Source organism: Sturnira hondurensis, unplaced genomic scaffold (assembly GCF_014824575.4).
Source record: "Sturnira hondurensis isolate 20B ecotype Veracruz unplaced genomic scaffold, ASM1482457v3 Scaffold0008948, whole genome shotgun sequence".
NCBI classification, from domain to species: Eukaryota; Metazoa; Chordata; class Mammalia; order Chiroptera; family Phyllostomidae; genus Sturnira; species Sturnira hondurensis.
The window spans coordinates 1,065,062-1,324,411 of record NW_028081579.1 but is presented as its reverse complement, the minus strand read 5'-3'; the positions used below and the strand labels follow the sequence as shown (position 1 = coordinate 1,324,411).

Genomic DNA, 259,350 nt, shown 5'->3' with positions numbered 1-259,350 from the left:
CCCTCCCCTGAGACCTACCCTAAAATTCCTGCCTTTAGAAAACAGATAAAAACTCTTAAGACAAAGGACCCAATGCCCTTCTGCATACTCATGCTCACTTGCAGTGGCTCGCACACACACATGTGCCTTCTTTCCTCAGGTATGTATCTTCGCTTTCTTTCTCCTAAGTTTTAAGGATCACCACAAGACTTGCAACCTGGGGAGCAGCAGGCTTCAGCAGCTCGTCCAGAGCTAACCCTCTGAACCTGTCTCCAGTCTCTTCTTTTGCCTCTGTAACTTTCTACCTCTATGACTTTCTAAAAGGCCAAGGCAGTTTTTTGAGCAACCTGCTCAAATCTCTTAATGAATTTTGCTTTGCATGCTAAATAAACTTCCTCTTTTGCTACAGTTCTTCACTCTGAATTCTTTCTTTGCCGAACTCAAGAACCGAGAGTCCAGATCACTGATAACACTTTCATTTGGTGCATCAAATATTTTCTGGACATCTACTGTGTGCCAGGCACAGTTGTGATGCTGGTGATATGATGCAGGCAAAACAGGCCAATTTCCCAAGCCTGCAAGAACTGACATACTATTTAGACATTCCTAGTTAGTTTACCTCTTTCCCTCTATACTGCTTTTGCACCATTGCTCTGGGCTTACCATACACACTCCACAATCTTTGGCTGATTAATTGTGGCACATTTTCTGCTTCTCTTTCCAAGAAAAGAGCTGAGCAAAATGAGACAGAATCAGGTTGGAAATACATTCAAGCTTGGCAGTTTCAGACCAACCCAATCCTTCAGGGAGGGGTTGCTCAGGGAATTAGTTCCCTATATGACAATACCTAAAATCCTTCAAAGGTTAGCCCTAAAAGTATTTTACAGAATATGAGACAAGATCAAATTCTTGTTCTTCAAAGTTTATATTCATAAGATATACACCATTTTTCTTTCTATAATGTACATATAATGTTGAGAATAAGTTTGCATATCAAATTTTAATACAATCCTGAAGAGGAAATAAGAATCAAAAGCCAAAATTCAGTGAAGGGCTACAAATAAAGTGGGCTCAGGGTGCTACGTTAATGATAAAACATGACCAAAAGCACAGCAAGTAAATAGCTGTGGACAATGGTATAAAGGTGGGATAAGGAGATTCACAAAACAAAACAGTATCCAAGAAGAAATACAGTAAACAGATATAGATGAGAGGACCCTCGGGGATCCTGGAATTCAGTAAGGGATAAACCAGAGTATAGCACCTTTGGTAATTTTATTCATTTCATGGTCCCCAGAAAGACATCTTTACCACCCAGCTCAATAAAGTCTAAGAAGTCATAATTTCTTTGCTTTCAGCTGAACATACGTTTTTGTGTCCTATTTCAATGAAATAGACATTAAGATGGGTAAAAAATTCATTTATATGTCTCTCTCTGCTTTAAGGTGAATGAGTTTAAAGTTTAAACCTTAGTAATTAGGATCTATAGGACTCACCTTTAGTTTTCTGGAGTTTTCTTTTTAAAAACTTCTATTTCTTACAATTGATATTTTATGGCATTCATTCTTAGATGTCTTCCAAGAACAAAGATAAAATTTATTTAAAAAAAATACAGCCCTGACTGGTGTGGCGCAGTTGGTTGGGTGTTGTTCTTAGAGGCAAAAGTCACTGGTTTGATTCCTGGTGAGGGCACATGTTGGGTTGTGGGTTCAGTCCCAAGTTGGGACACATACAAGAGACAACCAACCCATGTTTCTCTCTCACAACAATGTTTCTCTACCTCTCTTTCTACCTCCCTTCCCCTCTCTTTGAAAATAAATAAATAAAATCTTTAAAAAATAGAATACAGCTTACTTTATTTGTCATTACCACATAGGTCCATTGGACTCTTGTAAATCTAGGATACATCATAAAATATTACTGACCTTATTTTGTCTATAACTTGAAACATTCTGCTACTTCATTACCCATGGCATTATTTCACTATTACTCACTAAAATCATTCCAAACTATGTTTTTAAAAGGCTAAAAGAATAAGAAAATGGAAGATAGTTACCTAAGATCGTAAAATAGTGAAATAAATCATCACTATTGCATTATACTTCAGTTTTCTTTTTGCAGTGCTCAAGGTACTGTAGCATCTTTCAAGATCTTTGTATTATGCTGTTAGCTTTCACAAACTATAGGTAAGAATTCAAAATTCAGAAGATGAATGCAGAAACAAAGAACATCACTCTAGACCCTAATGATGATAGCAAAACCTTAAACTATGAATCTTTAGATGACCATCTCTTAGATGAATTTCTCAAACTTAAAAATCGAAGAGTTAATGATATATTTCTAGTGACAAGAAGAAAATTCAGTATTCTCATCCAGTCATTCACTCAAGGAGAATAACTTAATTATATAATATTTTGCAATAAGAATCTGGACAATCTCATTTTGCTAATGCACATATTACACTATTCTTTCATTGTTTATGATATTTATATGGATAGTTTTTCTTGATCTGATTTTTAAGTGGACAAATATTAGTGGTAATTATATATACAAAGAATAGGAATGAAATAGATAATTAGAAATTTAAAATTGTTTGAATTGGTCATTTATAAAACTAAAAATACAGTATTTTATAGTTAGGGAGCAAAGAGCATGGCTATCCTCTCTTCAACATGTTTTAAGTCTTTAAATGTTGCAAAAAATTCTTAAAGGTCTTGTGTTTTGATGATGCAAATGCAAGAAAAACCAGAAGAAACAATAAGCTAGGATATAGTAGTGATGTATTTGAAACCTGCAGTCACTATTTACAAGATGGGTATGCTCCAGACTCACCCTACAAAGATAATGAGCAGGTCTAGCTGCATTTAGAAGGCACTGCCCATTTGGGATATATCTTCAAAACCAGGAAAATATAAAATAAAAGTAGGGGTTTGCCATGTTCATTTACTTATTAAAATTTCCAATAAAGTTGTTTTCATTATTCCTTTACTCTTTTTAACAGTTTTATTGAATATCCCTTTAACTTATATAAATTACTTATGAAATAACATAAAAATATTAAAAATTAGAAGGGCCCTTTGGACCCAGATGGTAAATAGTGAAAACTATTTTTCTGGAATGCTGAAAGTGAGAAGTCAAGAGGAATGGAAAATTGCTTGAGCTCCTGAGAAAAAGAGTCAGACTAGGAATTGGAGAAGGGAGAATCTCTAAAGCAATCTTCTCTTGCATTCTGATTTAATGTATAGACAACCCTAGCCCAAGGCACTTGAGATCAGTCTGTGTTCTGAGGGATGTTTGTTAAACATTTACCAACATGCAACTGATTATAACTGTTTGCTTTCAGTTACACTACCTTCTATAGGTTCTGGCACAAAAGACTATTCCCTAAGTATTCATGAATAAGCATGAAAACCTAAACCATTACAAAATATCATCATCATCAACATTTTTATATATTGAGATTGACTAAAAACATAAGTCTGACATAACCAACCCCTCCAAGAAAAAAAAAGTTGTTTATTTTTTTATTTAATTCTTGTTCAAGTACAGTTTTCTGTCTTGTATTCCCAGCTCTGCCCCTCCCCAGTGCTCCCCACCTCCCTCCCAATTCCACCCCCCACCTTAGTTATTGTCCATGTGTCCTTTGTACTTGTTCATGTGAGTCCTTCCCCTTTCCCCCTGTGATTCTCTCCCCTCTAGACCCTGTCAGCATGTTCTGTATTTCAGTGTCTTTGGTCACATTTTGCTTGCTTGTTTTGTTGTTTAGATTCCTGTCAACAGTGATATCATACGGTATTTGTCTTTCACCGCCTGGCTTCTTTCGCTCCGCATAATGCTTTCCAGTTCCATCCATGATGTTGCAAAGGGTAGGAGCTCCTTCTTCCTTTCTGCAGCATAGAATTCCATTGTGTAAATGTACCATAGTTTTTTGATCCAGTCATTGACCAATGGGCACCTAAATTGCTTCCAACTCTTGGCTATTGTAAATTGTGCTTCTATGAACATCAGGTGCATAGGTTCTTTTGGATTGGTGCTTCAGGGTTCTTAGGATATACTCCTAACAGTGGAATTGCTGGGTCAAAAGGGACATTCATTTTTAGTTTTCTTAGAAAATTCCATACTGTTTTCCATAGTGGTTGTACCAGTCTGCAATCCCACCAACAGTGAACTAGGGTCCCCTTTTCCCCACAACCTGTCCAACACTTGTTGTTTGTTTCTTTGTTTATGGTAGCCATTCTGACTGGTGTTAAGTGGTATCTCATTGTGGTTTTAATTTGCATCTCTCCAATAGCTAGTGATATAGAGCATCTTTTCATATGTCTCTGGATCCTCTGTATGTCCTCCTTGGTGAAGTGTCTGTTCAAGTCCTTTGCCCATTTTTTAATTGGGTTGCTCGTCTTCTTTGAGTGGAGTCGTGTGAGTTCTTTGTATATTTTGGAGATTAAACCTTTGTCTGAGGTATCATTGGCAAATATGTTTTACCAAACAGTTGCTTCTCTTTTTATCTTGATACTGTTTTCATTAGCCATGCAGAAGCTTTTAATTTTGATGAGATCCCATTTGTTTATTCTTTCCTTTATGTCCCTTGCTCTAGGGGACATATCAGTAAAAATATTGCTGCATGGAATATCTGAGATTTTCCTGGCAATGTTCTCCTCTAGGGCTTTAATGGTTTCCCAGCTTATATTTAAGTCTTTTATCCACCTTGAATTTAATTTGGTGTATGGCATAAGTTGGTGCTCAAGTTTCATTTTTTTTGCATGTTGCTGTCCAGTTCTCCCAACACCATTTGTTGAAGAGGCTATCTTTACTCCACTTTATGTTACTGCCCCCTTTATCGAATATTAATTGACTGTAGAGATTTGGGTTTATTTCTGGGCTCTCTGTTCTATTCCATTGGTCTATGTGTCAAACTGGCATTTTTGGAAATGCCAGAGAATATTAAAAAGAGAAAGAAGGAGAGTTCTATGGTCAAAGAAACTCAGTAAATACCAGTTAAATTATGTAAAATAGATCTTTTGTCAGGGGTTTCAATAAGATAATATTCATTGTGGACCTTTAAGAGTGGGATTTAAGTACATTTCCCAAAGATGTCTGTCCTTGGAACTTTTTTTCTTGGACTCTCTGGGGGCAAGTATTCTAAGCATCCTACGACTTTATCTTCATTACCTCAAATACCAGTTAGTGTGTAACAACCAGTATATTCTTTCCTACTTCTGAACAGATGTTTCTAAACTGAAGATTCCAATACTACACAGTCAGGTGAAGTATGAAAATGTAAATTTCTTAAATTTTTATGATCACCACCAAATACACCTTTAACGTTCACTTTCTCTTTTTGGCTTAATCCATTTTCTAGTATAAATGAAGTACTTAGAGCTTCTTCTTTTATTTGTTCAGATGGTGACATTATAAGGTACTGGCCAACTATTTTTTGGAGTATTCACTAGGAAAAGCAGTACTCAGATTCTTCTAACTTTAAATTTTCAGCATCAATACTGTATCTCATATACATAGGATAATATCAGTCTGGTCTAGCCTGCACACACAATGACCACAATCATATTAGGTATAATAACAATAAATAAGGCTAATAAGTCACACGTGGGAGTTTTAGCATTACAAACCCAAATAGACCTTAGTGACCATTTAGTTCAATCCTTATACATAACAAATGAACACAAGGATAAGAGAGGTTACATAGCATATCCAAAGATGGGGTGCTGGAGCCCATTTAATACTTATCACACAATTTTTATTTTATGCCCTTTTCCCTGTAAATGCTGACAATGCTTGGCATAAAAATTTTAGTTCTTATTTCAACAGTGATTGTTTCCACTCCACAGAGCGCCCCACCAGTAATATACTCCAATGCCACTTCATTAGGCCACATGGGCAAACTCCAGAATTATTACCAAGTTCCTTTAATCTAACTATATAAAATCATTTGCTCTACTCTTAAACCATTTATAGAGGTAAAAAATTAAACATGGTTATTCACTGACAATTTTTCCTTTCTTCTTGTCTGCTGTGTAGTTGATTTATAAAAAATATAAGAATTATTAAAATCCATGTAGCAAAGTAGGAAACTCCTAAACAGGAAGGAGCTGGATTTGTATTTTACTTTAGAGGAGCAAAGTTTTGTTTGTGTGTGTGGGTGTGTGTTCTGTCATTAAACTAGACCTTGCCTTGATTTTCTGGTGTGAGTTCACCTTTCTAGTCCTCTTTATGGATCTGGACCCCAAAGCTTGAGCACAATGTTTGGGAGAGGTAAAGAGACTACTCATGCATGAAGGGCGTGTACCATGACTAGGATCTCCTTGCATTTATCTTCATTGCCTTTCTCTTAATCTATGAGCAGTGGGTCGATGTGTAGTAAAGGTTCTTATTTATGTAGCACAGTTCCTTGAATATCATTTCATTATAATGATGAGAAGGAAAAATAAATGATTCCTGGCAAAGGCCACTCTCTGTGTGGCGTTTGCATTTTCTCCCCATGTCTGCGTGGGTTTGCTCCAGGGACTCCAGTCTCCTCCCACATCAGGTGAACATCTCCCACATCTCCTCCGACCTCCTTGCACATGAGGTGAACTTGCATGTCTACATTGTCTCAGTCTGAATGAGTGTGTGTGTGTGTGAGGGGTCGCTCAGTGGAAGGGCCTTCTGTCCAGGTGGGATCCTGCCTTGTGCCCTGAGCTGCCAGGACAGGCTCTGGTCACCCAAGACCCTGAACTACAAAATGCAGATTGGAATATAATTGTTACTTGGTTTTATTATATATATATTTTTAATTTAATTATTTTTCAAGTACAGTTTTCTGTCTATTACTCCCATCTCAACCCACCCCCCGTGCTCCCCCCTCCATTTTTATTAATCTTGTTAAAATGTATGCATAGCTCACATTTATTTTGATGTTTAATATTAGAAGTGTTTGAGATCTTTATTTAGAAGTTTGGTGATATTTTAGTGACTCTTATATAGGAACTTATCTCATTTATACCAACTTCACCTATGGTAAAATTGGTTTCATTATATATCATTTTGCTGAAAGTGAGTTTCTAAGAACCTATCAACAATGTTAAATGAGAACTCACTGTACTTATTCTTACTGAGCTGTTTCTTGTGAAATGGTAATCTAGCCTGACATCCCAAGATAGAATCTCAATTCCATCCACTTCCTAGTTGTGTGACCTTAGGGAGTCAAGTAACTTTTTCTGAGCTACACTTTCTTCATCTGAAAATGAAGATAACAATAGTACCTACAAATGATGATATAATATATTGTGATAATTAAATGAGATAATCTATATAAAACATCTAGCCCCCCAAAAAAGAAAAGAGGTCTCCAAGAGTCTGAAATTGCCCCAGCTCTACCAGCTGGGCTTGGCTGTTGTTAGGAGCTGCCTGGGCACTCACAGTCAGACCAGCTTATTCTTCTGTTTAATGTAAGCCATTTCACAGGACACCAACATTAGACAAGGCCACTCCATGTCTTTGAAGGATGAAGACAAAAACAAAACCATCTATAATCATGTCTGAATTCAGAAAAAATCAGAAAGATTGCCTAGACCACAAAATGACCAAAAATACCTCCCTAACTAGGCTAATCTGAGTGACCAAGTAAACCATTAGCTTCCCTTCTTCCTTATACCTCCACATAAAAATTATAAAGATTACTGGGCCCTGGCTGGTGTAGCTAAGTGGACTGAGTGCAGGCCTGTGAACCAAAGGATCGTGGTTCGATTCCCAGTCTGGGCACATGCATGGGTTGCAGGCCAGGTCCCAAAAGGGGATGCACGAGAGGCAACCATACACTGACATTTCTCTCCCTCTCTTCTTCCCTTCCCCTCTAAAGATAAAATCTTTAAAAAATTATAGAGATTACTAATTGTAGAATTTGTCAAGTGCTCAGAGGAACTTGAGAGAGACCTGGGCTGCCAGGTGTCAAATTGGCAATTAAAGCAACTACAAGCCAAAATCTGGAAGTAACAAGCCTCTACACACTTACTGCAATTGCATAAGCAAGAGTCTAAACCTGGTGAAAACACTGACTCCCCATCCCATTACCCCATAAATGGCACACTGGGGTGACGGTGAACGGATGGGCACACACGTGGAGTCTAGAGGTCTCTTGCTGTTGAAGGAGCCCCCCCCCACAAAGGCTCCTGCAAATTTATGTAATTGGGGTGTGGCATGTTAATTGAGTTTCAGGTACTTGAAAAACAGCAGATGCAAGGAGGGCACTCTGATCTTCCTTTTTCTCTTCCTGAAAGCAGGAGATAAAACTCCCATCTGTGGCTGGACTTGTGTGTGTCTCAGTTGGGCATCATCCTGCAAAGTGAAAGGTCACCAGTTCGATTCCTGGTCAGGGGACATAAGTGGGTTGCAGGTTCTGATCTATGTTGCCCTATCCCAAACCTGTCTGTCTTGTTGCATTTTCACAATTTACTACTCTTTGTCCAATCTAGTGTATAAACTTTGGGCCCTACCTTCTTCAGGTTTTGATTTTTTTTTTTTTTGCAAAGGCTCCCATGTACGTGAAAAAATGAATAAATAAAATATGTACGCTTTTCTCTTGTTATTCTGTCTGATGTCAGTTTAACACTTAGGCCTAGCCAGAGACCCTAAGAGAGTAGAGAAAAAACTTTATCTCCCTTACAGTAGCCCACCTACAGCTTCCTTATGCCAACTATGCCACACCTGAAGCCTGCAACTATGCCATATCTGAAGCCTTCCTTTTTTCCAGAATAAATCTTTCCAACTCTTCTTCCTGCCTTTGAATCCTTGCCAAAACACAAGTAGTGGTGGCTGGCTCCCTTCCTCTAGCAAGCTCTGAATAAATACCCTTTGCTTGTTCTCATTCTTTGGCCTTCATTTGTTTCCACATTGGAAGTCTCTTATCTGCCCTCATCTCCTCAAAACTTTCCTTAATACTACTTATCACAGTTAACATTTAAAATTCACTCGTATCACTTTTTGATTAACAGCTCTCTGTCAGGTTGTAAGCCCCTGACAGAAAAAGCTCACCACTGTAACTCCCAATGCCTACCACAGTGCCTGTTTCTGAAGCTATGTTTCTGTCTCAGAATGTTTCTTAAAACATCAATTTCAAAACCTCACAAGTTAACAGAATCAGACCTCTCTGGAGGAGACAGCTACAGGACCTAGGAGTCTGAATTGTTTTTATCCTCACCACAGGACATGCTTATTGAGTTTATAGAGGGGAAGGGAGGGAGAGAGAGACAAGGACAGAAATACCTATGTGAGAGAGAAACATCCATCTGTTGCACTTGTGCCCTGACCAGAAAACAAACCCACGACCTTTCACTTTGCAGGACAAGACTCCAAACAACTGAGCCACACTGGCCAGGGCCAGGAGTCTGTATTTTAAATGATTTCTTTCAGATAATTCTTATACACATTATTTTATGAGAATAGCTGAACTGCTTAAGGGGATATAAAACACAAGGACAAATTTTGCAGTTAGCTCTGCTAGGATGACTTAAGAAATGCCACCATCATAAATTAACAGCTCTCAAGCGTTTCACTCTCACAATCCTTAAATAACTATTATAGCCAAACACCAATGTAAGAAACACTGAGATAGCCCTGGCTGGTATGGCTCAGTAGATTGACCACTCGCCTGTGAAGTAAAATGTTGCCTGTTGGATTCCTAGTCAGGACACATGCCTGAGTTGTAGGCTAGGTCCCCAGTTGGTAGTGTGCAATGTTTTCTCATATCAATGTTTCTCTCCCTCCTGTCCCCTCTCTCTAAACATAAATAAAATATTTTTTTAAAAATCATTGAACTAAGAAAATTTCCATTTTAAACTGAGAAATGACTGGAAATCTTTGAAAACAAGGCACCAGAAGTAATTCAGAATCGTATGTAGAGTTCACATGAAGTAGTTATAACAGTTTTAGAAATTCGGCTTTCCAACAATTAAGCATTTTTTTTCAAAATAACTTCATCAATCAAATATAGCTTCTTCTCAGCTGTCCCATCTTAGTGAAACTATTAAAAATATTTAGTGCAATTTCCAATTTATTGCCATAGTAAAATATGTTCCAAAACTCATTATTTTTTTACATCAAATTAGTTTGAAGTAGCAGAAAGCAACATGTACATTTTTAATTTATTTTTTTCTCCTGAATGAATTCACGCCTATGTACTTGAAGTTTTAGAAGCATTTCAGGATCATTCATGTGCTTTACTACTCACCTCTTCTTTTGGAAAATAATTTATTATTATTTCCCAGGACAACCTTTGTTCATTCTGCTATTTCCCTCCTTTATCCATGTGTAGTTCTGCCATGTTCTTAAAAATTAAGTTTCTAACCTAAGGTTTTCCTTACTTCACCTTCAGTTGAGTAAGTTACATTCTGGTTTCTAAGTTATTAGTAGTGCTTTTAAAAAAGAGCCTTAAACATAAACAAAAACCTTAGAAATAAAAACTTTTTAAAATTTAAGATTTTATTTATTTATTTTTAGAGAGAGGGGGAGGGAGAAAAAGGGAGAGAAACACTGATGTGTGACAGATATATGGACCAGTTACCTCTCACACGCCCCCTCCTGGGTAACCTGTAACCCATTTGCCACAACCCAGGCAAATGCCCTGACTGGGCATGGAACCAGCCACCTTACTGCTCACAGACTGGAACTCAATCCAGTGAGCCACACTAGCTAGGGCAGAAATAAAAACCTTACACCTTAAAAATTCACTTAGAAAATAAACCTTAGAAATTCACTCAAATTGCTTAGAAAGATTGCAATATAATACTTTCATTTTTTCTTGCAGTTTGTGACCCAGCAAAAGTTACTTAAATCATTTCTGCCTTGTTTGCTCATCTGTAAAATGGAGATAATAGTATTCACTCCACAAGATTGGCTCTAAGATTAATGGTGACCTCTGGGTGTCAGCATTAACTTTATGCTTCGTACTACTTATTTAAGCAGAGTTCTCTCCGAAAAAAAAAGAAAAAAGAAAAAAATCATGGCTACTCTAGGGGTAATATTCACTTCAGATAAATACAAAGTGATCTTTGAAGTATCCAAGCACAAATGACTCCTCTGACAATTTTAATTTTTGTTCATCTGACCTCAGATAAACCTAGGTTGGATTGGCTCTTCCCCTTTGAGAGAAAGTCACATTTGTAGTACTTAACCCCTCTTTTGGTATATTTCCTCCTTTACAAAACCAGGATAATAACACCTTCTTCAAAAGGTTATAAAAATTAAAATGAGGAAATGTACATGACCTGTCTAACGGGGTTTAAGAATTTAGAGGTCAATAAATGATAATTACAGTAATATAACTCATTAATTCAAAAAAAAGATTTAAGGATCCCTCACTACCAGGGATACATAGAGGTTAGTAGCCCTCAGTCTTTACCTAGTCTTAGAAGACAGTACAGTGGGTAGAAGACATAACACGCGGAAACACTTCAGAACCGTTACTGCAGGGAACTTAACTCGCAGCCTCAATTACACCCCGGGAGCCTTAACCTTAGAACAAGCAGCAGGTTTGCGCACGCGCAATGACGCCCCTTAAGCCCGGCCCCTTGCTCAACTCCCCGCCAAAGGAACCTACTTGCGCGCGTGCGCCTGCGCCGTGACCTAGACGCGGGACTGGCTAGATTGTAAACTATGGCGTGGGTACCAGCGGAATCTGCAGTGGAAGAGTTGATGCCCCGGCTGTTGCCAGTGGAGCCCTGCGACTTGACAGAAGGTTTCGATCCCTCCATACCCCCGAGGACACCTCAGGAATACTTGAGGAGGGTCCAGTGAGTGATCTGGCAGGAGGGTGGGCTGGTAGTTCTTTCTGCCGCTGGGCAACCGCCGGGTATCCTGCTCGAACCCTGGGTGTGATAAAGCCCCGCCTTTGTTCCGGTCTCCAGTCTCATTGGAGTTCGGATTGGATCAAGATCACTCGATTACATCTTTAGTGGGGCGAGTTTCCATGAACTTCATTGTATTAAACCTGATTATCCTTGACAAGACTTGTGCTCCTAGATTTCCTTGCTTTTAATCCAGATAACTTCAGAAGTGTTTTTGATCAGTACCTCAGTTGCAATTCTGAACTGTTTGTCTAATTTCATAATGAACTGTGGAAATGATCGGCGTGTTTTACTACACATCGACAAGGCATGGTAGTAATCACAATTTTGCATTTATTACTTATTTGTAGGATTGAAGCCGCTCAATGTCCAGATGTTGTGGTAGCTCAAATTGACCCGAAGAAGTTGAAAAGAAAGCAAAGTGTGAATATTTCTGTGAGTGTTATTACCCGTCAGGGGGCTTTTTTACCACCACCACTGCAGGCCCCCCCCCCCACCCCGCAAATTAAGAGACCGTACTTCTTTCTATAGTATCTAACAGATGTAGGTGGGCAAGATTTGACGAGTACTACCCAGGAAGTTAAGACATTTATTGTACTTTTTCTTATAAAAAAAAAAATTGACATTTACTGCCACCAGAGGCTTTCAGTGATCATGGCATTTATAGAGATTTGCTTCTCATACTTAAGGGGCATGATCCAATCCTGAAGGAGTCTTTAAATAGGTTACTCATGCTGACCTTTATTTATTTATTTATTTATTAGATTTTATTTATTTATCTTTAGAGAGGAAGGGAAGAAGAGAGGAAGAGAAATATCAATGTGTGGTTGCCTCTCGTGGGTCCCCTGCTGGGAACTGGCCTGCAACCCAGGCTTGTGCCCTGACTGGGAATCTAACAAGGATCCTCTGGTTTGCCGGCCCCTGCTTAATCCACTGAGCCAGACCAGCCAGGGCCTGACCTTTATTTTTAAGTAACATTTTCCAATTATCTTCATAACTATTATTGGACTGTTTAATCTTCGTGTAGTTTGCATGTTATGATTTTGACTGAGTTTTATTTTTTTTAAGAATAGAGTCCCATGGTGATTGTTGCAGGGGCTGAATAGAAAGGTGGAAGAGAGTATAAAGGAGATAAATGTTAATAGAAAAAAATACAATAAAAAATAAACTGTGAAAAAAATTGTAATTAAAAAAAATAGAAATTCATATATCTTTACACTTTTCCTAGCTACTTGCACACTATGAACATTTTCATACACTTATCCAGCACATTTTTTACTAACCAACTAGGTTGTGTGGGGCACTGAAGATTCAACAGGATGAGACAGAAAAGGTCCGTACCCTTGCAGAGTTTACTTTGTTCTGAGAAAGACAGTAAACAAATTAATTATATAAAATGATTGCTGCAATGTTGAAAATTAACATGTATAAATGACCGACAAATAACAAGGAGTACTGTGACTAAATAGTCACAGAAGGTCTTTTTGAAGAGTGAATTTAACTTAAGGTCAAAGGAGAGCAGCAGGATTTTTTTGTTTTGTTTTGTTGGGGGGTTAGGTTTTGGGGTTTTTTATTTCAATTTTAAGTTGCAATAGTCCTTTTCCTTTTATGTTCTAAAGTAATTCTTTTATCCATTGTTTATAATTAGGAAATTTTAATTCAGACACTGTAAATTTTCATGTTATGTTTTTAGTTGATGTCTTATAAGATGATGTCTTATATACCTGGCTTTAAAAAGTGACTGCAATAAGTTTTATTTCAAGGCAGTATGTGATCAATTGTGAACTAAGCACTGTTTTAAGAAACAGAAGTAGACGTTTCAAAGTCAAATGTCTTAAATTATTTGAGTTTGTTCTGCCTATGTTGAAGTTGTTTGTTTGGGATATATCTCTTTGTTTCAAACTGTTTTGCTATCCTAGAAAGGTAGGAATACATTATATCTTCAGAGGCCATATCATTTATATTTCTTAGAGACTACAACTAAAGCCCTGACAGGGTGGTTCAGTTTGTTGGAGCATCATCCCATACACCAAAAAGATGCAGGTTTGATACCTAGTCAGTGCACATACATAGGTTTCAGATTCGATCCCTCCCTTCTTCTCTGTAAATCAAATGTATTCGTGGGTGAGGATTTAGAAAAATGTTAATATATGAATTTAAAAAACAAAGTACAACTATAAACCATTCCAGATGGCTCTTATTAAATAAGTGACTAAATAAGGATCTTTTCCTAACTTTTTAAACCTAGACGTAAATAGTAAAGTGAAATGCCTACCTACTTTTCACATCAGAAAAAATTATTTTTTTGTATAGTCTTAATCATGTACTTTATTACTTGCTATTCATGCTGATACTACTTTTACTTTGCAGAAGCATGAGATTCTAGGTACAACACTAATATTGATTCTAACAATTACGAACTGATCTCTAGCTTTCCGGATGTCAGCCTGCTCCTGAAGGGTACTCCCCCACACTTCAGTGGCAACAACAGCAAGTGGCACAATTTTCAGCTGTTCGACAGGTAAGAGTACTTTACTCATATAATCAAATTAAATCCCTCCCTCACATTTAACTCTGTTCTTAGACTTTAGTTGGAAAAACATGATTTGTGATTCTGAAGTGTAAAGAAAAGAATATTTGTGAATCAATTACCAAGTTATTATTACAATTATTAGACGTAATACAGTTTAAAACATATTTTCCAAGTTTAGGATAGTTAGAATGTTGTGCAGCAATTGATTTCTTTGTAGTTATCCATTCTCTGAAGATCAGTGTCTAATTCTTCTTTCTGTAGAATGTGAACAAACATAGAAGCCACTGGAAATCACAACAGCTGGATAGTAATGTGTCCATGGTATGTAAGTTTCTGTGTTTAAGTTGTACAGTGTTTGAAAGTGCGCATTTATTTCCAGTCTTTAAAGATTCATTTACTTAGTCTACATTATTCTTTTTCTCTCATCTACCCCTTTTAAAAAGTTATATTTTATTGATTATACTGTTACAGTTGTCCCAATTTTCTCCATATGCCCTGCTCTATCCAGCACCCCCCACTCCCTCTAGCAATCCCAATACCATGGTTCATGTCCATGGGTCATGCATGTAAATTCTTTAGAACTATACTAAAGAACTTCCTATACTGTGCTGTACATTTCCTATACTGTGCTGTACATCCCCGTGGCTGTTCTGAAACTCCCTACTTGTACTTTGTAATCGCCTCACCTCTTCAGCCATTCACCCATATCCCCTTCCATCTGGCAACCATCAAAATGCTCTCTGTATCCATGATTCTGTCACTGTTCTTGTTTGCTTAGTTCATTTTTTAGATTCAGTTGTTGGTATGTATTCATTGCCATTTTATTCTTCATAGTTTGATCTTCTTTTTCTTACATAAGTCCCCTTAACATTTCATATGATAATGGTTTGGTGATGGTGAACAGCTTTAGTTTTTTCTTGTCTGGAAAGCTCTGTATCTTCCCTTTGATTCTAAATGATACCTTTGCTGGGTAGAGCAATCTTGACTGTGGGTTCCTGCTTTTTTGACTTTGAAGACTTTTTACCAGTCCCTTCTAGCCTGCAAAGTTCCTTTTGAGATATTGGCTGAAGGTTATATGGAAACTCCCCTGTAAGTAACCAACTGCTTTTCTCTTGTTGTTTTTAAGATTCCCTCTTTATCTTTAACCTTGAACGTTACAATTATCATGTGTCTTAGAGTGGGCCTCTTTGCGTTTATCTTGTTTGGGACTCTCTGTGCTTCCTAGACTTGCATGTCTATTTCCTTCACCACATTAGGGAAGTTTCCTTTCATTGTTTTTTCAAATCAATTTCCAATTTCCTGCTCTTTCTCTTCTCCTTCTGGCACACCTGTGATACGAATATCAGAGCACTTGGGGTTGTCCTAGAGGCTCCTTACACTGCTCTCGTTTTGGGGGGGTTCTTTTTTCTTGTTCTGGTTGGTTGGTTTTTGCTTATCATGTTCCAAATCGTTGATTTGACTCTCAGCTTCATTCACTCTCCTGTTGTTTCCCTCTACATTGTTCTTTATTTTGATTAGTGTTTCTTTCGTTTCTGACCAGATCTTTTTATGCTGGTGATGTCCTCACTAAGTTCCTTGAGTATGCTGATAACCAGCATTTTGAGTTCTGCCCCTAATAGATTGCTTTTCTCCATTTTTGTTTAGTTCTTTTTCTGCAGTTTTGTTGTGATCTTTCATTTGGGCCGTGTTTCCTTGTCTCTTCATTTTGTCAGCCTCCTTCTGTTTGTTTCTGTATATTAGGTAAAGCTGCTACGACACTGTATCTTGGTAGTGTGGCCTAGAATAGTAGATGTTCCATAGAGTCCAGTGGCATGGCCTCCCCTGTCACCCAAGCTGGGCACTAGAGGTGTGATCTTCATGTGGGCTGAGTACACTCTTTTCTTACAGTTGAGCCTTGACTGCTGTTGGCAGATCAGTGGGAGGGATTTACCCAAGCCAGTCAGCTGCATGGACTGGCTGTGACCGCTGATCACCAACCTCCACCTTCAGCTGTACAGTGGTAGGGTGGTGGTGGTCTGATTTGGTCTATAGCTGTCTTCTGGGTGCACAGGCTCTGGGGTTTCCTGAATGGTGCAGGCCAAGGTCAGTCCCCACCTGTGTTTTACTGGGGGCACCCTGCTTGAGCTGTAAAGCAGTTTGAGATGGGGGCTACTTGTGCTGGGCTTGGAGATTCCTGTGGCGAAGCCTAGTTGTGAGTCTAGGCTCATTTCTGCTTCTTAGCAGTCCTGGGGCCACTTAGCACAAGAGTCAGGGCCTGGGGGCTCACTGAGGCCAGCTCTTGTTTGTTTGAAAGGATTTAGGAAGTTGTGAACCATGAGCCAAGACCAGCCATTCATATGGAAAAGGAGCTGGGGTGTGTAGAACACATCCAAGTGAGTTGGGTGGCATGGAGTCTCTAGGGATCTCCAGGGCAGGGCAAACAGTGTTAGCTAGGTTGGCGCAGTCTCACACATGGCTCCAGCCTGCTAGCTCTGTGGCTCTGTGGGAGGAGGGTTTAGAAGAGGGACAGTGGCTTCTGCCCATTTTCTTGTCTAAAAGAAAGCAGTCTCTTGGCTCTCACCTTGATGCCAGACACTTCAGTTCCTCTCTGTATGCCGCCAGTGGCTTTCAGGCTGCTGCCTGGTGCTGGAGCTCAGAGTGAGTGAGTCTGAGTAAGTCCGTGTGTAGGTTCTTCAAGAGGAATTACTTGGGACTCCAGAAGGTTCCTCCACCAACTCAATCCCCACTAGTTTTTAAAGCCAGAAGTTATGGGGCTTGTCTTCCTAGCACTGGTCCCCTGGGCTGGGGGCTTCTGGTGTAGGTCTGGGACTCCTCACTCCTGAGATACCTCTCCCAAATTTTTATCCACCACACGTGGATATAGGATCGGCCTGTTCAGTGTGTCTGCCCTAGCAGTCTGGATGGATGTGGTCTCTTTAATTCTGTAGTTGTAGATTTCTATCAGCTTGATTCTGACAGTTCTTAGTGATGATTCTATATTTTAGTTGTAATTTTGATGTGGTTGTGCAAGCCGTGTTTACCTGTGGCGCCATTTTGACCGGTAGTCCCCACCTACCTTAATAGTACCAATTCTATCATATTAGTGGCCTGAAAAATATAAAATCAGTAATGCAAGTTATTTTTATAACAGCTTTGATCCATTTGGGGCCATTTTGAGCCATTTTGGATAGGTAATTTTTAGACCTCTGCAAGTTTTTAAGGGTCCTTCTAGACATTTGCTTTTTAAGAAAGAAATACATTTTCCTATTTACAAAAAGTATTTACAGAAAGATTGAGTAAAGGCTTACTAGATTTTCCTGATGAGATAATGGTGCCAATACCAGTGACATTTTAGTAAAGCTGTCATGCATACTGAAAAGTAGTATTGTCTTCATTTTATAGGTTTAGATATAATATTAAGCTCTTCCGTAGACATGTTATATCTGGGCTACTGAATAAAAAAGGAAGTTGGGGAAGAAATGGGTATGTTGTTCTATGGCAACATAGAACTTTCTTTTTATGTGACAAGTTTTTAATTTTACTTTTTACATTTCCCTCTTTTTCTAAATTTATATTTTAATTATGGTTGACATACAATATTATATTAATTTCAGGTGTACTCCGTGGCAATACTTTTAACCTTTTAGGGAGTCTCAGATTCTTTCTGACAGTCAGATGAAAGCTGTTTATCTTCCAAAGGACAAAATGCACCTATGCACACAATTTTGCTAATTTTGAGGTGGTTCATAGATTTCAGATTTTAGAAGCTTTGGATTGGCAGTTCTTCCTATCTTTTACATGGTGACACATTGGGGTAAATGGAGGAAGGTGCTTGCATAAGCTTCCTGAGACCAGCTGAAAGCTGAGAGATTGAGTATATGGACTCTATATGTTTCTCCATACCAGTTGGAAATTCTGCTCTAACAAAAATGTGAGAGGAACTGACATCACTTGCCTAAGACCATTTAACTCTTAAAAGGTGTAGCTGGAAGCCAGTGAAGTCTGTCTGACTAAGGCTTTTCACTAGGCTCTGAGGCCTCTAGTAAGAAAGGAAGTGGGGGGAAGGAGGTAGATATCTTTTTTGTCTTTTCTTGCTCAGTATAAAGACATCGTATACATGCTTATTAATTCAAAAAGTCACATCAATGATATGGTACTACTTTGTCAAAAGTGAAGTGACCTAACATAATTGATTCAATAAATTATGCTCCATCAAAACAGGAATATTATGTAACCTTAACATAGGTTCATCATGGCAAATGTAAACATGAAAATAATAAAATGAAAAAATTTAAGTACATCCTGGGGTTAGCTAAGTATAAATATTTATCGATTTACCAATCATTTAAGCTTCTACTATTTTTATTTTATCTTATTTTAAAGATTTTTTAAGTGTATTTTTTAGAAAAGAGAAAGGAGGGAGAAAGAAAGAGGAACATCAGTGTGTGGTTGCTTCTCATGTGCCTCCAACTGGTAACCTGGCCAGCCACCTAGGCATGTTCCCTAGACTGGGATTCGAACCAGTGACCCTTTGATGACCCAGCCGGCACTCAACCACTGAGTCACACCAGGCAGGGTAGCACCAACTCTTTTTAATAATCAGGATATTCAGTGCTACCTGCAGCAGAAATCATCTCTAACCTAATGAAATAATGGAGAAATAATTCAGTTGTATATTTTATTTCAGGACAGTCGGTTTTAGCTTTTTAGGGTCTCATCCATTCTGAGAATCTAATGAAAGCTATTTATCCTCAGGGGGAAAAATTGCACCTTTGCAAAATAAGGTGCAAAATAATGTGTACAAATAAAAAGTTTTGTCAAGATACCTACCTATATTGGACTGAATGCTGCTTTCCACCACTGGTCCTGCTTTTTACCTTTGGTGATGTAGAATACATCTACTCCTTCTTTGACTGCACAGCCGATCAAGTGTGTGAAGTATATGATCATGTCTCCTTGCCTGGAGCAAACATCCTTCGTTTTTGCAAGCATTCTAAGTGCATTTTTTAATACCAATTTCTTCTCTTTGAACATACCCTTGCTTGTCAGCGCCTGTTAAAGTGTACTCCCAACTAAACATGTCTCACATATGGCAAGGCCTCCCGGGGCACTGTAGCAAAATACCACAAACTAGGTAGTTTAACAAATATTATTTACTTTCTCACAGTTCTTTAGGCAAGAAGTCTAGGTTCAAGGTGTCAGTGGGTTTGTTTGCCTCAAGGCCTCTCTCTCTGGCTTGCACATGCCGTCTTCTCATCAGTTTCTCACATAGTCTTTCCTCTCTGCATGCGCATTCGCAGCGTCTCGTGTGTGTCCTAGTGGCCTCCTCTTACAAGGACACCAGATTGGCTTTGGGCCCACTCTATAGCCTCAGTTTACCTAAATCACCTCTGTAACGGCCCTGTCTGTAAGTCACATCTTGAGGTACTGGAGGTTAGCTTTTCAACATTTGAGTCTTGGAGGACATAATTCAGCCCATAACAGGCTCCATATCTTTTTGCTGAGGTGGTGGGGCTTTGGAGAAATCCTTGTTTCTTTTTTCAAAGTTAAGTATTTTAAAAATATATGGAAATAAGTAAATGTATTATTTTTTTATTTTTTAGCCAAAATCCGAAGATGAAGAAGGCTGGAAAAAATTTTGTCTGGGTGAAAGGTTATGTTCTGAAGGGGCTGTTGGACCAGCTAAAAATGAAAGTCCTGGAATAGATTATATACAGGTAGGTGACAAGTGGACAAATGAAACAAACAGTATTCTAGTTTTGGTGCATCATTTAATATAAAGGGTCAGCAGACTACAGCCTAGTCCAAATCCAGTCTATAGCCAATTTTTTCTACAGCTCATGAGCTAAGAGTGTCTTTTATATTTTTAGAGGTTTATAAAAAACAAGCTGTAATAATATGTGACTAAGACATTGTGTGGCCTGCCAAGCCTAAAATATTTAGTTTGGCTGTTTACAGAAAATGTTTGCCAACCCCTGACTTAGTTTATTATATCTTTAACTTAAAAATAGGTATCCCACCCTTGCTGGTGTAGCTCAGTGGATTGAACGCGGGTCTGCGAACCAGAGGATCGAGGTTCGATTCCCAGTCAGGGCACATGCCTGGGTTGCAGGCCAGTTCCCAGCAGGGGACACACCAGAAGCAACCATACATTGATATTTCTCTCCCTCTCTCCTTCCTTTCCCCTCTAAAGATAAATAAATAAAATCTTTTAAAAAATAGGCATCCCAGTTTCTGAAACAATGTAGTGTGACATTTTCTGAGTTGGCTTCATACCTTTTATGTTTTAGTGATTTTGTGAGTTAGGTAGGATCTGTTTTTTTCTTAATGATTAGTCATGGGTAAAACAATGAGTGATGAATAGTCAGGGAAACAGAAAAACATATGACACAATTAGAAATGTACTTTAAAATGCTTATTAGTAAATTGTGTATTCTGGAGATGAAATGTTGAGGGTATATTTAAATTTCACACAGCTTCATAAAGTATACGGACAACTTCTTGTCCATATACTTTGGACAAGTATATGAAGGCAGGATTCACCTGCCTTCAAGTTTTCAGGTGTTTCGGGAACCTTCTACGTACATCTCATTACTACTAAATCCCTATGTTCTTTTCTGTTTAATAGAAGGTATACATTGTTTGCTATATGGCAACACATTGTATTTTTCCTATTTAAAACTAAATTAATCTCCAAAATGTAAATACTCCAAAAGCCACTAAAATTACCAAAAAGTCATTAAAAAGACCTAGAACCCAATTAAAAACAAAAACAACAAACAACCCAAGGATATAAATAGATATCCCACAGAAAAGAAACACAAATTGTTCTTATATGAGATACACAAACTCACTTGTAATATAAATATAACTACACTGAGCTGTTTTTCAGGTAATATATTGGCAAAGAAAGCTTAATACGCTGTCCTGAGCAGGCCAGGGAAACAGGCACTTGCACACATGTGGGGTTGAAGGGAGATTCTGATCTCGAGGGCAGCTAACTTGGCACTGTTTCTTATATAGCCTATTCTTAAGGATAATCCCCGATGTATGTTCCATTTCAAAAATGTTATTTAATTTAATAAAGAATTAAAATGTTTATTTACCTTGCTATTACAAAATACATACAAGTAACGTACACCACGGGAAAGAACCATTTAGCCCTGGGGGGGGGGGGAACGCTGCAGATAAGAAGCAACCAATCAGTGTTTCTCTCCTTTTTGCCTCCCTCTCCCTCTAAAATAAATTTTAAAATAACTTTTTTTTAGAATCTATATGTATTTTTAAATTTAAATTTATTTATTTTAATGGTTGTTCAAGTACAGTTTTCTGTCTTTTACTCCCATCCCAGCCCACCCCCTCCTAAAATAACTTTTAAAAAGAATCATTTAACATTGCAAGAGTTTAATGCATATCCTCTAAGCTTCTCACAAGTCAGTGCTATTTTCACAGTCAAGGCTCCCAGCCTTAAACTCCAAAGTAGATTTTTTTAATTGAATCAGATTGGGTTTGGAAAAAATGTTATTCTGATTCAATACCCTTAATTCCTAAAAATATTAGCTTTAGCTAAAGATTTTTTAAAAGTTTGTGTCACATATTAATGTCATAGTATTAAATTTTTATTTCATACTTTAACATTTTAATTACTGAAATCATTTTTTTATTTTTAAATTTACATATTCAGATTTCAAGACATTAGGGGGCATTGCCAATTAAGAGTTCATAGAACATTTTATTGTAATAGGCAATAAAGGAATTTTGTTTTAGCCGTTGTTTCTAAATAACAGTGAGATGAGAATTCACCAGTTTGAAAAAAATTAAATTCTCCCAGTTTAATAAATTTCAATCTCATTTTTCTTTCAGATTGGTTTCCCCCCCTTGCTTAGTATTGTTAGCAGAATGAATCAGGTAAAATCCATCTAATATGAAAAATGCATTTTTTTGCAATGTGCATGAAAGTATTTATATACATTTACTGACTATAATGTGCAAGACCCTGTCCTAAACACTTTTAACAGTTCTTATTTAATTCTTACTGCAGTCCTATATGGGGAGTTATTATTAATACCCCTTTTTTAGAAAATAGCAAACAATTTGAGGTTAAGTGATTTGTAGGTAGTTTTTCATTGAGTTTTGAGGGCAGCACTGGGATTCAGTCCTAGGATGGTCTAATTCTGCGAATGATGCTCTCAATCATGGTGCTAAACTACTTAATTGTATACATTTAGGTTATAAGTCTTAGATTCTGGGGTTGGAAGTACATACTAAAGTTAGATTGCTATCTCTAGTTCCAGATGTCCTACACATCCCATTAGGAATGAAATGCGGCTGGCCCTTGAGCAGCACGGGGTTAGGGACACTGACTCTCCCTGCAGTCGAAACCGCACACAAAACTTTTGACTCCCCCAAAACCTAACCACTGGATAAATTTCTTGGGAAAAAGAGAAGAAATGGATTTTGTTTCTTCAGACTTTTAGGACTACTATATTGTTAACTATTTAAAGACCATCTAAAATGTTTGATTGTTTTGTTTTGACATAGCATTAGATACCCTTGGAAGATGAAATTTTTTCAAATTCATACTCATAAATTATACTGGCTGACAGTTCTACTTGATCATTTGGACTAAGATGCTGCAAAATTCTGTAGAGTGTTTTTTTTCTATCAGTATTTTAAGTGTCCAACTATATTTCATTCAGATGTAGTTGGACACTTAAGAGAACATTTTCAATTTGATAAATTCTGTCTGTGTTGTTTTAAAACATCTTTCTCTAGGTAACTTTCTGTTTAGATTTATACTTCATTTTATGAAAGTAAATGAAGGTACTTATTATACAAAGACTTTTTTTTAAGAGCGCACAATTTTTTAAGTAGTGATAAACTAAATTAGCAGTTACTAACTAAATCCTGGGATTTTTTAACCGAAGGTATTGATATTTGAAAGTGTGTAAGAATATTGTCCTAAAAGCCTCTTCTCTTTGAGTGAGCCATCCAATCAAATTACTAAATAGAGTCACAGTTTTCTCTGGAAGTCTAAACAATGAGGCCACTTTAATTATTGGAGTTGCTTTCTAACTAAATGAAACTCATGTTGAACTTGTCATTGTTTTACTACTAATACAATTCTACCTCCTCCTTTTTTTTAGGCAACAGTAACCAGTGTCTTGGAATATCTGAGTAATTGGTTTGGAGAAAGAGACTTTACTCCAGAATTGGTACTGTTACATCTTTTTATTTTCATAATTCAGATGAAATTATTCATACTTATATATGAGAGAGTACTCTACAGTATTTATAGATATTGTACATATTATATGTATATGTATAACTATGTATAATGCAAACTATGCCTGTTTGCAGTGAGAAGCTTACACTAGCATGTAAATTAACATACTACTTCATTGAGAAAGTCTTGCTTTGGGGTAGTGGGGAGTGTCAATTAAATAGTTGATTTTTATCCTGGGACAAGTAACAAACAGGGTACTGACCAGCAACCAATCAGCACATCCCTTTTTGAGTGGCACTGACTTAAAGAAATTTAGCCCTGGCTGGTGTAGCTAAGTGGATTGAGCTCGGGCCTACGAACCACACGATCACGGTTCAATTCCCAGTCAGGGCACATGCCTGGGTTGCAGCCCAGTTCCCAGCAGGGGACTCACGAGAGGCAACCATACATTGATACTTCTCTCCTTCTCTTCTTCCCTTCCTCTCTAAAGATGAATAAATAAAATTTTAAAAACAGAAAAAGAAATTTAAAATGCATTTTCTAAAGTGGCCTTGAAATCCAACTCAACAAAAGCATATCAGAAATAATAGCAATAATAGCACTTTGTGCCAGGCATTGTTCTACTAATTTCTTGAATCTTCTAAAAACCTATCAACTATTATTATTTCCTTTTTATTGATAGAAACTGGAGCACATACAGATTCAGTAGCTAAGGATCACACAGATAACTGGCAGAACAGAGACTCATGCTCAGGCCATCTGACTATACTCTTTAACCACTATGCTGCACTGCCTCTGTGTTTTATTGCTTTATATTCACAGCTTTTTTTTTACCTTCAAAATTGGGTACAGTTGGTAGACATTATATAAACTATTTACTTAATCCCCTAATTAGAAGTTTTATCATCTGAAGTCAGATTTAATTTCTAGAAACAAGTAATTTTCACAGTGAAGGATATTTGCAAAAGAGTGTATCTGAGACTGCAAAGTTACCTGTCAAAGCATAAGATGTAATCTTTGCCCTGCAGAAGCTTACAGTCTGCTGGGAGAGACAGATGGACCACCAGTGCAGTACACTCTGTGCGAGTGCAGCGAAGTGGCTGAGATAAGCTTCTTCCATGAGTATAAGGCCATATTCTTTATCACTAAATTTTTTAGTTTAAATTTTTATATTTTGTGTCCTGCCCAGGTAGCTTAAGCTTTTAAAGTTATATCAATATTTTCTTTCAAATCTCTACTGTATATCTTGACTGGTAGAGCTCAATGTATTAAGTATGGGCCTGTTAACCAAAGGGTTGCTGGTTCCATTCCCAGTCAGGACACATGCCTTCCCTTTCCCTCTCTTTAAAAATAAATAAATAAAATCTTAAAAAAATAAATCTCTACGATATAATACACGTTGTTGTTGTTGTTTTTTTTCTTTTTAAAAAATACGGAATGCTTCATGAATTTGCATGTCGTCCTTGCTCAAGGGCCATGCTAATCTTCTCTGTATCGTTCCAGTTTTAGTATATGTGCTGCTAAAGCAAGCACGTTTTGTTTTGTTTTGTTTTTTTTAGTTACTGATTTTAGAGAGAAAGGAAGTGGGAGGGAGAGAGAAACGTTGATTTATTGTCCCACGTACACATTCATCAGTTGATTCTAGTATGTGCTCTAACCAGGGATTGAACCTGCAACCTTGACTTACAGGGACAGTGCTGTAACTGGCTGAGCTACCTGGCCAGGGCCATAGCATGTCCTTTTTAAGTGAAAAACATCATGTTCAAAGTTACTCTTTCTGTTTAAAATCACTCTTTCTGTTTCAGTGGTCCTGTGTATCTTTTACAAAGTTATAATTAATGTGTGTGCATATGTGTGTTTCTCTGGCTACATTTCATATATATATTTTAGTATGATAATGTAATTCGTATGTAATTGTCATTGTCTTAATATCTTATAACCTATGTTGATTCATTATTAATTTGGGTTCTTATATTTTACAATCATGACTGAAATGTAAACATTTATACCGCCTTCTTAGCATATTTCCAGAGTAGACTTATTGGATCAGGGTTTTATAAGCCTTATAAAACATAAGTACTACTTATGTTTTTCTTCTTTTCCTATAGTATTTATTTTTTAACTTCACAGTGTGATTTTTAAAAAAAAAGATTACTCACTCAAAAAGGTGATAAGTTTGGCTTTTCCTATTAATTAATGAAAGCAGACTACCAAAAAAGGTAGCTGTATGTACCAGAGGAAGTATTAAAGGGTTCTGAACCACTGACAACTGATTTACTAATTTTAACAGGATTAATCTTTTGAGTCTTTGAGTAATCTGTCTTTTAAATCAACAGTGTCCAGTTCCCCTATCTAAATAACTGTACCATCAGAACTCTAGTATTGAGAATACCAGTATTTAAAGTAAAAACATTTGTCACGGGAAGTTTGTATATCATAAACTAGCCAAAAGAAAAAGGGACCTTTTAAAAACTTCTTTACTTAATATTACTTCTCTAATACTTTTTGAGAAATACAGCCTTATTTTATCATCTAAGTAGGAGCTATTAAGGAAGCTTTTTGATTACTTAGTTTTGGATTTTGCTCTTACTTTTTAGTGTCATTACTCTGTGCTCACTAACTTTGAGGACAGGAATGTTTCAGCATAGTTATATCTTAGACAGTCAGAGGTTTAAGCAACTTCTAAGGGTAGAGACCATTTGAACAACTGAATACTAGCTTTATATAGTAAACGTATGCCTGAAAATTTGAGACAAGTTGAAATGTGTAATAGCTTTTTTCCGACCTGGGCCGGTTCACCCCTCCTTAGGCAACCTGGTGGCCCCACGCTCCTGGGAGGTCACCATATTGATGCCGAACTTAGTGCAGACACCCAATTGGCATAGCGCACTGCAGCCCAGAACTCCTGGGCTCAATTGATCCTCCTACCTCAGCCTCCCGAGTAGCTGGGACTGCAGGTGTGCGCCACTACACCTGGCAATAATACCTTTTTTCATGTAGAAGAAAATTTGTCACTGTTTGTTAAAAAAACATGGACATAGCCCTGGCTGGTGTAGCTCAGTGGATTGAGCGCAGGCCTGTGAACCACACCATCGCGGTTCGATTCCCAGTCAGGGCACATGCCTGGGTTGCAGGCCAGTTCCCAGCAGGGGACTCACAAGAGGCAACCATACATTGATACTTCTCTCCTTCTCTCCTTCCCTTCCGCTCTAAATATAAATAAATAAAATTAAAAAAAAACAAACATGGACATAAATCTTTTTAAGAAAAATTCTTACTGATTTGTGGTTCCCTGAGGAACTAACTGTGTGTGTTGCATAAATTGCTATTTCAAGCCTGTTCTAATATTCTTCAGGTTTCTCCCAAGTGATGTGTTGCTCAGAATAAACTCAGTCTTATACACTGCTGATGAAAATATAATTTAGTATAAATAATACTAAACTATAGACTAGATTCTAAGGGCATAATGTCTAAACTTCTCTGGGGTACAGTTTAGTGATTATATCTCAGAAACATAGGAATATATATATATATACACTTTGACATCACCATATTATTTCTAGACATTTACCCCAAGAAGTCAATCAGAGATGCTCTAAAACTTATGTTCCAGGATAATTATCACACTATTTTTTTATGTAACAGCAACAAATTAAACATCCTGAGCTCTAAGTCAGTTATGGTGCATCCACAATGGAACATTCATTCCACAAATATTTTAATTAAGTTCCTGTTGTATTTCAACTCTATACTATATTCTAAGGGCATAATGTCTACCATACTCTCACAAAATCTGGGTGATAAAAGAATAAACCAGCAGTGACAGGAAAGTATAAGTGCTTCGTTAAAGAGTATTTACATAAAAACCATGTTGAGACTAGTAACATCTCCTCTTAATCCAACTTAACATCATGGGAAATCTTTATTATGTATTGCAAGTAAAAAAGATGGCTACACGATGTTATTACCTTACTGTTGTCACAGTGATGAAACTATTTTTAAAAGCTATAAGTCTACATAGGAAAAAGATGAACATTTTTAAAATTATAAGAAAGTTTATCTGGATGGTGAGATTTCAGGTTTGTTTCTCCTTTGTGCTTTTTGTATTTTTTTTCATTTTTCTGCATTAAGTATATATTACTTTTGTAATTAAAAAGAAAATTTCATTTTAAAGGGGGATGAGAATAAATTTAGCTTGCCATGGTATTTATAGAAATATCAAAACATTATTTTATATACAATATAGTTCCTTTGTATAGACTGAGGGAACAGAGTTATAAAATGATTTGTATACTTACCTAGAGAGGACAAAGAAAAAATGTGACTTAATTTTTCAAGGATTTATTCACATCTTAATGCAGTATTCTGCCTGTGAATTAGGACTGTAATTGTAGTAACAATCTCTGAAATAAACTCTTTGGGGATGAGTTTTGAAGTATCTAATATTTTGAAGTATCTAATGTTCTGTCTCTATAGTTAGAAGATACAAAAGATGTGTCCCGTTGTTTTCTATATTCAAATGGTCCTGTTAAATGTTATGTGAATTTATTCATAGCAAATACAACTTTGGGCAATTTAAAAAAACAAGTTAAAATATGGTGTAATATTTTTCTACTTACTACTTTTTAAAATTCTATTTAGGGAAGGTGGCTTTATGCTTTATTGGCTTGTCTTGAAAAACCTTTATTACCTGAGGCTCATTCACTGATTCGGCAGCTTGCAAGAAGATGCTCTGAAGTGAGACTCTTAGTGGTAAGTTGGAATACAGTGATAAAGAAGGATTCCAATGAAATAAGAAAACATGGAATATTTAATTTGTCAGGATTAGATTTGGCCACATAATAGAAAAGCCCCAAATAACAATAGCTTAATTAAAACAACTTTTTCTCAGATAAAGAAAGTCTAAAGATAAGCCAATTAGATTTAGGACGGCAGCAACCGAGGCCTTTGAGTTCTACCACATCTGGCTTGCATCCTCAGCTCACCTCACGTCCGAGATGGCTGCTGGATCTTCGGCCATTGTATTTCATTGTAAGCAGTTGGAAAGGAGAAGAAAGAAGGCTGCCAGCCTCTCTAAGAGCCTTCCCAGCGGTTCTACAGCACATCTGCCTATATAGCTCATTGGCCAGAGTTTAGTCACGTGGCCATAAGAAACTATGGAAGTGTTTACTTTTAGCAGGGTGGCAGTGTTCCTACCTAGAAATGAGCTTCACACTAAGGGGGGTATGAAGCTGGAGTAATCACCTAGCAGTCTGTGTCCCAGTGATTTGAATTTCTCCAATTAGATCCTTCTCTAAATCATGCATGTAGCATTACAATAAAAATTAATTGAAAGCCCTATTAAGCCCATTTCTGTTTTTTTCCCCACCCTTCTGCAAAATGTAAATATTTCTCCACTGACTACTCCAAAATACTTTCACTAAACTACCATGATATGGCCTAAAATTAATGTCCTGTACTCCCAGCAAAATGTGCCTGCTGCTCACTGTTTCCCATGTTTTGTCCCTAGACTTGTTCCCTCTGCAAAAGAGCCTTTTCACTCTCTTCCAAACTGCATCTAAATACCTCTTACTTTTCACAATCTGGCTCATATTCCACCATTTTCTCCCAAACTTTCCCTGATCCCAACAACTAAAAACAATCTCACCATCCTGTGTTTTCCCAGTGTACTTTATATCTCTTTTCCTGTATTTCTAAATAAGATTTTAAGATTTTACTTATTTTTCAAAGAGAGGGAGAGAAACATAGATGTGTGAGAGAATCATTGAGTGGGTTGCCTTCCACACATCCCCAGTTGGGGACCCAGCCTGCAACCCAGGCATGTGCCCAGACTGGGAACTGGACCAACCCACTGAGCCACACCAGCCAGCGACACTTTGTATCTTTTTATGTCACTTTACACATTTTTCCTTTCATTAAAGTTATTATGTGGTTATTTCATCTTCTGTGCTGTTAGCACATACTACATTGTATTCAGCTTTGTCCCATGTAGTGCTTGGCTACATAGAAAATTGAATAGAGTAACATGGATGTGTGTCCCAAATCTGAATTAAAATATGACATGTCTGTTATAACATTACTCAGTAGGTTATTGTGTCTCTTCGTTGAAATGTATGAAAGTAAACTTCGTATCCTGAAAGGCTGCTTTCCATGTGTCTTAGGTCTGTCATTTTAACAAATATTCAGAGTGACCTTTCTAAAATATGTAGTTCAGGAACTACTTCCATCATAATTAAGAGCCCCAATCTGAAACAATAACTGGTGTGTCTTATGCTGGAAGCCAGAATTTCATTTCTTTTTAACTGTAAGTTCTTTGAAGTATTTATATATATATACTTTTTCCACTACTGTCCAGTTAGGACATAGGATTTTTTGTCACTCTGCTTGGAACTAGGAAAACGTTCTCCAACGTTATGCCCAAAGTTACTCTTCCTCAGTTCTTACTTGTTTTCCCTGTTAAGGATATTTCCTTAAAAGATGATCTTAGATGTTTCTTGAGGGATGATCAATTCTATAGTTTTGTCCTTTTTCTTTGAGGTTATCTATTTCCATGTGGTTCTTACTATCAGCCAATAAAGTTTTCATGTTTTGCATCTTAAAAGGAAATTTGTTTCAAAGATACTGGAGGGGGAACAGTATGTTTTGCATTCTGCCACATGTGGCTTCCTTTTTTCTTTTCTAGAACAGCGGAGATGATGAGAGGGTTCCTGCTTTGAATTTATTAATCTGCTTGGTTAGCAGGTAAGTAATCTTTGACTTCTTGCTTCCAAATAGTATTATTAGTGGTGGTAGAGAGTATTGTTTACATTTTATAGTAAAGGAAATTGAGGTACGTAAAAAAACATGTATAACAATTCTTTTTATTTTTCTTTGTAAATAATACTGCAGTGAAGATTCTTATACATACAGCTCCATTATTTCCTGCAGTTAAATTCCTAGAAGTAAGTCAGAGGGCATGTACAGGGACACACTGCTTAACAACGGTGACACATTCTGAGAAATGCATCATGAGGCAGTTTCACCACTGTGGAAACGTCAGAGTGTAGGGATACAAACCTGGACGGTGTAGCCTACTGCATACCTAGGCTGTATGGTACACCACCACCATATAGGCAGTGTTGTTGACTGAAATGTAATTTCAGCACAGGGATGTACTTTTAAAACTGAGATATTTAATGCCAGGTTGCCTTCCAGAAAGCTCACACTATTCTGTGTTCCCACTGAGTGTCAGTGAGAGTGACCATCCCCCAGTCAATACTGGGCATTTACAGCTGATATAAATATTTCCAATTCAAATATTTTAAAAGTACAATCAAATTACTTTTATTTGCATTTATTTGTTTACCAGTGATAGTAGAACATGTTTCATTGTATTGCAGTTGTATTTTTTTAATTGCCTGTGTCTTTTGTTCATTTTTGGTTGGGGCATGTTTTCATTTGGTATAGGTTTGATTTCATTTCTTACATTGAAATTCCACCTGGAATTTACTTGAAAACTTTAATAGTTTACATTCTTGTGTTTGTATATTTAAAGACTGCACACACATTTATTATAGGTCTTTTGGACTCAATATTTTTGTTCCATGGTCAGTGTTTTTATTCCAATCCCAATCTTGTGGCAGAAACTTGGTTCTGGCCGATGCAGTAAAGAATTACTGATCATCAAGTCAATTAGCATGCAAGCAAAGTTTATTATTGATACTTTCACAGGCCTTGCTGAGGTGGGGTGATAGGCTTGGGTGGCAGAAATCAAGAGCAGTAACAGCGTCAGGTCTTTTGTCCTGAGAATTTACATGAATTGGTGGGATGGCGGTGAGGGAGTTACGTATTAAATGCTGGGTAAAAGTACTGTCAGCTTCCCTCTGGGGGTCGTGACTAACCAAACTTAGGTATATGTGGGGGTCTGTTGCCCCGAATTCTTATCTTGCTCCAGACCACATTTGTTCATTTTGTAAAGTAGATATGTGACAGGAGTCACTTAATTAAAGTTGAAGCAGTTACTCAAAGTTATTTATGGGCTCTTTCTGTAAGCATTTGGGACCCCCGCATAAAATAATGACCAGAGGTAGGCAATTAACTAGTTGTTTTATGGGCTTTTTCTTTGGGTACTGTGGACCACCTACTCTTCCCATTCTAGACCTTGGGATGAATACACAGTTTCAAAGGCTTTCTTTCCCAGATAGTGGAAATGCTACACAGAACTTCAAGGACTCCCCTCCTCCTGTGCCATCATGGTGTTTCTTGTGATGTTGGGACACCTGGCAGTCTCACTGGACCAGGCTCAGGGCTGCTGAGTTAGTGGGTCAGGCATGTCTCCCTCCCCTTCCCTGCCTTGGTTTGCTATCTATCCTGCCTAACACCAATACCTTTTTAAAGGTTTATACCATGCTTAAATATTGGGGAAGTAAGTAATCCTGTGTCCCTTTATCCCTTCCCATTACCAGACACTTTGGAGTTCATACATACTCAACATCTAGTTTCTTGATCTACAGCACAGGTGGCAAATACAAGGCCTGTGGGCCAAATCCGGCCCTCCACCTTGTTTTATCTGGCCCAGCACCTTGTTTCTACCCGGCAGCAGCACCAAGCTCTCGCTTAACTGTTAAGGAGTAGTTACATTTATACAGTTCGAAAATTGCATTCAGCCTTGGAAGGCAACTGTGAGGCTGATGTGGCCCCCGGTGAAAATGAGTTTGATACTCCTACAGTTTTGCTGCAGACAGTAATTAATACTTGGTGCTTTGTGTCATGCATTTTTCTTAATGCTCTATAATAGGAACTCATTTAATTCTTAGAAGGCAGGTGCTTCCGCCAGTTTACAGATGAGGAAACAATGGCAGAAAGAGGTCAAGTAACTTCCCTACCGTCACAAAACTAGTAAATGGCAGAGCTAGGGTCCAAACCCAGGCAGCTTTCCTCCAGAGCTGAGCTCTTAGCTGTGCCTATCACACAGTTAACATCTGCCTCCCCTGTTGGTAATACAGGCTAAAAGAGAGGGTACAGCATTGCCTTATGCACTGTGTATAGTGGGTCTCTAATCCTCATACCATTTAGGGTTTTTTTCTTCCTCCTAGACAGGTTCAGAAAGATTAAGTAATTGATGGCTTGGTAAAATAGTGCTGAATGCAGCCAGAGACTTAAACACTTTATCTGCCAGCTAATCTACTAATATTTTATAATACTGTACACGTATGAGACAAAAGTGTATTAGTCACGATTATTTATTTCCTCAAAAAGTTAGGTAAATGAAAAAGTTTTATACTAGAAAAGTTTCTAAGACACAGGCTTCACACAGGAAAATTTATAGATTATAGCAAGTTTGAAAAAGGTCACGTAGGCTTTGACTCTATTTGCAGTAGCAGCTTCAATATAAGTATGAGATATTCTAATCTCTTGTGTTTTTTATTGTTAGCTTTGTTTGTTTTGGTAGCTTGAAGGCAGTAACTGGTAATTCATAGCAATACCTACTCAGATGAGTGGAATCCCATTCAAACAGGATCCAATAATTAGTTACCTTATTTTACCAATAATGATTATTTTTGAGCCTCTTACTATGGAGATGTTCAAGCACATACAAATGTAGTAAAATAAACCCACCCAGACCAATTCATCACCTAGGTTCGACAATTAACTGTTTACCAGGATGTTTCATTTATCCCATCTTTGTTGGTAATGTATTTCAGACACATCTCAGACTTGTCATTTCTCTTCTTTCAGTATGTATTTAACTGACAAGAGCTTTAAAAGAATGATTGTAATAGTACCACACCTCATAAATTTAATAATTCCCACAGCATCATCTTTCATATTCCCTGATTATCCCCAAAATGTCTTTTTAATTTTGAACTGCTTAAATCTAAGATGCATTCATTGCATTTTCATTGCACTTTGTGTTAGGTCTCCCCATTAAGCCCCCTGGGGTTTTTTCTTTGTCATTTATTTGTTGAAGAAACTGGGCCCTTTGACTTGTAAAATTAAACTTTTCGGTTTTGACAACTAAATCTCCATGGCAGTATTTAATGTGTTCATCTCTCGTCCATATTCCCTGTAAACTGGTAAGTAGGTCATTGGGGTGTCCAACCGGTGGCCCATGGGCCACATGCAGCCCAGGTGGCTGTGGTGTGGCCCAACACAAAATTGTAAATTTAGGTAAAACAGTATGAGGTGTTTTTGTGATTATGTGTCACAATGTATTTAATGTGTGGCCCAGAGATGCCAAAAGGTTGGACACCCCTGGCTCAGAGGATTGATTATATATAGTGTTTGTTTGTTTGTTTGTTAAGACTCCATGGACGCTGTTGTATTACATCGGGAGGCATATGTCTAGTCCTGCTTTTAGTGGTGAAAAGGTTGATGATTGAGTTCAGGTAAAGTCAGACCATGCCGTTCACCTGTCAGTTTTGTCAGCCATTGATGATTGTTGCATAGATCCATGATTTCATTAGGATTCTAAAATGCTGCTTTTTCTATTTCTCCATAAGTAGAAATTCTTTCCATAAAAAATAACTTCTCTTCAACAATTTGGTTACCCTGAAATAGTTTACTGCCCAAAACCCCAGAAGAGGCTACAGGCTATATTCTTTCCCTTTATTAATTTTTGGGATAACAAAGTTGTGGCCTACCAGTCCCCAAAGATGACCAATAAGGCTGTTTCTGGTTTTGGATAATTGTGTTAAATTCGGAGGTTTTAACATTTGATAGAGTTCAATCCATTGCACTCTTTTTGATGCTCAAATGGTTCCATCTTTGGCCAGTGGGAGTCCTTCAGATCAATTCCTGTGCTTTTTGTTATACAGTCCTGGTGGTCTTTTCAGTCTCTCACCCTCTGGGATGTCCAGATGATTGATTTGTGGCTTGAACATTGCTGCATCTGGATCTAGAGTTCGTCTGTTCTCCTGGGAGTGCTGATTCTTTTCAAGTACATGTGGTATTCAGAGTCCACAGTTTGGATGTTAGGGAACTAGCTGTTACTAAGTTAGTCAGTGCCTTAAGGCCTTTTCAGTGAACAGCTAGGAACTATGCGTTTTTTTTACAAATAGAAAAATAAAACCCTGAGTTCAAAATCAGTATTTCAGTTCGAATTTAAGATTATGTGACTTTTCTTTAATGTTTCTTCTAGGATCAAAATTCTGGTTTCCAACCATGTAATATAAGTATGGCTTATCCTGTCATATGTACATGATAGTTTGAGAATAATATCGTAATGTCACTGACAGTAAAAGTATTTTAAATCATTTAAAAAATTCCTTGTTCTTTTTTGTCCCTGGTCTATCTTACTAAAAATGTGTATCAGAACACTGTGTAAGGTCATTTGAAATTACCCCCTTCTGTGTGGTTATGCCACCAACTTGATATATGGGAAGATTCATTTTATGGAGTTTAATTCATTATTTTAATTTAATCTTGTTTTGTGATCACATCAAGTATTTATATTGTTCCCAAGTTACAATTATAAATCGACATACACTTGGAGTATTTAGAATTCACTTTTATCCTCTCTAGCCTCTTTTCTCTCTTCTGTAGTTATCCATTTTATTACTAGTTTTTGGTTTACCCTTCCACTCATTGTTTCTTTTTAAAAGTAACAAGTACTGTGTATGTGTGTATAACTTGCATCTCTCCAAATACTTACAAAAGATAGCATACTAAACGTACTGTTCTGTCCTTTTTTTTCACTGAATAAGTCCTGGAAATCATGCCACAGCAGTGTAGATAGTTTCCTCATTCCTTTTTTGTAAACCTTCACAGTCTTCTAGGGTATAGGTGCACTGTAATTCATATCTAGTTCCTGCTTGTGCTTAAGGGGGCTAGTCCCCTCACTGATGGACATTTGGATTGTGTGAGGTCTTCTGCTGTTACTGTGAGTAGTGCTGCAATTATCTTTAAGCGCATGTTCAATTATTTCTTCACCAGGTATTTTGACCAACGTGATTTAGCCGATGAGCCATCCTGATGTAGCTGATCTCGCAGGGATAGAAGATACTTGTGATGAAGGCGGCCTGTATGAGGAACTGCAATGCCAGTTCAAGTGCAGACTGCATCATAGCTTCAACACTATGTAAGGGGTCTTCATCTGAACCTGTGCAACTCAAGCTGATATGCAGAAGATAAGAGTGTATGGATTTGAATATCTGAAGTATCTTTGATTAATCCCACCTAATTTCAGATGAACAGTTTTGAAGTTTCCTATAACCACATGCAAAAGTGCATGAAGAAATTTTATGAATGCCCTTGGTGCTGCTTTATTTACATATATACACATAAAATTTTATTGAAAATGTTTTGGTTACTAAAATTTTGTTCGACTTTTGAACAAAGACAAGAAAGGCTCTTAGAATTGAAATCATCTAGATTAAATGGCAGAGGTGTTCATAGCAACAAAATTAATTAAACATTTTCCCTTTACAATCAATATTTCCATTTAAATGGTTTATTGCACAAAACTTTTAAAAACATTTTAATAATATCCTAACAGGTTGACTGCTTTAATTTTTCTGTCAAATTTGTTCATGTATAATTTGTATCTCAGGTAGAACGTTTTCCACCTTAAGAGAAGATCCTTAGTAGCAATGGATCTTCAAATAGTTTATTCTTCTCACATAATGAGAAATATAGAGGGGTGTCTACTGGCATTGGTCCAACGAATCCATGATACCATGATCTCTGGCTCTTTCGGTCTTTCCCTCATGGTAACAAGATGGCCACTGCGAGTCAAGGCCGTGTGTCTGTTTTCAAACAGGTTTCTTTCTCTTACAAGCAGAACCTTCTCCAGATATCCACAGCAGATTTGTGTCCATCGTTGGCCACAAGTGTGTAAGATGACCACCTCTAGTTCCAAGAAAGGTGGACAAGTGAAAGTATAAGCCTCTCCAGACTTTCTAATAGAAGTAGAAAAGGAAAAGGGAATTAGGAATAATTGTGAATCAGGGAACCAAAACTTGTGTCACTAGTTACAAATATAGCAGATGCAATTTACATTTGAATCCTTCCTGTTATGTCTTAAAAAGGCTGATTTTTAAATGTCAACTTAATAGTCCAAGTTGTTGTTTTACCATAATTTAAGCATTCTCATTGTTGGATATCTAATCTGTTTTCAGTGTTAATCCAACATAGAAAATGCTGCCATGAATGTCTTCATTGTACATAACTGTTTGCTTTCATCAATATTCCGAAGAGTACAGTTGCAACTCATACGAGTCTTATTAGTTCATATTGCATTTGAAAACTGAGGTTTTAAAAATAAGGAATTTTATTTCTCATCTGATAATTCTGGTATAAATGCAGGACTGGTGCAACAACTCATATATTTTAAGTGTCCTGGGCTGCATCCAGATTTCTCTTTTATCAATTTTAGTGTGTAGCTTTCATCTTTTCAGTCATAATATGGTTGCTTTGCTGTTGCCTCACATCTACATTCCAGGAATGATAAAAAGGCACCATCTTGCCCTGGCTGGTGTGGCTCAGTGGATTGAGTGCTGACCTGAGAACGAATGAATGATCAGAGGTTCAATTACCAGTCAGGGAACATTGCCTGGATTGCAGGCCAGGACCCCAGTAGGGGGCGTGTGAGAGGCAACCAACTGATTTCTCTAGCACATCAATGTTTCCCTCCCTCTCTTTCTCCCTCCCTTCCCCTCTCTCTAAAAATAAACAAAAACTGTTTTTTAAGCCCCGTCTCCTATATATTTCAGGGGAGGAAAGCATTATAAGAAACTTGCAACTTACATTTGCCAGAGTTAAGACACTTTCTAATTATAAAGTTGGAAATAGTAATTTTTTAGCTGAGCACATTGCCATTCCTATCAAAAATGGACTTTGTTAGAAAAGAAGGGAGTGTGGTTATTGGGTCGGCAGCCAGCAGTGTCTACCATAAAGAATTTAGATTTCCAACCTATGCCACAACCAGCTGTGTTACAGCCTCACTTTTTGTTGTTGTTGTTGATTTGATGCTAGGGGGAGGGGGACTCCTAGGCATGCATTTAATAGAGGTAAAATGTCAATTATTGTTTTAAGTTTACATTTCTTTCATAACTAGTAGCTACACATGTAGTTATATACCTCACAGAGAATAAAATTCCTGAGGATTGGATAGCATAAGAAAGAAGGCAATTTTGCATGTGCTGAAGACAAGTGGGCCCTGGCTGGTGTGGCTCAGTAGACTGAGCACTGGACTGCGAAGCAGAAGCAAAGGGTCATTTCAGTTCCCAGTCAGGACGTGTGCCTGGGTTGCGGGCCAGGTCCCCAGTGGGGGCACTTAAGAGGCAACCCATATTGATGTTTCCCTCTCTTTCTCCCTCCATTCCTTCCTAAAAATGAATAAAATCTTTAAAATAAAAAATAAAGGCAAGTGGTATAAGAAATTATTTTAATGTAGTTATAGCTCTTGTCATCTAGCAAGCCAGAGGATCTTGAATAGGTAACTGAGAACCCATTTTTATAATGATTCAACATAGCATAAGAATAGTTTTCAGGAATACAGAGACAAATAAAAGTAAGACATTTTAAGTCACTAATGTAATAAAAAAGTGTGCAGACTACCAGTATAGCCATAGGATTTATTGAGGCATTCATAATTAAAAGTTATCTTCTGATTTTAATGAGAAATTGAAGAGAAAAAGTTCCCCAACTCTTAACAGAGATAGGAAGCCTAAAGTTTGTTGAGAAATGACAGATTTTAAATATAGAACTTAGAAGTATTATTTTGAAAATAGCTACCAAATGGTAGTTTAATCAGGTCTGTAGGGCATTGATAAAATAGACTGCACCTATACTTTTTTGTTCACATAAAGGATACATTACTTCTTTTGGTCAGAAGGATATTACACATTTAACTAAATTTTAGTAGTACTTTCATTAAAATTTCATTTTATATTTTTAAAAGATTATTTCACCTGTGTCTCTTAGCAGAATAAACCAATTATAACTTGACTTACATTAAAATTGATTCAGATTATCACTTCTACTATCCCCAGTCAGGGCACATAAAGGAGTCAACCAATGAGTGGAACAACAAAAACAAATGTTTCCCATACTGCCCTAAAATTTTGATTTACTTGAGCTGTGTTTCTTGAAAAAATAGTACCATGATCACAAATACTACATTAAATAAAGTTGTTTTTTTCCTCTAGAACCTGTACCATGCCATTCATATGCATTAAAAATCTACAAAAGATCATGGATTTCCAAAATGTATTTGATCCTAATACTCATTTTTCAAAGAACACTTTGAAAAAATTGTAGGTTCTGTCTAGTTTCTGAACTTTTATGACCCTAAAATTTGTGCCAATCCCAGCCTGATGCCTGAGTTGAACTCCCATCCTACAACTGTATTTTAGTCAGATTTGGAAACAGTTCACCAGATAACCCTGGCTGTAGGATTCTGCTTTCCCCTTGCTCACCGCATGTCAGGTTCTGCTATGGACTGAATATTTGTGTCCTTGAAAATATATGGGTTCAAATCCTGACAGCCAATCCTGATAGATAATATAAGAAGGCAGGGCCTTTGGGAAGTGATTATCAGGCCATGAGGGCTGAGCCCTCTTGAATGGGCTTAGCGTCCTTATAAAAGAGACCCCAGAGAGTTAGCCAGTCCCCTTAACATCAAGTGATGACAGTCAAAAAATACCCCTCTGTGAAGTAGGAAGCAGACCTTCACCACACACTGAATCTACCCATAGGGAAGAGTAAATAAGGGAATAAAGAAGTTAGAAATTCACCAGAACTTCCACATGAGAGAAACCTGAAAGTGGAAACTGTAACAGGAGTTAAATATAACAATTCTTTCCTAAAATACTTAATATTCTTTGGCCCTGGAGTCACTGAATTCACATTTAAACTAATCTGTATTTCACTTTTATTACATTAATGGATCCCTCTAAAACTAAATTCTATTAAAGTGAAATTATGTTTTTTGAGCAATTTAGGTAGATATATCTCTTACACATATATACAGTGCATATGATGACACAGGGGCAGAAAAATTCTTAATAAATTATAACAATAGTCCAATTTAGTGTTATGTTTGCTTTTTTAATAACAAGTTCATAAAACAAAATCAAAATTTGTTCATTCTTATACAAATGATTCTGACTGGTGCATACTTTTCTTTATGCTCATTTATCAAACCCCGAGTTTTGCTTCTCAATCTGTTGGTAAAATACACATCACTCTAAGCAAACAAAAATGGTTAAAAAAAAAATGGTTAAAATAAGGATCTTGTATCTTGGTGTTTACTTGAAATCAGGTTTTTTCTCTCTCAATGTCTCTTTATCTGCTTTAACTTGGTGTATGTTAAATTGATAAATACTACTTACTCGCTTACAAATACATCTTTCATTATACAAGTTAGCAAATAGCTTACATCAACACCAATGTCCAACAATGTAATTAAATCACTGCTACTTGAAATACTTTATACAGGAATAATTTAATGTTTTATACACAGTTGAAGCCTTGCACTTCAGTATGTTCTACAACTTCTGTATCATCACCTGAAATTTACCTAAAAAAGAAAACATGAAGAATCATTTTGATTTTAGCAACAAGAAAAACAAGTCTAAACATCAGTTTTCAGCTTTATTTAGGAAGTTTTAATCAAGAAACTTATGTCCAATTTTTCACAATGTTATATTCAGTAAAGGTAATTCCATTCTTATGAGATGATTTATCTGATTAGTGAATAAGTGCCTTTGTTTCTCTGTAATCCTTGTATTTTGGGTATTTCACTGCTGATTATCATCATGAATAGAAAGGAAATAGAGTGAAGCTCAAGTCATTCTTGAGCTTCTTGGTTGTTTTTCTTGTATTCTTGGTTGGTAGCTCTGGGTGAAAGATCTTTTGAAATTTTAGTGATAAAAGACCAGCTTTTATCTAGCTTTACATAATAAATATATATTAGAAAACTTAAAAAAAATTCAATAGGGAAATTTGCTATCTGAAAAGCATATACCAGGAAATTTTCCTTTAGAAGTTAAGAATTATCCCTTAATTGTCTAATTTGGATTTCTTTAGCACATTTTCTTAAATCAGTGTCCATTATGAATTCAAAAATCATTTAATATGAATATAAGTGTGCTACGAATTACTACATTAAATGTTAAAATTGGTCAGAGTAAATGGTTTTAGCATTTTAAATGCCCTCCAAGTTAACAAAAACAACAAAAAGACCTGAAAAATAATAACTAAAAACATTTGTAAAAAATGTGAATTCAACTTACAAGCAGGCATTGAAGACACTTCAGCTGTTACAATACTTTTTATCCCCAAGTTTGACAAGCCGCCTCTGATTAAGCCACATGTAAATGCTAAATACTAAAAGGAACAAAAAAAATGTTAAAAAAATATTAAGAACTTCCTAAGACAGTAAATCTATGAACAACTGACATTTAGCTAAACCTTACTACTATTAAGTCATTCCTATTTTAAAACAAGGGTTGTGGAAGAACTTTTTCAAAATTACTGAAAACTCTGTTAGATTTCCCATCTCCTTGCTACTAAATCATGACCCATTACAAGCTCTGCCAATTGTGTGCTCCAGTTCAGGACTCTGAATCTAGACTGAGTGACAAAAGTCAAGCTGAAAACAGGTTAAAATTACTTCCAGAGGCAAGAAAGGCAGCTTGTGTCTAATGTCAGTACTGCCTGAAGAATTCTCACCAGACCCTCTCGGTGGAATGACCGGGCCGTCTTCCTGGCTGCTTTAACCTCCTGTGATTCTTGCCTGTTTTCTGAGCCTTTCCAATTCTTTAAGCTAATATTATTCTAATCAATCAGAGTTGGTTTCTGCTTTCTACAACCAAGACTTACTGTGTGCCACAACAAAAAATTATCCAATTCAAAATACCAGTAGTGTCGACACTGAGGAACCCTGTCACAATGACAGGAAAGGGAAAGGGACTGAGCTATGGCAGAGAAAGCCGGGACAAGAATGGGAACTAAGCCCTGGCTGGTGTAGCTCAGTGGATTGAGCACGAGCCTGCGAACCAGAGGATCTCGGTTTGATTCCCAGTCAGGGCACATGCCTGGGTTGCAGGCCAGTTCCCTGCAGGCCATTTCCCAGCAGGGGACGTACAAAAGGCAACCATACATTGATATTTCTTTCCCTCTCTCCTTCCCCTCTAAAGATAAATAAATAAAATCTAAAAAAAAAAAAGAATAGGAACTAAAAAGCTAATAATCCAAGGAGTTTTTGGTTATCTACATTTTTGTATCATATGATATTCAATGATACTACATATATGTATGAATAATACAGAAATATTATTTTATAATATACATAAATGGGTACTGATAGGCAATTAGATCCAGAGTAATGAAATTTTCAACTGGAACAAAGCTTAGAGACTGTTTATAATATAGAGATTATTATGACCAGTTTTATTAACGAGGAAACTAAGGTCCAGAGGGGTTATGTAACTTACCCAATGTCACACACCTGTAAGTTGTGAAGCTTAGCTTAACCCTAGATTTAGTTGGTCCCAAGCCCATGTTCTTTCCACTATACCTATACTGCCTTTGTGTTAGATGATTTAGGTATGGACAAATTTTTGCAGATAAATAGGCAATTTATACTGCCTCCAATATTTTAATCACTTCAAAGGAATGCTTACATTAAAACTTGTTATCTTGCCCAGGCTGGGTGGCTCAGTTGGTTGGAGTGGTGACTTGTATACCAAAAGGCTGCAGGTTCGATCCCTGGTCAGGGCACATACCTGGGTTGTGGGTCCGATCCCTAGTTGGGGCACTTAACAGGAGGCAACTGATCAATGCTTCTTTCTTATATCGATGTCTTTCTCTCTGTCCTTCTCCCTCTCTGCCCCGCTGCCTGCTTCCTCTCTAAATGTATAAATATCCTCGAGTGAGGACTAAAAATTTGTTTAAATTTTTTTAAAAAATCATCTTTCTTTAACACATCTTATTTATTGATTCCTGTATGACTGAAAAACAAGAACTACACAAAACCCAAAAACATAGATATACTTAACACAAAACATGTATTCTTAGAAACTGTTAACCACGTATACAACAATTTTTTAATACTACAGAGATTGTAAGTATAAACGCTGAGGTCAATAATTTTGCACAGCTAATATAGTTTTATAAGCTTGAGTATCTTTTCTGACATATCTGCTGTATTCAAAAATGTCCATTAATCACTGGCATTTAGTTATACTGTTTAATTGGTCCTCATAAGCCTATTTGGCTATAATTTAACATTATTTTAACATGGTAAACATCTGTATCCTACTTCATAGCAAAGTTTTTAAACAGAAGAAAACTGTAAAACCTATTCATTGTTTTTTAGATTCTATTTGTTTGTTTGCTTGTTTATGGACACAGGAAGGGAGGAGAGTGAGAAACAGATGTACGAGAGATACACAGACCATTTGCCTCTCACATGCCCCCATACGGGGACCTGGCCCACAACCTAGACATGTGCCCTGACTGGGAATCAGGCCAGTGACCTTTTGGTTCACAGGCCAGCCCTCAGTCCACTGAGCCACACCAGCCAGGACGTAAAACCTATTTTAAATTCAAAAGTCTGTTGTGACTGGCACGGTACTTTTCCCTATGGTCTACTCTTTGCATAATAAAAAAACCCTCAATCTTCTATTCCACTAAATACCTTAGATGCATGTTCTAAGTACTGTTTTCCTGCAGACATCTGAGTAAGCAGACGAAATTTGTTGTCCTGAAGTACATAGATGCCCTGTTCCAAAAACAGAAAACACATCCAAAGTCAATGTAGTCTGCAGTCCTTAAAAATTACCTCTTGAAACCAATTTAAGAGCTAAGTTATTAAAACTCCCTTTTCCATTAGTCAAATTTTCTTTAAATGAAGGAGCTTTGCAATATTCAAGCTGAAAAACTGGTCAGCATTTTTTAACACTAATATATACTCAATACTTTAAAATACTGCACATACAAAGATGCGTAAGACATAGTCCCTATCCTTAACTTACAGTGTAGTGTAAAAGAATCAGAACTAACTTGTCCAGGTAAAATTAGCAGTTGTATGTTATTAACTCCTATCTAAAAAGCCAATAATCTCACTGCGTCCCATCACCATTTCAAGTGCTTCCAAGCTCAGCTTGGTAGTATTATGTGAAAAAATAAATTCTACGGGTAGCTACTACATACATATTTTTCATTTTTTATACTATTCAAAAGCCCAAATCCATTCTAAATATTTCCTTGAGTGGGTTTTTAATGCACTGCTTTCCATGCAATCTATTAATTTTAATATTAACAAAATATTTTAATAGAAAATATTAAACAATGCAAGAATTAAATATGCTCTATAAATTAAACTTCAGAAATTACTCTAAAGACATAAACGTGATGTATTTGTGGTTCTCCTTATTACTACCACTACAAAAAAATAACTAAGAAACCAAATCCTAAAACCTTTATCATTCTGACACTGCTAGTTTTTAAGACTTAAAATAATTTACTTAATTGGGGAGAAAGAAAACAGCTATCATTACTGATAATTGTCCCTTTGTCTTTATTTGCTATATGCTATTAGAAAAACTACTAATGACATTAATAACATGTAAAACAAACATTATGAAGTTGACTAGAAGTTACTTTAAATTTTAAATAATAAGTAAATCACTAACATAGGACATTTATATTGTTAAAAGACTTTAAAAAAATAGGTCTTAATTTATCTAAATACCTGATGATTTGTCCTTAGATTGTCGATTTGTTTCTTGAATACTGTAGTCCAGAAATCTTTACAAATGAACTTCATGATATCTAACTCATCCTTGAACCTTGCAGTATCTTTTGTAAACCTAGAAAGATCAACTAGAAGTAATTCAGTATTTTTCTTCCAAAGAAAATAGGAAGGGTCAACTGTTAACTAATTTCCAAATGCCAGAACAGCACTGAATATTGACAGTCATAACGTGATAAGCATCAAGCAAAGTAGACCCCATCACAGTGGATTCACATCCTGTAGTACAGTTATGGGACTAAAATTGGTCTGACAGTAGAATCTAACAGTAACCTGCAGTTTTAGGTACAATTCATTTTAGCAAATCAAAAAGCTGAGGATAATCATGGCCTTGTTATATAAGCCATAGAGTTCACCTATTCAAACAGTGAGAAAGAAATACTAAAGAGAATTGTTCCATAAATTGAAAGATGATTGCATGCATAAACAGACTCTAAAGTACTTTTGTCCCTATGCATTCAAACAAAATTACATTTAAGTGAATGAACAAACCTATGGACCTTAGGTAGAAAATGCAACAAGATTTTAGATAGTTGTTTCAGTACACCAAAGTTTCAAGGGAAAAAAGTCTAAAACATAAAATATGTATTTTCTTCAAATATTAAAACATAAAGGTTGAATGAGTTAAAATAACAAAGATATTTGAATTTGTGAAATAAAGACCAAAATTTGGGAATTAAAATTCAAGCATCTCAAGTTTTATGCGATCGTTTAAAATAGACCATCTTTGCTGATAACCTACCTGGAAGAAAATTTTCAAATCCAGACTGCTCACCTTTCTATCAATCCTTGTCCCACTCGAAACCCCATGTTTTCCAGCTTAGTAATACAGCGTCCATTTTCCTATTTTAAAAAAAAATAGCTTTGAGTACTTTTAGAATGTAAGAATTGTTGATATTCAAAATTGTTCTAAAATGTTGGCTAAAAAAATTAATGTTAACATTTATACTTTCTTCATTGAAACATTATAAGAAAAAAGTGAATTTTCTTAGTACCAATCATTTCATAACACAATAAGATAAACGGAACTATTGCTTATTATTACTTTTTCAGAAATCCAGAAGCCTCTTCCTAATTACTCTCCCACCTTTTTTGTTTGTTTTTTTTTAACATTTTCAACAATTTCTCTTCTCTCCTCAGTATAAAACTTTGTATTAGGAGTATTTGAGATCTCCCAGCAACTGTCCTCAGTTTGGGCTCAAATAAACTCAAAAAATTCTCTGTAAAAAACAACTTGGTATCACCATTGTCTTTTTTCTCTCAGTCATTTGCTTTGTGCTATCACTCAGTTCTATTGCTTCTTGTTTTGATTAAAATGTCTCTTAGAGTTATCCAAGCTTTCTAGCTCTTGGTGTGTCTAAGTCGATGACCCCACCATTCTATGCCTGAAATCCTGCGATTGCTTTGCTCTTCCTTTGACAATTTCATCCAGTCCTAAGGCTTAAAGTACTGTCTCTATGCTGAAGACTCCCCAAATCCTCTGGATGACCTACAAAGACCCATCCCGTCCAGACCCATGCACCTCTTGAACCCGACCTCCCACTCTTGTCCATTCACTCCACGCCAGCTGCACTGGTCTCCCTGCTGTCCTTAAACATGCCAGACATGCCCTTGTCTCAGCGATCTTGCAGAGGCAGCTCTTCCTCCAGATAGTCACAGGACCAACTCCCTTGCTTTAAGCCTTCTCTCATGTCACCATTACAAACAAGGCCCACTTCTTTAAAAACCATTCAAAGGAGGGGAATAGAACAACAACTGTAATGGTATAATCAATAAAATATATTTAAATAAATAAATAATAAAAACCATTCTTCTTTACAAACCATTTCTTTAAAATTGCAGTACCATTCCCCTTCAGTAACTGTCTGTCCTAGTGATTTTCAAAGTATGATGAAAAAGACCAGCAACACTGCTATCACATGGAAACTTCTAAAAATGACAAATTTGGTAATCCCACCCCCAATTTACTGACTCAGAAACTGGATTTGGGGTCAGCAATCTGTTTTAAGAAGCCCTCCCAAAGTGATTCTGATGTCTCATCCTACTTCTCTGATTAAGCTGTCTCCAAAGAACTTTTTTCACCACTTAATGTACAATATATACATTTTATTAATTTTATATTGACATATTCCTCCATTCCCACATTGCTAGAATACAGCTCCAAGAGGGCAGGATTTTTTATATATATTCTGAAGCCTGTTCCTTTTCCACTAAGAAGTACATCATAGGCTTCATTATTTGCTGAACTTTCTTCTAAAGAACCATGTACTCCACTTACGAGCTGTGACTACTAACTGTATTTCTAGTACAGACTTATTGGACACAGCTATCTAGAGGTCCCACAGGCCCCTCAAATTAGGCGTATTTAGCTTGCTCTTCCTCTAGAATTCCTTAACTTCATTAATGGCATCACCATTCACCTAGATACTCCAACCAAAAAACTTCCATTTTCTTTATCTCTTTGCTCCCAACCTCTCCACAGACACTGCAGTCCAGTCCTGTGGAGCCTACAACTACATATTTTCCAAAATACATCTCTCTCCATCCTTACTGCTTAAGTTAGCCCTTATCATTTCTCTCTTGGTTTTCAGCCAGAGCCTTCCAACTGATCTTGTCTCTAGTTTTCTTCATTTGATTTATTTTCTGTAGTTCTGGTATTGACTTTCTAAAAAACAAATCTGCCCTGGCTGGTGTGGTTCAGTGGGTTGAACACCAGACTAAGCTGGTTGAACTCCTAGTCAGGACACATGCCTGGGTTGCTGGCCAGGTCCAGGGGGCAGGGTATGGGGTATGTGAGAGGCAACTGCACATTGATGTTTTTCTCCCTATCTCCCTCCCTTTCCCTCTCTCTAAAAATAAATAAGTAGATCTTTAAAAAACAAACTATGTTAGATCTCTACTGGATCTTCCAGCACTTCCTCCCCTTTCTTCAAAGTCAAGTCCAAACTCCTTAGCATGACATTATGTGCTTCTCCTTAAACGATCCCTGGCTAGTTAACCAGAATCACCAACAGCCACATATCCACAAGCATCCTTCCTTCTACCACTCTAAAATTTCTGCAGCAAGTCCAGAGTTCCATGCTTTCTTCTTCCTCCATATCTTTGTAAATGCTGTCCCCCAAACTGTTCATCTTCTCAATTCAGCTCAAGTATAGTATCACATCCTCCCAGAAACCTTCCCTGATACTCCTTTGGGCCCTAAGCTTGCCATAACACTCTGTACATATATTTAGTGTTGCACCTATCACTATCCTTGTTTTTTCTGTTATTCTCCATACTCATTCCCAAACGTGCTCAGGTGGAATGAGGACCTGTAAGTCAGGATGCTCTTTGTAGAACAGTCTACTCTGCAGAATTACCCAGGAACATACTGATTAGCAGGAAGTATGTTTATATATGCAGACATTCTCAAAGACTAACTATGATCACATGAACTTTTAAAATACGTCCTAGTAAATACCTTCTGATGTTACTACTCATTCATTTGGCATATGTGAGTGCTCACTTGTAGGCACCAAATTTTTAAGAAAATTAAACCTGAAAATATTTTATCTATTAACTTTTCTTTTAAAAAAGCTTACTTTCAATAAAGGTAAACAATTATTCAGTTTTTAAAGATTTAATTCCTCTCTATTATGGTTTGAAAATCACTGATTTGGAGGGTAAGAACATTGGTCCTTTATTTCATTTCAAAACTTACAACTTTATATCTAAAAAATATATATATAACCCATTTTTGGAGAAGAGGATTGTGTGTCATTCTTTTACAATTTTGAAGAATTACACACTTACTTACACACTTAAAGTAGAGCCAATAACACAGCAGAGTCTTTTTTAAATTTTTACTGATTGATTTTTAGAGAGGAGGAAGTGTGGGGGGGGGTGGGAGAGAGAAAGAGAGAGAGGATGATTTGTTATTCCATTTATTTATGCATTCATTGGTTGATTCATGTATGTGCCCTGTCCAGGGATCAAACCCACAACTTTGGCACATGAAACGATGCTCTACTAACTTAGCTACCAGGCCAGGGCCACAATGAACCCTCTACACCCTGATTCCAACATGAATTCTAATCATCAAGACTGACACATAACTTTTTAGCCTTGGCCAAGTGCTAAAAGGTTGTGGGTTCAATCCTCAGTCAGGGCACATACCTAGGTTTTGGGTTCAGTCCCCGGTCAGCGTGCCTATGGAAGGTGACAGATCTGTTTTTCTCTCACATCAATGTTTCTCTTTTTCTTTGACTTTCTCTTTCTCTTTTGCTCTCTCTCTCTCTCTTTCTCCACTCCCCCTTCCTCTCTTTAAAATCAATAAACATATCCTTGGGTGAGAATTAAAAAAAGACTACCACATAACTTTTTAAAAATCATTTTGTTTATATGCACTTTGTTTTCCACCCACCCTAAACAAATTGCAATAGGAAAGTTATTTATAGTTTAAATCAGTGATATCAACCTTTTTCATTTCATGGCAAACACAAACTAATTACTAAAATTTTGCAGCATACCAAAAAATATTTTTTGTCAATCTGACAAAAATAGGTATAATTTTGATTCATTCACACCAGATGGCTATTGTGTTGGCTGTTGTCATATTTTTTATTTGAAAATCTATGGGAAAAAGAGGTCAGTCAGTGCCCCTGACTAGTCAGGTATTGCATGTTTTAAAAATTCTTGCAGCACACTGGTTAAAAATTGCTGATTTATTCCTTCTACCGATGCATGGTCTATTCTCTTTGTAAATGCAATACAATAAACAATTTAATAACCTAAAAAACAGGAAAATTACACCCTGATTCCAATATGGATTCTAATCATCAAGACTGGTTTAAGTGGGACTTCCGCCAAGATGGAGGCATAGGTGGAAACACTGTGCCTTCTCCCACAACCAAGTTTGAATACAACAAAGCTTTGGAGAACTAGGACACACCCAAAGACCAGAAAACAGAATTATACGGAAGTTTGACAACTACGAACCATTCAACGGGACAGTAAGAGAGGCGGAGCCAGCAGCGGAGCTGGGTGGGGCAGGACAGATCCCCCAACTTAGGCGCGCAGGCAGCCCGGAACCAGTCCGGGTGCGGGGCAGACTGACCGCGGTTGCACATTCGTGCACACTGAGACGGACCACGCAGGCCCCAGGGGGTGAACCCAGTGGTGGACGGCTGACAGCAGTGACACACTCGCGTACAGTGGAACGAAACTCGTGGGCCTGGTGACGGTGGTGGCTGCGGTGCCGGTGGGGGCCACGGCAGCAGGCAGCAGAGGGAAGCCATTGTCACTCTTTAACCCCGCCCCCACATACAACGTCACAACCCAGCGACCTAGTTGCCCTGTTCTAGTGAACACTTTAGGACTCTGATCCTGCTATGGAACAGGCACGAACAGCCCAAAAGATAGTGCAAGAAGAACTCAAAGTCCCAGAGCCAATAACTCTAAGCGACTGAGAAATTGCCAGCCTCTCAGAAGCACAATTCAAGACACTTTATCAGGATGCTCACAGAACTGGTAGATTATAGCCACAAATTAGAGGAACATAGTCACAAATTAGAGGAACATATGAAGGCTAAACTAATTGAAATGAAGGGAGATGCACAGGAAACCAATAGTGATGGAAAGGAAACGGGGACTCAAATCAATAGAATGGACCAGAAGGAAGAACAAAACATCCCACCAGAAAGGAATGAAGAAATGAGAATTCAAAAAAATGAGGAGAGGCTTAGGAACCTCCAGGACATCTTTAAACGTTCCAACATCTGGATTATAGGGGTACCAGAAGGGGGAAAGAAACAGCCACGAGTGGAAAACGTATTTGAACAAATAATAAAGGAGAACTTCCCCAGTCTGGCAAAGGAAATAGACTTCCTGGAAATCCAGAAAATCCAGGAAGCTCAGAGAGTGCCAAAGAAGTTGGACCGAAGAAGGAACACACCAAAGCACATCATAATTACATTAGCCAAGACCAAAATGAAGGAGAGAATCCTAGAAGCATCCAGGGATAAGGGGACAGTCACCTACAAAGGAGTACCCATCAGACTGTCAGCGGAATTCTCAAAAGAGACCTTAACAGGCAAGAAGGGGCTGGAAAGAAGTATTCCAAGTCATGAAATCCAAAGACCTGCAGCCAAGATTGCTTTATCCAGCAAAACTTTCATTTAGAATGGAAGGACAGATAAAGTGCTTCTCAGATAAGGTCAAGTTCAAGGAGTTCATCATCACCAAGCCCTTCTTATATGAAATGCTAAAGGGACTTATATAAGAAAAAGAAGATGAAAAATATTAACAGTGAAAGGACAGCAAACACACAGTTATTAACAACCACACCTAAACAAAAGCAAACCAAGAGGACAGCTAGATCAGGAGCGGAACCATAGAAATGAAGAATACATGGAGGGTTAGAAACAGCGGGGTGGGAGGGGGATAAGGGGGGAGAAGGCACAGAAAATAGCATAGATGGTAGGTAGAAAATAGATAGGGGGGAGGGCGAGAATAGTGGGGGAAATATAGAATCCAAAGAACTTGAGACACGTGGTTATAAAAAAAGGGGGGGAGAATGGTGGGGGAGGGAGTGTGCGGGTGGAGGCAAATGAAAGGGGGGAATAGAACAACTGTAATGGTATAATCAATAAAATATATTTTAAAAAAAGACTGGTTTAAGTGATTCAAAACTTATGAATTTTTCTCATATATGACTAGCACACCTCTTAAAATGACCACACATGATTACAACAGCTCTGTTTTCCTTTTAGGTCAATACATTAGGAAAAAGAGGGATTTTATTTTTTAAAGTTGATTTTCCTGGGCAAGAACTAGAAGAGAGAAAGAAATTGGAGAGAAAATGAAGGGGACCGAATACACACATTAGAGGTTGGGTGGAATAGGGATAGTATGATAAAGAGTGAAAGGGTATGCCACTAATTATTGTTGGGGAAAGGAAAGGCTAGCTTAGCACAAACAGTAAATGTCTGCTACTCAGCACTTAACGCGGATGCTAAACATTAATAACTATTGGTTGTTGGTGATAGTAAAAATTTGTAACTTGAAAATCATCTCTATTACAGATGGATCCGAATAACAAGAGAATTTGCTTCATTTCTAGTACCTTCCTGATGTCTTCCTAATGATATCTACCAATGCATCATGCCCATCTGCCATAGACTGAATGTTCGTGTCCCCCTAAAATTCATACCTTGAAATCCTAATCCTCACTGTGATGGTATTAGGAGGTGGGACTCCTGGGATGTGATTCCATCATGAGAGTCCTCAAGAATCAGATTAGTGCCCTTAGAGAAGAGACACCAGAAAGCTAGCTAGTCCCCTTCTGCCATGTGAAGATTCAGTCAAAAGACATCTATGAACCAGGAGCAGAATTTCATAGACACAGATTCTATTGGAATCTTGATCTTGAACGTTCCAGCCTCCAGATCTGTGAGAAATAAATGTTTGTTGTTTATAAGCTACTCCATCTATGGTAATTTTTTTACAGCAGCTAGGACAAAGAAACTATCCTTCTTGTAGTTTACAAACTGGCAATACCTTTTCCCGGATATCCTATATGCATCAGAAAATTTCAGTCTGTCCAAAAATAATTCATTATTTTCATCTCTTTCTTCTCCCTTATTCCTCTCCAGTCAATCCAGTTGCTCCAGCTAAAAACCTAGGGATAATTTTCAACTCCCACTCCTATACCTAATTAAGTCCCCGAGATGCTACCTCCTATTTCTCAAACTTGTTCACTCCTCTTCTCTCTATTCCTGTCTTAATTCAGATCTTCATCATCTCCTGCCTAGGTGCCTGCAATAAATGCATCTTTTCACTACAAGGATCTTCCATCTCCAGCCAGCCCCTCTTTCTAAAACAAAAGTGAGTCATGTCATTGTCCTTCTTAAAAATCCTTTTTTAAACAATTTTATTTATTTTTAGAAAGAAGGACGTGTTGGGGGGCGGGGGGGCGGCAGGGGAAGCTCTCATGCATCCCTCACTGGGGACCTGGCAAGCAACCCAGGCATGTGCCCAGACCAGGAATTGAACCAGCAACCCTTTGGTTCACAGGCTCATGCTCAGCCCAGAGCTACACCAGCCAGGGCCTCCTTCTTAAAAACCCTTTAATTATTCCCCCAAGAGGTCCAAATTCTTTCATTGTACAAGGCTTTTTTTGGTTTTAGCTCTCAATATGTTTCACTCTCCATCCTTCAATTTAGTCACAATGAAATATGCATACTTAAGCATATTTAAATACTTAAATACCCTAAGTATTTAAATACCCTAATATTAAAATACCCTAAGTATTTAAATACCCTAATACCCTAAATACCCTAATATTTAAATACCTTAAATACTCTTTCATACCTCTATGTCCTTCTTCACCTTTGCCTAGGATGCTTTTCCTACTCCCACTTCCACCCCTCTTTAGCAACAGCTTTATAGAAAGGGCTTCTAGCTTCAGCATGACTTTGGAATTTCTTACTTATAAAAGATCTGTTTCAACGCCATGATTCTACTCCTAGTTACCATCAAATACCTTAATTATTCATTAACCCCCTATTCCCCAACAACAGTGAGGCAGGGGGTTTAGTTTATTCATCTAGCAGTGTCAGACCCACAATGCAAACTGAGTATTTTCTGAATGAATCAATGCGGGAATAAGGGTTGCCACATATAAGTAGTAAACCTCCACAAGGATGGGGCCATTGTTTCCTTCATCACTATATCACCAGCACCTAGAAAATTAGCTCTAACATAATGGGCACTAAATATTTTTAATTAATTAATTAGTTTCCTAATTATAGTAATGCCTGCAAACTTTCTTTTGCTCTGACCTCAACTTTCATTAGGCTTCTGTCTTCAGGTTGCGTGGAGTGGTATTAAGGGTTTGGAATAAAGGAGGGAGGAACAGCATTCTCAAGCTGGAGCAGGTCTGCGCAGTGGGTGGCTCAGAAGTGCTGGAAATGGCCGAAGAATTAAGTAAGGAACCCTGTTGTAAACTATGGTAGAGACAACTTTAGTAAGAAAATCTGTGGCCTCCAGGCACACTAGCAGGTATAGAAATGGACCCCCCCCCCAAAAAAAAAAGTACCGAATAGTAGAAAATGCTAAAGAGAAGAGGATAAAAGACTGAAGACAGCTGACAGGTTCTGTGACTTACGATACCTGCAGGTAGCCCAGCTTGTCTACACATTGTGAGGCCTCGGGTGGCGATGGGACAGGGGTAGAAAGAGAGAACTGACGGGAAAACAAAGAGCGTCACCGCAATAGGGTTTCGAGGGCCTGTGGCAACACTCACCACCTCCCCCTGCTCCGCAGACTTGTACACTCCAGACACCATCTCGTTATGGAGAAGCAAAAACAACGCCTCGTCCGCCATTTCCTGCTTATCCTTGCAACCTCTGGTTTTTGGCTCCCGTTTGGGTCAGGCTTCCGTTTGGATCCGGCTAGTGCCTGAGCGATTTGGACTGCGCCGCAGCTCCCCCAGCAGTAGCCTGTCCCTCGTTGCTAGGAGACCGAGGAAGTCAATTCGTTTCCTGAAGGCTGGTACCGGAGGGAACCAGGTACCCGGGCGAGCCCACACAGGGCTGCCTAGCCCTCCGACCAAACGAGAGAGTCTGACAGCTGCCGGAACCAAACCAAACCAAACCCCCGGAGACCCAATCCGGCCCCTGGGCTGGGGGAGGGGGGACAACTTCCGCTTCCTTAGGGCCGGGCATTCAGGCCGCTGGGTGATTACAGAGTTCCTCCCCTGGGGTGAACGCTGATGCCACTGTGATGATAGAGCGGAGGCGGGCGGCGCGGGATTAATGCCTAAGGATCTACCACTGCTTCCTCTGTGTTAACTTCCTATGAGTTAGTTGAACCGATAAGAATGCGTATTTGCTTCATCAAAAGCTTTCGTTTCCTACCATATGTTCAATATGAAAAGTTGTAAAAAGAGTGAATAAGGAGCATTAAGATCTTGCTTTTCGGCATGTCAATTTGGCTCAAATACTTATAAAAATTACCAGAAAAAGAGAGTAAATATATCAATTTTTCAGGCCATACGTTTTAGATACATTGAGAAATTCAAATACATTGGATTATGCCTAGGTCTGCAAAAAGCTTTACAGCCATTTTGCCACCAGGGAGTTTCCTAGAAGGGATGTAGTAAGGGACAAGGGAGTAAGCAAAAAACAAGATCTGCCTGAACCAGAAAACACAAATTAACCTGAGGATTAGGAGAATGGGGAAAGCACTAAAGATTTCAGAAAAGCAACTGTCACTGTGGAATGAAGTTCACAAGAATCTGTGACACCCGACAGGTGAAGCTCCATTGGTTGGGCATTGTCCCACAGAGGGAGAGGTTGCAGGTTGGATTCCCCATCAGGGCACATGACTGGGCTGCCAGTTTGTCCCAGGTTGGGGCCCTTAGTAGAGGCAACTGATGTTCTTCTCTCACATGGATGTTTCTCTTTTTCTCCTTCTCTCTAAAAAGAAAATATATATTTTAAAAAAATTGGTGATAGATGTGAAACAACTACAAAGGTGCAAGTACATATGTTAGATGACTGCACCTCTTAAATTTGGCAAATCTGGCATAAATGTGTTGCTTAGCGTTTTATTAGTTATTTTTTTAAGTAATTGACAAAGCAGATTTTTTCCAATTAATTCATTGCTTCCCCCAAATTAACATACTAAGTTTCTTCAAATTGCTGACAACCTCTCAACTCTTCATATCCTTTCACGGGAGTGTAAGATCATGTTCCACAATCAGAATTATAATGGCTTCTTTTCTACATGTCCCTTCTAATATTTAGATCAGTTTATTTGATCATCACATTAAGTCAAGCATAAAAGTTCCACTTAAGCTTTTGAATATACTACTGTAATTTTCCAACCATTTTTCCAGCACTAAATTTTCCCATATATGAAGTCAGGTCCTTTATGTCTCAACTGCATTCTTCCTTCATCACCACCATCAAGGAACAGAAGGAAGCCAAGTTCACCACTGAGGTCAGAGTAAGCAATTGGCCATAATAAGGTGATTTCTCAAACTAAAATAACATGGGGGTCTTAGAATACTTTGAATTTTATTGATTGAATTTAGAGAGGAGGGAGGAGAAGAGGGGGCAGGGAGACAGACATTGATTTGTTGTTCCAGTTATTTTTGCATTTATTCGTTGATTCTTATATGTGCCCTAAATGGGGATTGAACCCATCATCTTGTAATATCAATAGATGCTCTAAACAAGTGAGCTACCCAGCCAAAGTGGCCTTAGAATATTTTGAAGAAGAGAAGGGAAACATTCATTAAGTACCTACTAAATGTTGAACACAGTATTTTAATGATTCCTCTTCCCTTCCCCCACCCCATTAACTAGACTATGTTAAATTGTCCACAATCCAAATACCAGATCCTTTGGAACAGAAATAGATCCTGGTTTTGGTTAACATTAAAAGCATTTTCTTATGGAAATGTTACTGAGGAGACCCAAGTCCAGGGGCTCTCCCTCCTCAGTTCTTGCCTTGCTTACAAGAGAAGAATTCAGGGACTTCCAGCAAAGATGGAGGCGTAGGTAGACAAACTGTGCCTCCTTGCACAACCAAAAGAAGGGCAACAACAATTTAAAAACAAATAACAGCCCTGGCTGGTGTAGCTCAGTGGATTCGAGCACGGGCCTGTGAAGCAAAAGGTCATTGGTTTGATTCCCAGTCAGGGCACATGCCTGGGTTGCAGGTCAGGTCCCCAGTAGGGGACACATGAGAGGCAACCACACACTGATGTTTCTCTCCCACTCTTTCTCCTTCCTGTCCCCTCTCCCTAAAAATAAATAAATAAAATATTTTTAAAATAAAAACAAAAAACAATGAGAACTGGCAGAAAATTGAACTGTATGGAAGTCCGACAACCAAGGAGTTAAAGAAGAAACACCCATACAGACCAATAGGAGGGGAGGAGATGGGCAGCCAGGCAGTGAGGACTCATGGCAAGGCAACAGCTGGTGGAGCAGGTGGTCCCACTTTCGAGCAGATAAACTGGGAGGAACAGCTGGGGAGAGAGAGACCGCACAACCCAGGGTCCCACCGTGGGGAAATAAAGCCTCAAATCACAGATTGAAAACACCTGTGGGGGTTGAGGCAGCAGCAGGAGAAACTCCCAGCCTCATAGGAGAGTTCATTGGAGAGACCCACAGGGTCCTAGAACATACACAATCCCACTCAGGAATCAGCACCAGAAGGGTCCACTTTGCATGTGGATAGTGAGGGAAGTGACTGAAATCTGGCAGAGAGCAGAGCAAGCGCCATTGCTCCCTCTCGACCCCTTCCCCAGATACAGCATCACGAAGCAGTGATGTGGGTTGCCCCGCCCTGGTGAACACCTAAGCTTCTGCCCCTTATATGTAGCAGGTGTGCTGAGACAAAAAAAAAAAAAGAGGCCCAAATGAAAGAATAAATCAAAGCTCCAGAAAAAATACAACTAAGCAATGAAGAGATAGCCAGTCTATCAGATGCACAGTTCAAAACACTGGTAATCAGGATGCTCACAGGATTGGTTGAATTTGCTCGCAAATTAGATGAAAAAATGAAGGCTATGCTAAGTGAAATAAAAGAACTGTACAGGGAACCAACAGTGATAGGAGGGAAACTGGGACTCAAATAAACAGTGTGGACTAGAAGGAAGAATGAAACATTCAACTAGAAAAGAATGAAGAAACAAGAATTCAAAAAAATGAGGAGAGGCTTAGGGACCTCCAGGACATTTTTAAACATTCCAACATCCAAATTATAGGGGTGCCAGAAGGAGAAGAGGAAAGGCAAGATATTAAAAACTTATTTGAACAAATAATGAAGGAGAACATCCCAAATCTGGCAAAGGAAATAGAGTTTCAGGAAGGAAGCTCAAAGAGTCCCAAAGAAGTGGGACCCAAGGAGGAATACACCAAGGCATATCATAATTACATTAGCCAAGATTAAAATGAAGGAGAGAATCTTAGAATCAGCAAGAGAAAAGAAGACAGCTACCTACAAAGGAGTTCCCATCAGACTGTCAGCTGATTTCTCAAAAGAGACCTTACAGGCAAGAAGGAGCTGGAAAGAAGTATTCCAAGTTATGAATGGCAAATGACCTACATCCAAGATTACTCTATCCAGCAAAGCTTTAATTTAGAATGGAAGGACAGGTAAAGCGCTTCTCAGATAGGTCAAGTTAAAGGAGTTCATCATCAAGCCCTTATTATATGAAATGTTACAGGGATTTATCTAAGAAAAAGAAGACCAAAAATATGAACAGTAAAATGACAACAAACTCACAACTATCAACAACCAAACCTAAAACAAAACAAAGCAAAAAAGCAAAACCAAAAACAAACTATGCAAACAACTAGAACAGGAACAGAATCACAGAAATGGAGATCACACAGAGGGTTATCAGTGGGGAAAGGGAAGGGAGAATAGAGAGAAATGTACAGGAAATAAGTAGGATAAATGGTAGGCACAAAATAGACAGGGGAAGGTTAACAATAGTGTAGGAAATGTAGAAGCCAAAGAACTTATATGTATGACCCATGGACATGAACTAAAGTGGGGATTATGAGTGGGAAGGGGTGTGCAGGGAGGAGGGGAATAAAGGCGGGGAAATGGAACAACTAGTAGAATAATCAATAAAATATATCTTAAAAAAGAAAAGAAAATGTAAAAAAAAGAATAATTCAGGTGAGACACAGCACACATAGTGGAAATGAGATAGCAAATTTATTTATGGGATACACTTGAACACAAAACTACAGGCAAACACCCAGCTAGTTTGAACACCACACATATAGAGAAAATAAAGTTGTTAGTAATTTTCTTTCATACACTTGAGCCCCTGGCCACAAGTGGGTTCTCAGCTAATCTGAATGTGCCAACTCTTGGGGTTCAGGGGTTATGTACTTTAGTCAGTTTCTAGGTTCCCCTCCCCTTCTCCCTCTCAGACCTTGGAACAATTATAGAGGTCTTCATTCCCAGCTAGTGGAGACGATACACACAGAATTTCAAGGGCTCCCCTCCTCTTGCGCTATTATAATTTTGCTTGTGATGTTTGGAACACCTGGCAATCCTATTAGCTGGGGCTCAGTACTGCTGAATCAATGGGTGAGGTATGTCTCTCTTTTTTAAGTTCTTTATTAGATTGTACTGGACAAGGGTCCTGCTTTATTTCTCCTTTGGCTACTCATTCCTAGCTGCTACCTAACGGAAACACTGTTTTATTTGGTGTTAGGATATACTGTTACCACGTTCTCCTGGTTCACATATTGCCTACAACATAGGGTTCTAATATGGATCAATGACATCAAGTACGCTCAGAATCAGAAAGAAATATCCATCAATCTTCATCCCTCTTACCTAATTTTACTTTGTTTTTTCAATAGCACTTCTGTGTTTCTAATGTTGGGTGGAAAAGTTTTCCTTCTACCCTTTCAGGTTTGTTGGCTAGTTTACTAATTAGGTTGACATAAAATAGATTAATAGGAGAAAAATATATTTAATTTTATGAATATAAGAGCTCTGTAAAAATGTGAAACCCCAAAGGAAGTTGGGCAATTGAGACTTATACGCTGTCCTAACTTAAGGAATGGGATAGGGATCCGGGGCTCGAGATGATGAGAGGACAATTCACAGAAAGAAGAACAGATACTGCCCTGGCTAGTGTGGCTCAGTGGATTTAATCGTAGGCTTGTGAGGCGAAAGGTGCTTGGTTTGTTTTAGGGTCAGGGCACATGCCTGAGCTGCAAGACAGGTCCACGGTTGAGAGCACGGGAGAGGCAATCATTCGGTGTTTCCCTCCCTCTCTTTCTCCCTATTTTCCCCTCTCTCTAAAAATAAAATAATCTTTTTTAAAAAAAGAGCAGATGTTTGGTAATCAGACTTTTCCCTTGCCATGCAGGTATGCCTTTCAGATAAAAGTTATCTTTCAGATTGTGCACTATAATATTGTACACTTGAGACATACAATCTTAATAATCAATGTCACCCAAGAAATTTATTTTTTTTAAAAATGAAAGAAAAGTTAACTCTGGTAATAGCTCTTCTTCCTTGACCAGGCCCCCTAACTAAATTATTTTCAGTAGTTAGGGAGAGAAAAAAGTTTTTCTTCTCTTTTTTTATATTTATTTATTTAGAGAGGGAGGGAGAAAGGGAGGGAGAGAAACATCAATTGGCTGCTTCTTGTATGTGCTCAGAACTCCCAATTCAGCCATGTGCCCTGACCAGGAAGTGAATTGGTGACCTTTTGGTTTGCAGGACCATGTCCAACAAACTGAGCCACACCTGTCAGGTGTGGGTTAAACTTTTTCTTTAATCTGCTGGGTCTTAATTGCAGTCAGCTCAGGATAATTTATATGTCAACCTGGCACTTTTGGGGGTGGCATATTCCGCTCTTTCACTAGCATGCTAGTTAATTCACTGATTTTTGTCCTCTACCTCCATACTTTCTCCTCCCAATCTCCTTGAGCAGAGAGATCTATAATGTACACTGATGTATCCAAGTTCCTGGAATACTGCCTGGCACATAACATGCATTCATTAAACATTTGTTAAATGAATGATCTTTGCTCCCTGAGGAGTTTATAAACTCCAGAGAAGCAGGAAGCACACTACCTTGTTCTAGGATTTATCCTCAAGGCCTAGGTTACTGCTCATACATCAGAGGAGCATTTAAAAGTTGGGCGAATGAAAATGGTGGCTGGTGGTAAATACAGCTGGCCTGCTAATGCTTGGTGTTGGGGTGGGGCGGGGAGGGGTGGTGCCAGGATGCCTGCCTGAGAGATGGAAAATGAGAATCCAAGCGTTATTTCTAACTGAAAGGGTCAGGCCAGTTTTCCAATCTTCTGGACTGCTAGAGATTGTTATCCCAACTCAGTTGATAGCCCGTGGCTTAGTCAAAACTCTCTCCCAATGCACGATAGATAGATACCTGGTGCCAGCCACTAAGGCTTTTGGTCCGACTGCCCCTCCTGTACCAGCCCAGGAACACCCCAGTCCTTTACCTAACCCACTGTCCCGGCTCACATCCTGAAAACCTGAGGGCCCGACCCAAAAGAACAAGAGACTAACCACCCCCCTATCCTCCCACAAACCCCACTCTTGCCTTCCCCTGGGGGCTGCAGTGGATCCCAACTCAGCCCATCTGTAAGCGCAGCATCAAATAAAGGCACTTAGATCATTTGGTTCCTCCAGTCTCTGTTTGTCACGCATTTCTAACAATAACATTGTGAGAAAATGTTTTATGAACTATAATTTGCAAAGATATTTGCAAACATATTTCTGGTGGCAATGAAGGTACAGGACAACCAGTTGGACAGTATCACACACACAACCAATAGCACCGCTCCCTAGACCACAACTTAAACTAACCAGCTCTGGACCAGGAGTAGAGGCTAATGTCTGCCTCACCGGTCTCATCGTCGCTTTTCTCTTCTATTACAGCCTTGCACAAGGTCTGATCAGACGGTGATTCTAGGCTGGCAAGACCTTGGGACAATAACAGTATCCCCAGACTCAATTTCCGTGTCAGGAAAAACGGGTATTTTATTCAAGCTTTTAAGAGGCATAACACGCGTACAGCGTTTCACACAGCGTCCCAAAATAACTGTTGGCTATCAGATTAAGATTAAGGATTCTTCCTGTTTCTTCATCCTTTGCTTCCCTCCGCCCATTTTGGTTCAACCTAATCTTGGGAAGCCTGCACCGCCCCCTACCCCCCCGCCCCCCGCCCCGCACTCTCTGGGCATGCGCACCACACAACGGCCGCACCCTTTCCTAATCTAATCATTGATGGGGGCGGTGGGAGAATACACTCGCCTCCAGCCCACTTTGATGTGATTAAATGGCTAAGACTAAAGCTCGTCAAAGCACAAGTCAAAAGAGCTACAAAACGCTGCAACCCCCTTCAAGAGAGCAAACCAGCGAGCCCGCGTCTCTGAGAACCAAGGACTTATAAACCCGCCCTGGCACTGCGTTAGAAGCTGAGCCCAGCCACTCGCAGCTAACTGGTGGGGGGGAGGACAGCCTGACGGGCTTTTCATTGGCCTAGAGTCGAAAATTGGAAGATTCTCCCCCTTCCGGTTGCTGAGTGGTTGAGGCCGAAAACAACGCCTATCGTCATTGGCTGAGCCCAGCTGTCAGTCTCCTCGCCTCTGGCGGCACGACAGAGTTAGAGGTGGCCTGTGGAGCAGTCTCGAATCCTGCTGCGGGGAGAAGATGGCGGTCGCAGTGAGAACTTTGCAGGAGCAGCTGGAAAAGGCCAAAGAGAGCCTAAAGAACGTGGATGAGAATATTCGCAAGCTCACCGGGCGGGATCCGAATGACGTGAGGTAAGGGCCGTATGAGCAATGCCGGCTCCGAGAGGCAGCCATCAGACCAGGGTGAATTGGGGGCGGGGAGGGCGACCAGCTATGAGAAGGCTGTAACATCGCGGCCTGTTTCCGAGGCGGCCGTGGAAACCGGTCTTCATTGAGGTAAGGAGTCTCCAAGGCCCACGGCCATAAGTCCTCGGGCCCAGGTGCATGAGGAAGGAGAGCGGATCCAGCGTGCGCCGGTTGGCTTCCAGGCCTGTGGGAAGGCCGGGACTTCGGCTTCCCGCCCTTGGCTGTGCGGACCCGGAACTGCAGCACAAAGCCCCTTTCCCCGCCGCCGACCACCGGGCCGAGCTGGCCCGGAGGCCCTCCGGGGACAGGGCTCGCCGCCTCCCCGCCAGACTCTTGCCCACGTGCAGCTTTCTTGGGGTTGGCAAAAATAGGAACTGATCCAAGGTTGTTAACGTGTAGTGGCGGCGAGGTCAATGTGATTTGTGTGATAACTGATCTTGAAAAATTAAAGAAGTAAAGTAAAATTGTGTTTCCTGCCTTTTTACAAATACGTAGATTTGATCCGTCTTTTGAGAACTTTTCTGGTTTTCTCTTTATGATGAATCGCACCGTTGAATGAAATACATTAGATGTGCCCACACGTGATTTTTACACTCATCTGTAACTATCTTGTAGGCCCATCCAAGCCAGATTGCTGGCCCTTTCTGGTCCTGGTGGAGGTAGAGGACGTGGTAGTTTATTGCTGAGGTAAGATTTTCTTAGGACTTAACTCATATGCTCAGCTACTGTTGTTGTATTAAATTAACATAGTATTTTAAACAAAAATTTATGTTAGAACCAGTGTTAGAAATGTTTATGTTTAAAGCTGTGATCAGCTGTAGTTTCTGCACAGCAGAACTTCATTTACATGCAGAACTAAATTTTAGAGAATGTAGTAACTATGATTTTTGTGTAAACTTAATTCTTGTGGATTTTTAAAAATGCTATAAACGCATCCTGGAGTAAATACCCATAGAAGGTTGCTTTTATTGGAAGGATATTTAAAAATTTAAGTTTTCCTTGAAATATCATTTATCTTAAATTTCAAGTGCTTTGTGTTGGACATTTTTAATCACAGGCGTGGATTCTCAGATAGTGGAGGAGGACCCCCAGCCAAACAGAGAGACCTTGAAGGGGCAGTCAGTAGGTATGTTGAAAAAATATTCTGAAGGCATACCAAATGTGTTTCATTGTCTGAGGTAGCATTCAGATGTAAACATTTAATGAGTATTTTGTCAATGAAATATGTCCAGTCTATAGAAAAGCTTTATATAAGAGTTTATATGAGCCAAAATTTTGAGCACATACCCAGGAACAAAATCTCAATGGATTGAGAAAATACTCTGGAGAATAGCAATTTTCCAGTTTATTTTATACATTAGAATGAAAGAAGGAGACATGAGGGTTACATGAAATCTACTGGTGGTAGATTAAGTAGTCTGGAGAAGGCAAAGCAGGGAAGTCTAGGACAGTATAGAAAGCAAAGTGGAGAACCTTTTTACATTGGTGGACACAGGATAGTTAACATTTACTGAACATAGAGATTGTGTGTCAGAACACAGTAACAACAATGAGGCCTCTGGTCTTGTGCTATGGAGTCTGTGGTTATGCCTTCAAGGGGTCTTGAAATCACTGAGACATTTCAAAGGTATGTTATCCTAGATTCATAAGATAGTGGCTAGAGCTCACCTGACATAAAGATTGATCTTGGCTTAGGAAGCTATTATACCCGGATGTGACTACTTGCCATGTCTTCCCCAGATAGGAATTCCTGAGCAGACCATCCTGTGTGGTTATTTTTGGTCACTTAGACACACAGTATCTCTCGACTCAGGTTTTCATTAATGATAGCTACTAACAAAAAAAATAAAGGTCGAGATGAGTAAGATTGAGAAAATAGTGAATTTCTACTGCTTTCCTGTCTCCTACTACAAAAATGTAGGCAGTTTGAGGATTGGGGAGATCAGAATCTGGATTGGGCACTGATGATATATTTTGTCCTCACTCCTGGAAGAAAGTATAAAATTGGATGGAGACTGATAGAATGAGACTTCTGGAAAAGAGTTCTAGAAAAGATAGTCATTTGCCCTAGGTATGCACTTAAGCCAAATTCTGTAGTGATCACTTAGATTATTTTTTCTACCACAGGCTGGGCGGGGAGCGTCGGACGCGGAGAGAATCACGCCAAGAAAGCGACCCAGAAGATGATGATGTTAAAAAGGTAATTGAGATGAAAAGAACTTCTTAGAGAATAAATAAAGTATTTTCATCTTAGAACACTTCAAAGAATACCACCCATATGCTTGTTAAATCACTAAGATTTTCTTTCCTCCTGCAGCCAGCTTTGCAGTCTTCAGTTGTAGCTACCTCCAAAGAGCGCACACGGAGAGACCTTATCCAGGATCAAAATATGGATGAAAAGGGAAAGCAAAGGTACCTTTTGTGATTTCTGGGGAGAAAAAACTTGACAGATAATGCAATTTTAAGAAAATTCAAGTAGCCCCGGCTGGTGTGGCTCAGTAGATTGAGCACCAGCCTGTGAAATGAAAGGTAGGGCTCATGCCTGGGAAAGAACGGGCCAGGACTCCAATTGGCATGCAGCAGGCAACCAACTGATTTCTCTCTCATATTGGTGTTTCTCTCCCTCTCTTTCTCTCTCCCTGAAAATAAATAAAGTCTTTAATAACGACAAAAATTAAGCAGTTATCCAAGTGCCCGTCCTATGTTTCTTTTTGGGAGATGACAGGTGTAAATGCAGTGAATCCTACTGAAATAGAATTTTCTTCTGTTCTTTAGGAACCGGCGAATATTTGGCTTGTTGATGGGCACCCTTCAGAAATTTAAACAAGAATCCACTGTTGCTACTGAAAGGGTATTTATACAATTTTTTTTGTTTCCTTTACTTATCAAAATAGTTGCATGCATGTTTTTAAAAAGACTCAGAAAGCTCTCAAGATTTAGTTGCAGCCTGAATTGAAGCAAGTGTAAAACATAAAGCTTATTGAACTTGAAAACTTGTTAACTGGTCTTTTTTTAAGGCGTTATGAACCAATTGAGTGAACTTCTTTGTAGTGGGAAGAACTCTGGTCTGTGACTCAAGAGAACCTGAGCTCTGCCTTCAGCTCTCTGTCAACTTTGTTTTGTGGTCTTGAACAAGTCCCTTTAGGCTGCAAAGTACTTTTTCTTGAGCAAGGGTATTGAACTCATCATTGCTACTAGTTTCAGTAATTCTAACTTTTTAGACTTATTTACATGCTATGGGGTAATACTTAGCATTCTAGAAGCAAAAGCTTAAATGTTTACTGCCCTCCATAGTTTATTGAACTGTGTCATCTTTGTAGTAGCTTATATTTTGCTGAAGGTCTGTAGAGTTGAATACCCAAAGCCCTGCTTCTCAGGGGAGAACTTACGGAGGAAAGGGAGATAACAGTTCAGTTATAGGAGATTAATAAACTTAATTCAGCTTTTGTGTGTTAACTTTACTAGACAATATAAAAAGCTTAAAGGCATTTTAATGTGAAGAGTAAGCATTTTTTTAATAGGTGGAGAGAGAAGGTATGACATTAACTACATTAGGACATTGTATCTGTCATTTTTATTTAAGAAGAATAACTGAAGACAACTTATAAAGACACTTTTCTGTGTGCACTTAATTTATGAATCTTACCTCAAAGTCGTGTTGGAATGGAACTATTACTGATGTTGCCTGATGGCTTTAAAATTCAGATGTTTACACAGAAAAACTTCAGTTCCCATTTTCTGAAAGAAATGTCAGTAGTCTCGAATGCTAAGTAGTAGTACCAAGTTTGAATTAGTTGGTACCCTAAATTGCAAATGTGAAACTTATATGCAGATAACTTAGTAAAATTGTAATGCTTCACATAATCAGGATATGTAGTAAGATTTTAAAGTTCATTTTTATCTTTAGCAAAAAAGACGCCAGGAAATTGAACAAAAACTTGAAGTGCAGGCAGAAGAAGAGAGGAAGCAGGTTGAAAATGAGAGGAGAGAACTCTTTGAAGAGAGGCGTGCTAAACAGACGGAACTGCGGCTTTTGGAACAGAAGGTTGAGCTTGCGCAGCTGGTGAGTAGTACTTTAGAATTCTAAAATTGGTGATCTTTCATGTTTACAAAAACACTGACCTTTTAACCTTTTCTTTAGCAAGAAGAATGGAATGAGCACAATGCCAAGATAATTAAATATATAAGAACTAAGACAAAGCCCCATTTGTTCTATATTCCTGGAAGAATGTGTCCAGCTACCCAAAAACTAATAGAAGAGTCACAGAGAAAAATGAATGGTAAGTGTACATGAAGAGAGCCATTAAAATATTCCTAACGCAAAAGGTAACACATTTGTTTGTTTCCTATAGTAGGTTGTGATTTAACAGTTGATTGTTAAAATACGATGCTAATGTGTTTGGAGTGTGGGAGCATTTGTTTATGATGGAGTTTAACCAGAAACTTATATTTTGTAGGTGGTGCTTAATACATGAGCATTTCTTATGCATTTGAGTGGTATGACTTTTGCCTGATACTTTTTAGTAGCCAGACGTAAATACTAATGCAGCAAGAAAAGTTGGACTTGAGAACATCAGTGTAGTCCAAAGAGGGAGGAGCACACGTGGAAGGCTAGACACTGCTAAGATGGTGATGAGATGACATTCCTTCATAGGATCAGGAAAATTAATGCATGATATACCATTGAAAGTGATTGTTTGAAGGAAGTTTTGCTGTTTTACAACTAGCATGAAGTTAAATAGCCAGAGATTGTCCTTTTTGTCCATCACTTAGAAAATATGTAGTTTTTGCCTGGGACTAATTTATATATAGGTTTGGGGTGGATTATTTCATTTGTTGTTTTATGTCAATTTGTAATTACTTACTTGGCATAGTTAGTTTTCTGTCATCATTTCTTTACAAAAAGACGTATAGATAAAACTCAAGGACGATTTGTAGCCAGGGGTCAAATTGTGACTTATTTGCTTAACCGTAGTAAATTTTTACACGTGTAAATTTTTATTCTTTAGCTTTATTTGAAGGTAGACGCCTCGAATTTGCAGAACAAATAAATAAAATGGAGGCTAGGCCTAGAAGACAATCAATGAAGGAAAAAGAGCAACAGGTGGTGCGAAATGAAGAACAGAAGGCGGAACAAGAAGAGGGTAAGGTGGCTCAGCGAGAGGAAGAGTTGGAGGAGACAGGTAATCAGCACAATGATGTAGAAATAGAGGAAGCAGTAGAGGAAGAGGAAAAGGAAATAAGTATAGTTCATAGTGATGCAGAGAAAGAACAGGAGGAGGAGGAACAAAAACAGGAGATGGAGGTTAAGATGGAAGAGGAAACTGAGGTAAGGGAAAGTGAGAAGCAGCAGGATAGTCAGCCTGAAGTTATGGATGTGCTAGAGATGGTGGAGAGTGTCAAAAATGTAATTGCTGAGCAGGAGGTAATGGAAACTCAACAGGTTGAAAGTGTAGAACCTTCAGAAAATGAAACTAACAAGGAACTGGAGTCAGAAATGGAATTTGAAGTTGAGCCAGATAAAGAATGCAAGTCTCTTTCTCCTGCAAAAGAGAATGCTAATGCTCTAGAAATGGAAAATGAGCCTGAGGACAAAGAAGAGAAAGAATCTGAGCCTCAACCTGAGCCTATGGCTTTAGCTCAGCCCCTGCCTCAGCCTCAGCCTCAGCCTCAGCCTCAGCCTCAGCCTCAGCCTCAGCCTCAGTCTCAGCCTCAGCCTCAGCCTCAGCCCCAGCCTCAGCCTCAGCCTCAGCCTCAGCCTCAGCCCCAGCCCCAGCCCCAACCAGTAGTCCAGCCCCAACCTTCCTCTCAACCTGAGGTTTTGCCATTAGCTGTTTTAGAGTCATCACCTCAGGTTATTCAGGAGCAAGGGCATTTACTACCTGAGAGGAAGGAGATGCCCGTAGAGTCTGTAAAACTTACTGAGATGGCATTAGAGCCACTCTTGACAGTACATTCAGAGAGCAAATCCAAAACCAAAACCAGGAGCAGAAGTAGAGGTCGAGCTAGAAATAAAACGAGCAAGAGTAGAAGTCGGAGCAGCAGCAGCAGTAGTTCTAGTAGCAGTTCAACCAGTAGCAGCAGTGGAAGCAGTTCCAGCAGTGGCAGTAGTAGTAGTCGAAGTAGTTCCAGTAGCAGCTCCAGTACCAGCGGCAGCAGCAGCAGAGATAGCAGCAGCAGCACCAGTAGTAGTAGTGAGAGCAGAAGTCGGAGTAGGGGGCGGGGACATAATAGAGACAGAAAGCACAGGAGGAGCGTGGATAGGAAGCGAAGGGATACATCAGGACTAGAAAGGAGTCACAAATCTTCAAAAGGTGGCAGTAGTAGAGATACAAAAGGATCAAAGGATAAGAATTCCCGGTCCGACAGAAAGAGGTCTATATCTGAGAGTAGTCGATCAGGCAAAAGATCTTCAAGAAGTGAAAGAGACCGAAAATCAGACAGGAAAGACAAAAGGCGTTAATGGAAGAAGCCAGGCTTTCTTAGCCAATTTGCAGCAGAAGATTTCTTGATGAGTAAAAGGATTACCTTTCCTTGTAAGGAGGATGCTGCCTTAAGAATTGCATGTTGTAAAAAAATCTTTTTGGAAAATACAGACTTTGTTTACCAGACATTCTTGTACTTTTTGCATAATTTTGTAAGAGTTATTTATCAAAATTATGTGAGGTCCCAAAATATGTAAAAAAAATAATTATAATAAAAAAGATTAACATCCCTTGTCATCTTTTTTAAATATCCTATACTCTTCAGCAAGAATCTGTATATTTTAATAGGTAAATCTTTGAGTTTGTTCCCTTCTAATTCTGTATCATATGTTGTTTTTGTAGAAATAAATGTGCATTTCTTTCAGTAGTTTTGGGATATCTTCAACACTTGTATAATAAATAGCCCCTTGATATAATTTTCAGCTTTTGTCACTAGATACTGAACATGGTTAGAATGTCTGAAGGTTTCCCTACTTTTCTTTGCCTTAGAAAATTATTTTGCATTGTCAAAGTCAGGTCTTTGCAGCTTTGGGGGGGGGCATAGTTCTTAAAATTTACTACTTTTTCTAATTTCCCTCATTTTCATCAAAACATTTCCCTGTTTCTCATATTTACACCATATATTTGGTATATAAATTAAAACTATAATTTGGTTGGCATTTTCCTCACGATTATGGGAGCATCATTCTTCTGTTTTCATTTGTGACACAGCATATGCATCTGTTAAAATAATCACTTCTTTCCAGGGGAGGGAGGTAGAAAAATATATTCTAAACTTGGTTTTTGAGTTTGTGGTCTTGTCTTAACCTTTGTGTTGGCTCTAACTGAAACATGCCAGTAAGTGTTTTCAAGAATTTTTGTTTAAGTATTGTATGAAAAGTTTACAAAATAAAGTTCATTTACACTTGAATCTGTAAACAAGATAACACAAGTGTACCAAGTGATTATTACTTTAATTTTATAAATTTGTATGAATTTGGAGTATCTGTTGCCCATTACATGTGCAAATAAATGTGGCTTAGACTTGTGTGACTGCTTAAGACTAGTGCTTGTACACGTTTTTGGTGTTTTATACAAGAGAGCACTTAAGTTGCAAATGGCCGTTCTTGGGTTCATAATTTAACCTGTAGCTTTTAGGCTTTCACTATTCATTATGCTTTCTTTTGACAAGTAAATGGGACCAGTGAAAATGCCCACAGGCATTTCCAGCATTACATAAATGTAAGCCAATGTGCTAAAAGAAAACTCTCAAAAACCCTTTCTTGGTGTAATTATTAAGCAGTAAATAAGCAGGACTCCAACTGAAGAGCTAGCTACCTGCACCCCTGGGTTGTTTCCACCAAGAGTAGTTTCAGGGTTTTAACATTCTCCAGAAGGGAGTACCCACTTATCAGTGAGGGATGTGTTTCAAAATGTCCAGAAGATGCCTGAAAGCATGGATAGCACCAAACCCTACATACACCATACGTATACTGTTTTTTCCTGCGGAAACAAACTTCGTAAGTTAGGCACAGTGAGATTAAGAGTAATAAAGTAGGACCGATTAAGGAAGACAATACGCTATAATAAGTAAATGTGATCACTTGTTTCAGGGCATCCTTTGCCATTTCATATCTGACCTTGGTTTAACTGCAGGTAACAAGCTATAGATGAGGTTGGGACTACTGTACAAATTCTGTTTTCCCGTGCCATGATGAGGAGAAGATAACCACTTAAAGGGGAGACAGACAACCTGGTTTTTAAGTCCTGAATCTAAAATAAGTGTTCACTCACTTTTATCTGGGAAATTTGAATAATTACGATGTTTACAGAAAAAGATTAGTTTTGGCTTTGAGCACAGTTGGTGGTGGTGATGGTATACATGGGGAGAAAAAAAGGTCTTTGGAATATGGAGCAATTTTCAATTAAGTTTTACTGATGTATGTAGGAAGAGTTCTAATTTTATTTACTGATGTGCATTTATAAATGGGAAGGTTTCATTTTTTTAAAAGTATTTCCAGTTAGTACTTTAAAATGAAATTTTATGAATTTCTGAGAACTATGTAATTGATTACTTGCAGATTTCAGATACAGGGGATGTTATTCAACAGTAGGAACAGTTTTGGGGGGCCATCATTGGGGCCTATTAGAGGTTACAAATTAGTGTTTATGGAAAGTTTAGAAGCTGAAGAGGGCCAGGCCTAGTGACAGGACAAATTAGTTTGGGGCTCTATTAATTAGCAAAGGCATCTAAGGCAGGGGTTTGTAAAGCTTGCTTATTCAAGGTTTGTACAGCCACAGAAATCAGGAAATTGGTCTTCAGTGGTCTGCATCTAATCCAGGGTTCACCTGTTTAGTATTTCTAATACTAGTAATTACACGTGTATACTTTAGTAATTTGGACTAAGCAAACCCAACAAAATAGGTTTAACAAGTTTGCAACTTAACTGACATTTAAAAGGAAAGCTACTGGTGATAACGTGGTATGGTGATAACGGCCCAATGTTTTCAGACTAGCAAATCATTAAAATTTGGGGGGGGGGGGCGTGTCGATCACCCTATACATTTTTAAAAAGCATTAAAATCTCTGAAAAAAGTCACCCAGTTTCCCTTGAGATAATACCATTAAAGTCCTTAGCCCAGGGAAAAAAAGTCAGTTGTTGATATACATGGTTGGACCTTCCTGCTGTAATAAATTAGTGGGGAAGATTGGTAAAAAGTCTGAAAATTTCTTATACTTTTCTTCGTCTCACCTAGCATGATCTTTTCATATATATTTGAAGGGTTCCAAAAGGTATCCAGCTATGTAATATGAAAAAGATGTTTATTGAAGATACAAGAAATATTGTACATAGGACAATGACACCTCAGTCCCCTTCAAAGTACTTTCCTTGGGTTTTCACAGTTCTCAGAATCACTGTCCCCTACCCCGTATTTTCCTGAATCTCATTGACTGGAGTCCCTTCCCTTTCATAGATGATTTTAGAAAAGCCAGAAGTTGTAGGGCACCAAATCTGGGCTGTAGAGGCGCTGAGTCAACTGGGTGTTTTTATGTCACACACAAAAAACTGCATGAGATGTATGAGTGGGCACATTGTCATGATGAAGCTGCCAGTCACCAGTTGCCCATAGGTGTGGCCTTCTGAACCAACTGAATAGTTTCTGTGGAGGAATGTTCAAGCTTAATGCAAAATTTGATGCAGATTCATTGCTCTACTCAGTCATTTTGAATGTGATGTCCACTCAGTACACATGCGTAGTCGATGGCATCTACCACACCGACCAATACAGTGAAGTTGTCATTGTTCATGCTTGCACCTTACAATCGCTCTCCTTGGCTACCAGGTTATGTCAAAGTCACACCAACCATTAACAATGACTGGACTTGTTCCAGACAAACCTTGTATATCTGATACTCAAACACCTACAATTCTGCTTGCCGTGGCCATATGAGTACCTTGTTTAAATTTTTTTTATCCTCACTTGAGGACATGCTTAGGCGGGAAGGGAGTGGGGAGAGATGTCCATTTAGTTGCCTCTCACATGTGCATTTTGACTGTTGGGGACAAAACATGCAACCCAGGCAAATGCCCTGAGGGGTAATTGAACCCATGACCTTTTGGTTTACAGGATGACATTCCAACCAAGTGGAAGAGGTCAAATGACAGCCCCGGGCACCCCACCTTTTAAGAGGATGGGGAACTGAAGAGGAAACTGGCCAGGGCCCCTGTTTAAATTTATAACCACTACTTGGCCTTCACTATCCCCCTTTCTTGCTTTATTTTCTTCCATATCATTTAGCATTATACCATAGTTATAACATACTTTACTGTCTACTTCCCATTAGAATGCAAGCTCCAGAAGAGCAAGATTTTTTTAAAGATTTTTTTTTTTTTATTTTTAGTGAGAGGGGAAGGGAAAGAGAAACATCAGTGTGTGATTGACTCCCACTCGCCCTGTACTGGGGACCTGGTCTGCAACCCTGGCACGTGCCCCAACTGGGATCCAAACCTACAGCCCTTTGGTTCACAGGCCCATGCTCAACCTACTGAGCTATACCAGCCAGGACACAAGATGTTTTTTTTTAACCCCATTGCTGTATTTCAGATACCTAGGATAGGGCCTTATACATTATAGGCAAGACTATCATGATGAATTATGAAAGGTCAATGTGGCTTATGTGGTTCCATCTCTGCTTACTTTTACTTTAGTTGCCTCTCTTCCATTGTTTGAAACAATGGACTGAAATACATCGAAAAAATGTGGCTGGAGCAGTTAAGCAAGGGAGAAAAATATAGTCCAGAGACATAATAGGGGCCATTTAAGTCTTTTAGCTTTTATGGATAGGAGGTTATTAAAGGGTTTGAACAGAGAGATAAAGTGATAGAATTTATGTAATAACAATCACTCTTACTGCTGTGGTGAAAAAGACTAAATGGGACCAAGGGCAGGAACAGAAATGGGGTACTGTGATAATTAACGATTTTATTTCTTTTTAGAAAGAGGGAAGGGAGGGAGAAAGGAAAAGAAACACCAATGTGTGGTTGCCTCTTATGCACCCCTCACTGGGGACCTGGCCTGCAGCCCAGACATGTGTCCTGACCTGTCATTGAAACAGCGACCCTTTGATTCACAGGCCCATGCTCAATCCACTGAGCCACACCAGCCAGGGTGGGGCAGTGCAATAATGAAGGAAAATATAGTTAACTTAGGCCAGGGTGGTAGCAGGTTAAGTGGACAGCCCTGGACACCCCAGCTTTTAAGAGGATGGGGAGCTGAAGAGGAACCAGCAAAACAGGAGGAACATCTAGAGAAACAGAAAACAGCACAGAGGTGGTTTCGAAGGTGGGAAGTAGTAATTATGTGCTCAAGTGATGCTGGTAGGTTAAGGAAAGTGAAGAATAGGAATCAACCATTGGCTTCAGCAACATAGATCATTACTGACCTTCAAAAGAGCAATGCTAGGAGAGTGATGGGGTAAGAGGCTGATAGAAGAGAACTCGAGATGGAAGTGAACACAACTTCTAGTTTGGGTAATTAAACTGGACCAATCATCCCACTGAGAAGAACTAGAAAAAGTGGATATATAACATACACTTCAGGGAATCATTCAGGTGCTAAAGAATTAGGGTCAAGATCTGAGAAGGGAACCCAGAGAGATGCCTGGGTTTTTCCCCCCTTTTAGTATAGCCTGTATCCCCAACTAACTTCTTCTAAAATGAAACATCTTAGAATCCCCCCCACACACACACCAAATTGCCCAGCAAACAATATTTCTTATGGTAGGTACTTATTTATTTATTAAATGAACACTGTTCATCAATTTCCCTGTAGAAAATTGATTTCATGATGTGACCATTAGAATCTTAGTTATGGTGAATATTCTTGTGGGAAAGTTGTGAAAAATCTGTAGATGCTAAAACCACAGTGCATTATAAACATTTGAATCTTGATTCTATTCTCTACAAAGCAGTGAGGTGTGCATGATCTATTTAAAGATGTCCAATTCAGTGGAGGGGAACCTTTTTTTAGCTTAACATAAGAAATTCTTTCATCTTTACTTTTTCTTCTGAAATGTGAAAATGAATGGCTTCCTTTCAATCACCACTTAATTTCCAGCTCCTATTTATGCACTTTGCATGTAGTAGATGCTTGATAAACATTTGTAGGATGAAAGACTGCTCCATCCTTAAGAAAGTAAAAGAAATCAGCTTAATGTTTTTCTCTCAGTAATAGGAGCCATTCGATCTCTAATGCCTACAAGGTCCTCCTTTTACTTAGTAAAAGGCTTTCTATAAATGTTTTCTAAATTGAGTAACTCAGAATTTTGTACCTCAGAGCTATACCACCGACAATGTCATGGTCTTCCGTCATTTTGCTTCTATTAATGCACATGCTTAAAAGTTCAAGAGGACTAATCACGAGGGCCTTTAATGCTGAAAGGGGCAGTTTATACACCAAGGTCTTGGAGAATAGATATAAGATGACATAGGTATGAGAATGTGAAAACATATTAGGAGTTATAATAGAGTCGAGCTTAGTCATAGCACATAATGGTTGCAATGTGAATTTTTACTTTTGTGGTTATTTGCAGAAAACTTAAAATCCCAGCCAAATTTCTCTTGCCCCCAAGATTACCTTGAAGATGTTTTTTTTTTTTTTTTTTTTTTGGCCATCAGTTCACATATGCACAGAGAAATAGAAGTTCATTTTAATGTAAGTTTAAGAAAAACGTTACTAGAAGAGTAATGACAGGTCCCTCTCCCTGTGGAGTCTGTCTTTCCCCACCTCCTTCTTTCCCCAGGGCTCTCTCCCTCTCTCCAACGCTCCTGTCCCCCTCCCCCTCCCCCTCTCCCTCCCCTCCCTCCTCCCTTCCCTCCTTCCACTTTTGTCCCTCCTCTCTTCTCTCTTAAGCTTCAAGGGCCCTTCTTTTGCTGGAATTTGTTTCCTGAGCCCATTTCCTCTATGGTGCACTTCTACCTCTCTGACTATCTAAATGAACTTTCTCTTACAATTTGAGCCTCGCCTCTGAATTCTTCTCTTAGCCTCACTGAGTTTCTGAACCGAGGTTAACACCTGATGCCCCTTTTTTGCTGCTAACAAATAGAGTCGCAGATTGTGCTTTGGGGCCGGAGTGGGGCAGTGGCTAGCTATGGAAGAGTCATTGAGAGGCTGCTTATCTCTTGGCTTTGTGTCAAAGTTTCAGGCCTAGAAAAGCCTTGGTCCAGTGCCCCCCCCCCCCCAATGGGCAAGGAGACACCTGATTGGTGGCGCTGCTCTTATAGCCGTCAAAGGGAGGGGAGGAGAGGGGAGACAACTATATCCCAGGGTCTCATAGTGTGTTCCAAATCCAAATACCAATAAATTATCCCCTGTTAATGAAATTAACTGAGAAGTGACATCATGTTCCTCCATTTAGAGAAGACTGCTTACTGCTTAGCCCAGAGGGTAACAGGAAGTTGATAAAACAGTGGAAACTCTTTGGAGTACCCATCAGAGGTATCACAATCTTGTTTGTTAAAGTGAACAGGAACATCATTAGCACATCATTACATTCTCCTCTGGTTTTAAAATTTACAACCAGAAAGAAAATTTTTTATTCTGAAGCCAATAGCAATAATCGCAATATTCAGATAAGTACAGAAACTTTCTGAATAGTGAAGCTGAATACTCAATACTTGTGTCTCCTTCACACATTGTAGGACATAAAGAAATAAACAAAACACAATCCCACCCGAAAAATCACAAGTTGTCAGCTTCTCAGACTGACTGGCCAGGATGACATCCTGCCTCATGTTTCTGGGAATCTCAACTAACAACCTACATCTTTCCCTGCAAAAGCTTGATCAATCAGTAAAAATTGCCCTGGGCACTACTGATCTGATGTAAAGTAAAATATTACTTGGTGTAGGAGACACATATTTAAGAAGGAGTTTCTGTGAAATCTTGTAATGAAAAGTGTAAACTCATATACATCATAAATGGTAAACAGTATTTAAAGATACTTTCTTGAGGAAATATAAAATAAACCCCTAAAGTGATAGAAATACAAAATGCTTGAGGCATTTGGTATGTGATTGCCTTCTATGAAGCTTTGGTGAGCCTAAGTCATGGTTCCTCCTGAGGCTAAAATTATGGGTATATTTAGTAATATAATTTTAGTAAATTTAGTAGATTAATTCTGTTGATGGGCAAAGCCTTGGAAAGCACCTCCTGAAAGGATTTTTTTGTTTTTGTCTTCATCATCAGCAATACATTGTTAATAGATTTTGATGAACTATTCTTGAGGTTAGACTATATATATATATATATATATATATATATATATATGGTAGACTTGTGGGGTGGTGAGTCATTTCATGTTTAGTAGATACAGGCTTAGGAGAAGAATAAACATGTGCTTGAATTTCATCTTTAGTCCTTCCTGCTCCATGAGGCTGCCCCCATGAAGGCGAGGCCAGTATTCCCGGCCCAGAAGCAGGCTGTGTACACTTCACCTCAGTCAGCTCTCAGCTGAGGCTGTAGACTGAGGTTTCTGCTTTTCTCCCTTTCCTAACCTTCTGGTTGCCTCTCTCTTCCTTCCCATTGCCACCTCCTGCCACCACTTCATTAGGAGCCAAGCCTAGTTGAAGGACATTTATGGAAAACCAAATGAAGTTTCCTGGCAGTGTATTGGGACCTGAATGGGTCATAGAAATTCTTTCTGTGAGAAATAGCCCTTTCGGAATCAGTCACTTTGTTTCCAAATGTATTTTAATTAAATTTGATGAGTTTTATCATTGATTTTTTCATTTCTTTTTGTGTGTTCAATGTCAGATTTGTGTACCCTATCTAATCCTTAAATAATGAAAAAAAAAGTCACAAGATACACAGCTCTTTGTTCAAGCATTCTCAACTTTGAACAGGTAGAAGCTTCAAAGGTAACCATTATTGGGGTTTTGTCTTGCAAAGATTAAAAGATATATTTCTTTTGCTTTCAATCATCTAATATATTTATACTGGCTTAAAATACCACATTTAATTTTAACTTAACTTTTTCCAAGAAAATATTTGCTTTAGAACACATTTGCCAAAATCATGTTTTAAAAATTTTAGAGACATCTAAGTGCACTGTAGTTTTAGATAAATCATTGTTCACTGGGCTCATGGTTTTACCTCTCTAACTTTTTAAATAAACTTGTTGGCAATTAAAATAATAAAAAAACCATCTAATATATTATCTTTCTATCCTCATGAATACAACTGAAGTTAAGAATTCTCCAAATAATACAGATAAAATAAGCTTTTGACTTAAATGTTAAATTTAAGATGACTTTGAACTGCCCTATTTGGTACAGTGGTAGTGAATACATGACCATACATTTGTCAGAACCCACAGAACTGTATGACTCAAAGAGTTAATATTACTGACTGCAAATTTTTAAAAAAATCAACCTGGATGATGGGGGAGCCCAAGATGGAATGCGGGCTATGGCAAATCTAACTGTATTACAACTGTATGAGGCAGCACACAAAGGAAATGGGGAAGAAAGGCGCTGGCAGAAATAACTTTGTAAAAAAGTGTTCTGATTAGATACTGTAAGGCTATAAATAAAAAGAGTTATACACAAACACTTAACTCTGAATGGTCAATTTGTTTATCACAGGGTATGGGTTATCAATTTTGAAAGTATATTACATATCTGCTGGGGTTGAGTGAATAAGTAAATATATTGTAGATGACAAGCCAGGTTTCTAACTGTTGGAGAACTTACTATTGAGTTCTTTAATACTCCTCCCTCTAGGAGGTGGAGCTAAATTCTCCTCTCTTGAAAATGGGTGGACTTGATAACTTTCTTCAAATTGCATATGGAAGAAAAAAATAAGTACTTTATAATGGAGAAACCTGGTAGACATCACCTTAACCAAGTAATCAAGGTAACAATACCAGCAATTAAACATATTGATATCATGTATATCCACTGACAGAGTCTGATGAGAAGGACACACCAGCCTTACAATATTCTTCCCCCCATAATCTACAACTTTGGTCTAATCATGAGAAAGCATCAGCCAAACCCAAACTGAGGGACATTCCAAACTGTCAGCATCAGGAATGACAAGGAAAGGATGAAAGACTATCAGAGAAGGTTGTCATAGAAGACTGAAGAGGTATGACAGTGTGGTACACTGGATTTGATTCTCAATTCCTCTTTCTCCCTTCCTTCCTCTCTCTCTAAAAATAAATAAGTAAAGTCTTTCTAAAGAATCTTGAAAAAAATCAATTCACTCATGCATTTTTTTTCATTCAATAACATTATTGAATGATGGAATTATTAAGTGATAGAACCTAAGAGACTTGAAGTATAAGTAGGAGTTAGCAAAGCCAAAAAAAAGTGAAATTATATGATAAAAACACAAATAATGTTATCCCCTTTCTTAAAACTTTCTATGGCTACTCATTGCACTTAGAATAAAACTTGCATTTCATTTTTATAGTCCCTGCATGATTGGACCTCTGTCTTCATCTTCTACTTTATGTCCTACAACTCTCCTCCTGCCTTTATGTTTCTTGATTATATCTGCCAAGTTAGTTTCTTTGTAAAAATTTAAAAAAATTATTTGGGAGGGATCAATTTGTTGATCCACTTATTTATGGTTGCTTAATAAAAGCAACCATTGGTTGCTTTTATTTTAGATTTTATTTTATTTATTTTTAGAGAGAGAGGAAAGGAGGGCCAAAAGGAGGGAGAGAAACATCAGTGTGTGGTTGCTTCTCACATGCCCCAAACTGGGGACCTGACCCATAATGCGGGCATTGTTCCCTGACTTGGAATTGAACCTGTGACCCTTTGGTTCACAGGCTGGCACTCAATGCACTGAGCCACATCAGCCAGGCTCATTGGTTGCTTTAAAAAAATTTTTTTTGTTGACATTATTACAGATGTTCCCTATTCACTCCCTTCCATCTCCTTCATGAAGTCCCTCCCCCACAACCCTAGCCTTTACCACATTGTTGTCTGTGTTCATGGGCTATGCATATATTATTGGTTGTTTCTTATATATATGCCCTGACTCGGGATTGAACCCACAATCTTGGCATACTGGGACACCACTCCAACCAACTGAGCTATCCAGCCAGGACTCCTAAGTTAATTTCCACCTTAAAGATTTGTCTCTGACATCTTGGAATGCATCCAATATGCTTCCTTTGTTTTTTCTTTAAATCTTTGTAAATCAAACTTCAGGCAAGGAAATGTGACCTCATTAATTCTTCCTTCTGTACAGAATGTCCTGCTTTCTTACTCCCTTATATTAAGTCTAATGTCACTCTTCAGAGATGCCTTCCCTGCCAAGTTTATCTGAATAGACACTTATCTCCATAGCTTATGGCTGCCTGCAGTTATTTTGCTCACTTATTCATTCGCTTGTTCTTATCTGTCTCCCTTCATTAGCATGCATGGGCCATGAGAGCAAGGACTTTGTCCTGTTCATTCCTGTATCTCCAGTCCCCAGAAGAGTGTCTGACACGTCATGCATGGGGAGTCAATAAATAACACCTATCCTGAAAATCAGCATGTGTATATGAAATGCCAAGCTCCCTGGTTCAGAGTTGGTGCCCAGCAAAAAATAAATTCCTTTCCTTCCCATTGATGAGACTAATCCATTGAGCCCCTCGTTCCAAGAATAACACATACATGTCATCTTGGATGTAGAGAATGTTAGGTACTATTTACTCAAGAACATTTAGTAAAGGAGTAATGACAGTCGGGGGTGGGGCACGTATTTTTGTTCCTTCTAATCCACTCTCCACTCTTTGCTACCCTGGTGTATCCCCAGAACCCAGACCTTTAAGACTGCTTCAAAGTGCTCCCTTATTCTCTGACATCTGGCTGGGTTTGATAAATGGGAGGTGCCATCGGATCAGAAAGTAGAATGGTGAGGTTCTCTTGATGGAGATCCTTTACTGAGGCCTTTCTATTCTTGTTGGGCAGCCCTCTCCTACAGTTCTGTGCAGGGAGGGGTCACTGTTCCTTCACACTTGGGCTGTCCCATCCCCTGTTGGTTCCTCTTAACACTGCCCACACCTTTGTGAATAGTCCCGTATTAGAATCTCCTCAATCAGCCCTGACCTGTGTGGCTCAATTGGTCCTGCAAGGTGAAGGGTCACTGGTTTGACTCCCGGTCAAGGAACATGTGTATGTGTAGGTTGTGGGTTCTGTCTCCAGGTGGCTTGAGATCGGGAGTCAACCAATCGATGTTTCTCTCTCTCTATTTCTCCCTCCCTTACCCTCTTAAAAAAAAAACCTCCTCAGTCACTGAGGAGTGCCATCCCCCAAAATGGAACACCCATCTGTTTCCTGGTACACCTCTGACTGATATAGACAGAATGAGAAGAAGTGAGCAAAATTAAAATGTGGCCTTCAGTAACACAAAAGCAACAAAGGAGAGAAGAGCCATGCAGTGACCAGCACAAATGATAGGCCAAAGGAGCACATTTTGTCATCTTTTTGCATTTGAGCATTGCTAGCTTCTGAGGTCAACTCCTCTAGAAGCAGATAATGAGATGGAGTTTAAGGTTCAAGGGAGCAACACCTATGAAAGCAAGGGGGAGAAACCAGGATGGGGCAGAGGGGACGTTAAACTGCAATGAAAGTTCCGTAAAGCTTCAATTAACCCAACAAGGAATGCTAGAGTGAGGAGTGCCTGTGGAGTGTCCCACATTTGGCTGAAATGACTCTGCCTTTGTACTCCTTTGCCATTTAGTCACTAGATCACTCAGGAAGGGGTGATCTTGGGCGAGGAGGCTGTCTGCAGCACAGGTGTAGACTCTGCAGTACCCACCAGCCAGAGGCTTTCTGGTAATTGCATTGCCCAAAACTGAGCAGAAAGTCTTACCTTGAAGAGTGGTTGTTGAGAGCCATTCTCCTTGTCTTTCACACCAGTTTGAACCTCAGTCTCTCCTGGGCCTTATCTCTTACTCCACACATGTCTACCATGGGAACTGTTTCCAAGGGCTCTGTTCTAGTGCTCCCGACCTAGCTTTAAAAAAAGAAAAAATCCTTGCTTAATCAGTTCAACTTAACCCAAGTACCTTCTAATTAAATTTCTCTGTCTTATAATTGCCAGCTGGTTGAAGGAAATATGTTTCCATTTTAGGAAACCCGAGGTATTAGGAGAGAAGGTAGTAATATATAGGCACCAGAAATAACATCACCAAGCAGAAGAGTGGTATTCATGATCATGTTGTTATATTCTCGCGGAAAGTGTTGCTCTATGATATTATCTCTAAGGTACTGAACATGTGTGTGGCTTTGACGATTCCTCCTTTAGCTTTATGTAGAAGGTAGTCTTACCTCCTGTATCATTTCTGAAGAATGCCATAAGCCTTCCATATCAGTATTTCTGACTCATTGTTACTATAAAATCTTCCTCAGCAGAAGTATTACATTTTAACATTGACACAATACTTCATCTGCACAATTCATCAGCAATTAGATAATATCTGGTTAAGTGAATATAACTATTTTTATAGTGAAAATTGATGCTTTGGTTGTTTTAAAATTAAAAGCTCTTATCTCTTTCAGGTACTACCTGTTCATCTGGGCCTGTTAGAGACAGTTAACATTGCACCACATTTTCCTCTTCCTCTCCTTTGTGCATTTCCTCTTTGTGCAGCTATGCAGTGCTCTGGTCACAAACCAAGCAATCCTCACGTTAGCGCTCTGTTAAGTGCTTTCCAAGGATGTAAAATCTTTGATCTGAGAGAGGTTTCCTTGTGATTACTGATTTTGGAAAACAAACAGAAAACACATTTCCTTTTTTTAGGACTTTGAAAGCAAAATCCCTCACTTCAGCTTGCTCATGTGCTGGATATTTGCCTCACATCAGGCACTAGAGGGGAATGTGGTGTCATACAAATGCAACATTCTGCAAACCACATGCACCTTGGCATGCCCAAGTGCAGGGAAATGTACAGCAGAAGTAGGACAACTGTGGTTTCTGAAAACCTACTGAGACCTAGTCTTTTATGCGAAAATTCCAAACATAGGCTCTGATTCTTTTAAAGCAACAATAACATTCAAATAAGTTGATCTTCATAGCTTTATTGGTACTATAAAAAAATCTATGCTTACTGATTTTTTAAAGTAAAAAAAATATTAAAAAGTACAAAAAAGAAAGTGAATACAACCTGAATCACATTATATACTCCCATTGTAAGCAGGAGGATTCTTTTTTTAAAAAAAAAAATTTATTTTATTTATTTTTTTTAGAGAGGAAGGGAAGGAGAGAAGGAGAGAAATATCAATGTATGGTTGTCTCTTGTGTGTCCCCTGCTGGGAACTGGCCTGCAACCCAGGCATGTGCCCTGACTGGGAATTGAACCACCATCCTTTGGTTTAGCAAGCCCGCGCTCAATCCACTGAGCTACACCAGCCAGGGCAGGAGGATTCTTTCAGACATCTCTCTCATTCTCTTTCCACACAGAGAAACATGCTTGCAATTCTAAATTCATGGACAAATACTGTACCTGTTGTTTCTGAAATAGTAATTTTGCAGATGAAGTGGACATCTTTCTGTGGCAGATGACTTGATTCTTGCTAGGAAAGCCTAGTCAATATGAGTAGGAGGAGTCATAATTCCTAGGTTTAAATTTCTTCTCTACTCACTATGTGATATTGGGCAAGTGATTTAACCCTTCTTTAAGTATCGGAGTTTCTTCATATACAAAAATGGGGATGATAATATTACTTATCTTAGAAAGTTGGCGTGAGTGTTAAGTCAGATATGTTTAAGTGTTGAAGACAAGACCTGGGACACAATAAGTACTTACTACATTTTAACTATTATTCTTAACTAAATATAAGTTTCAACTTCATGGTAACACTAATTTTTTTTTAAATATGAAAGTGGAATAGTTTTTCAAATAAATTTCATCATGATTTTTCAAAACCATTTTTAACATTATTACTGCCTTTACATGTAATATATGCTTTCCCCCTGATGCTGATATTTGCATGCAGCAAATGCTGTTTGTACTTATTTATTGATTTATCTGAGACTTTAACAAAAACAGGTTAACCACCTTTTTGTGGAGGCCTGTTTAAGAAATGGTGAATGCAAGGCGCCTTTAAGATAGACAGTTTGACATGGGCCACCTTTGTAAGACAGGAGTCCAACTAAAAACTGTTAATTATTAACCCTCATGTATCATCTAGATACGTGACACTGCAGATTGAGAACGGAGAGTGTCTGTTTCTCAAGTTAAGCCTAAAGACCGACAGAAAAATGTAGTTATCAAGGGATTATAAAACCTAAACCATTCTTCTCTGGTATTTAGTAGAGAGAGTGGGGGAATCTCCGGTTTCAGCAGGCATATTGACAGCCTAAACAATCAGTTTCTCCTCCTTTGGGATTCCTGCTTGTTTTAGCATGGCGGAGATTGGAGCTTACAGGATCTTCCTTTTGGCTATTTTTCTGACAAAGTTTCTGGAAGGCACAAAACTGCTGGCAGACTTTAAAAAATGTGCTGACTTGGAATGCGAAAGTAAGTTTGTTTTCTTTTTTCCCTTCTCTTTCTCTTAAACTGAGGCTCTGAAATTACATAAAATGTTATCATAGATATGAATGACAAAAGTGAGCATTATTAATACTATTGGAAAAAATTGCAATTATAAAATATACTTTGGTATAAAAAGGAAATGCTGGAGAAAAAGCATTTTGTGATAGCTGTTAGTGTAAATATGAAGGGGAACAGATCAGCCTGATATATAAACATATCAGAAATTATAGAGATCTTATCTAGACCTCAAAACCAAACTAATCAGCATTTTTAATATTTTTTTAAGATAAATGTAATTGATTTATATTTAAAAAGATATCAAGCCATTTCATGAATAGACAGTCCTTGATTTATGAAGCCCTTATGTTTTTAAAATTTTTTATGTATTTTAGAGAGAGAGAGGAGTGGGGGGAGAAAGAGAAAGAGAGAGACATTGATTTGTTGTTCCATTTATTTATGCACTCGTTGGTTGATTTTTGTATGTGCCATGATCAGAATTGAACCCACAGCCTTGGAGTATCAGGATGAGGCTCTAACCAACTGAGCTACCTGGCCAGGAAGTCCTTATGTATTTTAGTTTCTATTTCATAATCATAATTTCTGATTCTCATAAGTTTTATTTTTATTGTATTTTATTGATTATGCTATTACAGTGGTCCCAATTTTTACCCCTTTGCCCCCATTCCACCCAGCACAACTCTCTCTCTCTCTCAGGCAATCCCCACACCATTGTCCATGGGTCATGCATGAAAGTTCTTTGGCTACTTCATTTCTTATACTGTGCTTTATATCCCCATGGCTATTCTGTAACTACCTATTTGTTCTTCTTAATCTCCTCACCTCCTTACTCATTCTCCTACATTCTTCTCCCATCTGGCAACCATCTAAACACTCTCTGTATCCCTGATTTGGTCTCTTTTCTATTTGTTTTCTTAGATTCAATTGTGACAGGTATGTATTTATTGCCATTTTATTGTTTATAGTTTTGATCTTGTTTTCTTAAATAAGTTCCTTTAACATTTCATGTAATAATGGTTTTGGTGACAATGAGTTCCTTTAGTTTTTTCTTTAGTTTGTCTGGGAAATTTTTTATCTGACCTTCGATCCTAAATTATATCTTTGCTGGGTAGAACAATGTTGGCTACAGGTCCCTGCTTTTCATGACTTTGAATATTTCTTGCCAATCCCTTCTAGCCTGAAAGTTTCTCTGAGAAATCAGCTGACAGTCTTATGGGAACTCCCATGTAGGCGAACATCTTTGCTTTTGCTGCTTTTAAGATTCTCTCTTTATCTTTACCCTTTAGCATTTTAATTATGATGTGTCTTTGAGTGCACCCCTTTGTGTCCATTTGTTTGGGATTCTCTGTGCTTCATGGACTTGGGTGTCCATTTCCTTCACCAAATTAGGAAAGTTTTCTTTCATTATTTTGTTGAATACATTTCTTGCTCTTTCTTTTCTCCTTTTGCCACTCCTATGATAAAAAATGTTGAAATTCTCACACTGGTCAGAATGACCATCATAAACAAAACAACAAACAAAAAGTGTTGGAGAGTTTGTGGAGAAAAGGGAACCCTAGTTCACTGTTGGTGGGATTGCAGACTGGCACAACCACTATGGAAAACAGTATGGAATTTTCTAAGAAAACTAAAAATAGATTTGCCTTTTGACCTGGCAATTCCACTGCTAGGATTATGTTCTAAGAACCCTGAAACACCCATCCATAAGAACCTATGCACCCCAATATTCATAGCTGCACAATTTACAATAGCCAAGTGCTGGAAGCAACCTAGGTGCCCATCAGTAAATGAATGGATCAAAAAACGATGTGTAAATACCCAATGGAATTCTATGCAGCAGAAAGAAAGAAGGAGCTCCTACCCTTTGCAACAGCATAGATGGAACTGGAAAGCATTCGGCTAAGTGAAATAAGTCAGATGGTGAAAAACAAATACCATATGATCTCGCCTTTAACAGGAACCTAAACAAAAAAGCAAACAAACAAGCAAAATAGAACCAAAGACACTGAAATAGAGAACAGGCTGACAGTGTCCAGAGGGGAGAGGAGAGGGAATTTAAGGGAAATTTCAGGGGGAAAGGAGAAGGGTTTACAGAAGCAAGTATAAAAGACACATGGACAAAAGCTAAGGGGGGTGGAAATGGGAGGGAGGGGGAGGGCTGGGTAGGTGGGCTGGGATAGGATTAAAAGACAGAAAACTGTACTTGTCAACAATTAAAATTTAAAAAAAAAATTGCCCTGGCTGGTGTAGCTCAGTGGATTGAGCATGGGCCTGCGAACCAGAGGATTGAGGTTCAATTCCCAGTCAGGGCACATGCCTGGGTTGCAGGCCAGTTCCCGGCAGGGGATATAGTTCCTGGCAGGGGGTGCACGAGAGGCAACCATACACTGATATTTCTCTCCTTCTCTCCTTCCCTTCCCCTCTAAAGATAAATAAATAAAATCTTTAAAAAAATCAAAAAAAATTTTTTATATGTTGAAATGCTTAAAGTTGTCCAAAAGGCTACTTATACTATCCCCATTGTTTTGGATTCTTTTTTCTTCTTGTTATTCTGATTGGTTGTTTTTTGCTTCTTTGTGTTCCAAATAATTGATTTGATTCTCGAATTTATTCACTCTACTATTGTTTCCCTGTACATTATTCTTTATTTCAATTAGTGTATCCGTTCTTTCTGGCTGGGTTTTTTAAATGCCATTGAGGTCCTCACTAAGTTCCTTGAACATCCTTATAACCAGTGTTTTCAATGTTGCATTTGATAGATTACTTATCTCCATTTAATTTAGCTCTTTTTCTGAAATTTTGATCTGTTCTTTCATTTGGACCACATTTCCTTGGTTCCTCATTTTGGCAGCCTCCCTGTATTTGTTTCTATACATTCGGTAGAGCTTCTTTGACTCCATGTCTTGGTAGCATGGCCTAATGTAGAAAGTGTTCTGTAGGGTCCAGTGGCACAGCCTTTCCTATCACCCAAGCTGGGTTTTTGAGGTGTACCCTTTGTGTGGGCTGAGTACAACCTCCTCTTGCAGTTAAATGCTGGTTGCTTTTGTCAGGTCAGTGGGAGGAATTTACCCAGGTCAGTCAGTCTCAAGGACTGGCTGTGACCACTGACTACCAACTTCCACTCACAATGGAAGGTCAGCTGTCAGGGGCAGGGTGGTATGCTCCAATGTGGTCTGTAGCTGTCCACTGGGTGCTCAGACCCTGTGGTTTGCCTTGAGCCACCCTGCCTGAGCTATAGAGTAGTCTGAGATGGCTGATACTTGCACTGGGCTTGGAAATTCCCAGGTGAAGCCAAGCTGTGAATCTAGGCTGGTTTCTGCTAAGGCAATTCATGGGGCCACCTCACAAGAGGTATAGGTACCGGCAGCTCACTGAGGTCAGCTGTTGCTTGTTGCAAGGATTTGGGAACTTGTGAAGCTTGAGCCAAGACCATCCATTCAAATGGAAAAGCTACTTTTAACAGCTATGAGTGTGATGGAGCCTCAGGGGATCTCTAGGGCAGGGCAAACAGTTTTAGCCAGGTTGATAGAGTCTCAGATATGGCACCCATCTCCTGGCTCTGTGGCTCTTCCCACCTTTCTGTATGGGAGAAAGCTGTCCCTCAACTCTTGCATTGATAGCCAGCCACTTCAGTTTCTCCCTGTATGCCATTATTGCCTATCAAGCTACTACCTTGGTGCTGGAACTCAGAAGGAGTCAGTTTGAGTAAATTTGTGTGGGGGTTCTTTAAGAGGAACTACTTGGGACTCCAGAAGTTTCTCCCACCAACTCAATTCCTGCTGGGTTTTTTAAAAAATATTTTATTTGCTTGTTTTTAGAGAGGGGGGAAGGGAAGAAGAAAGAGTGGGAGAGAAACATCAATGTGTGGTTGCCTCTTATGTGTCCCCTACTGGGGACCTAGTCTGTGACCCAGGCATGTGCCCTGACTGGGAACCGAACTGGCAACCCTTTTCTTTACAGGCCTGTGCTCAGTCCAGCAGGCCCTGGAGAACCAGCCAGGGCTGGTTTTTACAGCCAGAGTTGCAGGAATTTACCTTCCTGGCACTGGTATCCTAGGCTGGGGGTCCTGGTGTGGGCTGGGACTTCTCACTCCTGAGATATCCCTCTTGAATTGTTATCTACCACATGTGGTTGTGGGACCAGCCCACACTGCATCTCTGCCCCTCCTACTAGTGTGGATGGATGTGGTTTAATTCTATTGTTGTCAGACTTTGTTTCAACTCAGTTTCTGCCCCTTGTGAGTGATGGTTGTTTTACAATTTAGTTGTAATTTAGATGGGGTTGTGTGAGGAGGTGAGCCGTATTTACCTATGTTGCCACCTTGACTGGAAGTCCTCTGAGGAGTTTTAAAAAATGTTTTTATTTCAAATAATCAGGATTTATTCTCAGAACTTTATCAAACAATAATTTACATTCACTTATTTCATAAAAATATTGAAATCAGCGTTAGAATTATATAGTTTTATTTATATTTTTAATATTAGACTTTATCTTTTACAAAGATAATTTTATTTAATTGCTTAAGAACTTAATTTGTTCTGTTATTAGCATTCTGGTGCAAAATGATTTCCATCTCAGTATATCATAATTTCTTTAAATAAGTTCTGCTTCTCCAGTATGTGAGCACTAGTTCTGATTTATAATTTGTAAACTAAAAGTGAAAAACATTAGTTTAAACAGGTAATTTACAAGTAATTTTTTATAAATAAACGTTGTTATTAATAATTTGGATTTGTAATTTAATATATAGAGGTTTACTAAATGATGTTTTAAATAATAACTGTTTTTGTTTAAAATTATTTATTTATTTATTTTTAGAGAGGGGGGATGGGAGGGAGAAAGCAAGGGAAAGAAACATCAATGTATGAGAGATACATTAATTGGCTGCCTCTTGCACACCCCAACCAGGGACCTGGCCCACAGCTGACGCATGTGCTGACTGGGAATCAATACAGCAACCTTTTGGTTCCCAGGTCAGCCCTCTATCCATTGAGCCACACCAACCAGGGCTCTTTCTCTTTTTTCAACATTATTTTAGTGTCTTTTGGGGGCAGACACAGAATATGAAATGGAAACATTGAAATTGACAGTAATTTATAATGCTATTTTAACTTTAATTACACAAGTTAATTAAAATGTTTTACACATGTTAATATAGTTATAATAGTTAATTTGGCAATATACATTATTTTATGTGTTAAATATAGCATATATGGTTGTGATCATTCAAGTTTTTGAGGGCCCATTGGCTGCTGAGTGTGGGTGGGACAGTTGTACCTAAGAGGAATAAAATTAAATGTGAGATAAGTTCTTGACCTCCAGGAATTTTCATTCTAGTGAATAGTGACACAACAGGTCAATACTAATTATGTGACAGAACAACTTCTGGTCAAGATGGGTACGTAGGTAAATGCAGCTCATGTCCTTGCACAACCACAGCAAAATTACAGCTGAACTGCAGAACAAATATTACTCATAACCATCAGAATATTAAGCTATATGGAAGTCTGACAACTAAGGAATTAAAGAAACCACATTCATCCAGATGGGTAGCCAAGGCAGATGGGTGGAGATGTGGCTACGTGGAGCGGGCTGGCTTCAAACCCATGTGTTGTGCATATAAAATGGGGGATATCCCAGGAGCAAGGGATCCTAGCCCCACACCAGACCATGCAGCCCAGGGTTTCAGTGCCAGGAAGATAAGTTCCCATAACTTCTGTGTATAAAATCCAGTGGGGGTTGGGTCAGTGGAAGAAACTGTGGGAGCTGAGGCATCTCCTTTCTAGCATTTGGCACACAGACTTACTCCCACTCACTCCCTCTGGGCTCCAGCACTGGGGTAGCAGCACCTTGAGGGGCCCCAATGATATACAGGGAGAAACTGAAGTGTCTGGCATCAGGGCGTGAGCTGAGGGACAGCTTCCTCCCAGACAGAACCACAAAGACCATTGTACCTTCTGTGAGCCCTCCCCCACCCTGAGCAGCAATGTATGCGAGTCTCCATCAATCAGGCTTACCTGGTGAGCCCCACCCTGATGATTGCCTAAGGGTCTGCCTCATCCAACTTACAGGCCCATCTGAGCTGGTAACAGTGGCTTTTACTTATGAAGGGCTGGCAGGTGCAGGCTTCAGACCTTCCTAAGTCTGCTCAAACAAGCAACAGCGGAGCCCAGCCCTGTACCTCTCACTGAGTGACCCTAGGCCCAGCACTAGCAGCAGCCATCTGCAGATCACTTTACAGCTGAAGTCAAGAGACCCCAGACAGAACACAGGTGGAGGCTTACCTTAGTCTGTACCACTTGGAAAACCCCAGAGCCTGCACACTCAGTGGAAAGTTACAATCCATGTTGGTGCACCACCAACCTACCTCCACATGCCATGGAGGGAGGTGAGTGCTGGCTAGGTGTCATAGCCAGTCCTACCAGCTATCTGGACTGCATAAAACCCTTTCAATGACCTCCCAAAGTGCTGATAGACATCAAGACTCATTTACAAGAGGTGGTAGTACTCAGCCTACATGAAGGGTACACTTCAAGTACCCAGCTTGGGTGCTGGGGAGGCTGTACTGGTGGACCCTACAGGACACCTAGTACATTAGGCCATGCTACCAAGACATGGAGTCAAAGCAGCTCTACCTGATACATGGAAACAAACATAGGGAGGCTGCCAAAATCAGGGAACAAAGAAACATGGCCCAAATGAAAGAACAGATCAAAACTCCAGGTAAAGAACTAAACAAAACAGAGATAAGCAATCTATCAGATGCAGAGTTGAAAACACTGGTTATAAGGATGCTGAAGGAATTCTGTGGGTATTTCAACAGCATAAGAAGATCTAATCAGAAATAAAGGAGACAGTAATTGAAATAAAGACCAATTTACAGGTAATCAACAGCAAAGTGGATGAACCCAAGAATAGAATAGATGATTTGGAATATAAGGAAGCAAAAGACTCCAATCAGTACAGCAAGAAGAAAAATAAATTTAAGAAATTGAGTATAGTGTAAGGAGCCTCTGGGACAACTTCAAGCATACCAATATTTACATAATGGGGTGCCAGAAGGAGAAGATAAAAAGGAAGAATTTGGAAACTTATTTGAAAAAATAATGAAAGAAAACATCCCTAATTTGGTGAAGTAATTACACAAGTCCAGGAAGCACAGAGAATCTCAAACAAGATGGTCACAAAGAGGCCCACGCCAACACATGTCATAATTAAAATGACAAAGGTTAAAGATAAAGAGAGAATCATAAAAGCAGAACAAAAAAAGCAGAGACTTACGTACAAAGGAATTCTCATAAGACTGTCAGCCGATTTCTCAAAAGAAACTTTGCAGGGACTGGCAAGAAGTATTCAAAGTGATGAAAAGCAAGGACCTATAAACTAGATTGCTCTATCCAGCAAAGCTATCATTTAGAATGGAAGGACAGATAAAGTGCTTCCAAGATAAGGTCAAGCTAAAGGAGTTCATCCTCACCAAACCATCATTATATGAAATGTTAAAGGGACTTATTTAAGAAAAAGAAGATCAAAACTATGATCATTAAATTGACAATAAATACATAAACATCAACAGTTGAGTCTAAACAACAAACTAAGCAAACAAGCAGAACAGAAACAGAATCACAGATATGGAGAACATTGGAATGGTGGCCAGTGGGGTGGGGGTTTGGGGGAATGGGGGAAAAGGTGAGGGGAATAATAAGTACAAACTGGTCGTTAAAGAAGAGGCAAGGGGATGTTAAGAGCAGTTACAGAAAATGGAGTTGCCAAAGAACGTATATGCATGACCCATGGGCATGAACACAGGAAGTGGGATCCCCAGAGGGAGTGAGGGTTGTTAAGTGGAGGGAGGCAAAGGGGGAAGAGTTTGAACAAATGCAATAGCATAATCTATTAAAAACTGGTCAATATCAAACAGTAAATACTGATACAACATAAGGATAATAGGTTAATATTAAAGTTTAGAGAAGGGCCAGGGTAAGCTAGAATGATTAAGGATGTCTCAAAGAGGAAGTAGTTATGAGTTCACCATGAACGAAAACCTGAAGGGTTTCTAGGCTTAGGAAATAGAGGAAAGGAAACTCAGAATATGGAAGGTGGGTGTTTCAGTGATAAGTGGTTCCAACAAATCTAGCTCCACCATTTATCAGGTGTGTGACCAACTCTCTGAGTCTTAAATAAAGTTTCATTTATTAGACTGAAATGAGATTATTTACCTCATAGATCTGTTTTGAAGATTTAATAAAATAAAAAGTTTATCAAAATGCCTGGAATACAATATATAGGTACCAAGAAAAACACTAATTATCTTTCTTTTTCCTTTCCCTATTCACTAGAGGATGGCAATGCCACATTCCAGGGACAATGTATAGAGGAGATTGACTGTAAAGGAATAAAAGGAAGTCATGTTAAATAAGGAAGGAAGACCAGGTTATGGACAGCCTTTGATACCAAAGCAGAGTTTTGAATTGATTCTGTGTGCAGTAGGAAGTCTATGTAGGTTTTTGAGGCCATAAATGATATGAAGAAATTAGCATTGGTATACATACGATGGATTGGAGGAGGGCAAGATGGGAGGGAGAGAAAAAACATTTTAATTTAAATTTTGTGTTTTTCTTTACATGTCTACATAGCTTTAATAAGCAGAGTCTTAGCCGTGAGAGATTACAGAGGACCTGACTGCAGATACCTAAACTTCACTGAGGGAGAAGAAATATCTGTTTACATTAAACTTTCAGGAGAAAGGGAAGATTTGTGGGCAGGAAGTGTAAGTATCTAATCTTACAAATTCAATGTAGAATAAATGGCCAGCTTACTCAAGGATGCCTGCTGTTCATCTCTAATGGAATATATATATAGATTGTATACTTGAACCTTAACATATTTAAACAAACAAAAATGGTTATGTTTAGTGTTGGTTCCAGAATTTCTATAAAGTAGCTTTGGGGAACTCAGTCTGGCTGGGATGGAAGTCCAAGATTGCTTTGAAATTATTTTTACATAGCACGTATAGTTTTTTAATTTAAATTTTATATTTATTTGCTGGAGACTTTAGAGGTGCTGGTGGATATTGTGGAATGACTAGGCATCACCAGGCATCCCTTGGTGCTGTCAATGGCCGGATTTAAGAGAGACTGGGAAGTTTTAGTCAATCAGATGAAAAGACATAAATTTCTGAGCAAATGAAGGACTGAGTTGTGATTGAAATGATCCTCAGATAGCCTAGGGGAGGATTTTTATAGAAAAAAGGAACCAGGAGAACCTTTCATTTGGCCCAAAGTGTTATTACACTGAAATTCCTAGAAGCCAGAATCATCTCTCTGAATATATACCATAAAAATTAATGATTAATATTTTCTGTTGAAAATAGATTTGTATCTTTGATTATATCATTACGCTTTATAATGAAAGGGTGCTAAGCCCTGGCTGGGTAGATAAGTTGGTTAGAGTGTTGTCCTGATACACCGAGGCTCCATCTCTGGTCAAGGCACATACAAGAATTAACCAGTGAAAGCATAAGTGAGTGGAACAACAAATCTCTTTCTCAAATTAAATAGTTAAATAAGTAAATAAGTAAGAAAGGATGCTATGATAAGCAGTTCTACTCCCAAGCTGAACAATTATGACCCACCTAATACGTACATCACTTCCATATTGCATATGTATCAGCTCTCTCCCTGGTATGGCTTCTGTGATCACTTCTGGAAGAAGCAAATTCTGTTTGGATCTGTCCTGCTTTTTAGCATTAGGGGCTGTATGACTGAAACTCTAAATGTCACTAGCCAGAATCATTTATCCAGCCTCTGCAGCTCCCAAGGTTCCTTACTGCTATGGTCTCTTAAACATGCCAGTATACACTTGGAAAGTATTGGAGGCACCCAATGCAACTATAAGAAAAATGACACAGTAACATATCAGAATAGGATAAGAAAGCAGTCGTTCTTGTTTACCGTGTGTGAAAATGATAGTTCCACACAAAAGCAGTGTGCAATGTGTGGAGCCAGGGTGAAATTTCAAGCACACTTAGTGTTGTGCATTAGGTGTTTAGTTCAGGCAGATAACTTTGATTTAAGGAGCCAAACTATAGCGTTCACCCACAGGCTGTCATTTTCCAAATAGTCGCAGGAACCACTGAGTGGAAGAATCACAGTGGAGTTGTAACAGTTCTGGATCAAACGACCAAAAGAAATATGTTCTTTACACTTTGTTAGGGATAGGAAGTGGGCTCAGACTGGTTGTGTGAAGCCTACACTCTCAGGGCACATCCTACATGCACTTAAACTGGATTAGAGGATCTCTGTTACCAAGGAGCCCCAGAAAAGTTGAATGGAACCAAATCCTCCCTGGAGGACTCATAGATATTTGCTATCTTGATGAATCTCTCTTGGCCCTTCAGAGTTGAAACCTTTTACCTGATTCTGACATTCTGAAAAAGCTGAATATGTCACAGCTCTATCTACCCTGGCTACTCTCACCATTCCCTTGCCTTTTGTAACCCTGTGGTTCACCTGAGCAGGGAAGGTCATTAGGAACCCAAAAAGGAAGAAAATGAATTTATGGGTTGATTTCCCCTCTGAAGTTTGGAAACAATGGCATTTTACAGCTTGACTCTTCATTCCCTCAATTTAATGTTGTTTTGAAAAACAAAAGGACTATGATTTCACTCACTTTCTTTTAGATGGCCAATGAAAACCAATTAATATTTGTGATTTGCAATAGATGAGAGCCAAAATTATGTTCAGTAGTGATTATTACTTTCATTACTCTTCCTTGCTAAGCTTTGTTCTTCATTTTGATAGAAAGGAAAGGATTTTGGATATTTTCCCAGAGATGCAGTCGTGACTGAAGAGGTGTTTATATCTGAGGAAATTCAAATACCAACTAAAGTGAGTACAATTCATTATGCCTATTTAAGATTTCTTAGCTCACACAGTTTTCTGAATTATAAGTGCCCATTGATTATGTGTTTTGTATAGTGAATACATAAAGTAGTTGGTCTGAGAATTCACTTTAGGAATAGTTTGTTTATGCAAATAAAATTAGGTAAAACAAAGGTGATGACAGGCAAAGCTTTTGTTCTCTGAAAAATTAACAGACAAGGATAAAAGTAAACAAACAAGTATAAAAGTTAACAGACAAAGATAATAAGGATGACCAGAGAGCAAGTGTTATGACTACAGGACTAAAAATTAAATACATTGTTTAGAATTAGCATTATAACGGCTCGGTACTTGGGGTTCTGCTGCCTGCCGCAGCCCTTTAGGCAAAAACTCCAGAAGCAAAGTTTTGTCGATAAAGGAGTTTTTATTCAAAAGCAGGCTAAACTCTAATGCCTGAGTTCTGTCTTTTTGCCTGTTAGTGTTTAGTTATCATGGTTCTATAGGATTGGTTTACAAATTAAAACAACATAAGATATAAAAGCTACACAATTTTGGACAAATGGCAGATTCATGGCTCAGAGCTCCTCCCCTCTAGAACATCCAAAGAATAACCTTGCCACCCTCTGCCAGGCTGCCTAATCTTTGGCTTTGCCTGGAATCCCTTCCCATTCAAAATACAGGAAATGCAGGCAGCTGCAGCTGATCATCCAGGATTCTTCAAGGAAGGAGAGCCTGGGAGTGAGCCTGGGAGCCAAAGCCCAAGCCCAAGCCCAAGCCTGAGCGAGAACCAGTTCAGGAGCCAGAGAGCTTTCCCTGAGCCAGAAAGCCAGCCCATTTTATATTTCCATCGGCTCAGGAGGCATTCAGCTTCTCATCCAGTTCTGTCTTATTCAACCCACAGTTTCCTGGCAAACACCTATGGCTTCTCCCTACTGCTCCCCAGTGATCTGACTTAATCCGACCTCTGGGGATCAGCATCACTATGTTAGATTATCTGTACCAATGAAATGTCTTCCTTGTATTGCCTGTTCCTCTTCCCTTTCTATAAAGGCCCCTTGCCTTTTTTCTCCTAATCAGAGCACTATTTGGGTTACTGCCTGAATAAGTGATTCCTGAATAGCTATTCTTTTTTATCTCAGATAAATGCTTTTTGACTCTTACTTTACAGGCCTTTTATTTTTAGGTTAATGCTCTCTAGGTATCATAGGTACAATCTTTTTTTCTGTTGGAGTTTTAACTAAGCTTGATAATATTGGGCTTCATAATGAGAAAGGGCATTGGAAAGTTACTTTTTAGCATGTGAATTTGATTAGATCATTTAATTCAGATTCCAGCTTAAGCCAATTTACCTTACATGAAATTAGTGTGAAATAAGCCTGTCTAGTCAAGCAAACTTGAATCTATTATCTAACTCTTTCTCAGCACAAATTCTGGGAGTAACTGTCCATTTACTGTATAATTACTAATTCTGTTAGTTCTATCTATAAACTATATCTGGAGTATATTGTCTTCTCACCATTTTTACTCTCCCCATAGCCTTAATCCAAGGAGGCATCATCTTCTAATTAGAATACAATAGCCGTCTAACTGACCTTCTTTCCTTTCCTTTTGCTCTTTCCCAAACCATTCTTCAAACAGCAATGAATAGTGTAAAAATGAAAAATGAAAAACAAAAATCAGGTCACATAATTCCTTTTGTTTAAAGCCTTTTCATGGCTTTTCATTGAACTTGAAATCAAGCTCTGACCCCTTACCCTGGTTTTACGTGGTCTCTCTTGCTCCCCTTGATAACCTGGTCTTTCGCCACTCTCCCCTCACTCACTCTGCTCCTGGCCACACTGGCCCGTTGATGGTTCTTACAACATGTCAAGCTTCTTCCCAGCTCACAGACCCAAACAAGTGATGCCCTCTGGTTGGATATTTCCCCAAATTCTTCACTTTCCTACTTCCTTCTTATCCCTTAGGTGACAGCTCAAAGATCAGTGCCTCACCCATGATAATTCTTATGGAATTTCTGCTTCTTTTTAAAAAGATTTTATTTACTTATCTTTAGAGAGGAAGGGAAGGAGAGGAGAGAAATATCAATGTATGGTTGCCTCTGGTGTGTCCCCTGCTGGGAACTAGCCTGTAACCCAGGTATGTGCCCTGACTGGGAATTGAACCGCAATCGTGTGGTTCGCAGGCCTGCGCTCAATCCACTGAGCTACACCAGCCAGGGCACAATTTCTGCTTCTTAATCACAGCTTCCTTTTATTTCCTTCATAGTACTGTAACAGAATCCACCCCCCACCCACCACCACCACACACACACCTGTGGGTCTTTTTTTCCTCGGGGTTCTTTTTGCCTGCTCCCAGTAAGAACTGTGGCTTTCAATGCCAGAGTTTGATAAAAAGGAAAGGAGCTGTTTGTTCAAAAGTTATATAGGTTTAGAATAATGATGGAATCCTGCTGTTAAATCTTATTTCCCTTAGGAAAAAAACACCCACAAACACACACACACAGTACTATCTCCCCTTGCCAAACCAGGCCAGTCAGGGGTACCATATCTCAGGAAAAGAAATAGAAGTTTTAGCTTGGTTAGGGGAGATAACCAAGCTAAAAGCTAAACCAGGCTCCTGTTCTCAATCCAATACTGTGTGGCACTTCTTCATGGCAGGCCAGTGGGATTCCCGCATTCTTTCAAACCACCTGGCCAAGACCACAGGTAGCAGCAATGCTACATGGTCAAGAGGCTTCTCCTTGCCCAGGAGCATGCTCAGGAGCCCTGTACGGCTGCTCTGTCCTGCTTGTCTGCTTCTTTCTAAGCTGTATGGTCAAGAGCACCCCTCTCTCCATTTCCAAACCACATGTCTGCTGCGCCTGGGTTTAAATCCTGGTGTGGATCTCCCTTCGTAACCCCATTTCTGACTCCTCTCCCACTGGGTTACACCTGCCAGGAGTCTGGTTTCTGCCTTCCGCAGCTGCCTTTGCTAGTCTGGGCAAGTGCGTCCCCATGACGCAGAAGCCTCCTCCAAGCCTCCAAGCCTCCTGTGCAGGCACAGGAAGCGCCTCCGGGTACATTGCATCACAGGGTTAGAGTCCTGTGAGCAGGCACAACTTCTAACATTATTAAAACACTGGCTAAGTTCTTCAGATATGCAAAGTAGCTCTCCATGGCCCTGCTCTGCTTCCCTCATTCCCCCACCCCAGCGATAGCGGCGGGGGTTTTCTCCATTTTGGGGGACATCCAGCTCAGCACCCTGTTCCAGCACTTATCACAATTCATAATTACTTGTTTCCTACTGATACTGTAAAATTCCAGCACCTAGCTCAGTGCAGAGTATAAAGTAAATATACAGAGGCCTCAAATTTTTAGGTCAAATTCCCTGAGAAATAGATTCTGAGGTGGACCTTTGCATCCAAGAAGTTTACAAGGGAATCTTCTTAGGAATAATAGCACCTGTGAGGGAACAAATGAAAAGAGAGGATTGGATAGAGAAGCTGAACTGTGACGCAGTTGCAACAAAGGTCTCAGTTGATGTGATGATAAACTCTGGCCCTGGTTGGTGTGACTCAGTGGACTGAGTACCAGCCTGGGAACCAAAAGGTCACTGGTTCGATTTCCACTCAGGGCACATGCCTAGGTTGCAAACCAGGTCCCCAGTAGGGGAAGCGTGTGAGGCAACCACAAATTGATGTTTCTCTCTGTCTTTCCTTTCTTACCCTCTCTGTAAAAATAAATAAATAAATAAATAAATAAATAAAAAAGAAACTCTGAAGCTTGGAGGTCCTTTCAGAGTTGTTCTGAATAGAGGCAAGGGATTGGGCCTTTATACACTTGCATTGCTGGCTCATCTGGGGTAGTGTAACCTTGATCTAATTAGGCTAGTGTATAATACTTGCTATTCTAAGCACTTGGTTCATTTAATCCTCAAAACATCCTTCTGTGGTAGATACTGCCATTATTTTCATTTTACAGATGACAGGACTGAGGCATAGAAAGGTTGTATAATTCACTCAAGGTCACAGAGCTAGTAAATGACAGAGTCAGGATTTGAACCTAGAGGTTTTGGCTCTGGAGTCTGTTCTTAATGACTACATTGCAGTGCCAAAACATATTGTAAAATTACAATTCTGAAGTTTATTTTTTAAAATTCTGAACATTATTCTTACTTCAAATGGTGATATCCAAAGAACAGTGCATATTAGTTAAATACCTTCAAGTTTTAAAAAAAGGATCTTTACCATTTCCCTTCTTGATGATTTGGTTGTTCTGTGCAATGAGAAATGGCGTCCCTACCTCTACTGGCTATATGTGTTAGTTCAATAAAAGAAATCTAAATGTCTTAGAGCAACTTTTACCTAGGTCTTCATGTTTCAGAGTCTCTGGTCTGTCTGAGCTGTGACTGTGTGCTATGAAACCTCCTTCCCTCAAACCACCACAGAGCTGCAGAGTCCATCCAGTGCACTCTTAGGAGGACCAAGATTTTATGGCCGTTTATGCCTTTTCATCAGAGTTTATTTGCAGAATACACTCAGACTTGTCTCTTCTTCTCAAATTCTTCAACTGTTGATAACAAATAAATCCTAGGGTAAAACAATTTCTTTTTCTAATGTTTTCACCTAAGGATGCTTTTTTAAAGTTGACTTTAGAGAGGTGGGGGAGAAACATTAATCAGTTTCTTCCCCTATGCACCCCAACTGGGGATTGTACCTGCAACCTAGGTACATGTTCTGACTGGGGACCAAACCTGCAACCCTTGGGTGCACGGGATGGTGCTCCCAACCAAATAAGCCAGCTGGCCAGGGCCTGAAAAATGATTTTCATTTAAGTTTATATCATTAACCTGAGAAGTCACTTTTGATACAACTGACAGTGTCTGAGATTAGGACATCTGATTTTAGGTTTTGCTGTGCTGAGTTATGTGGTAGAGTCATCCATCTTAAATTATTTAGGGAGAAACAAGTAGTTTTAATATATTTGTGTCAATCATATTTTTTTCCCTTTTAGGAATCTGATTTTCTATGTCTTCTTGGAGTAAGCTATACATTTGAAAATGAAGATAGTGAGTTAAACAGTGGTGATGGTGAAAATATATATCCATATGAAGACGATAAAGACCAAAAATCTAGTGTATATGGAAGTGATTTTCAGATAGAATCTGAATTTTATTCAGCTTCTGAAAGTATTTGGAATGAAGACCAATTTACAACATCAGAGGCTCCTGATGATACTAGAAAAACTAGTGACTCAAAAAATTGGGAAGGAGCAGAAGCTGGAAGCACAAAACAAGATCCTGTTCCAGAAGTGCCTCAAGTCCCACCATCCTCAACTGAGCCTGATGTGCAGGGATGGTTTGGATTCGGAAGTGCACAAGCTGAAGAAAGCACTTTTGAACCAGTTATTGAACAAGAAAGTTCATTTCAAAGTAGAAAACTAGCAGTAGAAGATGAGGATGACCTAGAGGAATTAAATAATGGTGAACCTCAAACCCAACATAAACAAGAACCCGAACTGGAATTCAGTTCAGTGCCAAAGAAACAGCCTGAAGCATCTGAGTCAGAGCACACTCTCAACCCTCAAGCTACTGGTTGGTTTGGTGGTGGATTTACAAGTTATTTAGGTTTTGGAGGTGAGGATACAGGGCTTGAATTATCATCCAAAGAAAGCAGTCCACCAGTACAAGATATTCCTAATTCCATATCATCTGAGGAAGAACCCACATATCCATATACAGAAATATTATCAGAAAAAGAAGACACAATCACTAATGAGAGCTCAATTCTCAAACCAGGGTGGTTTGATTTGGATTTTAGTATGATAGGCTTTGCATATGCCAATGAAGATAAAATTATAACATATAATGGAGAAAATGAAGAAGGATATAAAGGAGATAAGCATGAACAGCTTCCAACAAGTGAATTTGACCTTGATAAGGAAGAAGAAATCAAAATAATAAAAACTACAGAAACCAAAGATCAATTAGGCAAGGATGAAGTCTTAGAGAAAACAGATGACTCTGACACCTTACCATATTTTAAAAAATTGTTGTATAATTTTGACAACCCTTGGAACTTTCAGAGGGAAACAGAATTTCCAGTTCCTAAAAAGATAATGGATGAAAAGAATGTATTTGAAAATGGTAAAACAGAAGAATTTTCAGTTGAAAATGATCCCACAGATAATATAAAAGTTATGATGTTTAAAAGCAGACACAGTCAGTCAGGTTGGTATAAAATACCTATTATATATATATTTAAATATAATGCAATATTTATTTATAAGTACAAATAAGATATGTATTTTTATGATTACAAATGTCTAGGAATCCATATTCTCAAAATACTAAATAATCAACAACATTCTTAACACCCTTTTATCAATTTCTGATTTATTCTGGGACTTAGATCTTAATATTATAAAGTAAAATCCCAAGGGAAAAAGAATGATTGAAAATACATGAATGTTCTGGGGAAACCTTAAGGTATTTTACAGTAACTTTATTTTTATTAAAGTAGTATATGAAAACAGGTTTAAAAATATAAGTAGTGCTAAGGCTTTTTTTTAAATCAAAGGAAAGTTCTTATTATTTATTTTTTTAATTTAATTTTTGTTCAAGTACAGTTTTATGTCTTATATTCCCAGCCCTGCCCACCCCCCCCAGTGCTCCCCACCTCCCTCCCATTTCCAACCACCACCTTAGTTATTGTCCATGTGTCCTTTATACTTGTTCATGTGAATCCTTCCCCTTTTCCCCTGTGATTCTCTCCACTCTCCCCTCTGGTCCCTGTCAGCCTGTTCTGTATTTCAGTGTCTCTGGTCATATTTTGCTTGCTTGTTTGTTTTGTTGTTTAGATTCCTGTTAAAGATGAGATCATATGGTATTTGTCTTTCACCACCTGGCTTATTTTACTCACATGATGCTTTCCAGTTCCATCCATGTTGTCACAAAAGGCAGGAACTCTTTCTTTCTTTCTTCTGCATAGAATTCCATTGTGTATATGTACCATAGTTTCCTGATCCATTCATTTACCAATGGGCATCTAGGTTGCTTCCGACTCTTGGCTATCGTAAATTGTGCTGCTATGAACATTGGGGTGCATAGGAAATTTCGTTCCTTCTGTTTATTCCCACCACTGTCCCAGGGACAATAATTTCTTTCTTTTTTAAAGCATAATTTTTACTATTTATTTTTGCAATAAAATCTTGATCGTCATTGAATTCCTATTCTGATAGGTGAGGACTTTTGCTCATTGGCACTTTTCAGCTCATTTACACCTTCCCTATATAACTATAGTTAAGGTTTTTAAAAAGAAACTTAAACTAAGTGAAACTTCAATCATTTAAAATAGTCTTGATTACTAAATGGTGTTTTATTCTAGGTCTGTATTCCACACTGCCCCACCCCCCATCATCCCCTACAAGAAGAACTATGTTAAGAGTTTTAAGTGTATAGCATAATAAAGAAACTCAAGTTTTCAATCTTCTCACTCAACTCTTTCAGTTCTGGGATCTCAGAAGGCAGCAGAAGAGAGCAGAGTACTATAGGATACCTCTCAATCTAGATGTCCAGGTACCTAGCAATTCCTATGATTAAAAACATGTGGATTGTTTTCAAGTAAAGAATTATATGACATGACTTTCCCACATTTCCATTCCGATGTCTTTGTGATGGACAGTTAGAAACTTTGCAAATATGTTCCAATAGGGCAGAAACAACTGACACCTAGAATGACAGAAAACCTTTCACAAGAAGAGTTCAACAACGGTGCCAACTCAGAAGGAAACACATTTCCATTAAAACAAGTTGATTTTCTCAAGTTTCCAGAATTATGTCATATCTAAATATTCTTCAAAATGTGAGCTCTTGGTTTCCTTTAGATTATAACCCCTTTCTAAATGAGAAAGATGCAGGTGTGATGTGTTTCTTGACTAAAATATTACAGAATTGTGAAGGGCTAAAGAGGAAATTATTTTGTTCTAAACTTTTTAGATCCTAAAGAAATATTGTGGAAAAATAGATAACAGTGATTGGAAAGAAGACTGAAACAAAGCCAAAAAAAAATCAGGTCCCAAAACATAGAAGACTCAAAGTATAAATAACTAAAATATTTTAGAACATATTTATAGAAACTTCAGCACATCCTGAATATCATTTTGATAAAATTTATTTATAATTTCATATAGTGATGCTGGGAGAATTTCTAAATATGAAAAACTTGGTGAGTAGTCAAATGAGAATAGGACATTTATGCAATTATAATTAGTATTGAGGCATTTTTATTAAAATATTCAGAGACTCTTTATTTTATTTTTTAAGATATATTTTACTTATTATGCTATTACAGTTGTTCCATTCTTCCCCCTTCACTCCCCTCCACCCTGCACACCCCCTCCCACCCACATTCCCCCCCTTTAGTTCATGTCCATGGGTCATAAGTTCCTTAGCTTCTACATTTCCCATACTATTCTTATTCTCCCCCCGTTTATTTTCTACTACCATCTATGCTACTTATTCTCTGTACTATTCCCCCCTCTCTCCTCCTCCCACTCCCCTATTGCTAACCCTCCTTGTGATCTCCATTTTTGTGGTTCTGTTCCCATTCTAGTTGTTTGCTTAGTTTGTTTTTGTTTTTGTTTTAGGTGTGGTTGTTAATAATTGTGAGTTTGCTGTCATTTTACTGTACATGATTTTTTATCTTCTTTTTCTCGCCTTAACCACTCGGCCACCTTGTCTGCCACTATCTTCTTTTTCTTAATTAAGTCCCTTTAACATTTCATGTAATAAGGGCTTGGTGATGATGAATTCCTTTAACTTTACCTTATCTGATCAGAGAATCTTTACATTTCATAAAAAAGATATGTTATACTATTTAAACAAAGTGGATTATTCCAAAACATTACAATATTAAGTAAATAAAAGTAGCCTGGGGTTATGCAAAATTGATATTTTTTAAAAATATATTTTATTGATTATGCTACTAGTTGTCCCATTTTCCCCCCTTTATTCCCCTCTGCCCTGCACACCTCCCCCATCTACATTCTTCTCTCTATTAGTTCATGTCCATGGGTCACACATATAAGTTCTTTGGCTTCTACATTTCCTATACTATTCTTAACCTCCCCCTGTCTATTTTGTACCTACCATTTATGCTTCTTATTCCCTGTACGTTTCTCCCCATTCTCCCTTCCCCTTCCCTGCTGATACCCCTCCATGTGATCTCCATTTCTGTGATTCTGTTCCTGTTCTAGTTGTTTGTTTAGTTTGTTTTGTTTTGTTTTGTTTTGTTTTTAGGTTTGGTTGTTGATAGTTGTGAGTTTGTTGTCATTTTACTGTTCATATTTTTTAAAAGATTTTATTCATTTATTTTTAGAGGGGAATGGAAGCAGAGAGGGAGAGAAATATCAATGTGTGGTTGCCTGTTGTGTGTTCCCTGCTGGGAACTGGCCTGCATCCCAGGCATGTGCCCTGACTGGGGATCGAACCGCAATCATCTGGTTCACAGGCCCGCACTTAATCCACTGAGCTACACCAGCCAGGGCTACTGTTCATATTTTTGATCTTCTTTTTCTTAGATAAGTCCCTTTAACATTTCATATAATAAAGGCTTGGTGATGATGAACTCCTTTAACTTGACCCTATCTGGGAAGTACTTTATCTGCCCTTCCATTCTAAATGGAAGCTTTGCTGGATAGAGCAATCTTGGATGTAGGTTCTTGCCTTTCATGACTTGGAATACTTCTTTCCAGCTCCTTCTTGCCTGTGAAGCTTCTTTTGAGAATTCAGCTGATAGCCTCATAGAAAGTCCTTTGAAGATAACTCTTTCCTTTCCTCTTGCTGTTTTTAGGATTCTCTCCTTATCTTTAATCTTGGGAAATGTAATTATGATGTGCCTTGGTCTGTGCTTTCTTGGGTCCAACTTCTTTGGGACTCTCTGAGCTTCCTGGGCTTCCTGGAAGTCTATACTTCCTTTCCCAGATTGGGACGTTCTCTTTCATTATTTGTTCAAATAAGTTTTCAATTTCTTGCTCTTCGTCTTCTCCTTCGGCATCTCTATGATTCAGATGTTGGAACATTTAAAGTTTGTCCTGGAGGTTCCTAAGCCTCACTTCATTTTTTTTATTTTTGTTTCTTCATTGTATTCTGGTTGAATGTTTATTTCTTCCTTCTGCTCCAAATGTTGATTTGAGTCCTGGTTACTTTCCCTTCACTGTTGGTTCCCTGTACATTTTCCTTTATTTCACTTTGCACAGGCTTCACTTTTTCCTCCACTTTAAGAGCATATTCAACCAATTCTGTGACCATCCTGATTACCAGTGTTTTGAACTGTGCCTCTGAGAGGTTGGCTGTCTTTGTCATTTAGTTGTATTTTTTCTAGAGCTTTGATCTGTTCTTTCAAATGGGCCATTTTTGTGTGCGTGTGTCTCAGTGCACCTGTTATGTGTAAGGGGCAGAGCCTTAAGTATTCACCAAGGCAGAGCAACCTATATAGCTGGGCTGTGGTGCTGTATGAGACGGAGAGGTTCAAGAGGGAACAATGAGGCCCACTCAGCTCACTGCCAGCTTCCAGTCCCCTCTGCCACTATCCACAAGCAAATTGGGCCCTTCTGTTGCTGATTTCCAGGTGGGCAGTTTTTTGTTCATTCTAGGATCCTGTGGGTCTCTCCAATGAACTCTCCCGTGAGGCTGAAAGTTTCTCCCACTGCCTCAACCCTCAAAGGTCTATTCAGTCAGAGGCTTTGAGGCTTCATTTCCCTGCACTATAAACCCTGGATTGCACACTCTATCTTGCTCCCCAGTTGTTTCTCCCAGTTCATTTGCACACAAGTGTGGGACTTCCTGCTCCACCAGCCCTCCCTGCCTCGCTTGCCCTAGTCCTCCAGCCAGTGTCTTGTCATCAGACCTCTGCATCCTGGCTGCCCATCTCTGCCCCTCCTACTGGTCAGGATGAATGTTTCTTCTTTAACTCCTTGGTTGTCAGACTTCCATACAATTCAATTTTCTAGTAGTTCTGGTTGTTTTTTGTTTTAAAATTTGTTGTCGTCCTTCTACTGGTTGTGCAAGGATGCACAGCGTATCTACCTATGCCTCCATTTCAGCCAGAAGTCAAAATAGGTATTAAAAAAGAATACTAAAAGAGGGATTCAGATAAACCTTAGGCTGTGTTTTCTGGATGTTGGAGAAATTTCGAAAACAGCCAATACTCTCAGATAATTTCAATAAATGTGTTAGGGAATAACAAGTGCAAACTTGCCTTAGTTAGAAAAAGTGCATGAGAAAAATGAATCACTGATTATGAATCAATACCTGTGAAAGGGTTAGACTTGTGATAACAACATTTTTATAGAAATAACCACTAGTTTTACAGAAAAACTAGTATGCTGATGTAAAGATTTACAAAATGGATAAATTAGAGAACACTTGTTTAGTAACTATTTTACAAAAGGATTCCAATTGAACACATTTAAAAAGTGAGTTTCCCAAGTACAGTTAAATATGAAAAGCTATTCACTACTTTATTTGGCTTTAAATTTTGTTTATAAACAATTATAAGAAAGGCATAGCTATAACTAATGTAAATCAGAAAGCTTAGGTTTAAGTTGAGTGATAATATTTTACTGTAATTAAATATAAAAATATAGGAATATTCATTTTTCTTAACATATGTGTTTATTTCAATGCAGTTTAAGACAATATTTTAAAAAATTAATTCAGCTTCATACAAATTAAAGTGTAATTAATTTTTGAGTAAGCCTTTTCTTCACCTACTGCCATTTAATGACATCTCAGATGTCTATTTGAGTCCTGTATTTATAGCAGTCCCATTGTATTCAGACTCCTAATTTGATTGCTCATTTTTAACTTTCATGTTCACAGAGGTATAATTAAATTACTGATAAGTGTTTGCTTACTTGGGACTTTCATCTTTTAAACCTTGCAAAGTGAGAGCATCAAAGTGCTCTGTTAAATTATAACTCAAAGAGCAAAATTAGATGGAGTAATTCACTTACAAAGGCTTTAATATTGTTTCACAGGACTGCATTGATACATTTCTTTCCTTAGGTTGACAAGTAACTGAGAAATAAATCCCAGAGTTTGCTTGAATAGCCTAATTCAGGCTACAACTAGTTAGAACTTTTGTTTCTTTAATTCTGTTCTATTAGTTAATTCAACAGATCAATGAATTCAAACCATGTTTGAAAATTGAATTGTCTTAAAATAAGTTGGCTCTTTGACATGGCGTACACATAAATATATGATACAATATTAAAAATACGGCAAATTCTGATGTTTCAAATTTGAAAATTTCAAATTAATTTTTGGGAAAGATAATCCTTTTTAAATGAAGATTCTCAAGAGATATGCATACATAGTTTCAGTCTAAATTTGAACTTATATTATCATTGAAAAATATAAATCATTTAAACATTTAATATTAATTAGGAAAAATTAGGAATATTTGTTTAACTTTCTATCAGCTTTGTTTTATTGAAATGTAAAATACTTTCTTTATAGTAATTAAAATATTACCAGTTGCATAATATGCATTTTAATCTAACAGTACAGATTTATCTAACTTGCGTAAAAAAGGTAAGATTTATAATTTCCTGAGTTCCATTTAAAAATTTATGATTTCTCATCTTATGGAAACAATATGTGAATTTCATGAGATCACTGAATTAAGGTAATATTAATCTTGTGTGAAGTTTTGCCTTTGCCAGACACATTCATATCATACTAATGAAATTCAAAATATAATTTATTGATTTTAACTTAATTTCTCAGCACCGCTTTATGCTGTTATTGGGTCTGAAAGAGAAAACAAGCACATAAGGTATATTATACTCATGGCAGCAGTATTTTACAAATGGTTAAATGAGAATATATTATTATTTTGATATTCTATAATATCAGTATTTTCTCTCTACTGGGCCAATAAAAAATGTGAAATACTGTTTTTTTTTAAGATTTTATTTATTTATCTTTAGAGAGGAAGGGAAGGAGAGAAGGAGAGAAATATCAATGTATGGTTGCCTCTTGCGAGTCCCCTGCTAGGAACTGGCCTGCAACCCAGGCATGTGCCTTGACTGGGAATCGAACCACGATCATGTGGTTCACAGGCCTGTGCTCAATCTACTGAGCTACACCAGCCAGGGCTTTTTTTTTTAAAAAAAGATTTTATTGCAAAATGTGAAATACTGTTTTTTAAAAAATATATTTTTATTAATCTTCACCCAAGGGTATATAGATTGATTTTAGAGAGAGGAGCAGATGGAGAGAGAAAAAGAATGAGAGAGAGAAACACACATGTCAATGGGTTATCTCTCATCTGAATGCTGACTGGGGATGGAACCCACAGCCTAGACATGTGCCCTGACCTGGAATTGAACTCACAACATTTCAGTGCAATGGACGAAGCTCCAACCACTAAGCCACACCAGCCAGGGCCAAAAAATTGTTTTAATGCTGTCAATATTTTCTTGATAATTTCTAAAATAAGTGATAATTCTTAACTTAAATAATGATGTCAACAATATATTTTGGACTTATATTGTCTATATTTGTTTCATACAACACATTCCAGTAAATTAGTAAATAATATAGTTTACTTTAAAATGTAAAACATCCCATAAGTGCTACCAGTAAGGATTTCTCTCAATCATCTTCCTCCAAAATTTTAATTTGATATAAAGGATGCATTTGATTTGGGGACTTAAAAAGCCTCTGTTTATCCATTGTTTTTTTAAATCCTCACTGGATGACATGATACAATATATATGATATATACTAATATACTAGATATGGGATGGAGGAAAAAACAAAAGTTGGACTTTGAAATTAATGAAGCTGCAAGAGAGTAGAAAAAGTATAGTATCTGACGTTTGCTTGGTACTTTATTATTTTCAAATTTGTTCCAAATATCCTAAGAATATGAGTAGCTTTCTGTGCAAATGGATAGTATAGTTTCTTTAGCAGTGAGTGGTTCTTCTGCCTTTGAAACAACTGGAGGAGATGTTCTGCCTATTACTCACTGGAAGTCTGAGTAATACAAGCTTTTATATGTAATAGTACATATTAGTAATGTGTATTATAGATATGCATAGATTTCAAAACTGTAAATTCTAATATTACCTTTCTCTGTGCAAGCATCTCAGTTTGTTCTATATATTAAATAGAATTAACTATTAATATCAAGTAGACAAAAATATTGTAAATAATTTTGGTCATTTTGACTCTCTCTGGTTCTCTAACAGATAAAGTAAGAAAAATTATCTCACAATTTCCTTGAACAGCAGGGATATATATTTTTCCAATGGCATTTAAATATTACACCTTTTTGGATAATAAATGTATCTAAGAGGAATGAAATCCTATAAAGATCTATTTGTTCTTTAAAAGTTTATACTGTATTGTACTACAGAGTTGTTGACCGTTACATTAGTTGTTTTTTCCCTTTTTAAATAGTTTTTAGGAAAAAAAGGCAATATAGACAGTAGATACATACAGTTTTTTAAAAATCTTCATTGGTCAAGGAATTAGGAAAAGTCTCTATTGCAGGCTGAATAATGGTCCTTGAAAGATGTCCTTGTCTTAATCCCCAAATTCTGTAAATATGTTTACAAGGCAAAAGGGACCTTGCAGATGCACTTAAAATAAACATACTGAAATGGAGAGATTATCTTAGTGGGCCCAATATGATCAGGTTTCTTATAGGAGGAAGGCAGGAGAGTCAGACTGAGAGATTAGGAGATGCCGCACTGCTGGCTTTGAAGACGGAAGATGGGGCCAGGAGACAAGGGGTGATGGAGGCCTCCATAAACTAGAAAAGACAAAAAAAAATGGATTCTCCTCTAGAGCCTCTGGAAGGAACAGTCTTCCCAACAACTTGACTTGAGGACTTCTGATGTCTGGGATTTTAAGAGAATGTATTTCTATTGTTTAAGCCAGTAAGTGTGTGGTAGGGACTAATATAGGCTAAAATGCATGCTTTAATAATCTTTTATCATAATGAAGTATCATAATGATCACAAAGTTCCTGGAAAACAAAAGGGAAGACCAAAACAAAGGAGAAATTTAAAAAATTCTTGAGTTCCAGCCAAGACGAAGGTGTAGGTGGAAGTACTGTACCTCCTTGCACAACCAAATTTAAGGACAACAAAGATTTAGAAACAAAAACACAACCAGAATAGACAGAAAATTGAACTGTATGGAAGTCTGACAACAACGAACCATTCATCCAGACCAGTAAGAGGGGCGGAGTCTGTGGCCAGTGGAGAGGGGTCCCGGCAGGAGGAGGTGGTGATTGGCAACCTGGGCAGGTGCGGGATGAAAACCCAGCAAGGCTTGCAAGGTGGCTGGCTGACTGTGGACACACATTGGTGCACAGAGATAACAGGCAGGTTTAAAAAACGGTCATTGAGACAGACTGGGCAACCCAGGGCCTCAGCTACAGGAAATAAAGTCTAAAAGCACCGATTGGAAAAACTTTCAGGGGTTGAGATGCCTGGAGAAGCTCCTAGCATCACAGGAGAGTTCACCGGGGAGGCCCACAGGGTCCTAGAACTAACACAAGCCCACCCACTGAGGAACTAGCACCAGACAGGCCCAATATGATTGTGTGAAGCAGCAGAAGGTACCGAAATCCGAGAGAGTGGAACAAATGCCTCTGCTCGCTCTCTGATCCCGCCCCCAGTCACAACCCAGGGACTAGGCTGATCTGCCCTGGTGAACACCTAAGCTTTTGCCCCGCATATGTAACAGGTGCAAACAGACCAAAACATTATGGCTCAAGAAGAACAGCTCAAAGCCCCAGGGCCAATATTTCTAAGCAACCAAGAGATAGCCAACCTATCGGATGCACAGTTCAAAATACTGGTGATCAGGATGCTTACTGAACTGGTTGATTTTAGTCACAAATTAGATGAAAAAAATGAAGACTACACTAAGTGAAATGAAGCAAAATGCACAGGGAACTAATAGTGATGGAAAGGAAACTGGGACTCAAATCAAGGGAACCAATCAGAATGAAGAAAGAAATGACCAAACAGAAAAGAAGAAGAAACAAGAATTCAAAAAAGTGAGGAGAGGCTTAGGGACCTCCGGGACATCTTTAAACGTTCCAACATCTGAATTATAAGGGTACCAGAAGGGGAAGAGGAAGAGCAACAAGTGGAAGACTTATTTGAACAAATAATCAAGGAGAATTTACCCAATCTGGCAAAGGAAATAGACTTTCAAGAAGTCCAGGAGGCTCAGAGAGTCCCAAAGAAGTTGGACCCAAGGAGGAGCACACCAAGGCACATCATCATTACATTAGCCAAGATTAAAATGAAGGAGAGAATCCTAGAAGCAGCAAGAGATAAGGGGACAGTCAGCTACAAAGGAGTTCTCATCAGACTGTCAGCTGATTTCTCAAAAGAGACCTTACAGGCAAGAAGGGGCTGGAAAGAGGTATTCCAAGTTATGAAACCCAAAGACCTTCATCCAATATTGCTCTATCCAGCAAAGCTTTCATCTAGAATGGAAGGGCAGGTAAAGTGCTTCTCAGATAAGATCAAATTCAAGGAGTTCATCACCAAGCTATTATTATATGAAATGTTAAAGGGACTTATCTAAGAAAAAGAAGATAAAAATATGAACAGTGAAAGGACAGCAAACTCACAGTTATTAACAACCATACCTGAAGCAAAAGCAAACTAAGAGGACAGCTAGATCAGGAGCAGAACCACAGAAATGGAGATCACATGGAGGGTTAGCAACAGGGGAGTGGGAGGAAGAGAAGTGGGGAGAAGGTACAGAGAATAAGTAGCACAGACAGTTGATAGACAATAGACAGGGGGAGGTCAAGAATAGTATGGGAAATGTAGAAGCTAAAGAACTTGTGACACATGGACATGAACTTAAGGGGGGAATGGGAAGAAAGGGGGTGTTCAGGATGGAGGGGAATGAAGGGGGCAAGATGGGACAACTGTAATGGCATAATCAATAAGATATAATTAAAAAAATAAAATTATATTCCTTTTACCTAAAAAAATTTCTCATTTATTTACAGAAATGATCTCTAAAATGGAGTTACCTATAAGAATTGATGAAGATTTAGACTTTGAAACTCTATCTTCTATAAATAATGATGAAAGATCAAAAACATCACTAGATATTGAAGAGCATATTCAGGAGGAAATAGACAAATCGGTGGAAAATACCCTGCTAAACAGTGAGATGTTTTCAACTGATTACTCTTTGTCTTCTCAAAATTACATTGCTCAAAAAGGTAAAAAACAAGTTGTTAGTTTTTAATAGAGCAATTAAGGAGAAATTAGATTTAAAAGTTACATCATACAAAATGCACACAAATATTAACTTATTTTTATTTATAAATCCACAGAAGATGCACCTGAGGGTCATTTTTCAAAATTTTTATTTCAAATTGGTGTTTATGATTTCATGAAATCTGCATTTTCATCAATAGTAATTCTTACAGAAGTGGTAAGTTGACCTTTTAAACCTTTTGTAATAATTTTACCAATTTTGCTAAATATAGGAGCAGCTAGAAATTATGTTTCAGTGAATCTTCCCTATGTAATTACTACATAATATTTCTTTTTCCTTAAAATGATACAGGTAAGATTTCTCTTTACATGAGCATATGTTGCATTGATATTGTTAAGATTTCTTTTTCTCTTTTGGGGGGAAATGTTTATGGGGTTGTGGATTTTTAATTAAATTTATCAGGGTGACATTGGTCAATAAAATTATATAGGTTTCAGGTATACAATTCTATAATACACCATCCGTGTATCAGGTGTTCACCATCCCAAGTCAAATCTCCTGCCATTACCATTTATTCCCCCATACCCTTTTCTACCTCCCCCTCTCTCCTTTCCCTCTGCTAATCACCATACTGTTTCTGTGTCTACGAGTTTTTCTTTTCCTCGCTTATTCCTTCACCCTTTTCACCCAGCCCCCTAAACCTACTCCCTGCTGACAGATGTCAGCCAGTTCTGTCTCTAGGAGTTTGTTTCCATTCTGTCTATTAGTTAATTTTCTTCATTAGATTCCACATATTAGTGAAATCATGTGGTATTTTACTTGTCTTTCTCTGACTGGCTTTTTTCACTTAGCATAATACTCTATAGGTCCATCCATGCCATTGCAAAAGTAAGATTTCTTTATTTTTTACAGCCAAGTAGCATTCCATTGTATAAATGTACTAAAGACTTCTTTGTCCACTCATCTACTGATGGGCACTGGGGCTGCTTCCATCTGTCTTTTTTAAGACTTTATTCATTTTTTAGAGAGAGGGTAAGAAAGGGAGAAAGAGAGGGAGAGAAATATCAGTTGGTTGTCTCTTGCATGCCCCCAATTGGGGATGTGGCCTGCAACCCAGGCATATGCCCTGCCTGGGAACTGAACCAGTGACCCTTCAGCTCGTAGGCTGGAGCTCAATCCACTGGACCACACCAGCCAGTGTTGACTTTAATTTTTTTTTATAGGCAAAAATGCAAGTATCTGTGTTAGGCCTTGTAATGCACCAGTTTTCTTTCTCTCTTCTGAGCTTCTGGATCAGCTAAATTAAAATACTTAATGTCTCGATACTTGCAAGGCAAGCTTAAAAAACACACCATTGAATTTACTGTCCAAGCAAGAAAATACACTGCTGCTGAGAATGGAGATGATGGGACCTCCTGCCACCATCATGGATGGTGCAGTGGGAACACACAGGACTGCGTGCATCAACGGACTGATCTGATATCCAGATCTTCTTTCTGGGGTTGCCCTTCACCTGTGATTTTTATATTATTGAAAGATTGACAACTGAACACCAATTTCTGAAATTGCTGGCTCTGAAGAAGCACACGGATCTTCACCAGTAACTGTGCAGATGCACCCTTCACTAGGGCCAGTGGGTAGGAGTTGTGTGCCTCTGCTCTGGAGCTGATGTCTGGGGTGCTGTTCCCAAAACTGATACTAGATATTGTTTTGTTAAACTGTGGACACTATTACAGATATTCCCCAGTTTCCCCACCCTTTACCTCACTCTGGCTAGAGAACACCCCCACCACCACCACCATAAACCTTTACCACATTGTTTGTGCCCATGGGATTTGCATTGAACATGTATGTTCTTAGGCTAATTTCTTCCAGTACCTCCTACTCCGTCTCCTCTCTGAGTTCTGTCAGTCTCCTTCATGTTTCAATGTCTTTGATTTTATTTTGTCAGTTTACTTTGTTCATTAGATTCCATATATGAGTGAGATCATACAGTATTTTTGTCTTTCACTGACTGACTTATTTTGCTTGACATAATGTTCTCTAAGTCCATCCATACTGTCACAAAAAGTAAGAGTTTCCTTTTTATACCCATATAATATTCCATTGTGTAAATGTATCACATCTTTTTTTATCCACTTATCTACTGATGGGCACTTGGGCTGTTTCCAGGTCTTGGTTATTGTAAGTAACACTGCTATGAACATAGTGGTGCATAAATCCTTTCTGATTGGTATTTCAGGATACTTAGGATCTATTCCCAGAAGTGGGATCACTGGGTAAAATGGCAGTTTCATTTTTATTTTTTTGAGGACACTCCATACTGTTTTCTGTTTCCCACAGTGGCTGCACCAGTCTGCATTCCCTCTAACAGTGCATGAAGCTTCCCTTTCCTCCACATCCTCGCCAGCACTTGACGTTTGTTGATTTATTAATGGTAGCCTATCTGACAGGCATGAAGTGATATCTCATTGTGGTTTTAACTTGCATCTCTCTGATGATTAGTGATGTTGAGCATTTTTTCATGTCTATTGGACATCTGGATGTCCACTTTGGAGACATATCTATTCAGGTCCTTATCCCATTTTTTAAATTTGACTGTTTGTCTTACTGGTGTTGAGTTGTACAACTGTGTGCTGTGGCTGCAACAAACAAATTCACATGGACTACAGAAGTCCTGTGAAGAAAAAGGGATGATGTGGCCACTCTCTAAATGAGAGAGGGACTTGACCCCTGCCTGGACAGGCTTTGATTACTTTTCTTTGTACATTATATCAGATGGTCCTCATTTACTATGCACAGGTTCACTGTAGGTGATTACTTTTTACAGATAACAAGGGAAGAATGATGTTACTTACTTTAAAGAGAAGGATGCTGCAGATCAAGGGGATAAATGGTTGAACTTGTTACACTCCATCCTTGGGAAGTTTAACAGAGGCTTTAGGAAGTTACTTTAGAGATATGCAGTAAACATTTCTGCCTCAATCCAGGGTGAGGGAGTTTTATCAAAAGCAAGCCTCTTAGCAGTGTAGGTACAACACAGGCCTGATTTCCCATGGGAAAGCAGATCCGTGGGTTTGCGTCCTGTGTGCTGACTTGTCTCCCACTGGGTTTTCTGAGTCAGGGGCTGGGGTACATTCCCCATACCACGTGAAACAGTTCCCTATATCCTCTTATTACTCTCCACTGCCCTACCTACCCCCTTTGCCACATTCAATCCTCCCTGCCCCCTGTTGTCTTTGTCCATGAGTCCTTTATACATGTTCCTTGATGATCCTTCTCCTACTTTTCCCCGTTAACCACCTCCCACCTCCCTCTGGTCACTGTCAGTTTGTTCTTTATTTCCATATCTCTGATTATATTTTGCTTGCTTGTTTGTTTTGTTGATTAGGTTCCACTTATAGGCGAGATGATATGGTATTTGTCTTTCACCACCTGGCTTATTTCACTAAGCACAGTGTTCTCCTTCCATCCATGCTGTTGCAAAGGGTAGGAGTTCTTTCTTTCTGCTGCATAGTATTCCATTGTGTAAATGTACTACAGTTTTTTGATCCACTCATTCACTAAAGGGCACTTAGGTTGTTTCCAGCAGTTGGCTATTGTAAATAAGGCTGCTGTGAACATTGGGGTGCATAGGTACTCCTGAATTGGTGTTTCAGGATTCTTAGGGTATAATTGCAGCAGTGGAATTGCTGGGTCAAAAGGCAGTTAATATCAGAAAATGTGTCATATGCTCTTGAAAAGAATGTATATCTTGCTGGTTTTAGGTGACATGCTGTAAAGATATGAATTAAATGTATCTGATCTAGCGTGTTATTTAAGGCCACTGTTTCCTTATTGATATTCTGTCTGGAAGATCTATCCGTCCATGTCAGTGGAGTGTTGCAATCCCCTATGATGACTATATTACTGTCAATCTCTCCCGTTATGGGGCATAGATGTCCGTGAAGATGTGCTTTACAAAGTAGGTCCTCCTATTTTGGATGCATAAATGTTTATAAGGGTTATGTCCACCTGTTGGTTGTTTCTTTTATCATTATGTAGTGTTTTTACCCTATGAAATAAGGGTATAGTAAGAAACAAGGGTATAGTAAAAAAGGTATAAGAAAGAAAGAAAAATATGTCACATATAAGTATTGCTACCCCAGGTTTTGCCCCCCCCATTGGTATGAAATAATTTTTCCATTTCTCTACTTTTAGTCTGTCTTTCTTTCCGACATGGGTCTCTTGTAGTAGATGTTATATATCTGTGTCTTATTTTCTTATCTACTCAGCTACCCTATGTCTTTCATTTGGAGTATTTAAGCCATTTACATTTAAAGTGGTTATTGATAGATATGTATTTATTGCCATTTCATTCTTTTAACTATGTTTCTCTGTGGTTTTCTTCCCCTCTTCTGTTTCTCATTCTCCTTTTTCTTCTTAAAGAAAACCCTTTAGCATTTCTTGTAATACTGGTTTGGTGCTAAAGAACTCCTTTAGCTTTTTCTTGTCTGGGAAGCTCTTTATTTTTCCTTCAATTTAAATGATAGCACTACTGGGTAAAGTAGTCTTGGTTGTAGGTCCTTGCTTTTCATCACTTTGAATGTTTTATGCCAATCTCTTCCAGCCTGAAATGTTTCTGTTGAAAATTCACTGACAGTCTTATGGGAGCTTTCTTATAGGTAACTAAACTGTCTCTCTCTTGCTGCTTTTAAAATTATTCCTTGTCTTTAATTTTGCCATTTTTATTTTTATGTGTCACGGTATGGGCCTCTTTGGGTTCATCTTGTTTGGGACTCTCTGTGCTTCCTGGGCTTGGGTATCTTTTTCATTTGCCCAATTAAGGAAGTTTTTGGTCATAATTTCTTCAAATAGGTTCTTGATTCTTTGCTCTCTCTATTTTCCTTCTGGCACACTTACAATGCTCATGTTGTTTCACTTCATGTTGTCTTAAAGGTGCCTTAAACTATCCTCATTTTTCAAAATGCTTTTCTCTTTTTGCTGCTCTGGTTGGGTGTTTTCTGCTACCTTGTCTTCCAAATCTCTGATTCAATCCTCTGCTTCATCCAACTTACAGCTTATTCTTTCTAGTTAATTCTTATTTTTTTAAAGATAAGGTTAAAAAAAACTTACTGAGTTTTTTAAAAATGTTTTATTTTTTTATCTTTAGAGGGGAAGGGAAGGAGAGAGGGAGAGAAATACCAATGTGTGGTTGCCTCTCATGAATCCCCCACTGGAAACTGGCCTGCAGCCCAGGCATGTGCTCTGACTGGGAATCAAACTGTGATCCTTTGGTTCACAAGCCCACACTCAATCCACTAGGCTACACCAGCCGGGCTCCAGTGAATTCTTCATTTCAGATATTGTATTCCTCATTTCTGACTGGATCTTTTGTTATGTTTCTATTTTTTTATTATTTTAATTCTCACCCAAGAATATGTTTATTGATTTAAGAGAGTAAGGAAGGGAGGAGAGAGGGAGAGACAGAAACATGGATGTGAGAGAGAAATACAAGTGGTTTCCTCCCCTATGCACCCAACCAGGAATCAAACCCACAGCTTGGGTATGTGCCTTTCCTGGGAATTGAACCTGCAATCATTTGTTCTTTAGGACAGTGCTTCAATCAACTGAGTCACCTGGCAATGGCTCTATTTCCTTTTTTATGCGTGCTATCTATTTGTTGAAGTTCTTACACAATTTTTAAAGCATTCTTACAACCATATTTTGAACTTTGTATCTGATAAATTGCTTGCCTCCATTTCATTTGGCTTTTTTTCTGGAGATTTCTCCTGCTCTTTCATATAAGACATGTTTCTTTGTCTCCTCACTTTTGCTGCCTCTTCGTGTTTGTTTCTATGTATTAGGTAGATAAGCTATGACTCCGAGTCTTAGTATAGTGGCCTTATGTAGTAAGTGTCCTGTGCGACACAGTGGCAAAGTCTCCTTGATCACATGAACATGGTGCTCTAGGAATGTCCTGTGTATGGGGTATTTGGGCCCTCCTGTTGTAATTGTGTCCTGATTGCCATTAACCCATTTGTGTGTGGGACATACCTTCAGGTTGCTGACTGTGAGGATCAACCCTTGCCACACTGTACAAGCTGCTGTGCTGGTACTGATCCCATGAAGTGGCATTTGCCTGATCAGGGTCTGGTGCCTACTGAGATCTCACTTTGGTTATGCTACTTGTGAATACAATGGGATACTGCTCTGATGTTGTCTGAAGTTGGGCACTGGGTGTATTTGCTCTGGGGTCTCCGTCAGACACTGCCTGTGACTGGCCTTACCACCTCTTTGAAGCTACAAAGTGATCCATAGTTCGTGGATGCCTCTGCTGGACCTGGATGTGCCTGGGAAGGACCAAGCTGTGCTCCAAGGCCAGCTTTTAGCACCAGACCCTGGGTCGGGTCAGCAAAAGTCCTAAGACACCACAAGATCTACCTCTGCCTGACTCCACCTGTTGTCTGCCTGGTTGGCTCAGTCACTGAAAGGGCCTCTGGTGTTATTCAAGTTGCAAGAGGGATGTTCTTAGTGCGTCACCAGGTAGGAGCAAATGGTATTCATCAGATTGATGCAGGTTCAGATTCAGTGCGGATGCTGGGTCTGCAGACCACTCAGCAAACGCCCCAGGGTATACCAGTTCTAGCTGCCCCCTGCCAGGTACTCACATATCTTTGTGGTGGGGTTGGGTCTGAAGGAGGCATCAGAGTGAGGCCAGCAGAGTTAATTAGGCACAAATAGACCAAGATTTGACTGAATGAAGTGAGGGCTCTGCACTGCTCAGGAGTGTGAAGGGAAAATGGCCACTGTCCTAGAGCTATACAACTTAGTCTTTCCAAGAATCTGCCAGGACCTCAGATCAACAGGTCTGGGCCACTGGGATTTAAGAGGGTGGGTAGTGTATCTCCCGTAAGTGGAGGTGCCAGTTAGGCTTGGGGAAGGTGTGGGGAGTAGTCACATCCTAGAGCCATACACTCAGTCTTTTGAATTGAGCCTTGGCCAGGTAACTCAGGTGGTTGGAATATCTCCTGCAATGTACCAGGATTGTGGCGTTGGTTCCTAATTGGTACACATATAAGAATCAGCCAATCACCCTGGCCGGTATGGCTCAGTGAGTTGGAGGGTTGTCCCATAAACTGAAAGTCTGTCGGCTTGATTGTCAGTCAGAGCACAGGCCTAGATTGTGGGTTTGGCCCCTGGTCGGGGGTGCATGTGAGGGGCAACTGATAGATATTTCTCTCTCACTTCCATGTTTCTCTCTCACACTGATGTTTCTGTTCTAATCTCTCTCCCTCCCTTTCCCTGTCTCTGAAATCAATGAGCATGCCATTGGGTGAAGATTAAAAAAAAGTCAACCAATTCATGTTTCTCTTTCTCCTTTCTTATCTCTCTCAAAATTGATAAATAAAAATTGTAATAAAAAAGATTGTGTCCCAATGTGATGCAGATTTAAACTCAGTGATAGTTCTGAGGCCACTCAGCAAATGTTCCAGGGTATAGTAAGTCTAGCTGTCACCTGCTGGGTGCTTGCACACCTTTGTGGTAGGCATGGGGTCTCACAAAGTTGTCAGGGTGAGGCCAGCAGAGTTTATCAGGCCCAAACAGATCAAGATTTGGCCTTGTGAAGGGAGGGCTCTGCTAGGTGTGGCAGGGGAAAATGTCACCTGTTCTAGAGCCACGGAACTCTCTGTCCTAGATTCTGCCAGGAGCAAGATCTCAGCACAGAGAGTCTGTTGGGAGTCGGGAGGATGGGGCCAATAGATCTCCTGTGAGGGGCAGGCACCAGTTAGTTTTACAGAGAAATGAGGGAATGACCCCTACACCAAAGCCACACAACTCAGTCACTGACACCCCCTGAGTCTGCCCAGAATTCTTCAACCCAACTTGGGCAGCTGACTTTTCAGCAGGGTCCAACCTCTGTAGGGTGGGGTGACAGGGAGTCCATAGGTTGGGACTATTGCTTTTCCTAGTCCGATGCTGTATGGAGGAGACTTCTCCACACAAGAAAGATGACTTCAGTGGTGTGGGAGAGGACTCAGCTCAGGGATCCTGGTGGTTCTCTTTTCAGCTCTCTTCCCAGAGCCACAAACCTCAGACACTCCTCATCCTATCCTAGTCTGCTCTGCCCTCCTTCCACCAGAGCCTAGGTTGAATAGCTATGAACAAGATTTTGTGCATTGGCCTTTTAAGAGGGTGTTTGTGTTTCTAGCGAACTCCCGTCTCCCCCTGGAGGACAGAATCCCTGATGATTTACACAAGTCAGTTGTTATGTGTGTTCCTTTTCCTGGCTCTGGTGTTTTGGCCTAAGATATATCTCCAGAGTCATAGGCACTGCCTGTAAAAGTGAAACCAGCCCTTTTTTGAGTCTCTGCCCTTCTTACCAGTCTCTATGTGGCTTCTTCTGTAAATCCTTAGTTAGAAGACTTCTGTTTACCTAGTCTTCAGTTGGTTATTCAGGCTGATTGCTCTATATTTAAGTTGTAATTCCAGTCTGGTCCTGGGAGGAGGTGAGTGTAACATCCACCTACCCTGCTGTTACCCTGGGTCCCAAGGAATTCTTTTTAAACTTTCATTAAGCTTTGTTAATCTTGAGTGTTGGGTTTTTTCCAAGTCAGGGAAAATTATACTAAATGAGTTAACTTAAAAATAATATAAACTAAAAATGAGTCTGAAGCAAATTGTTAGTACAGTCAGCCCTCTGTATCTGTGGGTTCTGTATTTGTAGACTCAACCAACTGCTGATCAAAAATATTTGAAAAAAATTTCGGGCTGTTGCTGATGTGTACTATGTTGTTAGGCCTATGGTGGTTGGGTGTGTGCTGAAGACACATAGACTTTTTTTCTTGTCATTATTCCCTAAACAGTAAGTACAGTATAACAACTAATTACATAGCATTTATATTGTATTAGGCATTATATGTAATCCAGAGAAGATTTAAAGTATATGGAAGGAAGTGAGTAGATATATGCAAATACTATGCCATTTTATATAAGGAACTTGAGCATCTGCAGATTTTGTTATGCTCTGGGGTCCTGGAGTTCATCTCCCACAGATGCCGAGGGAAGACTCTGTATGGAGGACTGTATGTGAATGAAAGCTGTGACCTCAAAACGGTGTAATCTGAGAAATTTACAAAAGCAACCAATGTCTCCAAACTTAACCAGGACACAACTAACGTTTCAAAATTTGACTCTTTTTCATTTATTATAAATCCTATCATATCCTCCCTCATTAAGTATAAGTGGGATATTGCCAAAGGACCCAGCTGTAGTACTTGGCCCATAGGAGGCCTTTTACAAATGTCAGTTCTTTTTCTTTTCTGCTGTTATCATATAAATGAATAGTTGAGGAAACACTTATCTTCTCATTTAAAATGAAATGTAATATTGGTTACTTTCAAGGAGCCCACTCTAGTTGGAGGACACAGGCAGGAAAAGCCATAATTATAGTACAATGCTGTAATAGCCATAGGATGCTACTGAGGGACCAAAGGAGTGGCCAGGCAGACTGATTGGAAATGGTACGTAGTGTGGGTGGGGAGGAGAGGCCTTGAAAGTGTCTCACAGGAGATCACATTTGAGCTAACTTTGTTTGTGCGTGTGAGAGAGAGACTTAAAATGATAGATGTGTATTCCTTCACAGCTCTGGAGGCTGGAAGTCTGAAATCAAGGTATGAGCTGGTTCACATTCCCTCCAGAGGCTGTAGGGGAGAATTCTTCCTTGACTTTTCCTTTTTTTTTGTGTGGCTCCAGACATTGTTTCACTTAAGGCCACCTCAGTTTAGTCTCTACCTCCACTTTTCCCAGAGCCTTTTCTGTGTATCTCATTTGAACGAATGCTGAGACTGAAGATGTATGTATATGGGATTAAACTAAGAATGTTTTGCATGTTTTGATAGGAAGTTGAACTCACAGATAATAGGGTGCATTTGAAGAATTTTAATAAAGAAGTAAAATTAAAAAACTTCATTTATCAACAATGAAACTTGTTAAGTTTATTTTAAGCTTAATAAGTCTATTTGTCAATATTGTCAAGTAAGAATTGAATGGATTAAAAACAGAGGCAGGGAATACAGTAAAGAAGTTATCACATTAGTTCAGGAAGTAAATAGTGAAGGTCTAAATCAGAGTTTACAAACTCACATAATGAATGAAACATAGGTAAAGGTGAGAACTAGAACCAACTAGAGAGTGTGTGCTTTCTCCCAAGCATGTGGCTGTTACTCATCTTCAGCCTGGGTTTTCCAGTCTCCTGATATTTCAAGAAAAGTTGGAAATCTGGTTGTGTGTGTGTGTGTGTGTGTATGTAAAATGTTCTGATTTTTAATGTTGCCAAATATTCAGATTAAAAAAAAAACATGCAGGTCAGACAAAACATTGTGAAGCTTGGATTTGGCTCACTGGCCACATTTTAGAATCTTTGGCTTAATATCTCATGGAACTCACTAAAATGACTGGAAGGACAAATAGATCTTTTGTACATAGAATTCATTGGATTTGATGATTGATTGAATGTGACAAGGAGAAGAAAATGGAAAAATGAGGATAACTTACCAGGTGTCCAGCAAGGGTGACCAGGTAGATGGTAGTGCAGCTGCCTGTGGGAAGAGTTCTGCTTGCAGAGGCTTCCTCCATACTTGATCTCTTCGCTGAGTTCCAGAGAGTTGACATTATCTGATAAAGAAGCCCAGAGAAGTGATTAATTTGCTATGTATGATTTAGTTGTGAAGTTTTTGATTAAAAACTTTATTTAGAAATCTACTCAAGCATAGAAGAACTGCCATATCTCTCACCCGCATCCCCCGCCCTCATAAATTAGACCTGTGAAGTTATTAAATTAATAAAATAATTTATTAATCAGTACATGATATTTGTCCTTCATATAAAGTGTTTATTTATACAGTCTATGCTAGGTAAGTTTGTTTGCATAGATTCAGTAAATATAATCAAACACATTTCACTTAAACTATTTTGGTTGAAATTCTTTAGATATGAAAATATTGAATGGAAATTATGTTAATTATCTTGTGACCTTGGAAAGTCATTAATTCTCTAGGGGAGGCTCAGGTTTAAAACCATACTATCAGAAGCTAAGACTAGTTGACAGGCTGTTTGTCAAAACTAGCTCCCACAATGTTTAGAAATACGAACCAGTTGCCAACATTTAGAAGGTGAGTTTACATAAGATTCTGGATTTCTGGATTCTCTTGAAAAAGCATAAGAGTGTAATACATAGCCTTCCATTCTCATTTGGCCACAAGAAGCTCAAGCTGAATAGTGCTTGCACTGAATAGACTTGCATGCATTTCCCTCCACTTACTTCAACTCTTTGACCTCCACAGGGCTTTATTTTTTTTTAAGATTTTATTTATTTATCCTTAGAGGGGAAGGGAAGGAGGGGAGAGAAATATCAATGTATGATTGCCTCTCGTGAGTTCCCTGCCGGGAACTGGCCTGCAACCCAGGCGTGTGCCCTGACTGGGAATCGAACTGTGATCATGTGCTTCACAGGCCCGCGCTCAGTCCACTGAGCTACACCAGCCAGGTCCACAGGGCTTTAAGTTTATAATGTATGGACTAAATGTTCTGAAGAGTTCCTGCCAGATCTAGAATTCTAACAATCTTAGTGCATTTAGTCAGCACCCGTATTATAGTTTTGATTAGCTGTAGTAAATGGAAAATTTGAGGAATTTTCCAGTAAAATTTACGTGCAAGGACTTCCTGTTCTTCTTGCCTAAGTGTTTCAGGTAATTGTTTCTGTTTTCGGGTAATATCAGATTTTGTTCACGATAGAGTTTCTTTGAATTGTTTAATTAATAAAAATCAATACTACTTTTTATCTACTTTATTTTATAATTGAGGAAACTCTTTGAGTTCTAAATTGATATATTCTTAACTACAATGACTCATTTACATGTGGAGTAAACAATGGAAGTTACCTAGCTCTTGTTCAACAGGTTGTTCCTGATTCAATGTGTTCTGAGAGCAACTGAAATTAAACAGTTCAGAGAAGGAAAATGTTTTATCTTCTTACAAAGGGCTAGATCTCATAGACTGTGACATTGCCTGTTTAATTAAATGGGACTAACTACTGTAGAACTTAAAGCTTTGTAACCCCGCCCTTCACAAGGGAAATCAGTTTCTAGGTTTTGGACAAAGTCTACTGGCCAGCGTGTTTCCAATGTTCTTGAATGCTTTCTAGTAGTTGTCACAAACACTAACAGCATTTATTCTTCATTTCCTTTAAAGCAGACCTATTAAAGTCAGCAAAATCCCACATCTCCTTAAGAACTATTTTCAAATATTTTTTACATGGTAAAAATTATGTACTTTATGTGAACAGACTAGAATAAATCATGCAATTTAATTTTTATTAGTTACTAAATTCAGGATTTCTCTTTGCAGTTACAGATTTTAAGAGGGTGTTAGTTAATATGTGTATCTAGTACATAATATATTTGATCAGAAGTGTTGTCCATGAAACTGAATTACGAGTTGGTAGTCACAGCTCCCCCTATAGCACCCCTTTACCCTCAAGTGTCAAAACAGGATCACAGTCAGTGTTGAAACAAGAGTGCAGGATGAATTAAAATCTGAAATCTTTCTCAAGAATGTGAGGTGCTTTGCGAAACTTTATTTACATGTTAGAATATTTTAACATGAATTTAAAAAATGGACTTGAACGATCTAGAGGAAGAGGTAAGTTTCTATATGGCTATTAATTATGTAGAAATTAGGTTTGAATCAGGCAGAGTTTGAGTTTTACTATGTTTTTGTTATCGGTGAGACGAAGCTTTTAGATTTTTCTTTTAAAAAAGTTTTAATGTATTCTTTTGTTCCTGGTATATGTTTTTAATATTTGGAATGGTAATTACTGAAAAATTGGAAAAGGGCTCAGACTGCTTTAGGGAGAGGCAAAGGGATTAAAAGGATATTTTGGGTTATAAGTAAGTCCTAAGAGCTGAAAATGATTCAGGAGTCCTTTGAAAAAGTTCAGACCTATTAAATACATTTTTATTGAATAATACAGTGTTCTAATAGAGATAAATTGTTCTAAAAAATTTTTAAATATTAAAGGTAAAAATTTGGTTATGCTTCTGTTTTGACTGATAAGCTATTCACATAATTTCAAAACACATTGTCCAACTCCTGTGAAGGTTGTGCAATACCTTAAATATGGAGCTTTATTAAGTAATTTCTGCTACTCTCTGATAATGATAGTTCCTGAAACTCCTTAGGCTGATGTGGCAAACAAGAGAGAACACTTTGAGTTTCAAAAAACTAGGCCTCATTTTAGTATCACAAGCCACTTGTGAACTTGGGGCCCTTTTTGATTCTTTTTGGCACAATAGTTCTGTTGCTGCCAGAGTTCACATTAGAGAAACTTCTTGTGGATTTTAGATTTTAACTATTGATTTCCCTTGGGTGATTTGTTTGAGGAAGAACTATCTGTTCCTCTTTTAGTTGCTTCACTGAGGAATTCAGTTTGAAGGCTGAATTCGGTGAGTTTATGCTGGCACAGGAGTTTTAGAGATCGTTTATTCTTTACACCTATGTCAGCTAAAACCATCTCCCAAGAGCAAATCCAGCCCCCTTACTTTATTCAACAGACCTAAAAATAGAGACCTAAATTTAGGGGGCAAGATGCTACTTTTAGCTTCCTTTCTCAGGAGAACAGCACTGATCCAGGAAAGGTGCACACGGGATTGATGATTCAGCATTTGGGTAAGTAGGCGCTCATGAGGTTTAGGATAGTTTTACCTAGCAAGTGCCCAGGTAAATCAGGTAAAAGTGAGTAACCCTTACGAACCCTCCAGTGTGCAGAGGAGACCCGATCTATGTTCTCCTGTGTGGGGGAGGTTAAACTTTGTCCAGACAACAGGTGACCTGAGATGCCTTCCTGTCCAAAGTCGAAAGTCCGGAAACAGTTGGCAGGACACACCAGGCACGGGCCCTGCAGGTCATTTTTTAACTGGAAGGAAGGAGATGGCTAGTTTTCCTAATTCCGCGGGGTCCCCTAGGGAACAAAACGGTCAGGGCTTCTTTGGAGTGTAGATAGTTCTTGAAGGTCTGAGAGAAGAAAGCGCTGCGGATAGCGCTGCGGATAGGAGCTGGGTCCCAGTGCCCGCCCCAGGGGGCGTGCCTCGTTCAAGCTCAACCCGCGGGGCCGTTTTGAGGGGCCTCCTGGGGAAGCTTCACTTCCTCCCCAGTCACCTGCTGGTGGGTGGGGATGGGAGGGGTCGTGGGCCAAAGCCCTAGTCATCTGGACTGAGCCACGCATAACATAGCGCCGAGCTCAAGGCCAAAATTTTCACAATCCCGTCTCTGGAATTCCAAAGGTGGGTGGTTTTGCCACGGGGAGCGCCTGCCCCTTTAAGAGCAAGCACCCCGGACACGTCTACGAACCTCGCGGACAGAAGGAGGGGAAATTTACCGTGTGCAGCCACCCAGCCTCCTTACCGAGGTCTGGCCGAAACCAAACTGAGGGGTGGGATGGCGAGTAAAGGGCAAGTCTCAGGCTCTTGCGGGACGTGCTTGGACTTTCTGATCACCTGGACACAAGGCGTACCATAGGGTCCGAGGCTTGCCAGTAGGCATCGTGGACACCTGAGGCCTGTGCCTCTGTTTCCACCGTGAACTCCCCCTACAGCCGGCACCACAGTGGTGTGGTCCGGTTGTCGGGTGCGTGTTAGGGTTCTAGAGTGAACGCAGCGCCTGTTTGCGGCTGATTGTTGCTCGGTCAGGCCCTGGCCACAGCAGCTGTATCCAGGGCAGCCCTGGCGCAATGGAGGAGCCCAGGACTGCCCCTCTGCCTTATTTGGGGCTGGTCCTGGAAAAGCTACGATGGGTAAGGCCAGGCACGATCGGGCCCAGGGGTCGCGGAAGCAACCAAGGGGAGGAAGCAGCAGACTTCGGCTTTGGGTCTGAGGGGCAGTGGCGGGAGGTCCCAAAGCCAGTCTTCATCTGCCACCGGGTCAGCTAGTGTCCGAGGCAGCAGCCAGGTTCTTGGGATACTTGGGCCTTTTATTGGTATGTGTAGTGGAAGGGGACCTGGAGATGAGGAAGGTGAGAATAGCATTTGCTTAGTGGGACTTTACAAAGGTGTGTTAAATGTTTCCCGATTCCTGAAACAAATGATCCTTTCCCTAATTTTATTTATTTTCAACATGGGTCAGTGACGCGTAGTTCTCCCTACTCTAAGAAACTTAAGGACTGTTCCTCTGAGATGAGTTCCTTTTAGTGATGAAACTTCTTGTCCCGAAAGGATACCTAAGCCAGGACGGGGAGTAGGCATGCTAAATCTACATTTTCTTTTAAGATGCTCTTTTGAGATGCTTTACCATAAGTGAGATTGTTCTCTTCTTTCTGTTTTCTTGTTAATGTAAAAGCTCGTGTTAATGTAAAATCTGGAGATATTAAACTCCAAGTGTTCAAAATTATTAAGTTCAGTTTATAATCATGTTAAAAGGATTCTTTTATTTATAGGTGTCTTTGTTGACATGTTTAGGGGGCCGTGTTTAAAAAAACTATCTGCGCAAAAAACTTACGAAGCCGTTTTAAATATTGGGGCAGTTACATTGTTTGTAAATTAAAAAGTATAGTTGCCATGGTATTTATATATACTCTGATGTGACAGTTCTATGAGGATTCTAAGTGAACTATGACGTAATTTGGGCCGCTGGTGTCATGCTGTCCGTTAGGAGAGGCAAGAAAAGTAGAAACTGATGAACTGCTTACTGAAACATACAGAAAGTGCTAGTGAAATTGAAGGGTGGGAGAGATTACATTTTCTGGAGTCTCTGGGAAAGCCTTTACAAGCTGAGGGAATAGTTTAAGCACAGGAGGTGTGAAGCAGCATGGTATGTGCAGTGCACTAGGAGCTGTATTACTACAAGTGTCAAGTGGGCTCAGGGAGTGATGTGCAGTGACACTTGCTGGACACATAAATAGGTTCCAAGTAACAATGTACTTGCTAGAGAGCCATTGTGTTTTTGCTTAGCACTTTAGGTGAAGCCTAATTCTTTATTATGTAGCTGAAGCAAGACTGAAACATTTAAGTAAACATTTACTAAGTGTATACCAAAAAAAAAAAAAAAGGAAGAAAGGATGAAAGAAAGTACAGAGAATACGATACAGAAAATTCAGTCTACACAATATACCTTCCTCTTGGCTCCTAGGTTCTGTGTCATTTTAGGACTTGGCATGTTTTTATGTGCTAGGCACCATTTTAGCACCCATCTCTACGTTTTCAAAGTCTGCGTCCCAAAAGATAATGACTGAAGTAGAAATAAGGGTTTTAAGATCAAATACTGGTTTCCTTTTAGAGGTCCTCTTCCTTGATCTGTATGGTTGGCTTTGGGAAAAACCAGTGTCCTTTCTATATCAAGGGTGATAGACCATAAATAACCATTTGCAGGACATTTTCCATTTCAGTTATTAACACAGATTAGCAGATTGTCCTCCTCTGCAGTGACCCCTCCAAGATGTCCAAGAAGATGGGTCCAATAAACTGGTATTATAAAAGTTGGAATCACAATTTTGTGAGTTATCATCATAGTGATACTTTTCTTGTTTTAAAGGTTGTGGCAGCATTGCCTGAAGATATGAGAAAAAGTTCTAATCCCAATGGTTTTCCTTGGGAATTGCTGATGTGTGCAGCTATTGTTGGATTTTTTGCTGTTTTCTTGTTTTTGTGGAGAAGTTTTCGATCAGTAAGTAACCATTGCTATATACTAAGGGAATGATCATTTTGTCTTCCGTTTGAACAAATAATATGAGGAACATTTTTATTTGAAGAAAACAAATTAGGTTGTAGTTATGTGGGCTACTCATGATAATGTATGGCTGCTAGAAACTAAATACAGATTTAAAGGAACTTTTGAAGTGTAAAATCTTTAAAGAAGTTCTCTGTAGAACTGATACTAAATCCCTACCTTTATTATTTATTTATGGTCTCTGTTTGTTTTTAATAGTATACTAAACATCTGTGAATATACCACTTACCTTGGAAACAAAAACATTGACTATCACTTGTATTTCAGAGATCCTCCCTCACTGTATCCCCCTATGTGCTGTACTAGAGGTAACCCCAGCTTGGATCCTGGGTTAATTATTCCCATGCTTTAAATTTTTTTTGGTCCTGTCTGCGTAGATTTCTCACAAGTATAGTATGTGATTGTACTTGGTGTTACACTGTATGCCATGTTTTGGAACTTTTTTCTTCCATCCTATATTGCCAAGAGTCATCCATAGTTTTGGATGAGGCTTTAATTTTTTTCCATTTTGATTGCTCTAGAATTATTGTAAGAATAGACTAAGGTATATGGATTTTATGGTCTTGGACATTGGGTTGTTTTCAGGTTTTTTTCCATTACTGTTAATGCTGCTGTGTATATATTTTTAATTAACAGTTTTTTAAATTACAGTTTATATTCAGTATTACTTCTTTATTAATTTCAGGTGTACAGCATAGTGGTTAGACAATCATATACTTTACAAAATGTTCCTCCTGATTTTTCCAGTACCCATCTCTTATGAATATTCTTATACATATCTCCTATTATATATTTTAAAGTTTCTCTTGAGAATATACTTAGGTGTGAGATTACCGGGTTATAGAGTATATGGAGGTTCTGTTTTTAAAAGGTAATGCCAACTGTTTTCCGTATTGTACCAGTGTACACCCTACCAGCAATATACATGAGGTCCAGAGATCCTTTCGATTTTTGTCCTCTCCAACGCTGTTCTTTTGTCACTTAAATGGGTATAAAATTGTATCTTATCACGGTCTTGATTTGAATTCCTTAATCACTAGTGAGATGGAAATCTCTTACTGAATTTTACCAGCCATACATATTTATTATTTTGGGAAATAATTTTTTTTATGTCTTTTGCCCGAGTGTTTATTAAGTAGTTTGTTATTTTTTATTTGTAGGCATTCTTTATATATTCTTGACGCTATTCTTGTTGCTTATGTGTATGGTAAATGTCCCAGTATGAAACATCTTTTCATTTTCCTTAAGATGTTTTCTAATGAGCAGATATTCTTAATTTTAAAATTTTGCTTTTAACATCGAAGTCCTTGATTCATCTTGAATCCAGTTTTTTATCGGTCTAATTTTTCCCCCACAAGATATAACCATTTTTCCAGCTTCATGTATTGAATAGTCCCTCTTTTCCCTACTTATCTGCTATGCCATATATTAAAGTTCCACATAGATGTACATGTACCTTTTTTGCAGTCTAAATTTCTTTTCTTTTAGTATGAGAGCTTTTCTCATTTTTTAATTGTGAGAAATTTCTTCATTTTATATTTTTAAAAAAGATTTTGTTTATTTATTTTTAGAGGGAGAGGTAGGGAGAAAGAGAGGGAGAGAAACATCAGTGTGTGGTGGCTCCTCATGCACCCGCTGCTGGAGATCTATCCTGCAACCTAGGCATGTGCCCTGACTGGGAATCGAACTGGGGACCTTTTGGTTCTCAGGCTGGTGCTCAGTCCACTGAGCCACACTAGCCAGGGCTGCATTTTACATTCTTATTTCTTTTTTGAGGAACTACTATGTTTTAGATATTAGCCCTTACACTTAAAATTTATTTTTTAACTTAAAGTTTATTTTTGTGTTTCCTGTTACCTTTTGAGGTAGTCCCTGAATCTGATCAGTTCACTAATTTATCCCTCATATTTACCTATTCTACTGTAACTTTGCATTTATGCTGTATTTTTAAAAGATTTTATTTAGTTATTTGTTTTTAGAGAGAGCGGAAGAAAGAGAGAAAGAGAGGGAGAGAAACATCAGTGTCTGGTTGCCTTTTGCGCCCCCTCAACTGGGGATCTGGCCCGCAACCCAGGCATGTTCCCTGATCAGGAATCGAACTGGGCCAATTCGCAGGCTGGCACTCAGTCCACTGAGCCACACCCGCCAGGGCTGTAACTTCGCCTTTAAATTTTGTCTATTTTAATTTTATCCCTATAACTCTTCTCTAGGTGATTTAAGGACGTATTGTTTTTTACACTTGCTTGTATTTCCTCAACCTTAAATCTGATCTCTCTACGAATGGGATTTTTCCTTCATTATTTGAGCGAGAGGTTAAAGAATAAAAAGGTTGTGTTTACTGTTTCTTTGTAGTCAGTTTCCATCCATGACCTAGTGGTTGGTACATTTCTCAAGTCATGTTATTTTATGTATTAGCACTAGGGGAGATGATGACAGGGACTTCTTGAAATAGTTTGTTTCAGGGTCAAATCTGTTTCAGGAACAATGGTCTAAATGACATTAAACAGGTATTTTTAAGATACAGTTATTTCAAAGACTTTATTATGCTAATATACAATATGAAATTTTAGTAGGTATTAATTTGTGGCATTTTTCTCATTGCACATATCAATAATTTGGATATCATTTTTGTGAAGTTGCATTTCTTTTGGCTAACTTAAATTCATACTAAGGCAACAAGAAAAGTGTTATTTTTAAGCTGGCAGTATAAATAAAGTAAGTCTGTATTTACTTGGATTTGTTTTAATGTAATTTTGTTTAAAATTTGTTTCAGATTAGAAGCCGACTTTATGTGGGTAAGTTCCTTTTTCTACTCTAGGCCTCACCATGTTTATAATTTTAAACAAAAAATTTACACATGATGTTGTTAACTTTTAAAAAATTTATTCAGACCCTGGCTGGTGTGGCTTAGTGGAATGAGTGACAGTCTGTGAATAGAAAGGTCACTGGTTCAATTTCTGGTCAGGGCTCATGCCTAGGTTGTGAGCAGGTCCTTGGTTGGAGGCGTGCTAGAGGCAACCGGTTGATGTTCCTCTCATACATCAATGTTTCCCTCCCTCTCTTTTTCTCTTCATTCCCCTCTCTCTAAAAATAGATAAATAAAATTTAAAAAATAATTTTATTGGGGACTTCCAGCCAAGATGGAAGCGTTGGTAGACACACTGTGCCTCCTCGCATAACCAAAATAAGGACAATAACAGTTTAGAAACAAAAAACAACCAGTGCTGACAGAAAATTCAACTGTATGGAAGCCCGATAACCAAAGAGTGAAAGTAGAGGTATTCATCCAGACCAGTAGGAGGGGCAGAGTTGGCGGCCGGGTGGAGAGGGGTCGCGGCAAAGGAGTGGCTGGCGGACCCAGCGAGGCAGCCAGTTGTGGAGGGGTATGGAGCACAAGGCAGCTGGTGGACTGGGTGGTCCCACATTTGTGTGCAGATAATCCAGGCAAAACTGGGGAGTGAGACAAACCACGAAACCCAGGGTCCCAGCTCAGGGAAATAAAGCCTCAAAATACCAATTGAAAACCCCTGTGGGGGTTGAGGGGCCAGGAGAGACTCGCAGCCTCACAGGAGACTTTGCTGGAGAAACCCACAGGGTCCTAGAATTTACACAAACCCACCCACCTGGGAATCACCATCAGAGGGGCCCAGTTTGCTTGTGGGAAGTCGGGGAAGTGACTGAAAGCCGGCAGAGAGCTGAGCAGGTGCCATTGTTCCCTCTTGGACCCCTCCCCCTCATACAGTGTCATAAAGCAGCGACATGGGTTGCCCTGCCCTGGTGAACAGGTACGAATCTGCCCCTTATATGTAGCAGGTGTGCTGAGACAAAAAAAAAGCCCAAATGAAAGAACAGATCCAAGCTTCAGAAAAAATCCAACTAAGCGATGAAGAGATAGCCAACCTATCAGATGCGCAGTTCAAAACTCTGGTAATCAGGATACTCACAGAATTGGTTGAATTTGGTCCCAAATTAGATGAAGAAATGAAGGCTATGCTAAATGAAATAAAGGAAAATGTACAGGGAACCAATAGTGGTGGTAAGGAAACTGGGACTCAAATCAGTGCAGTGAACCAGAAGGAAGAAAGAAACAACCAAACAAAAGAATGAAGAAACAATTAAAAAAAAAATAAGGAGAGACTTAGGAACCTCCAAGACATCTTTAAGTATTCCAACATCCGAATTATAGGGGTACCAGAAGGAGAAGAGGAAGAGCAAGTGAAAAAGTTATATGAACAAATAAAGGAGAACTTCCCCAATCTGGCAAAGGAAATAGACTTCCAGGAAGTCCAGAAAGCTTAGAGTGTCTCAAAGAAGTTGGACCCGAGGAGGAGCACACCAAGGCACGTCATCATTACATTAGCCAAGATTAAAATGAAGGAAGGAATCCTAGAAGCAGCAAGAGATAAGGAGGCAGTTACTTGCAAAGAAGTTCTCATCAGATTGTCTGCTGATTTCCCCAAAGGGACCTTACAGGCAAGAAGGGTCTGGAAAGAAGTATTCTAAGTCATGAAAGGCAAGGACCTCCATCCAAGATTGCTCTGTCCAGTAAAGTTTTCATTTAGAATGGAAGGGCAGATAAAGTGTTCTGAGATAAGGTCAAGTTGAAGGAATTCATCATCACCAAGCCCTTATTATATGAAATGTTAAAGGGACTTATCTAAGAAAAAGTAGATAAAAGACTTGTATAGTAAAATGACAGGAAACTCACAGTTGTTAACAACCACACCTAAAACAAAACGAAAAACAAACTAAGCAAACAACTAGAACAGGAACAGATTCACAGAAATGGAGATCACATGGAGGGTTAGCAACGGGAAAGGGAGGAGGAGAGGGGGGAAAAGTTACAGAGAATAAGTAGCATAGACATGGGGAGGGTAAGAATAGCATGGGAAATGTAGAAGGTAAAGAACTTAGATATGACACATGGACACGAACTAAAGATGGGGAGTGTGGGTGGGAGAGGGTGTGCAGGGTGGAGGGGAGTAAAGGGAAAATGAGACAACTGTAGTTGCATGATCAATAAAATATATTGAAAACAATTTTATTGGGGTAACACTGGTTAATATATAATTTTTAGGTATATAAGATTATAATCACACGTATGTGTACTCTATTTAGAGTGCTACCACCTGAAGTCTAGTTTCCTTCCATCCCCATATATTTGACTCTCTTTGCCCACTTTGCTTTCTTCCTACCCACTTTCCTCACTGGTAACCACCATCCTGTTGTCTGTATCTATGAGTTTGTTTTTTTGTTTGTTACCTATTTTTTATATTACACATATCAGTTTAATCAAATGGCTTTTGTCCTTTTTTGTCTCATTTTATTTCACTTAGCATAATACTAAGATTTATTCATTTTGTCACCTATGGCAATATTTGATGTTTTTTAAAAAATCCTCACACAAGAATATGTTTATTGATTTTAGAGAACAAGTGGGCTGGGGAGGGGAGAGAGAGAGAAGGAGACAAAGAGAAAGAGAAACAAACATTAGTCGGTTTGCCTGCTGTATGTGCCTTGACTGAGGATAGAACCAGCAACCTAGGTATGTGCCCTGATCGGGAATCAGACCTGCAACCTTTTGGTGTACAAGCCGATGCTCCAACTGAGCCACCTGGTCAGGGCAATATTCCATCTTTTTTTATGGCTGAGTAGGATTCTACCACATGTATTTTATGCTATGTAAGTACACATCATGTATACTTTAACCAGTCATCTGTCAATGGATACTTAGTTGGGTATTGTAAATAATGTTGCACTGAATATAGGGATCATGTATTTTTATGAATAAATGTTTTCATATTTAACTTCAGAAAGAGAGAAAAAGCTTGCTGTAGAACTTTCTACACTAATCGAAGAAAAATGTAAACTACTTGAAAAATTGAGCCTCGTAGAAAAAGAGGTAAGATGTTTTTGAAAATATTAACGTGCATGTTAGACTCAGAGAACTTTATATCAATACTTCTCAATACAGGTACTTCTGTCTTTGTAAGTTTAAGATTATTATTGCTTTTTTGCAAAGATAAGAGTTCAGTTCTTCATATTACTAGATTTCAATTTGTCTTTTCCAGACTAACGAATTTAGGTACTTTTTAATATATTTTTTGGCCATCTGGATATCATTTTGTGAAGTTGCCTTTCTTTTTTTTTTTTTCTTTTTAAAAAACTTTTTAATGGAATAGTTATTTTTTTTCTTTTTTGATACATAGGATTTTCTTCTATTATTTTGGGTATGAGTCCATTGCCAGATATATGTATTGCAAATATCTTCCACTCTCTGCTTGTCTTTTTATGTCACATGGTATCTTGGTAAGCAGAAGTTCTTAATTTTAATATAGTCTAATTTGTGAATCTTTTCCTTATGATGACTGTTGTTTTCTACTTAAGAAGTTTTTGTCATCCCAAGGATATGAAGATACTCTTCTGTGTTATCTTTTAGAAACTTTATTGTTTTACTCTTCTTTTTAGTGTTTATGTTAGTTTGCTAGCTCTATCATAACATAGGGATTGGGTGGCTTATACAACAGGAATTAATTTTCTTCACATTTTTGGAGACTAGAAGTCCAGGACCAAGGTGTTGGCAGTTTTGGTTTCTTCTGAGGCCTCTCTCCTTGGCTTGCAGATGGAAGCTCAAATGGTCTTTTTTCTCTGTTGGTCTTTTTTCTCAAATGGTCTTTAACAGCTGGTGGCTGTTTCTGGTATTTCTCTTGTGTCTGAGGTTCCTCTTACAAGTAATCAGATTGGATTAGGGCCCACCCTAAAGGCCCAGTTTTACCTTAATCACCTCTTTGAAAGTGCCTATCTTTCAAATATAGGCTTTCTATACACAGTCAGATTCGAACTAGGGATTGGAGCTTCAACATATGAATTTGGAAGTGGAGAGAATAGTTCGGCCCAGATTTAATCAGTCCCTAATCTGTCTGGAATTGGATTCGTTGTGGTATAATTTGGAGATCAAGATTTAGTGTTTTTCACATGGATATTAAATTAGCCAGTAGTATTTATTGAAAAGACTATCTTTTCCTTTATATTTTTTATTACGTTATTACAGTTGTCCTGATTTTTCTCCTTTTGTCTTCCTCTCCCTGGCACCCCCATCCCTCTAGCAATCCTCCCTGCTGTAGTTCCTGCCCATGAGTCATGCATATAGTTGTTTGGCTTCTCCATTTCCTGTGTTACTTTTAACCTCCACCTGTCTACTTTGTATCTACCAATTATGCTGCTTATTCCTGGTAACGTTTCCCCCATTCTCCTCCCTACCTGTCCCCGCCGATGACCCTCCAAATGATTTCCAAACCTGTGATTCTGTTGCTATTTTCCTGGCTTATTTTTTTTTAAGATTTAGTTGTTGATAGTTATGAATTTGTTGTCTTTTTAATGTTCATAGTTTTAATCTTGATTTTCTTTAAATAAGTCTCTTTAGCATTTCATGTTATAATGGCTTTGTGATGATGAGCTCCTTTAACTTGACCTTATCTGGGAAGCACTTTATCTGCCCTTCCATTCTAAATAATAGCTTCGTTGGGTAGAGTAATGTTGGTTGTAGGCCCTTGCTTTTCATCACTTTGAATACTTTCCAGCCCCTTCTTACCTGCAAGGTTTCTTTTGAGAAATCAGCTGATAGTCTTATGGGAACTCCTTTGTAGGCAACTCTCTGCCTTTCTCCTGTTGCTTTTAAGATTCTCTCTTAATCTTTAACCTTTGGCATCTTAATTATGATGTGTCTTGGTGTGGACCTCTTTGGGTCCAACATGTTTGGGACTCTTTGTGCCTCCTGGACTTGTAGGTCTATTTCCTTTGCCAAGTTAGGGAAGTTTCCTTTCATTATTTTTTCAAATAAATTTTCAATTTCTTGCTCATTCTCTTCTTCTGGCACCCACTGCCATTCAGATGTTGGCACATTTGGAGGTGTCCCAGAGTGTCCTTATACTGTCCTCATTTTTTTTTAATTCTTGTTTCTTCATTCTTTTCTGGTTGAATGTTTATTTCTTCCTTATGTTCCAAATGGTTGATTTGAATCTTGGCTTCATTTGCTTTACTGTTGGTTCCTATTAGATTTTTCATTTCACTTAGTGTAACTTCCATTTCTTCCTTTATGTTGTTGCCATACTCAATGAGTTCTTTGAGTATCATGATCACCAGTGTTTTGAGCGCTGCATCTGATAGGTTGGCTATCTTCGGTTTGTTTAGATCTTTTTTTGGAGTTTTGTTCTATTCTTTCATTTGTGCCATATTCCTTCGTCTCCTCAATTTGGCAGCAGCCTTCCTATGTTATTTCTGTGTATGAGGTAGAGCTGTTTTTACTCCCTACGAAAGGCACCTGTTTGGATGATTGTGGCTTCCTTAAATCCTTGGTTGTTGGACTTCCATACAGTTCGATTTATTGACAGTTCTGGGTGTTACTTGTTTTGAGATTTAGTTGTAAATCTTTTTATGGTTATATGAGGAGGCAAAGCAACTCTAACTATGACTCCATCTTGACTGGAAGTAAGTTTCCTTTATATATTTTCATTCACCAAACCCATTCAAGTACTCACAAATCAGAGCTACTAGGGCTTGTTATGGATTCGATAATTTAGTTCAGCAGTTGTCACACTGAGAAGCAAAAAGTACTCAAGACACTGAGATGTGAGAATAAACTTGGAAAAACATCTTCCAATGGGCTCTTCCTCTGGCTACTTGGGATGTTAGACTATATTGATAGATCACCTGTCTACTCTCTGAACCTATGACAAGAGACTATATAACTGTAGCCTAAAAAATTAATAGTTTTACATAAGAATGAATACAGAAAAGATGGGGGAAAGTGACAAGGAAGGATACAGAAGGAACATTTTTTTTCTTTTTTTAAAATATATTTTATTGATTATACCATTACAGTTGTTCTATTCCCCCCCTTCAATCCCCTCCACCCACACCCTCCCTCCCCCACCATTCTCCCCCCCTTAGTTTATAACCACGTGTCTCAAGTTCTTTGGATTCTATATTTCCCCCACTATTCTCGCCCTCCCCCCTATCTATTTTCTGCCTACCTTCTATGCTATTTTCTGTGCCTTCTCCCTTCTTCTCCCCCTCCCACCCCCCTGTTTCTAACCCTCCCTGTGTTCTTCATTTCTATGGTTCCACTCCTGATCTAGCTGTCTTCTTGGTTTGCTCTTGTTTTAGGTGTGGTTGTTAATAACTGTGTATTTGCTATCCTTTCACTGTTCATCTTTTTCATCTTCTTTTTCTTATATAAGTCCCTTTAGCATTTCATATAAGAAGGGCTTGGTGATGATGAACTCCTTGAACTTGACCTTATCTGAGAAGCACTTTATCTGTCCTTCCATTCTAAATGAAAGTTTTGCTGGATAAAGCAATCTTGGCTGTAGGTCTTTGGATTTCATGACTTGGAATACTTCTTTCCAGCCCCTTCTTGCCTGTAAGGTCTCTTTTGAGAAATCCGCTGACAGTCTGATGGGTACTCCTTTGTAGGTGACTGTCCCCTTATCCCTTGATGCTTCTAGGATTCTCTCCTTCATTTTGGTCTTGGCTAATGTAATTATGATGTGCCTTGGTGTGTTCCTTCTTGGGTCCAACTTCTTTGGCACTCTCTGAGCTTCCTGGATTTCCTGGAAGTCTATTTCCTTTGCCAGACTGGGGAAGTTCTCCTTTATTATTTGTTCAAATACGTTTTCCACTCGTGGCTGTTTCTTTCCCCCTTCTGGTACCCCTATAATTCGGATGTTGGAACGTTTAAAGATGTCCTGGAGGTTCCTAAGCCTCTCCTCATTTTTTTGAATTCTCATTTCTTCATTCCTTTCTGGTGGGATGTTTTGTTCTTCCTTCTGGTCCATTCCATTGATTTGAGTCCCAGTTTCCTTTCCATCACTATTGGTTTCCTGTGCATCTCCCTTCATTTCAATTAGTTTAGCCTTCATATGTTCCTCTAATTTGTGACTATGTTCCTCTAATTTGTGACTATAATCTACCAGTTCTGTGAGCATCCTGATAAATAGTGTCTTGAATTGTGCTTCTGAGAGGCTGGCAATTTCTTGGTCGCTTAGAGTTATTGGCTCTGGGACTTTGAGTTCTTCTTGCGCCATCTTTTGGGCTGTTCGTGCCTGTTCCATAGCAGGATCAGAGCCCTAAAGTGTTCACTAGAACAGGGCAACTAAGTCGCTGGGTTGTGACGTTGTATGTGGGGGCGGGGTCAAAGAGGGACTATGGCGTCCTGTCCGCCGCCTGCCGCCACGGCCCTCACCGGTGCCGCAGTTGCTGCCGTCACCGGGCCCACGCGTTTCGTCCCACTGCACGCGAGTGTGCCACCGCCGTCAGCCCTCGCCCCCTGGGGCCTGCGTGGTCTGTCTCACTGTGCGCGAATATGCGCCCGCGGTCTGCCCCGCACCCCAACTGGTTCCCGTCTGCCTGCGCGCCTGGGTCGGGGGCCCTGTCCTGCCCGACCCTGCTCGCTGCTGGCTCCGCCCCTCTTACCGTCCCCGTTGAACGGTTAGATGTAGTCGGACTTCCGTATAATTCAATTTTCTGTCCTTTGGTTGTGTCTTTGTTTCTCCAAACCTTTGTTGTATTCAAACTTGGTTGTGGGAGAAGGCGCAGTGTTTCCACCTATGCCTCCATCTTGGCGGAAGTCCCCTCCAGAAGGAACATTTTTTAAAAAACAGAAAAAAAGCCAGAATGGCACAATATTACTAAGACCAGTGAATACACATCAATTAATTATGGCAGAGAAACCATGAAGCATGAGCATTGAGTAAAGGCCAATAGATCTGGAGATTTAGTTTGAAATTACACTGTTGCTGGTTTTAATAGAATGTTGACATCGGATGAATGGTATCCTTGGCCCTGCTAAGGAATAAGACCTGATTGTATTCCCTAGTTTGGGGCTCACCAAACTTCACTTCTGTTGTTCTGACTGTTCCAAAATTTTCAGCTCCTCCAGGGAGCTGTCCCTGTTTCATCCAGTGAGAGAGTTGTCAGCTCCAGGGACAGTAGTGTACTTGCCTCCAGCCCTACTATGTTCAATTTTAAATGAACTTTTTGCTCAAATAACTGATGTTAATCCCTCATTCTATAATTCATTGTTGATCTGCAGATGCGTTCATACTTCACACTTATTAGTGCAAGACTGTGATTCTGAAAAATGACAATTTCTGTGACCCAGCTAATGAGGCACAGAAAATAATTTGAACTTGATTAATTCTGTATAAGAACTGGTTCTGCAGTGCAATTGATGAGAGATGAAAATATTCTGTCAGTCACTGAAACTTCTTTTCATTTTGAGTGTATTTGTACATATGGTTTTGCTCCAGTAATAGTGTGGGAATTCCGACAGGTAATATATTAGATGCTGTGTCAGATCTCCCAGTCCTGAGTTTGCTTCAAAGATCTTTTCACCCAGCTAGTTTCTCCTTGATATGTCCACATCCCTGTTCGTGGAGCAGCCCACATCCCTGTTGGTGGAGCAGCATTGACAGCTTTGATGTTCTATTTCTGACCCATCCTTTTTTCTAAAGGACATAACTCAGGAATAGCCTTAGGTAAGCACCAGGGCAGGGCAACCTGTGTGAACCAGGTTGATGGAGCCTCATATATGATGCCTTTGCTCTGGCTCTGTGGGGGTGGGTGGGGGTGCTCAGAAAAGGGACAATTGTCAGTGCCTTCCCTCTGGAATTTTGTCCAGTTGGAAGCTGTCTTCTGGCACTTGCCCTGATGTCAGATCCTTAAGTTTCTCCCCCTGTGCCACTGGTGCCCTTCCAGCTGCTGCTCCAGTGCTGGAACCCAGAGGGAGTGAGTCTGTGTAATTCTGAAGTCCTTTATGGGCCCTTTAAAAGGAGACGCCTGAGAGTCTTGCAGTTTCTTTCACCACCCCAACCCTCACTGGTTTTTACAGCTAGAAGTTGGGGGTGGGTGTTCTTATATCTTCCTGGCACTGGAATTGCCAGGGCTCTGGGCTGTGTGGTCTGGTGTGGGGCTGGGATCCTTTGCTCCTGGGGTATCTCTCTTGATTTTTATCTACCACATGTGGGTGTGAGACTGCCTGTTCTGTGTCTCTGTGTCTCTTCATATCTGCCCCACCTACTTGTCTAAATGAGTGTGTTTGGGTTATCAGACTTCCATATGGCTTGATTTTCTGACGGCCCCGGGTGATAGTTGTTTTGTAGCTTACTTGTAATTTTTGCTATGGTTGTGCAAGGAGGTGAGTTGTGTTTACTTACACCTTTATCTTGACCAGAAGTCCAGAGCTGTTGATGCCTCACAGCTATTCAAAGTTCTTCTCCTCCTGTTTGCATATCTTTTCTTAAATTTATTCCCTGACATCTGATGATTTTAAAAACTATTATAAATAATATTTTTAAAAGCTTTGTTGGGAAATAGTCACATATTATACAATTCACCCATTTAAAGTGCAGATGAATGGCTTTTATATATGCACAGAGTGGTGAATCCATTACCACAAAAAATTTCAAACGTTTTTATTACTCCCAAAAGAAACACTGCACCCCTTAGCTACCACCCTTCACCCGGGCTCTCCCATTCCCAAGTCCAAGACAATCTACTTTTTATTTCTATAAATTTGTCTGTTCTGGGTTCCATTTCACATAAATGGAATAATTTAATATGTCCTTTTTGACTGGCTTTAAAAAAATTTAGCAAAATGTTTCCAGGGCTCATTTATGTTACATATAGATTTGCCTATTCTGGACATTTCATATAAATGGAATCATAATATGTGGTCCTTAATGCCTTGCTTTTTTTCCATTTACATAATGTTTTGAAGGTTGACCTATGTTATAGTATGTATCAATATTTAATTTTTTTTGCCAAATAATATTTTGTATCACATTTCTCAGTTGATGGACATTTGGGTTATTCTCCTTTTTGGCTATTACAAATTGATACTGCTATGGACATTAATGTACAAGTTTTTGTGTGGATATACATTTTCAGTTCTTTTAGGTCTATATAATACCTAGAAGTGGAGTTGCTATATCTATATTTAACTTTTGAAAGAACTACCAAATTGTTTTCCACAGTGGCTATGCCAGATTATATTCCCACCAACAGTTTGTGAGGGTTCATCTTCTCCACATCCTTCCCGACACTCGTTAAACGTGTCTTCCAATTATAGCCAGTGTCTCTCTAAAAGTTCCATCGTTTGTCCTCTGGGAGTCTGTTTCTCGTGCTCACTTTTCCCCTTGGTTCTCAGTCAGATCTTACTTTCTTGAATACTGAATTGGTGTATCAGTGATAGTATAACAAATATTATACAGATAATTTTGAAGAGGGTAATATACTATCTTTCTCCAGTGAGGATTTACTATTGCTTCTCTTCTCATAAGTAGGTGTGCTAGGGACATCGAAATCTTAGATTGCTCTAATCACAGATTGAGATGTTTGGAAACTTGGCCTGAGTTCAAAGGTAACTTTCTGGTTTTGACTTGTTTATAAGGTAGCCTATCTGGGTTGGTATTCATTTCCTCCTGCTGCTACAAAAATTACCACAAATTGAGTGGCATAAGGCAACACAGATTTATTCAGCTGTAGTTCTAGAGAAGTCTAGAGAATCTAGACTGATAAAATCAGTCTTCTAGGACTAAAATTAAGGTATCAGCAAGGCTGTGTCCTTGTGGGCATTCCAGGAGAGAAGCTGTTTCTCGACTCTTCCATCTTCTGCAGGCTGCCCGCATTTCTTGGCTCAAAGTTGCACCACTCCATTTTCTGCTTCTGTCCTCACCTCATCTTATCTCCTAACTTTGATCCTCTTGTATTCCTTTTATAAGACCTTTGGGGATTATATTTGGCCCACCAATGGAATCCCATACATTCACCCCAGTTCAAAATCCTTAACGTAATCACATCTGGAAAATTGGGATGAGGGCGGAATTTGGAGAGGTTACTATTCAGCCTTTCTAAAATCGGAGCTTCATGGCTTTTCCCACTCATCAGCTCCTGAACTCCAAATTTTATCTTCTCAGCTTCCATTTCTACTAAAGTCTCTGCCCAGTTTCTTAGCCTCTTGTTCTTTATTTTTGTGTGTGGTGGGGCTGGGGCAGCACTGTCAAATGCTGGACTTGCCTTGCTGAGTATTTTGTTTCTGTCACACATTCTTTTTTTTTTTTAAAAAAATTATTTATTTATTTTAGAAAGAGGGGAAGAGAAGGGGAAAAAGAGAGAGAAACATTGATGTGGGAGAGAAACATCAATCGGTTGCCTTTCCCACCCCCTCAACTGGGGACCTGGCCTGCAACCCAGGCATGTGCCCTGACTGGGAATCAAACAGGTGACTTTTTGGTTTGCAGGCGGGTGTCCAGTCCACTGAGCCACACCACTCAGGGCAACATTCTTACTTTTGTTAACTCTCTGATGCCTTCAGACATATCCTGTCTTTTGGTATTTTTGTCCAGCTCTTTTTCTTGTTCTTAGTGAGAAGGTTGGTCCAAAACAACCTGGTCTTCCATTTATTCACTCTTTAAAAAAGCATTCAAGTCTCAGTGCATTTTACTAAATCCTATAGCATTGTATGTTTCATCGTCTTTATTTTACATTGTTCTTGGTTGTTCTTTCTGTTTTAAAAATATTTTATATTCCCTACTTGCTTTATTTGTTGTTCAATTTGAATGAGAAGTGAAGATGTCTATGGCTACTTAGTATAAATTCCTCTTTAACAGGTAGGTAGACTTTGGACAGCTCTGTGGGTCTCAGGTGTGCATTTCTGTCATTTGCTGCCCAGGCTCATTGGCTGTGACCTGTTGGCTGCCCTGGTGTGGTTTGTCGTAGTGGTCAAACTTGAAGGACTTAAGTAAATCCAAATAAATTCAACATACCTGTGGAAACAGATTCTATCTGCTTCTTAGACACCTATCCAGATACAATTCGGAAAAAAAGTGGTAGAGTTTTTACTTACAGTGTTGCTTTCTTTCAGTATCAAGGCTTAGAGTCATTAAAGGATTCCAGCTTTGAGGAGGAGTCAACAAAAGGTCAAAATTTGGAGGTAAAAATAAATAGTATAATTATGAAAGCTGGGGGAATATTCAATATTCTTACTAGATAGTATAAACTTTAAAAAGTAATATATCTTCTCAAAACTATTTCACAGGAAATGTAAACGAGCATCTCTGGATGTTAAACTTAAAAAAAAGTTAAATACAGGAAATAGAACATTAGTAAGCAGCATACAATATTTTAAATATTTGAGCTGTTGCTGCTAACTTGTTTTGAGTGCAGTGTTGAGTTTATTGTTATCTAGGGCACTATATATTTTTATCCTTTAGTTCTGGGAAATGTACTAGGGTGATATATATATAATTTTTTTACTTTGCTCCAGAAAGAAAAATTTAGGATTGATTTTCATCAGTATAGGAATGGCAAGTATGTAAATTGTACCAGTACTTGCCTTTACTTCACCCCCAGAATTTACTGACTAGAATTAGACCAGAGATGGATATAAGTAGTGGTGTGCTGGTAAATATTGGGTTGGCTGAAAAAATTTTTTTTTTTCTGTACAATGACTCTAGTAGTGGTTAGTTGTCTGTAACTTCATTTGAAACAATCTTGTTAGATTGTATTGTGACAGCTGTCATATCAGCATGCATTGTAAAAAAACATCAAAATTGGTGAATTTTTGTGCAGCCATTTTAATATTGAAGATGGAAGAAGATACGTAACATTTTGGCATATTATGCTTTATTATTTCAGGAAAGGTAAAAACACAACTGAAATGCAAAAAAAGATTTGTATAGTGTATAGAGAAGGTGCTGTGACTGATTGAACGTGTGAAAAATGGTTTGCAAATTTCTTGGTACTGTTGACATTTTGGCCAAGTAACTCTTTGCTGTGGGCCTGTCTTATGCATTGGAAGATGTTTAGCAGTACCCGTGGCCTCTGCCCAGTAGAAGCCAATAGCAGGAGGTAGTAGACATACTCAAAATATCCAAACCAATAAAGTTATTGGTGAAAATGAAAAATGTGTTTTTTATTTTACAGAAAAAAAACTAAATGGACTTTTTGGCCAGCCCAGTAGTATTTTTTAACAATGGGCTATCTGAAAAATGGGCTGCTATTTGTAACATTTGCTGAGTTCTGTTGTGTAAATGCTTTGACTGTGGCCAGTTTCAACATGCCAGCACGATATCCCTGAATGTAGACTTTGGAGGAGATATGCGTAACTGGCCCTAGGGAGCCAGGTATGATTTGGTTACTAGGAAGGAGGGAAGGTATCATAGTTTATCACTTGGCTAAACCTGGACAGACACATTACCCTAGGTAATGGGAGTGCCTTACTATTGTTTTGAGATGGACGTGTCATAAAATACTTATTAATGTTAAAGGAGAGAACAATAGACATTCTACCTGTGGTGTACGTGTATTCAGTCAGTCCATCTCAGTAGTTCTCAATCACCAATGTCTGTAATCATCAGAAAGTCTATGTGGAATGATTCAGAATTTCATACTAGAGTCTAAAATAAGTTAAAAATGGAATTCTAAATGAATTCTCAACCTTTTTCTTCTTCATTTGTTACCTATTAAAATCCTTAAGAACTGTTGAGATTGTTATATTTTATTTGTTGACCTTCTCTTTTAACTGTCTTTCTAGTAGTAATTTATTAGTTCAATTAAAAAATTTTTCAGACATTTTGCATGCTAGAAAAGAAGAGCAAAAAATGGAGGGTGAAGGCATTTTACTCAAGCTTGGTGAAGTTGTGGATAAAGTAAAACACCGATTTATTCTCATGATACTGAATTTACTTAACAGTAAAATCAGCTAAATTTTTACTTTAAAATGAAAATTTTAGAGGTTTTCCTTTAGTTTTAGTAATTTTTTTAAATGTGTATTTTCAAGATTGGTAAGTACAAATTGAATATAAATTAATATTCAACTTAAAACTTTGATGGTTGAACCTGTAGCTAAAATCAAAACCGATATAATAATTTTGGTTCCAATAAGAGAATTCACATATGAAATGGTCAAAATTGGGGAAATATATATAAATAAGCTTTTTAACCACTATATTATAGTATGTATTTGTTCTACTTTTATTTTTTCCTACATTAAATTCTTTAAATTTATGGTTTATTTTTTTTACAAGTTTGTTGAAGGATCACAAATATCAGAGGTATGTTCATTATAGTATTCCATATCCAATTGGAATAATCTAATAACTAATCATCTTGTATTTAAAAGGTCACAGAAAATATGTCTTGATTCAGTATAGATTATTATGAAATATTTTGATTAGTTTTTAATTTATTTTTTATTTTATTATGTCTTCTAATCTTACTAAATTGGATTTCTTCCTCATTTTTTCTTTTATATTGCTTTAGAGCAGAGGTTGGCAAACTAGACTCTGGGCTTTTCGCCTGTTTTTGTAAGTAAAACTTGATTGGAACAGAACGATGCTCATTCATTTACATACAGTCTTTGCTTTCTCTCTATACACGTGGAGTTGAGTTGATGAGACACAGACTCCATGGCCTGCAAGCCTGAAATACGTGTTTTCTGTCTCTTTATAGAAAGTTTGCTGACCCCTGCTAGAATTGCAATGATTTCAGTGTTATAAAATGAACAAATACGTAAACTAAACTTACTTAACTTACAGTGTATGTTCTATTATACTTAACTGGTTTATCCTAACCAAAATTTCCTAGGTGTGTGTCTTATAAAGTTGACTTCCTCTTTTAGGCAATCTGTGAGAAGCTGAACAGTTCCAAATCTGAATTTGAGGATGAAATACTCTTTCTAGAAAAAGAGTTAAAGGAAGAGAAATCTAAACATTCTGAACAAGATGAATTGGTAAGGCTTCAGTGTTTGAGAAGATTGTAGGTAAAAGAAAGTTACTACATTTTATGATATCATTTAAAGCAGCAAAATATATATAATTTTGATTCATTCACACCAGACAGCTATTGTTGTATTGGCTGTTATAATTTTTCTATATGACAATATAAGGAAAAAGAGGTCAATGCCCTTGAATAAATAGTCAGATATTGCATGTTGTAAAAATTCTTACATCACACCAGTAGAAAATCACTGGTTTAAAGTGTTGTATACACAGTAAAAAGTTTAAAGAATACAGAAGGCTGTAAAGTGGAGAGTTAAAATTTTTAAAAAGATTTTATTTATTCGTTTTTAGACAGAGGGGAAGAGAAGGAGAAAGAGAGGGAGAGAAACATCAAATGTGGTTGCCTCTTGAGCTCCTGGTACTGGGGACCTGGCCTGCAACCCAGGCATGTTCTCTGAAGGGAATTGAACTGGCGACCCCTTGGTTCACAGGCCCTCACTCAATCCACTGAGCTACACCAGCCAGGGCGAGTTGAAAGTTTTCAATCCACTAACTCTTTTTCATTTGCTAGAGGTTATCATTATCACATTGAGTTCTTGCACATTTAAAAAAAATTTTACTTACTCATTTTTAGAGCAGGGGAAGAAAAAGAGGGAGAGAAACACTGATGGTTGCCTCTCACACTCCCCCCCCGCCCAAACTGCAACTTGGCCTGCAACCCAGGCATGTGCCTTCAGTAGTAATTGAACCTGTGATCCTTGCGTCCGCAGGCTGGCACTCAATCCACTGAGCCACACCAACCAGGGCCTTACATATTTTTATAGATGTTTTCTATGTGCACTATGGAAGTAGCTCACCCAAATAATTTAATTTGAATAATCACATAGTGGATTTTATTTTATCACTCGAGGTATGTTAAGAACATAGTAACTTTATTTGTCATCCTATTTTAAAATCTCTTTTAAGGAATATCTTGATGTGTATGAGATTATTTAGTATGATATGATGTTAGTGGACTTTTGTAGAGCCTATATAATGTAAATATCATGAAATGTTAAAGATGAGATAAAAATACTGTTTTGTAACTTCATGTAAAATCCCTTTGAGCAAATGGCTGAGTAGGTTTGTTCATTTGAGCCCTTAGCTTTTTGAGGAAAACTCATTAGGTTAACTATTTCTAATGTATATGGCATCTTGGAAACTAGAGGAGTTTAGTATGTATTGATTGATGCTGTCTTTCTAGATGGTGGATATTTCAAAAAGGATACAGTCCTTAGAAGATGAATCAAAATCACTCAAATCACAAGTAGCTGAAGTAAGTTGTCGTAGGCTAACAGGTTTGTTGCTTTTGAGAATCATTCTACTATTTTGATTCAAGAATAAGATGTAATATTATAATTTGAAATATGTGTGTGTGTGTATTTATACAATGTATTCCAGAAAAGTTCATTTTTTTTTATCAGACAAGTATTTATTGGGCTATTGCTAGGTACCGGTCACTGTTGAAGGTGATGGGCAGTTAACATTGATAAGCAAAATAGACAGAAAAGCTGTCTTGGAGTTTAATTCCTGGTAAGAGAGAAACAGATGAAAAAGTTAACTAAATTTTTTACCTAGTTACATAGAAGGGTGCAAGAGGTTAAATCAAGATCCAAGGCCACACGGGCAAGTTAGTGTCGGAGCCATGGCCAGATCCTGATTCTGGGCCAGCCTTTTCTTCTACGGCGCTATGCTGCCTCTTCTATTAATATTGGCATGTTTTTGACTTAAATTCCATGTTTTAGGGAAGTTGTGTAAAACAGAACTATTGTGTTAATCTAATTGTTACAAACTTGGTGTGTTGTGTTTTACTTAGGCCAAAACAACCTTCAAAATATTTCAAATGAATGAAGAACGACTTAAGATAGCTATAAAAGATGCTTTGAGTGAAAATTCCCAACTTCAGGAAAGCCAGAAACAGGTTTGTATTATATAGGGATTCTTCAAATTGTATTTATAAATCTTCTGTGCGTGCGATGACTGACCCATGCTCGGGACAAGAAAAGGTTTTTCCCATGTAGCACACGAGCATCTTTTGTGTCTCTTTTGGGTAGGATAAATTTAAATACATAAATAAGTGTGATAAGATAATATGAGTTTTCCCTTGTTTGGTGTTTGAATTTTAGCTTTTACAAGAAGCTGAAGAATGGAAAGAACAAATGAGTGAACTTAATAAACAGAAAGTAACATTTGAAGACTCTGAAGAATGTGCCAAACAAGTTCTATGTGATAAAGAAAAGCAGATCAAGGTAAATAGCCCTGCAGGTTTTAGTGACTGAGTCAACTAGAATTTTATAGTAATTCTGAAATTTGAAAATGTTTGCTTTAGCAGTTTTTTTTTTCATCATTTGGCTACTTTGAGAATGTGTACTTGTTTTGGCGTACATTCCAGTTTGTACCAGTATTTTCAACCTTGCTAGCCTTTGGCAGCAAGGATGACAGAATACAGGGTCCAGCAGGAACAACACCTGCCTGAGTGGGGTTGGTAGTGTAATAATATGGGCGTGATAATTTATAGTTTTAATTTGAATATTTCACCTAAAATGTCACATGGTATGCTTGAGTGTGATATTGTTATGTTCCAGAATTACATGCTTCAGATTTTGTAATAAAAAAGGAGTGTTATTTGTGCCAGACCCTATATATACCTAGTTTGTATATTTTTGCCCAAATTTTTGAGTGAAAAATAAGGATGTGCATTATACATGGGCAGTACTAATTCTGTATCTATGTAAATGTTTTTAATTATTTTGTTTATACTTATGCATTAAAAGCATAATTCTAGAAAGCAATAATGTTATCTGTATGCAAAATAATACCCTGGAATATGATAATTGGTGTTGTTTCTAAATATAAATAAATAAATAATTGAATTAAAAATTAAAACAATTATTGCCCTGGCTGATGTGGCTCAGTGGATTGAGTGCCAGCCTTTGAGCCAAAGGGTTGCTGGTTCGATTCCCAGTCAGGGCACATATTGTGTTGCAGGCCAGGTCCCCAGTAAGGGGTCCATGAGAGGCAACCACATGTTGATGTTTCTGTCCCTCTCTTTCTTCTTCCCTTCCCCTCTCTAAAAATAAATAAATAAAATCTTTAAAAATTTTTTAAATGGAAGAATTTTTTCCTGAAAGTTTGGGCCAAAAATGTGGGTGTGTACAGTATATATGGCCAAAAACGGTATTTATAAATGTAATACCAGGTAGAGAATGAAAAGCTTACGTACTGTTATTTATGTGCGTTGATTTTTAAACTCTTAAGTATACATTCAGAAATTGTAAACCATTAGCATGAAACATCACACTTTCTTTTTTTTCCTCCCTTTGCTAAATGTCAAGTCTCTGACTGAACGCTTGCTAAAGATGCAAAATTGGGCTGCTGTTCTTGGAGAAGACTTAACGGGTGATAACTTGGAATTGGAAGAGAAGAGTGATTCAGAAAATGGTGCACTCTTAGGTATTGAATGACACATCTTCTTTCTAGAAATGATGACTACCTCTTTTATTTCCTTGTAGTTACCCCTGTGCACCGTGTGCTTTGTACACTTGTGCTTTGGTTTATCTTGTCCATCTTTCTCTAATACTCTGTCTCTTTCTCACCTTCCCTTAACCTTCTGCTAGGATACTGTCTTTTCATTAAATCTTTCCCCAACTCCTCCGACAGACCTATAGCTTCCTTCCTCTCTGTTCTTTTTACATATTGTATTGTGTGTTGTCATGACAGCAGTTTTCACATGGTTTCATAATCATTCCAGTGCCTGTTTTCTCCTATACTGTAAGCTAATCAGATGGTGGGTGAGTAGTTTGAAAAATGAGTGTTATATAAATGAATACCTCAGGATATGTTTTTGTGTGTTATTTAGATTTCAGGTGGTTATAGTACTTTATTCTGGGCCAGCCCAAATTGTTATTGCTAGTGTTGTTTGCAGTCTGTAAACGCAGGAAAAAGTTAGGTTCACTACGGCTACCCACTGTATTCTCAGCTAATTCTTTTGACTTAAGTTGTTTTTTTTTTATTTTGATATAATTGTAGATTCATAGGAAGTTGCGAAAGAGTGCAAAGAGATCTTGTATATCTTTCACCTAGTCCCACTAATGAGAGTTCTCCTTCTTTTGTGTCCTCTTTTCTGTCTCTTCACTCCTACATAATGAACATATTTTTTAAGGAGAGTGTATGATTAAAAAAATCCATTTCTTTGATGATAGCATTAGTGCATTGGAGGATAATTACATTTCCAAAGTAAATGCATACAGTTCTGTTTGTACTTTTTCACTTCTGCTTTATTTTATAAGAAATAATTCTTTTTCTAATGAAAAAACTCATACTTGATTAATGTTATCTTAATTTGGAGTGTAATTTCACTCATATTTTGTGTGGTGAAGGAATCAAAGAATCATCAAGGCTGTGGGACTGTATTTAAGTGAATACTAAATCCTTGTTGGAATTCTGCTCTTGGAATTAATGGTGAAGAACCTTGTTAATTGATGTTCTGGTTCTACTAATGCTTTTAATGTTTAACTTTCTGGGAGCAGGTTCAGGGCCATTCTGCCTTATATCAGATTCATTATTGTAGCAAGAAGAGGGATTATAAGGCTCTAGTTGAGTGAATTAATAAAATTATTTGGATGTCTCTTGTGGCATTGCAGTTTCTTCCTTAACCTATTGTTATATTTTTGTTTTTACAATAGATAATCAACCAAAAGGAGCTTTGAAGAAGTTGATTCATGCTGCTAAGGTTTGTATTACTACATAAATATAAAAAAATAAATAGAATGTGGATTAAACCCATATAACTTTAGTAACTATTTTAAAAGTCCATTTTATAGTTATTACATAAGTGATCAGAATTTTTAGTAGTGATCAGAATTATCTTCAATTGATTTCTTTTTAATAACTTCAGAAATCATATTAATTTTTAGAATTTATCATAACAAAAATTTCAAAAGGTACATGTTTCTGTTGGGTAAGGAACATATTAAAAATGTTTATTTTCTTTATAATTCTCTCTTTGAGTGTTTTCTTCCTCTGGTCTCACTATTTTCCTGTCTCTATTGCCCGATAGTCTATTTTGAGAAGTAATACTAGGTTCATTTTCTTCTGGTTTATCCCTTCTCTTTTCCATCCTAGTAGTGGTATCCTAATCTGCACTGATCTGTGGGAAAGCATGGTAATGGAATTTGAATATTACTTTCACCAAAACTTATGTGTTGGAAGTAAACAGTGAAAGTAACCACAGCACAAGTTTAAGCATCTGTCACTGATCTTCTCCATCCCTATTCTGAAATTTACAACTGTTGATGACTTTGCTAACTTTCTAAAATGAAAGCTATGTTGTTAATTTGTACATTCTAGGCAATAATTTCATCAAATTGATAACAGAGCTTCAGAAGTTGAGATGGTATATAGAAATTTTTTCATGTAACTGATTAATGTTGCTTTTTTCCTTCTCTCATTCTCTGAAGTTAAAAGCTTCTTTAAAAACCCTAGAAGGAGAAAGAAACCAAATATATACTCAATTAACTGAAGTAGATAAAACAAAGGAAGAGCTTACGGGTAGGTAATCTACATACTTTTAAAGTCTTTCTAGCCCTGGCTGGGTGGTTCAGTTGGTTGGAGCATCATCCCATAAACCAAAGGGTGAGGGGTTCGATTCCCTGTCAAGGTACATACCTAGGTTTTGGATTCAATCCCCGATTGGGGTGGGTATGGAAGGCAACAGATCAGTGTTTCTCTTTCACATCGGTGTTTCTTTCTCTTCCTTTCCCTTTTTCTAAAATCAGTAAACATATCATCAGGTAAAAATAAAGGTTTTCTAAATAAATACATCTCCTTATATAGAATGGTACCGTGAATTGAATCAATTATGAGACGATCCAGTTTGATATTTTTTTAACTTTTGTTTCTTATTTGTGAAAAACCAGCCCTGAGTTTTTTGTTGTTGTTGGTAACAACTTGTCAGTTTTCTCCATATTTATGTGAAATTAAAATAATGAAATTATTTTAAAAAACATGTTAAGACCATACTTATTTCAGTATTATATGTGTGTGATGGTTTGTGATATTAAACAGTAGCCAATGAAAATTGCTAAATTTTCAAAATCTTTGTTAATTGCAAAATTGACAAAATTTAGTAGTGATGTATTTTACCAATCTGTTTACGATAGTTTTTTTAAAATATAAGTGCATAATATCTCAGCACATGCAGAAATGATATTAGACCTGTAGAACAGAATTTTTTTCATTGAAACATTTTTATTTATTTTTTTGATATAGTTGATATGACTAACATCCCTGAGCCCTGGCTGGTATGGCTCAGTGGATTCAGCCCTGGCTTGTAAACCAAAAGATCACTGGTTCAATTCCCAGTCAGGGCACATGCCTGGTTTGGGGGTTAGGTCCACAATTGGGGCCATGCAGTCAATGTTTATCTCCCTCCTTTTCCCTCTCTCTGCCTTTCTCTAAAAATAAATAAAATCTTAAGAAAAAAAGAATTTCACCATAACCATTTGTATAAAAAAAAGATGAAAGGACATATTCAAATGTCAATAATAATTAACTTTGAATATGGGATTATGGGTAGATTTTTTTTCTTTTTACTTATCTGTATTTTCAAAAATTTCTACAGTAAGCAAACTATATTTATAATGAAGCATTTTTGTAAAGGTTGAACAGCCAAAGATACAGATTATTAAAGAAGAGATAGCCTTATTCACATAGTATTAGTAATTAGATTATTTTTAGATTTTGAAAAATAATAGTAACCGAAAAATAAAGTGTTGCTGTGTGTAACACATAATACTAAAAGCTGTGGAAGAGTCACTGGAGGAAAAGATAGGGAGTGGAGTCCGCTTTCACGGAAGCTGCGTTTTAGTGTATGAACTCAATACTCCGTACGTGCCAGAACACCAAGGAGTTTGCTCACCAGTTACCCCATCCCTTTAATACTGTTACTTGGAAAATCTTTTTTTTAATATTTATTTTTTATTTTTTTAATTTTTTTAATATAACTTTTGTTCAAGTACAGTTTTCTTTCTTGTATTCCCAGCCCTGCACCCCCCCCAGTGCTCCCCACCCCCCTCCCATCTCCGCCCCCCGTCTTAGTTATTGTCCATGTGTCCTTCATACTTATTCATGTGAGTCCATCCCCTTTTACTCTGTGTTTCCCTCCCCTGGAAAATCTTTATTATACTCTAAAACTAGTATTTGGAGACTATGCCTGTGCCTGTACCCTCCTTCCAAATCTAACTTTCTTTTTAAATGGATCATGAAAGAAATTCCTATAATTGATTTTTTTCTATTCATAACTTAAAAGTTTTCTTCTAAACTGCTTTTCCTCTTTGCTGATCATTTATAGTGCTATTTTAAGATACAGAGGATTTGAAACAAAATAGTTACAATAGAATTACAAAGATATAATGAAGATTTAAGTGTTCATTGTACTTTTTTAAATAGGGACGATCCAGTTTTAATAAAGGTAATATCCAATGTTAATGTCTGTTAAGCGACTGTTCTTGGCAGTGGCTTAAAGCTTAAGTTAACAGGTGTAAATTTGAAAGTAGTTTACAGGTTTTCTGTTGTTGGAAAAAAATTAGTTTATTAATAATTTATTATTATTAGTTATATTTGATTATGTTATTACAGTTGTCCCAATTTTTCCCCCTTTGCTCCCCTTTACCCAGCACCCCCCCTCTCCTTTAGGAAATCTTCATACCATTGTTCAATAATTAATTTTTTTAGTAATTTTTATCTATGAAATGTTAATAATGTAAATTAAAATATTTACTCCTTTAATTATGACTTTTAAAATTTTTCTGTAGAGTGTATTAAAAATCTGCAGACTGAACAAGAATCTTTGCAGCCAGAAAATGATCATCTTGAAAATGAGAATCAAAAGCTTCAGCACAAACTTAAAGTCATGACTGAACTGTATCAAGAAAATGAAATGATACTTCATCGGTAATACAATTTATGTTGATACTGCTACTGAATAGCAAGTAAAATAGCTTAAAATGTTGCATATAAAGTTTATATGATTATCCAAAGTTTTCAGTTTATGATTGAGTTACATTTCATCAATTCATTTTTTTAAAAAAAAATTCTATTTTAGAGAGAGGGAAAGGGAGGAAGAAGAGAGGATGAGAAACAGCCATGTGAGAGAGAAACCTTGATTGGTTGCACTCTGTATGTGCCCCAGGGGATGGAACCTGCAACCCAGGCAGGTGTCCTGACTGGGAATCAAACCAGCAGCTTTTTGATTCGCTGGACGATGCCCAACTAACTGAGCCACATCAGCTGGGGTTCATCCATTTATTTTTTAAAAAGTTATTTGATCTTGAAACACTTTTTCTTCAAGGATGAAAATGTCATAAATGATATTGGACCTTGAAAACTAGTTCACAGAAATCTTTTTTAACTTTTTTTAGATAATCAGCAAATTATTGCTAATTAAACTTTCTAATATTGCAAGCTAGGTCAGGGAATCTTGGTGGACATCATATTAATTGCACTGTACTCTTTAACTCCATCTCTGATATATGTGAAACTAATCCCTTTCTCCTGTGTAAATTTCTCCTGACAAACTGTTCCTTGTCTCAGTAAGTGGTAGTGTTATTTGCTGAGTTGCTCATGGCAGCTAATCAAGACATCCGTAACTTCTCTTTTTTATATCCCATATTCACACTGTCTCCAAATTCTATCAGTTTTTTTGATAGACTCTGATTCTGATTAGCCTGAATCTGATTACTCTTACCACCTCCTGTACTGCTCTGATCCAGGCCATCATAGGTTAGGATCTGGTTTGTTGCAGCAGCATCATGAATGGTATCTCCTTTCATATTCTTAATTTCTGCTCTCATTTCAGCAGAAATGAGACCGTTCTAAAACAAGCAATGAATGTTGTTAACTCTCTTGCTTAGAACCTCCAGGGGCCTTCATATCACACTCAGCTTTAACCCAAAAGCTTTATCATGATCTATAAGCTCTGGCCCCTGGTTGCCTCTTTAATTGCAGCTTATTTATTTTCTTTTTCTCTCACTGTATTATAGCCACACTGGCCTTTTCGACGATCTTTAGCATGCTAAGCACATTTGTACCTCAGGGCCTTTTGAACGTAAAAAGAGTTGTTTCAGGTAGAAGAAATACTTTTGAGTGTGTCTTTTGGGCAAAAATGTGATTGATTATAGTGTAGAATTTTAGGGAGTAGCATTTAAAATTTCAAAGAAAAATTTCTGTGATACTCCAAGCAAGGATGAGAAGCTGAATGAAGTTCTAGCTGTAAGTGTGTTGTTCACACTGTGATTTCATTCATTCATTAGTTTGAAATGCTTTTTATCATCGCATGAGAACATGCTTATTGATTTTAGAGAGAGGGGATGGGATGGGAAGAGAGAGACTGAGAAACACTGATGCAAGAGAGAAGCATAGGTTGGCTGCCTCTCATGCATCCTCACCAGGGACTGAACCTGTAACTGAGGCAGGTGCCCTGACTGGGAATGGAGCCCATGGCTCTGGTTTATGGGATGGTGCTCCAACCAACTGAGCCACAGAGGCCAGGGCCTTTGAATTTCCAAAATATTTTATAGTCCATTCTTACATTTAAATTAAAATATTCACTATTCAAATTCAATGAATTATGATGCTGGTTGTTCTTCAGAATCAATACCAAGTTGATGGTTGGTACTAGTGAAATGTTAAATTAAAATATTTGTCTGCATACAGTGTGATTTATGAGGACACAAGCTGTGTTTATCTACACCACCGTCCTGACTGAATGCCCAAAGAGGGGTGTCAAAGAATTTCTGGCCATTTTTAATTTGCAGTCTATAAAAACACTTTTCTTTAGTCTTTGAACCAGTTAACACTTTTATGATTTCCATAAGGCAGTGACTTCTCTTCTAACACCTATAGACAATTGACCTGGGGGTTGTTTCCTGGTAAGCAATAGGTAATTTGTGTAGCATATAAAACGTTTATAGTTGCCTTGTGGAATTTCTTCAGTTGTTTATCATGTTTATTCCCAAAGTTCATGAACTAGAGCCATCCATAGTTAGGACTCCACATGTGTGTTCCTGTGATGTTCAGTATTTCTTGAGGGACCAGTGTTATTAATGATACTATGTGAGCCAACTTGGAATGTAGTATAATGGAGTCATGGCTTGTTAGCTCTGTGCCTTGGTTTTGTTATTTAGTTTCTCTGTGCTTCATTTTTTTAAAAATAGTAACCAAATATAGTTGTTGTTGTTGTAATTAAATAAAATAATACATGTAAAGGTCCAAGAACAGTTTCTGGCACATACTAATAGCTTAGTAAGTTAGGTATTACTATTAAAAAAACTAGAAGTAGTAGGCAGAACTACTGCTACTTTCACTTACTTTGGGTTCTTTTTTTCTGTGAGCTGGCCGGGAAGACTAATCACTATTTTACAAGTTAACAACCAACTTAAAAATCACTGAAACAATTAGTTAGTTGCTGATTAAATGTAATGCTTCTTTATGTAAGAAATCTTGATAAATAAGAGTCATAATAATTTTCATTAATATTTATCATGATACTTATATTTTTATGATGAATTCTTGTTGAAAACTCTTGAAACTTTTTATTAATAGTACTGTTATTAGACAAGATGCTTTGTAATTTGAGTTTGTAATAAGTTTTGTGCTAAGAATATTTACATAAGTACTTTGTTTTTCTTGTATGTTATGTTTTAGTGGGATTATGCTCATTGCTTTATGGAAAGTACCAGTTGTAATATAATTAAAGAGATATAATTGGTTATTTTATGACATAGGGTGTCAAGAAATAAAACATTTTTGTTTTAAGGAAATTAACAGTAGAAGAAAACTACCGGTTAGAGAAAGAGGAAAAACTATCCAAAGTAGATGAAAAGATCAGCCATGCAGCTGAAGAGCTGGAGACCTATAGGTAGGTATTAAATATATTTTACCCCTTTTTTTTGAGGTGAGGAAAGTATCCAAAAGCCCAATACCAGAAAAAATAATATAGCAGTAACAATAAAAAATAAAGCAATGTAGTTTTGTTTCCTTATTTTCATTTAAATGTCTTGCTGTTATGCAACTATACAGAAATTATAAAAAGGAAAAATGTTTTTTTCTTTCAGTATATGAGATTTTTTTTATTTTTTAAAGTTTTTTTTATTGCTCAACTGAGGATATTTATTGATTTTAGAGAGAGGAAAAGAGAGAGAGAGACAGAAAGAGAAAGGGACAGGCAGACATTGAGACATCGATTGGTTGCCTTTCATATGCTCCCTGACCTGGGATTGAACCCAAACCTGGGTATGTGCCCTGACTGAGAATTCAACCTGCAATCTTTCTGGTGTATGGTACAATGCTCTCACCAACTGAGCCACCTGGCCAGGGCAGTATTTGAGATTTTAAATCTCTCAAATTAGTTGTATTTGAATGTGGGCAATCCTACTTTATTTTAATGTCAAGAAAACTATGAGTAGCCATTAATTTCAAAGTCTTTTCTCTCTGGTACAAAAGGGGGAGAATGTATACAGTATTAATGAATTCAAGAATTATGCCACAAAAAGAAGAGTGAGCCACAGTTACAGTTCAGAAGAAATGTTAATAAGACAGTATGTCTATCAGCAATATACCAAATAGTTGTGATACTTCATTTTATATTAGGAAGTATAAGCTTGAGTTTATTGGAAAGAAGGAGTTATCTTGTTAGTCTTATAAGGTAACAAGTAACACTTTATTTTGCCCAGGTCATTAATTTCTCAGAATTCTATTAAGATTACAGACATCTGAGTAAGTCTTCGAAGGTCATGCTTCTTATAAATAAAAATGAACCAATGTATCATATAAATCTTTGCATGACCTTTGGTTTAGGTAAACCCAAGTGGCAGTACTTTTAAAGCTTTATTTTAAAATAAAGGTTATACTTCAGAGAAGTTATACTTCAGGAAAAGTTATACTTCAGAATCTCTTAAAGGTATTAACGTATGGAGTTCTGAACTTTTTTTACATGAAACAAAGCATTCTAGATGCTTTCATATTTTCAGTAAAGAGTGTGTTCTATCATTTCTTAGTATATATTAATAGTAGAATGATTATTTCTTCCCGGTAGAAAACGAGCCAAAGATCTTGAAGAAGAACTGGAGAGAACCGTTCGTTCTTACCAAGGACAGGTATGTGTGTGTATGTATTTATAACTTAAAATAATTTTGATTTGTTTTGAATTGGTATCTGTTTTGATGCAGGAATGTAGTTACTTGACTAGTCGTACACCTTTCTTGAGGTTTTGCATGTGGTTTGGGGCTTTTCTAGGGAACCAGAAGTTCTGGGATATGAGATCTTAAAGTTGCCATGTCCTCTACTTACATGGTGGGGCAAAAGTAGGTTTGCAGTTGTTTGTATGGAAAATGACATGCAGATTATGACTATTATAACAGCTTCCTTAACGGTGTTTTCAATTTTATTTTTGTTTTTTATTTTTAATTTTTTTAGAGGGAAAGGGAGGGAAAAGAGGAGGGAGAGAAACATTGATGTGATAGAGAAGCATCAATTAGCTACCTTTAGTATGCACCCGAACAGGGGTCAGAGGGTGGGGGGTAGGACAAAACCTGCAACCTAGGCATGTGCCCCCAAGAGAAATCAAACTGGTGACCTTTCAGCTTTGCAGGATGATGCCCAACCAACTGAGCCACACTCGCTGGGGCTTAACTCTGTGTTTTGCATACTCGCAGCTGTAAACCTACTTCTGCTTTACCTTGTATGTCAGCATTGGGGTCTTATATTCAGTCCAACTAGTGTTCCTTAAATTAGCAACTCATATTATAGTTGGTTATTGCATAAAATAGAAATTTACTAGACATAAAGTTTAGTTGTCTTTACATGCAGTTTTGTTTAAAAGTATAATAGAGTAGATCATATGTATATGAAAATTTGCTTTAAAATGTTACTTTCAGAGATGCTTGAGTTATTTTGGGTTTATGAGTTGTGTACTGAATCATAGTGGTAGATGTGTGTGTTTTTTACATAAGAAAAGTAGTTATAAATAATATTGTAATGATTTTCTTTTTCAGGTTATTTCTCATGAAAAAAAAGCACATGATAATTGGGTAAGTTAAATTCTCTTAGGTTCTTTTATCCAGTTGTTCTTTTTCCTAATTTAAGAGCGAAGTGTAAAAAGGTAGCATTTAAAAAATCATGTTCTGGTGGGATTAGAAAAAAATAAATAAAAAATCATTTTCTTTTACTATGTTCCTTATGAACTAAATACTTTGTTATGGCACAGTTATTCACAAAATCTGATTTTCCTTCTGTTCTTTGAACTCACGCTTCTTTGCAAGGAGTTTCTGTTCTCCGGGGGAGGTATTGTAATCTTCATGGCTATGTTGTTTTAGGACACTGGATTGCCACTAATTACTGTGGACAAATTACTTAGCATTCTCTGGGCCTGTTTACTCATCTGTAAAACAAATGATCGGACTGAATGATATCTAAAGCCTGATCTCATTCTAAAAATCTGAAAATTCTAGTATCTGATTCTCAGAGTTGAATTACAGGGTACACACTAAGAAAAAACCATCATGAGAAATGTCGTGTCAGTCTTCCAGAGGAACTGTGTGAGGAGATCATAAGGATGCAGATTTTGACTAGTAATAAGAACGGTCCCTCTAACGTGTAGAATTGTTGTAAGAGCCAGCCTTTGGAGGACTTGTCCCTGGGAGTCTTTGAGGGGAGACAGTTTGCACAGTGGGTAAACACCCAGGGTTTGGACTCATCCTGTCTCTTTTGGCATCCCGGTTCCCTCACCTACTGCCAGATAGAGATATCATTAGTACTTATTTCAGAGTTATTGTAATGATTAAATAAGATAATTCATGCAAGGCCATTAGCCATGTGCCTGACACATAGTGAGTAAGCCCCTGGTGATTGTTAACTGCTTTTACCACTGTTGTTATACCGAAGCTTACAGAGATACTTTTTAGGCATGGATGTTTCTTCGAGTGGAGACTCTAGCTTAATTGGTAGGAAATTAGTTATGTTGCATGTTTATGTCCTTCCCAGCCCTAAGATTTGGTATGTTCTGTATGGAGAGTTTAAGTGAAGATTTATTATTGAGTTAAGCTAGACTTTAGTGTTCGCCAGTCCTCACCACTTTCTAAATATTCAGATGCTAATTTTTCTTGAAGACAGATAGGAATTGATGTTTATTAATACTCTCATGTTCTAGGCACTGTACCTAAAGGCATTTTACATGTAAATACATATAGAATGCTGTTTCCTCAGTTAATCCACAAAATAACTCTGTAACTAGGTATTATAATTCAAGTTTTGCAAATGAGGAAACAGCAGAATGTCACATTGATTGGAGAGTCAAGAGTCCAATTGGAGATTGAAATTTTGACCTTTTAGATTCTAAATCTTGTACTCTTTCTGTTACTTTATATTGAATTTCTTAAGTAAATAACTACATTGACTTAAGCTAAAATATTCAGGAAATAATTGTCTCAAAACAAAGATATATTTCAGATTTTATAAAAATATGTACTCAAAAGTGAAGACTATATAGAAAATTAAAAAGAAGTAATCAGCAGTATTGCTTTCATTTATCCCATACTTTTTTGAATACATCTACACATAAAAACACATATATGTGTTTTAAAAAATGGAATCTTGCCCCAGCTGATGTAGCTCAGTGGATTGAGTGCGGGTCTGAGAACCAAAGGATCACGGTTCAGTTTCCAGCCAGGGCACATATACCTAGGTTGCAGGCCAGTTCCTACCAGGGGATGCACGAGAGGCAACCATATATTGATATTTCTCTCCCTCTCTCCTTCCCTTCCCCTCTAAAGATAAATAAATAAAATCTTAAAAAAGTAAAATCTTAAGGGTAAATATGTTCCATTGTGTAGGAAATATTTAAAAGTAATATCGGTTCTGCATTGTTAAAAGTTAAATAAATTAATATTTTATTAACTAAAATTGTTATGGTATAGTGTTCTTTTTTGTTAGTATAAATTGATTATATGGTTATGTATTAGAAAAAGATTTACCTATGGAATCTTTTTGATAGTGGTGCTAAACTATGCTTAAGGTATGTTTTCTGTGGATATTTACATAATTTATTCTTTGACCAGTTAAAGTCAATTCTCACATGTACTTCACGATTTTAAGTGAAGACGTTGATAATTATGTTCTTTTACTTGTAAAAAAATATGGTTATAGACTGAGTTAATTTACCCGCCTTTGTATGGTAGACACGGTTACCCTAGGATTGACTTGGTTGGGCAGGTGTGGTGTTTCTCCTACCGCTGCCTCTCGTCTGCAGAGCCCACAGAGTGACTGGGAAACACGCAGTAATCCATTCAAGTTTAACCTTTGACCACACTTCTGGGAATAGTACATGTTCTTCTATTTATCATAAGTGCAGCTTTGTGTTTTACAATACATATTCTGATTTTCTAACCTTTTATTAAGTAAAAGTATCACTATTTATATTGTAAATATTTATATTTACAATATAAAAATGTAAAAAGACTGTGAGAATATTATGTGTCCAGTGCTGTGTACTTAATAGATACGCAGTGTGCTGTGATCATACTCAGACATTTTAACAAAATGGCCCATGCCAGTATGCTGTGAAATTATTTTTGACCTTTATGGTTTCACACAATTACAGTGGTTTTCCAGAGATGCTCACCTTGTTCCATGGCCAGGGCTGCCCTGCGTAGTGATCCTGATTCTCCATTTCCATCACCCTAAGTGTGGAGCCTCTGGCAGTCCTCTTGTCATGCTTTTGGATATTTGTAACAGCAGATAATGTTAATCCTTGACTTTATATTAGATAACAGCATTTATTGGCAAGTATATGATTGAACCCCAGCCTTAGCGTCATGCTTTCAGGTTACATGAACCTTATTCCCTTTTAAAATTATTCCTGAAATTAAAACTTTTAACATTGAATTTACTGAAATAGATACTTAAGTGACTGTGATATTTGTATATTTGTATGCCATTACTGAGATATTTATATAATGTATTTTTCATGTTAAGTTTGTATAAACATATGCTTAACATGTATTGTTTTCTTTAAGTTGGCGGCTCGGACCTCTGAAAGAAACCTCAATGATTTAAGGAAAGAAAATTCTTACCTCAGACAGAAGTAAGTATCTTAGTGATAGTACTTTAAAAACTTTATTCTTAATTGTTATTTTATTAATTAGTTAATACTCTATAAGGATAAACAAGAAAACTTGCAGTGAATTCAGCATATCTAATGGTAAAATTTATTAGTTTTATTAGGAGTTACTAGAGTTTTGTTTGAAACATTTGTTTTAGGTCACTAACAGAGAAAGAAACTGTTCATAGATTCTTTTATAAAAAAGGTGTAACAAAACGTAAACCAGATAGGCAGAGGGAGGTTACATGAGAGAGAGAAAGGATGACTGTCTACGCTAAAAGATCAGCGTATCAGCTCTTTTAATGGATAAATGGATGGAATAAATGTTTATTATTTCTCTTATCCTTTGGTTTTAATGTATTGGGTAGCATTACTTTACAATATAAAAATGAAAAGGAGAATAAAAGTGTACACTGTTCAGTCAAAGGTAATAGTTTTCCAATGAGGATTGTAATAGTCTTCCTAGAGTGTTATAATTTCTTGCCAGAATGTACTGTTAACATTTCCCAATATTCGTTTTAGTCTTTTTGCTTGCTTTTTATACTCAGAAATTGAAATCAAATGAATAAATGTTTTATTTCAGATTTGATTGTCAAGAAGTAGAAATAAGATTCTTTTAAAATGTCACATTTCTAAGATAAAGAATTTAGGAGTTAATTGGGTTCTAGTTTTATGTTATGGTTGGAATCCTATGGGTAACATTACAGTGGAAAGCATTCATGACTCAAAGCGAGGAGCTCTTGTGTTTGAATTCTGGCAATTTAATTTTGAATAAATCATTCAAACTTCTAGCCTTAGTTTCTTTAGTTGAAAAATGATAGTTTTTAAAAAAAATTTTTTAAAAATTTAAATAGTTCATTTTTTATTGTACTTTTCCCATTAACATTTGAAAAACAGTAGTTTTGAACTGGTTGACCTTGGAAGATCATTCTGTTTCTAAAATTTGGGTTTTGTGATACTGTATTCTTCTATAGTCTGATTTTGAAGAAAAAGCAAAACAATTTCAAATGCATATGTTGATAAAGTGAAGAGTAGCTTATATTTGATACTGACATTTTTCTCGAAATGTGGGTTTTCTTCTTGTGGATGAGTAACTTAGAGATATTTGTTCTTTATTTGCAGATTAACTGAAACAGAGCTTAAATATGAACTTTTAGAAAAAGATCCTTATGCACTTGATGTTCCAAATACAGCATTTGGCAGAGGTAGTTTTTTTAACCCCTTATTTAAGAATACATATGTATTTATATATATATTATATACAATTTATGTTAGTGTAAATTGAATACTATTATTTGTAAGTATTTTAGATTTGGAGCTAGGGTTCTAATCTAGGTTCTCTCACAATTTCTTAAGTTTCTGAATTTTGTTTTCTTAGCAGTGATATAAATACTTGCTGCCTCTCTTTCTCGGTAGGATTTTGTACAATGATGTATATTTAGTACCTTAAGCTCTTTGAAAGGCAAAGTGTGGTATTCATTAATTATTTTTTTGGAGAATGAATGGGTAATGATTACCTAAGTAGAGTAGCATTGTGACTGTTTACATATTAACCATTTTTTGGTATTTGTATGAATTATAAAAATGGGAATTAAAACTTTTTAATTACTTAAAATATTCATTAAAGGTGGGAAAACCTGGGTAACCTGAATTTTGATTGCTTTAATACCCTCAAGAGAGGCACAGTTCTTTAGAAGATGTATTTACTCTTTTTGTCCGTTCATTAATGAGTTAGCAACTTTAATGATCTCATACTATTCCTAATAGCTTAAAATTTTCAAAATACTTTTGGTTGACATGAAATTAAGTTTCTGAGGCAATGAAAATAAACCATCTTTATATAGATAGAATCCTGTTAAAGTCTTTGAAAAGTTATAAAATAATTTTGAGAGTCCAGTTTCATTAAAATGAAAATGTATTTGTATATTTTGAAAGTAGCAGATTATTATGAATTTCAAATAGTAACAAAGTCAGGAGTAGGAGGAATTATACAGAAAGAATTTTTGTCTGAAATTAATTAATGCAGTAGTCTCAGGGGAGAGTAAATAATGCTTTGATCTTTTGTTGTAACTTTGATCATTTGTATATTATATAAATTACATAATAAAATTTATTATGTTTTAAAAGTATTATTTTGGTGGTATTTAAGTTTGTTTGTTTTTTGCTACTGGTTTTTCATCTTTTGAAGCATAACCATTATTTGAAAATGGTAAAGTTTGTAAAATGATAGGGCTCTTTGGTTATATGGTTTATAGGTAAAGTGACAACTTTTTAATGAATTAGTATGTGTAAATTGGCTTTTCACTGGCCATGAACCAAGTAATTTCTGATTCTTTAGAATATTTTGTGTTTATGTCTCCTACTTTTCAAAATTTCAAACTTCACTCAAATAATTCATGGCACAACAAAGGCTCTCTGGCCTGATGTAAACTGAGCCCTTCCATGTTACAACCCTTACCAGCTGAAATACTGAGAAGCATACTGCCATTAAAAACAAAAATGAAACAAACTTCATGCTCCCCAAATCTTCTGTAACTCCAAAATATCACCAGTATTCTTTGCTTAATATTGTATGGTTATTTTATTTGTGAGTATTAATTATCAAGAGGATAATGTTTTTATTGACTACAATGTACACTTGGTGAACAGATTTTGTGGAATACAGAGTTCCGTTATTTAATTCTAACCCGTGTTAACAAAACCCAAGGCATAGTCAGTGTTCGGGACATGGGTTGAACTTAAATTGGCAAGAGGATGACCTGATGATAATTGTTGATTGGATTCTAATTTGTAGGGTAGCTAACTGAAACTATGAATTTAAACATGCTGTTTTAATTATTCCAGAGCATTCCCCATATGGCCCCTCACCATTGGGTCGACCTTCATCTGAAACGAGAGCTTTTCTCTCCCCTCCACCTTTGTTGGAGGGTCCACTCAGATTCTCACCTTTGCTTCCAGGGGGAGGAGGAAGAGGTATATTGTTTAAACATCTTTATTACTCTAGATTCTTCCTTTATATTTTCATCTCAACTTTTCTTTAAAAACAATCTTTAAAACAATTCTTTGGAAACTGCAGGCATTCCTTGCACTTATTGTGGGTTACTTTTGTTTGGAAAAGGAGCTCTGTGACATCTAAATTTAATATATTTTTCTTTTAGTGATTGTGTTATAAACAATACATTTTGGTCAAGCAATTAATGCAAATCTTTTAAAATCATTTTTGATATCTTAAAAACTATATATTACATAATATAAAACTTTAAAAGAATACATAAAATAACAATATAACCTAGCATTGTATTTCAATGAAACATCATTAGAATGTAGAATTTTAAAAAAATTTTTTGCTTATTATCATGGTCTTTTTATCAAAGAAAATCAAAGCGAAAGAACCTTTATTTTAGTGTTGAGGGATTCAGAATTCCTCTTTTGTACTCAGTTTTAATGGGAACCTTAAAAGAGATCTAAAAAACCAGCCTAAGATTCTCTGCCTTGTTATTTCTTTATGTATTTTTGAGAATTTCTGGAGTTATTTCAAGCCCCTAAGTATTAGTTGTTGGTCTTTCTGCATTTACCTAATCAGCATTCACTCAGGTTTTACCCTATGTACCTGGAATATTCCTCTTTTATTTTTTACAGATTTTGTTTGTTTATTTTTTATAGAGAAGGGGTGGGAGGGACAAAAGGAGGCAGAGAAACAGCAGTGTTAGAAACATCGGTATGTGCCTCTCGAACATGCCCTGTCATGGGGCTGAACCTGCAACTCGGGAGTGTGCCCTGACTGGGAATCGAACTCGTGGTTTTTTGCTTTGTGGGGCAATACTCCAACCAGTCAGGGCTGGAATGATCTTTTGATCTCTCTTTTGATCTCTCATCATACTTTGTTCTCTTTGTCAAGTTGCTTTAAAAATTTCCCTTGAATTTTGGCAAATTTGAAAGATGAGAGCCCTCTATCTTCCAAAATCAGAACTCTTAGGTTTTTAGCCCCAAGTCTCTGTTTTATTGGAGCTGATAGAATTCTTCACCAGTGTCGTGTTGTCCCCATTCCCCACTTTTTGTCGGTGATTTTAGCAAACTGAGTGTGAGGTGGGACCAGAAAATACTGAGACCACACAAAAACTAAACCCACCATAGGAAAGCTCTAATATTCATGTTTTAATGAATATTAGATACTATTCATCGATACTAGTCATCAAAAAGTAGCATCTCAGAGAGTCTGTGTACTTCCCTGCTGAAACTTTTAAGTATATTTGGATCTCTTTTTTGGAATTGCCTTCAAGAATATGAAAAAAATATTTCTTTATGTTCATGAGATATTCTCTCTTAGCCCATCTCTTATTTACATTCTCTTTCCCCATCCTCGTTTTGCTACACTTAGCATTGGTCCTTCCTAGTCCCACAGCAGGTTGGGCCCACAGCCTGTACTTGCATTGGCTTTGAACTGAGAGCTCCTGTGGAAATAGATTGAGTAGCAGATTGACGCTTGGAGCCCCAAAAGAGCTTTGCTTTAAGCACTCTGAGGCAGGGACTCATTTTGAAATTCATGTGTGTGCTGAAAGGGTCCTCAATCCATTTCCCCCCAATTTTTTGCCTTGACCTAGAGTAAGAAATACATTTATATCATGTTATATTATTCATCAATATATATGTAATTGAAACCAGTTCCATGGAATAGTACTTACTACTATTTTCCATGCTATCTGGTACTTTCTATTCAGTTCTATTCCATTTCATTAAAAAAGAATAGTGGTTAAGATTCAATTAATTTCATGCACCAAAATGGGTTGCGGCCAGCAGTCTCAAAAACAGTGCCCTAGAAATAAGGGTATGATTGGCCGGATGCAAATGTGAGTCACCTTAAGTTGAATGATATAAGTCAAGGATTGCTTGTAGTCATTCGAATATTTGGAATAAGAGTAAAAAAACTACCTTTGATTTCTCCTCTCCTATTTAAATTACTTTCCTCTCCTTTTTAATTACTTTCAAGATGTAATGTATTTGCATTATTTGCAAGGGTGTTTTACTATTTGTTAGAAAATCCACAGAAGAATTGAAAGTGCAATTGTACAGCATATATCCTGGTTACCCACATAAACAAACAACAATTTAAAATAAATAAACAAACAAGTAAGCAAGCTATAGAGGTCTTAGGTAAGTAATCAACAGGTCTTAAAAGAGTTGCTTTGGACTAAACGTTTCTATGACCCACCAAAGAAGGGTGACCAGTGCCCTTCCTTTTTCCTTTTAGTACCTTTTAAAATTTGAAAGTTTGGATGAGGTTATGTTTGAATATATGTTTAAATAAGATTGAGTATAAGGAAAATAATTTCTTTTTAGAGTAATTTGTGTATAACACTGAGTCTGAATGAAAAATTTTAACCGTTAGCAATTTAAGTTTGTAATTTTCTCTGGGCAGTAAGTCAGTGGGGCCTGTACCTGGCCCTCTGTCAGTAAACAACCAGAAGAGAGCCTTTGACTGTCTCTCTTAAAGATCTGAGCTTCACTCTAGATGAATTTAGCCTAAGTGACTCCTGCACATTTCTCACCAAGATAGCTTTCTTCTTTTCCTGCGTTTTTCTTCTAGTGAACTGTTGCTTAGAAGGATGTACAAGCTAGAAGGAAAGATTTGGGGAATTTAATACAGTGTGCACCTATAAGGAAAAGAGATAGTTAATCTTCTTACACAAATGTCAGTTTGCCTCTTGACTCTACAAAAGAGAGTAGATAAAATTTTTTTACAAGATTACTATGTATTTTTTAAAAAGTTTACACTTATTTGCGCAAGTTATGAAGAGAAGGTCAAATTAATTTTTGTTTCCTCTTAAGGGAGGTTCTGAAATGTGGAAAGCATTTTAGAAAGACTTCTATTTCAAAATGTTTTTATTTTGTAAAACTGTTCCTTGAAAGGGAATAAGTTTCTGTTTTCTGGGCAATATAATTTTGAGAAGACCTCATTCACCCCCCAGTGATGGACAAATGAGGTATTGATATCTTTTATTATTTAGTGTTTAAAATAATTTTTACATTTGTTTTTCTATTTTAATTGAATATGGGTTATTAATTGAGGTGCCCCTTTTTTATTAATGTAGGCATGACAGATTTTTAAAATTCAAACGAATATTATTTTGTTTGAAGTGTTTGTCCCAACAAGTGCTGTTGTTTCTGAAACTGTTCTTTTAGACTTGCCTTCAAGGCTGTGAGCTCTTTTTGAAGGTAAATTTGACATTTATCGTAGATATTGCTACAAGCCATTTACAGCCAAATTCATCTGATGGTTTAAAGTTTGTATCAGACTGGTTAAAATCATTTTGGGGAGAAGTTCAGTATCATAGTTTCAGCATTGCGATATAATTTCTTGAGTGGCTCTAAAGTTAATGTGAATATATTTCCAAAAATGCTTTTCTAAGAAATACTTTGAGGAGTTGCAGAATTATTGAAATATGTATGTATATTGGCGCTAAGATGACTCTTAAAGAAATCATGTTCTTTGACTATTGGTAGATTAGTTTAAGCAATAAAAACTTTATAATTATTTTATTGCCTCAAAGAAATATTTACTTTCAAATTTACTTTCTACTTTTATTTTTCAGATATTATTTATAATTAAAAATTTAACCACCATATAAAGGACACATGGACAAAAATAAGGGGGGGGTTGGAAATGGGAGGGGAGGTGGGGCGGGCTGGGGGGGGGGTGGACCAGGATGGGAATAAAAGGCAGAAAGCTATACTTGAACAACAATTAAAATAAGAAACATTAAAAAATTTTAACGACCAGTTTTACATGTTAAAATACTGTGATGATAACATTTAACAACAAATTTTACAAGCCAGTGCTTGTTGATGCACATGGCACAGTTGTCCTAGAAATGGCTTTCGTAGGTGAGAGAGTTGTAGTCTAATGTGTCCTAATTATTAGAATCTGATTGTTTTCCATTTTTAAAAAAGTGTCTGGAATGTATTCAATCATAGGCTTTAAAATGCTTTTTTAGAAAAAACAGAATTGTATTTTTTTTCTTTAATTAGGCTCAGAAGGCCCAGGGACTCCTCAGGACCATCCAATTACTAATGAAAGAGGAAAATCGAGCTGTGATAAGTTAACTGATCCTCACAGGGAACCTTCTGATACTGGGTCCCTTTCGCCTCCTTGGGATCAGGATCGTAGGATGATGATTCCTCCATCAGGTATGGAAAGAGTATGTAACATACAGGAATGTGCTCTGTCTTAAGAAAAACCGTGATACATATTAAACACATCAATAGCACAGATATCTGAACGAAGTAATTATTCACATTACTGAAAGTGATTAGGTATAATTAGTGTGAATAATGAAGTATAATTATTCACATTACTGAAAGTTATTTTATACCCCTCCCCCCATGGAACATCTTTATTGTTTTCATTGCTTATGGAAATAATACATGTTGTTTTAGAAAATCTGAAGAATGCAGAAATGTGAAGTTAAGAAAATTGAAAAATCCTGCTATTATCTTAGCATGCCTCTCCCAGAATTTACTTACACGACAAGGTCTGTCCAGAAAGTATCTAGTCATATGTTATGAAAAATAGAGACATTTATTGCAGAAGATATGAGATACAAGAAACATTGTACATAAGACAATGATGCCTTAGTCCCCCTCAAAGTAGCGACCTTGGGATCTCACACAGTTCTCCCAGTTATCATCAACTGCCCTGTTATATTTTCCTGAATCTCATCAATGGTCTGAAATCTCTTCCCTTTCAAAGGTGGTTTTAGTTTTGGGAAAAGCCAGAAGTCTCAGGGCAACAAATCTGGGCTGCAGGGGCTCTGAGTCACCTGAGTGATTTGATGTTTCACCAAAAATATCTGCATAAGATGTGATGCATGAGCAGGTGCAGTGTCATGATGAACTTGCCAATCACCAGTTGTCCATAGCTGTGGCCTTCTGAATCATCCCAATAGTTTCTGTGGAGTGATGTTCAAGCATAATGAAAAATTTGATGCAGATTCGTTTCTCTGCGAGCTCAGTCGTGTTGAATGTGAAGGCCACATAGTACATATACTCACAGATGGTGTTTATCACCCCCACTGACCAGTACAATGAAGTCATCCTTGTTCACGCATGCACAGGACAGTCCACTCTCCTTGGCTACCAGGTTACATGGATGTTGCAGAAACCATTCTCATTGTGTTAACAATGGTTGGACTTTTTCTAGACAGACTTCATGTACCTTTTAGGGATTTTTTGAGGGGAGGGTATGCATTCATGAACATAGGTATACAAATTTCTGCATTACTTACATTGCACTTAGAGTAACCACTCTCTTGTAATTGTCTTTTATTGATTGATTGATTGACTTTTAGAGGAATGGAGAGAGAGACAGTGATTTTTAAATTTATTTATGCCTTCATTGGTCACTTCTTGTATTTGCCCTGAGCAGAGATTGAATCCTTAACCTCAGCATATTGGGAGATACTCTCTAACCAGTGGAGTTACCTGGTCAGGGCTTAATTGTCTTAATTAATTAATTAATTAATTGATTTCCTCTGAGGGCAGTTTTTCATTGCTTTTAGAAAGACAGGAAAAGAGAAAGAGAGAGGAACATTGAAATGAGAAACATTGATTGGTTGGCTTTTTGTTGGCACCCTGACCGGGGATCAAACCCACAACCTGGGTTGTGCCCTGACCATGAATTGAACCCGTGACCTTCTGGTCTATGGGAAGACACTCTTAACCAATTGAACCATACGAGACAGAGCTACTTGTCTTTTTTTTTTAACTGAGTAATGTATCTCAGATATCTTGCCAAAATATATATATTTACCACAAGACTCATAGCAGAATATCCTGAAAAAAGGCAATTACTGTTGTTCCTATAACCCCTAATTTTTAAAAAGTATTTCTTATTGATTACACTATTACAGTTTTCCCAATATTTCCCCTTATCCCCCCTCCACCCTGTCCCCCCAACCCTACAGCATTCCGCCCCCTTAGTTCATGTCCATGGGTTGTACATGTAAGTTCTTTGAGTCCTCTGTTTCCCATACCATTTTTATTTCTCCCCATCTATTGTATGCCTACTAATTATGCTGCTTCTTCCCTGTACCTTTTCCCCCCTATTCTCCCCTTCCCCCTCCCCACTGAACTCCTTTTGTGTGATATCCCTTTCTCTGATTCTGTTCCTGTTCTGGTTGTTTCCTTAGTTTTTGTTTCTATTGTTTTTCTTTTCTTTTAGGTTCATTTGTTGATAGTTGTGAGTTTAATGTCATTTATTGTTTATATTTTTTATCTTCTTTTTCTTAGATAATTCCCTTTAACATTTCATATAGTAAGGGCTTGGTGATGATGAACTCCTTGAATTTGATCTTATCTGAGAAGCACTTTATCTGCCCTTCCATTCTAAATGAAAGCTTTGCTGGATAGAGCAATCTTGGATGTAGATCTTTGGATTTCATGAGTTGGAATACTTCTTTCCAGCCCCTTCTTGCCTGTAAGATCTCTTCTGAGAAATCAGCTGACAGTCTGATGGAAACTCCTTTGTAGGTAACTGTCTCCTTATCTCTTGCTGCTTCTAGGATTCTCTCCTTCATTTTAATCTTGGCTAATGTACTTATGATGTGCCTTGGTATGTTCCTTCTTGGGTCCAACTTCTTTGGGACTCTCTGAGCTTCCTGGACTTCCTGGAAGTCTTTCCTTCACCAGGTGAGGGAAGTTTTCCTTCATTATTTGTTCAGATAAGTTTTCAATTTCTTGCTGTTGTTCTTCTCCTTCTGACACCCCTGTAATTCAGATATTGGAATGTTTCAGGTTGTCACAGAGAATCCACAGCCTCTCTTCATTTTTTTTGATTCTTGTCTCTTCGTTTTGATCCAGTTGAATGTTTATTTCTTCCTTTTGTTCCAAATTGTTGCTTTGAATCCTGGTTTCCATCTTGTCACTGCTGGTTCCCTGAATATTTTGGTTTATTTCATTTTGGGTATCTTTCATTTGTTCTTTCATTTTTTGACCAAGCTCAATCAGTTCTGTGAGCATTTTTATTACCAGGGCCTTAAATTTTCCATCTAGTAGGTTGGCAATCTCCTCATCCCTTAGTTTTGAGGTTTTGCTGTGTTCTTTCATTTGGGCCACATTTCTTTGTCTTGGTGCAGCTGATAGGTTGTAAGTGGGCAGGGCCTTAGGTATTCACCTGGGCAGGGCAACCCTCTCTGCTGTGCTGCCTGTGTGGGAGGGGCCAGAGAGGGAACAGTGCAGCTTGCCTGCTTGTCTCTAGTGTACTTTCCAACAGACTCTGGTGTCAGACTGGAAGTATCTACCATTGGGGCAACCCCAGCCTTAGCCCACAGTCAGCTCTGAGTCTCAGTTTTCCCCTTAAGTCAGTCCCTTCCGCAGTCAGCCCCACCCCTCAGCTGCCTCCCTGGTTGTTCTGGTTGATATTTTTCTTTAATTCCTAGATTGTAGGTGTTCCATTTAGATTGATTTTCTGGCGATTTTGGTTTTTTATTGATTTTAGATTGGTGGTTATCCTCCTTTTGGTTGTGTGAGGAAGTGAAGGGTTTCTACCTATACCTCCATCTTGGCCAGAACGGGTGGAATTGATTCTCCTATAACCCCTAATTCAAATGTATTTCCAATTACTTAGTTTGCTGAACTTTTATTTATGCCCAGTATTTCAGACATTGTTATTAAAAGTTAGCTATGTCTGCATTGTATAAATTTGTTACATTTTAGTATTTCTCCCTGAGAAGCTGGAGTAGAAAGAATATTATGGTTAAAAATATTTAATTTCAGGAATTAATCTTTGTTATGGTAGTATGTGTGTGTTCTCTGAAGTGATAATCCTTATTCTGTGGCTCCTGCATTGTTTGATATCACTAAGAATATTAGATTCATAAAGATAGATACTCATGTTATTTTTGTTCAGAACACCTAGAACAATGCTAGGTACGTAGTATTTGTTTAGGAAATATTGTTGAATGACGAACACCTAAATCTGAGAAAGCTTGAATATTTTTTCTACTGTTGTTATATTTAGAAATATATATGCTATTACTTACAAACTTAATGAATTTAGAAAGGGGTGGCATAGAACGTCTTTGAGAGATTCCTTGTAGATGTTTAATTTAGTATTCATTTAAAAGTGTTTAGCTGTGATAAAAATAAGATTAATAAATTACAACCTCTGTTCCAAGGGATTTGATTATAAGATTGTGGCAGATACCATATCTTTACATCTGTGTAGACCTTTAGAGAATTCACAAGTTATTGGTCCCAAGAGTCTCTGCATATGTTCTGCACCTCTTCCTAAAGCATCATCTGTTTGTCCTCGGTGCATCTCCATCCCATCTAAATAGTCACTGAACAGGTTTCTGGGTTGGTTCTGTTTTGTATTACAAATTGCGAATTGGTAAATTAGACCATGAAACAGGGAATAAGAAGACCTGGGTATTTATCATTCTGTTAATTTCTTGTGTAACCTTGAGCATTTCATTGGGCCTGTCAGTGTTTTCTCACCTCTAAAATACGGACCTCTGTGAAATAGAGGAGTGATGGTCATCCAAAGTAATCCTCTCACCCCCCTTTTTACTTTCAAAATAGCATTTTATACATTACAAATTGCATATTCAAAATTACCTTACAGTTTACAACTCCATAGGAACTTCAAAAATAGGAAAATTAGCAGTGATATTAAAGGAACAAATACCACAATTGAACTGGGGTGTCTTCCCTGTCCCCTTCCTGGCATATATAACAGTGCTTTTAGAAGTTGCTTTTGGAGGCATGAATTTGTTAGAAAAATATTCGAGTTTTGTTTTGCATAGGTTGTGACTTGCTTTTAAGTTTGCTTTAGGGTTCAATGATTTCTTAGATACAACTCCATGTGTAGATGCAAAAACTTTTGTTCTAGGAAATGAACATAATTTAGCACTTATATGCCATGGTAACTCTGCAGAAGTTAATAAAAATATTTTTATGGCCATGCACAAATACAAGGAGTAATTGGGATCCAGAAAAAGCATACACATGTCAAAAGGGTTGAAAATAGTCAAACGATTTATCTTTTCAATGTTTTATTTTTTACTTTTGCTAACTGTAGTGTACTAACTTATTTCCTAATGTTCCTAATTCTGCATTTCCACGCTTATGACCCATAGTGATATTTGAGTTTGGGGTTGTTTGATGCACTTAAAGCATGTGAGTCACTCTTCTCTAAACCCAGCTAAGAAACACACCTTTTTCAATTTTTAAAAACTTCTTATTGGGAGGCTTCCTGATCCAGGTCAAGTAATAATGTAATCGAATTGGAAAATGTTGACAAGAGTAGGCTGTGATTAGCTATGTAATAACTAGAGCAACTAATAGAACACTTGCTGAAAGAAATACTTTCAAAACATATAAATTAAAATGAAATGCTAAATAAAAAATGTCCAAGTAGCTCATAAGAAGACAGGAGAAAGAAACAGAAAAATAAACAGAGGGAACAAATAGAAAAAACAAACAAAAAATGGCAGATGTTAAAAGGGATTGGCATGAAATATTCAAAGTGGTGAGAATCAGGGACCTACAGCCGAGACTGATTTATACCCATGAGGGCTGTCATTTAAAATTGGAGAAATAAAGAGCTTCCTAGACAAGAAAAAATCGAAGGGGTTTATGACCAAACGAGTGTTAAAAGAAATGTTAAAGGATCTTTTTGAAGAAGAAGGAAAAAGAAACAAATTAGAAACAGAGGAACATAGTAAAAAGAATAAAATGGCAATAAATATATGCCTATCAGTAATCACCTTAAATGTAAATGGCTTAAATGCTCCAGTCAAAAGACAGGGTAGTTGAATGGATAAGAAAACAATACCCACCCATATATATATGTGCTGTCTACCGGAGACCCACCTCAGAAAGAAAGACACACACAAACTAAAAATAAAGGTATGGAACAAGATACTCCATGCCAATTGGAAAGGAAAAAAAGCTAGGGTAACAGTACTTATATCTGACAGAATAGAGTATAAAACAAGGCTGTTGTAAGAAAGGACACTGCTTAAAGATAAAGGGAACAGTCTAGGAGATTACAACCTTGTAAACATTTATGTATACAACACAGGAGCACCTAAACATGTAAGCAAGTCTTGATGGACATAAAGGGAGAGATTGACAGCAATACAGTCATAGTAGGAGATTTTTAAAGATTTTATTTATATTTAGAGAGAGTGGTAGGGAAGGAGAAAGAGTGGGAGAGAAATATCAATGTGTGGTTGCCCCTTAATGGGGACCTGGCCCACAACCCAGGCATGTGCCCTGACTGGGAATCGAACCAGTGAATGGTTTACCGCACGTGCTCAATCCACTGAGCTACACCAGCCAGGGCCACAGTAGGGGATTTTAACACCCCATTGACATCAGTGGACAGATCTTCCAGACAGAAAATAAACAAAATGATGGCCTTTAAGTGACAGACTAGATCAGATGAATTTAATTGATATCTTCAGAGCATTTCACCCCAAAGTAGTGGAATATACATGCACATGGAATAATCTCTAGGATAGGACATGTTAGGACAGAAAACAAGACTCAGTATATTTAAGAAGATTGGAATCATGTCAAGCATCTTCTCTGACCACAATGTCATGAAACTAGAAATCAATTACAAGAGGAAAATGAAAAATATAAAGACGTGGAAGTTAAATAACACGATACTAGACAATGAATAGGTTAAACAGTGAGAGCAAGGATACCTTGAAACAAATGGAAATGAGAACAACAGCTCAAAATCTTGGGACACAAAGAAAGCAGTCCTAAGATGAAATTTATAGCATTATAGGCCTACCTCAAGAAACAAGAAAAATTTCAAATAATCAATCTAACTTTACATTTAAAAGAACTGGAAAAGGAACACCAAAACCACTTATAGTAAGTAGAAGAAAGGAAATAATAAATGACATAGCAGAAATAAACAAAATAGAGTTTAAAAAAGGCAATACAAAAGATCAGTGAAATCAAGAGCTCATTCCTTGAAAAGATAATCAAGATGGACAAACTTTTAAACCAACTCATCAAGAAAAAATGAGAGACGGCTCAAATAAATAAAATCAGAAATGAAAGAGAAGTGACCACTGACACCAGAGAAATAAAGGATTGTATAGAAAATAATCCCAATAACTATACACCAACAAATTGGACAATCTGGACAAAATGAATAAATTCCTATATACATACAATCTTTCAAAATGAAATCATGAAGAATCAGAGAATTTAAATAGGTAAATTACAACTAATAAAATTGAAGCAGTAATTTAAAGACTCCCATAAAACAAAAGTCCTGGATCAGATGACTTCTCTGGTGAATTTTGCCAAACATTCAAAAAACTAACACCTATCCTTCTCAAACGATTCCAAAATATATAAGAGGGTGAAGAATCCCAAGCTCATTTTACAAGGCCAGCATTATTCTAATGTCAAAACCAGGTAAAGAAGCCACAAAGAAAATTATAGGTGAATATCCCTGATGAACATAGATGCTGAGATTCTCAACAAAATATTAGCAAACAAGATCCAGCAATACATTAAAAAGACCACACACCATGATCAAGTGAGATTTATTCCAGAGATGCAAGGTTAGTCAATATCTACAAATCAATAAATGTGATTCACTGTGTAAACAAAATGAAGGATAAGAATCACATAATCATATCTATAATGCAGAAAAAGCATTTGATAAAATCCAGCACCCATTTGTGATAAAAACTCTGCACAAAGTGAGAATAGGGGGATCATACCTCAACAAAATAAAGGCCATTTATGACAAACCCACAGCCAACATCATACTCAGTGAGCAAAATTTACAAGTGTTTTCCTTATGACCAGGAACAAGAGAGGGATGTCTGCTTCACTACTCTCTTTTAAGTTTTTATTTATATTTAGAGGAGAAAGGAGGGAGGGGAGAGAGAGATATCGATGTGAGAGAGAATCAGTTGCATCTATCACACCCCAAACGGGGGACCTGGCCTGCAACCCAGGAACGGGCCCTGACTAGGAATCTAGCAGACAACCTTATGATTTCCAGGATGATCCCCAACCCAGTCAGACAAGAAGGTATCCAAATTGGAAAGGAAGAAGTAAAGCTGTGATTATTTGCAGAAAATATGATACTGTATATATGTATAACCCTAATGATTCCACCAAAAACTTACTAGAACTGATAAATGAGTCCAGTAAAGTAGCAGGATAAAAGATAAATATCCAGAAATCAGTTGCATTTTTATACACCAATAGTGAACTATCAGAAAGGGAAAGTAAGAAAACAATCCCATTTACAATTGCACACACACAAAAATACCTAGGAATAAAATTAACCAAGGAAGTAAAATACCCATTTTCAGAAAATTATGAGACACTGAAGAAAGAAATAGAAGGATATAAAATAAGTGGAAGGATATTCTGTGATCATGTATAGATAGTAATGATTAACATCATTAAAATGTCCATACTATCCCAAGTAATCTATAGATTCAACACATTTCCTATCAAGATACCCGTGGCATATTTTACAGAACTAGAACAAATATTCCAAAAATGTCTGTGAAACCACAAAGAACCCCAAAGAGCAACAACAATCAAGAAGAGCAAAGTTGGAAGAATCATACTACTTCATATCAAACTGCAGTACAAGGCCATAGTTACCCAAACAGCACTGTACTGGCGTAAAAACAGACACATGGATCAATGGAACAGAATAGAGAGGCCAGAAAGAAACCTACACCTTTATCGTCAATTAATATTTGACAGAGGAGGCAAGAACATATAATGGGGTAAGGACAGTCTATTCAATAAATGGTGTTGGTAAAATTGGATGATTGGTGCAAAAAAAAAATGAAACTAAACTACCTTCTTACACCATAAATAAGATTAACCTTAAAATGGAGTAAAGATTTAAATTTAGACCTGAAACCACAGAAATTCTAGAAGAAAACAGGCAGTAAAATCTTGGACATTTCTTGTAGGAATCTTTTTTTCTGATACATATTCTTGGGCAAGGGAAACAAAAGAACAAATAAATGAGACTACATCAAACTAGAAAGTTTTTTGCATAGCAAAGGAAACCATCACCAAAAATGAAAAGACAACTCACTGATTGTGAGAACATATTTTCCTATGATACATCTGTTTGATAAAGGCTTAATTAATATCCAGAATTTATAAAGAACTTATAATACTCAATACCAAAAAACAATCCAATTAAGAAATGAGCAAAGTCCTGAATAGACACTTTTTTAAAGAGGACATACAGATGGTCAATAGACATATGAAAAGATGTTCAATGTCAATAACCATCAGAGAAATGCAAATTAAAACCGCAAGTCCAATTGGCCATCATCAATAAATAAACAAACGAGTGTTGGAGAGGATGCAGAGAAAAGGGAACCCTGGTGCACTGTTGGTGGGAATGCAGACTGGTGCAGCCACTGTGGAAAACAGCATGGAATTTCCTCAGAAATTAAAAATGGAACTGTTTTATGACCCAGTGATTTCATTTCTGGGAATATATCCAGAGAAATCTGAAACAGTCATTAGGAAGAATATGAACTCCTATGTTCATTGCAGCAGTATTTATAATAGCCAAGTTTTGAAAGCAATCTTAGAGTGTTTGTCAGTTGGTGAGCAGGTATAAAAGTGGTGCTACATCTTCACATTGATATCACATCTTCAAAATTGATATCACAATGTGATATCACATTGATATCACATCTTCACAATGATATCATATCTTCACATCTTTCACTACTTGGCCGTAAAAAAAAATAGAAGGAAATCTTACCTTTTGCTACAGCATGGATGAACCCGGAGAGCAGTATGCTAAGTGAAGTGAAGCAGTCAGAGGAAAACAAGTACTGCATGATTATGCTGGTATGTGGAATCTAATGAACAAAATAAAACAGAAACAGACTCATAGATACAGAACACAGACTGAAAGCTGTCAGAGGTAAGGGGGTTGGGAGGCTGGGTGCAGCAGGTAAACAGAGTTAGCAAACAACAACAACAACAACAACAAACTCACAGACACAGACAACAGTGTGGTCATTACCAGAGGGAAGTGGGTGGGGGAGCTGGAGGAGGATATAGAGGGGATAAATGGTTAAGGAAGGAGACTGGACCTGGGATGGGGAACATATAATACATAGATGATGTATTAGAGAATTGTATACCTGAAATCTATATGATTTTATTAACCAATTTCATCCCAGTACATTTAATAATAAAATAAATAAGCATACAAACAACGACTCAACTATTTGCTGTCTGTACAAAACTCAATATAATAATATAGGTAGGTATGTTGAAAGTTAAATGATAGAAAAAGATACACTGCACACATTCATCCAACAAAAGCTGTAGTGGCTGTTATTTATATCAGATAAAGTAAATTTCAGAATGAATTACCAGGAACAGATGAAGACATTACATAATGATAAAAAGAATCAAGAAGAGACAGGAAGTCCTAAATGTGTATATGCCAAACAATAGAACTAAAAAGCAAAATGGGATCCAGCTGAAAGGAGAAATAGACAGTTGGCACAATTACAGTTGGAGCACCCTTCTCAGCATTCAGTAGAATAGCTAGACAGACAATTCATCAAGGATGTATATAAGACTGAGTGATACCATCAACCAATGCAACCTCATCTACACTTACAGAATATATCACCCAGTAGCAGCAGAATACACATGCTTTACAAGCTCCATCTGAACATTTCCAAAGATCGATTACAGGCTGGGCCTGAAACAAACCTCAGCAAATTTAGAGGAATTGAAATCATATAGTATGTTCTCTGACCACAGTGGAATCTAAATGGAAATAGTGACCTATTGATCCAAGCAACAGTTTGAATAGATCTCAAAGGCATTATGCTGAGTGGGAAAAAAATCTTGAAAGGTTGTACTGTATAATCCACAGATGTAACACTCTCAAAATGACAAAATGATAGAAATGGAAAACATTACTTCTTGCCATGGGTTAGATTTAGTAGGGAGAAGAGAGTAGATGTGACTTACAAAGACAGCATGAAGGAGACCTTAGTGGAAATGGAAAATGTGTATTTTGAGTGGGGTGGTGGTTACACAAATCTACATATGTTATAAAATGCCTGGGACTGCATACACGCATCATACCAATATTACTTTCCTGGTTATTATATTGCACTGTAGTTAATGGAAAATGTAAACTTTCGGAAAACTGGGAAGGTTTCATGGGATCTCTCTGTAGTATATTTGCTGTTCTGAGACTGTATTTTAAAATCAAAAGTAAAAAATAAATCCTTATTTGATACAATACACATAGGAAAGTGCGAGTATTCTTAGCGTCTTGGTGATATTTTTCATAGTTTGGGTACATAACTAACATTCAGATCAAGAAACGGTTTTTGTCTAATTTAGTAAGAAATCTTTATAATTTTAGCAGAAAAATGTTATTGATGAATGTTAATCACATATCATACAGTAGTCAGAGTTGGAATTTTAACAGGAATATGTTCTAGAAATAACTAGCTCATTATAAATTCTTAATAAACACTGCAACGGAAATTTTTAAAAATATATTTTATTGATTATACCATTACAGTTGTTCTATTCCCCCTTCATTCCCCTCCACCTTGCACACCCCCTCCCCCACCATTCCCCCTTTAGTTTATGACCACGTGTCTCAAGTTCCTTAGATTCTATATTTCCCCTACTATTGTTGCTCTCCCCCCATCTGTTTTTTACCTACCATCTATGCTACTTATTTTCTGTATCTTCACACCCCTTCTCCTCCTCCCACTCCCCTGTTGCTAACCCTCCATGTGTTCTTCATTTCTATGGTTCTGCTCCTGATCTAGCTGTCCTCTTGGTTTGCTTTTGTTTTAGGTGTGGTTGTTGATAACTGTGAGTTTGCTGTCCTTTCACTGTTCATATTTTTTATCTTTTTCTTGGATAAATTCCTTTAACATTTCCTATAATAAGGGCTTGGTGATGATGAACTCCTTGAATTTGATCTTATCTGAGAAACACTTTATCTGCCCTTCCATTCTAAATGAAAGCTTTACTGGATAGAGCAGTCTTGGATGTAGGTCTTTGGATTTCATGACTTGGAATACTTCTTTCCAGCCCCTTCTTGCCTGTAAGGTCTCTTTTGAGAAATCCGCTGACAGTCTGATGGGTACTCCTTTGTAGGTGACTGTCCCCTTATCCCTTGCTGCTTCTAGGATTCTCTCCTTCATTTTAATCTTGGCTAATGTAATTATGATGTGCCTTGGTGTGTTCCTTCTTGGGTCCAACTTCTTTGGGACTCTCTGAGCTTCCTGGATTTCCTTGAAGTCTATTTCCTTTGCCAGACTGGGGAAGTTCTCCTTTATTATTTGTTCAAATAAGTTTTCCACTTGTGGCTGTTTCTTTTCCCCTTGTGGTACCCCTATAATTTGGATATTGGAATGTTTAAAGACGTCCTGGAGGTTCCTAATCCTCTCCTCATTTTTTTGAATTCTTGTTACTTCACATTTTTCTGTTTGGTCATTTTTTCCTTCCTTCTGGTCCACTCCCTTGATTTGAGTCCCAGTTTCCTTTCCATCACTGTTGGTTTCCTGTGCATTTCCCTTCATTTCAATTAGTTTAGCCTTCATATGTTCCTCTAATTTGTGACTAAAATCAACCAGTTCTGTGAGCATCCTGATCACCATTGTTTTGAACTGTGCATCTGAGAGGTTTGCTATTTCTTTTTTACTTAGAGTTATCAGCTCTGGGGCTTTGAGTTCTTCTTGAACCATGTTTTGGACTGTTCGTGCCTGTTATGTATGAGGAGTGGAGCCCTAGGTGTTCACCAGGGCGGGGCAACTCAGTCGCTGGGTTGTGATGCTGTATGTGGGGGTCGGGTCAAAGGGGAGCAATGGCGGTCTCCTTTGCTGCCTCTCGCCGCCGGGGCCTTCGCAGTCCATCCCACTGCGTGTGAATGTGCGACCGTGGTCAGCCCACTGCCTTGCGCACTCACTGGGTTTTCCCACTGGGGCCTGCGCAGTCCGTCTCACTGCTTACTCCTCTGCTGGTTTATATGCACCTGAATGTGTGACCACAGTCAGCCTGCTGCCCTGTGCCCTCACTGGGTCCGCTCAATGCTACCCTGGCTGCCTGGGCACCTGGGTTGGGGGATCTTTCCTGCCCGACCCTGCTCTGCTGCTGGCTCTGCCCCTCTTACCGGTCCGGTTGAACGGTTCGTTGTGTCGGACTTCCGCATAGTTCAATTTTCTGTTCTTTGGCTGCTTCTTTGTTTACTAAACCTTTGTTGTATTCAGACTTGGTTGTGGGAGAAGGCACAGTGTTTCCACCGATGCCTCCATCTTGGCAGAAGTCTACAACAAAAATTTGACCAATATGACTTACCTTGCTTAAGCTCATTCCATCAGAAATGGAACTTTATTCTGCAAGTCTCTCATCCTTGTTGCTGTTGGTTCAGTAGAAACGCCTCTCTTTGAATCACAACAGCTAACATTTGCTTGACCAAAGCAAGTCACATGACAGAATTTAGAATCAGTGGGCAGGAAATATATTCTACCTCTTGAAGACAAGGGTATACAAGGAGGGGTAAAGAATTGAGGTCATGAATGCAGTCTACCTGATGGATTTTACTTATATGTTTTTACTTATTCTATAACTATGTTTACTATATTTCATTAATTATGCTCTACAGTTGTCCCAATTTTTTCCCCTTTACCTCCCTCCACCTAGCAATCCCCACTTTCTCAGGCAATTCCCACACCGTTGTTCAGGTCCACGAGTCATGTGTATAAGTTCTTTGGTATAAGTTCTTTGGCTACTCTTTTTCCTATGTGCTCTTCTTTACACCCCCATGGCTATTCTGTAACTACCTATTTGTGCTTCTTAATCCCCTCAACTCCTTACTCGTTCCCCTCCACCCTGCTCCCATGTGGCAGCCATCAAAACCCTTTTTTAATCCATAGTTCTCTCTCTGTTTTCTCCTTTTTTTGCTTGTTTTTTAGACTCAGTTGTTGATAGATATGTATTTATTGCTATTTTAGTGTTCGTAATTTTGATCTTTTTCTTAAATAAATCCCTTTAACGTAAAAAATAAGTATATCATGACTATAATGTCTTAGATTTTTAGAGCTACTCTTTGGAAGAAAGGTATACATAATATTTCTGTTTAACTTTCCTAATAAATAGCTACTGATTGCCGTACTTTCTTTGCACTTGCTCTTTTTTACAAAGCTGTGCATATTAAGCAATCTTGAAGAGTAACGATTGAAGCAAGTTTTTAGAAAAATTTAAAATACATCTTTTAACTCCCATGTTTAGTGTTACTAATACATTTTAAGAGATGTGGGTATTAAAATATTTTATGCTTTCATCACACACAATGAGAGATTGCAGGTTCGATCCATAGTCGAGGCACACACCAAGAATGTGGATTGGATCCCTGATCTGGGCGTGTATGGGAGGCTAACTGATCGACGTTTCTTTTCAAGTAAATGTTTTATTTTAGTAGAATTGTAATCTAAAAAAAAAGAGAAGAAAACCACAGATACTTTACTGAAACAAAGTTTCAGATTTTATTATTTTTTTTCACTGTTTTGTGTTCTTAATTTGTCAGGGCTTCTTCTTGATCTCTCAATGCTCCAGCTGCTCCAGCTTCAGTATCATTCTGTTCCTCTACCTAGCCATACAACCTCCTTGTTCAACAGGGAGAAGTAGTTAGTAGAGAAGAATAAAGGATCTTTTTTGTTCTTAAAGATTTTATTTATTTATTTTTAGACAGAGGGGAAGGGTGGGGAGATAAAGAGGGAGAGAAACATCAGTGTTTCAAACATCAATTGATAAGGACAGTTTTTAACTTTAGTTTGAGAAACAAAAGGAGGCTAAGCAGATGAAAGCAATTTAGATAGCATTGAAAGCACATAGATTTGACTTGACTGGCTGTGATTTGTACACATTTATACAGATCATTGTCCTGCAATCTGAACGTTCTTTCTAGACAAGATTCATTTGATAGAATTATAGTGTGTTTTAAGTTAGGCTCATTTTTGATCACCTTGTTGATACTTAGATTATTCATAAACTTAACAAGGTGCCCTAAAAACTTCCTCAGTGCTTTTATCTTCTTAAAGGATGCTGTTTACTTGAATGTCGATTAAACAGTTTTGGGCTCTTGTATAGTGTGTAGCCTTCATATCATTTGTATCTTTTTGGATAAATTCTAATTATTAACATTTGGTTAATTTGCCACTCTATATATTTACATAAACTTGAAAAAATGTATTTAAGTTTTCAGTCTTTGTGATGAGAGTAGATTGAGGAGAGATTAGGGTGTGGGGACAAATGTAAACACATTTTTGAAAAATGTTGTTTTCAATAAAAGCTAGAGATGGTAACTGGAGGGAGAGGTGTTTTTGTTTTTTAAAGATGGAAAATACTACAACATGTTTCTTTGCTGATGAGAATAATCTAAGATAGAAATGGGTGATATATTGGAGAGGTTATCATTGTGAAAGTGAAACCTTGAGTAGTAGACAAAACACATGGGATCCAGAGTATAATTGAGAAGTAGAGCTGAATCTTTTTTATACTTTGTAAAAAGAAGCAAGATCTAAAGATGGGTGAGGGTGACTGAGGGCACTGATGTGGCAAGTTCATTAATTTGAGATGGGAGAGGAGGGGGATTGTCAGGGATTTGAAGAGAGAGAGAAAGGTAGATAGTAGCCATTTAGGGGAGTGAAGGAACTCACACATTAGTGAAGTGTATGATCAGAGGAATGTTGAGTATCCACTTGAAATTTATGATCATAAATTTGAATGAGACCAGTCAGTATTGTACTTTTAATATAGTTTATACTAAAAAATCTCACTGTCACATTTACTTTGGGGCCCTTACATTGTGCCAGATAGTATGTTAAGTGCTTTTTATTAATCATTCCAACACACTTGACAGTGTTATTCACATTTTACAGATTAAGAAACAAAAACAAAGATAATGTAACAAAATCCTGCACGTTACCTCCCAGATTTACATATTAATATTTGCTTCAGATATGTGTGTCCACATAGGTTGTGCATGACTCTGTTTATGATTGTGTAAATAAAACATAAAAGTACCACACCATCTAGAAATAAGCTAAAGTCTATTCTAGTTGTGTCTCTGGGGCCATTACTGAACTTCTTTCCCAGAGGCAACTACTCATGAATTTCATGTGTGTAAACTTAAAATGTATATACAATATTTTTTAAAATGTATATTTCTGTTTTATCAAGTTTCTTTATCAGCAATATGGTCTTGAATTCTTTCTATTTTAATATATATAAGCTTTAGCCCTGACTGGTGTAGCTCAGTGGGTTGAGCGTGGGCCTGCAAACCACACAATTGCGGTTCGATTCCCAGTCAGGGCACATGTCTGGGTTGCAGGCCAGTTCCCAGCAAGGGACTCATGAGAGGCAACCATACATTGATATTTCTCTCCTTCTCTCCTTTCCTTCCCCTCTAAAGATAAATAAATAAAATCTTTAAGAAAAATAAAAAAATAAAAAAAAATAAGCTTTAATTTCTGTGTAGTATTTCAGTATATAAATATACCACAATATGTTCATCTAGGCTCCTTTGGTGCGTATATAGGACAGTGTTACCAGTGTTTCACCAGTACTGACAGTGATACAATTAACACTTTTTTACACGAATATTCTTTTATTTATTTCTATATTTATCCTCACCCAGTGTCATGCCCATTGATTTTTGAGAGAGGGAAAGGGAACAAGAGAGGGGGGGGAGAAATATCAATGTGAGAGAGAAACGTCAATCAGTTGCCTCTTGCACATGTGCCAGTTGGGGATGATCCCTCAACCTAAGCATGTGCTGTGACTGAGAATTGAACTCACAACCTTTCAATTTACAGGACTTCAACTAAGCCATACTGGCCAGGGCTGCACATAAGTTCTTTTTTTTTTATTTTTATTTTTTAATTTTATTAATTTTATTTTTTTAAAAATATATTTTATTGATTATACCATTACAGTTGTTCTATTCCCCCCCTTCATTCCCCTCCACCCGCACACTCCCTCCCCCACCATTCTCCCCCCCTTAGTTTATAACCACGTGTCTCAATTTCTTTTAGGTTCTATATTTCCCCCACTATTCTCACCCTCCCCCCTATCTATTTTCTACCTACCATCTATGCTATTTTCTGTGCCTTCTCCCCCCTTCTCCTCCTCCCACCCCCCTGTTTCTAACCCTCCATGTGTTCTTCATTTCTATGGTTCCATTCCTGATCTAGCTGTCCTCTTGGTTTGCTTTTGTTTTAGGTGTGGTTGTTAATAACTGTGTGTTTGCTGTCCTTTCACTGTTAATATTTTTCATCATCTCTTTCTTATATAAGTCCCTTTAGCATTTCATATAATAAGGGCTTGGTGATGATGAACTCCTTGAACTTGACCTTATCTGAGAAGCACTTTATCTGTCCTTCCATTCTAAATGAAAGTTTTGCTGGATAAAGCAATCTTGGCTGCAAGTCTTTGGATTTCATGACTTGGAATACTTCTTTCCAGCCCCTTCTTGCCTGGAAGGTCTCTTTTGAGAAATCCGCTGACAGTCTGATGGGTACTCCTTTGTAGGTGACTGTCCCCTTATCCCTTGATGCTTCTAGGATTCTCTCCTTCATTTTGGTCTTGGCTAATGTGATTATGATGTGCCTTGGTGTGTTCCTTCTTGGGTCCAACTTCTTTGGGACTCTCTGAGCTTCCTGGATTTCCTTGAAGTCTATTTCCTTTGCCAGACTGGGGAAGTTCTCCTTTATTATTTGTTCAAATAAGTTTTCCACTCGTGGCTGTTTCTTTTCCCCTTGTGGTACCCCTATAATTTGGATATTGGAATGTTTAAAGATGTCCTGGAGGTTCCTAAGCCTCTCCTCATTTTGTTGAATTCTTATTTCTTCATTCCTTTCTGGTGGGATGTTTTGTTCTTCCTTCTGGTCCATTCCATTGATTTGAGTCCTAGTTTCCTTTCCATCGCTATTGGTTTCCTGGACATCTCCCTTCATTTCAATTAGTTTAGCCTTCATATGTTCCTCTAATTTGTGACTGTACTCTACCAATTCTGTGAGCATCCTGATAAATAGTGTCTTAAATTGGGCTTCTGAGAGGCTGGCAATCTGTTGGTCGCTTAGAGTTATTGGCTCTGGGACTTTGAGTTTCTCTTGCGCCATCTTTTGGGCTGTTCGTGCCTGTTAAGTAGCCGGATTGGAGCCCTAGGTTTCACCAGAGCAGGGCAACTATGTCGCTGGGTTATGACGTTGTATGTGGGGGCGGGGTCAAAGAGGGACAATGGCTTCCCTCTGCCGCCTGCTGCCGCGACCCCCACCAGCACCGCAGCCACCACCGTCACCAGGCCCACGCGCCTCGCTCCATGGCACGCGAGTGTGCCACCGCTGTCAGCCCTCCACCACTGGGTTCGCCCCCTGGGGCCTGCGTGGTCCGTCTCACTGCGGGCAAATGTGCGACCTTGGTCAGTCTGTTCCGCACCCCGACTAGTTCTGGGCTGCTTGCGCTCCAAGGTCTGTCCTGCCCGACCCAGCTCCGCTGCTGCCTCCACCTCTTACCGTCCTTGTTGAACGGTTTGTAGCTGTTGGACTTCCGTATAATTCCGTTTTCTGGTCTCTGGGTGTGTCTTAGTTCTCCAAAACTTTTGTTGTATCCAAACTTGGTTGTGGGAGAAGGCACAGTGTTTCCACCTATGCCTCCATCTTGGCGGAAGTCTTGCACATAAGTTCTTTACAGATGATTCCAAGAAATGAAATTGTTGGGTAACAGGATATGCATATTTTTCACATTTAATAGATACTGTGTCATTGTCCTCAAGAGTAGCTATACATGAAGTATTTGAGAGTAGCTGTTTCTCCAAAACTTGATGTAAAACTTTTTTCAGCATTTCCAGTCATATGAGTTAAAACTTATCTCATGTTTCTTTGTAGTTCTTTGATTATTAGTGAGCTTGAGAATATTTCAGTTTTATAAATCATAAGTGTTCTTGTTTCAAGTTGCCTGATCCATTTTATCTCTTAATAGGGATTTTTGTTGTATTTTGCATACTAATCTTTTGTATTTTGCAAATATTTTTTCTATTTATTATTAATGGATATGGTTATTATACATAAGTTTCAAATTTTGTTATAGATAATTTAACCCATCTTTATTTTTATATAATTTTTGTTTTGTTTGAGACCTCTTCCTAGATCAAAGAGATGGTCTTGGTTTTCATCTAAAAATTTAAAGATTTGTTTTGATTTTTAAGCCTTTAACCAGGATTTTATTTTTGTTTTAATGTTTAGTGTGAGGAGGTGTTTTTACCCCATTAGATGTTATTTTAATAGTATATATTGGCCCCTGGCTGGTGTAGCTCAGTGGATTGAGTGCGGGCCTGTGAACCACACCATCGCGGTTCGATTCCCAGTCAGGGCATATGCCTGGGTTGCAGGCCAGTTCCCAGCAAGGGACTTACAAGAGGCAACCATGCATTGATATTTCTCTCCTTCTCTCCTTCCCTCCTTCCCTTCCCCTCTAAAGATAAATAAATAAAATCTTTAAAAAATAGTATATATTGGTTTGTCAATTTCACATCACTTTTGATCTTAAATTAAATCTTCATATTTGCATAGGTCTGATTCTTAGATACCTTTTAAAAATAGGTTTTTTTTGATTGTGCTATTACAGTGGTCCCATTTTCCCTCCTTTATTCCCCTCTACCCTGTACACTCCCTCCCATCCACGTTCCCCCCCTTTAGTTCATGTCCATGGGTCATACATACAAGTTGATTAGCTTTTCCATTTCCTATATTCTTCTTAATCTCCCCCTTTCTATTTTCTACCTACCATTTATGCTAGTTATTCCTGTACCTGTTCCCCCATTCTCCCCCTCCCCCTCCCGATGGATAATTTTCCATGTGATCTCCATTTCTGTGATTCGGTCCTTGTTCTAGTTGTTTGCTTAGTTTGTTTTGACTTTTGGTTTTTTTTTTTAGGTTCATTTGTTGATAGTTGTGAGTTTGTTGTCATTTTACTGTTTGTATTTTTGATCTTTTTCTTAGATAAGTCCTTTTAACATTTCATATAATAAGGGCTTGGTGATGATGAACTCCTTTAGCTTGACCTTATCTGGGAAGCACTTTATCTTCCCTTCCATTCTAAATGATAGCTTTGCTGGATAGAATAATCTTGGGAGTAGGTCCTTGCCTTTCATGACTTGGAATACTTCTTTCCAGCTCCTTCTTGCCTGCAAAGTTTCTTTTGAGAAGTCAGCTGATAGCCTTATAGAAACTCCTTTGAAGATAACTCTTTCCTTTCCTCTTGCTGTTTTTAGGATTCTCTCCTTATCTTTAGTCTTGGGAAATGTAATTATGATGTGCCTTGGTGTGTGCTTTCTTGGGTCCAACTTCTTTGGGACTCTCTGAGCTTCCTGGGCTTCCTGGAAGTCTACTTCCTTTGCCAGATTGGGATGTTCTCTTTCATTATTTGTTCAAATAAGTTTTCAATTTCTTGCTCTTCGTCTTCTCCTTCGGCATCTCTATGATTCAGATGTTGGAACATTTAAGGTTTGTCCTGGAGATTCCTAAGCCTCACCTCATTTTTTTTATATTTTTGTTTCTTCATTCTGTTCTGGTCAAATGTTTATTTCTTCCTTCTGCTCCAAATGTTGATTTGAGTCCTGGTTACTTGAGTTATATGTACATGTATATTTGAGTTTGACCAGTATATCCTTGTTTACTTATTCGTTCTTCCTGACTTTCAGGGCAAGCTTTACCTCCTGTTTGACAATATTCTGATTCTTTCAGTCAGAATTACATAGACCACCTCTTATATTATTTGTGTACCCCTATATTAAGGCATCAATCCCATTCTATGTGTTTGTTTCTGTCGTTAGACTAAGAGCATGGACTGTGTCAAAATCAGTGTGTCACTCAGGCACATAATAGGCCTGGGTAGATTTAAGGAATATATTACTTTTTGTCAGTAGAGGACAACATGGGTATATGACTTATAAAATAGTAAGCTTGTAGCAAAATTTTATAGTTCTAAAGTTGCTGATACTGTGAAGATGTATTTTAGATGCAAAATATTGATATGGTATCTGAGACCTGATTAAGAAAGAGTCATGAGGTTTTTCCGTTTCTCCATTCTCTCCCCTTGCCCAAGTCTGTCATTTCATTAATCCTGTGTTTGGAGTAGAAAGGGAAAGCTCAGTTTAGTTCTTGGTGCTTGGTTTTGGTCTTTTCTTCTCTTGGCCTGACTCAGACCCTTTGAGACAGCTCTGCTAAGATTCTGAAAGGGGAAGGAAATGAGTCTTTAAGCCCATGTGGATATGGCTCTCCTAAGTTACATCCCTTGACCCTTGGGAGCTCATTAAATATAATTCATTCTGTCTATTCTGCTTAATGCCAGATGATTTCTTAGGTGTGGGAGAGGTGAATCAATAAGGTCCCATGTGACTGAGTCAGGTGAGGACTGGCATATCCAACACTGTATGGAGTTCATATTATGAACCACTGCCTAGAACAGTTATAGAAGGTAGTTTGGGGCCATTCGTCCCTATGTATAAGGGTAGGAGAGAGTCACACAATTCATCCCCTTTGACTTGGCCACTTGGGCATATGCAAACCTAATCTATCAGAAGTTTGCTATCACCTGTCAAGGATGAGATAGACTACTTATATGTTTTTTCAAGAATGATGAGTTCTGTAGGGACCCAGGAATGACCACTTTGTCATCTTAACCCCTGGGGACAAAGGAAGGTGGCTCTGACCCGAGTCAGAGCCTGTGCCCAACTGTGAAGCTGTCCAGATGTCCTTAATCTGAGCATTGTGCACCTTCCATTCATGTATTGTGTCAGAATCTTCCTTTTCAGTTTTGGAGGGATGCTAAATTCCAAAATACTGAAGTTACTGAAAATTAATTTGATCAGCAATGAATGACCTATGAATAATTCTCTTTCTGTGTTGGTGACCATTTCTTTTATTATTGTCTGTTCTGCTAAATTTTCTGCTATGCTGTCAACATATTCTGTTTTTTCTTTCTTTGCTAGTAGCTATCTTTTCATAGTGTTTTTTGACATATTGATGTCATCTGTCTCCTTCTACTGTTACTAAAATTGAAAGTTAAGTGAATATATATAACTAAATTATACTCACATATTTTAATTTGCACATTATAGTCAAACTTTAAAAATTTAGGGTAGCATGTTATACTTGTGCTTTACTACAAAAGCAAATAAAGTTACTGTCTTCAGTGCAATATGTAATTTTCCCACAATTCTTTACTGTTATCTGCAAAGAATATGGTTATAATCTTTTAGAAAACAAGAGAAATGTCTGTGTTCAATATATTAAACTTAAGTCAACTTGATTTATTTTTACGATAGTGACAATATTGTAAAAATTGTTTTTTCAGGCCAACCTTATCTTGATCCAGCTCTTCCTCCACAAAGACAAGACAGATTTTACCCTAATACTGGGAGACTATCTGGGCCAGCAGAACTCAGGAGTTTTAATGTGCCATCACAGGATAAAGCAGGTAACACATACTTTGTGTGTGTGTGTGTGTGTGTCTTTTTAATAAGGGTGGCAAGCTAAAGAACTAGAAGCTGAATAAAGGACCATGTAATTGCTATGTGTGGTAGCTATGAAGGCCACAATTTCTTTTCTGAAATGTTCCTGGTTTGTATTTCTTGTTGTGTTGCACATGCCCGTGGTGTCTGTGTAGACATTGGTGACTGGTGTGGGTGCCATGGTAATGAGTTGACTCTGTTAACCTGTGATGGAATGTTTACTCTGTTCCATTTTTAATTTTCTAATTTTCCCAGTAAACTTACATATATCCTGTTTAGTCATGAGGGAAATTAGGCTGATGTGAATGGATATGTGAAAATTCACCAGAAAAATCCTAAAAGCAGAAAAATAATTTGGGTGCATGCTGTGTTGCAGGTTTAATCAATTATCTTATTTAAACATTTTGTGTAACATTTACTGAGGAACCTAGTATTTGTCAGGCTCTCTTTTCCTTAAATCACTACAAAGCAACCCACTGAAGGTGGGAAATATATGTCTCTAATGTATCAATCAGAAGTATATAAAGAAATTAAGAATACAAAAAAAATAAAACATAAGTAGAAATTTAATATAAATTTATTGGTAAAAATTTCCTCAGGAAAGCGTATATAGTTGTAGGGAGGGCATTATTTGTTTGAACTAATTATTTTAGAAAAAAATATTTTAATGATAAACAAAAAAACAGACCTATGGCCTAGATTTTTATTATTAGTTGTAATTAAATTAATTCTTTTTGTTAGGCTTTTGAAATTTTCCCCCATTAATTCATGCATAATGGAATGAAAATATATGTATAATTAAACTATTGCTATTTAGATTTTTACATTTATTTATTTATTTATTTTTGGTAATTGAACAACATCCAATTAAGCAGATAATATTTCCGTGCTTCCTGTTTAGGAGGTACGTTGCATGATATTGCAGACAATATAATTATAACAAGGGAAAGTTTATTATAATTATACTAATAATTAATTGGGGGAGAAAGATGTGTCTTTAATACTGGGAGAAGAGTAAGTCTCATTAGAGAATATACTGTGTTTGCAGGAAGGGAGAATGCTCATCTGTTTGAAGGATCAGGGAAAACTCCATGAGGGAGGTGCCACATGAGTTATTTTTGAGAGAATTTGAAAAATTAGTTAGGAGGTGGGTCTGTGCCAAAAACAGCATAAGCAAACAATGAGAAAAGCAATAACATAAGTCACATGGATAATTGCTCTAAAACTTGGATATTGACCACTTGACAAGGCCTTAGAGGATTGAGTTAATGTGTGTGGAAGTGTTTTATGAATTGAAAAGTTTTGTATAAATGTAATGTATTGCTATTGCTTTGTTACTATTTGGTATTTACATGAAAGAGAATGGAAAGAGATGTGGTTGAAATACATTGACTTAGCACTAGTGGTCAGTAAGCATTCTATTGAATGGAAGTGAATTATCTCATTTAACCTTCACAATGAACCTATGAAGGTAGACACTAGTATTTTCATTTTTTAGATAAAGAAACTAAGAGTCAAAAAAGTGCTCATGGTCTCCAGATAGAAAGTATCTGAGGCAGGATTTGAACCTATGTCTGCCTAACTTAAGCCATGGCTTTCATCCCTATTCTTTTTTGAAATGAGAGGGCAGTGGACCTCTTGGACCCAGTTACTGATGCGCTACGTATTTACAGAATGCTCATTTATGACAGGCATTATGGAAATTGCTCTATTTCATTGGTGAGCAGGAGCTCAGCATTTTTTATACCTTGAGGTTGTGTATACAGTGTTGCACAACATAGTGATGGAAGTAATGAGTACAAAATGTTATGGGAGTGTGTGGGGCACTCACTGAGGTGAGGTGTTAGTATTTGTGTGTGGGCTAGTTAAGAAAATCTTCTTGGAGGAATTAGGTGGACCAAAATGATGATGATAATATTTTAGGAGAAGATTTAGAATTAAGAGTGCCCAGTAAGTTTTGGCTGCAATGAGGAGTGTGAGTCTGGGTATGTTAAAACAAATAGTGAAGAGGTAAGTGGCGCTTAGAGATTTCAGGGCTTTGCTGGGGCTAAGCTGCCAAGAGACAGCAGGCTGTGGGGGAGGGCCTGACTCAACGATAAACGGAGACTCAGAGCTTGCTGTGGACTACAGCAGTTGGCTCGGTGACACAAACTCCCAGTCTCACTCGAGAGTTTCTTGAAAAGTGGGCTAGAGAGGAGCAGAGGAGCTGCATTGTTCCCTCTCTGCCCCCTCCCCCCACAAGCAGGGCTGCAGCACAGCAAGGAGGGTTGCCCTGCCCGGGGGGAATACCTAAGGCCCTGCCTCCGCACAAGTTAAAAGGGACCCCAAACAAAGAAATAGGGCCCAAATGAAAGAACAGAGCAAAACCTCAGAAAGAAAGCTAAGCGATGAGGAGATAGTCAACTTATCTGATGGAGAATTTAAAGCCCTGGTAATCAAAATAAATGCTCACAAAACTGATTGAGCTTGGTCACAAAATAGGGGAAAAAGTGGAAGCTACGCAAAGTGAAATAAAGAAAAATGTACAGGGAACTGACAGTGAAGGGAAGGAAACTGGGACTCAAATCAACAGTTTGGAGCAGAAGGAAGAAATAAACATCCAACTGGAACAGAATGAAGAAACAATTCAAAAAAGTGAAGAGGGGCTTACAGACCTGTGGAACAACCTGAAACGTTCCAGTATCTGAATTACAGGGGTGCCAGAAGGAGAAGAGAAAGATCAGGAAATTGAAAACTTATTTGAGCAAATAATGAAGGAAAACTTCCCTAGTCTGGTGAAGGAAATAGACTTCCAGGAAGCTTAGAGAGTGCCAAAGAAATTGGACCCAAAGAGGAACACAACAAGACACATCATCATTAAGTTACCCAAAATTAAATACAAAGAGAAAATCCTAAAAGCAGCAAGAGATAAGGAGACAGTTACCTACAAAGGAGTTCCCACAAGATAATATGCTGATTTCCCAAAAGAAACCTTACATGCAAGAAGGGGCAGGAAAGAAGTATTCTAAGTCATGAGAGGCAAGGACCTGCATCCAAGATGACTCTCTCCAGCAAAGCTATCATTTAGAATGGAAGGGCAGATAAAGTGCTTCCTAAATAAGGTCAAGTTAAAGGAGTTCATCATCACCAAGCCTTTATTATATGAAATGTTAAAGGGACTTACCTAAGAAAAAGAAGATAAAAAATATGACCAGTAAAATGACAACAAACTCACCATTATCCACAACCAAACTAAAAAAAAAAAAAAAAAAAAAACAAACTAAGCAAACAACTGGAACAGGAACAGAACCAGAGAAACGGACATCACACAGAGGGATTTCAATGGGGAGGGGGAAGGGAGGATTGGGGGGGAAGGTACAGGGAAGAAAAAGCACAATTAGTAAGCATAAAATAGATGGGGAGAGGTAAAAAATGGTATAGGAAAGAGAGGACTCAAAGAACTTATATGTACAACCCATGGACATGAACTAAGAGGGGGAAATGCTGGAGGGTTGGGGGTGCAGGGTGGGGGGCGGAAATTGAGATAAGTATAATAGCATAATCAATAGAATATACAAAAAAGTTTTCAGAGCCTTGCATACTTGTTTAGAAATTTGGACCTTATTCACAGGGTAAACACATTAAAAGATATTTTAAACAGGGAAATATATAAGATCTGCATTTTAGAGGAATTGCTGTGATTGCATTATGGTGAATAGATTGGAGAGAGTGGAGGCAGGGTAACGTTTTAGGAGACTTATGATAGGAATCTACATGAGTGATAGTGGTAATTTAGCAGAGGGGATAGATGAATGGGAACCGACAGAGAAAATAGAATTGGGAGGATTTAGAACTGAAGGCATGTGGGAATGAAGAAGAAGAAAGAATCTTGGCTGATGCCCAGGTTCCTGTGGCATCTGGGCCATTCATTGTTCTGAGACAAGGAACAAGGAGCTGCAAGGAAATTTGACAAGAAAGATTGTAAGTTACATTTTGAACTTAGAAAATTAGCAGTACTTCTGTTACACCAGCATGAATATTCAGATCAGCAGTTCAAGCTTTCAAGTCCTAGGGGAAATATCTAGATGGGAATTAAACATCTGGAAGTCATTAATAGTATGTACACATCAAATTAAAGCTATAGGAGTACAGGGGACTTCTCAAGGAGAGAAGGGGACAAAAATTGGGCCAATGGTGGAATGCTGAAGAGACCACCATGTAAAGATGGTTAGAGGTAGTCGTACCATCAAAGAGACTGAAGGAAGCAGCAGCTAGAAAGAAGAGATGGAGAGAAGGAGGGGTACCATCACAGAAATTAAAGGCCAGGGGATTTAAAGAGGGAGGGTGTGGTCATCATGGTGAGAAATAACATAAGGGCTGTGAGTGTCTGTTTTAGCAAAAAAAAAAAACACAAAACACTTGCTTTTGATCTTGGGGAAAACAATTTCAGTGCAGCATCAACATCAAACAGTTGATGTTGCAAATAGATTACAGTAAAATGAGAATAAAATGGGAGGAATTCTGAGCAATGTGTGTAGAACAATTCTTGACTGTTAAGGAACGAGGTAGCTAGCTATAGGGAGATTCTGTGTCATTTTTATGTAGCAGTTGGGAGAGACTTGCGGCAAGGGAAGAGGGAGGCAACAGACAGAGGAAAATCCCTGAGGAAGCTGGAGCGGAGGGAGGGATTCTGAGCACAGAATCAGAGTTACAGATTGTCTACAAGGATCCTTTCCATGATAATAGGAGGAAATACCAGAGGAATATAATTGCTGTTATATTTATGTGTTTGATTAGAAAAAGTTAAGGGAGTTTTTGAGTGACTGGAATAATAGTTTTTGAGGAGCATGGGGGTTGGAAATTGCTGAGGAGAAAACTGGTTTAGAAGACACAGAAGGAAAGCTAGGCAGTAGGCAGCTGTCAGCCTGGAGTGGTGCCAGTCTGCATGGCTCTGCGGTTCATTTTACCCCAGAAGTGAAAAGTGGCTCAGGTATAAGAACACGGAAGCAGAGAGTTGCATTAATTTAGAGCTGGAATCTTCTCAAGGGTTGGAGTAGTCCTTGATAACAAAGTTCAGGAACATTTGTTTAGAAACAGTGGCTAAATTCATAGGCTAGTCTGTGCTATGTGATGGAGGGATAAAGAGAGGGGAAGGGTTTACAGAAACAAGTATAAAGGACACATGGACAAAAACTAGGGAGGTGGAAATGGGAGGGAGGTGGGGAGGGCTGGGGAGGTGGGCTGGGATGGGAGTAAAAGACAGAAAAATACTTGAACAGCAATTAAATAAAAAAAAAGAAAGGTGGGAGGGAGGAAAGAAGGAGCAAAGGAGGGAAGGAGAGAGAAAAGAAGGGAAGTGAAGTGGGAGAGAAATGAAAGAGGAGGAAAGAAGAGAGAAGGGGAGGAATGCTACTTCCTAGAAGTCTCCTCATGGTGCTGCTTGGAGCAGGGTTGCCGGGGAACAGGCTGCCACATGCCTTTGCAGAACTTTGATTTGAGTTTGCCAAGGTTCCCAGGGACCTCAGTCTTCTCTGTGGCCCTAATAAAGGTTGCTGGTGTCAGGCTGGTTTATGTGCTGACAAGGGGAATGAGGAAGTATGAACGTTCTTTGTGATCTGGAACTATTCCAGGAATGGGTTGATAAGTCATGGATTCATGGTTTAACTTTTATGTCTAGATGGGCCAAAGTCTTCAGAAATGGAATCCAATAGAAATGACAACAAAGACGATCTTGGTGTAAGTATTGAAAGTGGAATTTTATCCATTGTTTGGGAGCCTCCTAATCTCTTGGTTAACTGGAATAGAAATTTAGCTAGGAATCTAGTTTTTGATATAAAGCTGTTTTCTTTTATTTGATAAATATACTTCCTACTGAGCATTATAGATGTTTCTTTTCTAGAATGTACCTGATGGTAATAAAATACAACTTCCAGACTGTAGAGGCTTGAGTTACTTTATTATAGTTAAAGAAGAATTTGGATTTTTTCCCCCTTGGATTTTTATTTGAATGTTTTGAAGTATCTTTTTGTTAGTATGTTTACAATTTTTGTTTTGGTTGCCTTATTTTGTGTTGAAAATACATACATAAGCATCTTCTTTTCAGTATATGCTTGATAAAAGAATGTATAATTTTGTACTCTTGGGCTATTCATATGTTGTATCTTGAGTCAGAATATTACTTTGTTGGTTAAAGCTGTTTTCTGTTTGAGTTAATAAAATATTTGTGATGGCAAAAACCCATCTGATGTAGAAGTCCCTTTGTCTTTCCCTGGAGCCATTTCAGACTATCATAGACTGCTTTCTGCCTAGCTGCCTAGGAAATGGTTACACATTTTGCTGTTAATTTTAGTGACTGCCATGTGTCCATTTGTTACAGAATTTAAATGTGCCTGATGCATCTCTCCCCATCCAAAGTGAAGCAGCTGGCCCTGGCTTTGTTCCTCCAGTCAGAGGTCCATTTCTCCCAATGGATGGAAGGGGCCCGTTCGTGAGGAGAGGTCCACCTTTCCCTCCGCCTCCAGGCGGCATGTATGGAGCTCCCTGTGATTATTTTCCTCCGAGGGACTTTCCTGGTCCACCACCTCCTCCATTTGCAAGTATGCTTTCTGAAAAAAAATTAATATATGTTTTATAGAGTAAATCAGACGTGTTAAGTCTACTTCCTGTTCGTGTAGTAATACAGTGGAGGAAAACTTTTCTCACACTCTGAGTGCACCATAGTGTCCTGCCTTAGGGAAGGCAGCCAACCATCAGTAGACTGTAAGGAGGTTTCAGCCTGATTCATCTCCGTAATGTGGAATTATTTCTATATTTTGTTTCTCAAGAAGACTATTGAATTTTTGTAGCAGTCTTGTGTTAAGACGGAAATTATTTGTACCTTACTTGATAGAAACTGGTTACTGTGGCAATTAGTGAAAATAATTGCAATTATATTTTATCATTAAAATCACTGGCTAAAGTATTAAAAGTACTTTAAAGTATTAAAGTACTTTTTAAAGTAAAGTCTTTTTTCTTAAGTATTTTTCACACAGTCCTACTTATTTAAATCTAAAATGTGTTCAGACTAATTGTTGAATTTATTGAAATTCTTCTGTAGCCCCACATCAGAAAAATGAAATGCTTTATTGCTTTTGTGTTTATACACTGCCATTTAGAACTGTAGTTTTCTACAGAATAGGTGCATGACTGGCAGACAGTGGGCAGAAGCCTGTTTTTTTCCTGATGTGGTTGTTCCTTCCCTCATTCCTCTTTTATTTTAAGGTGTGAATTAAAATGAATTTTGTTTGGAGAATTTTAAGGCAGTGTTTGATGTGACTATGAATGTTTGAGGGTAATATCAAATTGGAATGGGAATTACTGGTCTGAATTTTAAGTCTGGTGAAAATATATTGCATGGAAACTTTTTAAAAGTAAGGTTGTATAGTTTGCAATAATTCTTTTTAAAAAATGTAACATGTTAGATCTTCATAAGTAAAAAATTGGGTCTAAAATTTATGATATTCCCTTTAATCATGTGTAGTTGAAGGAAGTATGTTTTTGTTAATGCTGTCAAAATCCCATTTTGTTAAATCAAGTAATTATTCTAGTGTCGATTTTTGGATATAAAGATGAGTACTAGAAGTTATAAGCTAATGATTTATTAGGGTTGTAGTATCAGTGCTTAAAGTTAAAAAATGTCTTCTATTAATCTTTTTGAACAGTGAGAAATGTCTACCCACCGAGAGCTTTTCCTCATTATCTTCCCCCAAGAGCCGGATTTTATCCACCACCCACAGCCCCACCCTCACATCCTGAAAATAGAAGTGAGGTCCCATCAGGGTTGATTCCGCCTTCAAATGAGCCGGCTACTGAATGAACATCCAGAACCACAAGAAACTTGACAATATTTTTGGTCTCTTTTCAAAAATAATTCTTCTTCTTTTCTTTTAATTAAAATAACTGGGGTGACATTAAGATTATAGTTTACAACTATACATTTCTATGATACATGATCTATATATCTCTAAAAAGTAATTTTGCCTTCTCTCATGCTCTAAGTAACGGCTGTTACTTAAGTGGCTATACTTAAGCTCAAATTGGAGCTTAATGGAATTACACTCTCAGGATACTATTTTGTAAATAAAGATGATTTAAATATGAATTTTATGAGTAAATTATTTTCATTTTATTTTATTCTACATAGTGTAATTATTTTAATTTGATTAACAAATCCACTATTACATAAACAATAATGGGGGTTTCCTGTATGTGATTTTGCAGTTGGGGATGTTTTAAACTCCAAAGACTGTGTCTTTATGCCAAAACTGTATTTACTGTGGTTGTAGACAAATGTGAAAATAAGTTTATGCTTAATTAAATAAATTTTAACTGATTTAAAGTCTTGTTCGACATTGATAATAATGCAATCAGGACGTTTTTTTCATAACTATGGTTACAAGACTTAGTTTATTTCTCCCAGTAGCTTTGAGGCTTAAAACTAATGCTTTATATGAGCCTTTCCCATTCAGTGTTCTTACCAAAACCATACTGTGTTTCTTTTTTTTATTGTTTATTCTGTTACAGTTATCCCAGTTATTTTTCCCTTTTGCCCCCATCCATCCGACCCACCCCTCTCCATTGACCATGAGTCATTCATTACATGTTCCTTTTTTAAGTGTATTTTATTGATTATGCTACCACAGTTGTCCCATTTCTTTCTCCCCTTTATTACCCCTCTGCCCTGCATTGCCTCCCTCATCTTCCAGCATTCCCCCACTTAGTTTGTGTAAATGGGTTGTATGTAGAAGTTCCTTTTGGCTTCTACATTTCCTAACTCTTCTTAACCTCCCCCTGTCTATTTTATGCCTACCCATTATGCTTCTTATTCCCTGTACCTTTTTCCCCACTCTCCCCTTCCTTTTCCCCAATGATAACACTCCATGTCATCTCCATTTCTGTGATCCTGTTCCAGTTGTTTGCTTAGTTTTTGTATTTTAGGTTCAGTTGTTGATAGTTGTTTGTTGCCACTTTACTGTTCATAGTTTTTGATCATCTAGTTCTCAGCTAAGTTCCTTTAACATTTCATATAATAAGGGCTTGGTGATGATGAATTCCTTTAACTAGACCTTATCTAAGAAGCACTTTATCTGCCCTTCCATTCTAGTAAAAGTTTTACTGGATAGAGTAATCTTGGATGTAGGTCCTTGCCATTCATGACTTCAAATACTTTCCAGCCCCTTCTTGCCTTCAAGGTTTCTTTTGAGAAATCAGCTGATAGCCTTATAGGAACTCACAGATCTTTGTAGGCAACTGTCTCCTTGTCTCTTGATGCTTTTAAGATTCTCTCCTTCTCTTTAATATTGGCTAATAGGATTGTGATGTGCCTTGGCGTGTGCTTCCTTGTGTCCAATTTCTTTGGCACTCTGTGAGCTTCCTGGATTTCCTGGAAGTCTATTTCCTTTGCCAGCTTGGGGAAGTTCTTCATTATTTGTTCAAATAAATTTTCAATTTCTTGCTCTTCCTCTTGCCCTTCTGGCATCTCTATGATTAAGATGTTGGAATGTTTAAAGTTGTCCTGGTGGTTCATTAGCCTCTCCTCATTTTTTTGAATTCTTGTTTCTTCATTCTATTCTGGTTGAATGTTTATTTCTTCCTTCTGCTCCAAATTGTTGGTTTGAGTTCCGGTTTCCTTCCCTTCACTGTTGGTTCCCTGTACATTTTTCTTTATTTAATTTTGCATAGTCTTTACTTTTCCCCCTATTTTGCGACCATACTCAACCATTTCTGTGAGCATTGTGATTACCAGTATTTTGAACTATGCACTTGATAGGTTGGCTATCTCTTCATCATTTAGTTGTGTTTTTTGTGGAGTTTCGATCTATTCTTTCATTCGGGTCATATTTTTTTGTCTCAGTGTGCCTGTTACCTAGTAAGGGGTGGAGCCATAAGTATTCACCAGGGCATGCCAACTCACAGCTTTGTTGTAGTGCTGTATGTTGGCGTGGGGTCCCACCAGGAACAATGTCACTTGCTCAGCTCTCTGCCAGCTTTCAGTCACTTCCATTGCTACCCACAAGCAAATTGGGCCCTTCTGGTGCTGGTTCCCAGGTGGATGGTTTTGTGTACATTTTAGACCCTGTTGGTCTCTCCAATGAACTGTCCAGTGAGGCTCGGAGTTTCTCCTGCCACTTCAACCCTCAAAGATTTTTTCAGGCAGGTTTTGGAGCTTTTTTTCCCCACGCAGGAGCCCTGGGCTGTGCAGTCTGTCTTTCTCCTCTGTTGTTTCTCCTAGTTATCCACATGCAAATGTGAGACCTCCCAGTCTGCCAGCTAACACCTTGCTGCAGGCCCTCTCTGCCCCAGCTGCCTATCTCTATCCCTCCTACTGGTCTGGATTAATGTTTCTCCTTTAACTCCTTGGTTATTGGATATCCATACCTTGAATTTTCTGGCAGTTCTGGTTATTTTTTTTTTTTGTTTTAAATTTGTTGCTGTCCTTCATTTGGTTGTGCGAGGAGTGGAAGTGTATCTACCTGTGCTTTCATTTTGGCTGGAAGTCGTTTCCTGTTTCATTTTGATGATAATTTCTTTAGTAGTGCAAAAACTTTTTAATTTGATGTGTTCTCTTTTGTTCATTTTCCCCTTTATTCCCCTTCCCTGGGAGATATATCAGCAAAAATATTGCTACGTGGGATGTTCAAAATTCTACTGCCTATGTTTTCTACTAGTCTTTTTGGCATCACAACTCATATTTAAGTCCTTTATCCATTTGTGGTGTATGATGTAAGTTGGTGGTCAAGTTTCATTCTTTTCATGTACCAGTCTGGTTCTCCCAACACCATTTATTGAAGAGGCTATTTTACTCCATCGTATGCTCATGGCCCCTCTTCAAATATTACTTGACCATAGAGACATGGGTTTATTTCTGAGCTCTCTATTCTGTTCCATTGATCTATGTGACTTTTCTTATGCTAGTACCAGACTCTTTTGAATACACTGGCCTTGTAATATAGTTTAATAGTAGGTATTGTGATTCCTCCAACTTTGTTCTTCTTTCTCAGGTTTGCTGATGCTTTTGGGATGTTCTTTGGTTCCATATTAATGTCAGGAATATTTGTTCTAGATCTGTGATATATGCAGATATTTATATTGATATTTTAATATGAATTTCATTGAATCTTTAGATTGCTTTGGGTAATATGAACATTTTATTGATGTTAATTCTTCGAATCCATGAACACAATTATGCTTCTATTTTTTTGTATCTTCCTCAGTTTCTTTCTTAAGTGTTCTACAGTTTTCCGAGTACAGGTCTTTTATATCCTTGGTTAAATTTATACCTAGGTAAAGACATAACAAAGAAAGAAAACTTCAGGTGAATATCACTGATGAACATAGACGCTAAAATCCTCAACAAAATATTGGCAAACTGCATCCAGCAATATGTTAAAAAGATCATACACCATGATTAAGTGGGATTCATCCTAGGAATGCAAGGATGGTTCAATATTCACAAATCAGTAAACAATATATCACATAAGCAAAATGAAAGATAATCACATGATCATATCAATAGATGTGGAAAAAACATTTGATATGGTACAGCACCCATTTATGATAAAAACACTCAGCAAAGTGGAAATAGAGCATTCCTCAACATAATAAAGGCCATATATGAGAGATCTACAGCCAACATCATAATGAGCAAAAACCAAAAGCTTTCCCACTAAGAACAGGAACAAGACAATGATGTCCACTTTCACTACTCCTATTCAAAATAGTATTGGAAGTCCTAGCTAGAGCAATCAGACAAGAGAAAGAAAAGGCATCCAAATTGCAAAGGAGGAAGCAAAACTCATAGTGTACATAGAAAATCCTATAGATTCCACCAAAAAACTACTTGACCTAATAAGTGAATTTGGCAGAACAGCGGGATACAAAGTCAATATTCAGAAGTCAGAGCAATTTTTGTGTACCTACAATGAAATATCAAAAAAAGAAACCAGGAAAAAAATTCCATTTGATATAGCAATAAGAAAAATAAAGTACCGAGGGATAAACCTAACCTAGGAGGTAAATGACCTGTACTCAAAACTATAGAACACTGAAGAAAGAAATTATGGAGGACACAAACAAATGGGAGCATGTACCACATTCATGGATTGGAAGAGCATCATCAAAATGCCCATACTTCCCTGGCTGGTATAGCTCAGTGGATTGAGCACAGGCCTGCGAACCAGAGGATCGCGGTTCGATTCCCAGTCAGGGCACATGCCTGGGTTGCAGGCAGGTTCCCTGCAGGCCAGTTCCCAGCAGGGGATGCACGAAAGACAACCATACATTGATGTTTCTCTCCCTCTCTCCTTTCCCTCTAAAGATAAATAAATAAAATCTTTTAAAAAAATGTCCATACTACCCAAAGCAATTTATAGATTCAAAGCTATCCCTATTAAAGTAGCAATGACATATTTTAGAGATATAGAACAAATATTTAAAAATTTATATGGAACCATAAATGACCCCAAGTAGCTGCAGCAATTTGGAAAAAGAAGAACAAAGTAGGAGGGATCACAATACTTGGTATCAAACTGTATTACAAGGCCACTGTAATCAAAACATCCTGGTACTGGCATAAGAATAGACACATAGACCAATGGAACAGAATGGAGAGCCCAGAAATAAACCCAAGTCTCTATTCAATTAATATTTGACAAGGGGGGCAGGATGATAAAATGGAGTAAAAATAGCTTCTTCAACAAATGGTGTTGGGAGACCAAGACAGCTACATGCGTAAAAATGAAACTTGATCACCAACTTACACCATATACAAAAATAAATTCAAGGTGGATAAAAGACTTAAATGTAAGTTGTGACACGATAAAAGTACTAGAGGGAAACAAACAGGAAAACCTCAGATATTCCATGCAGCAATATTAACTTCATTAAGTTAAAAAGCTTCTGCACAGCTAAAGAACACAGAATTAAAATGAAAAGAGATCCAACTGTATGGGAAAACATATTTGCCAACGATACCTCAGACAAGGGTTTGATCTCCTAAATATATAAAGAACTCACATGACTCCACTCCAGGAAGACAACCCAAGTAAAAAATGGGCGAAGGACCTGAACAGACACTTCTCCAAGGAGGACACATAGAGAGAGGGTCTGGAGACATGAAAGGATGCTCAGCATCACTGGCCATCAGAGAGATGCAAATTAAAACCACAATGAGATACCACTTCACACCAGTCAGAATGGCCATCACAAACAAATCAACAAGTGTTGAAGAGGATGTGGAGAAAAGGGAACCTTAGTACACTGTTGGTGGGAATGCAGACTGGTGTGGCCACTGTGGAAAATAGTATGAAGTTTCCTCAGAAAACTAAAAATGAAACTGCCTTAGACACAGCAATACCACTGCTGGGATTATATCCTAAGAACCCTGAAACACCAATCCAAAAGAACCTATGCACCCCAGTGTTCATAGCAGCACAATTTACAATAGCCAACTGCTGGAAGCAACCTAAGTGCCCATCAGTAAATGAATGGATTAAAAACTATGGTACATTTATATGATGGAAATATTACATAGAAATAAAGAGGGAGCTCCTACCCTTTGCAACAGCATGAATGGAACTAGAGAGCATTCGTGAATGAATGAATGAAATAAGCCAGTCGGTGAAAGACAAATACCATATAATCTCACCTTTAACAAAGGAATCTAATCACCAAAACAAGCAAACAAAATATAACCAGGGACATTGAAATTAAGAACAATCTGATAGTAAACAGAGGAGAGGTGAGAGGGGATAATGGGGGGAAAAGGGGGAAGGGTGTTCAGGAACAACTAACTATAAAGGACACATGGACAAAACTAAGGGAGTGTGGAATCAGGGGAAGGAGGTGGGAATGGCTGGGGTGTGGGGGTGTGGTGGGGGGCAAATGCAGACAACTATACTTGAACAGCAATAAAATAATTTTAAAAATGTTATTTAAATGAAATTACAAATAAAATGTTTAAAATACATAAAAATGTATACTACTTTATTTTTCTTTATTTTACAGCTTTTTCTGTGCAGGAAGGACAGTTTTCCTTTTAGATCTCTTTCTTGAGTGAGGATTCAGACTGGGAAATCTTTGTGTGTGGATAGATGAGGGGTAGGTTGGGGGCAAAAAGGTGATGTTAGTATAGTAAATGGTAGTTTTTTAGTTTCTCTTTCCAATGATCATTGTTGGACTACAGGAATGCCATTGATTTCTGAATATTGTTTATGCCCTATTTCTTGCAAATGGATGTGACTGACCCCAATGCAACAAATTAATATACTTTTAAGGGTCAAAATTCCTTATGTTTTAAAGAAAACCAGAGTCTTGTGTAATGTAAATTTCAGATTTTCGAAAATCTTAGTTCATTCATTGGTTGTCTTATTTTATTTCTTATTTTTCTCTTCGTTTGTAGGTTATTTACTGTTTTTTTTTTTGGTGGGGAATGTTATTTAATGGAGGATAACTATGTTGAGGCAATATGTCATCACTTTTGAAGCTTGGATTTAATATATTGAGAATGTTTCCCTAACTAAGGTTTGTATTCTCTTAGTCTTCTTGCACGCAATATGATTATGAAAGGCTAATATGACAATACTTATGTGGAGAGGTTGGTTGTTTCTACTCGTGTACTTGGATTGTTTTCTTCAGTGCCAAAAGGCAGAGATTAATATTCTTGACCAAAGCAATGGTGCATTTGTAATTGGAACACTTCATGCCAGCATTTCCTCAGATGTTCTCAGAACAGTATTCTTGTGAGGTATTTCCACTCCTTCTCCATTTCATCCCTTCCTTAGGAAAAAAAAACCCCCAAAAGGTGAAAAGAAAGGTTTCCTGTGAAATGCTTGAGTAAAATATTAAGTAGAATGAGGACTATAAAAGCATCACCCTTGGTGCTTAAAAGCTGGATTTCAGGGGAAAATAAAACTTATTTATTTATTTATTTATTTATTTTTAAACTTACTTATTTAAAGTGGGAAAGTTAAAGGAAGAAGAGAAATGATGCAAACCATTCCAACCAATCAAGTGAAATTTTTTTTTGTTTGCCCTGGGATAGGGGAGACCTGACTTGGCCTAAGGCAGAGAAGAGAGAGGAGAAGGCGAATCAAACATAATAGAGTGGACACACAATGAGGAAGCGAAGTCGTAGCTGAAGCAGGCTGAGTGCTGGAGGAAAGTAGGGTGGCAGACAAGAAGACTTGATTGATGTGGGCTGAGTATTGTGAAATACCTTGGGGTTCCAGAATAAATGAACATATTTAGCTTCAAAATATATTTTTATTGCTATAATGTAACTAAATGGGAATGTGTCAAATAATACTATTTTAGGACGAATGACAAGTTTTCCCTGTTTTACTCCTTCTCCCCAGTTATACTTTCATGTTAGTTTCTCTTTTACTTCTTTTTCCCTGTTTATTTTTGGTGATGTTAGAATTTTGGAAGATATGCTTATAATTTCTAATCTCTGATTTATCAGCTTGGTTTGTTCACTTTATCGATTTGTGTATTGATGAAAAATTAAGACTTAGCACACCTATATTATTTCCATCCCCATTTTCCTTTCCTTGTCATGTTTGATATTTATCCAAGTAAAGGTTGCTATTGTTATCTTTGTAATTTTGATAGATTTAAACCTCTTTTAGTCCCTCTTCCCTTTATTTCAAACTCCCTCATTCCTTACAAAGCCAAAATTATATTTTCTTAATTACACATTTATATGTTCAAGGTTGCTAATAATTATGCCTAAAAGCATAAACTATTTTTTATATTTGGTCCAGAGTTGATCTAAAACTTGAAAGTCAGATAACATTTACATCATCATTATTATTATTTAAATATTATTCACCATCAGACCAAATCATGTATAATGAAATAGTTTACAGCTTTTTCTGTGCAGGAAGGACAGTTTTCCTTTTAGATCTCTTTCTTGAGTGAGGATTCAGACTGGGAAATCTTTGTGTGTGGATAGATGAGGGGTAGGGTTGGGGGCAAAAAGGTGATGGACAGGCTTTGCATTAGGAGGAGCCTGTGGGGGGCTGGCTGACTGGCCATAAACCCTCCAGATACCAGAATGAGAAGGGCTTCATCTAGGACACAGCCATTCATACTAGAAGCTTTTGCTTGTTCCAAACAATTTGATTTCTTTAGGGAATATCCACTCAGCATTTTAGCCGGAAGCAAATCCTGGCTCACTTCCGTCTGCTTGAGGTTGTGGCAGGGGAATGGTGGTACCAACTATTAGTTATTCTGTATGCAGAGTTTCAAGCAAGCTCCCTATTTTTACCTCCTACATCAGTCCTGTGCACCAACTGGCTCTGAACCCAGCTTCAAATTCTGTCTGGCAGCCTGACTCCCAGCACCTGACAACAGGTTCTAGGCTGCAGCTTTCTCCACCTATTTTATCCTTCACCCTAATCCCATCTGCTGCTTCTGTCCCTTATAAAATTTGGAAATCTCATTTGTTGGGGTCCTCTTTTATTCTTTTCAGTGTTAATGGTGTTTATTTCCCTGGGCTCTTTCTTGTGTTTATTTCAACAGGGCCTCGAGGGGCAGATGGTAAGTGCGTGTGTTTGCTCTGCTATCTTGGAGCTTAAGTTTTCTATTATTGCTCTTACCACCATCGAAAGGGATAGCTAAAGGGGTATGTCAGAGCTCAGGACTTTGAACTGAGCGTCGTGTCATAGCCATCCTGACACCATAGTGATGCGTTATTTTCAAGTTTGTAGTGATGTCGGTGTAAATGAACCAATTGCACTGTTAGTTGTATAAAGTACCATCTGGGTTTGTGTAACTACATTCTATATTGTTTGCACAATGATGAAATTGCCTATCAATGCATTTTTCAGAATGTATCCCTGTTGTTAAGCTGTGCATGATGGTACATACAGACAGTCTGCAACCTAAGATTTTTCGTCTTTACTATTGTGTGAAAGTGGTATGCATTCAATAGGAACTGTACATTGAATTTAGAATTTTTTATCTTTCCCAGGCAAGTGATATGTGGTACCAAACTCTCCTGTGGCAGTGAGCCACAGCTCCCAGGAAGCCAGGTGATCATGAGGGTTAACACTCTATACTGTACAGTGTACTCTGTTGCTGGCGTTTTTTGTATATTATGTTTTGTGCTTTCACATCCCATCTGGTCTACAAAACACCCCACTGCATCTCCCATTTCTGGTTAGAAGACAAGGAAGGCAATTACTCTTGAGATGAAATTCAAGATAATTGCACAGCTGTAGGCTAAATCTTATTAGTGGTTTGAGCACAATTAAGGTCAGGTAGGCTAAGTTCTAATGGTTGTATAGGATAAGTGCATCAAGTGCATTTGTGACTTAGAATATTTTCAATTTAGGATGGGATTTATCAGGACATAACCCCATCATAAGTCAAGAGTTATCTGTATAATACCATGTCAAGGAAACAATGTTCTTCCTTCTTTTTGTGATTTGGATACCTTTTCCTTCTTTTTTTTTTTCTTTTCCTTGTGCCCTCCCCTCCCCTCCCCGCTCTTCTCCCTCTCCTTTTCTTTCTGCTGTCCTTTCCATGTTTTGTTTTTTCCTTTCTCCTGTCCTCCTCCTCTCTCCTCATCTCTCCTCCCCTCCCCTTCCCTCTCATCCTCTTCCTTTCCTTTTTGATTTGGCTAGGAATTCCAACACAATGTTGAATAGAAATGGTGAGAGTTGGTACAATTTTCATGTTCCTGATCCTAAAGGAAATTTTTTCAGCTTTTCATGATTGAGTGTGGTGTCAGCTATGGGCTTGTCATATATAGTTTTTATTATATTGAGGTACATTCCCTCTATTTTCACTTTTTTCCAAATTTTGAGATATGTTATTTTATTAAACTATAATCACATTGCCTCTCCTTTGTTTTCAAATGATATAAATGGTGCTTTAAAATTTCTATTACCATTTTTTGTTGGAACTTGGCATTTTGAATTATGTTTATTTCAAACAAAGAGAATTCATTTTATGTGCACTTTTATGCTCGTGTTTTAAATTTTTTGAAATTAGTAAATATTTATACTAACTTTCTATTTTGAAATGGTTGCCATCAGAGTAGGTATTTATTTTAGTCTTTATATAAAGTTTCACTTAACTATTTGATGCTTTAATACAATTATACTTACTAGTATAATAGGAAGTATAATCAAAGAATCCATATGGTCAAAAGAGACTTTAATTTCCTGATATTGCTGAGATTGGTAACTACCTACGTCTGGACTGTTTGGGTCTGTTAATTTGATGGCCCTTTGAATAACAAGGTGTCAAACTAGATTTTATTAATTTAATGGAAAACATGATTAAGTCAGTCAACTAATATGTTAACAAAACTCCATCTTGATCAACTGGCCTTTTTAAAAGTTTCCTGTTTGTTGGGTCCATAAACACAGATAAGAACCATGAAGGACCAAAATTGTATGTATTTCAGTCACTTGAAAATCTCAAACAATTTATCATCCCAGGTAAGGATAGTTCTTAGCTTCCGGAAATAATTACAACAAAGTAGTGACTACTCTAATTTTACCATTAACTTGCCTGTCTCTTGCCTTTAGGTAGGTTAAACATATACCAACTGTATAATTTGTTTATTAAAAATTAAATTACATGTTAGATTATGTAGTACATTTGTATTTTCAGGGTTTCCACATACACTCTTTTATGTTAATATAAATTCATATACCTAATGATCTCTCTGTTGCTTTGTGATCAATTAAATTGGTCACCTGTGTGTGTGTGCGCGCACGCACTGTACACAGAAGGATGTACCGAGTGCAGTTAATGCAATTCAAGGAATACAGCAAGGATACTAGTACATGGAGAATATGTGACTTTAAAATTGGTAATTTACACATTTGAAAAACTAAAAAAAAAAGTATTTGCTTAATAATAGTATAGCTGTATTTAAGAGTGGCAGGATAGAGGTTATATAATATAGGTGTCTTATTTTATCTTGCTCGAACACTTACTAGTTTTATGACCTTGGACAAGGTTTTTATTTTTCTGTTTTTAATTCTCACCCAAGGGTATTTTTCATTGATTTTAGAGAGAGAGGAAGGGGGGAAAGAGAGAGAGGAACTGGGAAGGGGCGGAGCAGTGGTGGAGAAACCAATTTTAGAGAGAACATCGATCAGTTGCCTCCCCTGCGCACTGACTGGTTGGTTTGTGCCCCGCAGGAGTCAAACCCGCAGCCTTCTGGTGCACAGGACAGCACTCAGCCACCTGAGCCACTGGGCCAGGGCAACCTTGGACAAGATTCTTAACCTTTCTGTGTCTCAGTTTCCTCAGATCTGATATACGTATGAGTATGTCCTGCAGGGTTGCTGTGAGAATGAAACACATAACGCTGGAAGTGGTTAAAATAGTGCTTGGCACACAGAAAATACTCACTGCATGCTGTATTTCTTCTCAGTGTTTTCTCGGAAGATCTTGGTTAAGTGAACCCTTCTTGATGAACTCAAGTCATTCTTTTAAATGCCAACCCTTCTAACCATTTTGCATGAAAATATTTCTAAAATGTATTAAAAGTTCTATTCATTAATTACACAGGTATTCTGAAGATCATGTATTTTCCCACTGATACAGGGCTATTACTAATATTATATCTATACATTTCAGTTTTGTTATAGGGGTGTTTAAGTTTGTTTCAAGTTCCAAAAGAAATGGTTTAAGATTAGTTACGTTCTTTTTTCAAGTTTGTCAATTTCGATGCCTTTTACAGTCACTCCTTCCCTCCACATCCAATCGACTGTGTATTGAGAAGTCAGCAGACAGGCTTGTTTAGCAAACAGCACTAAACAGGGTGATGCTGAAAGTAAAAAGAGTGGGCTAAACGGAAGTGGCAGGGGCTCTTCTGAATGGTACCTGTACGTATTAGTGCAGGCAATAATCTGGCCCCACAAGTCTTTTCAGTTTTATTTTTCAATCACAGTTAACATTCAATATGATTTTGTAGTAGTTTCAGGTATACAGCATAATGGTTAGACAAGCATACTCTGTACAAAGTGTTCCCCCCAGTATTTCCAGCATTCACCTGACACCATAGTTACTCAGTATTATTGACTGTATTCCCTATGCTGTACTTTACATCCCTGTAACTATTCTGTAACTACCAATTGTACTTCTTAATCCCTTCACCTTTTCACCCAGTCCCTGGACACCCCCTTCCCTCTGGCAACCATCAATTAGTCTGTTCTAAGTCTGTTTATTTTATTCTTTATGATATTTGTCTTTCTCTGACATATTTCACTTAGCATAATACCCACTTTCCTCTTTTGTCATGTATTAGTTGAACAGATAGGGGTGGGTTTATTTCTGAGCTCTCTATTCTGTTCAGTTGCTCTATGTGTTTGTTTTTTATGCTAGTACCATGCTGTTTTGATTTCTATAGCCTTGTAGTATAATTGGATTCTAGGCAGTATACCTCCAACTGTGTCTTTTTCTCAAAATTGCTATGGCTATCTGGGGTCTTTGGCGGCCCCAAAAGTTTTTTTACACTTATTCTAGATCCTTTGCTACACTCAAAATAGCTGTTTGTTTTATATGATGTTCATATTGAATTATTACTCTACTGACAATAATGCTTTAAATTCAAATATATATAGAGTCAACTGCAATGATATATTAAAACATTATTTAGCACTTCCTTACAATTAAAATAGTCGTTAAACTCTTACACAGTCTTTGAGCCTCTCTCAGTTTAATGTGATACAGCCCTTTGGAGTGCGTGGTGGCAATATTCTATCTTGCTTTGGTCACATTTTAGACTCAGCCATGATCATTAACCACAAAGTCACTCCATAAAACATGCATTTTTGGTAACTTGTACTCACATTTTAAATTACAGATATTTTAAAAATATAGGAAAGAACAAAATAATATCATAAATTTCCTTTTACTACCTAGACAGAGCAAATTTAATATTTGCCTTTTTTTCAAGAAAAAATGTAACAGATACAGTTGTCCTCATGCCATAGAGGTAAACACTTGTGGGGAAGTTGGAAGTGTTTCTTGTTTTCCAATTAAATATTTATGAACAATATGTAGGTTCATCTTCCTTTTAAAAATGCCCATCAATGGTATCAATACATCCCTTAGAAATTGGTTTTTTCACTCAACCTTGAGATTCATCCATTTTAATAAATGTAGGTCAAGTTCATTTTGACTGCTGTATAGCATCCCACTGTGTGGCTATGCAACAATGAATTCATTCTGCTATTGACGGGCATTCAGTTGCTGCTATTCTTTTCATTATAATGTGGCAATAAGCATCTTAGTATTTGTTTCTTTGTCACATAAGCAATACTTTTCTACAGCTATAATTTTGAAACTTGGAGTCCATCAAGTTTTGAAAGAGTATACAAAGAATATCCAAAGCAATTGCAGATATGCTTTTAGGGAAATTCACAGAATTTTACCTTCTATGTGTATTCTTTTCCACAGCTGTTTGCTGAAGGATGAAGTTAAGATACAGGTTCTCCTTCCCTAACCTCCTTTGCAGTCACCTTACTCCCTCTTATGTTACAAAAGGAACATAACTTTTCACCCACTCCTAATCTTACTCTAAATGCATCATATTAAGGAGTTCTAACCTCTGGAGCCCCAAAGAGGCAATTTGAAATATTGATGTCAGTGCTGAGAAAGTGAGTAACTCCATTTGCATCAACCAAGTTACCAAAAATAATTGATAGACCAGTGTTTTGGGGGGGTTTGGGGGGTGGGGCTTATAAACTCAGGAGTGAAGAATGAGTAACATCATTATAACAGACTCTCTTCTCATCTACTCATTTATGTTAAAAGATTTTTTTGGCACTTGTGTTTATAAAAATGAAAAAAATAGGAATAGATTTAAACTGGACCTGCCTCATTTCAGGTAGGGGGCAGGCAAAAAGCAACCAGTGGCATAGCTGTGCAGTGGGAGTGTGGGTACTGGTGGTGGAGGCCTTCAGGGCAGTGAGCGGGCCAGGCAGTAGTTAAGCCCCACCAGGACCTTTGGGATCACGTGGGCAGCATACAGCCACTCAGGGCAGTGGCAGTCTATGCGCCAGTGCAGGCATGAGGCTCTCAGATCATGTGGGCTGTGCAGCAGCTTGTTTCTGTGTCGAGAGAGCTGAAGGTCAGGCTGATGCTGAAAGGTCACAGTGGAACAGTGTCCTACGGCTGGGGCAGGCTCCACTGCAAATCTTCACACTGAGCTGCCTGCCCTGCCCTGCCACGGGAACTATGGGAGAGCTTCCTCCTACCATGCCCTGCATGTCTCTTACTGAGAAAACTTAACATTGTGCTGACTTCAAAGGTGCAGTACTGAAAGTAGTTCCATTACTGGAGAGGAAATATTGAAGAGCGCATTCAGAGGTGAGGCAATAAATTGGTAACTGACACCATATATGGGTTAAAGGAGGAAAATGAATGATGTTAAGTTTCCAAATGATCAAGAGTTTACAGCATTTTTTAAATGAACGGATGGTAGGAGGTACCAAATTACTATGGCATTTAGATCTCATTATATACATTTTTAAAAATGATGTTTACAGTTTAAACTATTACTATTATGTTAAGATTATGGCCACTGTTTTATACGTCTGACTGTGCAAAGGAGTACATGGTATTTCAAAGTTCCTTTAGGATTTTTAGGAACTATCAGAACAAAAACGATCAGAGACCTGGTGTTAAAAGAATACACCTAGGAGCGAAACTGCTGGGTCATACAGCACAGACAATTTTAGCTTTATAAAATACTGCAATTTTGCTCTCTAAAGTAGATATTCCAATTCAAGTTCCAACTGTCAGTGTTTCCTTCTTCCTTGCCAAAGTCGTGTATTGTCTTGCCCTCCTTAATTTTTTAAAAAAGTCTTCTACAAAGGATGATTCAAGCGTCCTGAGAATTTATTCACAGTATACCTTCCATTTCTTTTCACAACCAGCAAGCCAAATTAGTCCGAGATTATACCAAAATGCATTATACTGAAAATGCATTCAGGCCACCTGAATTCTGGGGTGGCTGGGAGCCCTGGCTGGTTCCTTCATGATGCTTTCAGTCTCTTGTTGGACAGCAGGGAGTGGAGCTGGCTCTGACAGTGTGCCCCAAACTGTCACTTACCGCTCCCCTGACAGATGCAGAATGCGCTCCACTGTCCATCATGGGCAGGGTGGGGTGGGGGGTGTGGTCTATGAAGCTGTGAGAAAAGTATGTTCTAGATGTCCCATAAGAGGCGATAGGAAAATTCAAGCATGAAGCACCCCCAGATGAGTGAGGGGATTGGGAGCTGGAGATGAGAGGGCGCTCCATGGGCCTCAACTTGCCTTCTTATAAATCAGATACTCGTCTGTTGGTGGCTAATGTGTGCTCCCGGTGGCAGCTAACCTAGTGGCATGGTTAAGCATAGGTGACTACAAATTAGAGCTTCATCATTATTTGAAATACTTGTCATGAAAATATTCATGGCACAAGGAATCTCAACATTACATTTACCATTACATTTAGAACAGTTAATTTCTTAAGTATAATTCAGCTGCATAAGTTTTTGAACGGTTGTGGGGAAAAAAAGACTTAAACATCATTTATTGGGGGTTTTTCACTGACAGCAATAGTGAAGTTTTTAAGAGGTTATTAGTTAAAACACTTGATAAGATTTTATGTAAAAGTTCTATACAAATTTACTATTTCTGAATCTATATTTTATTTTTTTCATCAATTATATAATAAAAAAATGATTTTTTTTGCTCCAATTCCTCCCAGTTTTTACCAGTTTACTGTACAGTATTTTTTGTGTCTTGACATGAAAACGTTGGGAAGCACTGATACAGAGACAATGTGGTGTGGCCACTGGGTTTTCACACCTTCTTGTGTGTTAGCTGTGTTTGCACCATGTTATGTACTGGCTTCATAAAGATCCAGTCTGATTCATGCTATAAGCCCCGAGCAATTTAGTTTCTGAGTCTGTGTGTTCAACCATAGGCACACTTCCTTCCCAAGCCCTGCTCCACCGAATTCCTAACTTTTTAATTCCTAGGGTGGTAGAGGAAATGTGAAAGTAATTTTAGATATGTAAATTTCATACAGTTTAGTAAGCTATGTTTTGAGAATATTTTATTTAATTCATGCATTCAAAGATGATTTTGTACATGTCTATAAGCTGTTGACTAACAAAGGTTGAAACTTGAGATGAAGCATCAGAGTTTTAGATAATCAAGTCCGGTCCCTCATTTCACACGAGGAAACGAGCTCCATGAAGGGTCTGCCCCTGCAGCACTAGAGCCAGAGCTTAGAGTAGAAAACAGATGGTGAGCCTGCTAGTGTAGTGCCTTACTGTACCAACCTTCACTTGGATGACACTCATATATAAAAATAGGCCTCCTTTGTCCATGCACTTTGAATACTATTTGGTATTTTAAATACATAAACATGTTGATTTATTCAAAGGAGTTAGATGTCTCTAACAAGTAAGCAGCAGGTACGATGACGGTTCTTGGTCAACACCAGATTATTCTCACATAAGGCAATATCTAGAAGAGTCAGCAGCTGGAATGATTACGGAAGGAAAGATGTCAAAGCCCTTTTCTTTCGCACAAGTGACAGCTGTTTGCTTCAATAACCAAGAATATACGATTGCGAAGCCAAACTAAAGCAGTACACAGGGGTTTATGAACTATTTAATACGGGCACACTGAAGTAGGCAGCAACACTTGGACTTTGTGTTAACCAGTGTATTGTTGGCTTTTATGCGTGTATTTTGCCAAAATTAGTTAAAAATTAAAATCCTCCAAATTATTCAGCCTAAGACTTGATGATAGGTTCTCAAATTTGAGCTTCACTAGCCAAGTTACAATAGGAGCTAACATATGATTATACACAACATAAGGGTACTGCAGTTTATTTAACACTAATAGTTTTCATGCCTCATATACAATAAAATGTATTTCAGCGATCACTTTTTAATGCTTTATTCATTGATTAAAAGAATATACATTTAACATAAACCATACAACATCAGTCATCAGGTCAAACATTCAGCTGGTTTCCTTACAGTTTCTGTCAGGAGTTATTTTATCTGATCACATTTATAAGATAAAATCTCACCACATCTGGCATTTACACACACTGTGCCAGTGGATTCACACTACTGATGTACATATAAAATCCGCATGGTATGTGCCCACTGGAGACAAAACAGTGCACACCTGTCAAAAGGTCATTTTAATATAAGATGGTAAAACCATTTGTAAAACACATATAAACTTTTTCCATAAATAGAATCATATCTGGACATCTGTTGCATAAATTGTGTTTCCAAAGCTTACAATAGAGCAGCCAGGTCTCAGCACTGCTGGGCACCCACGTTGGCTACTTTATTATTGCAGACTGTCCTTTAACATTAAATGCACAACATTCGTACCACTTAAAACTGGGGTCAGGTGGAAGTCTCACAGAGACCACGTCTGTACCGCGGTTGCCCTGAAACAGTTAAATCGGCTTTTAAAGCCTCTCAGATATAACAAGGTTTTAAAACATACTTCATGGAATGTTCTTCATGTATCATAGCAGCTCATACCTGTGATAGAACAAGCTTTCAGTTTTTCCTTTCTTCCTTTACATTCACTATTCACAGTGAAACAGGTGCATGGTTTTTTTTTTCTTTTTTCTTTTTTGTTTTGTTTTTCAGAGTTCTGAGGTTGCTGACTGAGCCACAGCACAGCTGTGTACCACAGGTCGAAATTCGACCTTAAATATTACAATCTAGCAGTATCTGGCTGGCCAGAGTGGGCCGGCCCCTGCCAGCATGTGGGCACTTCTTCAGTTAAGTCTATTCTTTGGCAGCTGACACGCGTGCTGACAGAGAAAAATCCAGTGACTTGTTGCTAGGGATTTCACGACTAATGTTTGTAAGCATGTGTGTTTTATAATTCTGTTTTTTGATTTTCTTTAGGAGGTTTTACCCTGGAATATAGTTTCTTTCTTCCTCCACTACTTGAAATCTGGGCTTAAAAGCTAACTTAAATGTGTAATATAATTGATAAATAAAATCATGTCATATATAGTTTTTAAAAATCCAACAATTTGAGTATGTTGTTTATGTAAATGCATTTAAAAAAAGGATTAAGCAATGTTCTAACCTAGTACTGTACAAAATTCAGAATGGTAATTGGTGATATCAATTTTATATATGTAATGAAAGTTAAAGTCTTGGTTTTTCTGTTAAGGATAAATCATTTGGGACATTATCCTCCCTTCCATTTCAAATAAAAATTAATGAAATGCTATTACAATACATGAATGCAGTGCATTGCATACAAATCTACCAGGCTATGGATATATTTCTATATATGTATAAAAATATTTTGGCTCCTGAGTTCTGAACTCTGACACACAAAGAATAAAAACATCAAAAAGGCAGAGTAACTCAGTGAAAAACAAAGTTAGCCAGCAACCTCAGAAAACCTTCGGTTGTATATTCTTAAGGTTTGTTAACAAGTTCATTAACCGTGAAAGCCCTATACATAGTCACTTTGAACTTCTAAACCAATACCCGAGTACGTTCTTTGATCAAGAAGTAGAATATACATATATAACTCTATGAAGCTAATACTGATTAAACACAGCACAAAGGGATTAATTCATACTACTGAAAAAAAAAACATAATGGGACCCTACTTGCATATGTAACCACAGGAATTGTACATTTAAAAAAAAAAGCTAAATGTCTTCGCTGAAGCTTTGCATCTCTCTGTAAAAATGACGATTTGGTTCAGTGAAGACACTGAGTGATTCGATGTCCATGACTGCATGCCAAGGTTGGCCCAAGCCCAGGGATACCTGCTCAATAAGGTTATGCACTGGATCCACATCCTGGTCGGCAAGTTCACCTTGGTCAAAATCAATGCTTTCTTCAGTGACTTCAAGTACTTTCAGATCAGAGCCACGAAGACGAGCAATGGCAATGAGATTGTGTGCCCACACTGTGTAACCTTAAAAACAAGCAAAACACAAGCACTGTAATTTCCTTGCATTTTATTTTGTCTATATAAGTTAGTCTTTTCCACAAATTTGTATCTCACTTACTACTTTGGTTCTTTTCTTTTAAAAATATACTGAGATTCAGTATATTTTTTATACTGAAAATATACTGGCTGGTGTGGCTCAGTGGACTGAGCATGGGCCTGCGACCCAAAGGATCATGGTTTGGTTCCCAGTCAGGGCACATACCTGGGTTGCAGGCCAGCTCCCAGCAGGGAATGCACGAGAGGCAACCATACATTGATATTTCTCTCCCTGTCTCCTTCCCTTCCCCTCTAAAGATAAATAAATAAAATCTTAAATAGAAGTAAAAATATACTGAGATTCGAGAAGGAAGTATGATTAGCCAGAAAAAGAAAAATGACAGGTTTGATATTATCTCCAAGAACATTATTGTGGGTGGTGAAATGGAAGGTGCTATAATCCTATTCTCATACCACCGCATTTAGTAAAACCAAATATATTTAAAATATAATTTTATAGCTTTGGATAGTAATATATCACTAAGAACAAATTCTATATTTCAAAAGTATGTATTCATTAATAATACATAAATTGATATTTCTCATTAATGAAAAAATCATTCATAGTCGAAAGTGACAAAGTCATAATTTAAACTTTAAAAGATAAATTGTTCATTGTCAGTAGCAGATATATAAAGTATAAAACAGTCAGGGGAATAATATATACTAATTTCAGAATAATTACCTCTGGGAAGGAATAAAAGGAGAATGGATGGAGGGGCTTTAGCTGTCTCTAACAGCTTCTTATTTCTTAAAAGAAAAAACTTTTAAAAGGGGTTAATTTAACTTTTGAATAACCTGACATTTCTTTATCTGATACAAAATCATCATTTATTACCTTCAACATTGGTCTAGTCTTTGCTACCTCTGCTGGCTGATTAAATTACAAAACAAAACTTGAAAAGCAAGTCACAAATACAGGCTAAAAAAATAATTTCAAAAACAATGAAACAGAGCTAATAAAGAGAGCTTAAGATGTTCATAGAGACTTCCTAATTTGTATTCTGTAAAAAAGGGAGTATCAAAAAAAGGGAGTAAAATATTCCTCCAACTTGTCAGAATAGAAACTCTCTCCCCCAAGCTCAAATTAAGATGAAAGTCCCCAGTATGAAATAAGAACACACCTAATCAATGGAACCACCATTAGAAAAAAAAAGTCATATAAATTCATGTTAATACCTAGAATCTAAAAGGCAATGGGCATGAAAGAAATCACACTTTCTCTTCCATGTTATTCTTTGAAAGATTTGTGATTAGAGGAAATATTTCTACTGCAGGTAAATACATATGTTTTCTCAGAAAAATTAACTTCAAATGCCATTTTTATAAAATACTATCAATTACATGGTAGAAGAAAAATGTAACAGGGAACTTGGAGCAGAACTTAGGGCAGAGATGTGATTTTTCCATTTGTTGGTATATTTTATAACCTTACAAAGTAGAAAAATCTGCATATCAATTCATTATAAGATCTTTTAAAATTCTCACGGGAGAACATGCTTATTGATTTTAGAGATAAGGGAAGGGAGGGAGACAGGGAGAGGAGCATCAATGTGAAAGAGAAACATCCATTGGTTGCCTCCTGGATGCACTGGACCAGACCTAACCTGCAACCTAGGCATTTTCATTGATCACGAATTGAACCCGTGACCTTTTGGTTTGTGGAAACGATGCTCCTAGCAACACTGGCCAAGACTGTTATAAGATTTTAATACTATAAATGCCAGTGCTATCTTTTTATTAGCACAGAACATTTTAGATGTAAGATTAATATCAAATTATAGTGAACAAAAATCGCCTACCATGAATTGCCAAAAGAGAGAGCTTTGTGCACCTCCACGCTAGTAAAACCAATGGATCTTCGTTTCGGTTGTCACTAAGATCTGGAAATCCAGAAGTGTCGATCACATCATTCATTAATATAAAATGAGTGAGGAACTTGTCATACTGTCTAGATATGAGATCAACAATAGCTCCTGAAACACAAGTGATGTAGCTGTCAAAATGAATCCTCTCTAGTGGTATACTGGGCTTCAGAATCTTCAACATATCTTCACCCTTGATATCAAAAGCCATTATATAGACCCGAAGGCTGGTGCTCTTTCGTGACAAGGCTTTCCAGTGCTCATCATTTGGCATGTTGTCCAGAGACTTGTGCATCACGGAAACATTGTGGACCAGGAGAGACAGTCGCTGCAAAGGCACATGGTTGCTATCGGTTAAGACTCTTGCCATCTCAGCTGTAAAGTCGCAGAAATCCAGGGCAAGTGAGCACAGATTCACAAATCGCTCTAGTTCCACTGCGGTGATAAGAGTGCTGTTACCAGGAATATTGTTATCCAGTAAACTCAGGTGCTCCATAGTGTTGGCAATAGAGTTTGAGAGAGATGACAGTGATGTTGGGGTTACTATTTCCAGCATAAACCCACAGGACAGCCATTTCAATTGCCTACTATTACTCAGTATTTCTTCAAACAGCTGCTGAATTCTGTAAGGAAAACACATGCCACAATGATCCCCTTAACACTGAGCTCTAATCTTTTAAACTGTCTTTTGAAAATAGGCAGTAAAATGGCATGCAATGTTGAGTTTCATTTTCTCTCAGTTAGTTTCAATCCAACCCACAAATATTATCATAAATACCATTAAAATTCTCATTAAAATATTATGAATAAGATGTATTAAACTTACAGATCTGTTAAACATATAAAGATATGTTCAAGGAAAGCAGCACTTTAGACCAGTATGGCAGAAGACTGGTGACATACAACTTATATTATAGCAAAAGCAAGTAGGTAAGTTGTATAAAACATTAATTAACCAGAAAGTTCTTTGATTTGTCTTAAAATTTATGACATGAAATGGCATATAATGATCACTGTGTTTTATAGTTAAGACATTTCCAGGACATGTTCTTTTTAGCAAAATAATCATTACTCTTCTGGTGGTATCTTATAATTTCTCAAAAAAGTAAAATTATTATTATATAAGCCCCTTTCCTCTAACTATATAACTTACTGCTTAATTTTTTTGCCATCAGGGTCCACCTTGCTGAGGTATGTATTTGACAAGTTTCCTTGCTGTTGTAGAACGCTTATGTCTCCAAAAAGGCTAAACTTCTGGAGGTTCCTATAAAAAAAATTTAAATGATTGTCTAAGTGATTCATATATAAAAATATAAATTTTAAAAAGTACTCAGAATGAATATTCTAGGAAAGTTTCTACCTCATAACTCACTCAGAATCCAATTAAGTACTTACAGATTGCTTTTTACATACAATGAAAAGCAATATGATACAGTACAAACAGCATGAGCTCTATAGAATGAGGACTGGGCTATAGCATTAGTTCAGGAACTCAATATTTTAATGACCATGGACAAGTCTCTTAATGTCCCTGCAACTCAATTATTTTCCAGTATTATTATCATCTACCTAAAAAGGCTGAGATGAATAGACAACAAAATGACATATGAAAGAACTGTATAATCTATAAGTTTTATATAGATGCTAACTATAATCTAAAATTTTCCCAAACCAGTAAACATCTTTAATGGTCAAAGGGTAGGGCACTGCCCTGAAGATATCTTCTCAGTAAGAAATACTGTTTGACTAAAATCTAGAGAACCTTCCCAGTTCTATGATCAAAAGTATAGCTTATGATCAAGAGAGATAAAAAACTATGTAAAAAATCTTTGTTTTAGATAATTTTAGCTACAAAACATATACTTTTCTAATAGTAAAATTCTAAACAAAGTAGGAGAAAATAACTGAATACAAATTCTTGGTGTAAATGCCAATAATAACCAACTGGAGAATCCACTTATAATAAAGTTAATAAGAAACATAATAGTCCACTAGAGTGATAAAAAATCTAAGTAAATGAAAAATAACATTTGAATAGTATGTCTCGTTTTTCCAAATGAATAACCTTAGTTTCACTAAAAAACCTGATGATTCTAAAATTTAACTTGAAGAATAATCATGAAGATAGTCAAATTAAGATGTAGAGAAGGCAATTCCATGTGTGGAGCAAGCAGTTATCTGGATGATAACTTCAGTCATGGATGGGAGCAACAGGGCTTAGGGTAAGAGTATAAATGAGAAGAATAGCAGGCAAAAAGTTAAGTTGTGAGGAACTTCAACAATTAAATTAGAGAAAGATGAGGCTGCAAAGGGGAGGTCAGAAGTTGGAGAAAAATCAGGAGTGTGGAAATCAGAGACCAAGGGAAAACTTTTTACAAAGAATAAAGTGACAAACAGCAGTGTCAAATACTGCCTTGAGGTCTTACAAGTACTAACAGGTCCTTTTGGCTTAACAACATGGTGATCAGAATGGAAGTCATTTTATGTGGTATGATGATAAAAGATCAGATTGGATGTAAGGAAAGAGAGATCATGAATATAGACAAATCTTTTAGAAAATTGCTGTGAAACAGAGAAATCGAAGGCACTTCTCAATAGACCAAAATAATCTGCAGAGATATCATTATATACTAAAACATCACATGAAGGTAAAACTGATATGAAAGTGATCTAATTTCTGAGGGATAAGACTTTCTAAGCTTAGAAATAATAGAATGAATTAGAGAAATATTTTAACATATAAAAATGAAACAATTTATATTTAGACAATTTATATATAGACAAAACCTATGAAACAACTGTTTCAAACACTGGACAATAAACAATATAGGACTGATCCCTGGAAGGGGTAAAAATGAGATGAGAACTATCCTTGTTTCAGATAACAACCTGTGATACAGTTTCCTGTATCGCAGCATGGGAAAACCCAAACAGACTCTAGCAGTCTCCCTAAGTTGAGAAGAAAGATTTGGGGAAGCCCAAAGTGGCTAGGATTTGGAGGACAGAGTACCAGAGATAAGGGAGTTGCACAGAGTGTCACCAATCTGCAGAGAGGACTGCCAAGACATTACCCAAGTCTTTGGTTGAGTAATGATCTGCAAATATGTGGGGTAAAAACCACACAAGGCTGGAGAAAGTACTACTGGAAAGTAGTAGAGCACACACAGTGGTGGGAAGTTTATGTTTCCACCAGCAAAAGCTAATAGATACTGCAGTACAGGGGTATTGGGTAGGGCTATCAGAAAAGCCATGCCTTAGCAGTGATTCATTAGCCCTAGATAAAGGATATTTTGGATCTCCCCTGACACACCTTAAAAGCAAAGTTCAAAAGGATGAAATTGATTTCACATAAATTAACTATGTGTCAGATTAAAACCCAACACTCTTGAAAGGAATAAATATAATCAAAGAACTCAGGACTCAACAATGCAAAGAGTAACAATGTCTGGCATCCAATCAAAATAATCAGACATAAAGACAAAGGAAAAATTACAACTAGGAAAAAATTAATCAAGAGACATACCCAGAAATGAGAGGTGAAGAAATTAGCAGACAAGAAACATAAACCAACTATTAAAAATTTACTCCAGCCTTGGCTGTTGTAGCTCAGTGGATTGAGCTTGGGCCTGCGAACCACATGATCACGGTTCGATTCCCAGTCAGGGCACACGCCTGGGTTGCAGGCCAGTTCCCAGCAGGGGACTCAGGAGAGGCAACCATACATTGATATTTCTCTCCTCTGTCCTTCCTTTCCACTCTGAAGATAAATAAATAAAATCTTAATGATCTTTAGTTGCCAATTATTTAATCATTTACACAAAAATTGTAAGAAATCTAAAAAAATCTACTAGAACTCATAACTTAGTTTATTAGTAAGGTCAAAACATAAAAATCAATTCTCTTTTATAAACCAGCAATGAACATCTGAAAATTGAAATGTGAAAAAATTGTACTAGTTACAGTTGCATCAAAATATGAAATATTTAGGAATTAATCTTATAAAATTACACTGAAAATTATATAACATTGTTCAGAGAAATCAAATACCTAACAAATGGAGAAATATACTACATTTGTTTATTGGAAGACTATTAACATGTTGGAATATTATTAACATGTTGGTTCTCCCCAAATTATCAATAGACTCGACACAATCCTGATCAAAATCTAGCAGGCTGTTTCAAAAAGCAAATAAATCAGAATCACCAAAACAACTTTGAAAGGAACAAAGTTAGATTGCATACACTATAGGAATTCAAGACTCTTCCTTAACCAATAGATCACAGACATGGTGGTATTGGCTTAAGCATAGATGTAGTGATCAATGGAACTGAACAGAGACACCAGACTAGATCCATTCATATATGTCACTGTATCCACATGTTTAAACTTGAAATGGATCATATGCGTAAGCCTGACAGCTAAAACTATAATACTGCTTAAGAAAATACAGGAGAAAAATCTTGTGACTTTGGATTAAGCAAATATTTTTTAGATAAGACACAAAAAACACAAATATTAAAGAAAAAAGTTGATTAATGAAAAGATGTTCATCCTGGTTACCAGGGAAATGAAAATGAAAACCTCAATAAGGTACCACTCACACACGAGAATTTCTAAAGTTAAAAAGTCTGATAATACTAAGTGTTATAAAGTATATAGAGCAATTACTTTACATGTTGCTGGGAATACTTATAATAAAGTACAGACTTTGAAACCATTAAGTAGTGTTTTCACAGTGGTTTCTTTCACTTAGTAATACGTATTTAAGTTTCTTCCTTTTATGGTCTAATGTTTTTTTTTTTTTTTTTTTTTGCCTACTGCTGACTCTTGGCAACCTCTGAACTTTTAACTTTTTCCATAGTTTTATGTTTTCTAGTATGTTATATAGTTGGATTCATATGGTATTTATCTATTTCAGATTGGCTACTTTGCCTTAGTAATTACTTTCAAGTTTTTTCCATGTCTTTACCTGGCTTGATAACTCACTTAAAAAAAAACAACCCATTGAATAATGTTCCACATCTGGTTGTTTATTTATTTATCCATTCACCTACTGAAAGCATCTTGGTTGTTTCCGATTTTGTCAGTTAAGGATAAAATTGCTATAAACATTTTTGTGCAAGGTTTTGTGTGAACAAAAAAGTTTTCAACTCTTTTGGGTAAATACCAAAGGAGGAGTATTTTGGTATTATATAGGGTAGGTTTAATTTCATAAGCAACTGCCAAACTGTCTTACAAAATGACTGTATCATTTTGCATTCACACCATCCATGAATGAGAGCTCCTGTTGTTCTGTATCTTTGTCAGCATTTGGTGCTATCAGTGCTCCAGATTTTGGCCACAGAATTGTAGTGTTGTCTAACTGTTGTTTTTATTTGCATTTCTCTGATATGCATATTTGCCACCTATATACCTTCTCTGATGACAATACATAGATGTCTGTCAAGGTCTCTGGCCCACTTTTTAGTAGTTGTTTGCTTCCTTATTGCTGAATTTCTGACTTTTCATATATTTTCCTTAATGGTCCTTTATGAGATATGTCCTTTGCAAACATGTTCTCCCAGTGTGTGGCTTCTCTTTTTATTTCTTGACAGTGTCTTTCACCAAGCTGAAAATATTAATTTTAATGAAGTCTGGCTTATCAATTCTCTTCATGGATTGTGCCTTTGGTCTTGTATCTAAAAAGTCATCACCAAACCCCAGACACTCTCAATTTTCTCCTGTTATCTTCTAGGAGTTTTATAGTTTTGTGTCTTACATTTAGGTCTGTGATCGGATTTGGGGTAATTTTTGTGAAGCATATAAGGTCTGTGTCTACTGGATGTCCTACTGTCCCAACATTGTTTGTTGTAAAGACTCTTTCTCCATTGTTTTGCCTTTGTTACTTTGTCAAAGATCAGTTGATTATATTTACGTGGGTCTATTTCTGGGTTATTCTGTTCTACCTATTTGTCTATTCTTTCACCACAACCACACTGTCTTGATTACTGTGGCTTTGTAGTAAGTCTTGAAGTCAGGTAGTCTCAGTTCTAGGTCTTAGTTGTCCTCCTTCAATAGTGTCGGCTGTTCTGGGTCTTTTGCTTCCTCCTTATAAACTTTAGAATCAGTTGTCATATACGCATATGTGTAGGTATAATAACATATCCTTTAAATTTTTTTCTTTACTGTGCTTACACATACAACCCATTTCTATCAGTAGCACTTTTCTTTACAAATGATTTTCAGCATAGGTCAGGGGAAGAGGGGGAGTTGTGCTTCCTGATTGAAATTTACTGTCTTACAGGGAACACAGAAATGAAATAAATGCAATGGGTTTAAGATGGGGAGAGGGGGTTAACTAGACTTACTGTGGTCAGTTTACAACACGTACAAGTATCAAATCATTATGTTGTACACAAGAAACTATAATTTTATATGTCAAATGTAATTTTATATATCAATTATAATTCAATTTAAAAAACCACAAAAAACTTCAAAAACAAAAAGAAATGATGGGGGGGACTGATATGTTTTTTTAAAAGATTTTATTTATTTTTAGAGAGAAGGGAGAGGAGGAAGAAAGAAGGGGAGAAAAACATGGATCTATGAGAGAAACACAGATCAGCTGCCTCTTGCACATGCCAGGACTGAGGACCTGACCCGCAACCCAGACATGTGCCCTAACCAGGAATCAGATCTGCGACTGCTCCCTTTGCAGGATGCTGCTAAACCAACTGAGCCATGCGAGTCAGGGCAGAGAAATTGCCCCCTCCCCCAAGCAAAGGTCTCAGTGTGAAAGTCAGATCAGAACCAGATACCACCTTCCCACAATCACATCCCTTCACAGACTGGCTGTGGGATGCCAACCACATGTCCTCCTTGAGCTCGCCAAGGAGCACAGACCTGGGGCATCACTGCGTTAGCCACCCTTGTGCCCATCAGAGCCCTGGTGGGGCCAGATTGAAGTGAGGCGGCTGGGTGAGAGATTTTTTTAAAAGCAAATTCCATGTTTAATTACTCTGATGGCCAGGATATAAATACGTATTTTTTAAATGAGTAAATTACATATACTCTGAGTTTGTAGGAGGCTTAAAATGTTCAACAAACTGAATGTCCAAATCAGGGTGTAAAAAAATCATTTATTTTAAATAGTGTATAACCAATATACGAAGTCTGTCCAGAAAGTATTCAACCATGTAATATAAAACAGAAGCATTTGTTGAAGAAGATAAAAGATACAAGAAAAATTGTACATAGGACAATGACGCCTCAGCCCCCTGCAAAGTAAGCACCTTGGGACCTCACAGTTCTCCCAATAGCCATCAGCTGCCCCATTGTATTTTCCAGAATCTCATGGATGGTCTGAAATCTCTTTCCTTTCAAAGGTGATTTTAGTTTTGAGAAAAGCCAGGAGTCACAGGGCACCAAATTTGGGTTCTAGGGGAGCTGAGTCACTTGCATGATTTGAAGTTTCACCAAAAAACTTTGCACAAGATGTGATGCATGAGTGGGCATGTTGTTGTGATGAAGCTGCCAATCATTGATAGCTATGGCCTTCTGAATCTGAATAGTTTCTGTGGAGGAATGTTTCGGCTTAATGCAAACTTTGATGCAGATTCATTGCTCTACTCGTTCATTTTGAATGCAATGGCCACACAGTACACATGCTCATCAGCTATATCTACCTCCCCCTCTGACAAGTACAGTGAAGTTGCCATTGCTCACACATGTGCATTCCAGTCCATTTTCCTTGGCTGGTAGGTTACATAAGTGTTGTGCAAACTGTACTCGTTACAGTAACAAAGGCTGTACTTGTTCCGGAGGGACCTCATGTATTACCATGATATAATTTTTAAATGACTTCATTTTTTAAATATATTTTATTGATTATACCATTACAGTTGTTCTATTCCCCCCCTTCATTCCCCTCCACCCGCACACTCCCTCCCCCACCATTCTCCCCCCGAGTTTATAACCACGTGTCTCAAGTTCTTTAGATTCTATATTTCCCCCACTATTCTCGCCCTCCCCCTATTTTCTACCTACCATCTATGCTATTTTCTGTGCCTTCTCCCCCCTTCTCCTCCCCCCACCCCCGTTTCTAACCCTCCATGTGTTCTTCATTTCTATGGTTCCACTCCTGATCTAGCTGTCTTCTTGGTTTGCTTTTGTTTTAGGTGTGGTTGTTAATAACTGTGTGTTTGCTGTCCTTTCACTGTTAATATTTTTCATCTTCTTTTTCTTATATAAGTCCCTTTAGCATTTCATATAATAAGGGCTTGGTGATGATGAACTCCTTGAACTTGACCTTATCTGAGAAGCACTTTATCTGTCCTTCCATTCTAAATGAAAGTTTTGCTGGATAAAGCAATCTTGGCTGCGGGTCTTTGGATTTCATGACTTGGAATACTTCTTTCCAGCCCCTTCTTGCCTGGAAGGTCTCTTTTGAGAAATCCGCTGACAGTCTGATGGGTACTCCTTTGTAGGTGACTGTCCCCTTATCCCTTGCTGCTTCTAGGACTCTCTCCTTCATTTTGGTCTTGGCTAATGTGATTATGATGTGCCTTGGTGTGTTCCTCCTTGGGTCCAACTTCTTTGGGACCCTGTGAGCTTCCTGGATTTCCTGGAAGTCTATTTCCTTTGCCAGACTGGGGAAGTTCTCCTTTATTATTTGTTCAAATACGTTTTCCACTTGTGGCTGTTTCTTTCCCCCTTCTGGTACCCCTATAATCCGGATGTTGGAACGTTTAAAGATGCCCTGGAGGTTCCTAAGCCTCTCCTCATTGTTTTGAATTCTCATTTCTTCATTCCTTTCTGGTCGGATGTTTCATTCTTCCTTCTGGTCCATTCCATTGATTTGAGTCCCAGTTTCCTTTCCATCGCTATTGGTTTCCTGGACATCTCCCTTCATTTCAATTAGTTTAGCCTTCATATGTTCCTCTAATTTGTGACTATAATCTACCAATTCTGTGAGCATCCTGATAAATAGTGTCTTGAATTGTGCTTCTGAGAGGCTGGCAATTTCTTGGTCGCTTAGAGTTATTGGCTCTGGGACTTTGAGTTCTTCTTGCACCATCTTTTGGGCTGTTCGTGCCTGTTCCATAGCAAGATCAGAGCCCTAAAGTGTTCACTAGAACAGGGCAACTATGTCGCTGGGTTGTGACGTTGTATGTGGGGGCGGGGTCAAAGAGGGACAATGGCTTCCCGTCTGCCGCCTGCTGCCGTGGCCCCCACCGGCACCGCAGCCACCACCGTCACCAGGCCCACGCATTTTGTTCCACTGCATGCGAGTGTGCCACTGCTGTCAGCCCTCCACCACTGGGTTCGCCCCCTAGGGCCTGCGTGGTCCGTCTGACTGTGCGCGAATGTGCGACCTTGGTCAGTCTGCCCCACACCCCGACTGGTTCCGGGCTGCCTGTGCGCCTAGGTCGGGGGATCTGTCCTGCCCGACCCAGTTCCGCTGCTGGCTCCGCCTCTCTTACCGTCCTGTTGAACGGTTCGTAGTTGTCGGACTTCCATATAATTCCATTTTCTGGTCTTTGGGTGTATCCTAGTTCTCCAAATCTTTGTTGTGTTCAAACTTGGTTGTGCAAGAAGGCACAGTGTTTCCACCTATGCCTCCATCTTGGCGGAAGTCCATGACTTCATTTTTTTAAAGAATAGTTTTAGGTTTACAACAAAATCAAGAGGAAATATTTATCCCTACCTTCACATGCATATCCTCCTCCGACCATTATCAACATTACTCACCAGAATGACACATTTTTTCCAAGGATGAACCCACATTAACAGGCAGATCATAATCATCCAAAGTCCACAGTTCACCTTAGAGTTCACTCCTGGTGTTTTACATTCTATGGGTATGGGCCAATATATATTGACATGTGCTCATAATTATACCATACAGCTTTTCACTGCCCTAAAAGTCCTCTGTGCTCTGCTTATTCAGATCTCTCTCTTTCCCACTCCTGGGAACCACTTATTTTTTTTTACTGTCTCCATAGTTTTGCTTCCTAGATTCTCATATAATAATAATTATTCAGTGTATAGCCTTTTCAGATTGTCTTCTTTCAGCTAGAAATATGTATTTAAGGTTTCTTCATGTTGTTTTATGGCTTGGTTTCTTTTAAGCACCGAATAGTAATTTCACTGTCTGAATGTACCAAGGTTAATGTATATATTCATCTATTAAAGGACATCTTGGTTGGTTCCAATTCTGGCAATTATTAATAAAGCTGCTATAAATGTCCACATGCAGGATTTTGTTACGATCTATGTGTTTAACTCCTTTCAAACACCAGGGAGCACAATTGCTGGACTGTATCATAAATACATGTTTAGTTTTACAAGAAAGTGCTAAACCATATTTCAAAGTGACCGCGCCATTTTGCATTCCTTCTATATTTTGGCAGCATTTGATGTTGGCAGTGTTCTGGATTTTGACCTTTCTAATAGGTGAATAGTGCATGGTAGAATTTTTGATAGTGTGAAAAAATGTACAAGACATATTAAAGGAAAACCACTCTTAATTATTCCAATTTTGTAGAAAGATGTATTACATTTTACCAGCTACTGCCTCAGATGAATTTTTTACTTTTACTTATCTTTCTAATATTCTATTTTTACAAATGCACACTATGGAGGAATTCAGAAAAGAAGTTTAAATTACCCTTACATAGCTTTTCCACCTGTATAAAAAATTAATTTACATGAAAATCATTTTTTTAAAGGTTTTATATACATTTTTATCACTAGAACTTTTTTTATATATATATTTTATTTATTTATCTTTAGAGGGGAAGGAAAGGAGAGAGGGAGAGAAATATCAATGTATGGTTGCCTCTGCCGAGGACACACAATGTATCGTGTGTCCCCTGCCGGGAACTGGCCTGCAATCCAGGCATGTGCCCTGACTGGGAATTGAACCGCGATCCTCTGGTTCGCAGGCCCGTGCTCAATCCACTGAGTACACCAGCCAGGGCTTTGAAAATCATTTTTAAAATTAAAAGCCTGCATTATTAAAATTTAGCAAGTTAATATAAGGAGGCTCCCTATGAGATTTCTGTTTTAGTTCCACCTATACAATATTTTTAAATGTCCCAGCAATATTAGACATGCCACTCAAGGGCAATTTAACAAAATTTTTTTTATTTGCAGCAATAAAATGGTAATAATCTTGTTACAGTATAACCAATAATGCATATAAAAACTTTCTTTACAGAGGCATCACTGATATACTTTTGAAGCTGAAATAATTTGTGGAATCATCTAATTTATTTATTTATTTATTTATTTTTAAGATTTTATTTATTTTTAGACAGAGGGAAAGAGTGGGAGAAGAGAGGGACAGAAACATCAATGTGTGGTTGCCTGTCATGAGCCCTTTCACTGGGGTCCTGGCCTGCAATCCAGCCATGTGCCCTGACTGGGAATCAAATGAGCAACCCTTTGGTTCACAGGCTGACGCTCAGTCCACTGAGCTACACCAGCCAGTGCTTAATTCCTTTGTCTTTATAGATGGAGGAAACTGAAGTGACTTGTGTAAGACTGCACTACTAGTTAGGGCAGAATAAGGTAGAGAACCTGTGTTCTGACTACTACTTAGTTCATATTGTTTCTTATAATTAAACCCTGTCCTTGAGTACAGTGGTCTTACTCAAAGGTATTAGAAAAATTACCCTGTTTTTTTTGTGCGTGTGTGTCTCAGTGGATTGAGTGCTGACCTGCAAACTAAAAGGTCGCTGGTTCAGTTCCCAGTCAGGGCACATGCCTGAGTTGCAGGCCAGGTGTCCCCATGGATGGTGTACAAGAGGCAACCATGCACTGATGTTTCTCTCCCTCTCTTTCTCCTTCCCTTCCCCTCTCTCTAAAAATAAGTAAATAAAATCTTTTAAAAAAGGGGAATTTTTTAGAAAAATTGTTAAGCGGCATATTTTAGAGTAGTATATAAGAGATATTTGTGGAAAATTTTTAGGTACTAACTTTTCCATTCAAAGTGAAATTTTATTTATTGAGTCACATAGAAAATAACAACTCACTTTAAAACACACACACACACATACACACACACAAACACTGGCAACTCAAGGGCAACTTTCATATATATCGGGTTAAAATTAGATTATAGATCATATGGTGAAAGCAAGGAGACTGTATATAGCCCCCAGGTGGCTTGTTATTGTCTCAGATGATAAAAAAGAGACTGAAAAGAACATCGAGGTAATAGTACTAGCATAGAACCCACTGAACCATGGCAATACACAGATGTTTCACTTATAACAGTAACATGGGAATCGCACCACATAATCCTTTTATTTAAAGATGAAATCTGTGACCTTAGTTTTATTTATTTAGTTTATACATTCATTCATTTATTGTCGAACCAAGTGAACTAATGAAGCAAACAGGGTTCTTTCCTGTACATGCAAGTGTTCAAAAAGCATATAACTAAAACACGCTGGGAGAATGTCACAGTTGGTTAGACAACATTTCTTTCATTTTAATTCTTCAAATTAACTTAGCTCTGTCCCTATGGTACTATTAATCATATATAACCATAAGATAGCCAGAAGAGAATGAATTCTGAAAATCCTAAAATGTGTTCGATGATCAGTCTTTCTAAAACATGTAAAATTGCCAGAAGAGAATGAATTCTCAACTTAATTGCATTTTTCTTTAATTCTATTTTAAAAAGTCATCAATTCTAGATACGGAGCTAAATCAGATCATTATGTACTTATAACTTAGAAACTTAGCCGAGAGGCTGCTTTCCTACTCTTTGCTTATTCAATTACTAAAATATGCATTGTGTGCCAATGATGTGAAAAGTTAATGTTGGTTACATTTCAAGTGTAAATGAGTTTAGAATCTTCGAGTAGAAATAAAGTTCTTTTAAAAGACTCAATTTTTAAAAAATCAGGTGATGTGCAATTTGTCTCTCACTTATAAGGGGAATCTAATGAACAAAATAAACTGAGCAAAACAGAACCAGAGACATGGAAACATAGAACAGACTAACGGCTGCCAGAGGAGAGGGAAAGGGGATAATGGTGGAAAGAATCAAAGAACATGTGGTGGAAAGAATCAAAGAATCAAAGATAATGGGGGAAGGAATCAAAGAACATGTATGAATAACCCACAGACATGAACAATGTGGTGGGAATTGAATGGGTGGGTAATGGGCTGGTGGAAGAAGGCAAAGGGGAAAGTTGGGGCAACTATAATAGAATAAATAAGAATAAAAAATATAAGAATAAAACTGTGTTTCATGTAAAAAAAATCAGGTGATACTAAGTAATTATTGGTAACTTTATTAAGTATATTAATGGCACTGTGGTTATACATAAAAATGTCCATAATTTTCAGTTTATACTAAAGTTAAGTAGTGTAAAACGACACAAATATCTTAGATTGGCTTTAAAATATTTCAGTAAAGATAAAAATATGGAAAAATTCTTAAACTGTTGAAACTGGGCAATAGGTTCATTGTGTCTAGTTTTTGTGCATGTTTGAAAATTTTACTTAAAAATTAGAAAACAAGGCAGTCAGTTCTCTAATTACGTAACTGGCAAATTCATTTAACTACTCTGTGCCTCAGTTTCACCATCCATAAAATAATACTGCCTAGATTATACAGTTGTTGAAAACTGCTGTTTCTCCATGAAAACTAGCTTAGGATGTTAAAAACCTGTCCAGAACATGCCTACTCAACTCTATTCAACTGGAACTAGGAATAGGCCTTACCCAGTTCCATAACCCTGGTGGTGGCTCTAATAGGACTTTTTGTGGAGAGGGGGTGTGGCTTGAGAAAGTGGGTCTAAGCTACAGAAGATCTAAATCTTTTACCTTTCTTCTCTCCCTTGATTCTAAATTGTCCGTTTGAGATTTCTAAGAGTGAATCTTTTGAAGTTACTAAAAACATCTAACAAAAAAGGTTAAAATGTACCTTAACTTTGTCCTCTGTTTCCTTCCTTTTCTTGTCCACTTAAGAAAGGTAATAGAAGGGTACAGATTTTGAGTGGGTAGAACAGGTTTTCCTGGGCTTAGTGCTATAGGTGATGACACCAGTGATATGGGGGTAAAGGGAAGGAAAGTCTTTGTGCAGAGTACCATCTGCTTTTTCCTTTCTACTTAGCTCCATCATCTTGAACCCACAGCTCATACTATGTCCAGACTTAGGCAAATTCCAAGTAGTAAATTTTTTTAAATTTTATTTATTTTATCTTTAGAGAGAGGGGATGACAGGAAGAAAGAGAGGGAAACATCGATGTGTGGTTGCCTCTTGCACATCCCTAAATGGGAACCGGGCCTGCAACTCAGGCATGTGCCCTGAGAATCGGGACTGAGAACCCAGGCATGTGCCTGGGAATTGAACCGGTGACACTTCGGTTCACAGGCCGGCACTCAATCCATTGAGCCACACCAGCTAGCGTCCAAGTAGTAATGGTTTTACACGAAGGAAGAAAATGAAAGAAGAGAAAACAGAGAAAAGAAAATTACGAGTGACTGCAGTAAGGAAAACTGGGAAGTTTCTGGGAGCAGTTCAAAAGACTAATTTAAATTTATTCAGGCCTGTGTGAATCGGGCCTTGCTTGAAAGTTACTTGGTGGCAGAGGAGCAAATACCAAAGATAAGCCATATTTTCAGAAAATAAACTATGTCTCAATCCTAGGTATTTAGTTTTTTAAGGAGAAACACACCCATTTATTCCACTACCATCTCAGAATTGCAGTCAAAGTCAAATCCCAGAGGCTACCCAAAAAGATTTTTAAAAATAAGATTTACATATAAAATTGCTATTTAAAATACTATTAAAAGATAACTTTAACAGTGTTAAGAACAAGAAAACTGAGTGAGTCTTAAAAGATAAATAGTAAAAAATGTTCGATTCTTCCTTTTTCAAAAATCCATATCCAATCAGCATGTCCTCTTGGCTCTACTTGTAAGATACATTTCAAATACATCCATGTTTCTTCATCTCAACTGTCCTCATCACCTCTTGTTTAGATCATTGCAACAGCTTTCCAAGTAATCTCCTGTTGGGAACCGCCCTACCTGGTTTCAGAAGCTGTGACTCTCCCCTGCACCCTGCCGCCCCCACCCGCACCCGCCATGGCTAAGGCTGAGTGAAAAAGCCTTGGGACCATAAGTCACTAAGGAGACAAAGCTTATCTCCCTGGCAGGAGCATCACCTCTGTCCACTTTACTTCACCCTGCCTGGACCCCAGTGCATGACCTGTTAGCCAATGATGGGTAAGCTTCCTCAAGACAGGTATGACCTAAGACATGCATGGTCACAAGGAGGCCCTCAGGGAAGGACTTGGGGGTTTATGGAGAAAGGGGGTGATGGACTCTTGTCCCCTAGCTTTGACATAGCCTGAGTCCTCATTCTGTCTGCAAGAAATCTCCTAATCTCTTGGCTGCCTTACTTCCACTGCCTGTCTTAAGCCTGAAACAATGCTGGAGGTGGGTGCCCTGTGCTGGAAAGGGCAGGTTCCCTAAGGCAATCAGGCCTAAGAAAGAATGCATAAAATCCTACAAAACCCATTTTGCTAATACCCTCAATTTAAATGTTAAGGGTCCAAGCATGAAGTGAGTTTGTTCCCTAAAGTTTTATGGCCCTTTAGCTATCTGACCCTGACTCAAAATAAGCCCTCAGAGTTCTCTGAATGTTATCTATTGTTTGATCATTACTACCTGACAATGATTGATGAACTTTACCTATACACCCTGTATTCCTATGCAGACAGACACAATAAAAGCCCATTGAGGAAAAGGCTCCTGGCCTTTCTCCTTTGAGAGATCGCCCACATTTCTTCCCCAAGCAGATCATGTCTTGGTAGGCTTATTCTCATTCATGGTGAATGGGGGGGGGGGGGGAGGATCTGTGGGCAAAGCCCCACCCCCAATCTCCCTGCTTCCTTTCTTATGTCTTCTCATAATTCATTAATTTCACAGTAACCAGAGTGACTGTTTTAAAATGCAAATTAGATCACATAACTCCTTTCTTAACAATTTTTCAAACAGATTTTAATCTTCCTGAGATTTCCGGCTGAGATGGAGGTGTAGGTAGATACACTGTGCCTCCTCGCACAACCAAAAGCAGGACAATAGTAAATTTAAAAACAAAAAATAACCAGAACTGCCAGAAAATTGAACTGTATGGAAGTCTGACAACCGAGGAGTAAAGAAAGAATCATTTATCCAGACTTATAGGAGGAATGGAGACGGGCAGCCAGGGTGGACAGGACTCCTGGCAAGGGGGCAGCTGGAGGACTTTGGTGGGTGAGGTGGCAGCTGGCAAACTGGGCAGTCCCACATTTGTGTGCAGATATACCGGGAGGAACAACTAGGGAGCAGAGACAGACTATACAACCCAGGGTTTCAGCACAGGGAAATAAAGTCTCAAAACCCTCTGACTGAAAAAACCTGTGGGGGTTGGGCGGTGGGAGAAACTCCCAGCCCCACAGGAGAGTTCGCTGGAGTGACCCACAGGGTCCTACAACATACACAAAACCACCCACTTGGGAATCAGCACCAGAAGGGCCCAATTTGCTTGTGGGTAGCAGAGGAAGTGACTGAAAGCCAGCAAAGAATGAGAAAGCTGCACTGTTCCCTCTTTGACCCTTACCCTACAGCCAGCCATGTTGCCCCGCCCTGGCAAACACCTAAGGTTCCGCCCCTCATTACATAACAGGTGTACCTAGACAAAGAAGTTATGGCCCAAATGAAAGAACAAATCAAAGCTCCAGAGAAAAACAACTAAGCAACCAAGAGAGAGCAAAGCTATCAGATGCACAGTTCAAAACACTGGTAATCAGGATGCTCACAGAAATGGTTGAGTATGGTTGCATAACAGAGAAAGAAGACTATGCAAAATGAAATAAAGGAAAATGTACAGGGAACCAACAGTGAAGGGAAGGAATCTGGAACACAAACCAACACGCTGGAGAAGAAGGAAGACATAAACATTCAACAAGAACAGAATGAAGAAACAAGAATTCAAAAAATGAGGAGAGGCTTAGGAACCTCTGAGACAACTTTAAACATTCCAATAGCTGAATCATAGGGGTGTCAGTGGGAGGAGGAGAGGAGCAAGAAACTGAAAACTTATTTGAAAAAATAGTGAAGGAGAAGTTCCCTAATCTGGCAAAGGAAATAGACTTCCAGGAAGTCCAGGAAGCTCAGAGAGTCCCAAGGAAGCACACACCAAGGCACATCATAATCATATTATCCCAGATTACAGATAATCTTAAAAGCAGTATGAGAAAAGGAGACAATTACCTTCAAAGGAGTTCCCATAAGACTATCAGCCGATTTCTCAAAAGAAACCTTGTGGGCAAGAAGGGGCAGGAAAGAAGTACTCAAAGTTATGAAAGGGGAGGACTTACATCCAAGATCACTCTATCCAGCAAAGATACTATTTAGGATGGAAGGGCAGATAAAGTGCTTCCCAGATAAGGTAAAGTTAAAGGAGTTCCTCATCACCAATCCCTTATTATATGAAATGTTAAAGGAAATGTCTAAGAAAAAGATGATGGTCAAAAATATGAACAGTAAAATGACAACAAACTCATTACTACCAACAACTGAAACTAAAAAACAAAAACAGAATAAGCAAACAACTTAGAACAGGAACAGAATCACAGAAATGGAGATCATACGGAGGGTTAGCAGTGGGGAGGGGGAGGAGGAGAGGGAAGAGTAGGAGAAATGGTACAGGGACTAAGAAATATACCTAGTAGGGAGAGCACAAAATAGACAGGGGAACATTAAGAACAGTATGTGAAATGGAGAAGCCAAAGAACTTATATGACCCATGGACATGAACTCGGGTAGGGGAATGCTGGTGGGGGGTTGCAGAGCAGAGGGCAATAAAGGGGAGAAAAATAATGGGACAACTGTAATAGCATAATCAATAAAATATATTAAAAAAACAAATTTTCAATTGATTAATTCCTCTATTCTTACAATATAGTTGAAATACCACTCCAGAGCCCACACAACCTAACCCATTCCTCTCAGAGTTCATCATGACACCACTTTTACCCTTATTCTTATGGTACTTTCCTACTGCTCCAACAGGCCAAAAGTTTTGTCTGGCCTAAGGCCTGGGTTTTTAACATTGTTTTCTGCCGGGAATGTAATTTGCTTCAGATCTTGTCATTCATGTTGCAGCTTAAAGAGGTTTTTTCTTACCACTTATCTAATGTTGCAACCTAGTTACTATTACATAGTCCTTTTGTATTTTCAGATTTTATTTTCACAATTGAAATAAATGTTCTTTCATTTGTTTACTTGTTTCTGTCAGCCTTTCCCCTCTAAAATATTGATTATTTTTTTTAAGATTTTATTTATTTATCTTTAGAGAAGAAGGGAAGGAGAGAAAGAGAGAAATATCAATGTATGGTTGCCTCTCATGTGTCCCCTGCTGGGAACTGGCCTGCAACTCAGGCTTGTGCCCTGACTGGGAATTGAACCGCGATTGTGTGGTTCACAGGCTCGTCGTGCTCAATCCACTGAGCTATGCCAGCCAGGGCTAAAATATTGATTCTATGGGAATGAGGAGCTTCACTGCTTGGCACATAGTTCTCAAAATTTGGAGGAAAAAACCAGATTTTTTTAGGACTGTTATCTTGGGTCCTATATAAACTTAGGTGAACTCTTCCAAGCCTGCTTCAGAATTAAAACATAAAAATGGAAATAATTTAATCATCACTCAAAAGCTGCTAGAAAGCTTCATTTAATACAGAAAAAATATTTTACTTTGACAACCTTTTATTGAATTTTACTTATCCTTCAATTATCAGTTATTTTTAATTAAATATATTGGGGTGACAGTGGTTAATAAATTATATAGGTTTCAGTTGTACAATTCTATAATACATCATTTGTGTGGTGTATGTGTTCACCACCCCCATAACATTTATTAATCTTTGTAAGAATGTATACATGGACTAGATAGAGCCCTAAGTCCTCTCAGCAGCCCTCCCGGTTGTTAGTTTCTTTAGCATATTAGAGTCTCATCCCTTGTCAATGACCTTGAAACTATCCCTATGGAACCACTTTAATTTGTCAATTTTAAGGTAAGGTATATGCTGGATATGCATCATCTCATCTCTCTTCTCTATAGGCAACTACCTCTTGGTACTACAGACTGGTCAGAGTCCCAATATATATTTATATATTTATTAATATATTTATTCTGTAAATGTGCTTCTTTAAATAAATAATAAAAGTAAGCTCTAAACTATGAACAGCTATTCTTACATGTATTTTTTACAATATGACAGGAAATAATAAGGCTGAGGGCTGTTGGCAGTAGTAAACCTTCAAGGCATTTCCTACCATCTTAGATAGTAATATGAAATGTTCAAGAAATTTTAACCTATTTTAAAATGTATGTTTAAATCAGCTTATCAGTTCTTGGGTCTTGGTAGACTGATGTTGAGAAAACTATATAAAGGTTAAGACTCTCCTTAAGTCCGTATGCCAAGACCAAATCACCAAGACCAAATCAATGAATTCTTAATAGACCTACTTCTACTACTTAGAGGGCATATAAGCTGGCATAATTATGAAATGGTCAATCTACACACATCTATAGAGTTGTAAGGCAGAATTTTAAAAAGAAAGTCAATCTCATATAAAAAATCTTTCTCACCTGCCCCAGTATTCATCTTTAAAAAAACTGGACTGCCCCCAATATAGCATTTCACCCCCCAAAAGATTATGTAAAAATACTTATATAGCCCAGAAAATAAACCAGATGATGAAATGTACTTATGCCTACTGTTTAACTATTTTTAAAATATTTTATTTTGTTTTTAGAGAGAGGGAAGGAGAAAGAGAGGGAGAGAAACATCGATGTGAGAGAGAATCAGTTGAGCCTTGCATGCACCCAACTGGGGACCTGGCCTGCAACCCAGGCATGTACTCTGACAGGGAATTGAACCCATGACCTTTTTGGTTTGCAGGCCGGTGCTCAACACTAAGCTACACCAGCCAGGGCTGTTTTAAGTATTTTTAAAGACTGAGCTATTAGCTACTGTCAAAAATCTTACTGTCCAGGAGCTCTCACTTTTCCTAAGAAGTCTGAAATATAGTATTTCAGTAGGTAGCACTCAACAACCAGATTGAATCCTAAAAACACATACCTAAAGTTGTTGTTTTGAACTTCTGTGTACAATTTCTTGCAGGACAATTGCAGGAAATTTAGCCTACTTAACTTATAGTCAAATGAGTACATTCTGTATTTCTCTTTTTACTGTTCATCAAGATGGCTGGTATCCTAGCAGTGAAGAAGGGGAGCTCTGAAACCTGGAGGACTGTACTTCATCCTTTGAGAGGCATTTCTGCACCTCCTCAATCCTCATCAGTTGTTCCTAATACCTAAGGTACCAGTAAGGTGGCTATAGTCACTCTGAAATTACATGTGCATATGAAACCCAGAGTCGAGCAAAACAAAACGTCACATATCCTTTCAGAACACTACACTTGAGAAGTTCCCACATTTCCAGGTGTTTCAGTTCTATTCTCTGGGGGCCTGAAAATAACTGGAACACAACAAAGTAAGAGTGTGAGTAGTATGTATTATATAAAAAAATTCAGCACAGCCTGGAAGCATAAAGCTTGTAACCTGATAGGTTTCATATCCTCTTCTTCTACTTATAAAATGGCAGAACTCATAAAACAAAATCACTGTAAATTTAACTCAGAAATATACAGAAAACTGTCAAATGTTCTTCTTACTACTCATTAAATTTTATATTTTTAGAAAACCAAAAGTGGTAAATGAAGTTGGTGTGGGTCTTTATTGAACTTCAGTCTGTAGTTTTTAGTGATTCACCAGAGGACCCAAAGAGCCTTCACCAGAGGACCCAAAGAGCCTTCACCAGAGGACCCAAAGAAAAACTTGTGTTTAAAATATTTTCAAATTTGTTAAAATTTAAAGAAAACTAGTCTGTCTCATCTATATTTTTAACATTCATATTAACTTCCGATATTTCTATAGTATCTCAAGACATTCTCAAAAATAAAGGTGAGATTAACTTATTTCTAAACATTAACTCACAGGGTCATTGAAAGGATGACTTAGATAGTGAATGTCAAAATACTTAGGAACTGCTCAGCTGTTATTGCTATGTACACTGCTCTTTTTGACCTTTTGAACGTTCTTCCAATTCATTAATTGTAACGTTAGTTAGAATAGAAAACCAAAAGTGATGGGATACAAAAAATCAAAAGTGATGGGATTTTGGAGAGAGCAATAGATAATAGAAATAAGGGAGATATTTATTAGGATAACCGGTTAGAACATAGAACCTAAGAAATTATTCCCAGAAATAGAGTCAAGTCCTGAGGCAAAATGAGCATAGTTAAGAGTGCTTACCCTTTGCAGACACAGGCCAATTCACCCAACACATGCAACCACCACGCTGAACTGTGATAACAGGTGAATCATTGGGAACAAGTTGGGTCTGGAGGTGTACGGGGAAGAACTTCCAACCCTGATGATCAGACTCTTCTCCGACCCCTACGTTTAACAAGCACTTCTCCTACTCTTTGTGCTTGGCTCAGTTAATCAAAACTGTTCCTGATAAGAAAAGGGCTGTTAAGGAGCTCTTTTAGGGAGTCTTGTAATTATGACACCACTAACATATCAACATATAACATATAACATAACATATCCCCTGTCTCCCTCGCCACGATCTATTTATTTTGAATGGGCAGGTTCAGAGTCAGAAAACCTAAGTTATGTTTTTATTTCTCCCAAGACTCACAGGCCTCACCCTCTAAGCTAAAACTCTCCCCTCTGTAAAATGAATATTGACGGCGCCTGTCAGCTCCATCGCAACGCCACCGAGAGGATGAATGAGACATTGTCTGGAAGGCGCCAGGAGGGATGTCTGATAAACACCAAATGCATCACAGTTTATAAAGTAGTACGGTGAGTCCCGTTATGCCCTTCCGCCTCAATGAAATCGCCCAGTTATAACTGACACCCCTCACCCACTGAAGAAAGCTTCGAAGCGGGCCGGGAATATCCTTGCTCAATCTATTTCGGGGTGAGAGGCAGGAGAGACTCTGAGCCCCGCGGAAGGGAACGGAGGGAAAGGAGGGTGGGTGGACGGGTTACGACGAGCCTACCTGTTGTTCCGAATGCTGACCAGCACGCACAGCACCAGCTCCAAGTAGGTGCGCAGCACTTCCAGCCACCGGTTTGAGAGCTGCAGGGCCTCGACTTCCTCCCCGCCAGTCCCAGTGTCCGCGCCTCCTCCGTCGCCCGGGCCGCCGCCTCCGCTCAGGTAATTCTCAGCGGCGAACTCAACGCGCAGCTCTCGCACGAACCAGCCGCACTTGCGCATGAGGAATTCGAGCCGAGGCTGCTCCGTGGGTGAGACCCGGAGGCAGATGCGGAGCTGGGGCCAGAGAGCCGGGTAGAAGAGGCACTCGCGCCAGTGCGAGCAGGAGGCCGAGGCCCGCAGCCGGTCGGGCGCGGGAAGGAAGGAGAAGATGTGCACGATCAGCTCGCTAGGCAGCGACGCGGCCCCAGCCGCCTGCCCGCACAGAGCCATCCGGCCACGCCGATGGCTGCCGGTCCCCGGTCGCCCCCGCAGACTCCGGAGCAGCCCCCGCAGCCGTTGCAGCTGCTGCAGCCGCAGCCACTGCCGCCGCCGCCACCGCGCCGCCCGGGCGGCCCCGGCTCGAGTTCGAGCTCCCGGCAGTCGGGGCTGCGGCACTGACAAGAACAACAACATCAATGACAAGGAAGAAGGGGGCGGAACCGTCGTGGGTCTCGGCAGAACCAAGTGCGGCACAAGTTGCGGAGAGGGGGAGAAGCCTCTGTGGGGGCGGTCCCCAGATAACTAGCTTCTGGCCTCTCAAACTCTACTCTCGCGTCTCCGAGACTTGCACACGCAGTAACTTCAAAACCGTCATCTGTGATGTTTAAGGGCGCGGAAGCAGCAAGATTTATTGTAACAAAGCGGCGGCCCTCCCCACGCCTGGAGCCGGAGGCAGCGCAGTGGTAGAAGCTTAGTTTGACGTCGCCCGTGGTGGGAGGGACTCAGCTGAAAGGGGCGACTTCCGGAAAAAGGGAGCGCCCGGCTGTCGGTCCGGAGGGAGGACGCGGCACGTGACTCCTGACGCACGCTGGCCAGGTGGAGCGGCAAGTGTGGCTGGTGATGGTTCTGAGCGGCCCTTCCCGCCACACTGCGGCGGCAGAGCTCGGTCGAGTCTGGCTCGGTCGAGTCTAGTCGAGTCGGTTAATTTGGGCGTTCAGGCGATGGAAATGGTAGAGCCCGGGTTGGTGCGAGGCGTCTGGACGCTTCTCTTATTATTCGTTTCTCAGTTGCTGGGCTGGAGACTCAGAGCTGAAGTGCTAGCATGCAGGATCTTAGTCGTCCCACCTACTCAGAGTATTTTTAAGTTTCAGAGAGGGTCCCTAAGGACCGAGCCCGGGCCCATTCGTGTGCTTACAGGGACAGGCTGTGTCGGGAGAGTTGCACGTGTGTTGGATGAAGTCGCACGTGCACCTACCCCCTGGGTCGGACCCAACAAATAGACCTTAGCGCACACCTGGTTGTGTGGGGAAGGAGTGAGGACAGCGCCACCCTTTGGGTTTAGAGGGCTGAAGGGGATACGGCTAATGAGATCGGCTGGCTGGATGTGAGTCTGTTCTCCAGGGTTTGGAGACTCTCAATTCCCACTTCTGAGATTCATAGGGCCCTGGTAGAAATGAAGCGGTGGTTACAGCAAAAGTTTTCTGTAGCTTGAGAGAAGGATTTTCCGGAGAGTGTCCTTTAACTTCATCACAATCTGGGAAGTAGTTAACTGGTTTTAATGGGCGGTGAAGTCAGAAAGGAATATGACTTTATGTAATAATTGAGGATTGTTTTAGTAAGGCTGCCACTTCAAAGCCTTAACTGTGATCTTGGAACAGCCTTGTTCTCTTGTGATAAACACCAAGAAGCTGTGCTATTAGATAATCTTAGCTCTTTGAAGGCAAAGTTCTCTCTTTTCATGGTGCTTTGATGTTTTTTGGTACCTTTCATGTGCCACGTTGCCAACAATATTGTGTTAATTACCTCAGTTCTTTTCAGCTCACTACCTGTTTTTCAAAAAAGCTAACATTCGTGGTAGGTCACTTCTCTGAGCCTGTCTGCAAGAATTCTTTCTATGTAATTATTATATCTTATGCATAAGTTAATGAGCACTTACGGAAACAACAGTGCATTAGGAAGTTAAGACTTGGCATTTTAATTTTTTATATCTTAAACTCATTGATGTATTTTGCTGTGAGCCATAGACATCTAAATCTGCCACTTTTATCTACTTTAGTGTGCATAGCTATAAAAGCATATTACTATATAACAAAAATGTCACATTTAATATAATTTCTTAATGTTATCTAACATTCCATCTTTAAATTTATCCAATTATCTCCCAGATGTCCTTTGACCAGCTGTTTTGTCCAAACTAGGATCCAGTTAGGGGCCACACTGTTTTTGGTTATGTATTTCAGGACTTTTAAAATCTAAAATAGTTCCCTGCTCCCCAGTCTTCTTTCTCTGATTAGCTGAAGAGGCTAGGCTTATTTTCCTGTAGAATATCTCACCTTCTGTAATTGTTTGACTACTTTTTATTGGTGTTTAGCTTACTCCTTTAGACCTTGCATTACTAATAAAGCTGGACATAATGCTAAACATTTGACTAAATTTGTGACATCTTGATCTTCCTCATGTAACATTCTATGATTTGTTTTTATCCTTAAGACAAAGTATTTTGTCTATTTTGTGCTATTTTGGTTTCCTACAAATGTCCAGCCTCCATCATTCATTCACTTAGTGGCCTTAACACTAATTGATAATTCTTGTCTGAATCATTGTTTATTGAGTTTCAAAATGATATTTTCTAATTCTTTCATTCCACCTATATTTAAGAGTTTGTATTCTTCTGTAGAGAAGTTTTATTTCATAAACTGGCAACATTTAGTTACCCTGAAATACAATTGCTATTGGAAAGAGAGAAAAAAATGCTTAATTCTGTTACTGCCCTTACCAATTTTAGAAGTAACATTGCTTCAAAGAGTGACAAATGAATTTTTTTAGCTTTTATTTTTATTTTTTGGACATGATTATGTACTCATGGATTTTGGGTATGCTTTAATCATTCTTTTTGTTTTTCAAATTTGGATGCTTCTACAACACCTCTCAGAATTCTACATAGTAATTATAATTTAAAATATTCGTTGAACATTTTTTTAGTAGATGTAATATTAGACTGGTGAGACGGTGAACCTGGATTTTGATCGTTTTTCTTTTTTTCTTTTGCCATGATCTAGCTGGTGACCTTTAACCAAGTTGCTAAATCTTTTAGGGGCTCACTTTTTTCATCTGTACAAATAGGGAGTTTTGGCAGCCCTGATGTTCTCTAACTTTAAAGAAAAAAACTGAAATGATTTTATGCGAAACATCTTGCTTATCATAAAATTCAGTCATTTCATGTACACAACTCAGAGATTTTTAGTAATTTTACAAAATGGTGCAACCATCACTTAAAATCAGTTTTAGAATATTTTCATTCATTTAATAAGATTCCCATGCCCATTTACAGGTAATCCCCATTTTTACCCCCAGCTAACTACTAATACACTTTGTCTCTATAAATTTTCCTGTTCTTAAAAAATATTTTATTTATTTATTTTTAGAGAGGGGAAGGTAGGAAGAGAGGGAGAGAAACATCAGTGTATGGTTAAATTTGCCTTTTATGAACATTTTATGTAAATGGAACTATATGTTGTCTCTGGTGTCCAACTTCATGTTCTTGGGGGTTCATGAATGATTTAATATGAACCAGTAATCCATTCCTTTTCCCCTGGATTTTTTTGTTTGTTTACCCATTCACGAGTTGATAGACATTTAATTTACCATTTTTAGCTATTATGAATAACATGTCTATGAACTTTCATGTACAAGTCTTTTGTGGACATGTGTTTTCATTTCTTTTGGGTAAATATATAGGAGTGAGAGAGATAGGTTGTATGGTGGTTCTATGTCTAACTTTTTGAGAAACTGCTAAACTATTTTCCAAAGTGGCTACACCATTTTCCATTCCCATCAACAATATACAGAATATGGCAAAAGTTAGTTTACAGAGTTGTGAGTACATGAAACAGTTTATTCTTAGATTATTAATTATTATTGTATTATTTTTCATATGAATAATTATAAACCTAATTTTATCACACCCTTTATAAGGGTTTCCAGTCTCTGACTTTTTGATCTGAAAATACTCTCTGATGGATTTGAGACTAATAGTTTTTCCATAATTTTTGCATTTCAATAGCAACAAATTACCTTCTCTGGATATCATTAATAATTAGTCTTTAATTATTAGGAACAGTTCTTTTAAAAAATTTTTAACTTAATTTTAGACAGAAGGGAAGGGAAAGAGAAAGAGAGGAGGAGAAACATCAATGTGTGGTTGCTTCTCATGCACCCGTTACTGGGAACTTGGCCCAAAAGCCAGACATGGGCCTTGACTGGGAACTGAACTGGGGACCCTTTGGTTTGCAGGCGCTCAATCCACTGAGCCACACCCCCCAGGGTTAGGAATAGTTCTTAAAGGAAATAAAAATACATTAATCTGCTATAAAATAAAATTCTTGGCCTGGCTGGTGTAGCTCAGTGGATTGAGCACGGGCCTGCGAACCGCACGATTGGGGTTCGATTCCCAGTCAGGCCACATGCCTGGGTTGCAGGCCAGTTCCCAGCAGGGGACTCACAAGAAGCAACCATACATTGATATTTCTCTCCTTCTCTCCTTTCCTTCCTCTCTAAAGACAAATAAAATCTTTAAAAAATAAAATAAAATTCTTAATGTTTTTGAATTTTAACTTTCACTTTTATTTTTTCTGATTCTTTAACAATTTTATTTTAATACTTATTTTTTATTGTTGTTCAAGTACTGTTGTCTTCATTTTCCCCCAGTTACTCTCCTTTGTCCTACCCACCCCCATCTCCACATTCAGTCTCCAATTCCCCCACCCGCATTGTCTTAGTCCATGGGTCCTTTATATGTGTTCCTTGACAAACCTTCCTCTTCTTTGCCTCATTATCCCTCTTCCCCCTTCCCTCTGGTTATTGTCAGTTTATTCTTTATTTTCATGTTTCTGGTTATATTTTGCTCATTTGTTTGTTTTGTTGTTTAGTTCCACTTATAGGTGAGATCATATGATATTTGTCTTTCACTGCCTGGCCTATTTCACTTAACATAATGCTCTCCAGTTCCATCCATGCTTTTGGGAAGGGTAGGAGTTCTTTCTGCTGCAAAGTATTCCATTGTGTGAATGTACCACAGTTTTTTGATTCACTCATTTACTGGTTGGCACTTAGGCCGTTTTCACCACTTTCACTTTTTAAACTATTTTTAAAATATTTATTTATTTATTTTTAGGCAGAGGGGAGAGGAAGAAGAAACAGAGGGTGAGAACCATCAATGTGTGCTTGCGTCTTGCATGCCCCCTGCTGGGGACCTGGCCTACGACCCAGGCATGTACCTTGACTGGGAATCCAACTGGCAACCCTGTGGTTCTCATGCCAGCACTCAATCCACCGAGACACACAAGCCAGGGAATAACTTTAACTTTTAAATGAAGACTGGTAGGAGTATAACTAATGACCATGAGCTAGGACATGAAATAATAAGATATGGTCTTTTCCAGTTACAGTAATAAAACAGTAAATCCTGGTGATGTCATACAATTTTTTTAAGCCAGCGTCTTTAATATCAATCAATTAAATATTTAGTGAGTTTGTATAGTCTTAGCATGTTAAATGAGTTAGATTATTTGTTATAACATTTATATTATACTTGATAAAATATAAACTCTTTTGGGTATAGTAACAAAATTGACTTCTAAAGGAGAGAATCAAATGACATTTTGTGAAGTTATAATGTCTGAGCTATGATTCAAAGTGTGGGAGGAAGTACTGACGTTATGAAGCTCATAAGTACTCAGTATTACTAAGCTCCTGGTTCCAAACTGGCATATTGTCACTATAGCAACTACCCATGCTCATTTGGATTTGAAACCCAGGCAACAAATGGACAGGACTATAATGTCAAGATGGATATGTGTTCTGGTGGTTTGATACATGTGCTTATTAATAGTAAAAGGTTTGTTCTGTTTTTCTTATGTTTATTATGATTGATTCTTTTATAAAGATGTCTTTATTCTTGTTCATGTATTTTTCTGGAGAGAAATTAAATTCAGTATTATAAACCTCCTTTTCTAACATGCTAAACTTAGTGCCTTTTCCAGTTAGGTTGTTAAATACATTTTTACTGTAGCTTTCTCTTCATTCTGCTTCACAGCTTGACAAACAATAGTTTGTTAAAAATATAACTTTTATTATTAGCTACATCATAAGGTTTTCATAGCTACCGATAAACATACAAATTGCCTAAATTCAAACATTTCTCGAAAAAAATGTCTTTTTCTGAGTAAGGTCTGGGTTTCAGACACTGTTGACAGGTGGAGGTTACATAACTTTCTTCTGGTTATCTGTTATTAGGCATCCAGAAATTTATTTAGAGGCACAGGAGCTTCCTGGGAGAGTAGGACTGGGAACATGATCCCCTTCTCTCCTCCCTTGTCTGATGGATTGGAATGGTTCCTAGTGAGGTCATATTACAGGGAAAAAAAATAAGGGACTGAAGGAAGCTTGTCTTTAGCATAGGGTAAGCCTGCACTGGTGAGCTTGGGTGCAGGACAAAGGACCAAATCATTGGTCTTTTCCCTAGGAGTACTGTGTTGCTGATACCAGAACTTTTCCTAACCAAGCCACTCACAAGTTGATTGTGCAGGTTCATGGATTGGAAAATCTATATCAACATAGCGGGGATTGATAGTTTATTTTCTAAAGAAGACAGGAGCAATGAGAGAAGAGCAATGTAATAGAGAATGAGGAGGATTTTGGCTTACCAGAGGAAACCTCCCCCAGTGGGAAAGTAGACACTGTGTTTTCAGATTTACTAGATTTTCAACAGGAGCTAAAATACTGATTTTTTAAAAGATGAAATGCATTGATTGCTTGCTCTTTCACATTAAAATTTTTTTATGGACTAAACAAAAGCATATTTAGTTTGCAGAACATCAAATTACCAAGGAGCTCTCATACATGTGGGCTGGGTCCACTTTGTGTTCCAAGAGCTAGCCATGTTATCTAAGTCCTGTGTTTTAAGTTCGCTCCCAGAGCTATTTTTTTTCATTCATCCCTTTTAGAGTTTAAAGAAAAAAAAGATTTGCCATTAACTTGAATTACTAATATCTTGCCTTTTATTCAAGAGGATGGGTGTTTTTAGAGGTACCTTTGTTGCTAAAAATATAGTACAGATTGCATGTTGCTATTTTTGATGCAGTTCATTCAGCCAATAAGGTTTTAGTTAAAATTCCTGACTTTTAGTTAAAATCAGGAATTAGCTGATTTTAATTATCTTGGTTGAGGTTGTACAACTTATTTTAAAGGCATTACCCCATTGCAGGCTCACAGGCATCATTACTCAAGGTGCGCAATCTCTAAGTAATTATTTTAAATGGGATCTTTAACCAGCTTAACTAAATGAGAGGACTTTTTCTTGTTTTTTTTATAGATAACTACAGGGAGTTTTGAGAACATCCATAATCATTCATAAGAGCATACCTGAGTTTCACAGGAATAAGAAAAGGGAACCAAAAACAGGGACTAAGGTCTTTTCATCTCTCAAAGTACCCTAGTCTTTCCTCCTTTCAGCAGGCTTCCCTTTTTTTTTTCAATTTTATATAGGGTCCCAAACTGCTGGCCCTTAATAGTTTACAATATTTTCGAGCTCCAGTATTCACTTTCATTTGAAAATTTGTTCTTTGTCTCCAGTTGAAATTTTTGAGAGAATTTGATTGGGTTATTTTTGGGAGATAGGCCACAGAAGATAATGACATTCCAATTTATTGGCTGCTTTAAAGCCAAGTGTTCCTGCCCTTGTCCAATTGGCTGCATTCACAAGGATGAACTAATAAGCTAAATGCTTCAGGCTGATTGTTATGTAGAGAGCAAGGTACTTTCTTCAGAACAGGGTGTGGGCCAGCAACCACTCTGAAATTTATATAGTACAGTAGATACCATGGCTCAGTGACTTTTTATCTAGAGATACCTAGAACTCTGTATTGAATAAAAATGGCCTAAGTGATAGCTGATCTTTTAGATAGTTGTTGGATAGTCTTCTGATAGTCTCTGGCTTCCCTTCCTACTGGAATATCCATCAAATGCTTCCTGGTCATACTAGTTGAATACCCATAATACTTCGATATACAGCATTTCATATTCAATTGCTACAATATTCTCATTGCAAAATATAATATTTAATTTTATTTAATCCTTTGGAAAACTGTTTTTAGCCCACTAGGTACTGAACAGGAAAAATGAAGTACACTTTCATACAATAAACATTAATTGGAATGTTGCTTTGCTCTAAGGCAGGGGTGTCAAACTCATTTTCACTGGGGGCCACATCAGCCTCGTCTTTGCCTCCAAAGGGCCAAATGTAACTTTAGGACTGTATCAATGTAACTACTCCTTAACTAGGGACAAGGAGCTCAGTGCTGCTGCCGGGTTGAAACAAGGTGCTGGGCTGGATAAAACAAGGTAGAGGGCCAGATTTGGCTCGAGGGCCTTGTGTTTGCCACCTGTGCTCTAAGGAAAGAGGTTTCACTAAATATGCTAGCTCTAGTCAGTTGGAGGCTGAGTGGTACTGTGTTAAAAGGATTTTGAGATTTGTTCCCTTGTTCTCCTGGGAGGAATGGCACATGTGATATCTGCTGTGGCCTGAAGGAATTGTAGACTTGAATGACCTGTATTTTCTATCCTTAGTCTGTGTTAATTATTTTCTAAATGATATAATCTATTAATGTTTGTTTTCTACTTTTATTGTACTTACACACTATTCAGTGGATTGTATTCATGACAATGCCTTTGTGAGCAGCAGCAGATCACTTAAGTATTAAATTTTATAAGTATGTTTTATGAGATAAAGAATTTGTAAAAGCTACAATGATGAGTAAATTTCTAGATAAAAGAATTTATCTCTAAGTCAAGTTGGAGGTATAGGTAAACACGCCTCAACTCCATGCACAACTATAGCAAAAAATACAGCTATGCTACAAAGCAAATATCACCCAGAATAGTCAGAAAAATGAGCTGTGTGGAAGTCTGACAACCAAGGGTTTAAAGAAGCCATATTCATCCAGATGGGTAGGGTGGGCAGAGAGTACAGAGAGGTGTGGAGACATGGAGTGGTGCAGAGAGGCAGGGAGATGGGAATGGGCGGCCCTACATCCACATGTGGTGGATAAAAATCAGGAGGGAGACCACCCAGCCCAGGGTCCCAGCACTAGGAAGATAAGTCCCCATAACTTCTGGTTGTAAAAAAACAGTGGGAGTTGGGGTGGTGGAAGAAACCGCATCTTCTTAAACGGTCCACGATAGACTTGGGACTTAGGCAGACCTACCCCCTCTGGGTTTCAGCACCAGAGCAACAGCTGGAAGTGCACCAGTGGCACAGGGGGAGAAAGTGAAGCGCAAGTTGGGGGACAGCTTCCTCCTGGGCAAAACTCCAGAGGCCAGACAGCAGCATTGTCACCTGTGTGAGCCTTCTCTCACACAGAGCAACAGAGCAGTGAAGGTTGCCCGACCCTGGCTATTACCTAAGGGTGTGCATACAACTTAACAGGTGCGCTAAGATTGGGAGTCAAAGCAGCTGTACCTACTACATGGAAACAAACACAGAGAGGCTGCCAAAATGAGATGAAATACAGCTAAACTGAAAGAACAGAACAAAACTTCATAAAAAGAAGTAAATGAGGTGGGTGGTATGGGGGTAAAAGGCAGGAAACTACTTGAGCAACAATTAAAATAAAAATAAAAATGGAAAAAAATAACTAAATGAAGTGAAGATAAGCAACCTATCAGATGCACAGTTCAAATCACTGCTTATCAGGATATGATAGGAATTCATGGGCTATTTACAACAGCATAGGCAGAAATGAAGGTTAAATTAAGTGAAATAAGGAAAAATCTACAGGGAACCAACAGTGAAGAGAACCTGAGAATCAAATCAATGATTTGGAACACGAAAGGAAAAAAGCATTCATTCAGAACAATAATAAGAATTTAAAAACATGAGGATAGGCTTAGGAACCTCTGGGGTATCTTTCATGTACCAACATCTGGATCATAATGGTGCTGGAAGGAGAAGAGGATGAGCAAGAAATCAAAAACTTACTGGAAAAAATAATAAAAGAAAACTTCCCCAACCTGGCAAAGGAAATAGAAATACAAGTTAAGGAAGTACAGAGAGTCCCAAACAAGATGTACCCAAAGAGAACCACACCAAGACACATCATAATTAAAATGCCAAAGGTTAAAGATAAAGAGAATATTAAAAGCAGCAAGAGTAAATTAGAGAGTTAACCTACAAAGGAATTCCCATAAGATTGTTGGCTGATTTCTCAAAAGAAACTTCAGGCTAGAAGGGACTGGCAACAAGTGTTCAAAGTGATGCAAAGCAAGGACATACAACCAAGATTACTCTACTGTAAATAATTCTATTCAGAATGGAAGGGCAGATAAAGTGTTTCCCAGACAAGGTAAAGCTGAAGGAGTTCATCATCACCAAGCCCTTGCTATATGAAATGTTAAGGGGAATTATGTAAGAAAAAGATAAAAACTGTGAACATTAAAATGGCAATAAGTTCACAACTATCAATAACTGAATCCAATAACTAAGCAAACAAGCAGAACAGGATCAGAATCAGTGATACAGAGATCATTTGGAGTGTTATCAGTTGGGAGAGAAAAGGGGGCAAATGGGGGGAAAGGTGCAGGATTAAGAATCATGTATTGGTAGGTACAAACTAGAAAGGGGATGTTTAGAACATTATAGGTAATGGAGTAGGCAAAGAACTTCCTACCATATCTGACCTCTTGGTAGTAATTATTCATGTTTCTCCCATTCTAACTACCCAATACTTCATCTAAATATGTCGTCTGATGGCCATGCCTGCTGGCAGGCTTTCCTTAAGTGTGGATGGACAGAAAGCTGACTGTCAGGGTGCTGGTCTGTCTTACAAATGCTGCAAAGAAGAAGGCCTTTCTCTAGGTCGCTGAAACTATAGAATAAAATGAAATTTTCTGGTGATATGTTTTCCTCTCTTCCTGTTTTCTTTCCTTTTAATAAAAGGGCTCTAATTAATAAGAATGCTGGCTGCCAGAACAAGTAAACTTGAGCATCTCAATGGCTTAACAAGATAGCAATTTATTTTTCATTTGTTTAATGGTCCAGTGAAAGTTTTGCCTCATAGGCAGCTTCCCTTCAAGTGATTTAGTGCCTGAATGCCTTCTGTCTTGTGATTCTGGCTTCCTCAAACTGCCTTGTGATTCTCTGTCTTCTGCTAGTGGAAGATTAAGAGAGAATGGAGAAGCCATTGTTTAATTTCTGTGGCAAGGAAATAACATATCACTTCTACTTACATTCCATTGGCTAAAAGTAGTCACATGGTCCCACCTCAATACAAGAGGGCCTCAGAAATGATGTTTTTGGCTAAGCAATTACTTTTGGGGGACAGCTCCATACTGTGGAAGGAGATGTGTGAATATTTGTTGACAGTTGGCCATCTTTGCCACAAAGGAGTTATTCTCACTACTTTTGGCTTAGGGTAATATTAGGCTCCTTGTATGCTGTGTAGGTGGAGGAAGGTGGAGGTAAAATACTTGATTGGCATAGGTTTTTGTATTCAATTAATCTCTGTTCTTATCCATTCTTCTTACCTCTTTCCTAATGTCCTTTATTTGTAAATTGTTTTTGTTGTTGCAAATGGCAATACTTCATCATTTTTATTGTTGAGTAGTATTCCATTGTATATGTGTATCACAATTTAAAAAAAAATATTTTCCATTAATTATGCTATTAAAGTCCCATTCCCCGCTTCCCTCCACCCGGCACACCCCCTCCCACCCATATTTCCCCCCCTTTAGTTCATGTCCATGGGTCATACTTTTAAGTTCTTTGGCTTCTACATTTTTCATACTATTCTTACCCTCCCCCTGTCTATTTTGTACCTACCATCTATGCTACTTATTCTCTATACCTTCCCCCCGCCTTCTCCTCCCAATCCCCTGTTACTAACCCTCCATGTGATCTCCATTTCTGTGAATCTGTTTCTGTTCTAGTTGTTTGCTTAGTTTGTTTTTGTTTTAGGTATGGTTGTTAATAATTGTGAGTTTTACTGTACATGTTTTTTATCTTCTTTTTCATAGATAAGTCCCTTTAACATTTCATATAAAAAGGACTTGGTGATGATGAACTCCTTTAACTTGACATTATCTGGGAAGCACTTTAACTGCCCTTCCATTCTAAATGAAAGCTTTGCTGGATAGAGCAATCTTGGATGTAGGTCCTTGCCTTTCATGACTTCGAATACTTCTTTCCAGACCCTTCTTGCCTGTAAGGTCTCTTTTGAGAAGTCACCTGATAGTCTTATGGGAACTCCTAGGTAGGTAACTGTAACTAGTTATAGTTACTGTAGGTAACTCTTGCTGCTTCTAGAATTATCTCCTTCATTTTACTCTTGGGTAATGTAATTCTGATGTGCCTTGGTGTGTTACTCCTTGAGTCCACCTTCTTTGGGACTCTGAGCTTCCTGGACTTCCTGGAAATCTATTTCATTTGCCAGATTGGGGCAGTTCTCCTTTATTATTTCTTCAAATAACTTTTTCACTTAGTGGTCTTCTTCTTCTCCTTCTGGTACCCCTATAATTGAGATGTTAGAACATTTCAAGACATCCTGGAGGTTCCTAAGCCTGGAACCTCATTTTTTTGAATTCTTGTTTCTGTATTCTTTTCTGATTGGATGTTTCTTCTTTCTGGTCCACTCCATTGATTTGAGTCCCAGTTTCCTTCCTATCACTATTGGTTTCCTGTACATTTTTCTTTATTTCCCTTTGCATAGCCTTCCTTTTTTCATCTAAATTCCAACCAAATTAAACCAATTCTGTGAGCATCCTGATTAGCAGTCTTTTGAACGGTGCATCTGATAGTTTTGCTCTCTCTTTGTCGCTTAGTTGTATTTTTTCTGGAGCTTTGATTTGCCTTTCATTTGGGCCTTTTTTTTTTTTTGGTCTTGATGTGCCTGTTGCATAGTGAGGGGTGGAGCCTTAAGTGAACTAGGGCGGGGCAACCCATGTTGCTGTGTTGTGATGCTGTATGTGGGGCAGGGGTCCAAGAGGGAACAATGGCTCTTGCTCTGCTCTCTGCCAGATTTCAGTCACTTCCCCTGCTTCCTTCAAGCAAATTGGGCCCTTCTGGTGCTGATTCCCAGGTGGGTGGGCTTATGTATTTTCTAGGATCCTGTGGGTCTCTGCAATGAACTCTCCTGTGAGGCTGGGAGTCTCTCCCAGCATCTCAATTCCTACAAGTGTTTTCAATCAGTGTTTTGAGGCTTTATTTCCCTGTGCTGGAGCTCTGGGTTGTGCCATCTGTCTTGCTCCCTAGTTTTGCCTGGTTTATCTGTGCACAAACGTGGGACCACCCAGTCTGCTAACTGCCTTGTGCACTGCACCCCTCCACAGTCCACTGCCTTGCTGGGTCTGCCTGCTGCCACTTTGTGTGCCCGGGGTCCACCAGCCACTGCCTTGCCAAGACCCCTCTCTGCCTGGCCTCCTGTCTCTGTCCCTCCTACCAGTCTGGATGAATGTGTCTGTTTTAACCCCTTGGTTGTCAGACTGCCATACAGTTCGATTTTCTGTAAGTACTTATTGTTTCTTGTTTCTAAATTGTTGTTGCCCTTATTTTGGTTGTGTGAAGAGGTACAGTGTTTCTACTTACGCCTCCATCTTGGCTGGAAGTCTCACTCTTTCCTAATGTCCTTTAAAGACAGTTCCTCAGATGTCTCTGAGTTTATCTATTTCCCTTTGCTTTTGCCTTTAGTCTTTTGCTTAGAAATCTCACCCTTTTTCCATCAGTTATCTCTTTGTGGAAAAATAACTTATAAGTCTGTATTTCTTATCCTTGAGTTGCAGTTTTGAGTCTGGAACTATGTCCTGAAATTTTCTTTTACATAGTCTGCTATTATCTCAGATATAATGTATTTAGGTTGAGCTTATCATTTTCCCATCCACTTTTAAACCTCTCTCTCTCTCTTTTTAAGTGGCACAACCATCTTGTCATTCCCTTAGCTTGACACTTAGTTGTCTTCCTCTCCCTGTTTAACTAACCACAAAATGTTACCAACTATTTCTGTTCTTTATTATGATAATCATCACGTCTGACCCTTTCCATTTTTGTTGTATGTTATCCAGTATAGGGCCTGGTACCTAGATTGCTGCAGTAGTTCCCTACCAATAGAATTTTTTCTCAAGTCTTTATACCATTCTCTTTGTAACTCTCACAGGAAAACTGTAAATATGTATTTTGGATTATATTTGTCTCTCTGTCCCACCATTGTCTTTTTCATCTTTGTATTCCTGAGAGACCTTACAACTTGCATGGTACTCAACAAATGTTTTTTAGAATACAGTATTCTATAATTTCTTCTTTTTCTATGTATTTTGTTCAGCATTGCCATGTTCTTTCATTTATTTAACACATTTATTGAGTATTTATTTTGTGCCAAGGACTCTTTAGGTCATAAAGGTATATTAAACAAGCAGAAATTTATAAGTTCTGGTGGTTTATAGTCTATGAGGTAGAGGAATAACAAATCAGCACAATATATACTGTGTGAGAAAGTGATAAACTGCAAAGTAGAAAAATAAATGGAGGAGAGAGACAGAGAGAATCAAGGGTGAAAGGTTGGCCTTTGGGTTATGTGGCCAGGAAGGCCTTCTCTCTGTAAGTGTGGCACTTGAATAAAGACTTGAAGGAAGTGAGGTGGGGAATGCAGTGAGTATCTGGGGTAAAAGGGTTCCAGGCAAAGGGAACAGCAGGTGCAGAGGACCGTGGGGGCAAGCATGGATATTGGGAGGGGCAGAGGGAGCTTGAAGATGGGTAGTAGGAAGCAAGGTAGGTGTTGGGAGAGGGGTTTTGAGTGGGAAAATATATATTGAGTAGGGAGGGCCTTGTAGGTCACAATTAGGAGTGTGGGTTTTACTGTGAATGAGATGGCTAGTTTTTGGAGGGCTTTTCATATACCAGTGACATGATCTGACTTACATGGTAACAAAGTTATTCTGACAACTATATTGAAAAGCAAGAGGATATAGGGAGATTAGTTAAGAGTGTCAACACAAATCTTGCTCAGAGATCGTGGTGGTTCAGATCTCAGTGAAAGCAGCAAAGAGTATTCTGGTTTGGGGTATATTTGAGTTGGAGCCAACAGAACTTTTTGTTGGATTAGATGTGAGAGGAAAGGAAGACTCAATAATTATTTGAAAGTCTTTGGCCTGAGCAGATACAAGATGAAGTTACCATTAACTGAGATGAAGGTGGCTTTGAGAGAATAGGTTTGGCAGGGTTTTCCAGGAATTTAGCTGTGCATATGCTAAGTTTGTGGTTCCTGCTGGACATCCAAGTGGAGCGAGACTGTTAGGTTCCCATGGGTAAGTCATCAACATAGCTGTAACATTGGAAACCATGAGACCAATTGAGTCACCTAGAGAATAAGTGTAGAGAGAAAAGAGCTTAAGCTTTTAAAAATATCTTATTCCTCCATATACGTACACCCAAAGACTCCAGCTTCTCTATGGTCTTTCACAGCGTAGTTTCATGTAAATCTCTTACTTCAGTCAAGCTGGAGTACTTATATTGCCTAACCTCTCCTTTTGCGTTGCTGCTTTACTATTTTTGCTCGTTTTATTTCTTTTCTTAGAATGCTTTTTAAATTCCACCCAACTTAAATCCAGTTTTTTCTAAGCATCTTTATCTTATCACAGAATGATCTAATTCTTTTTCAAACACTAATTGTTCTGCTTCATTTTGCAAAATTCTGCATCTTTATTTTACTCTCCCCTTATCTTGTCTGTTGTAAAGTTTAGCATAATTTTATGTGTTGTTTTTTTCCTAAAGAGCTAATGAGATCTGTGGTAGGGACCATGATTTTTAATGTCTTCCACAGTGATCAGAAACCCAATTCTACTCCACAGAGGCAATGTGGAGAAACAGTTCTCCCAAATGCTAGAAAGCTGGGGGAAGCATGCCTGTTCAGGAACATCTGGACATTGATTCTGGTCTCTTCCGTTAGATAGAGTTATGACCTTTCTGGCACTGGGTTTGGCTCAAGAATCAGCAGGAACCCACATGTTTGTAATTTCTTCCCATGAGACGGCATAGCTTCTTGGGGCTTTTTCTTCCCAAACTGGTGATGTAAGCCCTGAGCATAAAAGAGAAATGGAACCGTGGAACCGTAACAATTGATCTTGCCACATATTGCAAGACCTTACGTTGGCCACTTACTGGTAGCGCATGTCTCTAGAGGCCAGTGGAGGTTGGGCTGAGATATGCCACATCTGTTCTACTCTGAGTGCAAACTTACAACTGAAAATATTCTTGGCTAAGTAAGTCAAGAGACAAATGTAAACTTGCTATGTGTGTGCGTGTGCGTGTGTGTGCTTTCTTCTAATTCATAGCTAATTGTTTATTTAGGGCTTAATGTGGACCAGTTATGGGTCTAGTATGTACTAACTCTTAATTCTTCTAATGTCAATATGAATTAACTTTTCATTATATAACTATTTTCAGATAAGAAATTGAAAAGAAATTGAGTAGCTTT

The 259,350-nt window shown here is 38.0% G+C and overlaps 5 protein-coding genes, 2 long non-coding RNA genes and 2 other non-coding genes across 17 annotated transcripts; 3 read left to right on the top strand and 6 right to left on the bottom strand.

Moving 5' to 3' along the window:
- Nucleotides 1–11,576: 11,576 nt before the first annotated feature.
- GEMIN2 (gem nuclear organelle associated protein 2) lies at nt 11,577–35,834 on the top strand. 3 transcript variants are annotated; one of them, XM_037056401.1, is made up of 10 exons: nt 11,577–11,762; nt 12,167–12,251; nt 14,248–14,337; nt 14,611–14,670; nt 19,932–20,045; nt 22,192–22,236; nt 23,475–23,543; nt 28,196–28,306; nt 30,237–30,295; nt 35,468–35,834. In XM_037056401.1, the coding sequence occupies exons 1-10, from the start codon at nt 11,626–11,628 to the stop codon at nt 35,505–35,507; spliced, it is 810 nt and encodes a 269-aa protein (XP_036912296.1). In that variant the 5' UTR covers nt 11,577–11,625; the 3' UTR covers nt 35,508–35,834. The 3 variants fall into 3 exon arrangements, with proteins under 3 accessions (XP_036912296.1, XP_036912298.1, XP_036912297.1); XM_037056403.1 differs by lacking the exon at nt 19,932–20,045; XM_037056402.1 differs by lacking the exon at nt 28,196–28,306.
- LOC118993949 (U6 spliceosomal RNA) lies at nt 24,981–25,087 on the bottom strand. The gene has a single exon (XR_005067971.1). It is a non-coding gene; the product is annotated as a U6 spliceosomal RNA (small nuclear RNA).
- A 412-nt stretch (nt 35,835–36,246) lies between the features above and the next one.
- On the bottom strand, nt 36,247–53,982 carry TRAPPC6B (trafficking protein particle complex subunit 6B). Of its 6 annotated transcripts, XM_037056405.1 has the most exons (8): nt 53,578–53,664; nt 53,114–53,236; nt 45,070–45,137; nt 44,235–44,352; nt 43,179–43,262; nt 40,771–40,864; nt 40,045–40,055; nt 36,247–36,432 (listed from the first exon to the last, which is right to left on the bottom strand). In XM_037056405.1, exons 2-8 carry the CDS (start codon nt 53,123–53,125, stop codon nt 36,286–36,288), a joined length of 534 nt encoding a protein of 177 aa, XP_036912300.1. In that variant the 5' UTR covers nt 53,126–53,236; nt 53,578–53,664; the 3' UTR covers nt 36,247–36,285. The 6 variants fall into 6 exon arrangements, with proteins under 6 accessions (XP_036912300.1, XP_036912302.1, XP_036912299.1 ...); XM_037056407.1 differs by lacking the exon at nt 53,114–53,236 and having other exon boundaries at nt 45,037–45,137; nt 53,578–53,982; XM_037056404.1 differs by lacking the exon at nt 53,114–53,236 and having other exon boundaries at nt 53,578–53,981.
- LOC118993905 (uncharacterized) lies at nt 45,404–46,934 on the bottom strand. Its single transcript, XR_005067964.1, has 2 exons — nt 46,114–46,934; nt 45,404–46,011 (listed from the first exon to the last, which is right to left on the bottom strand). It is a non-coding gene; the product is annotated as an uncharacterized LOC118993905 (long non-coding RNA).
- A 7,445-nt stretch (nt 53,983–61,427) lies between the features above and the next one.
- PNN (pinin, desmosome associated protein) lies at nt 61,428–69,184 on the top strand. Of its 2 annotated transcripts, XM_037056400.1 has the most exons (10): nt 61,429–61,618; nt 62,288–62,359; nt 62,730–62,798; nt 63,800–63,872; nt 63,990–64,084; nt 64,448–64,523; nt 65,580–65,735; nt 65,814–65,952; nt 66,682–67,341; nt 67,426–69,184. In XM_037056400.1, exons 1-10 carry the CDS (start codon nt 61,506–61,508, stop codon nt 68,133–68,135), a joined length of 2,163 nt encoding a protein of 720 aa, XP_036912295.1. In that variant the 5' UTR covers nt 61,429–61,505; the 3' UTR covers nt 68,136–69,184. The 2 variants fall into 2 exon arrangements, with proteins under 2 accessions (XP_036912294.1, XP_036912295.1); XM_037056399.1 differs by having other exon boundaries at nt 61,428–61,618; nt 66,682–69,184.
- Nucleotides 69,185–82,834: 13,650 nt separating this feature from the next.
- On the top strand, nt 82,835–199,780 carry MIA2 (MIA SH3 domain ER export factor 2). The gene is given in 31 exon segments (XM_037056398.1): nt 82,835–83,164; nt 91,834–91,967; nt 94,000–94,086; nt 99,072–100,287; nt 111,116–111,334; nt 111,449–111,549; nt 127,896–128,027; nt 130,864–130,885; nt 133,904–133,992; nt 143,014–143,082; nt 145,178–145,204; nt 145,771–145,881; nt 147,114–147,185; nt 147,726–147,830; nt 148,036–148,158; nt 149,245–149,362; nt 150,595–150,641; nt 151,369–151,459; nt 153,724–153,862; nt 156,726–156,827; nt 158,004–158,064; nt 158,962–158,997; nt 161,980–162,047; nt 163,188–163,270; nt 164,910–165,038; nt 169,092–169,250; nt 191,505–191,627; nt 197,318–197,376; nt 198,017–198,236; nt 199,341–199,492; nt 199,494–199,780. Coding segments are annotated over 31 exon segments (4,236 nt in total). The 5' UTR covers nt 82,835–83,049; the 3' UTR covers nt 199,521–199,780.
- Nucleotides 185,974–188,057, bottom strand: LOC118993900 (uncharacterized). The gene is made up of 3 exons (XR_005067963.1): nt 187,840–188,057; nt 187,094–187,095; nt 185,974–186,006 (listed from the first exon to the last, which is right to left on the bottom strand). It is a non-coding gene; the product is annotated as an uncharacterized LOC118993900 (long non-coding RNA).
- A 16,810-nt stretch (nt 199,781–216,590) lies between the features above and the next one.
- FBXO33 (F-box protein 33) lies at nt 216,591–243,331 on the bottom strand. The gene is made up of 4 exons (XM_037056397.1): nt 242,697–243,331; nt 221,719–221,829; nt 220,503–221,188; nt 216,591–218,628 (listed from the first exon to the last, which is right to left on the bottom strand). Exons 1-4 carry the CDS (start codon nt 243,305–243,307, stop codon nt 218,357–218,359), a joined length of 1,680 nt encoding a protein of 559 aa, XP_036912292.1. The 5' UTR covers nt 243,308–243,331; the 3' UTR covers nt 216,591–218,356.
- On the bottom strand, nt 227,331–227,575 carry LOC118993953 (small Cajal body-specific RNA 6). Its single transcript, XR_005067973.1, has one exon.
- Nucleotides 243,332–259,350: the final 16,019 nt, after the last annotated feature.

Bases quoted from the DNA above. Each gene is read 5' to 3' on its own strand.
- FBXO33 (XM_037056397.1), bottom strand. From the start codon at position 243,307: ATGTTGTTGTTCTTGTCAGTGCCGCAGCCCCGACTGCCGGGAGCTCGA. The intron at 221,830-242,696 runs GTAGGCTCGTCG...TTTTTTTTATAG, and splicing joins GTCAGCATTCGGAACAACAG to GAACCTCCAGAAGTTTAGCC. The intron at 218,629-220,502 runs GTAGGCGATTTT...CTTGTTTTTAAG, and splicing joins CTCTCTTTTGGCAATTCATG to GTTACACAGTGTGGGCACAC.
- TRAPPC6B (XM_037056404.1), bottom strand. From the start codon at position 53,658: ATGGCGGACGAGGCGTTGTTTTTGCTTCTCCATAACGAGATGGTGTCT. The intron at 44,353-45,069 runs GTGAGCAGTCTG...TGATCTTTCTAG, and splicing joins GGACAAGGATTGATAGAAAG to GTTTACAAAAGATACTGCAA. The intron at 43,263-44,234 runs GTATTTAGATAA...TTTTTGGAACAG, and splicing joins ATCTAAGGACAAATCATCAG to GGCATCTATGTACTTCAGGA.
- GEMIN2 (XM_037056401.1), top strand. From the start codon at position 11,626: ATGGCGTGGGTACCAGCGGAATCTGCAGTGGAAGAGTTGATGCCCCGG. The intron at 14,671-19,931 runs GTATGTAAGTTT...TTTATTTTTTAG, and splicing joins TGGATAGTAATGTGTCCATG to CCAAAATCCGAAGATGAAGA. The intron at 30,296-35,467 runs GTAAGTAATCTT...TTTCTTCACCAG, and splicing joins TTAATCTGCTTGGTTAGCAG to GTATTTTGACCAACGTGATT.
- PNN (XM_037056399.1), top strand. From the start codon at position 61,506: ATGGCGGTCGCAGTGAGAACTTTGCAGGAGCAGCTGGAAAAGGCCAAA. The intron at 64,085-64,447 runs GTACCTTTTGTG...TCTGTTCTTTAG, and splicing joins GATGAAAAGGGAAAGCAAAG to GAACCGGCGAATATTTGGCT. The intron at 65,953-66,681 runs GTAAGTGTACAT...TTTATTCTTTAG, and splicing joins GTCACAGAGAAAAATGAATG to CTTTATTTGAAGGTAGACGC.